This window comes from Schistocerca piceifrons, chromosome 3, assembly GCF_021461385.2.
Source record: "Schistocerca piceifrons isolate TAMUIC-IGC-003096 chromosome 3, iqSchPice1.1, whole genome shotgun sequence".
In the NCBI taxonomy this organism is placed as follows: Eukaryota; Metazoa; Arthropoda; class Insecta; order Orthoptera; family Acrididae; genus Schistocerca; species Schistocerca piceifrons.
This window is the reverse complement of record NC_060140.1, coordinates 217,611,485-217,885,786: the sequence shown is the minus strand read 5'-3', so window position 1 is coordinate 217,885,786 and position 274,302 is coordinate 217,611,485. Positions and strand designations below refer to the sequence as shown.

Sequence of the window (274,302 nt, the reverse complement as noted above, 5' to 3'; positions counted from 1 at the left end):
GCCCCCCAACATTTATAATATCAGAGTTAGCTATTTTCTCTTTGAAATTTCTTTCTACATTATGTACTCTTGTATTGACACCTGTAATTTGCGATTGAATGACTGGCATTAATTCATTCTGCTTTCAAAGTATTCAACCCCTGCCTTACATCATTATACTTAATATTGTACACATTTTCGAAAGATCCTAAATTTTCAATAAGTTCATATTCTACATTATTTCATTTGTTCTCAATGAAGTTAACCTTTTCGATAAATCTTGAAAAGTGTCATTCTGTTTCTGACTAAGATCAGTAAACATATGATTTATATGAGTGGTCAAAGACTTTGTCGACTCATTCTTTAAATCTTCTGTTAAATTCTCTGCTTTATAACTTATAGCGTCGAACTCGGTCTTCAAAGCACCCATGCCTGCTCATAGATTACTAAATTCTTTGCTTTGACAGCCGACTTTGGCATTTAACAAACCTAAATTTGTCATTTGAATATTTAGAGTTTCACTCTGAGCATTTAAAGCTTCACTCTGGGTATTTAATTGAGAACTTAATGAGTTTAACTAATGACTCAGAGCTTTGATTATGACTCAGCCCATTCAGGCACTTCCTTGCTAATTTTCATGGCCATAGCTGGATCTTGAGTTACCCCAACTTGTTGTATATTTTCCATACTTTTATATGCCTTAGCTCTTGTAATTATTTAAAACTAACTTTAAATATGATAATTACACAATAAAAGTTCACTCAACGGTATCTTGTACCACTTCGTACTAAAGTAATCAAGTTTTGTTTCATGCTCACCCGGTGCGGAATTCGCATTGCGTAGGTGAGCAGATGTGGAGGCAGGTCTGCACTGGTGAACAGCAGCTGGTGTCAGCGGCGTCAGATGTTAGTTGGTTTCCGCGTCTGCCCCATGATGTGTGTGAGAACTGTATACTCGCCGCACTGGATCTTCTTGGTTGAAGCGTTCTATGTGTATTTCTTCTTAGACAAATACATCAAAATCTTCTTTGCTGTTTTATCATTGTGAATTTTTCATTTCTTCACCGTTTTTCCATTTAAATATTGCTCCATTGGATACTTGAACATATTGACATTTCTCAGAGTAATTCCCTTGTCTTATTATGTTTGGTTACTATGGCAACACATAACAGCTACTTCTCTCATTTTTTACTTAAAATTCCTGTTTCTCGGTCCTTTCACACAGTTCGCCATATTCTAACGACTTAAAGTGTGAGTATGAATTTGGGTTATATTGGTTTATTCCCCAAAACCACCTTCCATTTCTTTATGAGGTGACCTACTTGGAACTTGCAGCCGCTTTTCTTTATTGGCTAGCTGGCTGCTGGAAACCCTATTGACTTCTTCTCCATCAAATAACGCTAGGTACAGGGATTTTTGGTGGTGTAATGGTTAGCATTTCTGCCTAGCAAGCAAGAAGACCTGGGTTCGAGTCCCGGTCGCAACACAAATCGTAATTCATTTCGTCTGCTTCGATCATTATCGTAGACATACAAACGTTACTTTTCATCAATTAACAATGTATTTGACCTCCATACATAGTAAAACTCTCACTTTCCACATAAAAAACTTCCTGTAATTTTCTCATACAGCCGAACATCAGAAACAATTTGAGTTACAGTTAAAAGAAAGTTGGCTTAGACACCATAACTTTTCTTAACATGAATCAGAAATAAGTCTTGCCTATAGCAAGAGTTCTTTTTCAACTGTCTTTGTTTTAATAACAATAGTCAATGACACAATAAGGGTGTATATGACCCGGGGCAACCGGGAGATCTGGGAAATACCCGGGAATTTTTTCATCCGAGAGAAAACTGGGAAAAACCCTGGATGTTTTAGAATTCCAGGAATTTTTCATTGTTTTAGTTTTCAGTTAGTTTTTTGTAGTTTTGACTGGTAAGAACCGATACTCTAACAAAGGATATTACTGTATCTCGCTGCTGCGAATAATACTGCAGCAACAAAATATGAAAGAGAGAATAAAACTTAAATTGCAAAGGAAATGCGCCACGGACAAAAAGGAAGAAAAAAAGAAACACAGTGCTCATACAAGCATTTGCCAACAGCAAAATGTGTCAAAGGATTTAGAAAGACTATGCAATGCTTCGTGACAACAAATTACCTCTGATGAGCATGACATCACAACTGTTTACATTAGATTCATGTAAGCAGTTACGAGCGGGGTGATGCGCATGCACAGTTGACTCATGTATGAGTAGTACCTCCTCCCGCTTCCGGATAAAGAAATGTTGTTTGTTGTGTATGCAGCAAACCGGGCTATCTGAACCAGGTGGCAATTTCGGTGGTGAGGGGGGCAAATTCGTATTCTTGAGGAAAAAAACCTTGTTTCACAAAGCGCCTAGTATCTAGCGCTCATTAGTCAATCGATTATTCAAGTGATTTTGAAACACATCCCTGTTGCTTTTTGAACACATTCAAAGCTGATTTCTGAATGAATCATAAGTTGATTTTTGAATTTGTGCGTAGTGTACGTGATATCCATGCCAGGGGAATCCTCATCGCATCTAGAAATAAACTTTCCTGCAGACAAAAGGGGATGGGGCTATATGAGCTGAGCAGAACAAAGCCAAACAGGTGAATGCCATTTGTTTATGTGATTGATTGGGTATGTGAATAATTAGCATTGTTATAATTACTAGCTAAGTCCATAGATTCAGACTACCAGAGTGGAAATAAACGACTAACAGGAATAACAGGTAAGAAAGATTACATACTATCTTCTCGGTATATCCAAGAAAATGAAATTTTGACAGAAAATTTTTGGCCAGATTGCTACAGTAGAAAGGGCAAGTTGTACATTTCCTGGCTAGCAGCCGCTTAAGTTCAATTCTGCTGGGAGCAGTGCGGAAAACGCATTGTACGAACACCTAATAACGCCTAACCGGAGAATAATTGCTGGATAGCTGAACTTGTGATTCTGGCAGGGTTAGTAGAGTTAACCGGAGAATGAGCTTTGACAATGATAGGAATAGTTACAGAATTAGTGATGAGAAGATAATTCGTTAGAATGAGGAAGGAGAAAAAAACGGGAACATCACACAAATTATGGAATAATATGACGATTCCAAATTTATACAAAAATTTCATTGTACTACTCTTCGATCTCGTGCTTCAAAAACTGGAGCGTATGAATGAAATGTGAAACTATTTCGTAACATAAAGCTTTTTGCTTGTAGTAGGCCAAATAGTCATTTTATGTTGGTACTTCGCGAATTATATTCTGTCGTATTATAAAAATGACCATTATTACCAAAACAGTCTTGCGTATTTGGTGTGTGTTACAGTTGCTGGAATATTAGAAAGGCCTGTTTTCTTTTGTCTAGCAGACAGAGACAAAATAGACGTAATCAGATCGAGAAACCACACCAATATTGGGTACTATTCGTATTAACAGGTTTTACTGTATTAGACGACATTTAGATTTTTCATGTGGCAAAATGTTTGACAAACTTTGATGAGGTAATAGATTCTTTCGCAGAAAGGAAAGCACACCATGTAAATATGTAGCAAGATTAGAAAGAAAAAGAAAATGCTAGGACTTAAGGATTGAAGAAATGTGTACTGTCTTGCTTGTCTCTTGTCTTATCTGGTTTTATGTATCCTATATTTCATTTTATGCCACACAGAATAGCAAGTTATTATCTAATAGGCAATAAAGAGTCCAAATTTTCTGAAGAGTTCTTGTTCTTCCAGTTACAAATTTGAGTTCCACAGTGCAAAGTACAGTGACGTGCGGTAGAAGAATGCTGTGTGAAGAGGTGTGACACTGCACTTTGGCACACTTAAGACCAAATAACACTTCTTACTTTTCCTCGAAGATATATGTTTTATACATCAGACTCTTCAGAAAGATGTGTGCTACAAAATGAACATATTTTTGAAAAGTCATTTTTTTAAAATTTTTTACGTCCTATCTCAAATTCTTGAGGGGGGGGGGGCACCTTCTAGTATTGCCCCGGTTCGAAATATCATAGATCCGGGGCTGATGCGCAGAGCAGTCTGAGTTATAGAGGGCGCAGGGGGGGGGGGGGGGGGGGCTCCACCTGATCTGTGTTTACATTTAGTGACTTTGCTGTTTCCACTTCGTTTACTATTCTCATGTCAAATGAAAAGAAAAGTGATTTCTGTGGTCTGTGGCTGGGAGCTATCAAGTGAATTAAAATGCATTCACATAATTATGGAAGGCTACTATATATTGTTAGTTCCAGATTATATTTTATTTCCACCTTTCTGACAGTCAAGCATTAATTGTCTTGCAGACCAATGAAGTTATTTTTGTTGCTTTGCTAAAGAAATTCACCTTTTATTTATCTTTTCTGCTGAAGCAGCCAGTTTGTTTCAAATGAAGTGTTTAATTCCACACTATTGGCTAGTTTCAACTGTTCACTGCATTTCAAGTGCACGTTTTCATCTCCTAGCACATATGGCATTGTGCTATAATAAAGAACCAAACATGAGATAATACAGTACTGGTACTCCAAGAAAATTTACATCCCAAAAGCCACACTGAAAAGCTTAATATTAGATCGAGGCCTAATTCATTGGGAATTTGGACATACGAATGTGCACTTTAACGTGAATTATTCATTTCAGTATGGTTCAAGAAATTCCGACTCTCTTGGAGTATCCTCTGATGTCTTGTTTCTTTTATGACAATGTAAGATGTTTTAATGTTTTACACATACAAACCTATGGGCTTCCTAGGTCATCGTAGCTGCGCAAGTGTGGGAATGCCTCTTATGTGGCACTCTCTGGCAACCGCTGGAACAAATCTATTTGTAACAGATCTCGGGAAAATGTTGCGAATTGTAGTTTGAAAAGCGTTATTTTCAAAGTAAATTTCCTTTTGTGCAAGATGAACTATGTGCAAGAATGTACGATGAATTTCTCAAATCACAGAGCATTTGACTCTCATTTCAAAATCAACTCTTTGATGACAAGCCATTTAGAGGAATTTCGAGTCCAGAAGATCAGAGATTTGTGTTGGTCTTAAACATTTCTATGGCACATTTATGTGATGTGTCTTAAAGTGTAAAAGGTGCAAAAAAGATCAACACTATATGTGAAAGCTTAGTTTCTCTTGTAGATAATTAATCTTCAGGACAAATATTATATATGAAATGTTTGCTTTTCCTATAGCAACACTACGTATATTAATTTAAACCATTAACTTTTCCCGTTTGTGTGTTTGCTCTACTTAACAGTGATGTTGCTATTGGCTGACTACATCACGTGTCCTATGCTATGAATAGCCGCTGTCATTGGCTGGCGAGATCACGTGACATGAGCTATGACTGGCTTACAAAAGCGCATCACAGTCTCGATTTCAATGCTTCGGAAAGTAACATGCGGTTTTTGGTTCAATTCGAATTTGTACTTTTGTTATACAAAAATATACAGCATATATGTTGTTGCACATCAACGAACTTTCCAAAACTTGGATTTTCCCCCTGAGTTTCGTTTTCTAAAGTGCCAGAAAATTCTAAGCTGCTGTATAAAACCATAACCATTCAAGTTATTGATAAATTTTACAGTTCTGAGGGAACGTATACTGTCACTTAACACAGAAAAAGTGTATTTTCACCCGGGAGAAAGTGTTTCCCATCCAGGAGAAAGTGTATTTTTAACCGGGAGATCCAGGAAAAACCTGGGATTCTTTTTTTCTTGTCCACATATACACCTGAGTAAGCACAGAGCTGCATATAAACTCCATGGTTCTTCCTTAAACTCTCACTAAAACATCTGTGGATTGCCCAATAGGTACTTGTCGGTGCCGTTTGTCCGCCGCATCTACTTTCTTCTTGCGACTGATTTTAAACCTGCACACACAAACATGTGACACGCAGTAGGTAAGATTCTACCGTCACACACTCATATCCAGAATATCGAGTATTCAATACGGTAGAAGGCTGAGTGGTTCTAGAATTTACACAAAAATTCTTGAATCACTACAACCTTTATGGTGAGTAGCAATCTTATCTTTTTCTTAATTTGTTGATATTCAAACCTGCAGTTTCCATTGTTTGATTTTTGCCTGTTGGAATTTCTTGTGATATTGCAAAGGCCTTTGAGTGTGTAGATCATAAAATTCTACTAGGTAAACTAATATGGTATGGCATCAAAGATATTCCGCTACATGGATGGTATTTTATATTTACGATAGAATTCAGAGGGTCACATTAGCAAATGAGACAAAGCAAATAAGATTAAATGTAAAGTGATAAATCGTTAAATATTGTGTGCCACAAAGGTCAGTACTTGATCTGCTTCTGTGCTTGGTACACAGAAATGACCCATGTAAATTATTTATCTGGGTCATTGGGAGACTCCTCTACAACTGTACTGTTTGCTGATGACAATGTATTGGTGAATGGCCCAAACACAATCAGACCAGACACAGCTAGGAAAATAATGTATCTGACTTACATTTGATTCATAGAACGCATCTTAAACCTAAATCTCACAAAAAAAGCATTCTATGGAATTGCAAACAAACAAAAATAACTTACAGGTACCAGAAGAATAGGTCAATGGCAATACATTAAAGGAGACTATAGCCCACATAATGATACGGAAGCATGGAGGGGATGAGGTTTGTGCATGCGTGGTGGCAGAGAGGGGGCAAACAAAGTCTATGTTGCCAAACTGTATTTCTGCAGACAACAGTCAGGTTCATTTGCCTTTGGTACATCATATTATACGTTCAAATCCATAAGGGAATTATGCATTTTAAAACCAATTTCAATCATTCATCTATATGAGAGAAATCTTACTTGTGAGTCTTGAGGTTGTGTCCACTGCTCCACAACAATTTCTGTGTGATGTAGGAAGGCAAGAACAGCTGATACTGCTTTGTGAAGACAACAAGTACAATTTTTCTCAAAAAAAATGATTGTCTAACAACAAGATCATTGAAAATAGTTGCAATAATTGCTATTTATTGTTATTTGAACTATATAATAAGTAAAAATGAAGTACTTAGCAAAATAAACCTCAAACTCAAACCAAAATCATTATTTTGTTTGAGAATTGCTTCTACTCCATATAATTTTTTAAATGCGTGTAATGTGCATATGCGGGTGTGTTCCACTGCAGTTCAATGTAAATTATTATGTGTGAAAAAGAATTACCGGTAGCAAACAGTAGTGCAAGAGACTATTGTAAAAACAATCTTCTGTGAATAACTCAATGGAATGCTGCCTGATAATGTCAAAAACCACAGATATCTTGACAGTAACCCTCCCTTTCTTTTAAAGCATTTTCGTATTCATGTCATGAAAAGACACAGGTTTACAAGTCAAAATACTGGAGTTTTTGATGAATTTATCCAGCTGCATTCTCGCGAGTATGACAACAAGCTGAGAAAAGCTTAACTTCTACTTGGGCAATGTATTGAACATTATAGTCTGAATACATTTTTTTTCCCCACATAGCTTGTAACTTGCGTGCAGATTAATTCTATGAGATTATTATGTGGGTAAATGCAAAACCATGTGACCACATTCACATGCATGAAAGTCAAATTTGTACATTCTGTCACATGCCTTTTATAAATTAACGAGCTGCAGGAGTTCAGCACGAGCCTGGCTTGTATCGTCTTTAATATTTTTATTTTTCAACCAGAGCACAATATCCCCTTTCCTTGGTGCTCATATCTGATCATTTCTCTGTAAGAGCTGAATGATAACTGGTAAGGTAATTACAGTGATGGACTTCGAAGCTGGGTGTGGCAAGAATTGTGCAGTGAATCACTTCTTGAAAGTGACAGTGTTTATTTCCAAATGGTAGTCACTACTGTTTTTCTTACATCTAAATACAAGTTTACTCTCAGGAACCAAATCAGAAGAAGAGACAGCATGCAGAACTAGTATTCGAGAACATTATCCTAAGGGAACTTTAAAACCGTCAGTACTATCACTCATTTTCCAGTCGATATTCATGGAATGATTCTGATTCACCCATGTTTCATCCACGTAGTACACTGTAGAACTACCTCATCCTCTCGTATTGTGGATCTTTATAATGAACATGGTTTGTGCTGCTTCTATGTCACTTCTTTCAATTAAAAACACTCTTTTTAACATATTTGAAACCAATGTATTTTAAAAATCTTTGCATTGGTGAAGCACTAACTTTGAAGCCAATTTGCTCAGGCATAATTGTAACAAGTTTTTGTGATGTTGGGTATTCCCTTCTTATATACATTTCAAACACGGAGCACTTTAAAACATCATTGTCAAAAACATCTGTTTATGTTAAAGGTGTCTTGCTATATCAGTGATTTTCAGGTGACACAAAAACAAATTTTGCTGAGGTTTCTACACCTCTGGCATTTTTGTTTATTCTTGCCAACATGTGCTTCTGCAGTTCGTTCTTGAGTCCTCAAAATGTCAAAAATGGACCTATCGCTTTCAGATTCACATTTGAAGAAGTTATTAATGTGGGACATAAGCCTCCTCGACCGCTTGTGAAGCATAGTTATCTACATGATTACTCTGCAATTCACAATTAAGTCCTGGCAGAGCATTCATTCATAGAACCACTTTCAAGTTATTTCTCTACCGTTCTCCTCTCGAACAGTGCACAGGAAACATGAATGCTTTAATCTTTCCATGCAACCTCTAATTTCTCTTACTTTATGATGATGATCATTCCTCCCTATGTAGGAGGGTGCGAACAAATTATTTTCACACTCTGAGGAGATAGTTGGTGACTGAAATTTCATGAGAAGGTCCAACTGTGACGAAAAACGCCTTTTTTTTTCAATGATTGCCACCCCAATTCGCTTATCATATCCGTGGTAGTCTCTCCCCTATTTCGCAAAAATACAAAATGGGCTGTCCTTCTTTGAACTTTTTCAATCAATCCTATCTGCTGTGGATCCCACACATACTCCATAAGAGGGCGGAAAAGCATAGTGTAAGTAGTCTCTTTAGTAGGCCTGTTGCATTTCCTAAGTGTTCTACCAATAAATTGTAGTCTTTAGTTTGCTTTCCACAAAACGTTATCCTTGTGATAGCTGCATTCTAAGTTGTTCGTAACTGTAATCCCTAAGTATTTAGTTGAATTTACAGCCTTTTGAATCGTGTATTTTATCCTGTAAACCAAATTCAGCAGTTACTTTTAGTACTCATGTGGACGACTTCTGACTTTTCATTATTTAGAGGCAATTACCACTTTTCTCACCACACAGATATCTTGTCTAAGTCATTTTGTAATTTGTTATATCTCTGATGACTTTATAAGACAGCAAATCGCAGCATCATCTGCAAACAGTCTAAGAGGGCTGCTCACATTCCCTCCTAAATCATTTATTAAATCAAGAACAGACGAGCACCTATAACAACTCCTTGCAAAGACTAGATATCAGTCCTGTTTTACTCAATGATTTTCTATTGATTACTACATACAGTGATCTTTCTGACTGGAAATCATGAATCCAGTCGCACAACTAAGATGATACTCCATAGGCATGAAAAGTTGCTTGTGAAGAACTTCACATTTATTGCCGTTACATGACATTTTCATTTGGAAATTACATTAAACAGTTTACAGATACACATTCACAGCTATATTGCTAAAAGAAAATAATATAGACATCTGAATGAATAATTTGCTCCCTCTGTGAATGAAACTGCACTGTCGCAAAATTCAACAGTGCTGCATGTGGGAAAGAGATTCTCACAGTCTAGTTTGTAACTTGCGGCTAACCACTCAGAAAGAGAATGAATCTTATTGGCTGCTAGCAGTTAATAGTGAGGGATGCACTGAACGGCTGAAAATAGGGCTGCCTTCAAACATGATGCGAACTGTAGTGTGAAATTCCTAGGAATCCAAACAGATGATAAATTACGGTATCACTAGCATGTGGGCTAGTCAACCAAAAAACTCAGTTTTGCCTGATTTTCACTTGGTAATCTCTCACACTATGTTGACCTCACATACAGAACTGCTAGCATGATACTTTGTACATTTCACTCAGTACTGTCCTATAGCATAATCTTCTGGGGCAATTCAGATTAGGTGAAAACAGTAATTGTTTTGCAGCAGCTTTCAATAAGAATATTGTGTAAAGCCCCCCCATGAACCATGGACCTTGCTGTTGGTGGGGAGGCTTGCGTGCCTCAGCGATACAGATAGCCGTACCGTAGGTGCAACCACAACGGAGGGGTATCTGTTGAGAGGCCAGACAAACGTGTGGTTCCTGAAGAGGGGCAGCAGCCTTTTCAGTAGTTGCAAGGGCAACAGTCTGGATGATTGACTGATCTGGCCTTGTAACAATAACCAAAACGGCCTTGCTGTGCTGGTACTGCGAACGGCTGAAAGCAAGGGGAAACTACAGCCGTAATTTTTCCCGAGGGCATGCAGCTTTACTGTATGATTACGTGATGATGACGTCCTCTTGGGTAAAATATTCCGGAGGTAAAATAGTCCCCCATTCGGATCTCCGGGTGGGGACTACTCAAGAGGATGTCGTTATCAGGAGAAAGAAAACTGGCGTTCTACGGATCGGAGCGTGGAATGTCAGATCCCTTAATCGGGCAGGTAGGTTAGAAAAAGGGAAATGGATAGGTTGAAGTTAGATATAGTGGGAATTAGTGAAGTTCGGTGGCAGGAGGAACAAGACTTCTGGTCAGGTGACTACAGGGTTATAAACACAAAATCAAACAGGGGTAATGCAGGAGTAGGTTTAATAATGAATAGGAAAATAGGAATGCGGGTAAGCTACTACAAACAGCATAGTGAACGCATTATTGTGGCCAAGATAGATACGAAGCCCACACCTACTACAGTAGTACAAGTTTATATGCCAACTAGCTCTGCAGATGACGAAGAAATTGAAGAAATGTATGATGAAATAAAAGAAATTATTCAGATTGTGAAGGGAGACGAAAATTTAATAGTCATGGGTGACTGTAATTCGAGTGTAGGAAAAGGGAGAGAAGGAAACATAGTAGGTGAATATGGATTGGGGGACAGAAATGAAAGAGGAAGCCGCCTGGTAGAATTTTGCACAGAGCACAACATAATCATAACTAACACTTGGTTTAAGAATCATGAAAGAAGGTTGTATACATGGAAGAACCCTGGAGATACTAAAAGGTATCAGATAGATTATATAATGGTAAGACAGAGATTTAGGAACCAGGTTTTAAATTGTAAGACATTTCCAGGGGCAGATGTGGACTCTGACCACAATCTATTGGTTATGACCTGTAGATTAAAACTGAAGAAACTGCAAAAAGGTGGGAATTTAAGGAGATGGGACCTGGATAAACTAAAAGAACCAGAGGTTGTACAGAGATTCAGGGAGAGCATAAGGGAGCAATTGACAGGAATGAGGGAAATAAATACGGTAGAAGAAGAATGGGTAGCTTTGAGGGATGAAGTAGTGAAGGCAGCAGAGGATCAAGTAGGTAAAAAGACGAGGGCTAGTAGAAATCCTTGGGTAACAGAAGAAATATTGAATTTAATTGATGAAAGGAGAAAATATAAAAATGCAGTAAGTGAAACAGGCAAAAAGGAATACAAACGTCTCAAAAATGAGATCGACAGGAAGTGCAAAATGGCTAAGCAGGGATGGCTAGAGGACAAATGTAATGATGTAGAGGCCTATCTCACTAGGGGTAAGATAGATACCGCCTACAGGAAAATTAAAGAGACCTTTGGAGATAAGAGAACGACTTGTATGAATATCAAGAGCTCAGATGGAAACCCAGTTCTAAGCAAAGAAGGGAAAGCAGAAAGGTGGAAGGAGTATATAGAGGGTCTATACAAGGGCGATGTACTTGAGGACAATATTATGGAAACGGAAGAGGATGTAGATGAAGATGAAATGGGAGATACGATACTGCGTGAAGAGTTTGACAGAGCACTGAAAGACCTGAGTCGAAACAAGGCCCCAGGAGTAGACAATATTCCATTGGAACTACTGACGGCCGTGGGAGAGCCAGTCCTGACGAAACTCTACCATCTGGTGAGCAAGATGCATGAAACAGGCGAAATACCCTCAGACTTCAAGAAGAATATAATAATTCCAATCCCAAAGAAAGCAGGTGTTGACAGATGTGAAAATGACCGAACTATCAGCTTAATAAGTCACAGCTGCAAAATACTAACACGAATTCTTTACAGACGAATGGAAAAACTAGTAGAAGCCAACCTCGGGGAAGATCAGTTTGGATTCCGTAGAAACACCGGAACACGTGAGGCAATACTGACCTTACGACTTATCTTAGAAGAAAGATTAAGGAAAGGCAAACCTACGTTTCTAGCATTTTAGAGAAAGCTTTTGACAATGTTGACTGGAATACTCTCTTTCAAATTCTAAAGGTGGCAGGGGTAAAATACAGGGAGCGAAAGGCTATTTACAATTTGTACAGAAACCAGATGGCAGTTATAAGAGTTGAGGGACATGAAAGGGAAGCAGCGGTTGGGAAGGGAGTGAGACAGGGTTGTAGCCTCTCCCCGATGTTGTTCAATCTGTATATTGAGCAAGCAGTAAAGGAAACAAAAGAAAAATTCGGAGTAGGTATTAAAATTCATGGAGAAGAAATAAAAACTTTGAGGTTCGCCGATGACATTGTAATTCTGTCAGAGACAGCAAAGGACTTGGAAGAGCAGTTGAATGGAATGGACAGTGTCTTGAAAGGAGGATATAAGATGAACATCAACAAAAGCAAAACAAGGATAATGGAATGTAGTCTAATTAAGTCGGGTGATGCTGAGGGAATTAGATTAGGAAATGAGGCACTTAAAGTAGTAAAAGAGTTTTGCTATTTGGGGAGCAAAATAACTGATGATGGTCGAAGTAGAGATGATATAAAATGTAGGCTGGCAATGGCAAGGAAAGCGTTTCTGAAGAAGAGAAATTTGTTAACATCGAGTATAGATTTAAGTGTGAGGAAGTCATTTCTGAAAGTATTCGTATGGAGTGTAGCCATGTATGGATGTGAAACATGGACGATAAATAGTTTGGACAAGAAGAGAATAGAAGCTTTCGAAATGTGGTGCTACAGAAGAATGCTGAAGATTAGATGGGTAGATCACATAACTAATGAAGTATTGAATAGGATTGGGGAGAAGAGAAGTTTGTGGCACAACTTGACCAGAAGAAGGGATCGGTTGGTAGGACATGTTCTGAGGCATCAAGGGATCACCAATTTAGTATTGGAGGGCAGCGTGGAGGGTAAAAATCGTAGGGGGAGACCAAGAGATGAATACACTAAGCAGATTCAGAAGGATGTAGGTTGCAGTAGGTACTGGGAGATGAAAAAGCTTGCACAGGATAGAGTAGCATGGAGAGCTGCATCAAACCAGTCTCAGGACTGAAGACCACAACAACAACATTGTGTAAAGCTTATAAAAGTACTTCTTGTAAAAACTTCTCCAGAGATATAGGGATTCTTATACTTCCATGCAAATATATACACTGTGTCATGATATTTGCTGTTAATAATGAAAGTGAATTTAGGTTTAACTCTGCAATTCACAAGCACACTACTAGAAGTAAAATTAATTTCTATATAAACTCCACATCCCTTTCTAGATTCCAGAATGGAGTTTTATGTTGGAAAAGTCTGTTGCCAGTAGACATCAAGCCAGTGTAGTGTTCTGTGTAAAGTTACAGGGGTTTGAGAAAAATATGGAAACACCATGAGAAAATCATGCTTGAACATAAATGCAGATGCTAGCCAAGTCTGCAGTTTTCACTGTTGTATTTGACCACAAACACCATCTGTGCAATGTCCTCAGTACATTGCAAATGTTAGTCATGATCAGAACAGTGATCTGTGTAGTTGTGAGTGCATAATGTTGGAGCTAAATGAATTCAAATGTAGGAAAATTGTTGGTGCTCATATGGTGGGTCCTTCTGTAACCAAGGTAGGCGAAGTGTTTGGTGTTTCTAGAGGCACCATATTAAAGATATATAATGAGGATTGTGATGAATAATATGAGAACAACAGCTGCAAAAGTCACTGCAGAACTGAGTGTCACACTTGTGAACCATCTCAGCACAAAAACAACATTAAGGGAGATCCAAAAAATAGGAAGTCGCAGGGTGAACTGGAATTCCAAAACCCACTCATCAGTGATGCAAATGCCTGTAACAGGAAAACATGGTGGCAAGCCATAAAACCTGCAATATGGAGCATTGGAAGAAAGTCATTTGGTCAGATAGGTCTTGTTATACACTTTTTCCATCTTATGGCTGAGTTTATGTCCTAATAATGAAATGTGTTGTGAGTTTGGTGATGATTTGGACAGCCATATCACAGTAATCTATGGACCCCGTTGGTACTGTACATGGTCGGATTACTGCCAAGGATTATGTGACTATTTTGGCTGATCAGGTCCATCCTGTGGTACAAAGTATTTTTCCCAGTGGGGATGCTGTGCTACAAGACAATAGGGTCCCTGTTCACATAGCACACATAATCCAGGACTGGTTTTGTGGGCACAAGGATGAATTGTCACATCTCCTCTGACCACCAAAGTTACCAGACGTCAATATTATTGAGTCTTTGTGGTCTACTTTGGAGAAAAAGGTGTGTGATCATGATCCATCTCCATCATCATTACCTGAACAATTGAAAAGTAGTTAATATGGTAATTATACAGGTATAAATATAATTTGCAAAATACTGTTGCTAATAATAAAGTATACACAGAAGTGAACTCACCATTTTTTGTGCGTATGTGTGTGTAATATTTTAGGTGGTCAGGTCCACTAGCTACACTGGTTTTCCGTGTACTTTTGTAGGTGAATGAAATTATGCTGTGGGGAACACACTTAATTGAATAGCTTTATGGGTTTAGAGCTGTTTGGGTTCAAATTGAGGTTCGACAGCTCTCCCCTGGTGACGTTCATACTTATTCTAGATGTGTTTCTGTGGCACATTTGTGGTGCAAAAACAAAAAAGGTGTAAGTGTGGGAGAAGCATCGGACTTCTTCCTCATTGTGAATGCACCAGAGAGCAGATATGGGGACCCTCCTGGCTTTTGCCTTATGGCCAAAGGAAAAGACTGGGAAATACCTTGGCTAGCAGTGGTTTTATGGAGATTTATGTAAGTAAATTGTTAACTGATGAGGTCTCTATTCTGCAGGTTATTTATACAACAGTTGTGCATGCCTTTTCTTCTGACTGGCAAATATGTCAGTCACTCGGTTGTTGAAGTTTGGAATATCGCAGATTTCCTCCTTGTGAATGGAACAGACAGCCAGTGAGTTCAACCCTTCTTGACCCATGGTATTCCTGAGGAAGGTTTAAATTCTTTTTATAGTGCTGAAGCTGTACTTTGTTTCTGCTGTTGAAACGGTTGTAGCTAGTGCAATTTGCAAAGTTTTATCCACATGAGTAAGCAGTTCCTCAATGAAAAGTTCCAAAAGGAAAGTGAACAGATTGTAAACTGATGTAATGCCTTTAAATGTATCATTGTGATGAATCACTGACAGTTCATTTTTCAGTTTATTGTGGTAAATAAACAGATCATAACTTGATGAAAATATATTGACTAAAGGGTCTGGGAAATGTTCTCTGAATGAAGCAAACTTTTTGGCTCAATGATTTCTGAACTACTAAATAAATGAGGGTTTGGGAACCTTCCTTGCAGTTGCATTTGCTGTGATATTAAGTTCAGTGCTATATTTGGAACTTTTTTTGAAGAAGCAAAACATTCATTGTCAGAAATTTGATACCTTGCAATGTTCCTTGTATTTCCGAAACAGCTGATTCAAACTGATGTAATGCATTGGAATTTGCACTCTGCATCTGAAGTGTGTGTAGAAAATAACAACATGTTTCATAATCTCATTAAAAAAATTTAGAGGAAACAAAAAGTCTGGATTGTGAAGTAAATCCCTGAAAGCAAATGATTCTCTTATTGTAATATCATTGCAAGTATCCTCTCCCACAATATTATCAAAACATTCCAATAAGTATAATATGTTTGCTTGAACATTATTTACAAATTGAGACTGGTAATTCCATCTAGTTGAATGAACTGAAGGAAATCTCCTTGCAGAGTGTCTGTAACAACTCACTTCACTTAGGTGATGATGAGAAAAACATTGTAAACCCAGCAATATTTGCAAAGAACAACCTGACAGACTTTATATTTTTACTACAAGCATTCTGAATAACCAAATTCATTTGGTGCGCGTAACAGTGAACATACTTGGCATATGGGAAAATACTCTGCACTCTGTACACTACCATGGTTGCCGTTCATTACTGGGGTGCCACTGTATGCCTGAGCAGGAGTTTCTCATGAACATTGAAAGGTTTCAGGCTTCCTTTTAGAACCTCAATAAGCCGACATGCTTCCCCATCATCATTTTCAAAAGAAAGGAATGTTTCAATAAGTTTCTTTTCCTTAATATACCACAGTGTAATGACAAATTGACAGTTGCGTGTAATGTCTGTTGTTTTGCTGCTTCCACAGACACAAAACTGGCAGCATTGATGACTTTAATCATTTATTCATTGTAAACTTGATACAGTCTAAAAGTTCATTTTGTGTAATGTGTGATGTGTATTTGCAGATGGAAGTACTAGAACTGTTCAAGTGGTCTAGCACACTGACAAGATTTCCTAGAATAGATAACAGATCTAAGAAATTACCACAGTTTGTTATCTCCCATTTTTCATTGTGAGCCCTTAGCACTACCTCAAAGAGTTCCTCAAAATATTAAGTACTGTACTATTCTGTCTAATATATGCGTGTTCATAACGAATTCATTATATACCTGACTTGGCACTGAATCAGTCTGAGAACAGGTGCTAATGGTGCCAAAAATTTTGTATTTACAAGCATTTTCTAATTATAGTCCACTTTCCTGATGTTTCTTAATTTGTTAACTTAAATGCTTTAGATCCTTGCATCAATATTTGTCCATTATCTTTAATCACCAAGCAACACACTTTTGAAACAATGCAACTTTTGTTTCTCCTCGCTCGCTGTTAACCACAGTTTTTTGCACAACCATGTATTGCAGAAAGTTGTGTTCTTCTTTCCATTGAGTTGAGACATCACGAAATCTTTCGATTGATAGATGTCTCACTGTTTGATTTCTAGCTTAAAAGGTGTGTTTAGCTAACAATCTGCTATATTAATTGTAAAATCATTGTAATAACACTCAAGTTTCAACTACACGACTTTAGAATATGGGAAAGTACTGAGAGGTGGCATTGTTTGCTGTTTACAATATTTCCCATTGATGTATGGCTGTGGGGGGAATGTGGTAAGGCATGTGACTGTAGCTACCGGTAGGTGCTCCGGGCCCAAGCTGGCTGGCCCTAAACGCTGTGTGGACTTGTATGGGCAAAGACAGGAGAATGGGAACGTAGTAGAGACAGCAGGCTTCTGTGGCTGCAAGGTAAGAGGGATATGCATGAGCTGGTCCATGTATGGTCCCACCCTATGTGGCCCAGATCTATGCTAGGGTGACAGCAAGGCAGAGAAAGGGAAGCAGCTTGGTCACAACATTGTGCCTGCAGTTTCAGGATCCAGGGATGTGGAGGGAGCACAGGCTACCTTAAGATTGCCCTTGGTTTTGGGTGTGGTGGGAAAACAGGTTTGTCACTATGGAAGGATGCGCTGAGGCGAGGGATGAGACCAGAGTATCAACAACACCTGTCTGGCTACTTGTAGCAGTGGAAACTGGGCTGGATTATCTCTGCTCTCTGTCACTCATATTACACCAAAATCACATCATACGCAAACTGTTTGATGTAATACTGAAAATATACACAGAGTACAGTTATAGCACAAAATTTATGGTGACGCCAGGCCCCTTGGGCCCATAAGTAGGGCTGTTGATAAAATATTGATTATCGATATTTTTTCCAAAATACTGATATATATATATCAGCGATATTTTTTCCCTTGATATATTTTTTTCACAATTTTAGGTAAATATTTGAAGTTGTTCTTTTGAAATTGTAGTAGAACATAATTTTACTTTCATTGTGTGAAGGAGTCTTACTACTTTTTGAGCTTCCATCACATCCAATCTTTCATTTTGATTGTGTGAAGCAAGTATATGTGGCGTGAAAGAAGTAGTAATCCGATTGCACTGGGGGTGGCAGTGTGAATGTAATAACAAGACTTCTGACGTGAAAAAATAGCCCACCAGTGATGTAAATAATTGTTTTTTTAACGCCACTGGTGTGCTATTTCTTCACGTCGTCAGTCTTCAAAAACAATTGCTGAAAAGTATGAACAGAAATCTAAATGACAAGATTTGTCTTACAGTGGGCGGTGAGGGGAAATGCTGACGGTAATTGGCGCTCGGTGCTACCAACAGAAAATGCAATGTTTGGCTTCACCATGTAATTTTGACACAGGTCACTGACATTGGCAGTAGTGAAAAAAGAGGAAGTCAACATTAATTGTTCCGGACAAATCCGATGTGTCATGAAATGAACGACGGACCCACCAGACACCTTTTCTTGAGCCGTTTACATACAGTTTCCATTATTAGCAAAGTGGTTATTGCCAAACGTGAATATACATTGTTTTCCTTTCAATTCATGCTCTAAGGGGGATAGGCAGCCTGCTAGCTTGATGTACAGAGTATATAATAATAAATCAGTACTTAAATATACAGTTCCAAGACTGGCAGTAAATTTACAATGTACAGCAGGTTCATCAATATTTTTTCTCTTGATAAATCAATACTTTTTTTTCAATATATTGAGGGCTGATAATGATAGTTTTTTAAATATCGATATACCGGATTCCTGATTTTTTAAAAATCTCAACAGTCTTACCCATAAGAATGAGCTGCCCTTGACTTACCACTATTTTGTAGGAAGAATGGTATAAGATTCCCTTGATAAACCTAAAGGACCTGTATTTATTCATTCTGAGATGACCAGAATCTGTCTTGAATGCCAACAGTTTTCCTACACTATTAGGCATGGCAATGTGTTGCATTTTTCATGCTTCCATATTTTTGTCCACCTCATGTCCATAAAGGTGCTGTTTTAAGTATTAAATATGTGCAGTAATGTGTTCATTGTAAATAAGTATTACAGTAGTTGTATTACATATTTATTACCTTATAAATAAAAAAGTTTTTTACTTTAAATTCAGTGCTTGAGTATTTGTAAAATGACTTTCATATAGTGTTCATTAAAATATGATGATCATTCCACTTGGGACCTGTGGAATGGTACATTAGCTTATTTGTTTGTTGTAAATATTTGTCATGTATTGTTGTTTTTCTGACATGTTCCACATCCTGGAAGACCTCCTCACTATGGATCAATTGGAATGAAAGTAAATCTAATCTAATCTAAACAGCAGCTGACAGTAAAAGAGGAGGAACAGTGACTTTTATCAAAGCAGATTTTTTACATAATAATGTATAAAGTAATACAGAAGTAATGCATATTATTATAAGTGTAAGTAGATTGATCCTTATCATAGTATGTTGTTGGTGTGCTTTACAAAAATACTTATAGCAGGGGGAATTTTTTCATCCGGGAGAAAACCGGGAAAAACCCGGGTTTTTCTTTAGAATTCCGGGAATTTTTCATTTTTTTAGTTTTCAGTTAAATTTTTGTAATTTTGACTGGTAAGAAATGATACTCTAACAAAGGATATTACCGTATCCCGCTACTGCAGAATAACACTTCAACAATAAAACGTAAACGAGAGAAAAAACGAAAATAACTTAAATTGCAAAGGAAATGCGCCATATACGACAACACACAGTGCTCATGCAACCGCCTGCCAACAGCAAAATGTGTCAAAGGCTTTAGGAAGACTTCATAACAACAAATTGCCTTCGATGAGCGTGAAGTCACAACTGTTTACATTAGATTCATTTTAGAGTTACGATCGGGCTCGTGCGCATGTGCAGTTGAGTCGCGTTTGAGTTGTAGATTCTTCCGCTTCTGGCTAAAGGAATGTGGCATAAGCTTGAATGTGGCTGTTGGCTGTGCAAGCAGTTAGATGCTACTGGTAAAAGGGGGCGCCAAATTCATATTCTTGGGGTAAAGAACTTGTTTCACAGAGCACCTAGCATCCAGCGCACGTTCATCTATCGATTATTCATATGATTCTGAAACGCTTCCCTGTTGGTTTTTGAACACATTTTAAGTTGATTTCTGAATGAATCATAAGTTGATTTTTGAATGCGTGACGTCTGTCAGGAGAATCCTCGTCGCATCTAGAAATAAACTTTCCGCAGACGAAAGGGGACGGGGCCATACTAGCTAAACGGGGTAAAGCCGAACGGATGAATGCCAATCGCTGTCTGATTATGTGATTGACTGGGTTTGCAAATGATCAGCTTTGTAATAATTACTAGCGAAATCTATAAATTCAGACTACCAGAATGGAAATAAACGACGCGGAAAATGTATAGTACGAACACGTAATATCGCCTAACCGGAAAGTAATCGCGGGATAACTAAAGCTGTGATTGTGGCAGGGTTAGTGAAGTTAATCGGCGAACAAATTTTGACAATGGCCGGAATAGCTACAGAATTGGTGATGACAAGAATGTTTGTTAGAACGAGGAAGGAGAAGAAACAGGGACAAGACACGAATTATGGAAGAATAAGACGATTCCAAATTTATATAAAAATTTCGTAATACTACTTTTCGATCTCTTGCTTGAGAAACTGATGCGTATGAATGAAATGTGAAACTATTTCCTAACATAAAGCATTTTGCTTGTAGTAGGCCTCATAGGCATTTGATATTGATACTTCGTGAATTATATTCTGTCTTGTTATAAAAATGGCCATTTGTGCCAAAACGCTTTCTTTTATTTGGTGTGTGTTACAAAATTCCTGCAATATTAGAAAGGCCTATTTTGTTTTATCTAGCAGACAGTGACAAAATAGACATAATCAGATCGAGAAACCACACCAGTCTTGGGTATTATCTGTGTTAACAGCTTTTTCAGTATTAGATAACGACATTTCGAGTTTTCATGTAGCAAAACGTTGGCTAACTTTGATGAAGTAAGAGATTCTTTCGCAGAAAGGAGAGCATACCATGTAAAGCTGTAGCAAGATTAGACAGAAAAAAATGCTAGGAGCTAAGGATTGAAGAAATGTGTAATTTCTTGCTTATCTCTTGTCTTTATTGGTTTTATGTATCATATATTTAATTTTATGTCACACAAAACAGCAAGTTATTAACAAATAGGCAATAAAGAGTGCAAATTTTCTGAAGAGTTCTTGTTCTCCCGATTTCAAATAATTTCATCCGCTATTAATTGCAATATTTTTTTTAAAGAGGGGCAGGCTGTCAAACCGGAGGACTGGGAGCAGGAGAGGCACCACAGGACATTTCAATTTCCACTGTCCTGAATGTAGTTTGATCGCATCAATTACAAAATATACACGTTTCAATTGCACAGAACGAAATACAGTGAAGCGCGGTAGAAGATCGCTTTATGAAGAGGCGTGGCACTGCACTTCAAATAATACGTTTTAACATTTCCTCAAACACGTGTTTTATGTTTCAGACTTTTCAGAAAGATATGTACTGCAAGATGAATATATTTTTGAAAATTCGATTTTTTTAAATATTGACCCGGTTCACAAATATCGTAGATCCGGGGCTGATGCACAGAGTAGTCTTGAGTTACAGTGCGTAGTCTCCACATGACCCGTGTTTACATTTAGTGATTTTGCTGTTTCCCCCTCGTTTACTCTCATGTCAAATGAAAACAAAACGGATATATGTGACTGGGAGCTATCAAATGAATTAAAATACATTCACATAATTACGCAAGGGTAAAATATGTCATTAGTTTCAGATTTTATTTCCACTTTTCTGACAGTCAAGCATTAGGCTAATCTCCCTGCGGAACAATGAAGTAATTTTTGTCTGTTTGCTAAAGAATTTGACTTTTATAAACTTTTTCCGCAGAGGCAATGTATTTGAAACGAAATGTTTAATTCCACAGTACTGGCTAGTTTCAACTGTTCGCTGCATTTCAAGGGTTTCATCTTCTGGGACATATGGTATTTTGCCATAATAAAGAACCAGACATGACATTATACAGTACTGGTGCCCAAAGAAAATTTGCATCCCGAAAACCACACCAAAAAACTTAATATCAGGTCGAGGTCTACTTCATTGGGAATCTGGACATACGAATGTGCACTTTAAGTACGCACTTCAAATGTGCACATTTTAGTATGGTTCACGAAATTGCGATGCTCTTGAAGTATATTCTGATGTCTTGTTTCTTTTATGACATAATGTATGATCTTTTAATATTTTACACGTATGTACATACGGGCTTCCAAAGTCATGATAGCTGCGCAAGCGCGGTGCCGCCTATTACTGCGCTCTCTGGCAACTGCTGAAACATACCTATTTGTAACAGGTTGCGGGAAAATAGTGTGAATGGTGGTTTGAAAAGCGTTACTTTCAAAGTAAATATCCTTTTACGTAAGTTGAACTATGTGCGACAATGTACCATTTATTAAATCGCAGAGCGTTTGACTCTCATTTAAAAATCAACTCTTTGAAGACGAGCCTTTTAGAAGAATTTCGAACCCTGAAGATCAGACATTTATGTCATTATTAAAAATTTTACTGGCACATTTGTGTGATATATCTTAACGCGCAAAAAAGTTCAACATTGTATGCGAAAGCTTAGCGTCTCTTGCAGCTTATTAACCTTAGAGACCAATATTATATGTGAAAGCTTTGCTTTTATTGTAGCAACACTATGTATATTAATTTAAACTATTAACTTTCCCTGTTTGTGCGTACATGCTACTTAACAGTGATGTTGCTGTTGGCTGACTACATCACGTGTCCTAGGCTCTGAATATCCGCTGCCCATCGGCTGGCGAGATCACGTGACATGAGCTATGACTGGCTTACAAACGCGCACCGCAATCTCGATTTCAGTGATTCGGAAAGTAACATGCGGTGTTTGGTGGAATTCCAGTGTATACGCAGAGTACATGTTGCTGCACATCAAAGGTGCCGGGAAATTCTACGCCCATGTATAAAACCATCACCATTCAAAGGATTGATAAGGGAAAATATACTGTCACTTAACATGGAAAACGCTTGTTTTCACCCGAGAGAAAGTATTTTTAACAGGAAAATCCAGGAATTTTTTTCCATGTCCGCGTATACACCCTGTTATTGCCAGCAGTGGCCTCTTCTTTTATAATATACAGGGTGATTCAAAAAGAATACCACAACTTTAAAAATGTGTATTTACTGAAAGAAACATAATATAACCTTCTGTTATACATCATTACAAAGAGTATTTAAAAAGGTTTTTTTTCACTCAAAAACAAGTTCAGAGATGTTCAATATGGCCCCCTCCAGACACTCGAGCAATATCAACCCGATACTCCAACATGTTCCACACTCTCTGTAGCATATCGGGCGTAACAGTTTGGATAGCTGCTGTTACTTCTCGTTTCAAATCATCAATGGTGGCTGGGAGAGGTGGCCGAAACACCATATCCTTAACATACCCCCATAAGAAAAAATCGCAGGGGGTAAGATCAGGGCTTCTTGGAGGCCAGTGATGAAGTGCTCTGTCACGGGCTGCCTGGTGGCCGATCCATCGCCTCGGGTAGTTGACGTTCAGGTAGTTACGGACAGATAAGTGCCAATGTGGTGGCGCTCCATCCTGCTGAAATATGAATTGTTGTGCTTCTTGTTCGAGCTGAGGGAACAGCCAATTCTCTAACATCTCCAGATACTGTAGTCCAGTTACAGTAGCACCTTCGAAGAAAAAGGGACCAAAAACTTTATTGGCTGAAATGGCACAGAAAACGTTCACCTTAGGCGAGTCACGTTCATACTGAGTTGTTTCCAGCGGATTCTCAGTGCCCCATATACAGACATTGTGACGATTGACTTTCCCGTTAGTGTGGAAAGTTGCTTCATCACTAAACACAATCTTTGAAACGAAAGATTCATCTGTCTGCCTAGTCAACAGCGCCTCAAGCGAACAAATGTACAACTAAATTAAACTTTATAGCTCCCTTAATTCGACGACAGATATTGCTTAGCTCTGCCTTTTGTCGTTGCAGAGTTTTAAATTCCTAAAGTTGTGGTATTCTTTTTGAATCACCCTGTATAATCTGACATATTCTCACCTTTGTGATGGGATTTATGGATCACAGTGTCTGATAAGTGAATGAATATTACAATCTGGATTTCAAACTAAGTCTTTGAAGGCCGGGACTCCGTGTACAACTGTATTGCTTTTGTGGTTATTGAGTCTTAAGATCAGTCATTCTAGCCATTGAAGGGATATTGCAGTATTTTCTACTAGTGTGCAGTAAACTGGTACGATTATGAAAGGTTCTTTTTCTAGTTCTATTTTTTAGGTATAGCATTTTGGAAATTAATCATTAATATTGCGTCTTCAACCTAAGAGAGATATGTTTGAAGGTGTGCTTTTGGAAGGACTTCTTACGCACAGGCAGTTTCAAGTGCTCATTCCAGAAAAAAGTTTCCCTATCCACTGATATTTATACACAGTTTTAAGACATGGAACACACAACAGTTCAAAATTCAGTTCACCACCTCATACAAGCAGGGTGAATCCATGTTATAGGCCAATGCAACAGTAGAATCCTGTTCAATATATGGAGAATTTGAACAGGCCTTCTTAAACAAATATTGATCACCACATATTCAAACACATCTAAGGCATGAAGTATTCAATCCAGAGAGTTACAATGCCAAGCAAGGAAGTCTTCAAAAATATTTTGAAAAGTGCATTGGAAAGATTTAGTATTGGGATAATCCATATCAGACAAAGACGTGACCATAATTTTAAAAGGCAAATTTCCAATTAGTATTTAGGAAAAGCTAATAACATCCAAAGACACTTTGGAAAACTTTTTATCTATGGTGAATTCACTTGATTTAATTCAAGAATACATGAAAAATATGAATGATAAACCACAGTAATGGCCCGCAAAATAACACAAACAACTACTACAGTGGTAGGAATCACACTGGAAATGGCAATGGTGTCACCCCTACTGGTGAGAACAAGAATGACAACGCGCTTCCACACAACCAGAAGAGTTAAAGATTTGTGCATCAAAATAAAAATTATAACCACCAATATCACCACAGGTATCAGAATAACAGACAATCGCAAAATCAGGGGTACTGGGGGCAAAACCAAAACCAAAACGGGAATCGGTGGGAACTTAATTTCGGGGGCCGCCGCAGCAAATTTTTCATAGCTGCTTCCCAGCAGGCAAGAAAAGCGGCGTCAAGCCAGATATAATAACCAACCAATACAAATAGCTGAGGTTATTGACCAGCAACCTCAACAACAAAATCAGATGTCAAACTAAAAGCGGTCCTATCACTTAAATTTCCTTCTTGTAAAGTTAGGAGCCTTGTGTCACATAATAGGTGGTGCTACACAAATCTGGGTCCTAACCTTTTACTCTCAAACTAGTTAAATATGTAAGATAATGGGGCAACAAAAAGTATCTGACTGTGGGATCATACACAGGAGAACATGAATATGTCAAAACCAGAACAGACAATTTTTTAGTTTTGTATATTGTAAAATTGTGAACATCAAAGTTTCATGGCACGGAGTAGTGCAAGGATGAGTTAAAATTCTCTGCAAACAATTCTGTATGTGAAACTGCATGGACAAAATAACCAAGAAAAATGTACCCTCAGAATGGCAGAACAGACTGTCAAGGACACTTTAATATGATGATCTGCTACCAAAAAGAAACAAGTGAGGCTAGTTTATACAGGGCAGTGCTCAGCTTTGCTAAGCTGTGACAGGAAGAGACAAATGAAACAATAAACACAATATCATGGTATTGAAGGGATGCTAGAAAACACAGACACAATTCATAAAACACTTGTACATTAGCAAATGTAGCAATTCCATAAACGTTCACGTCAGTTCTGCCACTGACAACACTGTGAAGTGGTATAGAAACTAATTGTTAGTGTGCATGTTGTAAATTTAAAACTGTTGTGTTTTAAATATGCATGAGTGACTAAATGAATATATAACAAGACATTCGTGTGTTTACTGTAAACATTAGGTTAGTGCAATGTATGAAGTGTGAAAAATGAACTCCTATGGCAGCGAACAAACTAACTTTGGCTCATGCTTTGTAGTCTAACTAGCCTTGGACACATGCTTTACCAACCTTAGAAAAATGAACAACACAACTTCACATGAACTTCTAAATAGTGATCCATAAACTAACTTCAACTACACTTTATGAAGATAAACAGTCAATCAGCAATTACAGTGTGTGTGCCTTAGCGTTTTGCAGTAACTATCAAACAACTGATGCAGCTATTTTAATCTTTCCCATGTACAGTCTCAGAAGCTGCTGAACAAGTTGGCAATACTTGCAACTGCTCGTTTCTCACAGAGGCTGCCGTAAGAGACAGGTGTCACAGCAAGCTGACAGCTGTGTTAGTCAAGTGCTGGCGAGTGCAGATGTAATCATTCTATCAGAAAGGGGCGGTGTGACTCCTGTGCCTTAATGCCATGCCCACCTCTGGAATAGTGGAGTGGCAAAACACAATAACAAACCTTTGTGATTCCACCTACCAGCATAGCAACATGTCTACATGGCATTCTATAAATTCATATCATTGAAATTCTCATTCTCCACACTTACAACCACTGATCTTCAAAACATCACTAAAACTCTGTAAATCCATCCCATGATGAATGACTCTACATAACACTGTATATAATCAAAAACATTGAAATCCACAGAAATCAGAAAAAAAAAAAAAATCTTTGAAATATACCAGTTTATATAAAACCTTTATCACTCTACCATATATCCTATATACTCTGATTTACTGCATTCCGATTTGTATAACTAATTTCATGTTTTATTTACCTATACACGTGCATATGTAAATACTTTTTTGTAACTGACATTTATGCAAAAATACTAAAACAACAGTTTGTGTGTACAAACAATTTTAAATGCTCAAACATGTTGCATGAACAACTATACAGCCAAAAATATGTCATTTTAAACTTTACGAAAAAGAATATAAACATTTCTCAAGTTATGTGATGAAGCCTTGAAGACAATTTATACAAATGAAATAGCTTCAAGCTTTTATGCGGGCAAATGAAGCATTACATGGACAGATTCCAATAATTTCGTGTAAATTTAAGGCCAATTCGCACTGGCCATCACGTCACATCACATCACATCCCAGCCTGTCAAAACATTCTGCAATGCATTTCAAATGGAAGCATCCACACTGGCCATCCCATCACATCACATTATGGCAAGGCACTGACAAGGTTTCTCTGGAGGAAAGTTTTGACAGCTGACGCCATCCACCTGTTGCTGATCACGTGACCCACTAGCCATTTCCTCCCAATACACAGCCATAAGCCATTATTTCGTTTCATCATAATTCGTGTGGTTGATATCAGTTGTTTGTTGTTCATTATTTGCTATAAATTGTTTTGTTTCATTATTTCTTTTGTTAAAATTCACAATAAATGATGAAAGGTTAATGGAAGCAGTGAGACAGCAATCTGAATTTTAAGACATGAGCATACTGATTTACTTGCCCCCTACTACATCATTTATAAAGTGGAGTTTTATAGATGCCAGTAGTGTATTTAATATTTTACTATGGAATGGACTGCAACATGGCTGCAACTTGAAGTGAAAAATGTACTGCAGGTAGATTGATTAGTACGTGAAATTTATTTGTACATTGTGAGACATTTTTTGTGGTGTATACACATTGAAATGTTCAAAAACTGCTAGTTGTTTGTTTAAATATGTATTTGTGCCAAGCCTATTTATTGTTAAGCAGCTCTCTGAATTGTGTGTGATACAGTTTTGCAAACATCAGTGATCAATATTTATGTGGTTTCACTAGCTACACAAGTGCAAATAAGGCACTTGACTTCTACTAAGAGCCAAATACAACATGTAAAGAAAACCTATATATCTTGAAGGGAAAGGTATTGAGGGAGATATGAATAATTCACAAAAGTTTGTTCTAGACTAGCAACTGAAGTTAACCTTAAACTAAATTTCCACCGCATGTGATGGGAGCTCATAACATAGTGTTCCTTTTGGTCATTCTGGATGTAGTTTGACATAACAAATGAAAAATTTGATGCTTTCACTTTCTAAAATATAGAATGCAGATTCCTCTTCCTCAAGCTCCTTGTTTTCATATGTGAATTTCCCCTTCTATACCACATAATGAAATTTTTTGAGACCCATACACTTTCTTTGTGTTGTTTTGCACTTCTATCTCTCTTCTCTAATATACACTCCTGGAAATGGAAAAAAGAACACATTGACACCGGTGTGTCAGACTCACCATACTTGCTCCGGACACTGCGAGAGGGCTGTACAAGCAATAATCACACGCACGGCACAGCGGACACACCAGGAACCGCGGTGTTGGCCGTCGAATGGGGCTAGCTGCGCAGCATTTGTGCACTGCCGCCGTCAGTGTCAGCCAGTTTGCCGTGGCATACGGAGCTCCATCGCAGTCTTTAACACTGGTAGCATGCCGCGACAGCGTGGACGTGAACTGTATGTGCAGTTGACGGGCTTTGAGCGAGGGCGTATAGTGGGCATGCGGGAGGCCGGGTGGACGTACCGCCGAATTGCTCAACACGTGGGGCGTGAGGTCTCCACAGTACATCGATGTTGTCGCCAGTGGTCGGCGGAAGGTGCACGTGCCCGTCGACCTGAGACTGGACCGCAGCGATGCACGGATGCACGCCAAGACCGTAGGATCCTACGCAGTGCCGTAGGGGACCGCACCGCCACTTCCCAGCAAATTAGGGACACTGTTGCTCCTGGGGTATCGGCGAGGACCATTCGCAACCATCTCCATGAAGCTGGGCTACGGTCCCGCACACCGTTAGGCCGTCTTCCGCTCACGCCCCAACATCGTGCAGCCCGCCTCCAGTGGTGTCGCGACAGGCGTGAATGGAGGGACGAATGGAGACGTGTCGTCTTCAGCGATGAGAGTCGCTTCTGCCTTGGTGCCAATGATGGTCGTATGCGTGTTTGGCGCCGTGCAGGTGAGCGCCACAATCAGGACTGCATACGACCGAGGCACACAGGGCCAACACCCGGCATCATGGTGTGGGGAGCGATCTCCTACACTGGCCATACACCACTGGTAATCGTCGAGGGGACACTGAATAGTGCACGGTACGTCCAAACCGTCATCGAACCCATCGTTCTACCATTCCTAGACCGGCAAGGGAACTTGCTGTTCCAACAGGACAATGCACGTCCGCATGTATCCCGTGCCACCCAACGTGCTCTAGAAGGTGTAGGTCAACTACCCTGGCCAGCAAGAACGCTGGTCCAACTGAGGCGCCAGGTGGAAATGGCATGGCAAGCCGTTCCACAGGACTACATCCAGCATCTCTATGATCGTCTCCATGGGAGAATAGCAGCCTGCATTGCTGCGAAAGGTGGATATACACTGTACTAGTGCCGACATTGTGCATGCTCTGTTGCCTGTGTCTATGTGCCTGTGGTTCTGTCAGTGTGATCATGTGATGTATCTGACCCCAGGAATGTGTCAATAAAGTTTCCCCTTCCTGGGACAATGAATTCACGGTGTTCTTATTTCAATTTCCAGGAGTGTACAAGCTATCCCTTCAAGCTACAAACCATTTGCGTCCAATAAATATCCATGTTGTGCACTTCGCGCATAAGAGCAGTTGAAAATCATCTTGCAAAGATCACATTTCCCACAAAGAGAACAGTTGGGGACAGTAATGCGAGATGAGATCACGTGACTTGAAATGATTTGACATGATGGACAGTGTGAATACACCTTGACGTGACATTGCCACGATGGACAGTATGAATTGGTCTTTAATGTCAAAAAACAATTGGAGGCACAAAAATATGGACTTATCTATTTATTTACTGAAAATAACTTCAAGTCTAAATAACTTATATGAATTAATTTTGGGGGGGACGCATTATAGCTGCATTTCCTGCATATAATTAATAATCCTTCTTTTGTGTAGACAGATGTGATGTAAGTGTCATGTATTATCTTTAGAACCATTTGAAATTAAATTAATGTAAATTAGTTAACTTTCATGAGTTCTCATTTTAACAGTTCTCCTAATAGGTGTGTGATATATGAAATTTTAATGCTTTATTGTTACAGCGAAGACCAATACAAGCTTAACGGACCATGGTATGGAGGTGCTATGGCCGAAAGCAATTAATATTATGCCAATTATTCATTTGCTACTTCGTATACTGTCCCTGAGATTAACTGCTTATCATCATGAAGCATTTTGCAAACTTGAATACGAGCATGGAACCTTAAATGGTCCGGCCACAGTCTCCAAGCTGCGATTCTGTTTCACCCATAAATAACGGATATTGGGTCCCCAAAACTGATGCCGGCATGAAGATATGTAGTCTTTTCTAAAATTTATAGCATTTTTCTAGAAATCAGTTTGCCCATTAACAAAGATGCATCCAGCATCAACAATGTTCTTCTGCTCCAGTTAATTTTAGCAGTTTATTTTCCAGTGATTAGTTTCAATTTCTATTTACAGTCAAATTCTCATTCATTTTAGTAATCTTGCAAGAGCAGATGTGTCACCCTTCTCAAACCCAACAACCATCCCAGAGCTCATCCTCTAACAAAATAGCTTGGAGCTTAATACCAGCTATTTAAATCTTTTCTCAGATCTGTAGAACTTTTCAGATGAAAGAGTGCTGTGTAGTTGTGCAAGATTCCCACAAACTGGGCTTTAATGTGCACTATGACAGTTAGTAATAAATTTTTAATTATCACCTTAAAATAATTGAGTACATGATTATTTTTTCTCTGTTTGCACAAACACGTCTTCAATCATGATACAGATTGAAATCCCTGTGGTAAAGTACCATACTATGTTGACAGACGAGGCAAAATGGTGCAGCCTGTTGATACAGTAGTTTCTGGCAGCTGTGTAAATGTTGCTGCTGTATCAGGCTAAATGATGTGGCTAAAGAAATCACAAATGTTCAATATTCCATCTACCAGATGCATAATGAACATCTAGATGACAAACTCGTCTCATATTTTCTTGAGCATATCTGGAGTTGAAGTGGCTTTATAAGAGCAAGGTTATGTTGTGATAATTTACTACTGGGCGGCAAATAACACAGGAAAGAAGAGAATTTAATTACCAATCTATCTGGCTTTCATAGATTTTCAAAAAGCATTTGACAGGGTGGACAGGGAGAGTCCGTGGGAAATTGTGGCAAAAGATGGATATCCAGATCACTTAATAAACTGTATCAAGAGTGTGTAAAATGAAACTTATATCGTACTTGATATCCCCAGTTACACAGAGGAAAAGATTTTAATAAAGCAAGGTGTGAGATGCGGGTGTATTTCATTGCCTACTCTTTTTAATATTTATATAGACAATGTCATCCTAAAATGGAAAGAAAGGGCAGCAGAAGGGATATACGAGAATAAACAAATTAACAAACTATTATATACTGACAATATTGTATTAATAGCAAATTCAAAAGACAAACTACAAAAATCAATCCATCTTTTACACTTAATTGGAAGGGATTATAGTTTTAAGATAGTAGTAAATAAAACTATGACAATGCATTTCCATGGAAAGTATCCAGTGTGAAGCAAAATAGTAATCTACGATTAGATTTTGGAATAATTGGGAATAAATTCAGCATTACAGTTACCTAGGTAGCTATATTACTTTTATTGAAGATGAGGATGTAGTTACTAAATTACAAAGATATCAGAATATACGTGGTACTACAAGATGATGGTCTGGTCTTCTGTATGGCAGTGAATCCAGGGTAATGAAGAGGAAAGATTTTAGTCATTTCCAGGTGGCTGAAATGAAATTTTTATGAGCAGTCAAAGGATGCACTTTGTTGTACAGGACTCCTAATGAAAACATTAAACAAGAGCTGAATGTTTTTGCAGTAAATTACAATACAGAACAACATAAACAAAACTGGAAGGAACATCTGGACTGAATAGAAGAAACAAGAATCGCAGAGATGGCCTTACAACACCAAATTAAAGGAAAGATGACCAGTTAAAAGATGGAGCTGAGGCCAGAACAGTTTGAAAGACCAAATCTGTGAAAGGCAGAAGAGGTAGAAGATCTGGAGTTAATGCATTCACTGCTGTTGCTATGTAATAGTGTAGTACACCCGTAGTTGTTAATAGGGGAGGCATACAAATGGAGCTTTCCTTAATAATCCAGAAATAACCACATACCTGGAGAGCAGGTGACCTTGCAGGTCAATGGTTAGTGTCCAGTCCCTGAAATTGAGGGTAGCAAAGTAAAAGCTGAAATGCTTAACTCCATTTTCAAATTTTCCTTTACAAAGGAAAACCCAATAGAAACGCCCCAATTTAATCCTCGTACCATTGAAAAGATGAATGAAATAAGTATTAGTGTCACTGGTGTTTAGAAACAGCTAAAATCATTAAAATTGAATAAAGCACAAGGGGCCCTGATGGAAGCCATATCAAATTCTATACTGAATTTTCAGCTGAGTTAGCCCCTCTGCTAACTACATAATATCATAGAGCCTTCAAACAAAAAACTGTGTCCAGTGCCCGGAAAAAAGCACAGGTTACACCTGTCTTCAAGAAGGGTAGCAGAAGTGAACCACATAAGTACCATCCCATATTCTTGAAATCATTTTGTTGCAGAATCTTGGAACATATTCTGAGCTCAAACATAATGGGGTATCTAACAGAATGATCTCCATGTTAAACAGCATGGACTCCGAAAACATAGATCATTGCAACCCACCATTCTCACATGATATACTGAAAGCTTTGGATCAAGGCAGTAAGGTAGATGCAGTTTTTCTTGATTTCCAAAAAGCATTTGAATCAGTTTCACACCTATGCTTATTGTCAAAAGTGCGATTGTATGAGGTATCAAGTGAAATTTGTGACTGGACCAAGAACTTTTTGGCAGGGAGGATACAGCACAGTATCTCGGATGGAGAGTCATCGTCAGATACAAGGTCTGTTCAAAAAATTCCAGAACTTTGTTCACAAAATTTTTCTCCACTTGCTTTCTACCTATTGTGCATGATTTCCTTTGAAATACTCTCCTTCACAACTAATACACTGCTCCCAATGCCATTTCCACTTCCTGGTATGCATCTTACTAGAACACGCAAAGTGCTGTTGTTAATCTTCGTCCATTCAACTGCGTTTTCAACTTTGGAAATTAAAAAAAAGTCTGCAAGGACCAAGTCTGGAGGTAGAGAGGATGAGGCAGCACAGTGACCTTCTCACATTTTCTCATTGCAACACACTCTATTAACAGTTTGTCCCTGTGGCACAAATTCATGATGAACATTTGACTTGACCTGACAAGCTTTATTTGGTCTTGCAGAACCTTTCGCGACTTATTGCAAAGAATGAAACTTGACCTGATGAGCTTTATTTGGTCTGGGAGAACCTTTTGCGACCCATTGTAAAGAATGAAACTTCGACTCTACATCATAACCGTAGACACACATCTCATCACCATTATGAATCTCTTAGAAACATCTCATTCTCATTTCCATGATCCAAAGCTCTTGACAGATTGTGAGATGAAGGTCCCTATGCACAATTTTGTTGACATTATTGACAGGAGTGTCATCGATACACCTCAAAGGGAATCCTGGACAAGGGTCATACTTAACTTGTGTCTGGCCATTTTTAAACCATGTGAACCATTCGTAACGCTGAGTACGGTTTAACCACTCATCACAGTAGCCTTCCTGTGTCATCTGGTGTGTCTCTGTAAAGATTTTTCTTGAGTTTCATGCAAAATTTAAAGCAGATGCATTGGTCTTCTAACGTTACCATCTCGAAACTTGGAAACTGTGCGACATAACATTCTACTCAACTCAGTGCTGAACAATAACTAACAGGTATACAACAACAAAACTTTTGGTAGTTATACATTAAACACATGTGTGTGCAGAGATGACAACCTCATTTCAGTCCAGCTCTCCATTGGCACAAAATTATGTATGTTCCAAAATTTTTTGAACAGACTCCTATAGAAGTAACTTCAGATGTGCCCCAGGGAAGTGTGTTGGGAGCCTTGCTTTTCATGTTGTATATTAACTGCCTTACTGTTCATGTTGTACATTAGTTGCCTTGCAGACAATGTTAACAGTAACCTCAGATGTTTTGCAGATGAAGCAGTTACCTATAATGAAATACTGTTCGAAAGAGGCTGCATAAATATTCAGACAGGTCTTGATAAGATTTCAAAGTGGTGCAAAGACTGACAGTTTACTTTGAATGTTCAGAAATGTTAAATTGTGCAATTTGCAAAATGAAAAACTGTAGTATCCTATGACTATAATGTCAACGAGTCACTATTAGAGCCTGCCAACACATACAAATATCCGGGTTAACACTTTGTAGGGATATGAAATACAATGATCACATAGGCTCAGTCGTGGGTAAAGCAGGTTGTAGAATTTGGTTTATTGGTAGAATACTGGGAAGAGCAATCAATATACAAAGGAGATTACTTGCAAATCACTCATGCAACTGGTTCTAGAAACTGCTCATGTGTTTGGGACCAGTGCTAAATAGGACTAACAGGGGGTATTGAATGCATGCAGAGAAGGGCAGCACAAATGGTCACATGTTTGCTTCACCCTTAGGAGAGTGTTACAGAGATACTGAAAGAACTGAACTGGAAGACTCTTGAAGATAGATGTAATCGATCCCAAGAAAGTGTGCTAACAAAGTTTCATGAACCAGCTTGATGACTCTAGGAATATACAAAAATCCCCTGCATATCGCTCACATAGGGATCGCATGGATAAGATAAGAATAATTATTGCACACACAGAGCCATTCAAACAAACATATATCCTGCACTTCATAGTGTAACAGTATATTGTCCTCTAGCATTACTTTTCCTCAACAATAGTTGTCAACACCAGTATAATTTTTTTAAGTTTGGACAGCTGCTTTTCTGAAAACTTTCATATAATTTGATTATGTTATATTTCAAGCAAAAATTTATGAAGAGGAATTGCTGTATTTTTGATGTTACAATCGATAAGTACTAGCTCTGAATGTACAGTTAAAATTATTTTTATAAGAAACATTTGAAATTATGAATTATTTGAAACAGGTAACCCATTTATGAAATAATAATTGAAATTACAAGAAATTCATTTGTCATGAAACGTTGTAAACCCTTTGGAAAATTGTTTATTACCACAGAGTGAAGTAGTAGTAAGCATGCCTCTGATGTGATTGGACGTATTTTTTGTATTTTGGGCGAACAATGTAATTTCGGCTTTGCTAATGTGAAACTTCAAAAGACTGTATGATATTCTAAAATGTGACAAAATACATTAACATAACAACAAAAATTCTGCAGGAACAATCTTCAAATTTATTTAGATCAATTCAATCATGAGGACCTAAAATGGGAGAATTTCAGACCCCTAGACAAGAAGAACTGGAACCAACTCTAAACAAAAAGTTATGTAAACTAGAAAGTTTATTGTAACATTTGCTCCTCTCAAATTTTTCATAAAAGACATTGCTTATTCTGGGCAATAACTGGAATTAGGAAGGAGGGTAGAGATTACAATACATGAATGGAACGGGAATAAACCCTTATAACTGATACAATGGGATGTATCCTCTGCCATCCACCTCATGGTGGTTTGCAGAGTATAGATGTTGATGTGGATGTAGATGTAGTGCAGTGGAGGATCCATTTGTAGTGTTGCCACAAGTTCTGGACATCAGGGAATTTCAAACATGTTAGGGAAAGATCAGGGAAATTTGAAAAAAAAGTACTGGAAAAATCTCATTTTTGTCTCAGCAGATGAAATGTTTCTTTACTTGAGATGTCATGCATCGTTGCTGGCTGGGCGCAGCTAACATGCACTGCTTCCCTAATCCCTCATTCTTACTGCTTCTCCCCTTCCTACTACTCTCCTCAGCTTGCAGTCAGTGCTGCCACCACTTCTTGTTGCTACCCCAGCAGGTGCCGATGAGAGGCAGGGAGGCATGAGGAGTGGTTTGTTTGGGTCTGATTCTCAGAGATTATTGATGCAGCGGCTGGATATGGTGGTCATGTGTGCATAAGTTGTGTCTGAGTGACTGTGTGAATGTGTGTGTGCTCTCGTTTTCTGAAAAAGTCTATGGCTGATAGTTTAGTTCTGAGAGTGTGATCGTCTTTTGTACATGCCTGTCTGCAGCTCAGTTGTCACCTTTACGATGAGTGGCTGCCCATCCTCATTAGTTCTGATTCCCAGAGTATTTGGCCAAGTTACTGTTGCATGGATTGATCACAGTAGTCTCATTTGATCAACAAGGTGTCTGTGACACATGAATAGCTGGGCATATGAGAGGATTTCTGCAATCGGCCAAAACCACAGGCCATTTTTGTGGGTATCCCTAAGGAATCGGGCCTGCCAATCTGAAGCCCATTGTTTCACACTAATATGCAGGCCCTGCCTGTCAGATCTAGTCTCACGATCTGCCCGCAGGTTTGGTCTGTTTGTGAGTGGCATAATGCAGTGGATTTTCATGGTATATCCATGGACACAGGACTGAGGTGCTCCTTGGCAGGCCAGAGGCCATGGGTGATAGATATCTGGAATTGTGACTGTCTGCCACAAGTACATTGTACAGCGCTGAGTTTTATAAACATTTTATTTATTGTAGTACATTTTGGCACTTCGAAAGTAGTTTATGTCTTAGAAAGTATGGATGACAAGAAGAAGAAAATTGTGGTAGTTGCTTCTGGTTCATATGCTACATACCGTAATCATATATTTCTCAAAAGAAAAATCACACAATACCTGTAAAATAATAGACATAGCACAGTGAGTAATAACTGACAATAACGAACATAGTAAAACCAACATGTTATTGGCAGTCAGCTATAATGTTGGTTTATACACAACTCTTCCCTGCCTTGTACACTTCTTTCAAGAGGCCTTCTTTTTTCTGGGGTTATTTCTGAAATCAGTGAAGGTATTTTAAATCTGTCTTGCAACTCCAAGGAAGAGTGTATTTTTGTCACCAGATGTGTTCGCTTTATTGAAATAAAATAATGACAGTGGTCTCAATGAAACATATATACCTTTCGGCTTGCTTTCTCCATCTAAAAACAGTTCATTACAAAAGATCTTGATGTCAGTACATAAGATTTCTGCTCACATGGAGGAGCAGTACAGAAGTCCTTACAATTTTTTTTTTTTTTTTTTTTTTGTCTTTACTTACCCTTGAGATCCCAGAATTTGTCATAAAAATTTGTCTGGAAATCAAGGAAATGTCAGGAAATTTCACTTGGGGAATCTTGTGGCAACACTGTTTTGCCTCTTGGGGAATCTTGTGGCAACACTGTTTTGCCTCTTATGGGTGATTTTAAGAATTGCTCTTACCTGAAGGGTCATTGCAGTGATCCTCCATCCTGTCAAAAAATGAAATTTTCACCATGTTCTCTAAATAGTGGAAAAAGCTTTGTTTCCAATATGTCCAGGTACACAATTAATGTGACTATCTTTTACTGAAAAAGGAATTGGTCACAAACCTTTCCTCAGGAAATACGGTATGTGGCTGCTGTGTCCTACATATACTTGCATTGTGCCAATTCACTTTCCCATTAAATGGAATGTGGCTTCATCATTGAACCCTACACATAAAAGCAAATTATCCTTTTGCATCTTCACATCTAGAATAAAACCATAGAACTCTACATGTTGTTGTTCATCACCACAGTTCTAAACAATATTGCCACTGCAAAACATGCCAGACAGACACATGAGGAATGGCAAACTCTTTTGCTGACACAACAAATAGGCATCTCTAGACTATATGCATAGCAGCGTCAAATGTGCTGTGCATTTTGAAGGAACAGATGGGGGAAATCCTCACATAAACAACGAGTATCCTGAAACTGCTTTGAACTGTAGGTGGTGTTGTGCCATACTCTTAACAAAAATTGTGTCACACAGTTCTAATTGAATTTCACCTGCACCTGTTGAAACAGAGAATGAAAAATGTTTTTGCCATCACAGATTAAGGCACATTGATTAATGAACGAGCAAGAGAAATGAATGAGACTTGTACCAGTAACCATTTGAACGGGCAATTTACAACTGCCAGCAGGGTAATCTTTTAGTTGTGATGAATAAGTTAAAATATACCCGAAGTTTTTATCTTCCTTTGTTTACAAGATAAAGTCTTGTGAAGTTGGCTGAATAATTTTAAACACCCTGTATTATAAATCTATCCAAGTTTTATTCTCCAGCTAAATACCTGAAGGTGATATTTATACACTGCTTGCTGGCCAAAGTGAACACAAATATTACATACAAATCAGTATTATCTAAGTATTACACTGGAAAGAAGGATAGTACACTTTGTTCCACAAAGAAAGACAGGCAGGGAAACATACAGTTACTGTCTGTTATCAACAGCAATGAAAATCCATCATAGCTCATAAATGAGATTTTATCACATGTAAGCATTAAACAAAGTTTAACAAATACTGACAATCGTATAATATTAATGATTGCTGATTCTCAAATAAAGTAACAACTGTAGTCTGTTGCCCAAAGTAATTATGTAATATTACATAACAACTTCTTACAGCATTCTGTTCTCATTCAGTCAATTAAAAAAGAATCAATACAATGAAAATAAATACATACTAATTTATAACTATTGACTGAGTATTTTTCATATGGAATTTATCAGTGAGAGCTTCAGTACACCTCTCTCCTTTTTCACATAACTGCTTGCATCCAGTTTGACTAATTCAGTTTTTAGTCTGATGATACACAGTCATCATTCTCCGGGCTCATATGCAGATTTCCATATGTCCACCAAGCATACGGAAGAGTGAAATCTATAGAACATCATTAATGGTATAGGCAAATGTCCTATAACTGTCCATGCGCTTTTCCCATAAAAATCGTATCTATGATCCTTTGTACCACTAGATTTTATTTCAAATGTCTGCATCATCCACAATGCAATATTGCACACTATCAAAAGTGTCACAACTTCACGTCCTGGCTTTTTCTGTCGAAGTGATCTAGTATTGCTACAGCGACGAAGACCATCAATGATGAATGGTGTTTGTATTAGCACTTGTAAGACCTGTAAGAAATAATAATTATAGACTATTCCAAGATGAAAATCAGGTTGATAATAATATAAAAGTAAAAATAAGGTAACATTACTGAGGAAAAGAATATTCATCATGTAACTACAGTAAAATAAAGGTAGAAAATAGCTTTTATTTACAGTGTGACGGTAGACTTCACTACCTGCTAAGTACAATATTTTTCCATATCCATGGAACAAAAATAAAATGGAGTAATCGTCAGCCTGGAGACAGTTTGGACAGTGCATAATCACATTGATGAGCCAAAACATGACCACCTGCTTGTTTGTCCATCTTTGGAATAAAATACATCAGTGATTCTGTATGTGAGGGATCCAAAGGTTTGTTGGTAGGTTTGTGGAGGTATGTGGCATTAGATGTCTATGCACAGGTCACATAATTCATGTGAATAACGGGCCTCTGATTTGCGTATGCGGTGATGGTGCCCGATAGCAACTCAGATGGGTTCCATAGGATTTACATCAGGCAAATTTGGTCACCGAGGCATCAACGTGAGTTCACTATAATGCTCCTCAAATAATTGAGCATGGTTCTGGCTCTGAGACACTTACAATGATACTGCTGAAAGATGACATCTCCGTCAGCAAAGACATCAAAGCTTAAAGGGATGCAACTGGTTTGCAGCTATCAACGTGTCTTTGATTACTGTGACAGGTCCCAAGCAAGTGCAGAAGAATAATACTGTTTCCACCAGCTGGTGTTTGTGGCGCGCTGCACATTTCAAGCCACCGTTTACCTTTATTACAGCATTTGCAGTGATGACTATTGACCCAGTGTAGCAAAAATGTGATTCACCGAAAGAGCCAGCACATTTCCACTGATCGACATCAAATCCCAATGGTCCTGGGCCCAGTGCTGTCACAAATGACAATGTCATTGGGTCAACATGTGAACACATAGGGATGGTGTGCTACAGATCATGCTGTGGAGCTCCATATTCAAGTGTGCAATGAACAGTGTGCTCTGACACACTTGCACATGCACCAGCATTGTGTTCTTTCAACAGAGATGCCACATATCACCATCTATCCTACCTTACAGAATGGACAAGCCTCCGAACCCCATGTTCCGTGAAGAAGCGTTGACATCCAACCATTTATTGTCTAATAGTAGTTTCACTATCCTCCTATCTCCTTCCCATAGATGCTCATGACAATAGCACTTGAACATTAACCAGCTGCATTGATTTCAAGACACTCATTCACAGGCTCTGCGTAATCTGTCCTTTGTCAGAGTCACTTATCTCAATGGATTTTCCCGTTTGCAACCCATATCTTTGCTAGAATGGTCCCCAGTCTATGTCTGCTCCACTTAGATACTTTTGTTACCACATCATGTGCCCACAATACCAACTAGCGGCATCCAATGTTGTGGTGGGCAACGGTCATAATGTTTTGGCTTATCACTGTATAGTAGGTGCGGTCCTATCAGAGCTGAGATTCCTATTTGTTCCTTTAGTTTGTGAACCATCAAACACAGTTTGCTATGTGGAAACTTGCAGTTTAACATAGAATATGAGTTGCGGTGCAAAATCAAACTATTCCACTAATTAATTTTATTTCTATAACTAAATGCTTTTCTAAAATCATGGAACACTTTTTCTAACTTGTCAACTTAGCTTGTTGTTTGGAAGACTGAATAAGCTATAGATCATTTTGTAGAATATTCTACCGAGAAATCAAACCTTGAAGAATTTAGTAAGCCTGTTGGCACACATTCATCATTCAATTGTCTTCAAAATTAAGTTTTTGAGGAAGAAGATGAGGGTTCTGGAGGATGGCTCCTGGCAGGAGAGAGATGGATCAATAGTTTGATGTTACGTGTATTTCAAAGCAGCCTGTTTGAATAGGTAAGGAATGTAGCCATTTTTTCTTTTATATTAAAAGGGTGGAGCAATACATGACTAATTAATTGTGCACATGGTTTCAAAAATACTCCATTACATAAGAAAACATGTTACTTTAAAGAGTATGATAACTTTTAAAATTTTCCTGCAATCTGAGTTCCAGTATTTATATTGGAGTTCTGTATTGATGTTATCAGTATTCCTTGATAGGTACTTGTTTTATCAATTTGAGCGTTCTACAGTGCCTGTGATGATATTGGTTGCCTACTATTTTTTCACCCACTCTGAGGAAAAATCTGTTGTGAGAGGGGATGCATCTGTTTATGTAGGTTATGTTACATGTGCCACAGGTATCCTTAGTTTGTGTCAAATGGAACCACTTCTCAACTGTTTCATTTTGGTAGTCAAGAGTTGGGAGGTGGTCAGTGCTAACATTCTTCTGTTTTGTAATCCTTGTCTATCCATCTACAACCAGCATTAGATGGAACAATGAAACATTGCGCAGAAGAGAAAATTATCATCTTGGATTTATCATCTGGTCCCATGGAAAATAGAAACATCAATTTTAAAAAACTAGATGGGCAGTATGATTATAAGTAAAATGGAAATTGTCATAAAACTGTCATTAGAGTTGATCTTGCCACACCTCACTTGTTCAGGCTCACTCATGGCCCTAATTGATTGGAAGTTTCTATTGGTAGATACTTATTGGGCCACAATGACACTTTGAAACCATAAATCTGTGGAACAATGAATATTATCAACCAGCTCATTAATATAAAATACAAGGCTCTCTAAACACTTCTGTGGAGCTTGTCTGAAGTTACCTCTATGCCTGAAGTTACCTCTACTTCTGTTAATGACTCACCATTGGAGGTAGCATTGTGCAACCTCCCCACCAAGAAATCCTCAATCCAATCACTCATTTTGTGGTAGATTATACTTATGTTTACAAATATTGTTGTAGTATTGAGTCAGATGCTTCTTGGAAGTCATGAAATACTGCATCTACTTAATTCCATTGATAAATGCCTTTCAGGGCCTTGCGAAATGAAAACTGCAAACAACTGTGTGTAACGTTCTTTATTTGGAAACACAACCGGTTTCATAGCTTAAAGTCACATCTTCAGGTGGATATACAAAGTACATCATATTAGACCTAAATGTGGGGATGGACAGAAGACACAACATTCAGTGTCCAAATAATAGCAAGCTGCCAAGTGAGCATACTGTCAAATTGTAAATAGGCTAAACGGTGCGATGATCATCCCTCTAAAATTGAGTCGGAACCAAAATTCAGGGACAAGATCTCATCACACCAGACTAGCAAAAGCAACAATATGTTAGTACTGGATTTGCCTTTGTAAAGGAACTTTTGTAAACAGAGTTAAGCATTTCTGTGTTTGATTTGCTACCCTCAATTTCAGTTCACTACTAACATCCTTTACATGAGACCTGAATTAATTCTTTGGGTTTTGTGAGAGATCTTTTGATAATATTCTGCTTTGGTAGTCATTGAAGGGTTCATGCATTATGCTGTTGATAGCCAAGTGTGTTTCACTCAGCACCTCTCTGTCTATAACTGTATGCTTTGTTTTCCATGTGTTATACAGTAATTGCTGCTTCTTTAGAAATTTCTTTACGCTGACAATATACCATGGATATTCTCCCCTGGCATGATCCCCTCTACCAGGTGCTCAATCATCTGTTACTTTGCTGCCAAGGTAACAGAATTCTTCCACCTTATCTAAAAATCTGATGCTTTTGATGTTAACTTCGTGAGTAATTTCATATCTGCTATTTATCATAACTTCTGTCTTTTTTCTGTCCATATTTCTCAGTCCATATTCTGTGCTCATTAGGTGCTTCATATTATTCAACAGTTCCTGTAATTCTTCTTCACTTTCATTGAGGACAGCATTGTCATTAGCAAATATTATCATTGATATCAATTACCTTGGGTTTAATCTCAATCATAGGCCTTTCTTTTATTTCTGTCATTGCTCCTTTGATGTACAGGTTGAGCAGTGAGCGGATAAAACTGCATCCCTGCTACAACCCTTTTCAATTCGTTCTCTTCTCTTTCCTGGTACTTGTACACATTGTATACTACCCATTTTGTGTCTAGTTGATAGCAATTTTATGGAGAATTTACAAAATTTTGCACAATTTCACATTGTTGAATGCTTTTTGTAGGTCAACAAATCTTATGAAAAAGCCTTGGTTCTTCTTACAACTTGTCTCATTAACAATTGTCAGGAATATGGATCCATGAGCTGTTACCCTGATCCTGCTATAGTTCTTGCATTTATCTGCTTTTGCTATCTTTGTAGCTAGGTAGATAATATTTTTTGAGCTCTTGATAGTATTCATCTAATGTAGTATATTCTACATACTAACGTGAATAATTAGCATGTTGCAGACAGTATGCAATATTGTACTGTTTATATGCTCGCAATAATTCAATTACACATGGTAGGCCAAAGTTTTAGAAGGTAACACTCTTTGATGATCATTATTATAGTATGTATTCTAAAACACAACAAAAAGATCCAATTTGCTCATTTTGTTGCAAATATTTAAATTATGTTATATACATTTGTACATTATACTGCAAAATAAAGATGTGGTTCTTTAATTGCCATATTTGATTCATTTATGACAAATATGTTGTGTTTAGCCTTTCATATTATGCTTCCCACAGAGAACTATTTTTATAATTCTGAAGATAATTGTCATTTAGAGTATCAAACATAAAAAAACAAAATACTTTACCCGAAGCAAGATGATGATACTAAAGACTATCTCACTGTATACGACAGATGGATAAAGGCTTAATATTGCATAGAAGAAATAAGCTGGCAAGCAGACTGCAAGCAGCAAATCATCTAGGAGTGATATAGGGTGTTCATTAACATCCAAAGTTATTATTTGCCAGTATGCAAACAAGACTGTAACTGTCATGAGAATCAGAATTGCAAATTCTGTCCACATATGTACATCCACTCCAATAGTCACATAATTTCTGAAACAATACAAAATACATAAATTATAGTCTCTTTAAACAGAAGAACAGGATTGATCTGTACAAACATCTCTTTTATATGTATTGTGTGGGACTTCACCATTACGGCGGTGGTGGTGGTGGTGGTGGTGGTGGTAGTGGTGGTAGTAGTGTTAGGGGTACTAGTAGTAGTAGTAGCATCAGTAGTATAAATAAAAGAGTTAGTAAAAGAAAAATGGCACATTAACAAAGAATAGCCTGTTTTTTGTGTAAAAAAAAAAATGCTTCGCTATTCTACTGAAGAAGGTTAGTTGTTTTAGCACTTACGAATCAGTGACTGCAACAAAAAATAGTATGATGCTCACGACAGAAGTTAAAAGCACTATGATTCCAGCAAAGAGTCCTTTATTTGCTGAATGACAGTCAACATGAATGGACAAATTACTGCTTTCAGGGTTCATCAAGAGCTTGCAGTGCCCTCCTGTCACTGTGCCGCATTGCCCTATGTTCTGCCAAATGATGTACAAAACACCAGCTGAAAAAAAGTAGACACTGTTTTGTGATTCTTTTAATGATACCTCCATCAGTGATAACATTTACATTCACAATGTAACTACAGTTAATTTTTATTTGAACTGATGTTATATGGGCAACAAAACTCTAGACTATACAGAAGAAACCAAATGAGGTGGTGGAGTAGTTAAGATACTGCACTCAATATCAGGAGGTGCAGAGTTCAAATTTAGGTTTCCCATATTTTTTTAACTCTGTGAAAGGCAAATGCCCTGATGGTTATTTTTAAAAGGAAGCCTACAATCTATTACTTTCGCCATCCTTACCCTGTCTGTGTTTCAGCTTGGTCCCTAAAGATCCACAGTTGACAATATGATTTCTTTTAGGGTGAAGCAAAGTTGGGCTAAGAAAAGTCCTTTCTTAACTCATCCAATATGATAATCTACATAATGCTAAAATTTATTTAAAAAAATAATGGATACTGGATGGTAATTAACAATTAAGTAGATGGTAGCCTATTTTATAATGACTGAGATACATCAAAAGATGTTCTATTTGATAAATTAATTCACTTAAAGTATAGAAAAGATCAAATTCTGTCACTTATAATAAAAATTTTCGTTGATATTTAATATTAAATGTTCAATGGGCTGTAAGAAATACATATGGAATAAATTAAACTTTGTGCTGATTTCTTGGTGATGCAGAAGCTGTAACTAAACCATAAAATGAAAGATGTAATCAAATTTGAGAAACACTTTATGGGTAACAATAATATATCTTACGTGAAACTAAATGTTACAGAGACGTTTGTACCAAGGCCAGGAATCGAATCCAGGTCGCCTACTCACTAGGCAGCTGTGCTAACCATTATGTCATCCTGCGACAGTGGCTTTGTGTAACTGCACAGACTACCATAGCTTCTTCTTCTTCTTCTTCTTCTTCTCCTTCTTCTCTCTCTCTCTCTCTCTCTCTCTCTCTCTCTCTCTCTCTCTCTCTCTCTCTCTCTCTCTCTCTCTCTCTCTCTCCCCCCCCCCTCCTTTTTTTTGTGCAAGAGCACTTATCTATGGGTTCCAAATTCATCTCTTTTATTATCTGTATATGAGCACTTAATAAACACAAACCTGAAAGATGCACTTTGCTGTATTTTAGTCTCATGTCAGAAACATACATAGGTGCACAGTTAACATGTCACAATAGTCTTTGACCAAAATTTGGCTACTTCAAGTCCATTTCGGCCACTCAATGGGCGTCTTCCGTAATGCAGGAAGATGGACACAGTCGACACTGAAAAAGGTGATAGACAGTATGGACTTCTCCAAAATCACACTTAATATTGTTTTCTGTTCTGTAGCCCCATCTTGCCAGGTTACACCTTGATCCACCCAATCAAAATATTAGCCTATTCAAAGATTTCCAGGTCATTCATTCCTTGCCATGTCTGGGAGGTAGAGTTTCAGAAACTCTTTTCCAGCCAGAGTTGCACCCTTGCATTTTTGGCAGTGGTAGTAAGTACCTTTGATGTTCAGAGGAAACTCTTCCTTCACCTCAATCACTGCAAATGAAGTTTATCCACATACAGGGAATGGGTTTGTTCTTATTCCACTATCTTTCATTCCTTATTTGCCATGAGTAGATTTCAAACAACCTGTTATAATTCTGCAGGTATCACTGAGCACTTCGTCTACCTGTTTGGTATGTGATAAATTATACAGGACAAGTGCACTCTGCACCAGAATAGACTAATTTTAGTGCAGAGGTTCGGATGGTTTCAAGTGGACTGCCCAACTGTTATTGGCCAATTTCCTTAACAGATTGTTCCTGGTGGAAACTTTCAACTTGCAATTCATGCAGTGTCTCTTGAAAGTAAGAGATCTGTCCAGCATCACTCCTACGTATTTTGGAGAGTTACAATGTTGTATCTCAACTTGTTACCATACTATCATCAACATATGAGTAGCTTCCCTATCTCTTAATTGGAAAGCACACACTTGACTCTTTGAGAGGTTTAGTTTAAGCTGATTTGTGCTACGGTGTCTTGGTAGATCTTCAAGGGCATTTGTTAGGGTGTTCTCCACTGATTCAAAGTCTGAGCTCTGAGTGGCAAGAGCAAGGTCATCAGGATACAAGAAACTTCTGGTTTTGGGGTCTATAGATTGGTCATTTGTATACATGTTGAATAGGATTGGAGCCAATATGCTTGCTTGGGGAAGACCATTTTTCTGTAGTCTCCATCAACTGCACTGCCCCTGAAAGTCAACGAAGAACCTGCTGTTTTGCAGAATTACTGCAATGAACTGCAATGGTCATACCGCATACCTCGAGTAATAGTAGTTCGCAATTGGCAGTGTCATAGGCCACTGGAAACTCAACAAATATCACCCCTGCCATTTTACAAGCTTTAAATCCATCTTCTATGAACTATGTAAGATTCAGCATTTGTCCAGTGCAGCTTTTATCAGGACGAAATCCAGCTTGTTGAGATATCAGCAGGGGGGTCAACTACAGGTAGGAAGTGATTTAAGATCATTCTTTCCAGCAGTTTGTATAGATGACAGAGTAATGAAACTGGTCTAAAATTCTTTGGATTGTTCCCTTTTTTACCAGGTTTCAGCAAAGCACTCACTCAACTCCACCACATTTTTGGGATTTAACATTGCTCACACAATTATGAAAGAGTTGCAGAATCCATATCTTTGTTCATATATCATCTAAGCCAGCTGATTTTTCATTCTTACTTTGTTTAATAGCCTTATCAAATTCTTCCATTCTGAATGATGTTGAATGCAGATTGTTCTCCTGCTGTGCACTTCTCGTTGCAATTAAGGCTTTTTGGATTTTTGGATTGCCTTCCCGTTCTCTCATCTGACAGTGATACATGATCATTTCAGAAGAGCACATTGTTGATGCAAGTGTTATAAATTTAGCATGACCATCTTAACAGAAAGGAAAAATGTAGTTTCAGAAAAGAGGTCACTTAACTCATACATTTATAAATTCATCCATCATGTTCCATAAATCCCTTCATGGAGAGAGTATTTAGGAATGTCAAATGAGTTAAGTTAAGAGGCATACTCAGTCATTGCAAGCTACTTCTGCAAGGTACACTAACATCAGATCTATTGATACTGATAAGTGCTGAAATACTACTAAATTACTTTATATATGTTAATGAAAGTAATCCAGTTTCGAAAATATAACTTAACTGGATTGATAAAAAATATACTCACCAAGCAGCAGCAGGAGAACACATATATAAAGGTACTGAAATTTACAAGCTTCAGGAGCCAGTGGATCCGTTTTCTTGCAGTAAGATTGACCAGGAAGGAAGAGGGGTGAAGCAAAAGGACTGGTGAGGTTTAGGAAATGAGAGGAGTTCGGAAACATTGCCCCTCCCCCCAGATGAGGGAGACTTGCCAGACAGAATGAAAAGGAAAGACTGATTGTTGAGGACTGCACTGGATGAGATTTGAAAACCTGAGAGCTTAAAGATGGAGGATAGGGTGATACAGAATACAGTTATTACTGTAAAAACATCACGCACTAGTTAATAAGAGTGGAAAGCTAAGTGCATTGTTTGTGATAGTGGTGGAGGGTGGAGAAAAATAAACATGTCAGCAAATAAAAGAAACAAAAAAGTAAAAGGGAGTGAAGAAAGGAATAGTTACTGAGAAAGAGACCAAAGAAATTGTGGAGAGAATCAAGGACATGCTGTAATGTCAGCTTCCACCTGCATAGTTCTGAGAAACTGGTGTCTGGGGGAAACATGCACCAAGGTCACAACTGTCATGTTGTAGAGCATGCTCCAAAATAGCATATTTTGTGTTGCCAGTATGCAACCTCTGCCTATGCCCATTCATCCTAACTGATAGCTTGATGGTGGTTGTACCAGTATAAAAGGCTGAATAATGTTTATGTAACAGGTGATACGCCTCAAGTGTTGTTTCTCAGGTAGCTCTCCCTTTGATAGTATATGTTTTTACAGTAACTGGGTTGGTATAGGTGGTGGTAGGAGGCTGCATGGAGCAAGTCTTACAGTGGGAACAGTCACAGGGGTAGGAGTTGTAGGGTAGGGGAATGGGTGCAGAAGGAACATAAGAGTCTGATAAGGATATTTCAGAGTCATGAAAAGTTATTCTGGTTGTGGCGGGTAAAATGCCAGATAGAATGGAGCTCATTTCAGAGCATGATCGTAGGACCGAGCAAGCTGTGAAGATAATCAAGGGGAAACTGGAAAATGGAATTAAAGTCCAGGGGAAGAAATAAAATTTTTAAGGTTTGCCAATGACATCGTAATTCTTTCAGAGATAGAAAGGACATGGAAGAGCAGTTGAATGGAATGAATAGCGTCTTTACAAGTGATTATAAGATTAACATCAATAAAAGCAAAACAAGGATAACGGAATGTAGTCAAATTAAATCTGGTGATACTGAGTAAATTAGATTAGAAAGTGAGACACTAAAAGTACTGAATAGTTTTGTTATTTGGTCAGCAAAATAATAGATATGGCCGAAACAGAGAGGATGTAAAATAGTGAAAGCGAGAAAAATCATCTTTCAAATATAGAAATTTTGTTAACATCTACTGTAAATTTAAGTTTTAGGGAAGCTTTGTTGGAGGTATTAGTCCAGAGTGTAACCTTATATGTAAGTGAAATATGAATGATAAGCAATTCAGAGAGGAAAAAAATATGTAGAAGGTTTTGAAATATGATCCTCCAGTAGAGTGTTGAAAATTGGATGGGTGGACTGAATAATTGATGAGGAAGTACTTTTGGGGAAAAAAGAAATTTATAGCACTAAGAGAAGATATCAGTTAGTAGGACATATACTGAGGCACCAAGGAATTTCCAGTTTGGTAATGGTAGCAGGTATGGGGAGTAAAAACTGCAGAGAGAGGCCAAGTCTTGAATACATTAAGCAAGTTCAAATGGATGTAACTTGCATTAGTTACACAGTGATGAAGATGCTTTCACAGTATACACTAGCATGAATAGCTAATCAAATTAGCCTTCAGACTGAAGACCACTACAATAATAATGATTGTGAAGTGCAAAGTTCATTCTAAATTCGACCTTGATATAAACATATCTTTGCCTTTTTTCAACCTATCTCATAGTGTAAGATATAGAGCCGGTATTGCCTTGCGTATATCTACACTTGTTTGGAACTCAAACTGATATTCCATGAGGTCAGCATCTACCAGTTTTTCTATTCTCTTTTAAAGAATTCATGTCAGGACTCTGCAGCCATGACTTTATTAAACTGATAGTTCATAATATTTACACTTGGTAGCCCCTTCCTTCTTTTGAACAGAATTATTACATTTTTCTGAGGGTACTTCACTTGTCTGATGTATCTTTCACTTTAAGTGAAATAAGGTTGTTTTGGTTGGCTTTCCCAAGGATGCCAACAACTCTGAGGAAATGTCATATACTTTGTTCGACTTAGGTCTTTCAGAGCTCTGTCAAATTCTTCATGTAGTATCCCATTCATCTTTATTTACTTCCTAATCTGCTTCCACTTTTCAGTCTTCCCTTCCTTGCTTAGCACAAGCTTACCATGTCACCTCTTAATGTCTGTCTTCTACAAATATTACTATAATTTTCTTGTATGCTACACCTATCTTTCCCATAGGCACACATGCTTGTACAGTCTTGCTTTTCTCATTCAGACATTCCTACTTTACCAGGCAGCCTCATTTTTATACACCTATATTTCCTTCAGCCTGCTCCATTTGCTGCATTTTTTTAATTTTTTTTTCTTGTGTTAACTAGCTTCATTGTTAAATTTCCTGTTAAGTTAGAAGCATGTGCTAGTCTGGGACTTGAACCTCAGACCTTTGCCTTTTGTGAGTAAGTGCTGTACCATCTGATCTATCCATACACAACTCACAACTCAACCTCACAGATTTATTTCTGCCAGTACCTCATCTCCTACCTTCAAAACTTCACAGAAGTTCTTCTGCATAACTTGAGGGACTGGCACTCCTGCAAGAAAGGCTACTGCAGAGAAATGGCTTAACCATAGCCTTCGGGATTGTTTCCGGAATGAATTTTTCATTCTGGAGTGGAGTGTTCACTGATATGAAACTTCCTGGCAGATTGAAACTGTTTGTATGCTGGACTGGGACTTGAACCTATGATACCAGTTCAAACACTGCTGCAGAGTAAAAACTTCATCCTAGATTCAATATCTTGTGCATTTCTACTGGGTCTCGTTTTTTGTTTATTTGATCATATGTTGGATTTACTATTTTGTCTCTAAATGCTATCCATTCATTCCCTGTTTTTTCCCTTATCCTCATTTCAATAAATCATTGCTTAATGCCCCCTTTGAAATTTTTAACAGCCTCTGGTTCTTTTAACATGTCCATGTCCCAAATCCTTCATATCTTACCTATCTGCATATGCGACCCTCGAAGTATTTGGAAGTTTAAAATCTGGCTACAAAATCTCTGTTATACAGTTATGTAATCTAATTGAGACCTTCCGGTGGCTCCAGTTATCTTCCATATATACAACCTTCTTTCATGATTTTTAAACCTAGTATCTGTGATGCTCAAATTGTGCTTGGTGCAAAATTTTACCAGGTTGCTTCCCTTTTCATTCCTCTCCCTCAGCCCATGCTGTCCTACTATTTTTCCTTCTCATCCTTTCCCATTATCAAATTTCATCCCCCTTCATAGTTAAATTATCCTCTCCTTAAACTATCTGAATAATTTCTTTCACTAGATCATACATTCTTTCAATTTCTTCCTTGCTACTGAGGTAGGTGTTGGCTTCATTTCTATCTTGACTAGTATAATGCATTCACTATGCTGCTCTTAATAGCTTACTTGCATTCTTATTTTCTTAGTCAATATACAGGGTGGCGCACGAATGTATTATCAATTGTTTCTTTCACAATTTACTGCGCACATTAGATATTCTGTTGGGATCTCTACAGCAGTACCAGCAGAGCTTGGAAAAACAAATGAGTTACGAAATGATGTGTAACTCACAATACTGCCACTAGGAGACTAGTAAGCAGCAATGGCTGACAACATAAAACTGACTACACAGCAATGATCGGCAATTGTGTTACTTTTTCATGAAATGAAAAGCCTTGTTGTGACTCAGAGGCGTTTTTGACAACAGTTTAACACACGATGGGTCCCTTGAAAGAAGACCATCCACAGGTTGTACAATAAATTTGTACAGGAAGGAACAGTATTGGAAGCGAAGCAACCTCGGCCTAAGCCTGTTTGTTCACTGGAGAATATTGAAGCGGTACAAGTTGCTGTACAGAGAAGTCCCGGGAAATTGTGTAGAAAGGCAGCAGTGCAACTGGGAATATCCAGGTGCTCTGTTCAATGCATTCTTAAAAGTGACCTCCATATGTACCCATACAAGATGACCTGTGCACAGAAGTCCACTGAAGAACACAAGCAGCAGAGACTACTGTTTGCTCAGTGGGGGGAGGATAGGGGAGAAACTCTCAACAATGCTTGGTTTTCAGACGAGGTGCATTTTCATTTAGACGGTGTGGTTAACAAACAAAATGTATGCTTTTGGGCCACTGAAAACCCACAAGTGCTTCATGAACGACAATATTATGCTCCGAGGATTACAGCGTGGGCAGCAATTTCCAGTCACGGACTTATTGGACTCTTTTTCTTTGAAGAAACTCTCAACATCGAGCTTTATTTGAGCATGCTTCACAATATCTTTATTGCACAGCTTCTTGCTACTGCCTTGCCCTTCAACATGCAGTGGTTCTTGCAAAATGGAGCAAGGCCACATACTGCAAACACTGTGTTGGAGTTTTCACACGAGCATTTCGACATGCAGATATTTCACTCAGGTTTCCAGGTCACTTCAATGACGGACAAAATTGGCCCCCCAATAGTCCTGACCTCAATCCATGTGACTTTTTTCTTTGGGGGTACCTAAAGGAAAAAATTTTCCTGAATCGTCCACGTGATTTAATGGAGTTCAGAAGATTTATTCTTCAAGATTGCAGTGAAATTGCGGAAGACATGTGCCATAGGGTAATCACTAACTTCAGTGTTCGTTTGAAGGAAGTTAGGAAATGAAATGGCGGACATATTGAGCATGTGCTGAGTTAGAACAAATCTCCACGGACGGCTCTTCATTGTAGTATATGTTCCTTTCAGATTGTATTGACAATAAAGATTATATTCAAAAACAAAATGGTAACACATTTCATGCGCCACCCTGTATATCATTCTTGCAACTGCAAGTTCAAAACTTCTTTCAGAATAAGCAGTAGATAACAAAGTAAAATTAATCACCAGCAGATAATAAATTGAAATTCATAATATCACATATCCAACAGGTAAGTATACTGCATTCCATTAGAGAAATTAAAATTCAGGTATTTTAAATAATTATGTGAAAAAATGCGCTGTCCAATCACATTAATGTGACCAACTGACAAAATCCCAAATAATCACCTTTTTCAGCATGGACCAGTGTGAGACATGCAGAAAGACATCATTGAGATTCTGAAAGGTACTGACAAGAATGTGGAGCCAAGCCGACAACAGTGCTGTGGCCAGCTGTGCTATGTTTCTCAGTTGAGAGTCCATTCTGTGAATATCCTAACCAAGGTGGTCCCACAGAATCGTGATTGGGTTTAAATCTGGGAAAGTTGGTGGTCAAGAGAGTACAGTAAACTCATACTGGTGCTCTCCAAACCACGCACGTACACTGGGAGCTGTGTGATGCATTACACTGTCCTGCTGTTAGACACCATTGTGCTGAGGAAAAACAAACTGCATTTATGGGTGATCATGGTCCCCAAGAATACTTGTGTTGATTCATTGTCCCTCCCAGAAGATGAGGTCACACAGGGAATGCTATGAAGACATTCCCCAGAGCACAATGCACACAGGGTGTTTGCTTCCAGACATTTCATGCTGTACACACCATTGGCCATCTGTGTGGTGGAGCATAAACTGTGATTTATCTGAAAAGGCCTCCTGTTACCTCTCAGATGATGTCCAGTTGTGATACTGGCATGCAAATTCCGGCCTTAGTTGCCAATGAACAGCAATCACTGTAGGTGCATGAACGAGGCATCTGCTGCAGAGGCCAAAGCTCAGCCATCATTTACCCCTATCATCTGTGGCCTGTGGTGCACCACTGTTGCCTTGGATAGTGCCATTTTGCCATGCATGGTATGCTTTAACCACTGTGGCACACAAACAGTTTACAAACACAGCCATTTTGGAAATGCTTCCACCCTTGGCTCCAAAGGCAATGATCATACCCATTTGGACTTTAAATAAATCTCTCAATTTCCACATTATGACACAACTGCATTATTTTCCATGTCCCCTCATCACGCTAATGCTGCTGCCTGCCATCTGTGAGGGTTTATTGCATGTTGACATTGAACATAGGTGATAGACACATTAATGCAACTGTACCAAGTATCTGTTAATGTTATGCCATTAATATTAACTACACAAATAGTACTCACCAATAAGAATACTGTACTCAATTGAGAAAGGGTATAAATACGGAGAAACATTTTGGTAAATGATTGACATTCCAGTATAATTTGAACAATAAGGGTCAATGAAAGTGTTAACACCACTGTTATTGCTGGATTCCAGAGACGCATCTGAAAAATAGCAGGTATTACACGAAAAGTTAAAATCAACAGAAAATGTAATAGGTAACAAATTTATTGTGTATTCAAGGAATGTAGAGTTTACTAATTAATGTAACATGCTTATTGAAGTTGTATACCATCTTACCTTCTTTATTGTTGGACACTCTGTTTTTGCCACAATTTTTAGTACTGAAATTTAAAATCTGACAATTATTTGATATGGGGAGGCATAAGTGTTTAACATCCTGTTGATGATGGAGTACTTACAGAATGTTGAATTAGGAGTTATTTTTGAAAAGACAAATATACGGGTCAAAAATTATACTTACAGTTTCTTCTCAATCAAATTTTTTCACCATATACAAATACAACAAATATGGGTGAGTCAAATTAAAGTTAAAATATTTTTAACCATCTCCCTCAATAAAGACTCTCCATGGCATATGAACTACATCAATATTTGTTTCTTTTTCATGGCAACTATCCATGCACCATAAAGTTTGTCTTCATCAGAATGGAATGACTTTTCCATTATTGCTTCTTTGAGGAACTGTTATAGTCCAATTCACAAATGGTGTTGGCCCACAGAGGTCGAGACATGGACGGTGATTGCAGTGTTGTGGTTCTAAGTGAAAGCTGTGGTACTCACATAGATGAACTTTGTTCTTGAAGAGAAAAGAGTGTTTCCTGCAAACTATGTTCTTTGCCTACTTATATAGAATTTGTCACTTACCACCATCATCAGCTACAACAGCTCACTGAATAACTCGCTACAATCACATCAAATGCTCACACTGGCTACAATGTTCACACAAGATGGTGAAGCATTTTGAACATAGTAACACAAGCCTATATTACGAGGAGGCAGTAGTCACCATCAAATAGCACTAACACATGTAATAATTTACAAGCCTCACATTCAGGCCCTGGAGCTGTGGGGTACTGACTGGTCACAGTGTTGTCACCTGCCAGTGGCATTTAGATTTGGTATGGAGGGGCAGAAGATCAGCACACCACTCTCCAAGCTCTGAGCTTGGAGTCATTTCTTATTATTCAAATAGCTCATCTTCTGACATCACAATGTTACATGCTCCCTGTTCCAGTTTTCCCACCAAGGAAATTTCCCTAATAGTATTAGGAATTGAACACGGCTCCTCTGAAAGGCACTTAGAGGTGCCTCACTGCTCAGCTATGATGTATATACATTTAATAAGGTTGCTCAAAATTACATAATTGTAAAACACTGTGATATTACATTTTTTACCATTATAATTTCCATCTACCAAGCATAGACTGCATTCATGTGTCACAGTCTGTGGTCAGACTCTTCCAGCTTCAAGGAAACAGTTCTATTATTTTGAGGATGTTGCGGCCTTACCAAGAACTACAGACAAGGAAGGCAGTGCCAAACAAATGCTTTCTACTTTACTTCAAGCATTCAAACAAAAAACATCTCTTCCTAATTGTCCAACAATGTTGATGATAGCAGAGAGAGTAGATATCATTTCCTCCTAATTTGATTCAAATAGACATGTAGTAGAAGCTCTTCTAAGGTATACTAACCTGTTCCCTGATAGGAATGTTCCTTCTGCAACAACTTGTTGCAGTATTAAACAAAGAGTCCAACTGAATCTGGAAGTTTTCAAATCAAATAAAGAGTCCAACTATGGCCTACAATGAATGAAACTGCTGAAGGGAATGTTTTAGCTGTAGTTCCTGCAAATCCTCACATTATTTCTCAGCAAACCACATGAGCTTCAGGAGTTTTGCAAAGAAGTGTTCTGTGCATACTGCATGAATACAAATTTCATCTACATAATTTGTTGCATCAATAACTACATGGGGATGGCTTTCAGTATGAGCTGAACTTTTGCAGTTGGATACAATGACACCTAGCAGCCTATGATGATTTTATTTCACAGATAATTTTGTCATACAAATCAGTTTTTACAATTAATAAAATATTCCAGGCTATTATGCTGTGGTCTAAGGGATTTCACATCAAAACCCGACTCTTCATCCCCGTCTGCAAAGGACATTTTCAAGGGGATTTCAGCTTTGTTGAATGTCTGATTCACATCCTGACTTGCTACCAACTACAGCAAAATTCCACTTCCACAGGCTTCTGCGCAATGCCGATTCACACCCTGACTTGCTACCGACTACAGCAAAATTCCACTTCCGCGGGGTTCTGCGCAGTGGCGTGACATCACATGTTTTGAATACGCAAGTGCAACTGGCCATTGTTGACTGCTGTCATCCTTTGTTACTATCATTCCATGGTGGAACACTGGTACACATCTTCTTCAGCACTGGAATTCAAATTTCATTCAATTTCACAACCTCCTTCTTTCTATTAAAATTCCTGGGATGTTTTACAATCTCTATGGCCTCACTGTATAGCCTTTTGTGGTATCTGTTTGTGGCTGCCAGGACTTGAGTCTGGTCAAAATGAATGTGGTGGTTTCCTGGCTGTAAAACATGTTCTGCAACAGCTGGTCTGCCAATCTCCCATCTTCTGCAATTGCCCTTGTGCTCTTTGACTCGTTTTTTGACAGTTCTTTTTGTAGTACCCATGTACACCTCCCCACAACCACATGGAATCCTATAAATTCCAGCTTTTTCCAGTGGTTGGCGAGCATCCTTGGCCGATTTTAGATGATCTTGTATCTTTGGTGTGGGTGTGTAAATTAGCATGATGTTGCACTGTCTCAAGATTTTTTCTATGTGGTCAGTCACAGCCTTAATGAATGGCGGGAAAACTTTCAATTCCACCAGTGCTTGAGCATCACTGTGATTTCCAAGCAATGGTCTCAACACTCTTTTCACCTCAACAAACGAATGACTATCATTGAGCAATGCAGTGGTGAGATGTTTTAGTCCTGCATCAAGCAGCTCTGATTAACAAATTTTCCTTGCCTTATCCATCAAAGTTTTTATAATGCCTTGCCTTTGCTATGGATGGTGGTTTGAGTCCCAGTGTTGACAATGGTCTGTGTTCGTGGGTTTTTGGTAGACTGTGTGGAAAACTAGTACATCAATAAAATTTAATCTTTTACTTGCCTCCTCCTCCTTCATAAACTGAATCTTCAGATAGATCCTGTTCAGATGTTTGTGAAAACAATCCAGTTCCCCCTGGCATCCCACCACAAAACAAATGTATCTTCCATACAATGGAACCAAATATTCAGTTTCTTGTTCGCAGTTTCCAATGTCTGCCCCTCGAATTTTTCCATAAAGAATTCCATTGTAACCAGGCTAAAAGGGCTCCCCATAGGGACACCATCCATCTGTTCATAGAACTCTTAATTTCATTTGAAATATGTGGTTGTGAGGCAGTATTTAAAGTGTTCCGCAACATAGGGAGGAAAAATCTGATTCAGATGTTGCAACACTTCATTGAGTGGAACCATAGTGAATAGCGACACCACGTCAAAACTAACTATCCTCTGGCTGTGTCACTATGCCATTTAATTTAATGATAAAATGTGCCGAATTCTTGATATACAAATCGGATCAGCCCACATACAGTTGTAATAATGTTGTCAAGGACATAACAATCGGATAGGTGGACAAATCAATAGCACTCACTGTAGGCCTTAAAGGGACATATTCTTTGTCATCTTTGGCAATCCATAAAGTCTTGGTGCAAGTGCAACTGAATTGAACAGACTTTTCTGAATGCTCTCTTCAACAGAGGACTTCTTTATCAACTGCATAACAGTTCTAAGAACTTTGTCAGTGGGGTCTTTACTTAGTTTCCTATATGTTTGCAGATCTAATAAGTCATTAATCTTACTGTGATAGTCGGTTCACATTCAAAACAACCATTGCATTTCCCATATAAGTAGGGAGAGTAGTAACACTATCATCCACATTCAGGCATTTTAATGCAGTCCTCTCACTCACAGTTAAATTAATTTTTGGAGGCTTTGTGCGAGACAATACTCTTACAGCTTCTATATGGATTTCTTCAGTTGTAACCTTGTCCTCACTATGAATGCCTGTTTCTACACTGGCTATTATTTCTTCCATGGGCACAACTCATGGGCTAATGGCAAAATTTCCACACTTGGGAAGCACAGATCTCTCATCGTCAGATAAGGAACATCCAGATAAACTGATAATGGTGCAGTAAGCATCTAAATGGTGGATCCTCTTATTAGGTTGCAAGCTATCAAATTTCTTTTTCTGTCTATTAGATGTTGTCAATATATGCTTCCTAACAGAATCATGCAACAGATTGTCAATTCTATCCCAGTCACCGCTACTCAATTTATTGCTGATAGTAATATGGAGAGACAGTAAATTACAATCTGTGCTTGCCTGGTCCCAGTGGGTCTGTTGAATCCGCTCACATAGTAAAGCCTGTGAATGGCTGCACTCTGTTCTTCTGGAGACCTCTCATGCATCACACATTTCAAAGCCTCTAAGAAAGTAATTTAACTGTGGGTGAGAGGAACGCCTTAAAATGCCTGAATGAGGATGGTAGTGTTCTAGTTCTCCCAGCTGACAAGGGAAATGTAACAGTCATTTTGAATGTGACCAACTATCATAGTAAGAGTAATGACTTATTAGATCTACCAACATATTCAAAACTAAGTAAAGATCCCACTTACAAAGTTCTTAGAACTGTTATGCAATTGATAAAGAAGTCTCTGTCAAACAGAGTGATCAGAAAAGTCTGTTCAATTCAGTCGCACTTGCACCAAGGGTGGAACTGTTTAAATATTGCCTCACAACCACATATTTCAAATGGAATGAAGAGTTCTGTGAGCAGAGGGATGGTGTCCCTATAGGGAACCCCTTTAGACCAATTACAGTGAAATTCTTTATGGAAAAATTTGAGGAGCAGGCATTGGAAGCTGTGAACAAGAAACCAAATATTTGGTTCCGTTACATGGATGATATGTTTGTTTTGTGGCATCATGGCAAGGAGGAACTGGATAGTTTTCACAAATATATGAACGGGATCAATGTGAAGGTTCAGTTTACGAAGGAGGCAGGCAGAAGATTAAATTTTCTGGGTGTACTAGATTTCAAGAAAGAAGATGGTAGCTTGAGCCACATAGTTTACCGAAAACCCATGCACACAGACCGTTACCTACACCAGGACTCCAACAACTACCCACAACAAAAGCAAGGCATCATAAAAATTGTGGTGGATAGGGCAAAGAAAATCAGTGTATCAGAGCTGCTTGATGCAGAATTAAAATATCTCACCACTGCATTGCTCAAGGATGATTATTCATCCACTGAGGTGAAAACAGTGTCAAGACCACCACGTACAAATCATAGTGATGCTCAAGCACTGGTGGAATTGAAAGTCTTCCTGCCATTAATTAAGGCTGTAAATGACTGCATAGGAAAAATCTTGAGACAGCGCAACATCTCGATAAATTACACACCCACACCGAAGATACAAGATCATCTAAAATCAGCCACGGATGCTCGACAACCTCTGGAAAAAAAGCTGGCATTTAAAGGATTCCATGTAGTTGTGGGGAGGGGTATGTGGGTAATACAAAAAAAAGTGTCAAAAATGACTCGAGGAGCACAAGGGCAATTGCAGAAGAGGGGAGATTGACAGATCAGCTGTTGTGAAATATGCTTTGCAGCCAGGAAACCACCACATTCATTTTGACTGGACACAAGTACTGGCAGCCACAAACAGATACCACAAAAGGCTATACAGAGAGGCCATAGAGATTGTGAAACACCCCAGGAATTTTAACAGGAAGGAGGACATCATGAAATTGAATGAAATTTGGATTCCAGTGCTGAAGAAAATGTGTACCAGTCTTCCACCATGGAATGATAATAACAGAGGATGATGGCAGTTGAGAACATCCAGTTGCACCCATGTATTCAAAACATGTGACATAATGCCACTGTGTGGAAGCTCTCGGAAGTGGAATTTTGCTGCAGCCAGTAGCAAGCCAGGGTGTGAATCGGACATTCAACAAAGCTGTGATCCCCCTTAAAAATGTCCTCCGCAGATGGGAACAAAACATTGTGTTTTGAAGTGAAATCCCTTAAACCAAGGCATAATAGCCTGGAATATTTTATTAATTGTGGCAATTCCAGCTGCGAAAGTTTACATTTTACAAATCGTTTTTATGAATCATGGTCAATCAAATCAGCATAACATGCAATATTGGTCAGCGGAGAATCCCCACTGACTAGGGTAAGTCAAGCATCAATGCCCATGGAGTGTCAATGTGTGGTACACTCTTTTAGGTACTTGGCTAATTAGCCCATACTCACATAGACATTAATGTGAATGGTCAAATGAAAGGCAACATTTTAGATAGTAATTTGCCAATACTACTGGAAGATGGGCCATTTCAACCAAGAAATGACATGTGGTTTCAACACTATGGATGTCCAGTGCACTATTTGCGAATATCTTGAGAAGTTTTGAATCAAAGCTATCCTAGTCTGTGTATTGGAGGAGGAGGTAGTAAAAATTGTCCTGCACATTCACCTTACTTCATATGGACAATTTTTCCTGTGGAAAGCACTATAAGAAAAATGTTAAATGGAAGTACCATCAACCCCAGAAAATGTCCAGCAGTGAATCATCAATGAATGTGCAAACATTAGTGAAGAGACATTTAGAGAAAAAGGACTGTCTTCCATAAATAGGGTTGCAATGTGTATTGCGGTAAATGGGCACCATTGCAAACACCTACTTCAGTAAAATCATGGAGATACATGAGAGGTAAGGGAAATTACCTAATCAAGCACCCCAATGGTGAGATGAGAGGCAAGAGAACTCACCTAAAACAAGCATCCAGATGATGAGAGGCAAGTGGACACACATTAAAAAGTACTCCAAAGGGAACAGAATTCTACTACATTCAAGTCATTGTTCCTGGGTATGCTAAAAGCACTTCCCTAATTGGAGAATCAACTTTTTTTGCTATAATAATCTGAGTTCTCATTAAAGATTTTAGAACAATGCCTTTATAACCACCTGAGATCTTAATCTGATGTCCATTTCTTGAGGTATTATCATTTTTCATCTGTTTTTTAAACCATTTTCATTCTTGTCAATAACAGTGCCATCATGCAACAAAAAATGTTAAATATACAGATTATATATTTTTTCATGGTAAAAAAATGGGGGTTCCTACTTAAGATTTCAAAGTTGACCCCTCCCTCCTGCCCCCTGGGGTAGGGCAGAGTGAGGTTGAGCTTGTCATAGAATATTCCCCTTCGAGATATGTGACTTTTGTATTTTACCATACATTTCCTAAAACAGTTTTAAATGCCTCACCCTGTATAGCTTTTAATGCTGAAGTCCTGTGAATGTTGTTGTTGTTGTCTTCAGTCCTGAGACTGGTTTGATGCAGCTCTTCGTGCTACTCTATCCTGTGCAAGCTTCTTCATCTCCCAGTACCTACTGCAACCTACATCCATCTGAATCTGCTTAGTGTATTCATCTCTTGGTCTCCCTCTATGATTTTTACCCTCCACACTGCCCTCCAATACTAAATTAGTGATTCCTTGATGCCTCAACACATGTCCTACCAACTGATCCCTTCTTCTAGTCAAGTTGTGCCACAAACTTCTCTTCTCCCCAATCCTATTCAATGCTTCCTAATTACTTATGTGATCTACCCATCTAATCTTCAGCATTCTCCTGTAGCACCACATTTCAAAAACTTCTATTCGCTTCTTATCCAAACTATTCACTTCCATACATGGCTACACTCCATACAAATACTTTCAGAAATGACTTCCTGACACTTAAATCTATACTCGATGTTAACAAATTTCTCTTCTTCAGAAACACTTTCCTTGCCATTGCCAGTCTACATTTTATATCCTCTCTACTTTGACCATCATCAGTTATTTTACTCCCCAAATAGCAAAATTCCTTTACTATTTTAAGTGTCTCATTTCCTAATCTAATTCCCTCAGCATCACCCGACTTAATTTGACTACATTCCATTATCCTCGTTTTGCTTTTGTTGATGTTCATCATATACCCTCCTTTCAAGACACTATCCATTCCATTCAACTGGTCTTCCAAGTCCTTTGCTGTCTCTGACAGAATTACAATGTCATCGGTGAACCTCAAAGTTTTTATTTCTTCTCCATGGATTTTAATACCTACTCTGAGTTTTTCTTTTGTTTCCTTCACTGCTTGCTCAATATACAGATTGAATAACATTGGGGATAGGCTACAACCCTGTCTCATTCCCTTCCCAACCACTGCTTCCCTTTCATACCCCTCGACTCTTATAACTGCCATCTGCTTTCTGTACAAATTGTAAATAGCCTTTCACTCCCTGTATTTTACTCCTGCCACCTTCAGAATTTGAAAGAGAGTATTCCAATCAACATTGTCAAAAGCTTTCTCTAAGTCTACAAATGCTAGAAACGTAGGTTTGCCTTTCCTTAATCTAGCTTCTAAGATAAGTCGTAGGGTCAGTATTGCCTCACGTGTTCCAACATTTCTACAGAATCCAAACTGATCTTTCCCGAGGTCAGCTTCTACTAGTTTGTCCATTCGTCTGTAAAGAATCCGCGTTAGTATTTTGCAGCCATGACATATTAAACTGATAGTTCGGTAATTTTCACATCTGTCAACACCTGCTTTCTTTGGGATTGGAATTATTATATTCTTCTTGAAATCTGAGGGTATTTCGCCTGTTTCATACATCTTGCTCACCAGATGGTAGAGTTTCGTCAGGACTGGCTCTCCCAAGGCTGTCAGTAGTTCTAATGGAATGTTGTCTACTCCCGGGGCCTTGTTTCGACTCAGGTCTTTCAGTGCTCTGTCAAACTCTTCATGCAGTATTATATCTCCCATTTCATCTTCATCTACATCCTCTTCCGTTTACATAATATTGTCCTCAAGTACATCGCCCTTGTATAGACCCTCTATATACTCCTTCCACCTTTCTGCTTTCCCTTCTTTCCTTAGAACTGGGTTTCCATCTGAGCTTTTGATATTCATACAAGTGGTTCTCTTTTCTCTGAAGGTCGTATTCCTTTTTGCCTGCTTCATTTGCTGAATTTTTATATTTTCTCCTTTCATCAATTAAATTCAGTATTTCTTCTGTCACTCAATGATTTCTACTAGCCCTCGTCTTTTTACCTACTTGATCCTCTGCTGCCTTCACTACTTCATCCCTCAAAACTATCCATTCTTCTTCTACTGTATTTCTATCCCCCATTCCTGTCAATTGTTCCCTTATGCTCTCCCTGAAACTCTGTACAACCCCTGGTTTAGTCAGTTTATCCAGGTCCCATCTCCTTAAATTCCCACCATTTTTGCAGTTTCTTCATGTTCCACATCCTAGAGGACCTCCTCACTACGGATCAATTGGAATGAAAGTAAATCTAATCTAATCTAATCTAATCTACAGGTCATAACCAATAGATTGTGGTCAGAATCCGCATCTGCCCCTAGAAATGTCTTACAATTTAAAACCTGGTTCCTAAATCTCTGTCTTACCATTATATAATCTATCTGAAACCTGTCAGTATCTCCAGGCTTCTTCCATGTATACAACCTTCTTTCATGATTCTTGCACCAAGTGTTAGCTATGATTAAGTTGTGCTCTGTGCAAAATTCTACCAGGCGGCTTCCTCTTTCATTTCTTACCCCAAATCCATATTCACCTACTATGTTTCCTTCTCTCCCTTTTCCTACTGCTGAATTCCAGTCACCCATGACTATTAAATTTTCGTCTCCCTTCACAATCTGAATAATTTCTTTTATTTCATCATACATTTCTTCAGTTACTTCGTCATCTGCAGAGCTAGTTGGCATATAAACTTGTACTACTGTAGTAGGCGTGGGCTTCGTACCTATCTTGGGCACAATAATGCGTTCACTATGCTGTTTGTAGTAGCTTATCCACATTCCTATTTTCCTATTCATTATTAAACCTACTCCTGCATTGCCCCTATTTGATTTTGTGTTTATAACCCTGTAGTCACCTGATCAGAAGTTTTGTTCCTCCTTCCACCGAACTTCATTAATTCCCACTATATCTAACTCTAACCTATCCATTTCCGTTTTTAAATTTTCTAACCTACCTGCCTGTTTAAGGGATCTGACATTCCACGCGATCCATAGAACACCAGTTTTCTTTCTCCTGATAACGACATCCTCTTGAGTAGTCCCCGCCCGGAGATCTGAATGGGGGACTATTTTACCTCCGGAATATTTTACCCAAGAGGACGCCATCATCATTTAACCATACAGTAAAGCTGCATGCCCTCGGGAAAAATTACGGCTGTGGTTTCCCCTTGCTTTCAGCCGTTAGCAGTAACAGCGCAGCAAGGCCGTTTTGGTTATTGTTACAAGGCCAGATCAGTCAATCATCCAGACTGTTTCACTTGCAACTACTGAAAAGGCTGCTGCCCCTCTTCAGGAACCACACGTTTGTCTGGCCTCTCAACAGATACCCCTCCATTGTGGTTGCACCTACGGTACGGCTATCTTGTATCGCTGAGGCACGCAAGCCTCCCCACCAACAGCAAGGTCCATGGTTCATGGGGGGGGGGGGGGGGGGGTTCTGTGAATATGAATAGTAAATTCATTGTAAGCATATATATGTCAATGGAGTGGATTGTGTTGTCAAACAAACATAAAGCCAGGTGCCCACATGCAACAAAAGTGATACCACAGCAAGTGACAAGATGGCTGATACTGCATTAGTGCTGTGTGCTGCTGTTTTCACATGCTCTGCCAAAATTGTCATGGCCCTGTTTTCAATAACACGTTCACTGGGATTATTCATACAGACATTGGTGTTGTCATTCATACTGCTGTGTTAGTTCTGAGCCAACAATACAATACGTAGAAGAGAAAGCACAAACATTGGATTTGGAGGTGCAATTTGCACACATGTAACACAGTGCCATCAAACAAAGCAATGGACATAGCACTCATAAATGAAAATCCATATGTGAAACACTTTTGGATAACAAAAGCTATTGAGTATTTGTAGAGGTGTGATTTGAGCTCTATTAAAAATCTGATATATTTAAGATGCAGTTAAAACTTCAATATTTGACATCTGATGATTACATCGTTCCAATATTTAGGCCTATACCAAGTTCTCAAATGTACAACTTCAAAGTTTTTGTATGCTATTTTTGATTCTATTTCTGATGCCCTAAAGACTCACTTAAAAACCAATACTTTCATTCTCGCACCCCACATCAATTAAATAGAGCAAAAAGTTAAATTTATTCTATACCAAATTTTGGATCTATGCTTCCTCCAAGTGCATTAAATGGCACTGCAATATAGGTGATTTCCTTTATTAAAATTGCATTCAGTCTGAAATAATACTGCCATCAGAAATCTTATTAGCTCTTATCTTAAAACTACTGGGCAAGTATTTAAAGAACATCAAAGTTTCGGATACTATACTGTTATTATCTGAATATATTGGCAGTATTGCATTAATTTTCACCAGTTTTAGAATAAAGTGAGCTGCTGTGAAACCACAAATTACCTTTCACTAATAAGCTAATAATTACTTTCTCACACACAAATTTTATCCATGTATCACAAAATAGAAACTTCAGCTACTCCCACCATGTAAATGAACCATTATGTGCTCATAATCACATTGGCTAAATCTTTATTCACGAAACTTCTGCATCCTATCTCTGTTACCTAATAAACAATACTCAAAACATGTTTTGGAGAGATTCTTAATGCGGTGCATCAATGAAACTACATATTTTCACAGCAGACATGTATAAAAATGAAAAACATCAAATATGGCATGTTAGCTTCAAAGATGGTAGTCACTTCTGACACCAATCAGTGGTGGGAGAAGAAAAATGGTGTCTCAAACTTGAAGTGTTTTCAACTTCTGTGGCATGGCTAATATTGATGTAATTCAAGTGCTGCCACAGGAATTTATGTGTTTCTACATGCAACTCAAGTGATGGCCAAGTGGCAACATTTTTGTTACATGTGGAGACCTGGAATAAGTACAAATAAAAAAAGTGCACACCATACCTAGTATTTACAAGGTAACAGGGGGTAGTGTTGCATGATAATACATATCTCAGCTGTAGCACTGTCTGCTGGAACATGAACATTGTGGGAAATTTCACCAAGAATTTTCCAACAAGAGAGAAAAGTGATATAGAAAACGTAAGTGCCACGACAGGTCATCCACAATGAAACAGTTCTACTTTAATGCATATAGCACTTGACCGTGCTTTGAATGAGAAGTTAGAAATTGGTATTAAAAAAAAAATGTGAATAATGCAGTGTCGAAACAGAAGCTGTAAGTACAGTAAGACTCTTGACTAGTTTATGTGGATTCCAGTGATGTAATGATCTAAAAACAAAAAAATGTGAATTTTATAACAATTATAAATGAAAGAAATTTTAAATTTTGTGATAAATAATTTTAAAGAATATGATTTAAATGTTAAATATAAATGACCATTTGCAACCAAATGAGGTTGGCCGCAGATGGAGTTTTGTCTAGGGTAAGGGTCACTTGACCCACAGAGCTGAGAGCATGCAGGAACGTTTTCAGAGTCTTTTTGCAGTGGACACTGACTGGATGAGGTTGTTTACATGGCAAAGTACCACTTGGGTATGCAAGCTGAGTACGGCCTTTTGAATATTTATTTTGACCTTAGGACTGACATATATATCTGTGCTTCTGAAATACCAGTAGCTGGTTGTCTTTTGAGCACTGCGTAAAATCTTTTTTGGATTCACAAGTACATAATTTGTCAGCAAACTGCTTTCCATGCATGGGCAGACATGAGACCAATTCAATTTGTACTGAAATAATAATGCATTGATGACTTTTTGAATGTGAACTATTGCCTTTAAAACAAGTGTTTTTAAACTAATGATGTGTTGGTTTTCATAATTCATTGACTGAGATTGTTTCCCTCAATAGATGAGCCATCTGCTAATTTTAAGTTGTTCACTTTCCCTTCTTTGGGAAAGTAGAGTTGATTCCTGTTGTTGGAGTTTGATAGGTACGACAGGTATTTATTAGTGTATGATACATCCTCAGTACATTGCATGTTGTGGCAAACTTCTACAGCAAGGAAATTGAAAAAAATTCTCAACACAACTCCAAGACACATAAAATGTAAATACCCGTATCTACCGAAATAGACATAAGATAATCTTTAAATTTTTATACTTTTGTACAAAAAACTACATATTGCAGAATTACTTAAAAATGGCAGACTGTCAAAACGAGACTTGTCGTATATAAATAACGAGCTAACAAAATCTGTTTTCAGCAGAAAATTGAAAAATACTGAATATTAATTTTTCTTTTGTCAGCGAAAAAACATGTTACGAAGTACTCATGTCATAAATCCATTACAAATATTTAGAGCATCTTCCACTTGCTTGCACACTCTTTTTCACTTGTGAAATAATTTTATTTTCAGTCCCAGTTGCATCTATTAGTGGCCTCAAGTTGATATCATCATCAGAAAGTCGGCCTTACTATGACTCTCAATCTGTCTGAGAATGTCCATCAAAATCTGTAATAGCTGTAGAAATTATTTGTGATTGTGAGTAAAAGTAAACTTATTTAGTCATAGTTGTCAGTTGCTGATCTTCTGTCATCAGTTGGCTAATTTAATCCCTTATGCCCTTGTCATACTGCAATCGTTGCAGTCTTTCAAATAAGTGTGCACAGCATCAACATTTTTTCACGGTCCTATAATAAACTGAAATGTTTGTGCATGAGTAATGTTTGTTTAAGAAACATTTAGGTACCCCCAAGAAGTAATAATCTAAATGACTGACTTCAGGAGAACATGGAACCAGTCCTCTGACATGTTAGAAATCATTCAATGCACCTCAGTCAATATAATTAATATATGCTGGCAACCCATCTTACACAAACCACATGTTTTACTTGCAGTGGCACATCATGTAGCAAGTCCTGAAGAGTGATCTAAATAAAGTTCTTGTAATCAGCATCTACAGTTCCAGCCCACAACACTATGAATTGCACCACAAGGATTGTCGTCTATCTGCAGGAGTTCTTTCATGGTTGGCCATTGTACACATTGAAGATGGTACATGAACACCTAATGAAGTACTCGTTCTGATTTCACATATAACAGAAATACGATGTGTGGTGACACCCACATTTCCTTCAAGAGCCTTCCTGGTTCGATGCATAAGAACATATTGATCTCTCTGTCAGCTATTTGTGATGTTACGAAGATTTTCCCAATAACATGATGATTAAGAACAGCATAGATGACACATTTGTCTTCTATCTGGAAATGTGTTTTGATACAACCACTATCCCTTTAAATTCTTCCAGCTGTATATCAAAACTATATTTGCCTTCTGAAGAAATGAATATATTGCTGAAGTTAAATGGAACCCTTATCAGATAACTTACTACTACTTCTACAAATGTGAAATCTTCAAAACGGACTAACATCAAATGCACAAAAATGATAGTTTAGATGTAAGATAGTGTTTGAATGGCTTAATATTGCCCTGTAAAATATATACATAAATAAATAAACAGAGAAATACTGTAAACATGTCTCCATATCAATACATCACCATTGAGGATACTATAAATGCATCAGCAGATTGACTTTATCAACAACATAACTTACTTTCCTAAAAAAGTATTTTAATTGTTGGCTGCAAATGTCATTCACTGGATTTTTATCTTGAATTACAATAAATGAGAACTTTCATAAATAATTCAAAATTAAAGATTTTGGATATATGCTTATATATAATTTTTTCTTGTTTTGATGTAATGAATCTGCCCCCAAAGTTTGTGAAACTATTACTGATACACCGTGTACAAGTATCTCACGATATGCTATGTCAAATGCTTTAATGAGGTCTAGGGAGATTTTATACCTCTGACGCTATTATTTCTTAATATTATCCCTTCACCTTCATATGAACTTCTTGGGCTCCATAACATCTTTTTTTATAGCAGTCATTTGTATCAGTTATGAAACAATGGCACGAGAAGTTTCTTCATCTAAATAATTACTCTGTTTTTGATTTTAGGGTTAATTGCTCTGATAGTAACTGAAAAGGCAATATTAATATATCATGAGTTCTTCATTAACGAGGGGATCTTACAGGCTCGTCCTTGTTTATTGTTTATTTGTTTATTTATTTTGATCCAACATCAACTGATTACAAAAAAAGATTGTTCCAGTCTTCTGGATAAGTCAGAGCCTTACTTACTAGGGTTACATATTATTGTCTGGCATTTTTATCTACACAACTTTTTCTAAATTTAGTTGAGAGAACAGAGTTACATATATGAACTATACATAAAAAAAATTTGTTATTGCCATACTTAGATTAAGGAATCTACAGTTTGTGACACAGTATTCATATCTGACATTCAAATATTTGCAGTTTGTGACACAGTCTAAGAACTGAGGTTACATATATTTTTAGATAGATGGTCTTCCATCATACGAGTGTACTAAATCTAGAAACTCATCTATTGAATATACAGGATTGTTTAGGAGCCATAATTTTAATTTCGTTTTTAGTTTTGTAATGGGCAATTTGGAGATATTAGGGTGGAAGCAATTCAGTAGTTTTACGTCTGCATAGTGAGGGCTTTTCTCATACAGTGTTGTTCTATGAGATGTGATGTGGGGTCTCTCTCTACCTCTAGTGTTGTGATCGTGTATTTCTATATTAAGTGTTTTGTTACTGTTTACTGCCATAATGATTATCTTCAGTACATACAGGTTATGAACAGTTAGTATTTTAAATTCTTTAAACAAATTTCTGCAGGACTCCCCGGCACATTTCTTTCCCATAATTCTAAGTGCCTTCTTTTGTAAGATAAGTACACTTTTCATATTATCTTTACTGCTGGATCCCCATACCTCTATCCCATAGCTTAGATGGGATTCAAATAGTGCAAAATATATTTGCCTCAGAGTGGTGATGTTACAAAAAGGTGGCAGTTTTCTTAGGACATATATGGTAGTACATAGCTTTTTGCAAATATCATTCACATGATCAGACCAGTTTAACTCTGCATCAAGTGTCAGGCCAAGAAATGATTTGAAGCTCAGTGCCCAGACATCAATTTCCTGATGCACTACAATGCAATTTAAGAAGAAAAAAGTGGAAAAATTGCTTTTGAAAATTACAAGATTTTCAAGTGTTGGTAAGTACAAAATATTTGTAATTTATTAACATAGTCATTGGTAGCTAACCATTTAGCATAAAAGTCTATTAATCTAAAGTTGCAGTATGTATTTTGCTAGTAGCAACATTTTTAAAAAAAATCATATTTATTAACAAAAATATTGAATCATAACTTTTTAATAAAAATAACATCTTTTTATTTTTAATTACCACTTTTGTGAAAATGCCAGTATTCACAATAAAATACAATTTGGTGCAAAAATGCAAACCATCAAATAGATAATAAAATACTTTTTTTATTTCTAGAGGTGGAATATATATAAAGATATTTTGCACATCTGTACTAATTTTGAATTTATTTTTATATGATCAGTAAAAAAAAAAAAAATAAAGAGATGTTATTTAAAAAAATATGGTTCAGTATTTGTTAATTGACGTTTCTGTTGTCAACAAACATGGAATTGGTATGAAAGAAAATAAACTGTATAGCTACTAATGAGATTTTAACCAGCAACTTTATAGTTACCAGTCTTCTACATTTCACACTCGGCCTACCAATGACTGAATTAATAATTATGAATATTTTGTACTTAATAGCACTTGGAAATCTTCAAAGGTGGATTGTTTGAGTTTTTCAGAAATTAATGATCTGGCAATAGCCTTCAATTAAGTGTGAATAAAGTCAAAGAGGGCCAGTCCGTAAGGCTTACTTGTAAGTAACAAAACAGATAGAGCTCATTCTAACTAATCACCTTCCTCTGTAGATATACAAAGAATTTGGTTTATACTTACCCATCAGTACTGATCTTAATTTTTTAAATAAATTAGCAACAGGAGATTCACTTTCCAACACTGATATGTAGTTTTCACTTGAACTGTTATATCCATTCAGAGCAAGCAGTGTTTCACGCATGATGGTCCACATCCAGAAGCAAATACTGGTTGCTATACAGTGCATCAATGCAAATCTTCCTAAAATCTGTAGCTTATTTATTATTACCTGTGGAATTTTAATGCAACAAAATTATCACAATGTATAACCTGTATAACGAAGGAATAAATTACTGTTCTTGATATGGAACAATATCTGAAACATCTTTTTCCAGCAAAGTTTTAAGACTATTGGTATTAATTACAAAAAATCTTATTAGAGTGAAAGGTTCAGAGCTATTTAACTCACAGACACACAGTGTTAATAGTGACAACTGCTGTCTACTTCAATGTCTAATCTCTGAATTCTCAGCCTAGAGTAAATATGGAAATTAATAATTTCACTGCACTATAGACTAATCTTTCACAAAAAACATCAACTTCATGCATGTGCTATGATGATGATGATAGTGAGAACATTAACTGTAATTTTTATGAGTCATGAATAAAATAGAATTTGATCGGAAATTCATCAAAATTATCAATACTTGTCGAACAATAGAAAATCCAGGATGGAATGTAGCAATACCAGAGAAGGAAAGTTGCTATTCACCATATAGCAGAGATGCTGAGTTGTGATAGGCACAATAAAAAGATTCATACAATTATACCTTTCGGCCATTAAGGCCTTTGTCAGCAGTAGACACACACACACACACACACACACACACACACACACACACACACACACACACACACACACGTACGTCTGCAGTCTCAGAGAGCTGAAGCTACACTGCGAGCAGCAGCACCAGTGCATGATGTGTGTGACGACTGGGTGGGGGTAAGGAGGAGGCTGGGAGTTACACTGCGAGCAGCAGCACCAGTGCATGATGTGTGTGACGACTGGGTGGGGGTAAGGAGGAGGCTGGGACGGGGAGGGGAAGGTATAGTATGGTGGGAGTGGCGGACAGTGAAGTGTTGCAGTTTAGACAGAGGGCAGGAGAGAAGGTGCAGAAGGGGGAGGGGGTAAGTAGCGGAAAGGAGAGAAACAAAAATAAATTGAAAGACTGGGTGTGGCGGTGAAATGGCGGCTGTGTAGTGCTGGAATAGAAACAGGGAGGGGGCTGGATGGGTGAGGACAGTGACTAATGAAGGTTGAGGCCAGGAGGGTTATGGGAATGTAGAATGTATTGCAGGGAAAGTTCCCACCTGCGCAAATTCAGAAAAGCTGATGTTGGTGGGAAGGATCCATATGGCACAGGCTATGAAGCAGTCATTGAGATGAGGGATATCGTGGTTGGCAGCATGTTCACCAACAGGGTGGTCCATTTCTTTTGGGCCACAGTTTGTCGGTGGCCATTCATGCAGACAGACAGCTTGTTGGTTGTCATGCCTACATGCAATGCAGCACAGTGGTTCCAGTTTAGCTTGTAAATCATGTGACTGGTTTCACAGGTAGTCCTGCCTTTGATGGGATAGGTGATTTTAGTGACCGGACTGGAGTAGGTGGTGGCAGGAGGATGTATGGGACAGGTCTTGAATCTAGGTCTATTACAGGGGTATGAGCCATGAGGTAAGGGATTGGGAGTAGGGGTTGTGTAAGGATGGACGAGTGTATTGTGTAGGTTTCGTGGACGGCGGAATACCACGGTAGGAGGGGTGGGAAGGATAGTGGGCAGGACATTTCTCATTTCAGGGCACGACAAGAGGTAATCAAAACCCTTGTGGAGGATGTAATCCAGTTACTCCAGTCCCGGATGGTACTGAGTGACGAGGGTAATGCCCTTCTATGGCCGGACTGTAGGACTTTGGGAGGTGGTGAGAGACTGGAAAGATAAGGCATGGGAGATTTGTTTTTGTACAAGGATGGGAGGATAATTATGGTCAGTGAAGGCTTCAGTGAGACCGTTGGTATTTTTTGAGAGGGACTGATCGTCACTGCAGATGTGACGACCACGGGTGGATAGGATGTACAGAAGGGACTTCTTGGTATGGAATGGGTGGCAGCTGCCGAGGTGGAGGTATTGCTGGTGGTTAGTAGGTTTGATATGGATGGAGGTACTAATGTAGCCATCTCTGAGGTGAAGGTTAACATCAAGGAAGGTGGCTTGTTGGATTTAGTAGGGCCAGGTGAAGCAATTGGGGGGGAAGTTGTTGAGGTTCTGGAGGAACGTGAATAAGGTGTCCTCATCTTCAACCCAGATAGCAAAGATGTCACCAGTGAATCTGAACCAGGTGAAGGGTTTAGGCTTCTGGGTTTTTAAGAAGGATTCCTCTAGATGGCCCATGAATAGGTTAGCATAGGATTGTGCCATGCGGGTGCCCATAGCCGTACTGTGGATTTGTTTGTAGGTAATGTCTTCAAAGGAGAAGTAATTGTGAGTGAGGATTTAGTTGGTCATGAATGTGTATGTAGTGTGCACAGTAGACTCAAGGTTAATGACAACCTTTTGAAACAGACACAATTGCAGAGGATGCTCCATCAGTGTTTTCCTTTGTGAGTTTCTCTCTATGCAATAACAATGGAACCTCTTCTCTAGAGGTTACAGACCACATTGACTGGATGCTGTATGTATGAGGTGAAGATTGTAGTAAATACGTATGCAGATGACCTCAGTCTAATTTTAATTGATGAGCTAGTTTAATTTTAAGTGATGAGCAAGATGAGATCAGAGCAGCTGACACACTCAATGAATATCAAAATTCAGCAGAGCCAGAATCAACATGGACAAATTTATTTACTTGGAGCCCAGTTCCCTATATCAGCAGCACCCATGGCTGCTTGCAGTTGACAAAAAACACCATTTGGACATGGTCATCATGATGAATCCCTTGCCCATGTTAGTGCTCAGCTGGAAGAAGAAGGTGCAATCAATTAAAATTACACCAAGGAACCAAAACCTGTGAAGTCTACACAGAATATAAATGGATTATTACATCAATGCTTCTATATTATCCAAGTGCAATTGTGTAGTTCCAGTCTTAGAAACTTCTGAAAAATATGCAAGATGCAGTGTGGCATATCTGGAGATATAGTTTGTTCAACTTGTCTTTTCTCAATACAGCAATACTGTATATCAACAAAGGTTTGGGGTTGAGAAATCTGTACCAACATTGCATGATATTTTCCTAAAACATACAAGTAATATACCCAGGGTAGGTGCATGAAGCATTGTGGAAAAGATCTTCCAAGTGTTCTGAAATTCAAATTTAAGGTCATCAATTTATATTGATCCAGAATGCAAAATTAACATTTATGTCTACATCTACTACAAAGAAACAAGGTACTCAGCAGGAGCTACACTGAAGCAGTCCTCAGCAAGAGCCTACTAACAATTAATCCAGTGCATTCCAAAGCACCCTATGGCAACCAAATATCCTTACTCAAATTGGTCATAAGTTTGGGGAAATGTCCAGGCAAAGATTTTAACCACAAATATTAGAGCTATGTAACTAGATGCCGTCACTGAAACTTACCCAACTCTTGCTAAGAAATATAACATCAAATTGACTCCCAGCCTTATACATGTGCATAGGGCTGAAGTGAACATGGTGCACATATATCTACGGTAGAAAACAATTAGTATTTGGAACTGGGTGAGGAAAAGTCTGTCCACTATCACTAGAACTGCCACAAATTATACAGACACTGACCAAGTTTTGCAACAATTTGGGAATTTTTCCAAACTGGCCTGTTAGACACTGACATTTTTTTTCACCGAACTGAAGGACACTGATATGCTGGAATTTACCAATTATTTGTCTTTGAGAAACTGAAGACTTAAATCTCATCTAGGAACCAGATATGGACTGTCAGTGCATGGTTATCTGTTTGTGACTCTCAAGATAGGTTAACAAAGAAAAATGACAGTAAAGAGTGTACACTAGCCAATAACATAATCACCATAATGAATAAGGCCATTGAGAAAATCATTTTACATTACAAAGAAAAAGACTAAAAAATGCAAAAGAAACAAATCATTGTCTGGCATTTTATGTTTTTTCCCTTCCCTTTAAATTTTGTTCTTATTGATGAGTACAAGAGAAAAAGTAACGTGTTTTGCATATGCCTAAACATTTGTAATACCTTGTAATTCTTACTTCAGTTCAATAGAAGGTAGTAGGTTTAATAGAAGGTTTAATATTGAATAAAAAAATAGTAGCACAGATAAGCTACTACGAACAGCATAATGAATGCATTATTGTAGCAAAGATAGGCACAAAGCCCACACCTACCATAGTAGTACACGTTTACATGCCAATCAATTCCACAGATGATGAAGAGATTGAAGAAATATATGATGTGATGAAAGAAAATATTCAGATAGTTAAGGGAGATGAAAATTTAATAGTCGTGGAGGACAAATTCGATAGGAGGAAAAGGAAGAGAAGGAAAAGCAGTAGGTGAATATGGACTTGGGTGTAAGGAATGAAAGAGGAAGCCACCTGGTAGAATTTTGTGCAGAGCATAACTTAATCATAGCCAACACTTGGTTAAGAACTACAAAAGAAGGTTGTATACATGGAGGAGGCCCAGAGACACTGGAAGATTTAAGGTAGATTATATTGTGGTAAAACACAGATTTAGGAACCAGTGTTTAAATTGTAAGACTTTTCCAGGGGCAGATGTGGACTCTGAGCACAATCTGCTGGTTATGAACTGTAGATTAAAACTGAAGAAACTGCAAAAAGGTAGGAATTTAAGGAGATGGGACCTGGATAAACTGAAAGTACTAGAGGTAAGGCAGGAATTTAAGGAGATGGGACCTGGATAAACTGAAAGAACTAGAGGTTATATAGAGTTTCAGAGAGAGCATTAGGGAACAATTGACAAATACAGGGGAAAGAAATATGGTAGAAGAAGAATGGGAAGCTTTGAGAGATGAAATAGTAGAGGCGGCAGAGGATCAAGTAGGTAAAAAGACAAGGGCTAGTAGAAATCCTTGGGTAACACAAAGAGATATTGAATTTAATTGATGAAAGGAGAAAATATAAAAATGCAGTAAATGAAGTAGGTAAAAAGGAAAACAAATGTCTCAAAAATGAGATTGACAGGAAGAGCAAAATGGCTAAGCAAGGATGGCTAGAGGACAAATGCAAGGATGTAGAGGGCTATATCACTAGGGGTGAGATAGATACTGCCTATAGAAAAATTAAGGAGACCTTTGGCGAAAAGAGAACCACCTGTATGAATATCAAGAGTGATCATGGAAAACCAGTACTAAGCAAAGAAGGGAAAGCAGAAAGAGAGGGTTTATATAAGGCCGATCTATTTGAAGATAATATTGTGGAAATGGAAGAGGATGTAGATGAAGATGAAATAGGGGAGATGATACTGCGTGACAAATTTGACAGAGCACTGAAAGACCTGAGTCAAAACAAGGTTCTGGGAGAAGATAACACTCTTTAGAACTACTGATAGCCTTGGGAGAGCCAGCCCGGACAAAACTCTGCCATCTGGTGAGCAAGATGTATGAGACAGGCAAAATACCCTCAGACTGCAAGAAGAATATAATAATTCCAATTCCAGAGAAATCACGATTGACAGGTGTGAAAATTATTGAACTATCCATTTAATAAGTCATGGCTGCAAAATACTAACACAAATTCTTTACAGACAAATAGAAAAACTGGTAGAAGCCCACCTTGGGGAAGAGCAGTTTGGATTCCGTAGAAATGTTAGAACACGTGAGGCAATACTGACCCTACGACTTAGCTTAGAAGATAGATTAAGGAAAGGCAAACCTACATTTATAGCATTTGTAGACTTAGAGAAAGCTTTTGACAATGCTGACTGGAATACTCTCTTTCAAATTCTGAAGGTGGCGGGTGTAAAATACAGGGAATGAAAGGCTATTTACAATTTGTACAGAAAACAGATGGCAGTTATAAGAATAGAGAGACAAAAAAGGGAAGCAGTGATTGAAAAGCAAGTGAGACAGGGTTGTAGCCTATCCCCGATGTTATTTAATCTGCATATTGAGGAAGCACTAAAGGAAACAAAAGAAAAATATGGAGTAGGAATTAAGATTCATGGGGAAGAAAGAAAAACTTTGAGGTTTGCTGATGACATTGTAATTCTATCAGAGACAGCAAAGGATTTAGAAGAGCAGTTGAAGGAATGGACAGTATCTTGAAAGGAGGATATGAGATGCGCGTCAACAAAAGCAAAATGAGGATAATGGAATGTAGTCAAATTGAATCAGGTGATGCTGAGTGAATTAGATTAGGAAATGAGACACTTAAAGTAGTAGATGAATTTTGCTATCTGGGAAGCAAAATAACTGATGATGGTCAAAGTAGAGAGAATACAACATGTAGACTGGCTCTGGCAAGGAAAGCTTTTCTGAAGAAGAGAAATTTTTTATCATCAAGTATAGACTTAAGTGTCAGGAAGACTTATCTGAAAGTATTTGTATGGAGTGTAGCCATTTATGGAAGTGAAACATGGATGATAAATAGTTTAGACAAGAAGAGAGTATAAGCTTTTGAAATGTGGTGCTACAGAAGAATGCTGAAGATTAGATGGGTAGATTACATAACTAACAAGGAGGTACTGAATTGGCTGTAGTGATTCCTCTCTTTAAAAAAGGGGATAAAAGCATTGTTACAAACTATCGCCCAATATCCCTATTAACTACCTTCTCGAAAATTCTAGAAAAACTCATGCACAGGAGGATTGTAGACCATCTCAACTTCCACAGTATCTTAAGCAAAAATCAGTTTGGTTTTCGTGCCGGTCTTTGTACTGAACAGGCAATATTCTCTTTCAGCAACCAAGTTTTGGAAGCCATTAACAAAAAATGTCTCCAGTGGGTATTTTTTGTGATCTTACGAAAGCCTTCGACTGTGTAAACCACCAAATTCTTTGGAAAAAGGCAGAATACTATGGTTTAGGTGGTACTGTTGGCTTGTGGCTGCAATCTAATCTACAGGATCGGAAGCAGACTGTAATGCTAAATGGCTCTTCTGGAGAACCTGCCTCGTCTGAATGGGGCACGATAACGTGTGGTGTGCCTCAAGGCTCCGTTTTGGGCCCACTGCTTTTCCTCATCTTTATTAATGATCTTCCTCTTTGTTCTGAGACAAACAGCAAATTTACCCTGTTTGCCGATGATACCACAATTCTAATTGACGATTTGATTGATCATGATCTTGAAAAAACTACAAATACTGTTTTTAATGACATCTTAAATTGGTTCTCCTCAAATGGTCTCTCGCTCAATGCAGATAAAACTCATTATATGAGGTTCCATACATCACAAAGTAATCCCGATGAAATTAACATAAAATGTAGAGGTCAACCAATACAGAAAGTTGAAGACACAAAATTCCTGGGTGCTTACATAGACAGTAAATGTAATTGGTCAGTTCACATTCTTCATCTATGTAAAAAACTTAGCTCGGCAACATTTGCATCACGGGTAATTTCTTCAGTGGCTGAAGTTGACACTATTAAGGTTGCCTACTTTGGCTACTTCCACTCATTGATGTCATATGCTATCATATTCTGGGGGAACCAACCACTTGCAAAAAAAGTTTTCACCATCCAAAAAAAAGCAATCAGAATAATGTGTGGGGTCCATCAAAGACACTCTTGCAGGCACTTGTTTCGGAAGATAGGTATCCTAACAACTGCCTCACAGTATATTTTTTCCTTGCTCACCTTTGTGTGCAAAAATTATTCCATCTACCAAGACAACAGTAAATTCCATGGTTATAATACCAGAAACAAAAACAATCTACATTTAGAAATGAAACGTCTCACTCTGGTACAAAAAGGAGTTTACTACTCCAGCATTAAGCTGTTCAATGCTCTACCACGACATATCAAATGTGTTCATACAGAACTGCCAAAATTTAAACAAGTTCTCAAAGATTACCTGACAGAAAAATCTTATTATACTGTGGATGAATACCTGAAAGAAAATGTATACCATCACTAAACGTATTATGTCTAGAAGTAGTTCAATTGATTTTATTGTGCATTTGGGCATTAGCACACTTTTTGTAACAACAGATTGGCTGTACATGTATTTACTCTTGTAGGCCTAATATCTGATTTAACTTTGTGCTCTTATCTTTAACCTTTATTTGAAACTCCTTTTTTTGTCAAATGGTAGTTATGTTATCTAGCTGACATTGTATCTGTTACTGTATTTATAGTATGTCTTACTTAAACTATGTACAATTTGCCATTGAAATGCCCTTGTATTTATTGTAAGTTTAAATTGAAACCTGTACAATTTGACACGTTCCATATCCTTGTGATTGACTCACTAACTGGATCTACGGAACAAGAAATAAATAAATAAATAAATAAATAAATAAATAGAATTGGGGAGAAGAGGAATTTTTGGCACAACCTGACTAAAAGAAGGGATTGGTTGGTAGGACACTTTCTGAGGCATCAAGGGATCACCAATTTAGTACCGGAGGGAAGTGGGGAGTGTTAACATTGTAGAGGGAGACCAAGAGATGAATACACTAAGCAGATTCAGAACGATGTACATTTCAATAGTTACTTGAAGATGAAGAAGCTTACACATGATAGTGTAGCATGGAGAGCTGCATCAAACCAATCTCTGTACTGAAGACCACAACAACAACAATAACAGAAGATTTAGCAACAAAAAACTGATATTTTTTTCGTAACAGCAGAAGGAATAATGTACTGGAAAAAAACATGTTACATGAACGAAAAGATCTTGATAAGATTTCAAAGTGGTGGAAAGATTAGCAACTTGATTTAAATGTTCAGTAATGTAAAAGTTGGACTTTACAAAAATAAGTCCAATGATACAAATATCTAGGTGCAACAGTTTGTGAGTATATGAAATGGAATGATCATATAGACCTAATCATAGGTAAAGCAAGTGGCAGGCTTCAGTTCGTTGGTAAGACACTGGGAAAATAGTCAATCTACAAAGGAGATTGCTTACAAATCTCTCATGCAACCTGTCGTAGACCATTGATCCCATACATGTATGGAACCCACACTAAATAGGACTGACAGGTGATACTGAACATTCACAAAAAAGAACAGTACATAAATGGTCACAAGTTTGATTAATGCATGGGAGAGCATCATAGAAATGCTCAAAAACTTAAAATTGTTGCTAACTGAAGATAGATGTCAACCATCCTACTGAAGCCTGCTCACAAAGTTCCAATAGATCAGACTAACAGTTCACACAGAGGCATTTAAGCAGTCATTATTCTAAGATTTTGCACATCAATGGGTTTGGAAAAAACCTTAACATGTTGTACAGTGGTAAGAAGCCTCTGATGTACATTGAACAGTCATTTGTAGATTATAGATGTAGGTGTATGGAATTACCTATAGATACATTAGTATCTGATTCTATGCTGAAAAACTCAAGATATGTTGTAAATAGATGATATCTCAAGAGTAATTTAACTGCAGTGTGCATGAACAAAAGGTAAAAAGCTATTAGGAACATATAGGTAAAAGCTGTTATTGTACAAGCACTTAACACATACACTCACAATGGAAATAACGCAGTGAAGGAGGAGGACCATAGAACTATGGAGAAAACATTTTGGTGATTTGATTTGTGGAATCCAGAGAGAGCAGTGAAGGAAGATATTATGTGGATAGAAGTGAAAGAGGCACTAAAGAACATGAAAGGGAGAAAGTTGTCAGGATTGGGAAAAATAAGTGTGAAAATAATTAAGAGCAACACAAGACAGGGATGCATGTGGCTGTATAGAGTTATGAGTATGGAAGGAAATGAGAACGACAGAAGACTGGAAGATTGCAGAATTGTGCTTGTCTTTGAGAAGGGAAGTGAAAAGGATATAAAAAGTGTAGGGTTTTATTCCATGCGCAAGATTCTTTGAGAAGATTCTGGAGAGGTGAAGAAGAAAAACAGTGGAAATGCAGGTGACAGAAGAACAGTATGGCTTCATGCCTGGAGTTCCACAGCAGCCTAAATCTTATATTTGCAGTCAGACAGATCCAGGTAAACCATTTGGGAGATCTACATAAAGAGATTTACATAAAGCATACAACACTGTATTCAGAAATAGTTTGGGAGGCACTGAGAAAGAAAGGAATAGGGAAGAAAACTGTACTGAGGCTAAAAGAATTGTACAGGGAGATGCAAGTTTTACATGAAAGTGAGAAGAGTGAGAACAAGACATCTGACACAGAGAAATTGTCTGAAACAAAGAAGAGCATTATCTCCATTACTTTTCATACACAAGTGAGACAAATTGGGGAAATGATGGCAGCAATGTTATTTGCCGATAATTTGATGGTATGTGGGAACAATGAGGAAGTACAGAAGCAGTTACTTGTTTTGGAAGAAGTTATGCAAGAATATGGCCTAAAATTAAATGGAAAGAGATGTGAGCTGGTGATCATTACAAGAAGAAAAGCTAGACCTATAATAAAATGATACTGGCAAGGGTGCATTTGAAAACAGGAGAAAGTTTAAATACCTGGGAGTATGCCACAGGAAAATGGAAGGAATGATCAAGAAATATGTGAACTGGCAAGGCAATCTGATAATCTCACAGGGATTGAGGGGAGCATGATACAGAACAAAGAAGTCCCTCAGAACAGTAAGAAGATGATTTATTAAACATTCAATAATAATTCCTTTTTATGCGATAAAATATAGATTATAAAGAGAAGAGAAAGAAGTAATGTGCAAGTAAATGGAAATGAAGGTTTTGAGAAGTAAGCAATAACGGAAAAGATGAGAAATGAAAGAGCAAGGAGATAATACACAAACAACCCCTATGAGATAGCATGAAGGAAAGAAGATTAAAGTGGTGTGGATGAAAATGCTGGAGATTAGGATGGCTGGCAGGAGACTAAGGGGAGGCTAAGGACAATTAGATAAAAGGTATGTAAGGTAACATCCTGAAGAGATGAAAAGACTAGTCCAAAGTAGTGACAGAGAGGGGGTGGAAGCCTGCAGGGAATAGAGAGGCTTGTGTTCCAAGCAGACTCTGCCAGTGAAAGGAAACTGTACAAGGTAATGATGATGATGATGATGATGACAAATCATGTATATGAGGTCATAATGTGACTGATTCTAGCTTTGTCACATTAGTAAATGTCTGTGCCTGTTTCTAATAACCATTTGCTCTGAATAGGGCAGAAGATTTTACAGCTCAACAATTTTTGAAGTATAATGCTCCAAACAACTTCCCAGCTAAAAAGTTAATTATGATATGTTGTTGCATCATTACATAAAAGTATGCAGTATTGTTTTAAGAATGGAGGAAAAACAGTGAAGAATATTACAGAGGTGGACCAGCTCTAGATCTGAGGAGTATGTGTTTCATGCGTACTCAGACAACTCCAACATTGCTGTGAAGTAGTCTTCTTGGAGGATGTGAAACTAATTTGAACCAGTAACAGGGAAAATTTAGGAAAGAAGGAGGAAGGAAATATTGATATTAAGTCTTCAATAAATGTAGTACTGTACATACTTACATTTGAATATTTGAATATGAAAAACAGTTGGAAAAATGAGTACACAGGATAAATAATATCCAGGACAAGCATAGGAACATTCGTACAAGACTGAATTTCATCAGTTGCTGATGTCAATGAAATAAATTCTGATCCTATTAGAAGTCCATAGTGTGTTAGATGTCCAAAGCAGAACACTGTAAAGAAAAATTTCCATTAGTTTTGAAAAGCAGTATGATCCTTCAAAATAAAAATTGTGGTTAGTATACCTTACCTGCAGCCCCCAATTTGAGATAAAAACTCCCAGAATGTCGTCCTTGACTGAAACAGTATTGATGCACTGTTGTTTCTTCTGGCATATCTTCAACATTTTTTGCTAATTTGGCACTCGGCAGAGTCACTGAGACATTTAGGTCACCCTCTGGTGACTCCACATATTCAACATACTCCACTGACTCAGATTCTGTAAATTTAATTTGGAGATTATTTCACACTACATTTCTGGTGGTCTGAGTGCAAATGGATGTACATGAATCAGTTATGTGTATGAAATGTGAAGTGCTGGTAATGATTCAGCTATTAAAATTAATAGCTGGTGTTCACACTTTGAAGTGTTGTCACTTGAATTTGAAATCTCTGTGTAACAGTGAAAGATATTTCCATTTAACGTTTGTCAATACAAGTATAAATTTCAAAAACTAATAAAACATTTTATTTGATGCAGAGAGTTCTATATCATTTTGTGATGGTGAAATGGTTGCACTTGTGTTAGAAACATGTGGAAAATGTACAACATTTTAAGAACAGATGGCTTTTGAATGACTGAATTTCTTTCCTGAAAGGCGGCATGCAACATTCTGCAGAATACCTCCCTGTCATCTCATATTCTCTAATTTGCTCACAATCTTTGTGAGTTCCCTCTGCTGAATAATTCAGTTAACTCTAATGAAATAGCTTTGAACTGCCAAATTAACTGGTTTCTGTGAAGGACATAGCCTACTAGGTACAAGAAACCTTATTCGATATCTGTGTAAACTAGGTAATGAATTCCCTGTGTTAAAATGTTCCTGCTCTCTCAAAGTATTTTGAATTCTTCAACCACGGGAACTTATTGGGGCATCTGAAGTAGAATGGTAGAGATAGCATAGGAAACTATCTCATTCAAAGCAAACATATGAAGAGTACTCCCTGCAAAGAGTCAAAAATCCTGTACAAGAACATTTTTCATGGGAAAAATACAGCAACAACATTTATCAAAGTATTACTACAGTACATTTCATACTGGTACAAAATTAATCTGAGGGGCATTATGGATGGCTCTGCTATGTATAAATGACTAAATTAAAAAAGAGGAAATTAAAACATGTTCGATATGTAAATGGACAACTAATAGTCTTAACAAATGTAAACAATCAAAAAGTAGCTCTGAAACCTGTGTCAAAAGTGATGTTAGTGACCGGACTGGAGTGGGTGGTGGCAGGAGGGTGTATGGGACAGGTCTTGAATCTAGGTCTATTACAGGGGTATGAGGCATGAGGTAAGGGACTGGGAGCAGGGGTTGTGTAAGGATGGACGAGTGTATTGTGTAGGTTTCATGGACGGTGGAATACCACGGTAGGAGGGGTGGGAAGGATAGTGGGCAGGACATTTCTCATTTCAGGGCATGACAAGAGGTAATCAAAACCCTTGTGGAGGATGTAATTCAGTTACTCCAGTCCCGGATGGTACTGAGTGACAAGGGGAATGCTCTTCTATGGCCGGACTGTGGAACTTTGGGAGTTGGTGGGAGACTGGAAAGATAAGGCACAGGAGATTTGTTTTTGTACAAGGATGGGAGGATAATAGTGATCTGTGAAGGCTTCAGTGAGACTGTCGGTATTTTTTGAGAGGGACTGATCGGCACTGCAGACGTGATGACCACGGGTGGCTAGGCTGTACAGAAGGGACATCTTGGCATGGAATGGGTGGCAGCTGTCGAAGTGGAGGTATAGCTGGTGGTTAGTAGGTTTGATGTAAATGGAGGTACTAATATAGCCATCTGTGAGGTGGAGGTCAACATCTAGGAAGGTGGCTTGTTGGGTTGAGTAGGACCACATGAAGCAAATGGGGAGGAAGTTGTTGGGGTTCTGGAGGAACGTGAATAAGGTGTCCTCACCTTCAATCCAGATAGCAAAGATGTCATCAATGAATCTGAACCAGGTGAGGGGTTTAGGATTCTGGGTATTTAAGAAGGATTCTTCTAGATGGTCCATGAATAGGTTAGCATAGGATGGTGCCATGCGGGTGCCCATAGCCGTACCGCGGATTTGTTTGTAGGTAATGCCTTCAAAGGAGAAGTAATTGTGAAAGGTAGTGTTCAATAGCAGTAAGGCCATGGGCATTAGGAATGTTAGTGTACAGGGAGGTGGCATCAATAGTGACAAGCAGGGCATTATGTGGTAAAGGGAAAGGAACTGTAGAGAGTCGGTCGAGGAAATGGTTGATATCTTTTATATAGAAGGATAGGTTCTGGGTAATAGGTTGAAGGCGTTGGTCTACGAGATCAGAGATTCTCTCAGTGGGGGCACAATAACCGGCCACAATGGGGCATCCTGCGTGTTTGGTTTTATGGACTTTAGCAAGCATGTAGAAGGTGGGAGTGTGGGGAGTTGTAGGGGTAAGTAGGGAGATGGACTCTGTGGAGAGGTTCTGGGATGGGCCTAAGGATTTGAGTAGTGACTAGAGATCCTGCTGGTTGTCGCATCTGCAGTGACGGGCAGTCTTTCTCTAAATATACCAAGGGTCTCACTGCAGCCTTCACTAACCATAATTATCCTCCCATCCTATTACAAAAACAAATCTCCCGTGCCTTATCTTTCCAGTCTCCTAAATGCAAGACCTGTCCCATACATCCTCCTACCGCCACCTACTCCAGTCCGGTCACTAAAGATCACCTATCCCATCAAACGCTGGGCTACCTGTGAAACCAGTCATGTGATTTACAAGCTAAGCTACAACCACTGTGCTGCATTGCATGTAGGCATGACAATCAACAAGCTGTCTGTCCACATGAACAGCCACCGACAAACTGTGGCCAAACAACAAGTGGACCACCCTGTTGCTGAACACGCTGCCAAACATTATACCCCTCATCTCAATGACTGCTTCACAGCCTGTGCCATATGGATCCTTCCCAAAAACACCAGCTTTTCTGAATTGCGCAGATGGGAACTTTCCCTGCAATACATAACACGTTCCCGTAACCACCGGCTGGGATGGCTGAGTGGTTCTAGGCGCTACAGTCTGGAACTGCACAACTGCTACGGTTGCAGGTTAAAATCCTGCCTCGGGCATGGATGTGTGTGATGTCCTTAGGTCAGTTAGGTTTCAGTAGTTCTACGTTCTAGGGGACTGATGACCTCGGAGGTTAAGTCCCATAGTGCTCACCCATTTGAACCATTTTTTTTCCCGTAACCCTCCTGGCCTCAATCTCCATTAGCACTGTCCTCACCCATAAACAGCCCCTTCCCTGTTCCCATCCCAGCACTACACAGCCGTCATTTCACCACCACACCCAGTCTTTTTATTTATTTTTATTTGTCTCCTTTCCGCTGTTTCCCCCCTTCCCCCTCTTCACCTTCTCTCCTGCCCTCCGTCTAAACTGCATCACTGCACTGTCCGCCTCTCCCACCATACTATCCCTCCCCCTCCCTGCCCCAGCCTCCTCCTTACCCCCACCCAGTCGCCACTCCCATCATGCACTGGTGCTGCTGCTCGCAGTGTAGTGTCAGCTCTCTGAGACTGCAGAAGTGTGTGTGTGTGTGTGTGTGTGTGTGTGTGTGTGTGTGTGTGCGTGTGTGTGTGTGTGCGCGCGCGCGTCTACTGCTCACAAAGGCCTTAATGGCTGAAAGCTATGAGTATGTGAATCTTTTTATTTTGCCTATCGCGACTCAGCATCTCCGCTATATGATGAGTAGCGAAAATCCCTCTCTGGTATTGTTACATTCCATCCTAGATTTTCCATTGTTTTATTTTTGCCTGATGCCATTTCTTCAGTCCTAACCCTGTGCTGTTTTCCTTTGTAACTACTTTCTTTTGCATCGCTATACTCAATGTGCATCCTTCTCTCTTTTTTCCCTGTGTTTCTCTTGTTGCCTTGCAAGCCGCACTGCACGCTCTGCTTATGAGCCACAATGTATCAACCTACTCGGCCGCGCGCAACAGACGGCCTCAAGACCATGCTGATATTTGGTGCAGCATCTTATGTCCCACATTACTCCCGCCGATATAATTAAGCCTATACCTTCAAACTGATCACGTTCCCTGTGTCAGTTCTCGTAATTTTGCGTGTTATCTCCCGCACTTTTCCGGTGCCACACGATCTTACATCTCTTACTACGAACCCCTCCGCACCCCCCACACTTTCTCCATTCTATTCCTGCTCACACCCACTAAATCCACCTCATCCAGTCACATCTGCCGTCCCCCTTTCTTTACGCTTATCTGCCCTAAAACCTGCTACCCACAGTAATATACATACATATATTACTGATTAATTATCCTCTACTGTGACCTTTGTGACTTCTCGCCAATTTTAGTGAGTTTTCGCTTTCCTCTATCGTTGTCTTCCTCTGATTGCACCTCTTTTCTTCCCCCTGTGCATCCATTTCGCCCTTTTCATACTTTTCACACGTATTTGGGTGTATTTTTGCGTAATTTTTCGGACGTAATACTACTTTCTTACGTAATTTTTCGCAGTTTTGCACCACCATGGATCCTTGCTCCTTTCATCTGCGTCATACACTAAAGTTTCCTTATCCCTTGCCAGATCCCAGTCCCACATACTGTTCCTGCGTTGTTGCTTGGCTCATGAAATCCCAATTCATGGCCTTACCATCAAATTACCCATCTCTGGTTGACACCCCTCCTTCCTCAATGACCTCCACCTGTTCAGATTCTGCCAATCCTTAGCCCCCACCAACATAGTCCTGCATAACCATATCAACCAAGCCCAATCCTCTGTGCAGTACCTTCTCTCCATCCACAAAATTCTCCTGCTATGTAGTCCCAAATTCCTGGAACCCATAACACACACTGAAACTCTTGCCCTGCAGGAACTTGAGCAACATGCACAATGCCACCTCAGAAAGCTCTCCATCCTGCTCACTTCCTACTATAGCCTCGGAGTACCACTGTCCACCACTTCTACAACAACCTCCACGCCCCCTCATAGCTGACAAACCCTGTCTCACAGACCTACTACACTTACCCCACCCTCCAAAACTCCCTCCCACCACCACACAGAACCCAAAACCTTATCAGACCCGCAACACTGTCATGAACCTATCCTCCAGAAGCCTTAGTCCCACAGAAATATCAGTCCTTTCCAAAGGCCTCACCTTTTGCCCCACTTCCAAATTCAACCATGCAGGACTAGTTAAAGACCTTCTCTCCTTCTCCCGGTCCCTACAGTGGAAACGCTTTTTCATCACCAATCCAACCAATCAGACTCAATGAAAGACCAGTATTGAACCTTGCCTAACTCAGTTCACTCCTGCATCCAACCATGATTCAGCCCCACTGCCTCCAAACCACCACCACCTGTTAACTTTCCAGAATTTCTTATCCTCGAACCTTGCCTCACTGTCATTCCCCAAATTATATGCATACTAACCTTACATGCATACTAACCATCTAAAAACTAATCCCGATCTTATAATCCTACCTGCAGACAAAGGCTCCACCACCGTCGTTTTGAACCACAAGGATTACACAGCAGAAGTACTCCGTCAGCTGTCAGGTACTTCCACCTACAAACCATGCCACAGTGATCCCATTCCAGCAATCCAGCATGATCTCCAGTCACTATTCAAATCCTTAGGCCCATCCCAGAACCTCTCCCCAGAGTCCATCTCTCTTCTTACCCCTACAACTCTCCGCACTCCCACCTTCTACATGCTTGCTAAAGTCCATAAACCCAAACACCCAGGATGTCCCATTGTAGCCGGTTACTGTGCCCCCACTGAGAGAATTTCTGCTGTTGTAGACCAACACCTTCAACCTATTACCCGGAACCAGTCCTCCTATATAAAAGATACCAACCATTTCCTCGACCGACTCTCCACAGTTCCTTTCCCTTTACCACACGGTGCCCTGCTTGTCACTATTGATGCCATATCCCTGTACACTAAAATTCCTAATGCCCATGGCCTTACTGCTATTGAACACTACCATTCCAGATGCCCAATGGATTTCAAACCAACAACCTCCTTCCTAGTCTCCATGACCAACTATATTCTCAGCCACAATTACTTCTCCTTTGAAAGCATTACCTACAAACAAATCCGCAGTACGGCTATGAGCACCCACATGGCACCATCATATGCTAACCTATTTGTGGGCCATGTAGAGGAATCGTTCTTCAAAACCCAGAATCCTAAAATCCTCACCTGGTTCAGGTTCATTGATGACATCTTTGCTATCTGGATTGAAGGGGAGGACACCTTATTCACGTTCCTCCAGAACCTCAACAACTTATCCCCCATTTGCTTCACCTAGTCATACTCAACCCAACAAGCCACCTTCCTAGATGTTGACCTCCTCCTCAGAGATGGCTACATCAGTACCTCCGTCCATATCAAACAAACTAACCACTACCAATACCTCCATTTCGACAGCTGCCACCCATTCCATACCAAGAAGTCCCTTCCGTACAGCCTACCCACCCATGGTTGTCACATCTGCAGTGATGAACAGTCCTTCTCTAAATATATTGAGGGTTTCATTGAAGCCTTCACTGACCATAATTATCCTCCCATCCTTGTACAAAAACAAATCTCCCGTGCCTTATCTTTCCAGTCTCCTACCACCTCCCAAAGTCTTACAGTCCGGCCACAGAGGAGCATTCCCCTCGTAACTCAGTACCATCTGGGACTGGAGCAACTGAATTACATTCTCTACCAGGGTTTCAGTTACCTCTTGTTGTGCCCTGAAATGAGAAATGTCCTACCCACTATCCATCCCACCCCTCCTACCATGGTATTCCACCATCCACCAAACCTACACAATATACTGGTCCATCCTTACACAACCCCTGCTCCCAATGCCTTACCTCATGGCTCATACCCCTGTAATAGACCTATATCATATTTACTCGAATCTAAGCCGCACTTTTTTCCGGTTTTCATAATCCAAAAAAACGCCTGCGGCTTAGAATCGAGTGCAATGTAAGAGGAAGTTCTGAAAAATGTTGGTAGCTGCCGCCACAACTAACTTCTGCCATTGAATATATGTAGCGCTATACAGGCTTGCTTTGCAGGCACAAAGATAAATACTGGCGCCAAAACCTCTGCGTCAGTAAAAAAATTTAAAAAAAAAAAGGTGGAAGACGAGCTTTTTTCTCCGCCCCGAGTTTCGACCACTGAATTTTCATACATTATCCAACAAAGTAAATACAAATTCCGTATTGTTCATCTTCAAATGTAGCAGCATTTCAATGTACTACGAAAATCTGACTGGCAAGACTGTTTGGGGTTTTTGTCCATATGGCCAATTCTACATTCTGAATTTTTTCCTGTCTGTGAGAAGAGATTGTTGCTAATAGGAACCTGATGAAATGTGAATCACATGCATTATTCTTTTCACCATAAGAATAATACGAATATAAACATTTTTCCATGTATTCTTTCGTGTTTGCTGCGATCTCATTTAAATCCTGTCTGCCTAATAAACTACGAAACTAGAGTGAGACAACAGCAAACGCGGAAGAACATACATATCATGTCATGTTTATATTCGTATCATTCTTATGCCTAATAGTGATACAGTCAGAAATGAAGCAAGGCAATTGACTAGATTTTAAATCTAAGATGACTCTAATTTCTGTGCAGAATGTAATGTACTAAAGAGGCGTCTGCAAAGGTTTTCAAATGAAGAAAAATTTTCGCTAAACTCTTGTTCAGAACATCATCTATCATATGCAGTCTATTATTTGGTTCTTGTTGATCATTATCAAAGAAAGCAGCAGTGTAAGTAACAACAAATAGCAGTCTTTTACCATTGTTTCGCTAATGAGACAATTCCTCTATTTTTTCTTTCATTGTAAGCGGCGGTAGTGCGCACAAAAGCAAGCCATGCCGCGAGCGGCGACAGGCCGTAAACACTCATTATCAGAATGTGACAAACAATGCATGATAGTACAGTAATGCATTTTCAGCTTAGAGTGAGGTAAACACCTATAACACAGAGAACGGCACTTATGAGATCAAAGAAAAATAAGCGATCAATTCAGACCAGACGAAGCACGTGAAAAAGGAAGGGTACCCGAGTAAATACGGACGGAGCGCCTGACCCATACCAATGGCTACCTGGTAAAGCTTAACTGCTAAGCTTACATCTGGAACCAAACTACTCTCTCTGTATCATCATTCATTCGACCTAAATTGAGTCTCATATTAAAATGGACCAAATTTGTTTCGATTTGGAGGTGTGGCCTGAAACTTTTCTCTCCCCTTGAATTTTGAGTCTCAAATTTCAAGTGCGGCTTAGATTCAGGAAAATTTTTTTCCTTGATTTCGAGTCTCATTTTTCAGGTGCGGCTTAGATTCGAGTAAATACGGTATGCAAGATCTGTCCCATACATCCTCCTACCGCCACGTACTCCAGTCCGGGCACTAACATCACCTATCCCATCCAAGGCAGGGCTACCTGTGAATCTAATCATGTGATTTTCAAGCTAAGCTGCAACCACTGTGCTGCATTCTATGTAGGCATGACAACCAACAAGCTGTCTGTCCGCATGAATGGCCACCGACAAACTGTGGCCAAAAAACAAGTGGACCACCCTGTTGCTGAACACGCTGCCAAACATGATACCCCTCATCTCAATGACTGCCTCACAGCCTATGCCATATGGATCCTTCCAACACCAGCTTTTCTGAATTGCGCAGGTGGGAACTTTACCTGCAATACATCCTACTTTCCCGTAACCCTCCTGGCCTCAACCTTCATTAGTCACTGTCCTCACCCATCCAGCCCCCTCCCTGTTCCCAATCCAGCACTACACAGCCGTCATTTCACTGCCAAACCCTGTCTTTTAATTTATTTTTATTTTTATTTCTCTCCTTTCCGCTACTTACCACCTCCCCCCTCCGTACCTTCTCTCCTGCCCTCCATCTAAACTGCAGCATTCCACGTGTATATGTGCGTCTACTGCTGACAAAGGCCTTAATGACCAAAAGCTATGAGTATGTGAATCTTTTTATTGTGCCTATTGCTACTCAGCATCTCCGCTATATGGTGAATAGCAACTCTCCTTCTCTGGTATTATCCAGCAGTGCTATAGACTTGGTCGCTCCATGGATACTATTTGGGGAGGCTTTCTGTGTGTTTACAACAGATCTACATCCATACATATATCTACACTCTGCAAACCATCGTGAAGTGCATGGCAGAGGGTATGTCCAATTATACCATGTTATTAGGATTTCTTCCTGTTTCATTCACTTATGGAGCACAGGAAGAATGATTGTTTGAAAGCCTCTATGCATGCAGTAATCATTCTAATATTATCCTCATGATCCCTATGCCAGCAATACATAGAGTAATCATTTTAAGCCAGTTCTTGAAACTTTGTTAATAGACTTTCATGGTATAGTTTATGTCTGTCTTCAAAAGTCTGTCAGTTCAGTTCCTTCAATATATCTGTGACACTTTCCCATGGATTAAACAAACCTGTGACCATTTGTGCTACCCTTCTCTGTATACATTCAATATGGCCTATTAGACCTATCTCGTTTGGGTTCTGCACACTTGAGCAGTATTCTGGAACTAGGCACACGAGTGATTGGTACGCAAGTTACTGCACTTCCATAATATTCTACAAATAAAACAGAGTATAGCATCTGTTTTTCCACCATTGAGCCTACATGATCATTCCATTTCATATCCCTGCAAAGTGTTACACCCAGGTTTTTGTATGAGTTGACCGATTCCAGCAGTGGCTCATTAATATTATAGTCAAAGATATAACGGTATTTCATTTTGTGAAGTGCAAATTTTACATTTCTGAACATGTAGAGCAAGCTGCCTATCTCTGTACCACGTTGGAATTGTATCAAGATGTGACTGAATATTTATGCAGCTTGTTTCAGATAGTACCTCATCAGAGATAACAGAATTTCAGCTGTTTCTCAACAACACTGACACTAATACTTAATTCATTCATGTTTTCAGAGGTACGAGGGTTAAATTGGGTCAATTCTCCTGGGTTTTTCTTTGTAAAAGAATGTATGAAAATGGAGTTAAGCATTTCACCTTTTGCTTTGCTACCCTCAGTTTCAGTTCCTGTCTCATTTGCTAAGGACTGGACACTAACTTTGGTGCCACAAACAACCTTTACATATGTCCAGAATTTCTTTGGCTTTTGTGAAATGTCATTTGACAATATTCTGCTATGGTATTCATTGAAGGCATCACGCACTGCTCTCTTGACAGACAAACACATTTCATTCAGCATCTCTCTATCCATACTCCTATGCTTTGTTTTACACCTGTTATGCAGTAATCTCTGTTCCTTTAGAAGTTTCTTTACAGTGACTGTATACCATGCAGGTCCCCTCTGATTATGAACTGTTCTACTGGGTACATACATATCCAGTGTGTGGTCAATTATTCTTTTAAACTTCAGCCAGAGTTCCTCTACATGCTCCTGACCTGTGCTGAAAGTTTCAAGTTCCTCTTTGAGATATGACACTATTGTTTTTTTATCTAGTTTACTAAACATAAATATCTTTCTGTCTGTTTTAGTTGCCATTTGTACTTTGGTATACATTGTTGCCACAACAATACCAGTTTCAATGCAGACATCATCAAAGAGATCAGGTCTATTTGTTGCCATTAGATCCAATATATTTCCATTATGAGTGGTGTTCCTAACTATCTGTTGTACAGAGTATTCAGAGAAGATATTTAATAAAGTTTCACAGGATGTCTTATCATGTGAACCACTGACAAAACTATAATAGTCCCAATTAATTGTTGGATGATTAAAGTCTCCACTGATAATTACAATATGATCAGGAGGTGAGTCTGGTGGGTGACAGAAGAAGCCAGTTATCATTTTATGCCCACCCCCAAGACTGCATCTTGCCCAAACAATCTCACATGTAGCTTCAGTTTCTATCTTGATTGACGGGAGTTTCTTGTCTGCTGTGGCAAATGCACCACCTCAATTTCCCATTTGCCTATCCTTTTGATATACACTTATATTTTCCCCAAAAATCTGACTGCTCTCAATTTCAGTTTTCAACCAGCTTGATATGGCCTCTCATTCCGGTTTCAATTTGGCTCATGATTTTAAAACATCTTCCTTCCATCCATGACTACTCAGCAGTTACTGGATGCATTTTTTACTGTTTAGCTGCATCAGCCATGCACATTCCTATTGAGCAAATAAAGTGGGTGTTGACCCCCTCACTGAAGTGATGATGAGAACTCTTCAGAAATAATTTGAAAATATCACCATCACAGTGGGTCTCAAAATCTCCTAAAACTTTGTTGGCAACAATTGGCAATACAATCCCAGAATTTGCAGGATCAGCAACAGCGGCATAAAAATGATGCAACAAAATCAATAACTTCATCAACAAATCAACAAAGTGCAACAACAATTCAAAGTATTATAACAATGACACAACAACAAGTGTAATGGTTAATTCAGAAAGACAGCATAGCAAACATTTCCACCTTCATTTCCTGCATTTCATGGAACAAACAAAGACTGGGAAACATCATAAGTTTCAATTAATTCTACATTTCCAGGTATGAAACATTTGTGATTTTATGGTGAAATAAATCTTGTTGGTATCCTCTAGTTAACATATGTACAAACTGATTCATGCTCTAGTATCAACATCATTGCATGAGAAAGAATCAAATATAGTTATCGGACAACTGATATAAAATGCCTTAGCTGATGATGTACTCTTGATGAACAGTGTAAAAGATGGTATATCAGTTTCTTCAAAATAAATGTAGTAATTCACTTACTTTCAGACCGATATTACGACACCTTATGATCTAGCATATGCGAAAATAAATTCAGTTCATATAATGCTAAAAATATCAACCTTTATTTATGCAGGGCTCACCATATTTGTTTCCTCCTGAGACAAGATTCAAAAGCAAAGACAGGGCAACTGCAGAAGCAAAACAAGGCAAGCATAAAGAAACCTGACAGTACATTGTGCCTATGAGGTGATCACATTGTGCCTGTCATGTGATCTCAAGATGACAAATTATCCTAATCTGAATTAGATACACGCCCATTCCCAGGACCAGAATAACTAATGGAAAATCTCTCTAGCAGTCAGTACATTACCAAAATAGATCTTGTGGAGTCATGTCTACAGACAGCATTAACATGCTGACTACCAATTTTTTCAGAATGAAATACATTAACGTATGAATATTTTAATTAATGTCACAGCCAGAAGTAACAATATGAAAAAAGATATTTTGTGCTGTTTCATTTTCCAATCCTAGGAGAGAGGACAGGGGGGATGGGGCAAACAGGTTTATTCATAGATACCTTCAGGATTTCAGAAGATGGCTGCACAAAAATTACAAGAGATACACTAAATGGACAATCAGTGGATACACCATCCCTCCACATTTTTAATTCACTTTACATGTGCTCATTATGGGGAGCATTTGTGATGCAACAACTATCAATACATGTGTGCAATTCATTGACATGAATTGGTTGGGGATGTGCAAGTGCAACGTAAACTGCAAATATATTAACTGAGTTGCCAGCAACAGGTGCAAATTAATTCATGAGCAGAGGTTATTCAAAAAAAAAAAAAAAAAAAAAAAAGAAAAAAGAAAAAAAAAAAAAACCCCCTTGAAGACGGCACAACCTACAAGTGAAATCTGAAGTTACAAGAAGTCTGTTATCAGGCTTCCTTCTACTGGTGGGACATTAATGCCCAACAATAAGATGGAGCAAATTCTTACTGGATCTCTGATAACCTATTGTGAGACCCTTAAGTCCCAATGGTAGTCATCATCATCACCATTATTTTCCAACTCTAGTTTCCCAGGTGTGGTGTACAAGTGCATCTCCTTCTATCTTCATACATATTCTGTTCCTGGATAACTTCCTATTTGTGTCCTTTCTCCCCACATCTGATCTTACAGTCTCTATCCAGCATTTTCTTGGTCTTCCCCATGGTCTTCTTCCGACAGGGTTCTGATTGAAGCACTTTTTGGCTGATCTTTCACTGTTCATTCTCATTATGTGGACATACCACTGAAGCTTGCATTTATTTATGACACTGGTAACAGGAATCTCAATACCAGCTACTTTTCTATTCACCTCATTTCTGATTTTGTCCTTTCTAGTTGTTTGGTTCATAGTCCTAATGAATCTCATTTCTGTTGCCTGAATTCTGTTCAGCTCTTTGTTTAGTAGGGTGCATGTTTCTAACTATATGTAAGGACAGGTATGAAACAGTCATGGTAGTCATAGGGTTAAATGAGAAATCACGTCCACCAAGAAAAATTTTCAGTTTTGGGTAGAGATGTAACTCTGACAGAGCCATATCAGGTGTATAAGGTGGATGTGGCAACAATTAATACCTTAGTTTGTGTAATTTTGTCATGGCGACAGCACTGAGTGCGGGCGTGTGCCAAGAGTTGTGGCACCCATCTTGCAGATAATTTTTTCATTTATAATTCTTCATTTAAAATGTGATACAACCCTTCAGGTGATACCTGGCAAGTGTGAGCAATTTTGGCACTTTCAAGTGGTGATCCTCCATGACCATTTTGTGCACTAGTGCAATGATTTCTGGAGTAGTGACACATCTTGGCTGACCACTGCGAGGATCATCACCTAAGCTCTCCCGACCAAATTAAAATTCATTTGTCCACTTGGCAACAGCTGAATATGAAGGAGCAGAGTCCCCCAGTGTACTCTGGAAGTCCTTAGCTTTCATACCTCTCTTTATCACTGCTCAAATCTCAATTTTTTTCCATCTTCTCAAATCACTACACAGGAACAAAAACAGAGCCATGTCACTGCCACAGCTCTCTTCCAAGGACACTGATGTGGCATGTGTTCACAGGCAACAGTCCAATGAATATCACGTGAATGACTCGCTGTGCTAGTGCTGACCTCTCATAGTTATTCAGAGAACTTTTCAAACTATCCTCATAAAACTGCTATTCAATGAAGGTTCAAGAGAGGCTATTGGAAATTCATCCAGTTATGTCAAAAGTGTTTGAAAAAGATGCTGTAATCTAGATGCAAAGCTTTATTGAGAAATATAAGATTATTTTGAAAAAAAAAAAAAAAAACAGTTCAATTTCAACATGGAAGAAGCACTATACATGCAATTAACAAGTTTGTTGAGAAGATTGGCACATCAATGGACACTAAGAATAAAACTGCAGGAATCCTTATGGTTTATCCATAAACTTCCAAATGGAAGAAAGTAACACAAGGTGTTCCTCAAGGCTCTGTTACTGGACTTATTTTGTTTATGTTCTACATTAATGATTTACGCTTAATGTGAATGCCCTATTGGTTTTATTTGCCGATGATACATCTGTATTAATTGAAGACCATGAGTCAGAAAACATCCATGTCTGCATTTTCAATGCAATAAGCCATCTTAAGACTAGTTCTCCATTCTACTAAACTGTATAGCAATAGTGTTAAGTGTATGGTAATCAAACTCTACAACCACCTCCCAAAAGAAGTATAAAGTATTCAATAATCAACAAAATTTAAAAAGAACCTTGAGGCACTCCTGAAAAAGCATTGCTTTTACAGAATACAAGATTGTCATGAATATGATCTATCATAATAAAATTATATATTTTTATTATGTTTCAAAAATCAAACTGTTTCATAAGAGAAAACCCATTGTCCATTAATGACCTTTTGCTGTTACATAATAACCAGCACTATTATTTGAAATAAAACTCTTTCATTAGAAATAACCTACTGTCCATTAATGAACTTTTGCTGTTTGATTATAACCAGCATTATTATTTGAGCTTATTCTTACTTTGGTATTATTATAAATAAATTTGTAATATATCTTCAATGAGATGTACACTATAGGAAATGGTGTTATGTCTATATATGTTCTCATATCATTTGTTTGACTTGTCCCATATCATGTTGTACACTTCTGTACATTGAATGGTCGAGTGGATCAATAAATATACAAATACAAATACAATCTAGAAACAAGGTTTCAACTCTATGGATTAACTCTGACCATCCCAAAAATCCATCTGATTCATTTCAGAAGGAAATTAAAATAAGTCATAAAAATTAAAATCTAGAAGAAGTGGATTCTGTGAAACTTTTAGAGTTAAACCTAGGTAAGAACTTAAATTTGAATAACCATGTTGATTAACTAGTCTGCAAATTATGCAGATCTGGATTTTCAATGGAAATGTTAACTATTAACATTGACATGCACACAAGAAAAATCACGTACCATTGTTACTTATAAATTATAAGGTGCAGTACTGTCTTTTAGAGAAATTCAAGCAACATATTATACTGAAACTATAGAAAAGAATTATTAGAAATGTGTGCTGTATAGCCAAAGAATTTAAAATCTAACACTGGACATTTTTATATTAATTTGTGGTATAAGACGCACCTGAATTTTGGAGACAGTTTTTCAAAGAAAAAAGTGCACCTTATAGTCCATAAAATATGATACTTCTGTGATGTTACTACTCATCTGAAGTATTCATGAAGGATGAACTGAATATCTGAGCAGAATGTGGTTTATTAATAGTATTGTTTTGCAAATGTAGTTGTCTTTTCATGAAAAAGTTATATTAATGTTAAAATACTGCTCTGTTCTATTAATATTAGTGAAGTTGTATTACCCATGTTTTCTGATCACTGAGCTTCAAGAATTATCTGTCAATCTCAGAACTCACAAGAACACCTTGCAAAAACAAGCTGGCACTTCATTGGGAATTCAGGCACCATACTATGCATGTCAGCTGTAGTTCTGGACTGATGAACTATTGTACACTGATTTGGGACAACAGTACTCACACTCGTCACATCGACATCCAACTAAATCAAACTATGCACCAAATAAAAGGCACAGTAAAGGTGACCCCAATCTACTGGGTACCCACACTAAGCAATGAAGCTCCTCTCCATCTTTATGAGAGAAATCGGTCATCAGAGAACTCAAAACAATCAAAAACAACCTTCTTCTACAAATCCATCAAGACATCCCTGAGAAATATAGAATCGTACAGCCCTCTAGACATCCATCCATAAGGAATGCAACAATTTTGGTTGAAAATGGGTTCACCCTAATTTATTGGTGGAAAGAGGAGTGGACCAAACAAGCACCACTGCCTATCATAAAGTGCTTTGCCTCACAACCACACCACCTGGCTTCGACAACCCTCACAAAATCTGGGCTACTCTATATAGGTTATGAACAAACCGTGGTAGACATGCTGACATTGTATAGATGTGGAACAGTATGTTCTCCTGAGTCCAACTGTGTTGCTTATAGGCAAACTGTAAAACATAAAGTTGAAGATTTTCCAATGAGAGCCTTCACCTTCAACCACTCCAAATTCTTGGACACAATCAAAAGACATTAGAATACATCAGCAACAGGGACATTTGACTATAGATGTGTTCCCATATATTTTGTGGCTGTATATATATTTTATTTATTTTTATGCCTATCCTTTTCTTTTTCTATGTGACCTGTGTGCCTTATATGCTTTCTTAATGTCCCTATTGTAGACTACTTACAAGTAATTATTTTGTGTGATGTTCTGTACCATTGCACTAAATAAATAAATAAATGATGTGTCTCTTTTACTCTAATGAAATGATTAACATCTGTATGTTATAAGGAAAATAAACACTTATGAGGCACAGTGTTTCTAACTGAATAACAGCTTTCAACACATGCTGGACAATTTTTCTCTTACAGCACTGTATGAAGTAGGAAAAGCCACACAATAAGACCTATTACCACAAACAGCGATAAAAAATATTTAACTTGAATGGCCAAAGTGCCTACCAGCAGACACATCTCTAGTATTGAATACATATCTCTTGCTTTATCATTATCAAATGTTAAATGCAGTGTCATCTTGCCACAGACAGAAAATTTTGAATCCATGGATGATCTTTGTGAATGGCTTCCATCCTTAAATACCTCAGTATCTCCATCTATCCCATTGGGGAAAGTGATGAATTAAGACTCTGGCCAAGTAATGTGTTTAATGGCTGGGAGTAGATATCATCAGAATGGCCAGTATGGGATGCATCATTTAGACCTGCAACCTCTGTAACAGCACTATTGTAGATCACATTAGAGCACCCATGGGAGTGGCTGGATACAGCCTCCAAAACGCCATTTATGAGTGCAGTGTGGTTCATTACTGAAGACACGCACTACAACTTTCCTTATGTCATGAAGATGACAGTCATCACATCACAGATCATAATGTAGTCTCTGGTGAAGATCTGTGGCATAAACAGGGTTCCACTTGAGAGTTTCTCTAGCAAAAACATGTAGTCCTGCTTCACAACGTTCACAAATTTTGAAGGAGGAACACCATACAGAACCTGCTGCACACAGAGGGGTCAGCCAATTAGGACTCAAAGAGATGAAAAGTGATAAAATATTCCAAGGAAGATCTCAATCATTCCTTTGCAACTTAGTGCTTCATCCCCATCTACAGCTGACTCCTGGAACTGTTCACCTGTCACAACAGTCTTCAGGAACACTACAATACCAAGCAGGGTACTCTCTTTCTTACAGCTTCCATTAACCACTGGTGCCTGAGAAGCTGTATAATGGTGTATGGGCACTTATGGACGTGGATCCAGCAACACCTGGCATGGAGGCTCCAGCCTCATATTATTTCAGGCAGATACAAGCTCTGCACCACAGTTGCCATCAGTGGATCAAGCCAGTCTTCTTATGCTGCCAGTGCTACACACTGTTCCAGAGCCACTGATTCTGACAAGTGCAGAAATGTCCTTTGTTATCAATCTAGATAGCATTTGGTCCACTACGGACTCTAAGGGTTGGTTAAAGGGAGCGTTCAACATACCTGCGAAATGTTGGTATGGTTTCTGATAAGGTACATCAATCCCATTCAAGAGTCACTCTTTCAGGCAGCCAAAGACTATGTCTTCATCATCACCTTTGACCAGGTTTGTTCCATAGTGCAAGGGGCTACTGTGCAGAGAGACAGTACTCTGTTTATACTCATCAGGATTGCCAACACAAACGTTGGGACAGGTGCAATACACTCGGCTGTTGCAGTTTGATGTGACTTAGGATCTTATTCACTTGTTAATGATGATTCAGTAATTATTGTACTTTGTGCTGCTCATAGTGTACCTACACCAAGGGTGTACATTCCCTTTGTTCACATAGATTTGATGTTGACCAAAACATTAAAATATGTACTCAATCTTAAATGTACACATCATGAGTGCCTTGAAGAAGCCTGAAACGTGTGCAATTTCCAGATCCAGAGATCACTCTCTCAGTTCACTTCTGCAATAGAAAAACTGTTTCAGTTTGTCCATATTTTCTCAAATATATTATTGTGTCCGACAGTAGAGTATGGGCATACTGAGTGGTTGTGGCAGCCATTCATTTGGGTGGGGGGGAGGGGGGGGACAGCTGGTTGGCAGTCATGTGCTTTTAAAATGCTTTGTAGAAATTACACTAGAATTGGTAAATAAAATGACTGCTTTCACAGTGGATCCTGCATTTAATAGGGTAGGGCAAATCAATGACAGGACTGGAACAGGGTGTTCTGGGTTGCTGCATATGCCATGTCTTGGGTTTTCCCCAGGTGTGTGGCCAATATTGCATGGGCCTGGGGGTAGGCATAGCATAATAATGGGCAAAGGTATTTTGTAGCTGGGTAGGCAGTGGAATACCACTGTGTCAGAGATGGGAAAGATGTTCCTCGTTCTATGACACTACTAAAGGTGCTCAAAGCCATGGCAGCAGATGTAGTTAAGGTATTCCAGATTCGGATGATATTGGGCAATGAAAGGAAAAGGGGGTAGCATGCTCCTTTGTAGTAGTCATGAACATGATTGAAGATTTAGGGCATGCATGGATAGGGTAAGAAAACCTGTTTGTGAACTATGTTTGGTTGGTAGTATCTGTATGTGAAAATGCTGATAATAGCTTTAGTGTACTGGACAAGGGAAAAAGCATATGCATGCAAAAAATTAACACATCTGTTATTATTATTTTCAAATATTCCCTTAAAGGAGAACATGTGAACTTAATTAGTAATAATTTTTCTGTATTCCTTCATTATTCCCAAATTCCCTTCATACACTCACTGTGTTCGCTCTTGCATTCCTCAACCGTTTGTTTCATTTTTTCTTTTCTGCATGTTTCTCTTTAAGTCTATCATTTTTTATGATGTTTATGAACTGTTATATTATCTTGTGTGAGTCTAACTTTTTTAATATCTCATTTTGTTTAACAGATCCCTTTTGCCTTGTTCTATAAAATTTCATCCTTCTTTTTCTAAAGTTCTCCATTATTGTTTCTGCCTGTTTGTAGATCTCTCACAGTGACCTCTTTACCCTAATTCCTTCATGAAAAACTGGTCTGAATATTTTTATGAGAATTTTCCTTTCCCGCTTTTCAATTGCCCTTATTTTTGTTTGTTGTGAGTCAACATAAATTTTACAGCACAGAATGCCTCTGGAAGAAATACTGTGTTGTTATGCCTTAGTTTTGCATCGACAAAGAGAGATTTTTTTTATTGTTATGACTCTATATGAGCTTATGTACCTTTTGTATTTTTGAGAGTCGTTCTTGATTTGCTATAGTGTTCAATACTGATGGTTGGGTGATCCTCTCCTAGATATTTAAAGTGTGTAACTTGTGACACTTCCCTGTATTGTGTTACAATGGGGACTGGGGTGGTTTCCATGTATTGAGTTATCTCATATGAGATTTATAGGACACTTTTCTGTGAGATTTTATGAAACTTCTCCAGGGCAAGTTTAGCTTTTCACACACACAGGATGTTGGACACCACCAGGTGGCATTGCGGGAATGTGATGTGGTAACAAAAGTATGTAAGCAGAGCAGACATGGATGGTGAATCACTGTTGTGAAGATGTGGGCTGCAACTGGGGAAATCCACTGAGATAAGAACTTTTACAAAGGGCACATTATTATTATGCAGAGCCTGTGAACAAGTATCTTGAAAACAGCGAAGCTGATTGACTGTTCATGTGCTACTGTTGTGAGCATCTACAGAAAGATGTACAGGGACAGTGAAACTATCACTAGGCACTAAATGGTTGGACACCCATGACTCTTCACAGAACGTGGGGCTCAGAGGCTTGTCTGTTCAGTAAAGTATGATAGATGGTGATCTGTAGCATCTCTGATGAAAGAACACAATGTTGGTGCATGCACAAGTGTTTCAGAGCACACCGTTCACCATACTTTGTTGAAGATGGAACTCCACAGCAGACCAACCCCACATGCTCATATGTTCACTCAATGACATTGTCAATTATGATTGCACTTGGCATGTGACCATTGGGATTCGACTGCTGGTCAATGGAAACATGTTGGCTCTTCAGGTGTATCATAATTTTGCTACACTTGATCAATGGATGTCTCCACAAAGACCGTCATCGAGGTAAACCGTAGCTCAAAACATGCAACGCACCACCAGGGATGCAGGCTGGTCAGTGCAGTATTATTCTAAGGGAGACATTCTCCTGTGTTTGCAAGGGACCTGTGGTAGTAATTGAAGACACGTTGATAGCTGTGAACCACCTGCATCCCTTCATGCTTGATGTGTTCCCCAATGGCAATGTCATCTTTCAGCAGTATAATTGTCCCTGTCTCAGAGCCAGAACTGTGCTGCAGTGGATTGAGAAGCATTATAGTGAAGTCATGTTGATGTCTTGTTGACCAAATTCGCCCAGTGTAAGTCTTATGGAACCCATCTGGGACACTATCAGCTGCCATCACCGCGTACACAAATCAGTGCCCCATTTTTTACACAAATTGCATAGACATCTAATACGACATACCTGCACAAACCTACTAACGAACTGTCAGATTCCTGATACACAGAATTAGTGATCTATTTCATTCCAAAGACAGACAGACAAGCCATTAAGCAGGTGCTCATAATGTTTTGGCTCATCAATGTGTGTGTGTGTGTGTGTGTGTGTGTGTGTGTGTGTGTGTGTGTGTGTGTGTGTGGTGTGTGTGTGTGAGAGAGAGAGAGAGAGAGAGAGAGAGAGAGAGAGAGAGAGAGAAATTAAGTTATGTTGATGGTAAACAGCATATAAATTGGATGGATATATATCTATTGATCTAACTTTACCTTATGTAACCAACCGACATTTACCTACATGAATTAGACACATATTAGATGTTTGGCAGAAAATTTATTACATAAATCTAATTATATGTTTCACTCAAGCCTTGCTAATACATTAAAAGTTGTATTACCACTTACCAGGACTTACACATGTTTTTGCCTTTTCTTTCCTTGTGTAGCATGTTATGTCAATATATAAGAAGACAAAATACAGTAGACCAACACATACTAGATAGATGTTGAAAATCTGAAAATGAAACAGAAGCAACCTATCTTGTGGATTACTGCTTTGTAGTAAATCATTTACTTAAGTAACAAATGAAACTGGCTGTGTATAAAACTGCTTCAGTACTAGAATTTACATGTGTATTATATTTATAAGGTAATTATTTCCAAGATAAAAATTCAATCACATAAAATGTAAATAATAGTAAATGATAAAGGCAGAAACAAAAAAATCTTAGAATTGCTAATCTTTGGAACCAAAGGTTGCTTCATCTGGTAGAAGGGAGGAAATGGTTGGAGAAAGCAAGACTAATCTGAGATTATATAGGAAAGTCACATAAATTCCCTTGTTCATGGTGACACAAGAGCACTGGATAAGATAGAAATTGTAAGTTTTTCGTATATTTTTGTCATTGTTGGTCCCTCTCACTGAACCATATTCTCCCTCTCTGTCCTGAGATTCTACGTGTTTGTTCCACTTCATTTTTACATCCATTACAACATTTTTCCCACCCTCCTTTTTTTCTCAAAAAGAAAAGTAATAACATTAGGGTACAATGTTGCATCCACAATTAGCTCTTTAGAGATGGAGCACAAAGAAGGAAGGACAGGGAAGGAAATATACTGTGTCTTTTTCAAAGAAACAATCCTGGAATTTTTCTTTTATATGGAAAGTATGGTAAACCAAAATGGACAAGGATCTGGACTGCTGTCCTCCCAAATATGAGTCCAGTGTCACATCACTCATTCCTTTTGGTGGAGAAAGTAATATCCAGTTATAAAAGTTGTAATTTAAGAGACTTTCAAAATGTATGTTTGTTGGTATATACAATAAAATACATTCTATAGGCTGTGTGTTCAAAAGTAAAATAATAATATGTAGAGACAGGAATATTATCACAAGTGTTGAGGATACAATTAGTACTGATTTCCTAATAATTTTGATCACTTTTGGTGTGCCACAAGTATTAAATGCTGCTACTGGTTATCAGAAAGTTTACTGTCAGTCTTCGACCGTGTACCTTACAGATATCAACAGTGAAAGCTGTAAAGTATTTATGGAAGATCTTGGCTCAAGATAAACTTCATGAAGCCCACAAAACAGCAGGCCTACAAGAGAATGTCGTACTCACAGTTTGTCTAGGGTATTAGCAAATCAAACTTGGGATGCAGTGTATATGGAAAGCAATGTAGATGATGAGTTACCTAAATTCTCCATGTTGTTTAAATTAATTTTTGAGGAGCCAAAAATAGCCACTTCAACAGCAGCAGCTAAGGAGAATAAACGGATAATAGCAGATACTAGAAAGTTGCCCCAGGGACTAACATTTCTCACTTTGTTACAAAAGCACTACAATAATACACAGACCTTAGATTACAATCATAGGTACAAAAAGATATACAGGACGGTATGGATTGCTGCAAAAAAATAATTTAATGACAAATTAATATATAATGCAGAAAATAAAATAAAGTTAGTTTGTGATATCACAGGAAAAGACAACACAAGAATAATAACAGACAAATCAAAGATGGGGATAGAATAATCAAAAATGCACAGAAATTGACAAATGAGTGGTTCCAGTTTTACACGGAAAACAGGGTGCAAAAGGTAGAGCTGTTTCATCTGTCTGTTGATGATAAATTTTTAGTAAAGCAATTGTCAGACAAGAATTATATAAACAAGCTGTGCCTCAGGATAGTGTGTTCATTTCAGTTCTGTTCTTAACACAGGCGCTGACTCCATGGGGCCTGAGGGAACCCGAGTTCCCTCAAAAGTTCATTTCGGGGGGGGGGGGGGGGGCAGAGCCCCAACAATAGTTTATGAAAATTATTAGTAACATTATACTTTGTAATATCACAAAATTATGTTGGAATTTTTTATTTTTCTTGTTTGACAATTGTTACCTTTTAAAATACATTCAGTAATGAGTTAAAACAAATAATTATTATGGTAGTAAGCAGGTTAACTGAAAATGAGTGGTGTGAATCATGATAGTGTTACAGTGCTGCGGGCACACTTAGAATTTGTCCCAGTGAGCAAACCTTTGGATAAAGTCTGGCGCCGGTGGGCCAGCGCTGCGGCCGCGGTGACATCAAATGGACTGGAACAGAAGAACCTGCGACCCTCCACCTCGCCTTGACTGTTCAAGACATTATGACACTGCAGCTATAAAAGCCCACCTGCTGTCACAGTCATTCAGTGTGGATGGTTTCATTCAGTGAATACTGCAGATGTGTTTAGTGTTCCAACTTCAGTGTCTAGTGGACTATTTTATATGACTATATTTTATTTGTTTACTTTAGTCTCTCAGTGTATTGTGAATTAAGTTTGAAATGGATAAATTTGTTACAAAAAAGGCGTGCTTGGAAGTTGAAGATACTGCAAGTCAAACTCTAACAATTATTGTGTCGTCAATTGCTTCATCATCTTCAGGCGAGAACCATTCACACCCAAAACTTGGACAATCTGGTAAGGGAAGACCATTTCAGAAGTCTTGGTTGATCAGATATACATGGATAAAATATGAAGCATCTACTGAAAAAGTTTTTTGCAAAGCCTGCAAAGAGGCAGATGCTAAAAATCTTTTACAATTTTCCTCAAGAAAAGAAGATACATTTACTTCGGTAGGGTTTTCTAAATGGAAAAAGGCTTTAGAAAAATTCTGTCTTCGTGAAAATACGTTTATGTATAAAGAAAGTGGTCTGAAACTAAATTCTATCACTCACTGAAGAGTGGCCTCCCAACTGAATGAACAGCTAGATAGTAATATGAAGAAAGGCTGTTTAGCTCTTGAGACAATTTTTATTGCCGTGCAATTTCTATACTGACAAAGACTAGCAATTACAGGGCATGAAGAGTTTCAATAGTTGGAACTCCGAAAGAATGTCATACCTGAGTTTAAAAATTGGTTAGGACATTCAGGGTATAAGTAGACATCCCACGATATTCAAATCGAGATCATTGATCTACTAGGAAAGTCTGTGTTGAGGAAGGTATTGGCGTCAATCAATATGACTGAACATTTTTCTATTGTGGTTGACAAAACAAGTGATTCTCCAATTCACAAACAAGTGTCATTTTGTATTCGTACTGTCAATGATTTCTTAATCATCAACAAAGACGTAATTGGCTTGTACAAGACCCCCAACACTGAATCACAAACTCTGTTTAGTATTTTAAAAGACATTTTTGCTCATCTTGATTTGTCAATGGATAACTTAAGAGGACAGTGCTATGATGGTGCCTTGAATATGAGAGAGAACTTCAAAGGACTAAAAAAGTTAGTTTTGGATTTTCAACCAAAAGCCCGTTATGTGCACTGCACTGCTCGCAGTTTAGACTCAGCAGTTGTAGTCAGTCTCTGCCATCTTACATCTATGAGGGATATTATGGTTTTAGCCAAGGACCATAAGGGAATCCAACAAAAGGATGGGACTTTTCAGAAGCATACGCTGTGAGAACGCCAACGACCGAGCTGGTCTACGACCCCTTTGCCCAACTTGATGGACTATGTGAGCTTCTAGTATCTTGAGAATACTGAAAAAATTTGAAGAACTTCTAGAGTTTTTTGAAATATTTTCTGCAGAGGACAAAACAGAAGCAGGTTACTAATGTGCAGGCTACCCTAAGTCAAAGTTACAATTCAAGACTTATTTCTTTTTACAGCATAATTGTCATGCAATGAACCCAGCTGAGGATGTCAATGAAAAAAATTCAATGCCCTCATCTAAGTGTTGCTAATCTGGAAAAAATATATGAGGGCTTGATTTGTATATTGAATGGAAGATGTGTTAGTTTTGAACACTTTTGGGAACTGTGTTTAAAAGAAAAACCTTCACAAGTTGATTATCCTTTGCTTCCTCAGAATCGTAGTATACCAAGTAGTATGAAAACAATGAAGCCAGTTCACCACACACTTTCAAAACCCCAAAGGTATACTACAAAGCTACTTACAATTTAAGTTTGTGAAACGGTGCAATCTTGCATTATTGAGCGCTTTGCTTTAACTGGACTCACACCAGTCATTGCAGTTGAACAAGAGTGCTTGCTTTTAGTAGACAGAGGTGAAACAAATTTGAAAAATCAACAGAGTTTTTGAAAAATGACCTATACATTGAGAGACTGTGCTTACACTTGAATATGTTAGCCAATATCGCTAATAAAAAAACTACTGGTCTTAAAAAACATGCATGATGTAAGAAAGTACATTACACAAGAGCCTGCAGTTATAGAAATGTTATGTGAACTAGTGAAGTGCATTAAGCTTCTCCAAATAGCTCCAATCATGACTGCAACAGCAGAATGGTCATCTAGTCTTCTTAGACATCTGCAGTCATATCTCCTATCAACAATGGGACAGAAGCAATTGAACAACTTGGCTGTTCTTCATGCCCTCTCAGATGTTTTGGATGAATAGGATATCCGACCAGTCATCAATGACTTCATATTCAGTAATCCAGTCAGATGGTTGACATTTGGACCTTTCTAAAGACAAATGCCCTAATAATGGCATTTAGACCAATATTATTTTTTTAATAAAATAGTGAATGAAATACATACATAATGTTAAATTTTCAGTTTTGAAATATTAGTACTAGTTTAGTACTGTATTACTATATTACTATAGTACTGTATTAGTTATTTTCAAATACTTAAATATTTTTAGGGTGTAGACCCAATTAAAACCCGCTTTTTACATACTTTTTGACTGGAAGTATTAGGCATACTGTATTAACTTCATTAACTGTATTAAAGCATTGGCTTTGAGATATTATTTTTATTTAATGAACCCCGAGCCTTATTCAAAGTAAGCTTACATTAGCTATTTCACTTATTAATCAAAGTGCTATTACTGTGACAGTTTAGGATTTGTTTAAATATAATTTCAGTCTTTTCAGAGCTATATATTCACTGCTCTGCAATAGTGTATAAGCATGATTATTACTGTAAATTAAATTAGCTTTTCATGAAAATATCATGCGTGTTTATGTTTTGTTTCTTTTTTCAAAGCTAAAAAATGTGTCAGGCTTGTCGAGTTTCCTGGAGTGTTGAGTTATCAAGAGTACAGTTTTTGGGGTTCTAATGTTGATCTTATGACTCTAAAATGCCTTAAAAAACTTTAAAACTCACTATTTTTCATCTAAAATTTTAAAAAATTTACCAGGGCAAGACCCCCAGTATGGGCCTCCCCAATATTTTTTATAAGTAGGCACCCCTGGTTCTTAATATGTATCAATACCTTTACACATAGTGTATGACACGGAGAAAAAATTCTTTTTGCTGATGACAGAAAAATCATATTCATTGATAAAACACAGATTCTCCAAATAGAAAATGCAGATAAAACTTCCAAGGATGTTTACAAGATGACAAAAAAAGACAAAATTTTTAGGAATGAATACTGATCATCAGTTAACATGGAATGAACACTCAAAGGCACTGGCAAAAAGAATGTAACTAGCATATAATGCTATTCTGTCACCAGTTTGTAACAGCCAGTGTCTTGTGGTGACTTACTATTCAAATATACATTCGCTTCTTAGCTATGGTATTCTTTTCTGAGTATCAAACGCACAAAACATGGATACAGTTTTTGAAACTGTAGAAGAAAACAATAAGAATAATAACTAGAAATAGCACGCAGGCTCATTCTAAGGAACTATTTAAAAAACTGGGTAACCTTTCCACACAAAGTGAGTACAACTGCCAATCTATTGTTCCAATCAGGAAAAATGTTACTAAGTCTTTCACTAATATAGAAATGTGGAACAAGAACCAGATTGCACTTGCATAGGAAAAACAAACAGAAAACTCAAAACTGCAGTTTCTTTAAGGGAATAAAATTGTATAACAAGTTGCCCAAGTATATGAAAAAGATTACTAAAATACATCCATTTAAAAAGGCAGCTAAAACAGTATTCATGAGTTATGCACACTATACAACTGATGATTACATGGCGGACTTGCAGCAGTGGCTAATAATGAATGGGGACAACTACAACACCCTGTCGAATTTCAGTACATGATCACAATGTACTGCATTTATAAGAAAATCATGTGCTAAGATCTATAGTGCATGATACCAATGCTTCGTCATTCACCTGAGTTCAAAACCTCACTCATTATGAGGGAGATGCTGACTCAGTTTTTCAGGCAGACTGAGGGCAGGACATGAAGATGTGCATGGTGCGTAGTTGCAAGTTTATGGTCGTGGAGTCAGTTCTCCAAACACAGGGACTAATCAAATGAGACACTACAGTTGTTAAGACACTGATCTCATATTCGAGAGGATTGAGTTTGCTATGTTAATGCAACTTCTTTACATTTTCTGTGATTTCTATAAATCAATTCAAGAAAATGCCAGGATGGTTCCTTCAGCAAGGCCATGGCTGAGCATCTGTCCCATCCCCATAAAATCCTACTTATATATTCCATGTGTATGTATATTTTGAGCTATTTATTTTTATTATCTTATGATGAGAAATTCTGTATCATTATGAGATGATCCCTGGATGAATAAATAAATCAGATCAAATCAAATATCCCAGTTTTATGTTTTCACTCAGCACTGCAATAAAGACATTCTAAAACTGAGTTTGTCCCTCTGCTCCTCTACCCTTTCAGAAACTGCTACATGGGAAATGGTTAATGATTTATACTCCAGTAACTCTTTCCTCACACAAGGAAAAGGGTAGATTGCTACACACTGTAAAGATGACACACTGAGTTGCAAACATGCACAATGGAGAGACTATTACATTTGAGCTTTCAGACTAAGCCTTCTTCAGAAAAGGAAAATGCATACACATTCTCACAAGCAAGTATACACCTCACAGTCACATGACTGCTATCTCTAGCTGCTCCATCCAGAAACATGTCAAACGAGCAGCATTCTGGAGTGGGGCGGGGAAAGGGGAGGGACTGCATGGTATGTGTAGAAGAGGAATTGGTGCTCACTTGTGGAGCATGCATTGATTAGAGATGGCAGGACAGGCCTGAAAGACATAATGTCAGGAGGAGGGAGAAAATAAGATGTGGAAAGGAGCAGAGAAGGGCAAAAGACTGGTGAGTGCGCCAGCAGGGAACAGTGAACAGTGAGTGTGAGGGGGAGGCTACTTGTAAGGATGTGACAGGACAGAGGGGGTGGAAACAGTTAGGGAGAGGGCGTACAGATAGTAAGTTACTGTATGTTGAGGCCAGGATGATTTCAAGAGTGGAGAATGTATTGTAAGTATAACTCGCATCTGCAAAGTTCACAAAAGCTGGTGGTGGACAGGAGGTCCAGATGGTCAGTGTTGTGATAGAAATAGGACTACATTCACATCCATATCTGAAATTCCTTCCTCATGTGAACATTCTCTGAAGAGATCAATTTAGCTTGAATTTTTAACTTTCTGGACTTTATACTGGTATGTCTATACCCAGTTCCAGAAGTAAACTGTCCTTTAAAAAAATAGTACAAATGAGTTTACTACCTCAGATTAAATTTCACATTAATATGTTACCTGATTGATATTAGCAACCAAGGGGAGTAATCCATTTGTTTGTAATCTAACTTTGAAAGTTTCGTGATATGAACTGTGCAGCCATGTTGCACCACATATTCTTTCAAATTTACTTCTCCCCTATTTCTGAAAATCTATGATGTTTATTCATTTGATTACTTAAAAGGATAGCTCTACTTGAGAGCTATCCATCATACCCTTAACAATATTTTATTCAAAGTGATTTCATGATGAACTAAAATGTAATTTAAAATGCTGCACCGTAAAACTCATTGAAATTGTATATGAAATTAAGTAAACCTTTCCAAACTGAATATCAGAACATGTAGGGCAATATGTGGGACATTTTTTTATGTAAGTAACGAAATTCAGCTAAAGGCTTTTAATTGGTATCTTGTAAATCTTACTTTTAACAATGTATTCAATTGTTCAGTTTTATACAGCCGGAAATGGTGCATGAGCCACGGAGGTAGTAAGTCAAAGAGTAGTAAGAGATAGTGAGTACCAGGGAGAGAAAGAGTCAGTCAGTGAGTCTGCATTATTGTCTTTCAGAAACTGTTTGTGTGAGACTCTTTCGTAGACCATCTGGCAAGAGATGTATACATCATCAAAGTACATCGATATCAGGCATAATACAAAACAAGAAAAGTGATTTACTCCATGTTTTATTTAAAAAATTAATACATCAGCAATGTTGAACACTGGGGTTTTCTGAAGCAACAGCCCCTGAGGCTAAAACAGCTGAGTATCTCATCATATGGAGCAGCTAAGTTATTATGTGAACTTCTATTAACTGTAATTGAAATTTTCTAGTTTTCACTCATCTTCGTACTAGTGAATAGTGGAGTCCTAAACTATTAAGTTGTTCCATTAGTATGATTGAGAATTCACTACTACCACTGTCCAATTATAGATTGATTTCACCAACTGTTCTGAACTGCAAAAATGGGAGTTATTCTTACAGCACGTTTCTCATTTCTGAAGTCATCCCAGCTTCAACCTGCAGTTACTTACTGCCCCACACCCTCCACCCAGCTCTTCCCGCCCCCTCTGACCTGTCACCTTCTTACAGTTTGTCTCCCCTCACCCTCATTGTGCGCTGGATGCTCTGTCAGGCAGTGCTGATTGCTCTTCCTTCACTAGTAGCCTGCTATCCCACCCCTTGCCCTGTCCTGCTCCAGATTATTGCTCTCATTCAATGTAGTTCTATTTCAGTCTGGCTGGAGTGTCCAGAGATGATGGTCATGTGTTTATGTGGTGTGCTCACTTGTGTGAATGTGTGTGCAGTTTTCTTTTTGGAACAAGGCATTGGCCAAAAGCTTATATGAAACAGTCTTTTCAACATGCCTGTCTGCAACTCAGTGTGTCATTTTTATAATGAGTAGCAGTGCATCCTTTTCATAATATTGTTGCTGTCTCCCACTGTTTGATCTTCCCTAATATCGATCCACGTAACAGGTAGAGCAGGCTCTGAAAGAAATCTAGTTAATTATGAATAAAATTATTTCAACAGTTGCTTTCTCAGTTATCTCAATCAACAAGTTTCAGTCTCCTTCTTCTGGAAGCTCAATATTTATGTGAATACATGGCTATTTTTCATAGAAAATAGTTACCTACATCAGTAACAACAGGGGCCTGTTTACAAAATGCTATTACTTTTCATGCAGCAATGCAATAAGATTGCTACTTGCCATCTAACTAACAGGAATTTTCACTTCTTGAACCTAGATAATCAGATAGTTTGTAGAAGAGTGGCTGATGAGGCAAACTTTCAGTTTTCTTTTGAACTGGAAGGGATTCCTAATTTGTTGCTTCATGTTAGATGGGAACTTGTTGAAGACCATTGCACTACTGTATGTAACTCCACCATTGCACCAGTGTACATAACTTCACTCTAATCCCTCAACAAGGAGGCAAAGTCTGTATGGAAAAGTACTTGAATAACTTGTACTGTGACTGTGCATATGACAGATCAGTTGAAATTGATTTTATTATCAACAAATACCATTAAGGAGTAACTGTACTAGGGGGGGGGGGGGGGGGGGAGAATTTCAAGATCCTTAAACAGAGATCTACAAGATATTGGGTTACCTACTGTACACAATATTCTTATGCTTGCGTATGCTGAATAAATACTAATAATGCGATAAGAGAATCAGGAGTGAAAATATGCAAAACAAAAAAATAAGGAAATATCCTTGCTTTAGGTCAACACTGTGAAAGAAGCTCTTAATTGAAAAACATGGCAAACTGAGTTGTCATTTCCTCTAATGATTGCTCAGAAGTAAGGGAAATAATTAGGAAGATTTCTTGCCAACATAATAACAACTGCACAGAAGTAAGGGAAATCATTAGGAAAATTTATTGTGAACGTAGCAAACCATCAGTAACTGCATATTCAGACAAGGATATTCCCAAACAAATCCAAACACATCAGCTAGGCAATAGTGAATATTTTTTTGAATCTCTGCCATAGAAGACAGAATCCAGCTTCTTACTGTCACCGAGCATTCTTAGAAGATAGTTAGGCATTCTGTTTCAACAAAAGAAAACAATACATCTGCCTTTTCTCACTGAGCAAGCTGAGTTTAGCTCTGAGACTCATGAAACTACTCCTAGCTACAAACAAATCCTGTACAACATATTGTGGCATCTAAGGAATAAGACAACAGGAATTCTCCTATCAGTTTCTAATAAAATCAAACCAATAAAATCAGACTTTCCTGATTCATGGAGGTAGGAAATCTTGAACCATCTCCTGAGGCTAGCAAAGCATCGTATATTTTCAAGAATTTTGCAATTTTGTTGTTCTCACTAAGTCTGGAGGAAAGACCATGCCTCCAGAGCCCCTCACTGCATGGGTTGTTGCATCTCACTTGGCTCCTAGCATCCAGGAAGCACTCACTCACAACCAACCATTCTACCCTTGATAATCACTGGAGCCAGTAATTTCAGTCACTGAAATGACTTTCCTATATAGATAACATCCTAAGATATATTTTTTGATCTTGAGAAGGGCTACAATACTGAAACTTCCTGGCAGGTTTAAACTATGTGTCAGATGAGGACTTAGCACTGTAGCTGTTACCTAAAAACATGTGAAGCTTCCTACAGGCAAGCAGCCTAGCAGTCAATGGTGCCTGTTTGGAAGCTGTCACATAAGTCATCAAAGTCTTACTTGGTGTGACATGGGTTTATGTCAATTGGAGGAGTAAGTAGAAACATGGACTTCAAATGTTCCTTGACAAGTTGGTTTGTGTTTGAGTGCATTTTGACCAGTAGCCACAGCAAAAGGATTTATAGGCCAATGGTTGAAGAACCTGATCCCTGAAGTGTTTTCACTGTAGGTTCTGCAGAGATGAAATAATTTTTGTGCAATTCCACGAGGACTGTTGGTGCCATTGTAACTTACTAAGCAGATTCATTTGGATAGTTTGGAGAACATTCAATCACTTCACAAGTACCATCATTCATCAACAAAATAACCATACATGTTGTGATACTCACTGCAGGCTTTACCAGAATTTTACACAATAACTAAACACTTTAAATAAAAAATCTACATAGGTGTTTACCTTTTGAGTAGTGGATATTCACTAACCAAGGGTTTGTACATGATGCCTGTTTATAAATATACATATTACAGTAATTACAAACTGGTAAAATACTGAACTATTTGTTTCTATATATTAGCACAATATTAATGACAATTAAAAGGAACAAAAATACAATAGGCAGTGAAGTAAGTTCCTTTACATAATAGCCATATAATAGAAAATTGTGAAAGTATAGACACTATACAGTTTAAACAGTTTAAACTGCATTGTGATTCTGAAAGTTTCTACAAAATGAATTATTCTAATTGGAATAATTAACAAACTACTGTACTAGGATATGTAAGTAAAGGTATATATTTTTGGAAATAAATATTGGATCTACAAAACTATGACAACTGAATTTTAGAAAGAATTATATTTTGAGATTGGAACTTTCTGGAACACAAAAGCTTTGAATATGAATAACATATGAATATAAAGTTTTTGGAAAAAATGAAATGTTTGCTGAAAGGTGGAGAATGAGGTCTTTTAAAGAAACTGTGCCAATCTCAAAAAAAAATTCTAGCATCATTGACTATTTACATTCATAGTATCTGTAGATACTGCAAATCATTAATATTTCTCAAAATAAAATATTTTCATACAAACCAAATGCACTGTTATCTTCAGGAGTCATTCAAATACTGGGATAATTAAGTTTAATGAAATACTTCTTGAATAAAAAATAAGGTATTCCATACAACTATCATATGTGCACTATTAATGAAGAGAGATCAGAAAAGGGAAAAAAACACTGACATTAGGAGCAGTACAAGAATGAGTATGATAATCCTATCTTGCTCTTTTATGACATTTTTATGGACACACAATGAGTAGATTACGATGGCCACAGGTATATACAAGAACAGTCATATAGTCAGTTTGCATTCTGAGACTAGTGAGCTGCCAGTGTCCACAAGACAACTCCCCAACACTGCATAAGGCATACAGGGTTTTGTCTGCAAACTATGATTCACTGAAAATGGACTAATTGGACTGAGTTTCATCCAGCTGTCAGTGGAGGCAACTTGTCAACCTGATAGGCCTAGAATTATTTTACATTCACTCAACAGAGAAGAAAATAGTGACCACTATTTTGTTTTAAAACTGTTATTTTACAGTATTTTATATCAGCACTGAAACTGTAAACTGGTGGCAAAACTTTGGTTGCTCTGTCCTTTCATTTGATAGTGTTCTGGAGATACATTTACCAACAAGTATGCCATTTATAAGATGAACTGACAAGCATCTTGGCTGCACTGGAGCAGATGTGATCTATTTGAGCTGCAAAATTCATCACCTCCTCTGACTCCTTGAGAAAACTTCTGACAATACACTGCACCAAGCAGAGAAATCAGTTCAGCCCATTCAGAACATAATGTCCACCTTTATCTAGGGAAAGAGACACTGTGTTGCAGTTTATGACAGTGAATGTGGAAATTATGGTAATCCATTTCAGATATGAATACATAGTAGGCAGAGAAGCAAACCCAGCACCAACAGTAGCACAATGTGCTGTCCATTTACATTCATATTCTCAGTCTTAAGTATAATATATTGCAGGGAGGAAGGAAGTGAAGAATAACAAACTGCATCCAATAAAATCTACTACCACTCCTTGACATAGCTGCTTCCACTGAAATGCTCTTATGTACCTCTTAACAGGACATTGCTCTTTGATACATGGTTATCTCATCCAATGAGAGGACCCACCAACAGGCAATGCTTGTGCAAACAGTAACTCTTACTTAAGATTCATATAACACAGCTGCAAATACAGAAATTATTTACAGGTACCAGAAGTAGAAATCAATGGATACACACTGGATGAGACCCTATTTGTGTAATTCATAGCTATTGAGAGGGATAACAAAAAGAGGTGACACCAGTACACAGTGAGGTTAACCAAAAGTTTACTTTCCATTTAGAAATCTCTAGCAGTTTGTTGGCTTGCAGACATGATTGCTCACATACATTCATTCAATACTCTCATGTGGCATAAAACTTTGGGCAATGTAGCTAAGGTCAAAAAGTATTTATTTTGTAAAAGCATGCAGTAAGAGTATTAAGTAAAGTTGGCAACCAAATATCTTGCAGAAATCTCTTCACTGACTTTGGGATTCTTACACTTAGATGCCAAAATATTTAATCACTAATGGTTGGATAGTTGGTTGGTTGCTTGGACAGTTTAAGAGCACAAACTTTTAGGTCATTGTGAGAGGGGATTTAGGAAGAACTAAATAATGCACAAAATCAGTTACATAGAGGAATGTTGAGTGACAGATAAAAACATTAATAAAAGACAGCTAGATATTATTTTAGCTATCAGACTAAGTAATTCGTTAGATGTGAACAGAAACACACATATTCACACAGGTGCAATTCAAACATGAATGGCCAGTTTTGCTGAGGTGCCTGAAGACAACAGTGGCCATGTGTCTGTGAGTTATGCATGTGTGAATGTATGTATGTGTGTGTGTGTGTGTGTGTGTGTGTGTGTGTGTGTGTTCTATCTATGCTATGTGAAGTGTTTAGTCTCATAGCTAAAGTAATAGCTATCAGTCTTTTATCAGCTTGTCTGTCTGCCACTAAAAGCCTCCTCTATGCAGTGAGTAGCAAACTATCCTTTTCATATTATTGTCATTACATCTCAGATCTTCCATTGTTTCATTTTGTCATCCATTGCTGGATATAGCCCTTTCTCAGTCTCCTTCCTACAGTATGATCTTCAGATTATCACATCCAAGCTTGTTCTGTGTGTTTCTTGCATCTTCCATTAGGTTGTTCTCCAGGTCTTTCCTCATCACAAGGAACCCAACACAGAATATCCTTGATCCATCTTCCATCATTTCATTTTGTTATATGCCCACCCCATCTCCATTTAAGTTTTATAAAACTCAGCATCATGTACTGAATACACAGCTCTTCACTTATCCATTTGTTTCTACAAATGAATGTTTGTTTTTCTACCCTATGCAACTGTTTTAAATTATTTTAAGCATTAAAGCAGTATGGATAAATGTAATTGTGTATAACAATGTCTGAGTAATTCTAACAGAGGTAAAATTGGGAAATATGTTGAGTTGTGTTGGGAAGGTCACAGATTTGCAGATGTGACATACGCACTGACAAGCCAAAACATTATGACCACTTGCTTAACAGCCTGTTGGACCACCTCTGTAATGCAATATATAACCAATTCCGTGTATCATTGAATCTAAAATTTGTTGGTAGGTTTGTGGAGATATGTGGCATTAGATATCTACGCGTGATGTGTACGCGTTGATGGCGCTCAATAGTGACCCAGATGGGACCCATTGGATTCACATCAGGTGAATTTGGAGGCCAAGATATGAATGTGATTTAACTGCCATGCTCCTCAAACCACTGGAGCATGATTCTTGTTTCGAGACACAGACAATTATACTGCTGAAAGATGACATCATAGTCAGGAAAGAAATCGAGCAAGAAGGGATGAAATGGTCCACAGCTGACCTGGTGTCTTTGATTACTACCACAGGTCCCATCAAAGTGCTGGAAATGTCTATCATAACATAATACATTTCCCACTAGTGTGTGTTTGTGGCATGATGCACATTATGAGCAGATGTTCACCTGGATGACAGCACTTGTGGAGACGACCATCGACCTGGTGTAGCAAAAATGTGATTCATCTGATGAGTCAACACGTTTCCAGTGATACACGGTCCAATCTCAATAATCCCAAGTCCCCTACAACTGCAATAGATGATGTTGTCAGGCTAACATATGAACACACAGGGGTCATCTGCTGTGGAGTCCCTTGTTCAACAATGTGAGCTGAATGGTGTACTCTGAAGCACATGTGCATCCACAGGCATTGTGCTCTTTTGCCAGAGGTGCCACAGATCACCATCAATCCTACTTTACCAACAGACATGCCTCCAAACCCCAAGTTCTGTCAAGAGCTATGGATGTCCAACCACTTGGCACAAAGAGGTAGTTTCACTGTGTTTTTACCACTTTCTGTAGATGCTCACGACAGTAGCATGTGAACATTTGACCAGTTTCGCTGTTTTGAAGATATTTGTTCACAGGCTTTCTATAATAATAATTGGCCATTTGGTGAAAAGCTGCTTATTTCAGTGGATTACTCCATTTGCCGTGCATATCTTCACTAGGGTAATCTCCCATCTATCTTTGCTCAGCTTACATATTTTTCTTACTGCATCACATACCCACAACACCACCAGGAGGCATCCAATCTTGCAATGAGTGGACAGTGGTCATCACGTTTTGGTTTGTCAGTGTATTTGTGGAATAACTTTACTATATTTGTTTATTATGTAAAAGTCTATGTGGATCTGACTAAAAACTCACACTGTAGACGATAACAGAAGGCAAAAAAGAAAGCACATGCCAATAATAATTTAAATATTTAGAGGTATTATAGTGCCTCACGCAGGATAGAGGTCTCATTTAATTGAAGTCAAGACATCACATTTTAGAGACACATATAAAAGTGAATTACCAATAGCGTTTATAAAATCAAGTATTTCTAAAAGTTGGCCTATGTAACTAATTGTTTTAAGAATTATGTTTGATGAGTACTTACCTCAGACACTGGACTAACATCTATGAAAATGTCAGAAATATAAATTAGGAGACCCACACTGACAATGAACACAGCATAGATGCTGCTTAAGACTATTGTCAACAAATACCTGAAACAATAAAAAATCATATTACTCATTCATAATATAACACTGCACATGAGCAACAGTGAGAAAAGTGGTAGGTCCCCACAGTTCAATGGAAATGAGTTAATGTTGGATAAATATGCAATGTACTTCAAGCATCCTTACAAGAATTGTAATGGATTTTAACTCCACAACTATTTTGATCCTGCAAAAGCTAAAGAACATGAGACATGAATAGTTGTTTCACTTGCTTAGAGTTTCTGTTACAAGAAACTGACCTAAACGAAAACTGAGTCTGATAGCATCAGATAGCTGTCTCCAGTAATTTGAATGTTTTGAAGACTAAGGACAAAAATAATCATGCAACTCAAGGAGTTCAAAGCACTCTTACACTACAGGCCATAAGCTGCATCCTAAGCATAGCAAGAAAACTTTTATAAAGGCAGGTAAAGAATTTTGGGAAATGGTTACCAGGTAAATAGTACTTTTAATCCAAATGCAGGTTTCAGCACTGTCACCTGTGAATTTGGTACTTGAGGAAGGATCTTGGAAAAGAAGACTGTGATAACAGAAGGGGAGCAGTAACAGTTTGACTGTAATCTTAATAATACAATTCAACATGACATCACCTACATTAGCTGAAAATGCTTTTCACACTAATTTGAGGATTGTGCTGTTCTTTGAGTGGCATGATAAGCCTGGATAGAGCATTCTATGGAAAGTCTTAATCCAGAACTTGGAAAACCACTCACAGGAGAGGAAAATATTCACACAGAGACGTGATTACTTGGTCACATCATACACAGCATGGTTTGCATCTGAATGCTTCAGGTACTAGGCTACTTGTGTAGCTAATTGCCAGAAGCATGCAGCTTGACCGAAGCAATACCGGTATCCATTATATGCTAGTGATTTCCAATGTGTTCCTTAGGTGTTTTTAGGGTGAATTCACCTAAAAACCAGAGCTACAAAACATGTTAATTATAGGTGGTACAGCTACTACAAAAATGAAATACTGCATCTTGGACAAATTTACAGAAATAAAAGAAAATCAATTTTGTCTTCCATCAAAACATCATAAATCCAACAAAAAGGATGAGTTTCTCATATTCATACCAGAAAGTGAAAGAATGTATGGAATTTTAGCAGATTGTAATGCACACGAAGATCACTGAAATGTAACAGCTTCATCTAGATTGACAAAAACTAATATCATACTACAGTAGAATCAACAAGGAAAAATTAGAAGTGGCTCTATGTGTAAAATATAAAATTATGTCCCAGTTCCTTCTAGTTAACGAATATTGCATTGAACAGCTTTTTGAATGCTGTGCCACAATAGTGTAACAGGAAACATTCAAGTATATAGTACTGACAGTTTATAGAACATCAGCAGGAATTATCTTAAGTTTCATAAAACAGCTGGAAACAGCTTATGCAGACTTAAATTTTGAATCATACTTTGTGGATACTTTAATAATGACCGAGAGCACCTAGAGCTGTTGATTTCCAATTTTAGATTATTTTCCACAGTAGAAGTCTGTATGAGGCACTAAATGTGTAGTGTAACTTTTAGTGACAGTTTGTTCTTAGACCCAATAACCTGCAGTGATTATGCTGCTAAACCAATACTCAATAGTTCCTGATTACAAAGATGGGTCAAATGTTCAAACATAAAGTGTACTGACCAGTTATGTACAGATCACAGAAAAAAGGGAAGAACCATAAACAGTGCCTTGATGACAAAAGTTCCCAAAAAACCAGTAATATTTACAATTTCCTATTTTTTTACAACAAATATTAGGTGAAAAAGAATCTACCATCCTGTCAAATACAGTGGAATTAAATAATGTATCTAAAATAAGACAGATGCATAATAAATGACAGATATTGAGTTAAAACTTTTCTTTTCGCATGTGCAAAGTCACAGTTGTCACACAGCAGCCATCTATCAAACAAGTTTCTGAGCAGGTCTGCTACATCTTTAGGGTCTTTCGCATAATTTACTTTTGTAAATTTGCAATTTCATCAGCAACCCAACAGCTGTTATATCATCTCAGACTTATTCATTCATCATTTTCTGTAGAACCCATCAAAAAGAGAACCCTCAGGGATATGGGATGAGTGAAAGTATATGTTAACAAAAGACAAGCAAATCATAGAAACTTAATCTGTATATTGTATTAACAATAAACTATTGCTGTACTGCTTAATACTACTCATGCTTGTGTGAGCCAAATTTAGTCAAGTAAATTAGAAATGCAGCTGCTACTATGAAATTGCTGCTGCCTCCCCATTAATGTGCTGTTTATCTACTATTGGTAGCTTATTATTTATTTGATTGGAGTGCTATCTTTCAAGAAAATATTTATCTACATCCTTAAGTACAGAGTAATATTTACAATATATCACTATTTGTTTTACAGTGAACAAAGCTACCTGCCATGTAGCTAACAGAAATCTTCAATCCATGAATCCAGATATTCGCAGAATTTGTAGAAATAGTGGCAAAAAATGTATTTTTGTAATTTCCTTTTGAGCTGGTGGGGAATTTCAGTTTCTTGAAGACCACAACAACAACCTAATCTGAGGTGGATAGATTACATTAGAAAATATGCAGGAATGACACGGATGCAAAAGAATACATCTTGTGCTGTGCGAAGTGGTGCTTTTGGACTTCCTACCACTAGAGCCAAGAGTTTGGCAGATTTTCGATGGCACACTTCACCACAGAACTTATGCTATGCACAGGACTTGACACAAGTGTCTCTGAGAGCCATCCTCTTGTGAAGGAGCAGAGTGGAGAGCAGTTGGTTGATGGCCAGCAAGCAAATGGAAGTTCATCTGGAATGTAGGGTGCTGTGGAGCTGAGCAGCCTGCACAGTCAACACTCAACACACAGCATGACCAGGCTGTTGTTGACATTGTCTACCTGGAGAGCAGACTATATTTTCCTGAGGGCCAGAGAAGAGGGCAACCACAACCAGGTAAGGAGAATATTTGTTTTAACATTGGTGTAATATACGGAGCACTAGTAGTGTGCTTTAGTGGCCTGCAGTGGTTGACGGGTAGCTGGTACCGTGTACAGTGAACACAACATATGGCTGAAATATGTGCTATGAACACAAAGTGTTCATTGCAAGTTCCAGCATTGCATGACGTGGCCGTGGGTGAGTACAAGTGTGGTTTCTGTATAGCATCTTATATCCATGCCAAGGATGTGTTCTATCATTGTACAAGAGAGAGTTCTGTATTCTGTTTATGGCAACGCAGAAGACACGTTCAACTATTGTACATAGATATAAGTTTTCTGATTCTTATGCTGGTGTTGTCCATAGACTAGGTAGTCTTGGTAGCCCTGTTGTGGGTAATAGTAGTAAATTGTTGGGATGTCCTTAATAGTAGAGGTAGATCCCGTTGTGATTTTATTAACTTATTTACTCTGTTTATATGGTTGCCCAATTGTAATGTACTATGTCAGTAGTTAGTTACATGTTCCGTATAACAAGTACTATGTTAGTTAGTTATATGTTCCATACAACATTTGAATGATTCTTTTATCAAAATGATGTGAAGTGAGTTTGTTTATAGGGTGTGTACAGACTATCTGTTTCTAAACAGAAATTCGTCCATGTGTTAGAAGGAGTAGTCCAAAAGAAATACTTTTAGGTTAGATTAAAATTTGCTTTGCTATCTGTCAGATATCTCATGTTATTGGGCAAATGATCAAAACTTTTTGTTGCTGCATATTGAACTCTTTCCTGAACTATTGACAGCTTTAGTGATAGGTAATAAAGGTCATTTTTTCCTCTAGGATTGTAGGTGTGGATATCACTATTCTTTTCATATTGTCATGGATTATTTATGATGAATTCTATAAGTGAATATATGTTTTGTGATCATACAGTTAAAATGCCTAACTCTTTGAAGAGGTACCTATGTGATGACTGCAGATAAACTCCACATACTATTCTTATTGCTCACTTTTGTGCAATCAATGCTTTCTTGCCAAGTGATGAGTTACCCCAAAGAATTATTGCCTAAGACATTACTGAGTGGAAATATACAAAATGGAATATACTAAAGCAGGCTGATTCATTTGGTTCCAAGACTAGCAATTACACAAAGAGCAAAAGGGGCTGAACTTAGTTGTTTGAGAAGCTCAGTGATATGCTTCTTCAAGTTCAAGTTTTCATCAGTATGTGCATCTAAAAGTTTGGAGCATTCTACCCTGTTCATGTTGCACATCAATTGTTGATATGACTCTCTTTGTTGTACAGAATTGAATATAGTGCGTTGTCTCAAAATTAAGGGAGAGTCAATTTTCAGGGAACCACATAAAAATTCCCTGAAAGACATAATTAACATTCTCTTCTAGTGATTTCTCTCAAATGATGTTTATTATCACACTAGTATCATCTGCAAAAAGTACTAATTCTGCCTGTTGAATGCTAGGTGGAAGATTATTCACATGTACGGGGTATTAGGGCTATGATTGCAGGTTTTTTTTTTTCCCAACTGAGGACAGTATACTGAATGACATTACATCAGTATTTACTTCATTTGCACGCTAATCATTATAGCTATTATGAGTAGCATGTTTTTAGGTTTGTTTATACCTTCAAATGTGTGTTGCACAAACAAGCCATTAATGTTTATTTTCCCTTGGACAGCAATTCAGGAGTTGAAGTGTGGACACAATATAGTTAGTAATGTACTTCATGGTGTGGTTATGACTGTGCAGAAAGCATCAGGTAGTAAATTATGTGACGTGTCTGCAAGAAGACTGTTAGATGCATACAAAAATCAACTAACACATTGAAGTGAGTACATATTAAGGTACCAGTTATCATAATATATGTATCTATACCACTAACACCTTGTATAAGGAATAGAAGTGCACCCAAAATTAAACCTGGTGGGACTCCCTTTGTGATTTCTTCCCAGTCACTAAAATTTTCTACCTTTACAACATTGTTTGAATTATTCAGGATAACATTTTGTATACTGTTTGTTAAGTATGATTCAAACCAGTTGTGCATTAAGTCATCAGTTCCATAAAACTTAAGTTTTTCTGAGAGTGTAACATAACTGATGCAGTCAAACACCTTGGGAAGATCGCAAAGGACACCAACTGGTGGTATTTTATTATTTAAGGCTTTCTAATATTTGGTGGGTGAATGTATATACAGCACTCTCAATTGAGCCACCATTTTATTGGTGGAGAGTATGTATACTGTGCTTTCTATGCTATCATTTTTGGTTGGTGTCCACTTGTTTGTCTGTGTATTGCTTTCCCTTGTGGTGTTGCAGACGTGGCCACTGGGGAGATACCATTTGCACAGTGTTTGCAAAAGGGCTAGTTAGCCTATGAGCCTATTCGATCAAGGGCGATACCTGTGAACACTGTGGTCAATTTGTCCCAGCACTTTTCACATTAGGTTGGCCCTTGCAGAGACAGAATTAGAAATGTAATTTTCCAAAAATGAGACACTTTCCCATGGGCAGTTGCATAGGTTACATGCTAGGCTCTACATCTACAATACGTGCTATGCAACCCACTGTACAGTGTTTGGCGGAAGGTACGCTGTACCACTACTAGTCATTTCCTTTCTTGTTCCACATGCAAACAGAGTGAAGGAAAAACAACAGTCCGTATGCCTCTGCATCGGTCCTTCTTTCTCGTATCTTAAATCCTTGGTCCTTACACAAAATTGTTCTGCAGTCAGCTTCAAATGCCAGTTCTCCTAATTTTCTCAATAGTGATCTTCAAAAAGAACTTTGCCTTGCCTCCAGTGATTCCCATTTGAGTTCCCAAAGCATCTTCACTTGTATCAACCACACTTTCCTACAATTCTCCCAATAAACTTAAGTCGACAATCACCCTCCATACCACAATCCTCAAACACTCATTGAGTTTCATATCACTTTGCAACATTATGCCAAGATATTTAAACAATGTGACTGTGTCAAGCAGGACACTACTAATGCTTTATCTGAACATTATGAGTTTGTTTTTCCTGTTGATGGAAAATTATGGTACGTTTGTACAATTCTCCTGCATGAATGATTTCTTATACTCAAAATTTAATACTTCGGCTTTTCTTTTGCTATTTTCAGCTGCCACACCAGACTGGTCAATTAGTGACTGGATGGAACCATTAGACCTGCTTAACAATTTTACATAGGACCACAATTTTCTTGGGTTCTCTGCTGGCTCTTTTGCTAACGTAGATGGTGGTAGTTGTTGTATGCATCACACATAGATCTGTACTAATCTTTGCTTGTCATCATTAGCACACTCTCTTCTGAACCGAGAGTGCACCAGCCTCTCCTTCCTCAGCACCTTCCAAATTTGATAATTAAACCATGAACCACCATGATAATTAAACCATGAAACCACACTCCCTAAGAATGGAAACAAAAGAGAAGATGGTTTTGTGAAAAATAAAATATATTGTAATCTCGAATGTCATGTTGAGTCCTTGAGGCATGTGACATATGAAAAGTTGTGTCCTGCTCTAATTCATAAGTTACTCTAATGATCTTTACATCTATTCAAGGAAGTATATGTTTGTAAAACGAAAGCAGTAGATGTACTTTATCATGATATGAGTAGAAGTTACCTTCTTTTGCTTCAATAGCAGCTGAGAACATGAAGAAGTTTAGCCTTCCATAGGCTACACATAGGGTTTCAGAGGCACTGATTAGCAGCACCTCTACTTCAAGAAAATCAACTATGGTGACTGGATTAAAAAAAAAGAAAAGGTAAATACATTGGATATTGTGTCAGATGAAAGATCTCATGCAAGTGTTCTGATTCAGCTTCAACTACAAGGAACAAGCCAGCAGCTACATAATAGCCTAAACCAATAGGAAAAACACTTCAATGCTTTACCACCTTCCACTCACCTGGCTGTGAGGTAGGATCCACCATTTCGGGTACACTAGGAGGTGTCTTGGCAGCAGAACCCATTGGCAAAACAAGTGACAGCTGGGGTGCCTATGCAATGTGCCAGATTCTTTGCCATAACTAAACCCCAAGGCAGCAGCTTGAATGTGACTGACCATAGCCAATAGCACATTCAGCTTTTCACGAACTGCAGCCAGCTCTTTCTGCATCCACATGCAGCATGTGCACATCCTACCCAACCTAGCAAGACTAACTGAAGAAGTAAATGATACAAGCAGACAGAACCAATACTGTGAAAAGGAAAGCTGCTACTCACCTGATTCGCAGATAGGCACAACAAAAAGGCTGTCATGAGTAAAGCTTTTGGCCAGTAAGGCCTTTGTCAAAATTAAATGGCAAACACACACATGCACACTCATACATCTCCACTATATGGTGAGTAGCAACTTTCCTTTTCACAATATTGTTACATTCCATCCTGGATTTTCTAAAGCAGATAGGAACCAAGATACACAAGTTGCTACCCTCCTGATGTGTCACCGATGGACGCTGATGTCTTAATGAACTATTTAGCTGGCTGCTCCGAAGAAATGAAAACTGTGCTACAGACTGCCTGAATTTACACTTACAAAACACTAGCTTAAATCTCTTACGAATAAAATCATGCACAAAATTTAAGAAATATACTGTGAGGAAAACAGAGGGTAAAATAGCTATTTAATTTGCCTCTCTGGAGGTCTGCATCAGCCAGGAGCTAAGGCCTGACCGACTGGGTTAGTAAATAACACTTGTCTTCAAAACACAACAAATGAGCCACTATGCATTATGTCAATAGAGCTAATGATTTGTTGTTTTCAGTGAAGGAAGGTGGAAGTAAGCAGGCAGTGATTGTAATACATGGTAGGGCACAATGTGTAGAAGTTGTAATTAGTGAGCTATTGACTGAGTCAATATAGCAGGGTAGCAGGATGGATTTAAATTTGGTACTGGAGGAGTACATAAATCTAATAGAACAGGGAGAGATGTCAGGCCAATAAAAAACAATTCACTAGTTCATGCTACCTGATAGCAGGAATCAAGAATTCTTGGTAAATTTGATATAAATTTGATACCCGAGACAGTGAAATGTTTATATTAACTCCATCATCAGGAAACAGAAGCAAGTGTTTGAGTTAAGAGATATGGAAATATTGCAGATGTGTAACCCCATTCTAGAGATAGTTTGGTTAGAAGAATAGCTAATGCGATGATTGGTGAGGAAACAATGGCCATCTTCCACCAAGAGTTTTACAAGAAGTTAGTTCCAGTTAGGACAATGTGGTAATTAATTGGCCTGCATTATGATTGTGAACAAGGAGTAAGAGGGCTATGTGGTGAGTATGTTAACTGAGTATGCACATCTGCACAGATTCCGTCTTCTGGGAAGAGAAACCAAAGTATTAGCTAATATTCTGGAAGGGATCAAGCCACCTGATTGTTCACAGCTAATGTTTGCTCAGCCTCCTCATACATTCAAAGATTTAGAGTAATTAGCATATCAGGTCAATGGGTTTAGGTATGTTGATCAAGGGAGGGGCGCCAAACAGGATGTAGCTATGATACCTGAAAGGAGTGTGCAGTGAAACCAAAGTTCAATTCCTAATGATGGTTTTCTCTCTGGCCCCATAGGACACTTTAGATGGGATGTTCCACAGCAGAAGGAGAGGCTGAACACAAGCGGCTGATGATGTTCTAAGAGTGCAGCAAGAGGTTTCAGTTCAATTGCTGCTGCTAATGGTAGTGGGGCTGGGTTAACACATTAACAGCATAGGACCCCACCCATCTGTTGGGAAATTTATAATGAGCCTGAATGTGGTCTTGTTGATACTGGCTGCTCAGTCACAGTTGTGGTGAAGGGTGGTTTCACACTCATGGGTGATGTGTGGCTGACCAGGGTAGAGCATTGTTGAAAAGTCATTTGTTACAGTCATTTCAAGCTCTGTGCGTATGCTGGAATGGGCATGTGCAAAGTTGAGAATTTGTGAGTTCACATGGAAGATTAAACTGAGGATTGTGCAGGGGCTTTGCACCAATTTCATTTTGAGTCTGATGTAACAAGATGACAAGACTGAGTCCTAAATGGGGTCAAGATCACTTCTCCTCCCTCTTCTTCCTCTGCCACTCCAGGGTGAGGCCTAGGGCCTTTATGGTCTCACCATCTGTTCCTTAGTCTTCCCACTTATCACTTGCCTCACGTTTTATAATGAATTGCTAGTTTTTAGATGTCTATGTGGTGGAGTACAAAGTATACATTCTCTCAATTTTTTTTGTATTGGACTGCCTTTTGGGTTACTGGTTGCATCACTACTTCTTCCCATATTACTTCATTTCTAATTCTGCATTCCATAGAGCAGCCTTTCACAGGTTTTAGAAATTTCATTTCTGATGCTTCTCATTGCTGCAGATCTTTCTCAGCATCCTACTTTCTGCTCCATACAATAATGAGGGAACAGGAATAACTTTACAGAATTTCAGTAGTGTCTCACTCCTTGTTTTACCCTTAACCCTAAAGTAATCACACCTACGTATAAAATGCACCAATCACGAATAATGTTATTTTGCACCATTCCATTGTTGTTTCACAATTGCAAGCCCATACCTACTTCTTTATTACTGTTTCAGCTAAAACAATGATAAATTATGTTGTCATTCATCCAAGTGAGCAGTAGTAACATAAAGTAATCAGCAAGCTGGGTGAGAAAAAAATTAGATATATGCAAGAAAATGACACAGATTACAAGCTAGCAGCACAATCCCACAATGAGGCAGTTGTCTACAAGATAATCTGTAACTGAACAAGTAGTTGGCTGGGATCTGACGGCACTGTACTTTTTAATGCTATTAGTGGGTCATTTCTGTGGGGTGACACCTCTCCGTAGCAACAGAATGATGTAATGAAATTTTATTTCATTATTTTTTAATTAAACAGTGATTTAGTTTATGTTGTGTTTTATTGTTTTTTAATTAAATTAAGATTAAACTATGATTTTGCTCTTACTTGTTTACCTTGATAACATAAAGACAGCTATGCTTTTATGTATACACATATATTGCACACCTGCTCATGTTATGAAAAATGACATGTCCACTTGAGGGTTAAGTGTTATCTTTATTGTGCTACATATATGCTGGTAAGCATTACCAAAAAATAGGGTGAATAGATATAACCCTCACTTTCAAAACTGATAATGTTAAAAAGAAAAACAAGAATCAAAATTATATGGGGTTATAGAGCTTGTGCCCATCTTTAAACTTGTAATTAGATTTGGGACCTAGCTCATGCTTTTGTGACATAAAGAAATGAAAACTTGGTGTTTCTATTCATGCTGCAGATGTGGGTGAATAGAAACAGCAAGCTTATTAATTTTTCTATTTATTGGTCTTTCGGGTGAATAGGGGCATCTCAAAATCTGTTTGGTTCAGGAGAATAATAAACCAAATTTACCTGGTTTCAAAAATGTTTTGTTCAAACGAATATTAAAAATATTGCATTAATTGTGGCTTCTTATATTCTGTTTTCCAAATAAAAATCATTATATTTCTAATTGCTGTACTGTAACATAAATTGATGACCTTGGTTTGCTTGTTAATACATTAAGTCACTGGCATCATGTTTAAAAATGATGTATTTAAACATATGAGTCACACCACAAGAAGTAACTAAAAGTTTTCAAATAACATCTCCTTGATTGAAATATGACTTTCCTTATACTTTAATCACAGCGTAATCTTCTTGGTTGAGAACAGTACCAGATGACTCATTTCTCTCGAATTCTTTGTCTTCTTGTGATAAAACACTGACTAATGCTGTTTCTATTCACCTCACAAATCCTAAAAACATGACCCTACATTTTCAATTAGACTAAACAGAACTGAACTCACATTACAACAATATAATTTAGATTTGTTACTTACAAAATAAACTCAGCAATACATCCAATGTTTGTCATAGAAAGAATTAAACATCAATTGAAAGAGGTGTCAAATTTGAAATTCATAATTGCCCTGTTAGGTTAGTTTACTACCAACTTAGACATACAGACCCTCTAATGATATTCCCATTTGTCTTCCGACATGATAGCATAGAACCTTTTTGGAAGTCTTGTTTCCATTCACCCTGCTGTTTCTATAAATCCCATTTTATGGTAGTTTTTTCTGTGTATCCATATCTTGATCACTTTTATAGGAAGAAGACGGTCTCATTTTACCTACATTTTCGATCTCCATAAGCTGCCTTACAACTATGGGAAGGTGGAGATGATGTATCGCAACTTGGTAATTTACTAACAAGCCAGAGAGAACAATTAAACCAATTATATAGAGAATTTTAGGATGCACTGAGTGATAGACTGAGACTTACCAACTATATCAAATATCACACTGAGTTGAGTCATATGGTACCAGTGAGACAACCACCGTAATGGCTGTCACTGCCCTGCATGAAAGAGTTAAAGGAATTAGCAGAAGAGATGTTACAGCAATGGGTCATTTTCCTTTCTCAACGCTGTGTTCAGTGCCCAAGTTTCTTGTCCAAAGCCCATCAGACAAATCCAGACTGGTAGTAAATTATAATGAATTTAGTAAGAAGGTGGTCTTCTAGTCCATACTGTTAAAATATTTGTATTTATGTTTTGGTTTGTTCATGAGCACCTGTGAGTTAATTTCATCAGATCTTAATGAGGCATATTATAAAATTCCATTAGACAAGGGATCAAAGTACATGACAGCATTTTCCACGGACTGGAAGCTGTTTCAATTTAGTAGAGTGCCCTTTGGTCTCACCACTGCGGGCAGACATTTTATCGCTTCTGTTAGACATGTTGTTTTCTGATATTAAAATCAGGTGTGTGTATCAGTACCTGGACAATTTAATGATTTTTTTTAAAACCAGGTCTGGGAGGAACATATGGGACACTTATGAGAGGTGCTCAAACTACTTAGGAACGTGAGACTGGCCATTAAAGACAAGTAGGTGAAGGTTGGATTTCCTGCAATGTCATTTCTGGGACATATTTTATCAATTGGAGAAGTAAGAGTGGATCTCAAATGGACTAAGGGAATGTCCCTGCCAATGAATGCCAAGTGGATGGCAATGTTCATGACCAAGATTAATTTGTTTAGGAAGTTTGTTACAAATTTCACACAAATGGCTAGGCCATTGAAAGAATGACATAAAAAAGGTTGTAAATTTGAGTCAAGTGAGTCTCAACAAGCTGTATTTGAGAGATTGAAGGAGTGTCTAGCTGGAGGTCTTCTCCTTTCAATAAAGGATTTATTGTTCAAACAGATGCATCCATGGTGTTAGTAGTGGCTTGCTGCTTCAGGAATATCCAGAGGGGAGATGGGCAGTCTTGTATGCCTAAAGAGGACTGCCCCTTGGAGAAAAATACTTGGTTTATGAGCTTGAGGCTTGGGCAATGTTGTTTGCATTGGAGAAATTCAGATTCTACCTAGACCAAAAATTCTTTCTGACAATCAGGTTCCTAGTCGGGTGTTGGCACCCCACAGGCAGATAATGTCACAGCACACTGTTTGAGTCACATGTCTCAAGGAGATTTGGAAGGAAATGAGGTAAGTGGAGATGAACAGGGTAATAAACTCCAAGGGAGTAAGTCCAATATTGGGTGGCTTACTGACACTATTTAAAGGGACTGCCAAACATGAGGAAGAGGATGAAGTCTTAAGAGCTATTAAGCAGGGAATATGAAAAGTGGTAGTGCCCAGGCTGCATACACTTAAAATGGTATAATCTATTTAATAAACATGGCTGCAATTGGCTTGGAATTGTGGTGTTCTCAGAATTAGTACCTAAGTTATTTGCTCATTATCACCAGTCATCATTGGATAGAAATTTGGTAGTCTACAAAATTTGTATCAAAACTCGGGAGGAATTTATGTGGAAAGGAATGGGGATCAGGACAATGGTGGAGGTGTGTAAGACATGAAAATTCTACATGATATGAAATGAGGTTTGTTGGCATTGAAACTGGTATAAAGGCAGATGGAAAAGTTGCATATCAATTTTGAAGGTCCATTTCCAAGGCTGTGGATGGAAACAAGTATGCTCTGATACTCATAGAAGCTTTTTCAATGTTCTCCTAGTTGTTTCCTAAAAGGACTGTGACAATACAAACAGCAATGTATTGGCTGAAGTGAGTTTTTGGTACCTTCATCCCTGTCAAGTTTTAGCACCTGCATTGCTTTTACCTCCAGAGCCTTCAAGGAGTTTTCTTTCCAACTGGGAATTAAACATTCGATCAGCACACCATTCTACCGAAACCCATTGTTCATAGAGAGAGTTGCCTGTAATCTGCAGACTGCCTTAATTGCAGATCATCATTAAGACCACATATTTTGGGCTGAGACCTTGGAATATTAATCTACACATTTAATACGGCTAAGCATAAGCCACACAAGGAGGCTCCAGTAAGACTAATATTTACTTTTAGGGCCAACCCCCAATGGCTACCAGTGGTCTGTTGAACTATTGCCCAGTAAAATATCTCCAAAGGAGGTCTGGGAGAGGTGGTAGTGAGACCAGGAAAACATATTGGCCATCTGTGTGCAGAGTTCTGAGAGTTACTACCAGGTAAGGTGTCCCAATTCATTTACAGTTGGATATCACGTGTACCTCAGAAATTTTGGCAAAATGAGTATAGCAGGGGAGAAGCTGATGGGACAACTGTTATGATGCTTTAAGGGATCCTATGAAACTGACCATTTTGTGACTCTGATCACATTCTTAATTAAAGATTTTGCAATGGCAGGGTGCTTTGTTACCTCATTTTTAAAGTTTTGTTATGGTTATATGCCAGTGATAATCCTTCTGCCATGTAGTGAGAGAGAAGACAAGAGCTTTGTGAAGTAGCACTTTTGAACTTCCATCCACTGGGGGTGATAGTCTGCCAGATTTTGGATGTGTCACTGGGGACCAGTCTCTAGTGAAAGAGCAGAACGGAGAGCAACTGTTTGGTTTCCAAGACAAAAGTTCAACTGGAACATGGTGTGCCCCAGAGCTAGGCAGCTTGTACAATCAACAGTCAACACAAGGAATGATCAACCTGTTATGTCATGGACATCACCTATCTGGAGGGCAGACATGTCTTATCTCAATGGCCAGATGAGACGGCAACCACAACTGGACATGAATAAGAATGGTTTTGGTTATTGCTGTAATACACAGAGCTCTAGGAGTGTGCTTTAGTGGCTCACAGTGGTTGTTGGGTAGCTCACAAGTTGTCAGATTGACATTATTGTATGGTCGGCATTGTGTACAGGAAGACGGCCAGTGTCTAGATACGTGTTTTGGATACAAAGTGTTTGTTTCAAATTCCAATATTGCATGCCATGGTCATGAGGGTCCAAGAGTGTGCCTTTTGTATTGTTTCTTACCTTCACACAGAGGGTTTTTTCTGTTGTTGTACTAGAGACTTTTGTATTGTATTTATGATAATGCTGATGTACACAGCTGCAAGTTTTCTGAATTTTATGTTGCTCTTATCATCTGCAGAGTAGGTAGCCTTGGTAGCAATGTTGTACATAGAAGTGGTAAGTTGTTGGTGAAGGTCCTTGGTAATAGATGTAGATCCTGTTGTGGTTTTATTCATTTGTTGTACAGTGTTTATATGACTGCCTGATTGTAGCATACTATGTGTAGAAAGTGTGAGTATGGCACTTGCTATTCTATTGTTTTTGTTTGGTGCCTGCTTGTGTGTCATAGAGACTGAATCACATTTGCTTTGCCTAGGAAGTTTTTTATTTATTTTATTATTGTGCTATGCCCATTTCTACATGATGATTAATTCCAGGCAGAATATTGTTGATCACTTATTAAGTCCCCCCCCCCCCCCCCCTAAGAACCATGGACCTTGCCATTTGTGGGGAGGCTTGCGTGCCTCAGCGATACAGATAGCCATACCGTAGGTGCAACCATAATGGAGGGGTATCTCTTGAGAGGCCAGACAAACGTGTGGTTCCTGAAGAGGGGCAGCAGCCTTTTCAGTAGTTGCAGGGGCAACAGTCTGGGTGATTGACCGATCTGGCCTTGTAACACTAACCAAAACGGCCTTGCTGTGCTGGTACTGTGAACAGCTGAAAGCAAGGGGAAACTACAGCCATAATTTTTCCCGAGGGCATGCAGCTTTACTGTATGGTTAAATGGTGATGGTGTCCTCTTGGGTAAAATGTTCTGGAGGTAAAATAGTCCCCCATTCGGATCTCCGGGCTGGGACTACTCAGGAGGACGTTGTTATCAGGAGAAAGAAAACTGGCATTCTACAGATCGGAGTGTGGAATGTCAGATCCCTTAATCAGGCAGGTAAGTTAGAAAATTTAAAAAGGGAAATGGAAAGGTTGAAGTTACATATAGTGGCAATTAGTGAAGTTCGGTGGCAGGAGAAACAAGACTTTTGGTCAGGTGAATAAGGGTTATAAATACAAAATCAAATAGGGGTAATGCAGGAGTAGGTTTAATAATGAATAAAAAAATAGGAGTGCAGGTAAGCTACTACCAACAGCATAGTGAACACATTATTGTGACCAAGATAGACATGAAACCCACACCTACTACAGTAGTACAAGTTTATATGCCAACTAGCTCTGCAGATGATGAAGAAATTGATGAAATGTATGATGAGATAAAAGAAATTATTCAGGTAGTGAAGGGAGACGAAAATTTAATAGTCATGGGTGACTGGAATTCGGTAGTAGGAAAAGGGAGAGAAGGAAATGTAGTAGGTGAATATGGATTGCGGCTAAGAAATGAAAGATTAAGCCGACTGGTAGATTTTTGCACAGAGCACAACTTAATCATAGCTAATACTTGGTTCAAGAATCATAAAAGAAGGTTGTATACATGGAAGAAGCCTGGAGATATTGGCAGGTTTCAGATAGATTATATAATAGAAAGACAGAGATTTAGGAACCAGGTTTTAAATTGTAAGACATTTCCAGGGGCAGATGTGGACTCCGACCACAATCTATTGGTTATGCACTGTAGATTAAAACTGAAGAAACTGCAAAAAGGTGGGAATTTAAGGAGATGGGACCTGGATAAACTGACTAAACCAGAGGTTGTACAGAGTTTCAGGGAGAGCATAAGGGAACAATTGACAGGAATAGGGGACGGAAATACAGTAGAAGAAGAATGGGTAGCTTTGAGAGATGAAGTAGTGAAGGCAGCAGAGGATCTAATAGGAAAAACTAGGAGGGCTCGTAGAAATCCTTGGGTAACGGAAGGAATATTGAATTTAATTGATGAAAGGAGAAAATATAAAAATGCAGAAAATGAAGCAGGCAAAAAGGAATACAAACGTTTCAAAAATGAGATCGACAGGAAGTGCAAAATGGCTAAGCAGGGATGGCTAGAGGACAAATGTAAGAATGTAGAGGCTTATCTCACTAGGGGTAAGATAGATACTGCCTATAGGAGAATTAAAGAGACCTTTGGAGAAAAGAGAACCACTTGTATGAATATCAAGAGCTCAGATGGAAACCCAGTCCTAAGCAAAGAAGGGAAAGCAGAAAGGTGGAAGGAGTATATAGAGGGTCTGTACAAGGGCAATGTACTCGAGGACAATATTATGGAAATGGAAGAGGATGTAGATGAAGATGAAATGGGAGATATGATACTGCGTGAAGAGTTTGACTGAGCACTGAGAGATCTGAATCGAAACAAGGCCCCGGGAGTAGACAACATTCCGTTAGAACTACTGACGGCCTTGGGAGAGCCAGTCCTGACAAAACTCTACCATCTGGTGGGCAAGATGTATGAGACAGGCGAAATTCCCTCAGACTTCAAGAAGAATATAATAATTCCAATCCCAAAGAAAGCAGGTGCTGACAGATGTGAAAATTACCGAACTATCAGTTTAATAAGACACGGATGCAAAATACTAACGCAAATTCTTTACAGGCGAATGGAAAAACTGGTAGAAGCGGACCTCGGGGAAGATCAGTTTGGATTCTGTAGAAATATTGGGACATGTGAGGCAATACTCACTCTACAACTTATCTTAGAAGCTGGATTAAGGAAAGGCAGACCTACATTTCTAGCATTTGTAGACTTAGAGAAAGCTTTTGACAATGTTGACTGGAATACTCTCTTTCAAATTCTGAAGGTGGCAGGGGTAAAATACAGGGAGCAAAAGGCTATTTACAATTTGTACAGAAACCAGATGGGAGTTATAAGAGTCGAGGGGCATGAAAGGGAAGCAGTGGTTGGGAAGGGAGTGAGACAGGGTTGTTGCCTATCCCCAATGTTATTCAATCTGTATATTGAGCAAGCAGTGAAGGAAACAAAAGAAAAGTTTGGAGTAGGTATTAAAATCCATGGAGAAGAAATAAAAACTTTAAGGTTCGCCGATGACATTGTAATTCTGTCAGAGACAGCAAATGACTTAGAAGAGCAGTTGAACGGAATGGATAGTGTCTTGAAAGGAGGATATAAGGTGAACATCAACAAAAGCAAAACAAGGATAATGGAATGTACTCAAATTAAGTCGGGTGACGCTGTGGGAATTAGATTAGGAAATGAGACACTTAAAGTAGTAAAGGAGTTTTGCTATTTAGGGAGTAAAATAACTGATGATGGTCGAAGTAGAGAGGATATAAAACGTAGACTGGCAATGACAAGAAAAGTGTTTCTGAAGAAGAGAAATTTGTTAACATCAAGTATAGATTTAAGTGTCAGGAAGTCGTTTCTGAATGTATGGAAGTAAAACATGGACGATAACTAGTTTGGACAGTAAGAGAATAGAAGGTTTCGAAATGTAGTGCTATAGAAGAATGCTGAAGATTAGATGGGTAGATCACATAACTAATGAGGAGGTATTGAACAGGATTGGGGAGAAGAGAAGTTTGTGGCACAACTTGACTAGAAGAAGGGATCGATTGGTAGGACATGTTCTGAGGCATTGAGGGATCACCAATTTAGTATTGGAGGGCAGCATGGAGGGTAAAAATTGCAGAGGGAGACCAAGAGATGAATACACTAAACAGATTCAGAAGGATGTAGGTTGCAGTAGGTACTGGGAGATGAAGAAGCTTGCACAGGATAGAGTAGCATGGAGAGCTGCATCAAACGAGTCTCAGGACTGAAGACCACAACAACAGCAACTTAGTAAGTGCCTAACATTCTACTGATGTCAGTGTGTTTGTGTGAATATACATATATTGTTAATAAATGCTTTTATGAAATAAGCCTGTGTCTGCACAAACCCACATCCCAAACAGCACTCCATCAAAATCCTCTGCTATAATCTATGTGGCAGAGAATATGAAAGGGCTGATGATTATTTTGGTGGTAATGACTAATAACTCAGTAACGCATTCTATGAATCAAAATAAGAATGTGTTTTTCTATACACGCTGACATATGTCATTCCTAGACATCTCTGTAAGAAATTTATGAATGCAGGTATTAATAATTATTGATAAGCTTCATTGTTAACTTTCTTCTGTGAAGTTCAGAGAAAGATAATGTTAAAAGAATGCTGGAGTACATTTCCAAAAATAAGATTCTGAGTCAGTCATTGAACATGGCATTTACCAATGCACTGTTGTTATTGTTGTGGTCTTCAGTCCTGAGACTGGTTTGATGCAGCTCTCCATGCTACTCTATCCTGCGCAAGCTTCTTCATCTCCCAGTACCTACTGCAACCTACATCCTTCTGAATCTGCTTGGTGTATTCATCTCTTGGTCTCCCTCTACGATTTTTATCCTCCACGCTGCCCTCCAATACTAAACTGGTGATCCCTTGATGCCTCAGAACATGTCCTACCAACCGATCCCTTCTTCTAGTCAAGTTGTGCCACAAATTTCTCTTCTCCCCAATCCTATTCAACGCCTCCTTATTAGTTATGTGATCTACCCATCTAATCTTCAGCATTCTTCTGTAGCACCACATTTCGTAAGCTCCTATTCTCTTCATGTCCAAACTAGTTATCGTCCATGTTTCACTTCCATACATGGCTACACTCCATACGAATACTTTCAGAAACGACTTCCTGACACTTAAATCTATACTCGATGTTAACAAATTTCTCTTCTTCAGAAACACTTTCCTTCCCATTGCCAGTCTACATTTTATATCCTCTCTACTTCGACCAATATCAGCTATTTTGCTCCCCAAATAGCAAAACTCCTTTACTACTTTAAGTGTCTCATTTCCTAATCTAATACCCTCAACATCACCCGACTTAATTCGACTACATTCCATTATCCTCGTTTTGCTTATATTCTCCCTTCAAGACACTATCCATTCCGTTCAACTGCTCTTCCAAGTCCTTTGCTGTCTCTGACAGAATTACAATGTCATCGGTGAACCTAAAAGTTTTTATTTCTTCTCCATGGATTTTAATACCTACTCCAAACTTATCTTTTGTTTCCTTCACTGCTTGCTCAATATACAGATTGAATAACATTGGGGAGAGGCTACAACCCTGTCTCACTCCCTTCCCAACCACTGCTTCCCTTTCATGCCCCTCAACTCTTATAACTGCCATTTGGTTTCTATACAAATTGTAAATAGCCTTTCGCTCCCTGTATTTTACCCCTGCCACCTTCAGAATTTGAAAGAGAGTATTCCAGTCAACATTGCCAAAAGCTTTCTCTAAGTCTACAAATGCTAGAAATGTAGGTCTGCCTTTCCTTAATCTATCTTCTAAGATAAGCCGTAGGGTCATTATTGCCTCACGTGTTCCAGTCTTTCTACGGAATCCAAACTGATCCTCCCCAATATCGGCTTCTACTAGATTTTCCATTCGTCTGTAAAGAATTCGCGTTAGTATTTTGCAGCCGTGACTTATTAAATTGATAGTTTGGTAATTTTCACATCTGTCAACACCTGCTTTCTTTGGGATTGGAATTATTATATTCTTTTTGAAGTCTGAGGGTATTTCGCCTGTCTCATACATCTTGCTCACCAGAAGGTAGAGTTTTGTCAGGACTGGCTCTCCCAAGGCTGTCAGTAGTACTAATGGAATGTTGTCTACTCCCGGGGCCTTGTTTTGACTCAGGTCTTTCAGTGCTCTGTCAAACTCTTCACGCAGTATCATATCTCCCATTTCATCTTCATCTACATCCTCTTCCATTTCCATAATATTGTCCTCAAGTACATCGCCCTTGTATAGACCCTCTATATACTCCTTCCACCTTTCTGCTTTCCCTTCTTTGCTTAGAACTGGGTTTCCACCTGAGCTCTTGATATTCATACAAGTGGTTCTCTTTTCTCCAAAGGTCTCTTGAATTTTCCTGTAGGCAGTATCTATCTTACCCCTAGTGAGATAAGCCTCTACATCCTGACATTTATCCTCTAGCCATCCCTGCTTAGCCATTTTGCACTTCCTGTCAATCCCATTTTTGAGACGTTTGTATTCCTTTTTGCCTGCTTCATTTACTGCATTTTTGTATTTTCTCCTTTCATCAATTAAATTCAATATTTCTTCTGTTACCCAAGGACTTCGACTAGCCCTCGTCTTTTTACCTACTTGATCGTCTGCTGCCTTCACTACTTCATCCCTCAAAGCTACCCATTCTTCTTCTACTGTATTTCTTTCCCCCATTCCTGTCATTTGTTCCCTTATGCTATCCCTGAAACTCTGTACAACCTCTGGTTTAGTCAGTTTATCCAGGTCCCATCTCCTTAAATTCCCACCTTTTTGCAGTTTCTTCAGTTTTAATCTACAGTTCATAAGCAATAGATTGTGGTCAGAGTCCACATCTGCCCCTGGAAATGTCTTACAATTTAAAACCTGGTTCCTAAATCTCTGTCTTACCATTATATAATCTACACTCCTGGAAATGGAAAAAGGAACACATTGACACCGGTGTGTCAGACCCACCATACTTGCTCCGGACACTGCGAGAGGGCTGTACAAGCAATGATCACACGCACGGCACAGCGGACACACCAGGAACCGCGGTGTTGGCCGTCGAATGGCGCTAGCTGTGCAGCATTTGTGCACCGCCACCGTCAGTGTCAGCCAGTTTGCCGTGGCATACGGAGCTCCATCGCAGTCTTTAACACTGGTAGCATGCCGCGACAGCGTGGACGTGAACCGTATGTGCAGTTGACGGATTTTGAGCGAGGGCGTATAGTGGGCATGCGGGATGCCGGGTGGACGTACCGCCGAATTGCTCAACACGTGGGGCGTGAGGTCTCCACAGTACATCGATGTTGTCGCCAGTGGTCGGCGGAAGGTGCACATGCCCGTCGACCTGGGACCAGACCACAGCGACGCACGGATGCACGCCAAGACCGTAGGATCCTACGCAGTGCCGTAGGGGACCGCACCGCCACTTCCCAGCAAATTAGGGACACTGTTGCTCCTGGGGTATCGGCGAGGACCATTCGTAACCGTCTCCATGAAGCTGGGCTACGGTCCCGCACACCGTTAGGCCGTCTTCCGCTCACGCCCCAACATCGTGCAGCCCGCCTCCAGTGGTGTCGCGACAGGCGTGAATGGAGGGACGAATGGAGACGTGTCGTCTTCAGCGATGAGAGTCGCTTCTGCCTTGGTGCCAATGATGGTTGTATGCGTGTTTGGCGCCGTGCAGGTGAGCGCCACAATCAGGACTGCATACGACCGAGGCACACAGGGCCAACACCCGGCATCATGGTGTGGGGAGCGATCTCCTACACTGGCCGCACACCACTGGTGATCGTCGAGGGGACACTGAATAGTGCACGGTACATCCAAACCGTCATCGAACCCATCGTTCTACCATTTATAGACCGGCAAGGGAACTTGCTGTTCCAACAGGACAATGCACGTCTGCATGTATCCCGTGCCACCCAACGTGCTCTAGAAGGTGTAAGTCAATTACCCTGGCCAGCAAGATCTCCGGATCTGTCCCCCATTGAGCATGTTTGGGACTGGATGAAGCGTCGTCTCACGCAGTCTGCACGTCCAGCACGAACGCTGGTCCAACTGAGGCGCCAGGTGGAAATGGCATGGCAAGCCGTTCCACAGGACTACATCCAGCATCTCTACGATCGTCTCCATGGGAGAATAGCAGCCTGCATTGCTGCGAAAGGTGGATATACACTGTACTATTGCCGACATTGTGCATGCTCTGTTGCCTGTGTCTATGTGCCTGTGGTTCTGTCAGTGTGATCATGTGATGTATCTGACCCCAGGAATGTGTCAATAAAGTTTCCCCTTCCTGGGACAATGAATTCACGGTGTTCTTATTTCAATTTCCAGGAGTGTATCTGAAACCTGTCAGTATCTCCAGGCTTCTTCCACGTATACAACCTTCTTTTATGATTCTTGAACCAAGTGTTAGCTATGATTAAGTTGTGCTCTGTGCAAAATTCTACCAGGCGGCTTCCTCTTTCATTTCTTAGCCCCAATCCATATTCACCTACTACGATTCCTTCTCTCCCTTTTCCTACTACCGAATTCCAGTCACCCATGACTATTAAATTCATCTGCAGAGCTGGTTGGCATATTAACTTGTACTACTGTAGTAGGCGTGGGCTTCATGTCTATCTTGGCCACAATAATGTGTTCACTATGCTGTTTGTAGTATCTTACCTGCATTCCTATTTTTTTATTCATTATTAAACCTACTCCTGCATTACCCCTATTTGAATTTGTATTTATAACCCTGTATTTGCCTGACCAAAAGTCTGGTTCCTCCTGCCACCGAACTTCACTAATTCCCACTATATCTAACTTTAACCTATCCATTTCCCTTTTTAAATTTTCTAACCTACCTGCCCGATTAAGGGATCTGACGTTCCACACTCCGATCTTCTTTCTACTGATAACGACGCCCTCTTGAGTAGTCCCTGCCCAGAGATCCGAATGGGGGACTATTTTACCTCTGGAATATTTTACCCATGAGGACTCCATCATCATTAAACATACAGTAAAGCTGCATGCCCTCGGGAAAAATTACGGCTGTAGTTTCCCCTTGCTTTCAACCGTTCACAGTACCAGCACAGCAAGGCCATTTTGGTTAGTGTTATAAGGCCAGATCAGTCAGTCATCCAGACTGTTTTCCCTGCAACTACTGAAAAGGCTGCTGCCCCTTTTCAGGAACCACATGTTTGTCTGGCCTCTCAACAGATACCCCTCCATTGTGGTTGCACCTACGGTACGGCTATCTGTATCGCTGAGGCACACAAGCCTCCCCACCAATGGCAAGGTCCATGGTTCTATCCACAACTAAATTCAGTTCACAATGGAGGAAGAGCAAAATTGTCAGCTGCCGTATCAGGATGTTCTGGTATGGAGAAAACCAAATGGAACAACGGGACACAGCGTCTATCAGAAGAAAACCTACACGGACCAGAATCTTCGCGCCTCTAGTTGACACCACCCATCATAAAGGGAAGGAGCGCTAAACACGCAGGTCCACAGAGATCATGTGATCTCTGATGAACAAAGCTTGAAACCTAAACTGGACCACCTGAAGGACATGTTCCAGAAAAACGGCTATAGCAACTGACAAAATCAGTGCACCTTCCGGCAAAAGACTACACCAACCGAAAAAGATAGCCTACATTCCAAATGTGGGCAAGACATCTAAAAAAACTGATAGTGTTTTACCATCAAAAATATTAAATGCATGTACCAATCACCAGCAAAGACAAAATTCCTTTTTAGAGACAGTAAAAGATGACCTGGGACACCAGAAATCTGGAGTGTATTACATACAATGTGAGTGTGAGAATGCATATGTTGGACAAACCATTCACAAATTGAAGAAAGGTGCACAGAACATAGACACAATGACCTCCAACAGTTCACAAAATCAGCAGTTTCTGGACACTGCCTTGAAAGGAACCACAAAATGAAATACGAAGATACAAAAGTTCTTCAAAACACATCCCGCTATTGGGACTGTACACAAGGAGGCTGTCTAAATCCAGCTATCTGAGAGATTCATCAACAAGGACAATGGATTTCAGCTTATTCAAGTGCAGGCTACAGCATTGAAAATGCTCCAAATGCAGCAGAAACTGAACACTGAGTGAAGCACAGATTGAGGTCCGCCACTCAATTCCCAAGCACATGAGACCCAGTGCACATTCCATAAAAGCATTTGAGAGGGGGAGATGACTGATACATATACTGAAGGGAAAAAAATTGCAACAACAACAAATAATTAATTTAGAGTAATAAAATTTCAGAAATACATTTGTCTAGGTAACATATTTAAGTGATTAACATTGCAAGATCACATGTCAATGCGAGTGCGAGATAAGCTATTGCAGATTTGAAATGCTGGTACATTACTGCTAATAACTGATCTAAGTTTGGGTTACAACAATGGTATGTTGGTGAGCGTTATCCTGTTTGCACTAGACATTGATAAAATTGGTACTATTCTCCTGGCTGGAAAAAAATTACTACAGGCAAGACCTATACCATGGGTTTACATCTTGGATCTACTACTACTTTCTCTTATGACTGAATGCTTAAAATATATATAAGCACCAGTACTTTGTATAGTAATTATGCCACCAGCAAAGGAAGAAACATGATTATTTATTATTTGTGTTGACTGGAAGAGTCTGTGATACATCAACATTTTGCAGTTCAAAGAGCTAAATGAAGTCTTACACTTTAATGGATACATGCTGTGTATAATTCTTTACTTAAGAACATTTCATATTTATGCAAGTACACCAGCATTGCCCTATGATGACAAATATTTACATTGTGCTTAATGAATATCTCTTCCTACTGAAAGGTTAAGGACATTATGTGGCTCATGTGAAAGAAAGCATAATTTTTATGACACTGGGAATTGTTGTTGTTGTTGTGGTCTTCAGTCCTGAGACTGGTTTGATGCAGCTCTCCATGCTACTCTATCCTGTGCAAGCTTCTTCATCTCCCAGTACCTACTGCAACCTACATCCTTCTGAATCTGCTTAGTGTATTCATCTCTTGGTCTCCCTCTACGATTTTTACCCTCCACGCTGCCCTCCAATGCTAAATTTGTGCTCCCTTGATGCCTCAAAACATGTCCTACCAACCGATCCCTTCTTCTAGTCAAGTTGTGCCACAAACTTCTCTTCTCCCCAATCCTATTCAATACCTCCTCATTAGTTATGTGATCTACCCACCTTATCTTCAGCATTCTTCTATAGCACCACATTTCGAAAACTTCTATTCTCTTCTTGTCCATACTAGTTATCGTCCATGTTTCACTTCCATACATGGCTACACTCCATACAAATACTTTCAGAAACGACTTCCTGACACTTAAATCTATACTCGATGTTAACAAATTTCTCTTATTCAGAAACGATTTCCTTGCCATTGCCAGTCTACGTTTTATATCCTCTCTACTTTGACCATCATCAGTTATTTTACTCCCTAAATAGCAAAACTCCTTTACTACTTTAAGTGTCTCATTTCCTTATCTAACTCCCTCAGCATCACCCGATTTAATTTGACTACATTCCATTATCCTCGTTTTGCTTTTGTTGATGTTCACCTTATATCCTCCTTTCAAGACACTGTCCATTCCGTTCAACTGCTCTTCCAAGTCCTTTGCTGTCTCTGACAGAATTACAATGTCATCGGCGAACCTCAAAGTTTTTACTTCTTCTCTATGAATTTTAATACCTACTCTGAATTTTTCTTTTGTTTCCTTTACTGCTTGCTCAATATACAGATTGAATAACATCGGGGAGAGGCTACAACCCTGTCTCACTCCTTTCCCAACCACTGCTTCCCTTTCATGCCCCTCGACTCTTATAACTGCCATCTGGTTTCTGTACAAATTGTAAATAGCCTTTCGCCCCCTGTATTTTACCCCTGCCACCTTTAGAATGTGAAAGAGAGTATTCCAGTCAACATTGTCAAAAGCTTTCTCTAAGTCTACAAATGCTAGAAACGTAGGTTTGGCTTTTCTTAATCTTTCTTCTAAGATAAGTCGTAAGGTTAGTATTGCCTCACATGGTCCAACATTTCTACGGAATCCAAACTGATCTTCCCCGAGGTCTGCTTCTACCAGTTTTTCCATTCGTCTGTAAAGAATTCGCGTTAGTATTATGCAGCTGTGACTTATTAAACTGATAGTTCGGTAATTTTCACATCTGTCAACACCTGCTTTCTTTGGGATTGGAATTATTATATTCTTCTTGAAGTCTGAGGGTATTTCACCTGTCTCATACATCTTGCTCACCAGATGGTAGAGTGTTGTCAGGACTGGCTCTCCCAAGGCCGTCAGTAGTTCTAATGGAATGTTGTCTACTCCCGGGGCCTTGTTTCGACTCAGGTCTTTCAGTGCTCTGTCAAACTCTTCACGCAGTATCATATCTCCCATTTCATCTTCATCTACATCCTCTTCCATTTCCATAATATTGTCCTCAAGTACATCGCCCTCGTATAAACCCTCTATATACTCCTTCCACCTTTCTGCCTTCTTTGCTTAGAACTAGGTTGCCATCTGAGCTCTTGATATTCTTACAAGTGGTTCTCTTCTCTCCAAAGGTCTCTTTAATTTTCCTGCAGGCAATATCTATCTTACCCCTAGTGAGACAAGCCTCTACATCCTTACATTTGTCCTCCAGCCATCCCTGCTTAGCCATTTTGCACTTCCTGTCGATCTCATTTTTGAGATGGTTGTATTCCTTTTTGCCTGCTTTATTTACTGCATTTTTATATTTTCTCCTTTCATCAATTAAATTCACTATTTCTTCTGTTACCCAAGGATTTCTATTAGCCCTCGTCTTTTTACCTACTTGATCGTCTGCTGATTTCACTACTTCATCCCTCAGAGCTACCCATTCTTCTTCTACTGTATTTCTTTCCCCCATTCCTGTCAATTGTTCCCTTTTGCTCTCCCTGAAACTCTCTACAACCTCTAGTTCTTTCAGTTTATCCAGGTCCCATCTCCTTAAATTCCCACCTTTTTGCAGTTTCTTCAGTTTCAATCTGCAGTTCATAACCAAGAGATTGTGGTCAGAATCCATATCTGCCCCTGTAAATGTCTTACAGTTTAAAACCTGGTTCCTAAATCTCTGTCTTACCATTATATAATCTATCTGATACCTTTTAGTATCTCCAGGATTCTTCCAGGTATACAACCTTCTTTTATGATTCTTGAACCAAGTGTTAGCTATGATTAAGTTATGCTCTGTAAAATTCTACAAGGCGGCTTCCTCTTTCATTTCTTCCCCCCAATCCATATTCACCTACTATGTTTCCTTCTGTCCCTTTTCCTACTGACGAATTCCAGTCACCCATGACTATTAAATTTTCGTCTCCCTTCACTACCTGAATAATTTCTTTTATTTCGTCATACATTTCATCAATTTCTTCATCATCTGCAGAGCTAGTTGGCATATAAACTTGTACTACTGTAGTAGGCATGGGGTTTGTGTCTATCTTGGCCACAATAATGCGTTCACTATGCTGTTTGTAGTAGCTAACCCGCACTCCTATTTTTTTTATTCTGGGAATATGAATGCAAAATAGTCAGCAGTTTATCTGAATGTTTATGCACACTTGAGATGAACCCTCTAATATTGGTATGTATCTTCATAGGAGACATAGTAACAAATGTGTTCAGACAAGTGGTTCTACACACATCAAAAAAAGTTTAGCATACCCCAGTTCCCAGAACTCCTGAAGGTAGACGTTGACTGTGGATTTTGTATCACAGACACAGTTCCTTTGACTCTTCAGAAATGTCACTAAACCTACCCAAAGATGTCAACAACCATGCATAAGCAGTGCCTATTAGATGGAGGGGTCTGACAGCCGATCAATTCCAGTCATTCCACCAGGAAGGAGGTACACAGCTCATGTTGTCTGCAGTTCAACCATGCCTAGACAGTCAATACCACAGTTTGATCATGTCCGCATTGTTATTTTGTGCCAGGAAGGGCTCTCAACAAGGGAAGTGTCCAGGCGTCCCAGAGTTAAACAAAACGATGTTGTTCAGACATGGAGGAGATACAGAGAGACAGGAACTGTTGATGACATGCCTTGCTCAAGCCACCCAAGTGCTACTACCACAGTGGATGACTGCTACCTGTGCATTGTGGCTCAGAGGAACCCTGACAGCAATGCCACCACATTGAATAATGCTTTTTGTGCAGCCACAGGAAGTCGTGTTACTACTCAAACTGTGCACAATAGGCTGCATGATGCACAACTTCACTCCCGACGTCCATGGTGAGATCCATCTTCGCAACCATGACACCATGCAGCAAGGTACAGATGGGCCCAACAACATGCCAAATGGACCGCTCAGAATTGGCATCACATTCTCTTCACCGATGAGTGTCGCATATGCCTTCAACCAGACAATCATCGGAGACATGTCTGGAAGCGACTCGGTCAGGCTGAACACCTTAGACACACTGTCCAGCAAGTGCAGCAAGGTGGAGGTTCCCTACTGTTTTGGGATGGCATTATGTGGGACCAACGTGCACCGCTGATGGTCATGGAAGGCACCGTAACGGCTGTACGATACGTGAATGCCGTCCTCCGACCAATAGGGCAATCATATCAGCAGCATATTGGTGGGGCATTCGTCTTCATGGACAACAATTCGCATCCACATCATGCACATGTAGTGAATGACTTCCTTCAGGATAATGACATCACTTGACTAGAGTGGCCAGCATGTTCTCCAGACATGAACCCTATTGAGCATGCCTGGGATAGATTGAAAAGAGCTGTTTATGGATGATGTGACCCACCAACCACTCTGAGGGCTCTATGCCGAATTGCCATTGAGGGGTGGGACAATGTGTACCAACAGTGCCTTGATGAACTTGTGGATAGTATGCCACGACGAATACAGGCATGCATCAACGCAAGAGGATGTGCTACTGAGTATTAGAGGTACCAGTGTGTACAGAAATCTGGACCACCACCTCTGAAGGTCTCGCTGTATGGTGGTACAACATGCAATGTGTGGTTTTCATGAGCAATAAAAAGGGTGGAAATGACGTTTATGTTGATCTCTATTCCAATTTTCTGTACAGATTCTGGAACTCTCAGAACCAAGGTGATACAAAACTTTTTTTTTTATATGTGTAATTACAGCACAGAGTTCGGAAGTGTTTGTTTATCTGTAGAGTTCTTGTACTTGAAGAAACATAATGTTATTGCTGATCATCTCAACTTGCCTGATGCTTTCAAACAGAGTGTGGAATACTTAACACACAGCATTTTGCTTAGGTGCCACACTACCAGGAAAATATATAAAAGTTGTTTTTACCAGAAAGACCTAATCTTCTCCCGTTGCTCAGTTGGTGCAAGATCTGTAGTTGATACTAAGGATCCAAGAAATGCCGAGTCATTCGATTGACGGCTTGCTGACCTAGGCAGCAGATCTTGTCGACTACTTGAAGCACTAATGGTTCGTCTTTGTGAGGCGGAATCTGAAAAACAGATGTCTTTAGTTTGTATCAAACTAAGTGATTAAAAATTTTGCCACAAACAAGTTATCTGTCTGATTCATCAAAACAATCTGTCAAGCAGTGCAATATGTTATGATGAATTTCCTTAAGCACACAAATATTTTGATCAAAACTTTAAATCCACAGTGTCCAAATAAAATAGTTTATCATTAGTTTAATATTTCCTATTTCAGTGCTTAGTTTCACATGAAGTCATAACAGAGTCCTTGATAAATGATAAGTTTGTAATATCTTTATTTATCAGGTTGCACATATGAGACATATTAGAAATCAGGTTGTGTGCCAGACATGAAATCATACTATTGACAAGATACTTAAATAACTCAGTTCAGCTTTGCACTTGGAAATACCTCTCAGCATATCTGAATATCTGCTGTTTACTAGTGTTCACATTCTTTCAGTATCTACTGTCACTAAACATATTCATTTACATTCATGATTCTGACTATTGTGCCATTCTGAAGCAATAGCTCACATTGAAGTGAGCTATTTTTTTCCTCCTAAGGGGACATCATCCTCGTGTCTTGTAATGCGACTATGTAGGTAACTTTTCTAGATATTTCATATTTTATTCATAATGAATACAGGAAACAAAAACTAACATGAGTAAAAATATAGTGTAATAGAAGTAAAAATGTTTCCGTAAACATGGGTCCACAAATGAACCATTTGTGAGATAACTGCAAATGTGTGGTTATGAACTGCCACTGAGTGTGGAATACTGCTCTGATTAATACACTCCTGGAAATGGAAAAAAGAACACATTGACACCGGTGTGTCAGACCCACCATACTTGCTCCGGACACTGCGAGAGGGCTGTACAAGCAATGATCACACGCACGGCACAGCGGACACACCAGGAACCGCGGTGTTGGCCGTCGAATGGCGCTAGCTGCGCAGCATTTGTGCACCGCCGCCATCAGTGTCAGCCAGTTTGCCGTGGCATACGGAGCTCCATCGCAGTCTTTAACACTGGTAGCATGCCGCGACAGCGTGGACGTGAACCGTATGTGCAGTTGACGGATTTTGAGCGAGGGCGTATAGTGGGCATGCGGGAGGCCGGGTGGACGTACCGCCGAATTGCTCAACATGTGGGGCGTGAGGTCTCCACAGTACATCGATGTTGTCGCCAGTGGTCGGCGGAAGGTGCACGTGCCCGTCGACCTGGGACCGGACCGCAGCGATGCACGGATGCACGCCAAGACCGTAGGATCCTACGCAGTGCCGTAGGGGACCGCACCGCCACTTCCCAGCAAATTAGGGACACTGTTGCTCCTGGGGTATCGGCGAGGACCATTCGCAACCGTCTCCATGAAGCTGGGCTACGGTCCCGCACACCGTTAGGCCGTCTTCCGCTCACGCCCCAACATCGTGCAGCCCGCCTCCAGTGGTGTCGCGACAGGCGTGAATGGAGGGACGAATGGAGACGTGTCGTCTTCAGCGATGAGAGTCGCTTCTGCCTTGGTGCCAATGATGGTCGTATGCGTGTTTGGCGCCGTGCAGGTGAGCGCCACAATCAGGACTGTATACGACCGAGGCACACAGGGCCAACACCCGGCATCATGGTGTGGGGAGCGATCTCCTACACTGGCCGTACACCATTGGTGATCGTCGAGGGGACACTGAATAGTGCACGGTACATCCAAACCGTCATCGAACCCATTGTTCTACCATTCCTAGACCGGCAAGGGAACTTGCTGTTCCAACAGGACAATGCACGTCCGCATGTATCCCGTGCCACCCAACGTGCTCTACAAGATGTAAGTCAACTACCCTGGCCAGCAAGATCTCCGGATCTGTCCCCCATTGAGCATGTTTGGGACTGGATGAAGCGTCGTCTCACGCGGTCTGCACGTCCAGCACGAACGCTGGTCCAACTGAGGCGCCAGGTGGAAATGGCATGGCAAGCCGTTCCACAGGACTACATCCAGCATCTCTACGATCGTCTCCATGGGAGAATAGCAGCCTGCATTGCTGCGAAAGGTGGATATACACTGTACTATTGCCGACATTGTGCATGCTCCGTTGCCTGTGTCTATGTGCCTGTGGTTCTGTCAGTGTGATCATGTGATGTATCTGACCCCAGGAATGTGTCAATAAAGTTTCCCCTTCCTGGGACAATGAATTCACGGTGTTCTTATTTCAATTTCCAGGAGTGTATAAACGTAGCTGAAATATAACTTTTTGATGATATTTTTAAGAAATATAACAGTGCTTCAGAGTATTACACCTTACAACTCACTGTACATTCACACCTATTAAAAGATTCATTTTACATGTTGTTCTCACATTTCAATGCAAAATGGTCTCTTCTCAGCAGTTTAGTTATGAATTCTTTCACTCATCGCTGGATCATATTGTAAATGTTGACAAGACTGCACAGATCACAATTCCAGTTCTTCAATTTATCAACAGGAGTAATGTAAACTTCACTTTTGAGATGACACCAAACAGAAAAATTCAGAGGATTGAAGTCAGGTAATCTTGGAGACCAAGGACAGGCACTCTCCTCCTATCCCTCTTGGACAATATAGGTGGTTACATCAGAAGCAAAATGTTCCCCATCATACATGTACGATACTCCCTAGCATTGCACCAGGGGCATATTCTCCAGGAATCGCCGAAGATTCCACAGCAAAGTGAAGATACCCTCATCAATCACTTAAATTTTTTTATTTGTTTTTTATATGTGGCTGAGTGAGAAGACCATCTGTGATCCTCATCTACACCTTCAGTGACAAACATTGTTCATGTGATGATGCATGAATAGCATGTGTAACATTAAATTTATAATTAGATGAGAACTTAATCAGGAGGTTAAATTTCTAATACTTTTGTAGTAAATAAGACAATATTTCTTGCTGAAGGCAGTAATGGCTCATAACCACACATTCACAATCATCTCACGAATGATTCATTTGCAGATTCACGTTCACTGGCAAGTTTTTGCTTATATTATCATATAACTTCGCCCATGCCAGTTTTCACTATTAATTATACAGATTTTGTAAAAGATCATCGCACTTCACACAATAATACCTTTTGAATTCACATCATTACCAAACTCTTATTTGTCACTGTACATACACCATGTGAAAGATTTGACAACTAAGTTCAGTACTTGTACTATGTAAGTACTACTAACATAACATTTTTGTTATTTCTATATTTGTTATAGATCCAGTACTCTTCTATTTACAGGATAGCTACAATAATACATCAAAAAGAATGAAAATAATATAAGGAACAAAATCAACTGTTACAAAAACTTTGTGAATTAAGAGTTGTACGAAAATTAATCAGGTACACATTTTTTCAACAACTTGCCACGTTACCTTGTGGATAATGAGTACTGGTATGTCATCAAAATCTCTTAAAATTAGTTGTTTGGATGCTATTGCAATTAACAGTTACATTGAAAATCAATAACATTAAGTCACTTAATTTTATTGCCCTTAAATAAAATGCATGGTACACTACATGAAGAAAATAATCAAAATATATGTCCTTCACTTCTTTCCGTTCCCCAAACACTCCTCTACATGAGATTCACTATACAACAAATGTAATCAATATCAATAAAAATATTGATATCATGAAAGCTAGGACAAAATATTTAGTACACTTGACAATACATGTGACACAGAATTTTTTCAACAAATTAGCTACAGGATTTTGTTTCAATAGTTTAGGCATGATTTTCATATGTAATATTTATGATGAAAATTAATGAAAAAGATAGTGTCACAGTAATCAAATTAAGAACCACAAAATTATGCTATAAGATGTAAAAATAATTTATGCTTATCTTTTTAATTCTACCCAAATTCTCAGGGAGAAATGCTGTACTATGACCAAAACTTTTAAACAGGGGTGTCTAGACATGAGGAGAAAACTGTGTACCATGGGCAAAAAATCTGAAGTATTGGTTATCAGATATTCCTTTCATAATATACATTGCCTGACAGAAAAATTGAAGATCCAGAAGGGGAGGAAGAAATGAAATGAAACTTCGTAGTTCGAAAGGATATGTGATGTTATTTCAGACATTACAAAACTATGTCAAATTTACAAAGAACTTTGCAGTATGAACCCACTTAGCAGTAACATGCTGTGACTGCCACGGCACTGATTCAGCTGGGATGGGTGCCATAAAACAATTGTACCACCCCTGAGGCAAGCTGGCCACAACTGTAGTAACTGGTCCTTGATATCCCACATACTGCCACTGAGAAGGAGTTGATATCTGAGCTGATCCCTCATGTTCTATCAGGAACAGATCTGAGGACCTTCCTGACCACAGAAGTACCTCATAACATGCAAGCAGTTTATAGAGATGCAACTACTATTCGTAGATGAGCACTGTCCTGCTGAAAATTGGCACTATGATACTGTTGCATGAGAGGGAACACATGAGGATGACAGGCGTAAATGCGAAAGGGTTACAATGTGCTTGGAGCACTGTGTGGCAGTCTTCCTTTGTAGTGGCCAGATGTGGTCAACCAGGATGTTGATGGTGAGTATGCCTGCTCTCATGTTTCAATGCAGTCCAACAATGGGCCACTATCATATCCAGATGCCCCACAAATCTGGATATAGTATGATTCAACCTTCTGTCTGAATAGAGATCCATAATGAAGCTCCTGTCAAACTCTGTCAGGACCTGATAACGCTGTTTCATATAAGTATGCGACATCTCTGTGTGTACTTCACAATAATCACTCAACACCTGATACTGTTCACACTCCCTATGCTCCCCAGCAGGCCTGGTAACATCAATATGCACAAACAACACTAATTCATTCTGATGGTTATTCTACCTGTCACAGACAACTGCAGTTCTAATCATTTACATATCTGCTGGTGGTTTGAATGTGCATGAAGTTACATTGAAATCTAACCATGTCTTCTGGGTGCTTTTTTTGGGGGAGGGAGATTGGAAAGTAATGCACAAAAATTTTTGTCTCCTCTGGTACTGCAGCAGGAATATTGAAATTACATGATGACATAGATTGAAGTTTGCACTACAGGTGGTATTTTGTTTTCATGTGCAGCTCTAGTGAGAGAAGCCTGAACTATGAAACAAACATGGGACACATTTTACAGTCATCAACCTGTGTAGAGCAGCAAAGCATAGTTCGATATCTGTGGGACAAAGGACATAAACTGACTGAAATTCACAGGGACACGCATGGTGTGTATGGGGACAACTCTATGGACTGTAGCAATGTCCTTCTTCCAAGAAGGCCATGTGAACCTTTGCATTTCACCAGTAACAGCTGCAGCCCCACATAATGTTGGAGCCATTGAGGCGGTAATTTTGAACAACTGGCATGTGCAACTATGAACCTTATCACAGCAGTTCAACACTTCTTATGTTGCGGTGTATGATATTGTTCATGATACATTGAAATTTTGTAGAGATATTGCTTGCTAGGTGCCTAAAAATCTGACAGAAAACCAAAAGGGCTAGCAAGTGATGACAAACTTGGATCACATAATGCATTAAGCCACAGAAGGGCATGACTTTCTGAAAGGAATCGTCACTGGTCATGAGTCATGGGTATACCATTACACCCTCAAGACCAAAAAGGCCTCTGCAGGCTGGAAACACGTTGGTTCCTCAGTAGGAAAAAATTCAGAGTGACTCAATCTGCTAGGAAAGCGCTTGTGACAATATTCTGGGATATGCATCATGTGTTAGTGGTGGACTTGGCTGAACACAGAACCACTGTGAATGCTGCAGCCTACATTAAAACTTTAGTCAAGTTGCATCATGCCCTTCATGACAAATGCCACAACATTAATGCTGATAGTGTCAATCTTCTTCATGACAATGCTTGCCCTCATGCTGCTGTTCCTGTGGGAAGTACTCCAGCATCCACCATACAGTCTGGACCTTGCACCATCAGACTTTCAACTGTTTGGCCCCTTGAAGAAATTTCTGGCTGTCCAACACTCTGTGACCGATGTGGAATGAAATCAGAAGTCCACAGGGGTCTATACTCCCACCAAATGGACTTCTATGAACAGGGCATACTGAAACGGGTACCATGTTGGGAGAAATGTATTGAGGACATTGGTGATTATGTAGAAAAGTAGGTAAAAGATATATGTTCATTTGTGATTTTGTTTTGTTATGTTCATATTAAACATTTTGGTATTCAAATTATTGTGCATTAATTTCCGAATTTTGCTCATACATAAAATAAAGGAACAGCAAACATCACCCACAGCTGACTGATGTGTGGACGTTTGATGCACAGGAATGCACAACAGATATATATTTTTATACTATTTCTTTCTTTAGTAGATGTACACACGTATACACACATACACAACAATACAAATGCCAAAACACACATGCCAGTGGCCACAGCAAGACTGACTGTTGATTATCGATAGCAGTTATCTGGGCAGATGGAGGTGGGGAGGAACTAGGGAAGGACACACAAGACGAGGAGGGGATAGTGTGAGGGAGGTCTTTTCACAGATGACTCAGTGGATGCACAACAAGACAAAAGTGTTCAGAAGGTAGAGAATATATGGGGTAGGAAGAAGGTGTGGGAGAGAGCAGGGAAAGGGGGGTAAATGTAGGTGAGACAAGGAGAGGAAGATAGATTTGAGATGGGAGACATGGAGGGAAGAGAAAAAGGGAGAGGGGTGGAAAAGGGAGAGAGAGAGAGAGAGAGAATGAGAGAGAGAGAGAATGAGAGAGAGAGAGAGAGAGAGAGAGAGACAGAGAGGAAGGGGAGGAGAGGGAGAGAGGGAGAGGGAGAGGGGGGAGAGAGAGAGAGAGAGAGAGAGAGAGAGAGAGAGAGAGAGAGAGAGAGAGAGAGAGAATGCCTGCATGTTGGGAGGGGGGGGGGGGGTTGAGGCAAGATGGTGGGAGATGGCAGTACATGATCTGGATGGGGGAAACACTGGTGTGAACAGAAGAGAGAAGGGATAAGGTAAGACGTGACAGTAGAAAACAGATCAGTGGTGGTTTAGGCCAGGAGCATTGTTAGAGTGCAGGATATGCTGGAGAAACAATTTCTATCTGCATACTTCAGATAAACTGCTTCTGGAAGTACCTAAATGGCTCACATAGTGAAGCAGCTGTTGAAGTCATTAGTGTTGTGGTGCGCAGCATGTTCAGCACACATATGGTCAAGTTTGTGGTTTGCCACGGTCTGGAAGTGACCATTCATGCACGTAGACAGTTGACTTCTGGTCCATCCTGCCTTTTATATGGCAGAAAATATCACTGAGTGGACTGGGGTCGAGCTTTTCAAGGCCAGGCCAGGGTGAAAAGTTCTCCCACATCCTTCACCAAGGCTTCAAGTATCTCTCGTCGTGTCCTGAGATGAGGAATATTCTACCCACATAATCCAACATCATGTTCTGCCACCCAACCCATCTACAGAATATCCTTGTCCATCCCTGTTCATATCCTGCTCCCAATCAGGGACTCCATGGGTCATTCCCTTGTGGTCAAACCAGATGTAAGACCTATCCTGTGTACCCACCAAGTACCTTCTACCTCCCCCCTGCAGTCCAGCCACTGTCATTTCCTATTTTGGAACAGACAGGGTCACATGTGAAAGCATTCATGTTATACATCAGCAACACTGCAATAACTGTACAGCATTTTATGTGGACATAACAAGTAACCAACGGTCTACTCACTTGAATGGTCACCACCAAACAGTGGCAAACTGCAAAGTTGACCACCCACTTGTCAAACATGCAGCGCACCACAATGCAAGTGACTTCAACAGTTGCTTCACTATGTGAGCCATTCAGATTCTCCCTTCCAGCTCTAGTTTCTTTGAACTATATATGTGGAAATTATATCTCTAACAGCATGCCCTGTGCTCTCGCAATCCCCCTGGCCTAAGCCTCCACTAATCGGTTTCCCACTGCCTCACCTTACCTTTTCCCTTCTCTCTTCTGTCTACACCACTCCTTCCCCATCCAGATGACGTGCAGCCTTCTCCCACCACTCTGTCTCTCCCTCTCCTATTTGAACAACCCCCCCCCTCCCCTCCCCTACAGTCTCTCTATCTCTGCCATATATCATCAGTTTTATACAACAGAGGCCAGTGCATAACTATTTTCTTGGTTAGTGTGTTTATCATGGAATAATCACTCTAGAATAGTATAACTGAAAAAAGCACAGTTCTCTTTGAACACTGCAGCTGCTCAGACACAGAACAATATTTCCATTTATTATCATACTTAATACTGAATATCTGATTAGTTTTAGATAGAATTGTCAATACAAAAATTATAAATAATTAATAATAAACTCTGTCAATCACTGTTAATCTTTTTGTACATATAAAGTTGGGTCCCAGTAGTTTGTTTGAATTTTGTGTGAACAGTGGGAAAAAATGTGAATGAGAATCCAGATTTGGGGTTAGGCCCTGCAAATATTGTGATAAAACACAAGTTTTTTTTACTGTGGGTGGAAGAAAGTGCATCCCTATGGGACAATGAGCATCATGAGAGCTTACAGGCCTTCAGAATCCATACTAAAATGGAATGTTCTATGCTATCCTGAAGAAAAATACTTCTGAAATTGTAGAATCACTAACACTGTAACAAATACTTTTCTTCTGATGTTTTCACAGGCTTTTAAAATGCTCTGTCACTTTGAAGATAAGAACAGATTTTGAAAAGTGTTGTCCACAGCTATGACAGTGTCTGTTCTAGTATCAAAGATAATGAATGCACATGAATAGTAGAAATCCATAACAATAACACTTTGTAAGACAGCTAAAGCATTTGACTACATATCACACTAGACCTTGGTGAGCAAATTGAAGTGCTATGATTTTATAAGGTCGCCCTCATTATCTTATGGTCCAAGTTAGATGACAAATGGTATCCATCCAAGGATTAATGACATGTGGACAGATGCTAGAATACAATGTGCCTCAGTAATACCAAAGGTTTTTCATCAATTGCTTTGAAATTTTGACACAAATGTTCCATTAAAATACTTAGGTGTTTTATATACCTACTGGAGCGTTATCTTATAATATATAAATAGATATTTAATATAGAAAGGGGAAACATTGTTGCCAAAAATCTCAAAAAGTACTTGACCAATTTATTTCAAACTTTTACTTGCTACTCTAATGAACACACATGCACACACACAGACATATAAATAAAGGGGAAACATTGTTACCAAGCATCTTGAAAAGTTCTTGATCAGTTTACTTCATATTTTCACATGTACCCTAATGAACATTTGGATGGCCATAGGATATATATATTCATCCTGTGGCCATCCAAATCTTGAAAAGTTCTTGACTGATTTACTTATTTCTACATGATACTCTAATGAACATTTGGATGGCCATAATATATATATAATCTCTCTCTCTCTCTCTCTCTCTCTCTCTCTCTCTCTGTGTGTGTGTGTGTGTGTGTGTGTGTGTGTGTGTGTGTGTGTGTGTGTGTCCATCAGAGTATCATGTAAAAATATGAAACATTCATATGGATACAGGCTACATGCGTTTTTAAATGACAATGTACAGGTTTTCTGTTAAAACCAATCATGAGAAAGTAAATGCTGCCTTTTGCTCTGCTGTGAATATATGCAGTTATGTTTTCTTCCTCACAATAGTTATTGTGAGAAAGGCATTTAAACCCTTAGAAGAACTGTTTCTTCCTTACACATTATTTCTTATTATATATGTTTTTAAACAAAAGTTGTGCACACAAAAGTGTTCTGTTTTGTTTGCTTCCTTGCAGCTGGTTTTCACAGAAAACAGAAAAGATATATTTATGGATTGTCAGCTTATGACTAGAACAGCCCTACTACTACAGAACCTGAAATTGTTGTAACAATAAACAAGTGTCAAGATCAGAGAGAGATACTGGAGTAGATGGCCAGAGAACAGGGAGAGCAAATAGGCATAAAGAGGGGGGAGGAGGAGCACAGCCAGCTCTAGGGGAGGAGGTGGTGATCGTGCCACTGCCCAGGATGAAAGACTTTTAGGGGCAGCAAGATCTTTTAAATTTTTATATATCTCCAAATGGATGCATTAAATAAGACAATGAAAGTTGTGCTTAAATGAAGAAGTGTGGGAATAAGCTGGAAATACAATTTCTTTCACAAAATCTAGTGACTTACTGGAAATTATCTGTGGCATTATGAAACAGATGACAAATGAAGCACTGCAGTTTTTGTACTTCCTTCTTATGTCAATCAATACTATAATAAATAAATACATAATTAGTAAAATATGTCCCTCCCATTACGTGCCACAGTCTTTTGAGTCCAGACTAGGTATCTCTACCCTTCCTATTCACTTCATTGTAAGTGACTTGTATTGTGATATTCCTGTCTTTCCCTGAACATTTTTGTACTTCCTTCTCTTGTCAATTAACACTATAGCCTGTTTACTTGTCTTGTTACCTGAGATCCTTTTTCTGCTCAGAACTCTTTGACACGATTTGAAAAATTCCATCCTTCTGCAATTTCTAACAACATAAGCAAGTTGCCACTGTGCAGTGCTGTAGTGAACAGTCATTCAGTATTTAGTGAACTTGGTCCATTTGTTTCTTTGTCTTTGTTGTGTGTTATGAATATATTCTGCATGTGAAGATAAATGTCTACAAAAATAAGGGCTTTCTGAAACCTGTTTCTCCGATGCATTATTTATGCCACTAAAAGTAATCAGTAATGAGCACAATCCGTGAGCTTTGTAAGTACTGCAAGAACTTCACTCCCTACTTGTCACACTCCCTGCAGCATTCATGAAGCTCCTCTCTCAACATCACATGATCCACTCTGTTCTGATAACAAAAGAAATTGAACAGATTTTAGTTTTATACTCTGTGAGTGGTATAATTTAATTTTGGCTGACATAATTAGTTTTGGAGTTGTAACTCAAGATGTATCATACTGTAAACATTTCACTTATGCTTCACTGACTGGTGGTTCACACCTGGCTATGGTCTTAAAGACACATTCACATCAAAAAGACAGATGAGCAAGTGTGGTATATGAAAATAAGACATCATTGATGAATGACATTGTGAAAAAAGTTGACAATGTCTGAAAATGCATAGACGAGAAGGGGTGGGGGTGAGGGGTAGAATTTGAAATTTTCACACGGGGTGACAGAAATCCTGAAGCAGGCCCTGAGAAAGAGATAGGTAGACAGAGAGGGAATGGAGGAGGAGGAGAAGGAGGAGGAGATAGGCTGAGAGAGGGGAGAGGAGGTGATAGAGAGAGGTGGGAGGATAAACAGACTGACAAAGAGAGGGGAAGGGGGAGATGGACAGAGAGAGGGGTAGAAGGAGATTAGGACATGTATCCAATTCCCATACATATTGAGCAACTGCAAACCATTGCCAGTTTCACTACTTCCTGATATTCATAAATGAATTGGACAGATCTTATTGTTTACAGATGACACAATCTTATTAGATATTGGGGGGAAGACCCCATTCAGGCAATGTACTATTCAATATGGCCAGAAAAATTATTCAAAAACAGGAATTCTCAATGAGCTGTGGAGAGATTCACGACAGGAATTACTAGAAGAGACAGAAAATCAAATAAATAGATCATGGAACAAATAGATGATGTAATTATTACTGTTATAAAGATGAAATGAAGGTGAGTAGATTATGTAACAGTGTTAATGGACGCTAAATACAATAGAAAAACATTTTGCTGGTTTCCAACAGATTGAAAGACTGAGGCAATGATTAGGGGAAAGGTGGACAGATGGCATGAAATATGTAGGAGCAACATGGATGTGTATAGCTAAAGATTGTAATGCATGGAGAAGTCCAGAAGTGACTTTTATCCAGCAGTGGATGTTAAATATGCTGCTTCTGCTGCTGCTGCTGCTGCTGCTGATGATGATGATACATATGGCTAAAAGTCTGATAGTTATTTCAATCTTTTTTCATTAATCCTTGAAGGTAAAATGGACAAGCTAATTGGGTGATCTTTCCATACTTACAAGAATCAACAGAGAGGGGCAGACTGTTGGGTCGTGACTGTTGTGTGATTCTTTGTGGCAGTGCCATTTGCAGCACCATCTTGTCACCAATGCTAGAGACCTGCAAAGTAAAGACAAACACATAAAAACAATTATGTGAATGGACTGATCAATGTGATTTATTATAATAAAATGACAGAACCTATTTGGATAGCTAATATCTTAAGCACTAAGAGAAAGTAGATCAAAAAGGAAAATGCCTGTTAAGTTTGCACTGCAGCATATTTTCTTTCAGACTAGAACCATCAGAGAGCCCTTATTGTTTTCAAGCAAACAAGATATGAAATCTATGGTGCCTTTCAAAGGGACACCACAGTGCACAGATCTTCCTATAAATCACATAACATTCAACAGGATGAGAAGAAATGAAATTTAGGCAGATTTGCATTGCATGGCCTGTTTAGCTCAGTGTGTCATGGGTCTTTCTTCTGAAGCAATATTTTCTGCACAGTTTCATAAGTAGTGTTACTGATTGCCCATAGAGATGACAATGATATACCAGAAATATCAATATTTTATAGAAATAATATCATTATTCATATGTTGATATTACAGTATTTATACATCAATAACATCATTACATTTCACTGACATATTGGACTTTAATAATTTATTTCATTAGTACCGTACTTGTACTGGATACTAAATATATAAGCAATCACTGTTTTTCACTCATCCCATCAAATAAACTTACCAAAATGAATGTTAATTAAATATTTTAAGTATCACATTGACATATGATACCTCAATTCCTCTACATATATAGTTATTACTTAATCATCTCTTAATGAATTGCTTTTACTTCATAGTGTTCTAAATAGTTCACACATATTTTTCAAATCACTGTATAAATGCTGAATAACTTCATTAATTCTCAGTGTATCTGGAGCCACACACCTGATGGGAGCCAGTGACTGCACTGACCATTCAACATGACTTGTTTCAATCGAAAAAAGAAGGTTTCAGTCATTAGGTTTTCACAGACCTTAATATTAAAATAGGACAGTACACTGTCATGTTGCACCAACTTCATCTAATAGACAAGAGATACATTTCCAATGACTGCCCCGGAACCTCTTGAATTAATACCAGGTAATGTTGCATATTAATGACCTTATAGACAATATTAATAATAATCTCAGACTTTTTACAGAAGATACAGCTATCTGTAATGAAGTACTGTCTGAAAGAAGCAGCATAAATATTTAGTCAGATCTTGATATAGCAAAGATTGGCAACTTGCTTTAAATGCTCAAAACTGTAAAATTGTGCACTTCACAAAATGAAGAAACATAGTGAATCACTGTTGGACTCGACCATCGCATACAAATACCTGGGTTTAACACTTTGTAAGAATATGAAATTGAATGATCACATAGGCTTAACCATGGGTAAAGCAGATTGTAGACTTCAGTTTATTGGTAGAATAGTGGGTGAAGTGCAGTCAGTATATAAAGGAGATTGCTTGAAAATCACTTGAATGACCTCCATTCTAGAATACTGCTCAAGTATGTGGGACCCATACCAAATAGGACTGAAAGGGGATAAATATACAGAGAAGGGCAGCACAAATGGTCACGGGAAAATGTCACTGACATGTTGAAAGAACTGAACTGGCAGACTCTTGAAGATAGATGTAAACTATTCTGAGAAAGTCTACTAACAAAGTTCCAAGAACCAGCTGCAAATGATGGCTCTAGGAATATAATACAATCCCCTACGTATCTCTCACATACGAATTGTAAGGATAAGATTAGAATAGTTACAGTAGGCACAGAGGCACTCAAACAATCACTCTTCTCCCACTCCATATGTGAATGGAATGGGAAGAAATCCTAATAACTGGTACAATGGGGCACATCCTCTGCCTTGCACTTCATGGTGGTCTGCAGAGTGTAGGAGTAGATATAAATGTAGATGTAATGTGCACAAGAACTCATGTACCCTGAAGCAAGTGGAGAGGGGGCAAAGGGAAAAATACAGTGTAGTCAGGTGTTTTTCTTCCACGAAAATGATTTAAAAGTTGATATTACACAGGTTTTACATGGTCAGAACTGGAACTTTTTATGGCTAACACGTGCCATTCACCTTCCAAAATATTAAAAATACTCCATAGCCACAAGATCACCAACAAACTGTTGTATGAGTGCCCTTGAACGTGCACCTTTCAAACAGAATGGCAGAAAATAAGGTCCTGTTAGCTGATCTTGTACAATCACCACCCAAAAATTTATAGAGACTAAATGATAGTGAGCCAAGATGACAATAACATAAGATATTGCAGTTGCAATAGTTGAAGATGCCATCATGACTGAAACAGATCTAATTTATGAACAATACAAACTGTTCTTAGTTCCACACTCTAGTAATGCACTAGTTACTGTCCAATGGTACAACTGAATTCTAGGTTCAAAATCATTTGGTTCCCCTGTTTGCACACATTGTTTATGACATAGCTGCAGCTACTGTTTCACCAGTACTCTTCACACTGTGTTCTTCAAAATGTGGATTTCACTGGCATGTTGGCAGGTAGTTACTGAAAAATCTTCTCCTACATGTCCCGAGATGACTCCTCAAATCCTACTATGTGAATAATTCTTCATCATGAACTTTGTTTAGGTCTCTGTAGCATTAATGATTTAGTTTTTCGTAAATATTGACCTGAATTTCTTTTAATGAAGATGGCACTTGATGGGAAAACTTTTTCCTGTACACTCATTTGGCTTTCTCAGTATGGTATTACATGCTGCTTCATCATAGTTATATTAAGCAGATGTCTGCAAGTTCCTGTAATGAATAATGCTACATCTTTGATAAGCTGTTATTTTAAACCATTCCCTGGCCCAGTATCTTGTTTTCTTCTTCTTTAAACACAGTACCAGAGGCAGTGCTAGAAATGCACTATCTGCATTTGCAGCCATTCTCACTAGTGCCAAAATACAGCTTGCACGAAAAGTGTCTGCTTCAAAAGTAAAGTTAAATCAATAAGCTTTCTTGTATCATATGAATGCAGATCTGAGTTGCGTTTGAAATTTTCAGTGCACGTTTTTACACACAAAAAAGTGTAATTAACATAAGAAGGTGCACTGAAAATCAAAAAACTGCTCAAATCTGCAGTCATATAATACAAGAATGTGCAATGATATATCCGTGTAAAAAGAGTAATCATGGCTATTGCATAGAAACAAAACAAAACATTCAAGATACAAAATTGTGTAGCAAACTTCTGGCACAAATAAAAAAATATCTACATATAAAGAAACAATAAATAAGCTCTTCTTATTTAAACATAGTGCCAAAGTCAATGCCAGGAGTACTTTACTGCATTTGTGGCCATTCTCATTACTGTCAAAATATTCATAAACATGAACAGCAACTGCTTCAGTGTGAGATTAAACTGATGAATGTAGTCTGAACATGTATGGGCTTGCTCGGTAAATTCGTGGGTAGATAAGAGTGATTTCATCAAACATGTTTGATCGTTTACGGAACCTCTAAAGACACCTTGTACAAATTTGGTTTGTACTACAAAAATATTATTGGGATTGGAACAGATAATGCTAGTGCTATGATGAGAGTAAATAATGATGTACATGGAAAACTGAAAAAAAGGACACTCCAAGGCTCATGTTCAACGTGGGTGTCATCCCAATCAGCTTGCCATCTCTCACACTGCAGAAGGGACAATGCCAAGGAATATACAATTTATGGCTTCCAAAACATATAAGAGGTTCGTTCAATCTACAGTTTGGCATTTGGGTATAAAGAACTGTACAGAATGATTAATGAACTTCATGACTGACGAAAAATCGGTAGAGCTTGTGAACCGCAGTGGCTGTCAGTATACTCCACTGTAGACAGGATATTAAACCAGTGGAATGAACTGAAGACACATTTTGAGATACCACACCAAAACTGTGCCACTGCATTATTATATAATACACTGAGGTGACAAAAGTCATGGGATAGCGATTTTCACAAATATAGATGGCAGTAGTATCATGTATATGAGGTATAAAAGGGCAGTGCATTGATGCAGCTATCATTTTCACTTAAATGATTCATGTGAAAAGGTTTCCAACATGATTATACTGCACAAGTGGTATTAACAGACTTTGAACATGAAATGGTAGCTGGAACCAGACATATGGGACATTCCATTGCAGAAATCATTAGGAAACTCAGTATTCTGAGGCCCACTGTGTCAAGAGTGTGCTGAAAACACCAATGCAGACAATATCTCTCACCACGGACAATGCAGTGGCCAACATCCTTCACTTAATGACCGAAAGTAGCTATGTAGCATTGTCAGTGCAGCAACACTGCATGAAACAACCACAGAAATCAATATGTGACATACAACGAATGTATCTGTCAGGACAGTGTGGCAAAATTTGACGTTAATGGGCTCTGGCAGTAGACAACCAATGTATGTGCCTTTTCTAACAGCGCAACATCCCTTGCAGTGCTCTCCTGATCTCATGACCTTTTCAGTTGGACCCTACATGACTAGAAAACTGAGGCCTGGTCAGATGAGTCCTGATTTTAGTTGGCAAGAGCTGATGGTAAGGTTTGAGTGGGGCGAAGATCCCACAAAGCTATGGGCTCAAGTTGTCAACAAGGCATGTGCAAGCTAGTGGTGGCTGTGTTTATATGGAATGGACCAGGTCCTCTGGCCCACCTGACCAATTGTTGACCTGAAATATTTGTGTTCGGCTACTTGGAGACCACCTGTAGCCATCATGAACTTATTGCTCCTAAATAATAATGGAATTTTTATGGATGACAATGCACCATGTCACTGGCCACAATTTTTCTCAATTGGTTTGAAGAGCATTCTGGACAATTTTCCACCCAGATCGACCGACATGAATCCCGTGCCATATAACAAGAGGTCAGTTCATTCACAAAATCCTGCACTGGCGACAATTTCTCAATTATGAATGGCAATAGAGGTAGCATGGCTCAATACTTCTGCAGCGGACTTCCAACAACTTGTTGAGCCCATGCAGCATCGAGTTGCTGCATTACACAAGGCAAAAGGAGGTCCAACACAATATTAGGAGGTATATCATGACTTTAGTCACCTCAGTGTATGAACAAAGTAGAAAGCGATTTGACTTTATTTTCATTTTTATGCCCTATGCCTTGGCCTCTGGAGTGGTCATACCACATCTGGACACTGATCCTCTAACTGTAAGGTTACAGATTTGAATAGAAGATAAGACAACTGAAAAGAAGAAATTTGATAACTGAGCAAGCTGTACGTGAACTTCATCAACAACACATTAAATTTATAATAAATGCAATACATCACCTCCATTTGAGTTAAAATAGTATAGCACTTGCAATCAATAATATAAACCAAACGCATTTTCAGCATCATTTGATAATGACAATATAATTTTTGTGGTTGTTCCAGAGTTCAGTACCTGATAATATTGAAGTGCTTCAGAAAAATAATTTGCTGTCTTATAAAAATGTGCTGAAGGTTCACAAATAATCTTTAATTCCCCTATTACCCCATTTCCAATATTCAAATAACGAAATATCAGTTATAGAAATGTAATTGAACATTGTAAACTTTATACAGTAGGGAGCGAGTTAGAGAACTCTTTAGAATTTTGGTCACAGATTACACAGTTTGAAGATGCAACTGGTAAAAATTCATTCACAGAATTGTGTGATTTTGCTTTTTTCATTTTGTTATAACCTTATTTGAATGCTGAAGTCGCAAGGTTATTACTGTCATGAATGTAACAAAATAAAAAAGTGCATTATTATCAGAGTCCATCAAAATGTATCAGTCATTGTCAGAATTAGTGGATGTTAGGGCAGGTGAGGACAGTAACAGATAATTTGCAACGATGAATTGTTTGTTTTGTTGCTCAGAAAATACAGCGAATTGCCATAAAGGAAGGTGTTTTTAAAACAATTTAATTAATGTAGATTTATGAATAAAGTTATATGTAGATATTTATCTCTGTGTATACATTACTTGCCTGAATGTAATCCTTCAGAACATGTATTATTGCAAGATACATTTCCACAATTATGTCTCAAATACTGCTCTTTTAAATTTCATGTCTTCACAATAATTGCCAGTAGCAAGGTATCATAGCATAATAGATAACCATCGGTGGAATTGCGTCTCTAATTGCATTATTTTGTCTTTTTAATCATGGGGCTATGAGTGTCCTCAGAAATCTATCAAAGAGGTGGATGGGAAGGGGAGGGGGGTGTTGGCAAGGACCTATGTATGACGATATCAACATGGGGTGAATAATTTCCAGTAATGTATCAAATGTTGGAACTTCATCACATAAAAAGTTACGATAATCGTTTTTGTTTCCATCATAAAGTTTTCGTGAGTTAATTTTGACACTTCCTGAACCATTTTTTTTCCTTCTTGCAACAGATTAGAACTACACTCCTAGAAATTGAAATAAGAACACCGTGAATTCATTGTCCCAGGAAGGGGAAACTTTATTGACACATTCCTGGGGTTAGATACATCACATGATCACACTGACAGAACCACAGGCACATAGACACAGGCAACAGAGCATGCACAATGTCGGCACTAGTACAGTGTATATCCACCTTTAGCAGCAATGCAGGCTGCTATTCTCCCATGGAGACGATCGTAGAGATGCTGGATGTAGTCCTGTGGAACGGCTTGCCATGCCATTTCCACCTGGCGCCTCAGTTGGACCAGCGTTCGTGCTGGACGTGCAGACCACGTGAGACGACGCTTCATCCAGTCCCAAACATGCTCAATGGGGGACAGATCCGGAGATCTTGCTGGCCAGGGTAGTTGACTTACACCTTGTAGAGCACGTTGGGTGGCACGGGATACATGCGGACGTGCATTGTCCTGTTGGAACAGCAAGTTCCCTTGCCGGTCTATAAATGGTAGAACGATGTGTTCGATGACGGTTTGGATGTACCGTGCACTATTCAGTGTCCCCTCGACGATCACCAGTGGTGTACGGCCAGTGTAGGAGATCGCTCCCCACACCATGATGCCGGGTGTTGGCCCTGTGTGCCTCGGTCGTATGCAGTCCTGATTGTGGCGCTCACCTGCACGGCGCCAAACACGCATACGACCATCATTGGCACCAAGGCAGAAGCGACTCTCATCGCTGAAGACGACACGTTTCCATTCGTCGCTCCATTCACGCCTGTCGCGACACCACTGGAGGCGGGCTGCACGATGTTGGGGCGTGAGCGGAAGACGGCCTAACGGTGTGCGGGACCGTAGCCCAGCTTCATGGAGACGGTTGCGAATGGTTCTCGTCGATACCCCAGGAGCAACAGTGTCCCTAATTTGCTGGGAAGTGGCGGTGCGGTCCCCTACGGCACTGCGTAGGATCCTACGGTCTTGGCGTGCATCCGTGCGTCGCTGCGGTCCGGTCCCAGGTCGACGGGCACGTGCACCTTCCGCCGACCACTGGCGACAACATCGATGTACTGTGGAGACCTCACGCCCCACGGTGTGTTGAGCAATTCGGCGGTACGTCCACCCGGCCTCCCGCATGCCCACTATACGCCCTCGCTCAAAGTCCGTCAACTGCAAATACGGTTCACGTCCACGCTGTCGCGGCATGCTACCAGTGTTAAAGACTGCGATGGAGCTCCGTATGCCACGGCAAACTGGCTGACACTGACGGCGGCGGTGCACAAATGCTGCGCAGCTAGCGCCATTCGACGGCCAACACCGCAGTTCCTGGTGTGTCCGCTGTGCCATGCGTGTGATCATTGCTTGTACAGCCCTCCTCTCGCAGTGTCCAGAGCAAGTATGGTGGGTCTGACACACCGGTGTCAATGTGTTCTTTTTTCCATTTCCAGGAGTGTATTATTGCACAGTAATATTAAGCAGTCTAGGGAGAAGATCAATAATATTGCACAATATTATGCATTATTATTGAATGTCTTGGCACCCTGTAACGGAATGATAAAATTACACACAATTGGCAATACTGATACTAACGTGCAATGCTCTGTTACTTTTCCGCACACTGCTACCCTCAGGGACTCAGCATTCATTTGCATCATACTGGACTGGCGATTCCGGAGTTCCTGAGCTGGAGACTTGTTAAGTGCCGTCAGTCCTCTGTCACTGTAAGCTCTGGGGGCAGGCGCAGCAGTGGAACATTGTCGCAAGGAATGGAGATCTTGGCTTGACTGCCCAGACCGTGAGGAAGGTAAAAGCCTCTAAAAAAAAGTAAGTAAAAAAAAACAACCCTGAATCTCAAGGTGTGCTGCATGCCAATGAGATGCATGACTGTTGAGGTGAAACAGTCATTAGTGGGTAACTTCTGCAGAAACTGCCGTGCTTCAGTTGTAAAAGGATTACTCAGACAAATGGGGTTCTGCCTGAGTGGACTCTTAGTTCCCTAGCTGCCCATAGAAGCAAGGTGGAACTCTCGAAATTTTCTCCTCATCCCCCCAGCGGAATGGGTGGCCCGCTGGTAGGAACCCTCGACAGCCGTCAAGTGACAAGTCCTCCTGACTGGATTTTTTCAGGTTAGACAAGTCCTCCTGACTGTGGATTTTTTTCAGATTAGTTCGGTTTTTAGTAACAGAATGCATGCTGAAGATCAGAAGGTGTATTTGATAGTTAAAATAAGAGAGGGAAGCTCTGAGAAAGTGTCACCTTTTTAAATTCGAAACGGTTTAGAGGGCATAGCAGGTACATTAAGCTCTGTCAAGTCATTGTGCAGTGGGGTGCTGTTGGTCGATCCCTCTAGTTCCCAATAAGTGACAAATCTGCAGAAAAAATGGTTCAAATGGCTCTGAGCACTATGGGACTTAACTTCTTTGTCATCAGTCCCCTAGAACTACTTAAACCTAACTAACCTAGGACATCACACACATCCATGCCTGAGGCAGGATTCGAACCTGCGACCGTAACGGTCGCGCGGTTCCAGACTGAAGCGCCAAGAACCGCTCGGCCACTTCGGCCGACCAATCTGCAGAAAGCGAAAAGCCTTGGGGAGCATTGTGTTGAGACTTAGTTACACACCACTATGAACTACAGCAAGGTGTTATGACGTGCAGGAATCTGGTGGACATTCCCAAAGAAGAACTGAATTTGAGTCGGCCCAAGAAGGCATTTTTAATGCGCAGAATATTACGAAAAAGGTGGAAGGTGATGTGGTCAACACTGAATAGATCCTGGGGAGCAGACAGGGTTCATTTGCTCCAGTTTTGTAGGTCCTTCGTGCTGTCACTGATCGACTATTGGTGCACAGTGTATAGGTCAGTGAAGCCTTCTTAACTGATGATGATTGATGTTATAACGAGATCAGGTTGCCCATGGGCGCTTACAGGACCAGCCCATAGCCATTCTCTATGCTGAGGCTGGTGAAGTGCCACTTACCATCCGGTGACAACTCCTCGTGCTGCATCAGCTGTGTAAGTTCCTCACAACTCCTAGTTCTCCAGCATACCACAACATTGCTCGTCGAGCTATGAAACGCCTCTTTAGCAATCGTCCACAGGCAATGAGGCCATTTGGGATCCTATGAAGTGTGTACTGGAATTTCCTGGTGTGGGTCATGTACAGGCTCAAATACTTAGTTCTAACCAACTGTCGCCCTTGTTACTGCAGAGGCCATGCGTGATTTTAGATTTAGTGCAGTACAGGAGAGATTGCACTCCTGCTTATGCTGTTAAGACGACATTTTCCGACATTTTAAATTACCCCACAACTATGTAGCTGTATCCAGGGATGGGTCTGCCGAATTATTTGCGATCTTGACGATGTTGGAGCAGATGAGATGCACCACGCCTGCTAAAGTCCTCGTCTTTTCCAACTCCCAGCGTAACCTTCAGTCTTTGCAATGCATGTATGCAACCGATAAAGTAGTTCAGGATATCCAGGACGCCCTTCTCCACTTACAAAAGCTGGTGATGGAGGTATCTTTCTGCTGGGTGCCACAGGACATGGGTACTGCAGGTAACAAAATGGCGGATGTAGTAGCCAAGGAGGCATGTCGTGATTCTCAGTAGTTCAATGTGTCATCTGCCTGCATGTCATCAACAGCGAGTAGAGGTACAGAGTCATTCGTCCATGGGAAAGAGAGTGGCTGGATGTGCAGATGATAAGCTGTGTCTATTGAAGTCCACAACATGGCCTAGCATACCTTCTTCCAGCCCTCAGGTGGGGTCCTCCTTACTTTTGAAAGGACACAGCCCTATGACTTATGGCTTCTTGCTCTGGCGAGAGGACCCTGCAATGTGCGGTGCTTGTGGTGTACAGATCATTGTGTGCCATATTTTAACAGACTGTGTTTTATTTTCAGACTAGAGGGCAGCAGCAGATTTGCCACTATATCTGTCCCGTATTTTAAGTGACATTCAAACAAATGTGGTTAGAGTTTTAAGGTTCTGTGATATGTCCAACTTGTTTCCAAAATTTTTGGGATATGTTCTTAAACTATGAACAGGGTGACTGACTCACCCATGTTTCTTGTAAGTGATCAGCCAGTCACATTTCTCTGTGCTGTTATTTTAGCTCCGCTGTAGGTTTCTTATGTTTTAATCCTATATGTAGCACCTTTAACTCTTTCTCCGCTGCCTTTGATGTGTGTGCTGGAGTGATTGCGTGTGTCAACGAGTGTGAGGTGGGAGTGAGTGGGTGTCATTTAGTGGGTTACTCCTCGCGTTGACCCAACATTCGACTTCTTCAGTATTCTTAAGGGCTCTGATAACCTCGCCGTTGAGTGCCCGTGAATTCCAAACACACACACATACTTGCACGCTGCTCTCTTTGTAACTAAGAAACATCTTGCATATTCAAACACACAAAACTATTTTGATGCTTTGTCGCCTTTTGTCGAGGAACTGCACTCGTAACGCCAACTGGTGATCATAGCGCAAACTCTCTGAGTATACAGTTCTATTCACGCATCAGTCATATTTGTACACTTAATACTTTGGAAAATACCTCGATAACAAATGAATCATTTATAGTAACCATGTGGTTTGGCTCACCAGTGTTTTTAACAATGTAACTGGTAACTCGTAAGAATCAGTTGGATAGGCATTCAACATGATATTAAAGATGTCATTGTAGAGAAGAGAAATGGCAGAGTACTAAGTGAACTCCGAGTACTGAATCTACTTCATAAAAAAGAGTCAACGTTTCACTTTTCCGGAATTCTTGATAAATCGAAATATGTGAAGAAACCAAGTGGAAAGAATGGCTATCGCTTTCTGCTTCGTTTATATTGCTCGACAGTTGCACAGACGTACGTACCATTTAATCTCCTAAACTTTAAATTCCATGTGTCTACACACAGAGAGGGATTAGATGACACCACGTAAAGAAAAATAATAAGTTAGATCATTCACGACAGCGTACGGGCAACAAAGTACCACGCGTCAGCTGTCAGCATGTTTATAGGAGAAAATCGGATGTCATCCCCAAGAACTAAATTGTGAAACTGAGCCATTGGTGTGCACGCTAATGTAAATCTTTTGTAGTTCACCTATCTCACGCGAGAAGAATAACAAAATACATCTTTAAACTGGGCCACATTTATGTCGTTCCTCATCTCCGTAACCTGAGCGACTGTATAGGAATTGTAGCTATAACACTTTAAAAATGAAGAAGTGACAGAGCTGAAAAAAGGAGCTCATATTTTAGTCGAAAACCCAGAGTCTTAGGACGGTAAGTTATCCTTGTACATTTGTGGATGACATGGACACCTCACGATTACGCAGTCTCTTGTCTCAGCTCCTTCCAACAGTCAGCAACGTAGATTACAAACAGTTTTATCGCAGCTGCTCAGGTGACGTTGTACCTGTCTGGTCAAACGACACAGAGTGAGGAATCGGAAGGTACCACACTGGTTTCCAGAGAATAATGCGCACAGGAGGCAGAAGCGGGAGCAACATGTCCTATGTTCAGTGCGCTGCCGGATCATAACACTCACGTGACGTCTGGTACTGCGTCCTGATATCACCGCGTCGTGTGTATCACTGATAGACGTCACTCATCGGTGCGGGTGTACTTCCGCGTGCACGTCCATGGCGAAATTTTCTGTGTGGCAGAAATCTTAGCTTATTCGCTCCCTTTACTTTAGTTTTTATCGAGACGTTATGTCCCTATGATAGACGGCTAATTACAGTAATCAATAGACTAATCAAGTCTAAAAAGCATAATTTCGACGGAAAGACGGGAAGTAGTTTCGGATATACGTGTTCAGGAAATGAATGGCCAAGATGAAAGAAACTGTTTATTTTGCTGCCATTACTGTAACATTTCACGTTATCATCAAAGTCAATTAGAAATTTGGTACGTAGCTCGGAATAATCAGCTACTAGCCGTTGATTTATTACGCAATCCGTAACTGGGTAACAGCGACGAAAAGGTAAGAAGCACACTTCGGAAAAAATAAAAGTTTTCACGTCACTGACGATAGAAAACTAGAAATGTTAGGGAAACAGCATTTAGTGGCACCTGGTTAGAATCTGCGTTCTACGTAGTCTTATCCAGGTCTCCTGTCTTTCCCCAAGATTGTTTCACACAACATACCTATGAAGGGAGGTTGGGGAGACAGGTGGAGGGGGTGACGGGTAGGATGTGAAGGGAAGGGCGCTTAGCCCCTCCTGGAATCTGCGTACACACTTTTATTCGTTACAGAATTCTCTCGAATTCATAGCAACCACTGTCTGCGACGCTAACAAACTGCAGATTATATAGCCTGGTGTGACTGGAAACACTGACTTTAGCGATGACTACCAATCTTGGGAATTTTTTTGTTTTCAAGCCGTTCACGAGAAATTGTGATGATTGCTTTTCGTGGTGACAGATTCGGCGCTATTACGTAGTCACGAAGTATATGAACCTTTACAGAACAATGCTGAAATAGTATCACCAATCTTTACTCTGTTTCTTCCTCGTACAGCTCTTTTCCATCTGCAGAAAGGGACCGTTCCATTACCTTGCAGCGCGGTTTCCATTAAAACAAACGTCCCCAGCTTCCTTAAAAACGCCCTGTCCTCTTGCGACCCAATGGAATCCCAACGGCGGTTTACCGTTTGTCTGAGTACTAAGGAGATCCGTGAAGGTATGCAAATTCTACACTTAGTTTCACATGGCAGAGCTATTGCAGTAGACTGTGAAGAACACAGACGCCTGTGCTTAACCTGTAAGTCCACAAGCTTCAGCCGAAACAGAAAATCCCATTTAATGCTCTAGAAGAGAGGAAAAAAGTGTACATTGTCAAGGTAGTAAAGATGTCCTCTCCAGGAAATGGAAGCTTGTCAATTCTATGGAGTATTACACAGGGCCAGTTGCTTTCCCAGAGCTACGAATTCCGCCGTTCAGTGCGTGGGCCCAAGTTAGAATTACGTCAACAAGCCAAAAATATGTAATTTTCAAAACACAGTTCAGTTTTAGTAATACTGGTCAGTATTAAAAAAACGGAAATCGTGAAAGTGATGAAGTAAAGCCATTAATGTGTTCAGATGTGTTTTGTAAGCAAAGAAAGTGCCGAAGATGATATCAAATCTAAGAAAGTTTGTTTTTCAGTTTACAACCTGTCCCTCCAGTTCGCAGAGTATTAATATTGGCTACGTTTATTGATATTTAACAGGATTTTCTCAATCGTTCTGACTCTTTTTCTGCTTCAGATTTTTAATTTTCATTTAATACCACAGTATAGGACTGCAAGTGAATTGTTTGTAAATATTTTCAAGCTGTATTTCGTAATTCGATGGACATGCGGGGTTGAATCATGAGGATGGAGTTTGAGATCGTCGAATTAAAAATGTGGCATCTATATTCATGTTAATACCACGACAGTTGTACGTTGCTTATACAATTGTTTACGCTTACCTTTAAAATATCAAAGTAGCTAATATATCTTTAAAATATTAATTGGATAACTATGAATCGTTAAAAGTATTATAAGTTTTGTGTTTTTCTTGTCAAACACAGATCCTCCAGCATAACACGTTTTCCAGCTCATCGAATCAATTACATAAAAAATTGTGTTTCAGAATTTCCCCCCCCCCCCCCCCCCCTGCCCATGAAAAAATTTTTGCAGACGCCCGTGTTTCCCACTGATTACCGAGATCATTTTTTCACAAGCTTTGTAATCCTGAGTCCAGTTTTTTGATGTCGCCAATACATTCCATAAAAAAACTGCTCAAGTCGCGCTTCGTCTGTGTCGACTATATCGTTACGCCGCTTACTAACCCAAAAATGTTTTGTGGCAGTCTAATTGCTAATATTATTTTACAGCAGTATTACCAGGATCGTATATTTTATGATGCGGGGAAAAAAAGAGAATTTGGAAAGTAATTAAAATTGGGGTTGAGCGCCCTGTGGACAACGAAGTGTTTAATGGAGTACGAGATAGGATTAGTGAAGGATGAGGCAGCAAATTGGATGCGGGTATTTTAACGGAATTATTCCGTTATTCACTGAAAGTGATTTAAGGACACTGACAAACACTTAAATCAGTATGGCCGAAGAAGCTCTTCCAGAAAACGAGTCCAGTGTGTTATCAGCTGCTGATTTCCAGAGAACTCATTGTCTGGTTTTAGATTTCTGGCGAGTAAGTAAATGCTGCATACAGTCCTTTCCATTCATAACCTTCCTGAGCATCAGAATTTATAGCATAAATTTCGTTCAGATCTCCACGTTGGTAAGTTGGTAGGAAGCCAGTATCCAAGTATAGAAAGGCACTAAAGTGGTGGCAAGGGACGCAGACAAAGTCTAAGGTCTGCTCAACTAAAAAATTGTTACGTCGTTACACTCCAGGCCTTTCTACAGTGACTGCAATGCTTCCAGCAAGTGAATTTACACAAACGGTTGTTAACTTTCTTACTTCATCACTTTTATACATTGGTTGCTGCCTCACCTCAACAAGAAATCAACTTCCAATAGGAAACCAACTTAATGGAGTCTAGATGATGAACATGTGAACGACAACCTGGCACCTAAATCATGAGTGCATGATCACTGCTCTCTAATCTAGAATCAAACATCAGTTCCAGAACCCTGTTCCGCCCTCGTCAGTATTTATTTCTACAGCTGAAACTTATCCAGGAGAGTAAAGCCCGGTCCACACGCAACGATCTGTCTGCGCAGACATCGGCGTAGATGTCTGTACATGCAAAAGATCGCTGCAAATGTGATGTGTTCACACGACACAAACCCCAATCTATTACTCGCCCGCCATCTGTCGGTGTAGAAAAGAAATATCAGTGGCAAGCGACTACGCTCCCCGTAAACGTCAAAAATTTAATTCAGTTATTTTGAAATATAGAAACAGAGGAAGTTCTGTCGTGGTCTGTGTTCGCAACTTGTGTTGCAAAAAACATTCAGACCAACCGCAGGAAACAGAGAATGTGGTCAAAATGGTATAGACAGTGGCTGCTAAAGCGAAAGTAGTTTTCTCACGTAAATTTACTGCGAGAGTTGCAGGGCGAACCCGACTGGCGAAATTCTTTGTTTATGAGAAAAAATACTTGTATAGAGAAGGGCAATTTCTCCTCATGAACGGCTGGCGGTAACATTAAGATTCCTAGCAACAGGAAGGAGCTACAAGGATTTGGAGTTTCAACTGCAATATCGAAACAAGAGTTGAGTGAAATAATACCCGCAATTTTTCAATTAGAGCATTGTATGCTGCTGTCTTTTTGTCTCAGGCACTATATTCTTTACTTTAATCTTCCACAGACATGGGTGGTTTCTATATATTTCAATGAATTCACTTACAAACTCCCGAGAACACTGACGGGTATCAGCCATTTTAATGCCCTGTGCGCACAAATACAAACACTAGACTGAGCAAACAGCTGTTTCGCGCCAGATTTGCGGCGATCTCCTGTCCACACTCTCCTACTTGTCTGCGCAGGTGTGGTTTGAACCCACAGATTTGAGCGGTTTCGCTCAAACCTCCAACTCCAACTTCCAGGTTTGCACACACCTGAGGTTGGTGCAAATCTTCTGTCCACACGCAACGATTTGTCTGCGCAGATGTGATGTGCGCAGACATTTGCGCAGACAGATCGTTGCGTGTGGACGGGCCTTCAGTTAGACAAAGTGAAACTGTGAATGAGTTCAACATTCTTCAAATAGATATAGAAGATTATCGTGAGATATATAGATCTATAAATAAGATGGAAACACTCAGTGAGCTCCGAATGAAAGTTTTACCGAAATTTCAAGTTATCATCCACGGAAACTTTGTCGTAACCTAAATGAATTTAGTTCCCGAGTGCAACGCGAACCTGACATCGGTAGTTCATCGCACCAGGCTGGGTAAAAGCGTTTACCTTGAGAGGGTACTGTTTCGGAAATGGTTTTTGTCTGGGACATACATTTAGACTGCGACTGTGTGTAAGAAAGAAAGTAACATAGCACTTTGTATTGAAAGTCTGTAGTGGATCACAGCGGAAGCTTTTTGTGGATCGAAACAGAGGATTAACCAGTACAAAAAACACCTTTCTGTTCGATGAGCGTGCGTTCCAGTTTTGATTCACGAAGAGACGGCGACGGAAAAAGAATTTATTTTATGTGAATGTTGTCGAAATCTTTTGGCTCCTATTCACGAAAAATGGCTAATTAAGTGCATAAACTTGATATTGTTTATAACACAACATAGTACGTAGTTTTAAAGCTTTAAACGTAGAAAAAGCAAGATTCTTGTCTCAGATAGTAGCGGTTCTGATGGTCTCAGTTACTCCTTTCTTCTCCTTCTTTTCCTTGGCCTTTTTCCCGCACCTACGAGGCGTGAACATGTTCATTTACGGATTTGACGACATTAGTAGTAGAGGGCGGCCGGATGTCCTTTATGTCGACCCCTCACCCACCTTATTCTCGTCGAAGTCATTAGAGACAGAGACTACGTCAGTTAAGGGAGACTGAAGCAAACGTGGCCAAATTAAGTAACGATCCCCGCCTTCGCCTGGAGCGCATAGGAATCCCCCAGAAATTTATCCAGGAGAGCCAATATTCCAAAACTGCCAAATTTAGGGTTCTGTGCCTCAGTCGGTAAAAACGGAACTCTTATAAGATCACTTTGTTCTCTCTCTGTCTGTCAGACTGTTCAAGAACCTCTTTTCTCAGTAACGGGTAGACGCAGCGTGTACTCGTCTATATGATATCTTGGCGGTGTAAAAAACCGAAGCTTCTCAGTCAATGCAGTCAAAATGTGCGGCCATTTATGTCATATTTTTTATACTTGCAAACTCACTCATCAAAATCTATAGGATATTTCCCGTTAGGCTAGAATCGTGAAATTTGGTGAAAAGCAAGGGTCCACAGTAAAAGCAAAAAAAAAAAAAAAAAAGAAAGGTTATCCAATGCCAAACTGGAAATTAAAACAAATCAGCAGTTCTGCATTCAGGCTAACTGAATCACAATCACAATGATAAAAGTCAAACATCAGGCAGGGAATGACTTTATTGCTCATATGAAATGTTTCGCAATTTATCCATCATCCACCCAGGAGCGATTACTGCACGCAGATACGGCGTTTCAAGTTGTATGTAAAACAAACAATCACAGGCTAGTCTACGTGCAGTAATTACTCCTGGATATCTGATGATGGATAAATTCCGAAACACGTCATACGAGCAATAAAGGCATTCCTTGCCTGATGTTTGTTTGACTCTCGTCATTGCGACCCAGTCAGCTTGAATGTAGAACTGGTGATTATTATAATGTATGATTTTATGTCACATATACATTGCTGCAATGAAAACATTCTCAAAAATCTTGGAATCCTTGGGACTGATATCTTGCCAGTATCGATGTCATTAACAAGCAAAAGTGGTCGAGATTCTCGATTCCAAGAATGAGTAACTATCTAAAGATAGTAAAGCTTGTACAGAATTCTCAGTTGCTAGCCCTGCTCGCATCTGGCCAGTTTTTATATAAGTGACTGGATGAGTTTGAGAAAGTGTACCGCAGATCCAGAGGCGGTTTAATGCCCAAGCGACACAAGCCACTGCTTGGTGCGTCTTGTTCGGAGCGATGCCACAGGAGCGTAAACTGTTATTTCTGTACAGGACGTATCACAACTAGTAGCGGCCGCTTAGGTCACCAAGCTCAGAGGAATGTTAGGGGAGGCCATGTGCAAGAAGTATAGGCAGTGCGTATTACAAATTAGTAGCGAAAACAGACATGGGTGGTTTAGGGGGGGAGGAGGCACTAAATGATAAGTCTCTATGTTGAAAAAAGTTCTCCAGGCGGTCCTATCCGGAACTAAATGTGACAGGAAGTACAATAAACGTATTTCATAGCAAACGACTGCTAGTAGTCTTAAGGAAGATTACTTTCATGCCTAAAAGGTAAGCGTACTTCATTCATATATCCAAAGTATATCTTTTTCTGTTATTAATATAAATATAAATTTCACCTTTTCGATTTAACTATCTGAAATTAACCCCCCCCCCCCCCCCCCCGTAATCGTATCCAGAACAACCAGGGAGTTCTAAAATAAACCTGCAAATATCCACAAAACATATTTTGTTCGCATTGTAAGTGTGTGGGTGTTATGTTGACGAGTTGGGCAACGGATTGATTTGACAAGTACCCTTTGGCTCCTGCAAGAAGCAATTTCCACCCCACACTACTACAGAAGTCAGACAGACACTCCTAACGTACCAAAAAGAAATGCCTGAAAAACTTTCAGCAATAAATATCTTCTGGAGTCGTCCGCTGAAAGGAAAAGACACAAAAATATTCTATTTTCATACTTAACTAGTGGGATACTTGGGTACTGGAGTATTGCTAGTTAGTGTAAGAAAAACATTAAATGAACGTAAAATATTATTTATTGCAAAATCTGAGAAAATCAAGTGAAACTTTTATTTATAAACTGATACACAAATTTCCGGGTTCTTTTTGGAATAGGAGGTTACCTCTTATGGATAGGAATCCCGTTCACGAAATTTATATACAAAGTGTGCGAAAGCTATTTTATCCCTTTTCTTTAAGAATGTTATTTACTCGGCAGAATGGTTGGGAGCCGCGCCTACTCAACTTGAATAATTATCCGATTGAATTTTTTTTTCTAAGTACGGTCGAGGCTGTCACGTGACAAATGTAATGGAGTGACGTTAATGAAGTATATTATTTCTAATGGAGGAAAGATGGGGCTTGCCTACGCTGTAATGCACAATAGCGTGAGCTGCGACGACTGCTGCCTGCGTCGTTCGCCACTGAAAAATAACAAAACTATCTCTTTCTATCTGGATTGACCTTCCTCAATCGAACTCTCACTAGGCCTTGATGAAGTCAAAGACTCCTATCTGCTCCTAGTCTAACTATTGGCGTGGTACACCAGTCAGATAACCAGTTCACAGTGATGCCACTCAATGTTCGTTCGCAGGTGCTAACTAATACTCTGTATGTGTTCACACCGCACATAAAGTGTCACGGCCAACACAGTGTACAAATGCTTAATCGTGAGTGACTCAATATAGAGTATCACTCCGTTTCGCTTGCGACAGAGGTGCTTTCTGAGTGCAGTACTGAGTAGAGACTTTGTTCCTCGCTTTCTGCGTACGGGCACAAGCGCACTCGCTCCCGCTACGTGTTCCCGCTTCAAGAGCGTCACTGGAACGACCCCTCTCGACGCAAAAAGCGAAAGGGTATATCATCTGCTGTCTTTCCCTCACTCCTCTGGCTCACTGCGTCAGAAATAATCCGCCAATCAGCGTTACTCTTACAAATGGGAGAATAGCGCTCCGTTTAAGCCGACCAATCCAGAAATATATAGCATCTGCGTTAGGCGTTTACTGTCCACCTGTGAGAACCCTGAAACTGCACACTAGGTCTGTCAAAAAATGCGTATGCTGGGCCTTTCCCAAACAATACAGCAGGTTTTTCTTTTCGTGACTTGAATGTTTGTGTATGCCAGCCTCGACTTTTTAATCTCGGTGGGCACTTGCGGTTTATTTATTAGATTTGCATATCGATTAAATGGAAATACGTAAAATTGACTCTACCCTATCGAGTCTGGGCTCGAATGAAACGTCTTGATACGCAGAGTACGATGGTGAGGTCGGAATATGTAAGAATTGAAGGTCAGGAGACCACGCCACCTTACAACATATCAATAAGCTTTTTACCCGACAGTTAAAAGTCCGAAATGCATCAAAAGTCTGAAAACTTGCGTAAATTCTATTATTAACAAAAGCAACCACCAGACATGTCACTAGTATTACTCTTCAAAGTGGAGAACAAGATATAAGGGATGATCAAAATGTTTCCATTCGAAGGCCGTACACTCTAGAACTGGAATGCCAGTTAGGCAAAACCGCTGTGAGCTTTGAGACAAACATATCACTGACAGACCAGGTTGAAGGTACCATTTGGTAAAATACCTTGTCCACCGCTGCTCATCCTCACCCGACAGGAACCATCAACAATTTAAGACCTTTTTAAGGGACTGCAGACGTGATAATTGAGTTATTTTCTTGTCTTCAATTTTCAAAGTTGGATGTTACTATTAAAATTTAATAAGAAAGCAAAATTTTTGGGGTTTTTTGGGTGAAGTGTAACTCAAGCCAGCACTCGAAGAGATGACTATGGGAAACCTCCGATAAACAAGCTCAGACAGGCCAGGGTCTTAACAGCATGGGACTGAACTAACAAAAATGGCCCTAGCCTTCCCAGATTGACACATCATTGTGCAGTCAGGAAAACCGAACTGCTGAATTCGTATTCCGTAACTGCACAATAGACTGTTTTGCACTCCTCGAAGTTTAAGATCCTCATTCATGGAGTGGACAACTTTTCTGCCTTGAAATTACTCTTTTTCCCTCTCTTCTAGAGCAGAAAATGGCATTTTCTCTTTTCGACTGATGCATTTGGGCCCATATATGAAGTACAGATGAATCAGAGCAACAGTATTGCAAAACCATGTTTTCCAGAGTACTATAGTAAAACTGAATGCTGTGTCAGAGAGCCATGATGGGTGTTCCTTTACCACAGAAAAACGGTAAATCGCTGTTGTGATTAAAGTTGTGCAGCAGCAAGAGGGGGTGTCCTTGGGGAAGTTGGGGGGACATGTTGGGCAAGTATACTATAACCATATTTATTTTGCACTGGAAATGGGCGCCACAATTGCCAGGCAAGCGTGTTGGACTGACCTCTTCCTGTAGTTCGATAAGAGTTGTACGAGCAAATGTGCCTTGACTGCAGGACAGCATCGCAACCACTGTCCCGCACAGAGAAAGGCTAATTCCCATTGACCACTCTAAAAACGAAACGAAACCAAGTTATATAGGGTGGCACACGAAATATGGCACCATTTTGTATTGAATAAAAGCTTTACTGTCAAGAAAAAGTTAAAGGAACCTATACTACCCTGAAAACACTTTGTGGAGAATACTTCCAACTCAGCACATGCTAAATATGTTCACCATTTTGATTCCTAATTTCCTTCACTTGAGCACTGATATTAGCGATAATTTTGTGATTTCACTGCAGGTTTGAAGAATAAGGCGTCTAAGTTGCATTAAATCATGTGGACGTTTCGGGAAGGTTGTTTCCCATAGGTATCCCCAGAGAAAAAAGTCACATGGGTTGAGGTCTGAACTATTGGGGGGGGGGGGGGGGGGAGCAAAATAGTCTGTCATAGAAGCGCCATGGAAATTTGACAAGGGGAACTCCCCATTGCACCTCCCCCAACCCACCCCCACCCTCTCAGATTAGTGGTAAGATGTCCCATTGGACAACCCATCAAAAACTGAGCACAGATCAAGCATGAAAATAGGAAGAAGGTGTACTGAATTGTGAAAACAAAAGCAAAATAGAAACAGTGAACGATCCAACTTCAAGAAGTGTAACACTGAGCGAAGGTGGAAGAGCAATGACGGCGTGGTTGAGTGGTCACCATGTTGGGTGGCTGAGCGGGCGAGCGGTGTCAAAGTTCCCTCGTGGCACTTCGTTTTTCCCCACATATTCATGAACTGTCCGTCCAGCCATTGCCGTGTCTGTTCGCTGTATTCAAATTTTTCTCTGTGTCGTGATGTATTGTCCGTTTGCAACAGCAAAGCGTAAGGAAGGGAACTACAATGAATGTTAATTCTGTACAACTATTCTATTAGCAGCCGAAAGGAAGAGGCTTTCGAATGGGAACCGCAAACGTTTGATGACAAGGCGACAGGCCAACCGAATCCACCACCGGAAAACATGTCTGGTGTGTCACACACGACGTTAGTGACAGTACGTGTTATCATAAGAATCTCTTATCGACGCACCTGACTTTTACGCCTAGTGAGTGAGTGAGCGAGCTAAGCCTCCTTGCCTGATTTAGGCGTTTGTATGACAGTGAATGTGATCACTCCCGAAGAAATGATGTAAATTAATACAGGGTGACACAGAATAACGGGAATGTTTGAAATGAGTAGTGGTAGCCATAAGCAGGTGGCAGCACTGGGGGTTCGTGGCAGCGAGTAAACAGTCCGCCATTTCAATGATCATGAATCAGTGGAACAGACAACAGTGTGCGTTAGCTATAAAAATGTTTTATAAAAACAATGATAGTTTAATAGCGGTGCAGAGGGAGTTTCGATGTTTTTATAATTCAGGACGTCATGATGCCGTTCCGTCGAAACACGCGATAAATGTTGGATTAATAACTTTGAAGAGACTGGATCTGCCCTCAAGAAGAAACCAACAGAACAACCAAGAAGTGTGCGTTCTCCAGTGAACAGTGATGTACGCGAGTCTGTCTTACGGAACCCACGGCGTTCAATTCGTAAGCAAGCAACAGTGGTTGGAATGTCCCGGGAGAATTCGCAGAAATCTTCAGCTTGATTTAAAAGTTCATTCGTACAAACTACAGATGGCGCAACAATTGAAGGACAACGATTACCGGTTACGATTAGGATTCTGTCAACAAATGATAACAAAAATAAACAGGGACGACGAATTTATAAACAAGTTGTGGATAACAGATGAGGCACATTTTCATCTCACAGGTTATGAGAATAAACAGAGCTACCGTTACTGGGCAAACACAAATACTAATTACGTTCATGAGCGAACTTTACACGCTAGTAAAGTGACAGTATGGTGTGGTGTTTCATTACATGGGATTATCGGACCGTATTTTTCGCAAATGAACCGGAAAACACAATAAATGTCAATGTCGATCATTACGTGGAGATGTTACGAACTTTCGTAACACCTGCGTTGAACAACTTTCCAAACGTTCAAGAAGCCTGGTTTCAACAGGCCGGAGGGACATCACACACTCCACGGCAGTCAGTGACATACGTGCGAGAATTGTTTGGCAACCGTGTGATCTCACGATTCGTTACATTCCCTGTCCCCCTAGATCACCAGATTTTTTTTTTTTTTGTTTTTTTTGTGGGGGCTACCTCAAGAGCAAAGTCTATACGACTCGACCCTGTATGAGTTAAAACAGAGAATTCGGGATGAAATTCACAGTATCCCAGCTGAGATGTTGCAGCGGTCAATGAGGAATCTCGGCAGCAGATTTCACGAATGTATTCTTAAAGAAGGACGCAATTTAAAAAAAAATGATGAATGCCATCAATGTTACGTAAGTGGCAAAGTTGTAAGGTTTCAATTACTATGAATGCAATATCTTTCCTTGATCACTTCTAGTTTCATTGGGTTGAGGAAATGTTCCCGTTTTTCTTTGTCAACCAGTAGTTTGTTACATAAGCGCAACAAATGAGCGCAACAGTTTCACATCACACAGTCTTCCCTATGCTCTAACAAAACATGTTTTTAACATTTTCAAATTACGTTCCGTTTTGGAATTTTTGGCTCTCGAATTCCTTTGTTGTAACATAGGTCACAGCGGTTTATTTGTTGCTTTCATTTCTGTGATGTGGCTGTGTGGTATCTCGCCTGCTCTCACTATTCATCACATTTATTTGCAACGGTGCCGTATTCTTACCACGTGACTCATATTCTATAACAAACATACAGTATGATAATTGCGAGAACTACAGAAATAGAACAAACATTTCAATAACCTAACCGGCAGTTAATAATTTTGTGAAAAAAAAAGTTGGCACGAGGGAGCTTTGAACACCGCTTGTCCACTTTACAGTCCAACTGTGACCACTTTTTTTACCTCATTTTGTTCGTTAATGTTCGTAGCATTTGTTCGGGGTGGACGTTCCATTACTCCGGTTCAATTTCATCGTTGATCCAATCATTCATTTTGTTTAACCCATTCACCGAAAACACTGAGCTACCGTACCAGCCTACCCACGATGCCATTGCTCAGCCACTTAGCTCGATGTTGCACTTCTTAAGCTTGGATCATTCACTGTTTCTATTTTGCTTTTTTTTTTTTTTTCACGGTTCAATATCCCTTCTTCCTATTTGTATGCTTGATTTGTGTTCAATTTTTGATGAGCGATCCACTGGGCCATCTTCACTAAATCTGAGAGTGGGGTGCGAAGGGGTTTGCCTTGGAAGTGAAGTGATCCTCATGTCGAAACACACGTACAAGAAACCGTACACCGAGTTTGAAGTACGGGTGTTAAAAAAGTTTCTCCGCAGTGCCGTATGACTGTTAGCCACGCGTGCCGTATGATTGTTCGCCTTCCTCGGTTACTTCCCTTCAAGTGGACTCTCCCAATATTCCACTGTTACGTTTATCTCAGCCAGAGTCAGTAGTATCGTTGGTGTGTGTCGTTAGTCGTTGACGTGAACGTTTAACCCGTAACTGGTACACCTATAAATTGTAACACATAAGGTACATCTGGGTCCTCGGGACCCACCCAAGTTTTGAGTATATTTTGGTAAAAAAAACACATTTAAATGAAATTTAAATATGAAACTTTTATTAATGTTTTGTTACTAATGTTTTAAAACCACATTCCTCATTTATGGTCATACCTTAAAGATGTTACAAAAAAGGACAATAAACTGCATAAAATACGAAATGTGAAAAATATACTTTTGGAAAGTCCTGCACATCAGTTACAAATAGTAAGATAGACAACTGAAACTTCACGTTTAAACACAAAATGTACTATGCTTCACAACAGTAAGCCAGAAGAAAAGTTCAAAATCAATATAAAAATTTCTGCAGGCACAACTTTTGGATAAATTTTAGTACATTTCTCAGCTAAATGACTATGTGATCTTTGAAAATAGCAGAAATTATGACAAAATATTAGGTTTCAATTATACAGCATCTTCACCAGTCCATTTCAGTTATTTCATTCATCCAGACTACCGAAACAGTTTGGACATAAAGCAGTGGAACATTCCAAACATAACGGTGTTCGACATCTGGCACACGCCCGGGATGCTTTCCTGTCTTTTTTAGATGGGCACACTGAGCATCTTTTCCTCTTCGATTTAGTAGCACCAGCTTCACTGTGAACCTGGGATGTTCCTGATGCCTTGGAGGGGGTCATGCCTAGAATATCACAAATGGAATTTCGGATATCTTTTCTCAAAAATGGAGAATCCAATCTTCTTTTCATACAATCACTTATGAGTTGTGTACCTAGTTCAATGAGGAATTCTCTGCGTGTCACATCATCAGTATCTTCTTTCCCATGGTACAAAACAAAAGCATTTACACCTGCTATATCTAGCATAGTGTAGAAGACTGCCATAGGCCACCGCCTTGTTCTTCTAGAAGTCGTGTAATTATGCGTCTTTTCGTCAAGTGCGTCAACTCCACCTTTTGTTTTATTGTAGTCATGGATTATTTCAGGCTTATTTTCCACCATACATTCTCCATGGTGCATTGTCGATATCAGGTTGACAACCTTGTTCTTTTTGGGGACGTGTGAAAGTATTGTTACAGAACCAGAGTATCCGTAGATTGAAGAAGACACATTTCTGCCCTTTGCTGTTGAAAAGCTTGGTGGTAGCTCAGCCTTGTTCTTTCTCATGGTGCCAATATAAGTCAAATTACAGTTCGACAACTCATTGACCAACTCCACACTTGAGAACCAGTTGTCCCCTGTCACATTTCTGTTACTTCCCTTGATTGGTTCAACCAACCGCATGACAACAGCTGTTGGTAAGAGGACACGGCGCGGGATGGCTACAGCTGATTTTCCCGAATATATCTCTGCATTCAAACAGTAGTGCATTTTGGCATCAGCTAGAATAAATATTTTTATACCGTATTTCCGTGGCTTGGATGGAATGTACATCCTAAATGGACATCTACCACGGAATCCTACAAGCATTTCGTCAACAGTGACGTACTCTCCGACTGAATAGTTTTCTTGACAAGCTTCTATCAATGAATTGAAGAGCCAAGAGATGTGGTACAGTTTATCTGTGAGTTTCCTTGCGTCACGGGTTGCTGCATCATCAAAACGAAGGCAACGTAATAAAAACAGCAAACGTTTCAAGGGCATAGTTGCCCTAAAAATTGGTCTACCAGTGCCGTTTGTAGCATATAAACCATTCAGATCTTCGTTGTTTGACTTGAAGGCTCCCCACAAATAACAAAGACCTATGACAGCTTTTATTTCAGTACTGTCTGTTAGATTTGAAAAAGAATTCTTTTTTGACTCAGGTGGCAATGACATAATCTTTTCATTGGTTCTGAGTACTACCTCTGCAATCATTTCTTTGCTGAAAAGTAGTTCCCAAAATGCTAGAGGGGTCTTTTCTGTTACCTGTCTAGCTGCATTACGTATGCCAGGAAAGTGAATTGGAGCAATGATGTTGGTTTGAGAGGTTCTTCCACGTATGCTGGGTGTTGTTGACCACTTGAATCTGTTTCTTCCATAGATATAATTAGTTCCAGATTGTTCGTTGTTACTGTCTCCATCATCACTTTCATCACTTCCAGTTTCATGTTCACTAATTTCATAGTCACTGTCGCTTCCACTTATGTCTTCAATATCACTGTCCAATGGTTCGTTCAGATTATCTGTAGTATCTTCCTCGCTCATTTTTCTGAAGCACTACACCGTAAATCCAAGATACCGGAAATAATGCCACGAAAAGAAAACTTTCACTAACGGTACACCTGGGTCCACGGGACCCGATCACCTTTATAGAAACAAAACTAACAAAGAAACGCCTGCAACAATGTTGTGGGCTGGTAGCCAGTTGATTGTTAGGAGAGTACAGGGAGAGGGAAGTCAGTGCTACCACACACATCACGGAGCTGGAAAAAAGAAATTTCGCTCGGGTCCCTGGGACCCAGGTGTACCAGTTACGGGTTAAGTTTAGTTCCTTTGTTCGTTTTTGTCTCTGTTAAAATGCTAACCATTGAAAAACGTGTGTTTTTAGTCGAACAAGTGTTCAAAGCTGGCGGTAAATACACAGTTTCAGTTCGTCAAACGCCGCGCGGGATTAGTCGAGCGGTCTGGACTGTGCGGTTGATCCCGGCGGAGGTTCGAGTCCTCCCTCGGGCATGGGTGTGTGTGTGTTTGCCCGTAGGATAATTTAGGTTAAGTAGTGTGTAAGCTTAGGGACTGATGACCTTAGCAGTTAAGTCCCATAAGATTTCACCACATTTGAACATTTTGAAGTTCGTCAAACATTTAATTCAGTTTTCCGGGAAACAACACTTCCACATCGCGATACTGTGCCGAGATTTGATTAACAAATTACAAGTACGGGTTCAGTGACAGATGCACCGAGAAGTGGTCGTCCTAGCGTTTGGTCTGAGGATAAACTACTCGATATTTCCGATAAAATGTCCATGAGTCCGAACAAGAAAAATCTCCCAGGAAATCAATGCTACTGCCGGAACGGCCCACACAGCTGTAAGGAAAAAATTAGAACTTTTCTTATACAAAGTGCAAAAACTGAAAAATACTGATCATGGCAAGAGACTGCATTGTATTCAACAACAGGGGGGACACTCAACATTTAATGTGAAAATTTGTAAATAAAAATGAATATTCAATAAATAAATAACCTGTATTTCACTGAGTTTCATTTCGGTATATTCACTGCGGCATACGGCAAGCGCGGCTAACAATCATACGGCACTGCGGAGAGACTTTTTGAACACCCCGTATATGGCCCTGCTCCATCTTGCACGAACTACCGCGTGTTGAAGGGCAACGCCATAGCAAGGAGCTGTGGAACGAAGTTATTGCGGAGCATGCTCAAATAACGCGCACTTTTCGGTTTCTTAAAAGAAAAAAGGTCGAATGATACCGTGACTGGAAATTCCTACCTACACTGTAACCTTCGGAGCATGATGTTGTCGTTCATGAAGCACTTCCGGATTTTCAGTAGCCCACAAACGTACATATTGTTTGTTCACCACACCTCGTCTGAAAACCAAACCTTGTTGAAAGTTTGTTGTCTATTCTCTCACCATGGCCAAACAGTAGTCTCTGCCCTGTTTGTTCTGCAATGAGCTTCTGGACAGAGGTCATCTCGTACATGTGCAAACGTAGGTCACTTTTGAGAATCCATTGAACACAGTGTCTGGATATGCCTCGTTGCACTGCCGCCTTTCTGCACGATTTGCCGAGAGCTTCTCTGTAGAGCACTTTGTACCGCTTCAGTTTTCTCCGGCGAACAGACTTCGACAGAGGTCGCTTCGCTTCTAATATTGATCCTTCCTGTACAAACTGATCATACAGCCTGCGAATGATTCTCTTGCAACGGGCCCACCGTGTGTTAAAACTGTTTGCGAAACCGCTTCTGACTAGGTTTGTCAAAACTGGACAACTGAAAAATGTATTATTATTATTATTACTATTATAGTACTGTTATTATTATTATTCACAACACTTTCCACAATACATACATTGTAGCTGCTACAATAGGAAGCATGCACTTATTTAACACGTTACTCGCTGTTAATACTGCGTATGCAGCCATTTCTACGAGCCTCTAGTTTCTTTGCTAGTCATATTTTGAAGTTATACTGCTTTCCTGACTTAAGTTATACTACTTTCCTGACTTCACAGCTTCAACAACTTTTTTCCCGTTGTCGGATTTGACAAATTCAGCACATTTCATACGGTAGCTAAAACTCACAAGTAGTTCGGCTTTCACCGTTTCCGCTTCCAATCTTTTCCTTTCATTGATCCATATATTTAGCATCACACTGAAAATCCACTCTACAAACGCATTGGACGGTGGCACTGCTAGTACATGTTGAACAACTATGAGCAAATTATGTCCTTTGTATCTCTTAAAAAATGTCATCTATTTGTTTGAAATCTTTGGGTCTTGTAAATCCTTAATGAATGGCAAGATGTTATTCAGTACATGTATCTCGTGAAATAGTTAGCCACAGTTTATATTTATGTTGAAATAATCTATAAGTTTCATCAAGTTCTCCCTTTGAAGTGGCTCTTCAAGATTTAACTGAGAGCTAGACTCGAAACTTGAATATTCACCAAAGTCAAACCATTTTTCTATATATTCCAGAATCCTAATACAGGCTTTCTGAGCTTCTCTGACAAATTTTGCTTGTTCGTATTGCGGATATTTTTTCAGCTGTTTTAATACCTTGAATCGGAAGACATTATTTCTTTGTCTATTGATATTTTCTATATGTAACTTCAGGAATATAGAATACATTTCAATTATCTGTAGTTAATCACTTTCCTCGTGTTTTGGGGCTGTATTAAATAAATGCATAACACTGTGGGAAAAAAGTAAATTTTTGAGAGTGTTACTTCATCGTCTATTTTACTGTCGTTTTCATGTGCTACGAATTTCCAAATAAGTTAGGCAATATTGTCTTCATTCTGGCTTAGAAAATAACACATCGACAATTACCAGTTCTGGAGCAATCAATCTACAGCAGAAAAAAAGAGTCAAAAGCGTGTCGAAGTACCGGAGTAGTGTGGCGTACTCTTACTGCAGGAACAAAAAAAAAGTTCTTCAGCTCACTCACCTTCTTCTCGCTTGAAGAAAACTCATTAAATATCTTAACTTCCAGCGATTCAACATTATATGACAGTAGTTTTAGTCCATATTTCTCAGTATTGTTCGGTATGTGCATGTGACAATGTCCTACCATAAGCTGCGGTACTTCAAACATTTTTTTTTCAACTGGACGATAACAGATTGGTTTTTCTCGTAATTGACGGAACAGTGGTGCGCACTGTACGCAACTAGGTGCGATCCTGAAACACCAGTCACAATGAAGCTCTCTTTAAGCTTCTTGGCTATAGAAGTTGATGTTTCGTCAGCGTCTTCGGAAAAATCTGTAACAGCTGAAGTCGCTTCCATTTCTTGGTCGAAGTACCGGATAGCTCGTGGAAATAATTTCATGTTTCCTTTATTCGAAGCATCATATGCAATCGAGTACTAACTTTTAACAGAATTAGTTGGAGAGAATGTGGAACCAGTACATTCTCCACTATAACTTCAGTCCGTCCACAGTGAATTATGCTTGATAGTTTCGAATCTTGAAACAAAAAGTAAGATAGGAGAATATTGCCACGGTCTTGTGAAAGGTAACTGTGATGATGTTTCAGTCCATGACATGTTAATACTAGTTCCGTTGCTGACACTTCCTTTTCCTGACTAGGTCCCGCTGGCACGAAATACCTCTGAACAGCGCGGTTTTTTTTTAACAAATACCAGGCCTTATCAATATGAGTCGTGCTACTGGTATGATGCCTTATCTCTTTCACTGAGTCGATGCTTTATCTCTTTCACTGAGTCGTATTTCACTGTAAAGCTTATGACGGCATGTTTTACAATATCCGATATATTCATCTTGTTCCGAAAGCTACCCCGAGAAGTCTGTTTATTGTAGCCCTTTATCACTGAAATGATACCCTAGGCGCTGTTTTTTTCTTTTTTTTTCTTTTTTTTTCTTTTTTTTTTTTTTTAGCCTGCAATAGACGTGAACTGATACCGCAAATCTGCTTTATTATACACGTGGAAGTGAGATGCAGCTGTCATAAGAAAATACAAGCTATAATTGGCTTGTCTTTCCTGGTTCGTTCTTATTGTGACGGTCTTCAAATGACATGCCGACAATGGATACCGCGGTGTATTAAAAATACAAAGCCTCTTTGACACGGTATGTCGAACAAATGATAGCACCAACTTGGAATTCGTTGCTACAGATCCACAATGCTTCCAGCTTCTGAAACAATCGGATACAAAGCAAAGAATAATAAAATTGAATAACTCCATTTTCACTATTTGGCTCCTGTAAAAAATTTAAAAAAAATGAAATTAGTAAATACAAATTTAGCCTAATTTAAATGGGCCCGAAAACCGGACTTTTGACATCCAGTGGGGACGTTCGACCAGACATCACAGTTTTTATTTAAAAACCGGATTGTTCGGTCTAAAACCGGACAGTTGCAACCCTACCTCTGACTCGCAACAGGCCTTTGCGTTAATCCAAGTTAATACAACAGTCGATCACAGCTGCTGCACTGTTAGTCGTTCATTGTCGACCATGTTGTAAACACAAGTGTCCTAGCGACGGTATCGTGATTTACGAATCATTTCGTAACTCATTTGTTCTCCAAGCTCTACTGCTGCTACCGCTGAGCTGCTCAAAAGGATGTCTATTGTATGAAACATACCATGTGCCATTCAGAATTTTTGGAAATTTGTGGTAAGGACTACGGGACCAAACTGCTGAGATCTTCGGTCCCTAGGCTTGCTTACGCACTACTCAATCTAACTTAAGCTAGCTTACGCTAATGACAATACACACATCCATGGCCGAAGGAGGACTCGAACCTCCGACAGGAGGAGCCGCGCGAACCGTGACAAGGCGCCCGAGATCGCACGGCTACCCCGCGCGGCTGCCATTCTGTATTTGTCATTGCTATAATGTCACAATAGTTCACCTCGCACTCAGCAAAGCTGGCTCTACGGGAGTGATATATGCGCATATAATTATATCTACAAATGTGTGACACTCCTGTAATGGATAAAATGTATGTAACCCAGTTCAAGGAGGAGGCTATCTCTAGATTTTGGCAGGAACGACTAAAAGTTGCGTTCTATACACTACTCAAATGTGTTGCGAATGGTCTCGTTTGAACAGAGTTTCGACTCAAGCTACTCCACTCTAAGTTCCTCTTTATTCAGGAAAACTGTGTACAGTACCCAGAGAAAAAGAGGTAAAAGGAGTGAGCTGACAGATTCTCGAGTCTTTACTCTTTATCACCACCACCCGGAAAGTAAGTTAATGATTCTTGATAAAAATCGTTATTGCTGGATGAGACAATGTCCCTGTTTACAATAGGATGTTTTTTGCAGCTATTTTTGATAGTGTTCGGTATGACTCACGTTTGCTTATCTAATGATATCACAAGCTGCGTTGTGTCAGATCTTGAGACCGTGCTTCCTCTTTTCGACGCTAAAGTAGTACGTCACACTTACTTGGCAAGTAATCGGTATCACACCTGGAATACTGGTTCGTAAAGCAATTCAAAGCTCTACAGGAAATGTCCACTACACTCATCGAGTATTCTGATTGAATAATTTACTGTCATTGACAGCGAACTTTTTATAAAATGAAAGTTCGTCTATTTGCTCAGTGTTGGCAATGAACGCCACAACGAAAACAAATGGCTCTGAGCACTATGGGACTTAACATCTGCGGTCATCAGTCCCCTAGAACTTAGAACTACTTAAAACTAACTAACCTAAGGACGTCACACATGTCCATGCCCGAGGCAGGATTCGAACCTGCGACCGTAGCAGTCGCGCGGTTCCGGACTGAAGCGCCTAGAACTGCACGGTCACCACGGCTGGCTCAACGAAGACAGTTTACATTAAAAGCACACGGAGCTGTATGTTTCGTTTCACCTGACTCTTAATCGCCGAAGTGTGACGTAAAAGCTGCTGCATGATAACTTGATATAATTTTAATCAACAATGAAAGACATGCTCCTCGTAACGATGTTTTGCATCTACCGTATTAGCTGTAACTCAAGATTAGCGGCTGGTATTAATTTCATGATACATGTCTAGTCGATTCCTGTAACACGACCTTGGTTCATTGCCAGGGTACTGGGAGCAGTTCAGGTTTATCAGTCCATCACCTCGTTCTTCAGTGGGTGGTTTAAAATGGTCTTATTTTTTTCGTCTCGCAGTAAACAGAAGCTGATTGCACTGTAAATATGTTGCCCGTATTCTGCTTGAGTTTTGCTCACATCCTTAATATTGGCTAGAATAAATGAATCCAATTTTGTTTTTGCTTCACATATAACAGAAGCTCGTTTCGTAACATGATGTTCTATGAGCTCATGTTCATTGTTCTTCCCTACAAATCCGCGTGTGATCTGCTCGATTTAAACATGTTATAGGTACCGGTACTCTATGTTTGTTCCCATTAGTTTTTCGTACTTTCTTGCATTTTTTGACAGAACTGATATATATTTTTATTACATCTTGTCATATAATGAGTGTGTAATTCTGCTTGGAATGATATTACTTCTTTCCACTGAGTATGCTTTGTAATATTAGTGACCAATTCTGTCAAAAGAAGCTAACGTGTAGTTTCCGGTTAAATGCGAGAAAGCACGAAAAAGGAATGCGGACAAAAATAATGTATAATACAACATGAGCCCACCGAACACCACGTGAGGAAACTAGCTGCTGTTTTATAAGAAACAAAAATGAATATGGAATCGTTTACTCCACACAACTGTGAACCTCAGCTACGAGAAGTTAATCTTAGTTTTTGATTGGGATCTATGCAATATGTTGCTTTGTAAGGTCACAAAAATTTTTCGATTTCCAGGCGTGCACTTTATTATTAGAAGAAAAATGTTGTCATCGAAAACTCGTATTTCCAATTAAAACTACGGGTTTTCGCGCCACACTTGCTCGTAGCCGGCAGTAGTGGCCGAGCGGTTCTAGGCGCTACAGTCTGGAACCGCGCGACCACTACGGTCGCAGGTTCGAATCCTGCCTCGGGCATGGATTTGTGTGATGTCCTTAGGTTAGTTAGGTTTAAGTAGTTCTAAGTTCTAGGGGACTGATGATCTCAGAAGTTAAGTCCTATAGTGCTCAGAGCCATTTTAACCATTTGAACTTGCTCGTAAGTTCACTGCCAAGCCTTTGGAGCACTGCTGTCGTTCTCTGGTTCGAGCCTTGCACTACTCGTATTTTGGTGTTTTATAACTCTTCAAACTTCAATTTTGACAACTGACTCAGGCTACAGTTTAAATAGGGAAATCTAAACTCAAATGTGTAAAAACTTTCGAATAAGTGATGCGCTGTCCTGTACCGTCATTCCAAAAAAAGTGTTGACAAATTAACACTTCAGTATACACAACAGCGACATAAAATAGGCCTACTATTGACGAAATTTCGAGAAATAGCTTATACGAATAAGATAAATTAGCAGAAAAACGTTAACTGAGGGATTTCAGGGTCCCCTACAGGGTCTATACAGGATAAGTTTTTTAATCCTGAAGTACGCGGAATCGCTTACAGTACCCATGATAGCCACAATCTTCTTCGATGGAAACTGGCTACCCTTGTTGGGTCTGAGTTTGGACTTTTAGCTCTAGAACACATTTCCGTCAGCGGCAAAGACGATGCTTAGTAAGAAACATTTAGCAAGAAACGTGCAGCTGTTTTACGTCTTATATTTTCATCGCAAAGCGAATCCGAACGTCCCATTAACTTGCAATGGACAAACGTTGCTGTCAAGAGTGGTCACATTTTCTGCCCTTCTACAATCGCTAGAGTGAATGTCTGTTTCACCTTTCACCTACATCCACGTGATTACTCTGCTACTCACACTAAACTGCCTGGCAGAGGGTGCAGTGAACCACCTTCATGCTGTCTCTCTATCGTTCCACTCTCGAACGGCATGCGGGAAAAACGAGCACTTAAATATTTCTGTGCGAGCCCTGATTTCTCTTACTTTATCGTGATGATCATTTCTCCCTATGTAGGTGGGTGCCAACAGAATGTTTCAGCAATCGGAGGAGAAAACTGGTGATTGAAATTTCATGAGAAGATCCCATCGCAGCGAAAAAGGTGATTGAAATTTCATGAGAAGATCCCATCGCAGCGAAAAAGGTCTTTGTTTTAATGATTGCCACTCCAATTCACGTATCATGTCTGTGACACTATATCCCCTATTTCGCGATAATACAAAACGAGCTGCACTTCTTTGTACTCTTTCGATGTCATCCGTCAGTCCCACCTGATGCGGATCCCACACCGCACAGCAATGCTCCAGAATAGGGCGGACAAGCGTGGTGTAAGCAGTCTCTTTGGTAGACTTGTTGCACCTTCTAAGTGTTCTGCCAATGAATCGCAGTCTTTGGTTTGCTCTACCCACAATATTATCTTTGTGATCGTTCCAGTTTAGGTTATTTGTAATTGTAATCCCTAAGTATTTAGTTGAATTTACAGCCCTCAGATTTGTGTGACTTATAGCGTAATCGAAATTTAGCTGATTTCTTTTAGTACTCATGTGAATAACTTCACACTTTTCTTTATTCAGGGTCAATTGCCGCTTTTCGCACCATACAGATATCTTATCTAAATCATTTTGCAAGTAGTTTTCGAGATCGAAAACAACGATGTATCACACAATTTACACACACGTCAAAACTCAAGTCCCCATACTCCTAACAGGAGGACATGTTGAATTTGTAATGGTAGTTGGCAACGGAAATCATTCCCAAATTATACGAAGAGCGAACGCATGTCCCAACCAATTGGGAAGAAGGGCAAATTACTTCTGTACATAAGAAAAGTAGCCTTAACATCGGTTTTTTTGCATGATTGTTGAGTTCTACTATAATCAATTTCTTTGAGACAGGAAATCGTCTGCCCACAAATCAGATCGGATCTGGAAAGCATTGTTGGTGAGAAACTCAGCTTGATCTTTTTTTTTCCATACTATATCCTGCGAACCATGGATGAAGGGCAGCTGGTAGATTCCAAAGTTTTGGAAAGCGTTTGACACTGTGCCATACTGCTGACTGCAAATGAAGGTCCAAGCATAGGATTAGATTCCCAGGTATGTGAGTGGTTCGAAGACTTCTTAAATAATAAAACCCCGTACGTTGTCTTGGACGGCGAGATTTCATCAGAGACAATCGTGCCGTCAGAAGTGCCCCAAGGAAGTGTGATAGGACCGTACCTGTTCTCGATATACATAAGTGAGCTGGCAGGAAGGGTGAGCATCTATTTCCGAGTATATGGGGAAGTCCTCCCTCCATGAACCATGGACCTTGCCGTTGGTGGGGAGGCTTGCGTGCCTCAGCGATACAGATGGCCGTACCGTAGGTGCAACCACAACGGAGGGGTATCTGTTGAGAGACCAGACAACCGTGTGGTTCCTGAAGAGGGGCAGCAGCCTTTTCAGTAGTTGCAGGGGCAACAGTCTGGATGATTGCCTCATCTGGCCTTGTAACACTAACCAAAACGGCCTTGCTGTGCTGGTACTGCGAACGGCTGAAAGCAGGGGGAAACTACAGCCGTAATTTTTCCCGAGGGCATGCAGCTTTACTGTATGGTTAAATGATGATGGTGTCCTCTTGGGTAAAATATTCCGGAGATAAAATAGTCCCCCATTCGGATCTCTGGGCGGGGACTACTCAGGAGGACGTCGTTATCAGGAGAAAGAAAACTGGCGTTCTACGGATCGGAGCGTGGAATGTCAGATCTCTTAATCGGGCAGGTAGGTTAGTAAATTTAAAAAGGGAAATGGATAGCTTAAAGTTAGATATAGTGAGAATTAGTGAAGTTCAGTGGCAGAAGGAACAATACTCTTGGTCAGGTGAATACAGGGTTGTAAATACAAAATCAAATAGGGGTAATTCAGGAGTAGGTTTAATAATGAATAAAAAAATAGGAGTGCGGGTAAGCTACTACAAACAGCATAGTGAACGCATTATTGTGGCCAAGATAGACACGAAGCCCATGCCTACTACATTAGTACAAGTTTATATGCCAACTAGCTCTGCAGATGGTGAAGAAATTGATGAAATGTATGATGAGATAAAAGAAATTATTGAGGTAGTCAAGGGAGACGAAAATTTAATAGTCATGGGTGACTGGAATTCGAGAGTAGGAAAAGGGAGAGTAGGAAACATAGTAGGTGAATATGGATTGGGGGTAAGAAATGAAAGAGGAAGCCGCCTGGTAGAATTTTGCACAGAGCATAACTTAATCATAGCTAACACTTGGTTCAAAAATCATAAAAGAGGGTTGTATACATGGAAGAATCCTGGAGATACTGACGGGTATAAGATAGATTATATAATGGTAAGGCAGAGATTTAGGAACCAGGTTTTAAATTGTAAGACATTTGCAGGGGCATATGTTGACTCTGACCACAATCTATTGGTTATGAACTGTAGATTAAAACTGAAGAAACTGCAAAAAGGTGGGAATTTAAGGAGATGGGACCTGGATAAACTGAAAGAACCAGAGGTTGTACAGAGTTTCAGGGAGAGCATAAGGGACCAATTGACAGGAATGGGGGAAAGAAATACAGTAGAAGATGAATGGGTAGCTCTGAGGGATGAAATAGTGAAGGCGGCAGAGGATCAAGTAGGTAAAAAGACGAGGGCTACTAGAAATCCTTGGGTAACAGAAGAAATATTGAATTTAATTGATGAAAGGAGAAAATATAAAAATGCATGCAGTAAGTGAAGCAGGCAAAAAGGAACACAAACGTCTTAAAAATGAGATCGACAGGAAGAGCAAAATGGCTAAGCAGGGATGGCTAGAGGACAAATGTAAGGATGTGGAGGCTTATCTCACTAGGGGTAAGATAGATACTGCCTACAGAAAAATTAAAGAGACTTTTGGAGAAAAGAGAGCCACTTGTATGAATATCAAGAGCTCAGATGGAAACCCAGTTATAAGCAAAGAAGGGAAAGCAGAAAGGTGGAAGGAGTATATAGAGGATCTATACAAGGGCGATGTACTTGAGGACAATATTATGGAAATGGAAGAGGATGTAGATGAAGATGAAATGGGAGATACGATACTGCGTGAAGAGTTTGACAGAGCACTGAAAGACCTGAGTCGAAACAAGGCCCCAGGAGTAGACAATATTCCAATAGAACTACTGACGGCCTTGGGAGTGCCAGTCCAGACAAAACTCTATCATCTGGTGAGCAAGATGTATGAGACAGGCGAAATACCCCAGACTTCAAGAAGAATATAATAATTCCAATCCCAAAGAAAGCAGGTGTTGACAGATGTGAAAATTACCGAACTATCAGTTTAATAAGTCACAGCTGCAAAATACTAACGCGAATTCTTTACAGACGAATGGAAAAACTGGTAGAAGCCGACATCGGGACAGATCAGTTTGGATTCCGCAGAAATGTTGAACACGTGAGGCAGTACTGATCTTACGACTTATCTTAGAAGAGAGTTAAGGAAAGGCAAACCTACTTTTCTAGCATTTGTAGACTTAGAGAAAGCTTTTGACAATGTTGACTGGAATACTCCCTTTCAAATTCTAAAGGAGGCAGGGGTAAAATACAGGGAGCGAAAGGCTATTTACAATTTGTACAGAAACCAGATGGCAGTTATGAGTCGAGGGCATCAAAGGGAATCAGTAGTTGGGAAGGGAGTGAGACAGGGTTGTAGACTATCCCCGATGTTATTCAATCTGTATATTGAGCAAGCAGTACAGAAAACAAAAGAAAAATTCGGAGTAGGTATTAAAATCCATGGAGAAGAAATAAAAACTTTAAGGTTCGCCGATGACATTGTAATTCTGTCAGAGACAGCAAAGGACTTGGAAGAGCAGTTGAACGGTAAGGACAGTGTCTTGAATGGAGGATATAAGATGAACATCAACAAAAGCAAAACGAGGATAATAGAATGTAATCGAATTAAATCGGGTGATGCTGAGGGAATTAGATTAGGAAATGAGACACTTAAAGTAGTAAAGGACTTTTGCTATTTGGGGAGCAAAATAACTGATGATGATCGAAGTAGAGAGGATATAAAATGTAGACTGGCAATGGCAAGGAAATCGTTTCTGAAGAAGAGGAATTTGCTAAAATCGAGTATAGATGTAAGTGTCAGGAAGTATTTGTATGGAGTGTAGCCATGTATTGAAGTGAAACATGGACGATAAATAGTTTGGACAAGAAGAGAATAGAAGATTTCGAAATGTGGTGCTATAGAAGAATGCTGAAGATTAGATGGGTAGATCACACAACTAATGAGGAGGTAATGAATAGAATTGGGGAGAAGAGGAGTTTGTGGCACAACTTGACAAGAAGAAGGGACCGGTTGGTAGGACATGTTTTGAGGCATCAATGGATCACAAATTTAGCATTGGAGGGCAGCGTGGAGGGTAAAAATCGTAGAGGGAGACCAAAAGATGAATAAACTAAGCAGATTCAGAAGGATGTAGGTTGCAGTAAGTACTGGGAGATGAAGAAGCTTGCACAGGATAGAGTAGCATGAAAAGCTGCATCAAACCAGTCTCAGGACTGAAAACCACAATAACAACAACATGGGGAAGTATTGTCGTCGTGTTACAGAATTTTTGGTTTATCGGGACAATTTTTGGAAAGTGTAGCTCATCTATGAAGGAGGCTGCGTATAAAACACTAGTATTAATCTTTTTTGAGTACTGCTCGAATGTTTGGAATCAAAGCAGATTTATTTAAAATACATGGTTTAGTCAATTCTCCTTGCTTAGTACACACTACGTTTTTCCATAAGATCTTCCTCGTTCGTTAGGTACTGTAGTATTGGTTGCAATGATTTGGTAGCGTCGTTAACGATTCCAGGAGTTGGTGGAAAATATTTTGTATATTAAATTACTACAACTAACTGGAAATCGGAAGAGTTTTAACGCAATTGACTTTAGATTCTGTGAGCAGAAGGTTGTTCGAAAAAGTGTTTACTTCCACAGATTAAATGCTGTTCACGTCATTTATTCGGACTCTGAGGTCGCTTATCTGATTCAATAATAAACATCTGCAACATCTCGGATAGGAGAATTCTACAGAAAAAGAAAAATAACTGCTCTAAGTTGTTAATGGACTTAACGAATATCTGCAGCCACTTTATTCTGTTGTGGTATTAAGGATCGCGAATTCATTATCACGCCTATCAGTTAAGCACGACATGAGAGAGAGCAGTGTAAACATAAAGCTATCAATCAAGCATTCTTCGAGGTCACTAAACGCTAAGCTCTATTCCGCCCGCACCAATCAATCAAAATTCAGAAATCAGAGTTGCATTTTGTGTTATTAAGGATTAATTCAAGAGATGAAGCTTTCTTTCCTTCATTTCTTTGATGTATTGCAGCACAAGGTGGCTTTGCAAAACAAAAGCAATGGCAACAAAAGCCATTGGAGGTCAAGGTTTCGAGCTTTCCCTATCGCTCTTCATGGTATCGCAATTTGACAAACATTGTGGTCTCGGTGAGCTAGGCTATCCCAGGGACTAATTAATAAACGTTATCCAAAGTAATGTATCCAAGGTATCGACCACACGAAAATCCATAAATATTATAAAAAAATGTATGAATGTGTGTATGTTCCTCATCTCTTTCGAAACTGCGGGATAGATTTGAAGCAAACTTGGTACACATATCATTTACCGTCTGGAAAGATGTACTACGGAGGTAAGAGCCACCTACCTGTCAAAGGGGCGGGAATGAAAAAGAATTGTAACCCACAACGCGCAAATAGCTAGACTTCATTCATCCAATATTTGAGAATAAGGGCACTTAGTCTCTTCCAACAAACAACATATAATTTCAAACCTTTATAAAAATTTGTGTAGCTGACATCCCCCCTCGAAATGATGAAACGATGCTGTACATGCTGTAAAACTGTCGCATTCAGGTATGACTTTTTTATTTATTACTTCTTTACCAGTAACTGTAGTCTCAACACATTTCGCAAACAGTATTCGCTTATGCTGCTGAATGCATCTCCAAAATTATGCCATTGTATGACACATACCTCTACTTCAGGAGATGTGACGTTATAAACAATGGGATGAGTGAAAAAACTGCCGCGTTATGCATGACGCTTTAATTTATTACTTCTTTACTATTAACTCTATTCTCAATACATTTCGTAGACAGTATTCACATGTGTCGCTGAATGTACCTGCAAAATCGTATTATTATACGACGTGTAGTTCAGGGTATATGACATCATAAACATCGAGCTGCGTGAAAACGAAACTGCAGGGCGAAATTAGCTAGAGATACCGGTGAAATATGTGTACAAATATGAGTGAAATATGTAAATATGTATGGAATACACTATGTGATCGAAAGTATCGGGACATCTGGCTGAAAGCAACTTACAAGTTCGTGGCGCCCTCCATCGATAGTGCTGGAATTCAATATGGTGTTGGCCCAACCTTAGTCTTGATGATTGCTTCCACTCTCGCAGGCATACGTTCAGTCAGGTGCTGGAAGGTTTCTTGGGGAATGGCAGCCCATTCTTCACGGAGTGCTGCACTGAGGAGAGGTATCGATGTCGGTCGGTGAGGCCTGGTACGAAGTCGGCGTCCCAAAACATCCCGAAGGTGTTCTATAGGATTCAGGTCAGGACTCTGTGCAGCCCAGCCAATTACAGGGATGTTATTGTCGGGTAACCATTCCGTCACAGGCCGTGCATTATGAACAGGTGTTCGATTGTGTTGAAAGAGGCAATCGCCATCCCCGAATTGCTCTTCAACAGTGGGAAGCAAGAAGGTGCTTAAAACATCAATATAGGCCTCTGCTGTGACAGTGCCACGCAAAACAACAAATCCCCTCCATGAAAAACACGACCATTCCGTAACACCATCGCCTCCGAATTTCACTGTTGGTACAACACACGCTGGCAGATGACGTTCACCGGGCATTCGCCATACCCACACGCTGTCATCGGATCGCCACATTGTGTAGAGTGATTCGTTACTCCACACAAAGTTTTTCCGCTGTTCAATCGTCCAATGTTTACACTCCTTACACCAAGCGAGGCGTCGTTTGGCATTTACCGGCGTGATGTGTGGCTTATGAGCAGCCGCTCGACCATGAAATCCAAGTTTTCTCACCTCCTGCCTAACTGTCATAGTGCCGGCCGCGGTGGACGAGCGGTTCTAGGCGCTTCACTCCGGAACCGCGCGACCGCTACGGTCGCAGGTTCAAATCCTGCCTCGGGCATGGATGTGTGTGATGCCCTTAGGTTAGTTAGGTTTAAGTAGTTCTAAGTTCTAGGGGACTGATGACCTCAGGTGTTAAGTCCCATAGTGCTCAGAGCCATTTGAACCGTTTTGAACTGTCATAGTACTTGCAGTGGATCCTGATGCATTTTGGAATTCCTGTGTGATGGTCTGGATAGATGTCTGCCTATTACACATTACAACCCTTTTCAACTGTCGGCGGTCTCTGTCACTTAACAGACGAGGTCGGCCTGTACGCTTTTGTGATGTGCGTGTCCCTTTACGTTTCCATTTCACTATCACATCGGAAACAGTGGACCTAGGGATGTTTAGGAGTGTGGAAATCTCGCGTACAGACGTATGACGAGTGACACCCAGTCATCTGACCACAGTCGACGTCTATGAGGTCTGTGGAGCGCCCCATTCTGCTCTCTCACGATGTCTTAATGACTGCTGAGGTCGCTGATATGGAGTACCTGGCAGTAGGTGACATCACAATGTACCTAATATGAAAAACGTGTGTTTTTTGGGGTGTCCAGATACTTTTGTGAAATGCAATACTGTGGGGCAAGAACCATCAATCTTCTACTGGGGTGGAGATGATGGTCAGATAAAGGTGGCGGAGATGGAGAAACAAAGAGAGGAATGGAGGAGATGAGCAGAGAGAGGTGGGAGGGAGATTTTCGGGGGGGGGGGGAGAGGGGGGGAAGATGGACACAGAAAGGGAGAAGGAGATGAATAGAGAGATAGGGGAGGAGGAGGTGGACAGAGAAGGGGAGGAGGAGATGGATAGAGAAAGAGGGAAGAAGGAGGACAGAGAAAGGGGAGAGTAGGAGATGGACAGAGAGAGGGGGAAGGAGGAGGTGGACTAATAGAGGACTGGAATAACTATGTACCCAGGCAACAATGTGAACTCGGCTAGTACAATAATAAAGAATTACTTCCCCATGTAATTGCAGGTAGTATTTCCAAATGTTTTCGAGAAGATAATGTACAATAGCCTTTGTAGTACGCGAAAACATATACTCAGCGATGAATAGTATGCATACCAAAACCGTCTGTCAACTGAATAGGTTATATTTACCCTCACCGTTTATATCCTAGAATCAATAAATTAGAAATCACTAACACTGGGAATATTTTGTAGTTTGGCGGAGGCTTTTGACTATGTGAACCATGAAATCTCCAAGCAAAAGTTGAAATATTACGGAAGAGTAGATAGAGCTGATTCATGGTTTGTGTCTTACGTGAGTGATAGAACATAAAGTGTATCAGATACGTGCCAGTCACATAACAACATAAACTCGGAATTTGAAGCAGTCAAAAATGCTTTACCACATGGATTCATTTTGGGTCTTCCATTGTTTCTGATACACATAAATGACCTTACACTAGCAGTTTCAAAAGATACAAATGCTCTTCTCTTTGAAGATGATACAACTGTAGGAGTATTGAAAAGGCAGCTAATGAAATACTCGAAAACATCAAGAGATGGTACGAGGCAAATGGATTATCATTCAATTGTGAAGAGACTCAGTACATAAAGTTGAGTTCTTCTCATAGAATTTGTGACAGAGCAAAATTGAGTATATGGCACCATGAAAGTATTAGTCGCACTACGTTAAATACAAGTAGCTTTAGTTGGACTTTTGATGAATTTTGTTGCTATCGCTTATATGAAACTGTTATTATATGGGGTGAATCACCTGAAACTTGGGCCGCTAATATGGAGGAAATGGAAAGTGCAGTTGATGTGCCGTTTTCACAGAATGAATTGCTTGCCAGGGGCTCGTATTGCTAGCCAATAAACAGGTTCTAATAATACTTAGACAGTGTATTTTTTGTGCAAACGGACACTTTTTTAAATGGAACAGTGCCTACTGTCATTAACAAACTAAAAGTAGCGTAAATTAGAATGTCAGTGATGTTTATTGCAGGAGTTTAGTGCGAGTCGTTTACGACATATCGCATTGCACAAAGTTTCCTCATCGACACTTGTCTGTGCCATTTAATCTGCATACTATCTAGGTACCACATTGTTAGAGTGTGCTTGTGTGTTTGTGATTGCAATGCGACTTGTTCGTCAGTTAGTGTGTAACAGTCCAAGCAGGTGCTCGTGAGTGGGCGATGGCATTTACCAGTGCGTAAAAAGCTGACATGTGTAACACCTACAACGCCTCTCGGTGTTAATAAACCAAAATAGCTCCCAAATTAGCTTCCATGCCCTCGAAATATAAATTCAGAAAATGTCCCAAGCCCCTCCACAAGTAGTAATTTACGAAATAGAAATAAGAGACAAATAGAGGGAAATCTATAGTAGAAAAATAATAGAAAAAGAAAAGAATTTTAATCATAAATTTTGGAAGCATAGGAGGGGGAAAAACGATAGAAATGGTTAAACTATTAGTTATTCTTATATATGAGAAAATCAATATTATAGTCACAGAAAGTAAGTCTTGAGCACCAAAGATAGCGTTTACTAAAGTATAAATAGACATGCAATGCAATTATGATACTCCAGTCTCTATCCTCTAGTCTATTCGAAGTCAATTAGGACGTACAGCTTTAGGAAGCAACAATAGGAGCTTTATTAAACCAGGGCGCAAGAATAAATCGCTACGAGATTGATTTTTGGGAAGCATTAATTTCAGATCAGAATTAGAACTTTTATCATATTAGAGGAACGGGGAGGTGATCAACAATCTCTCTGACTTTATCGTCACTTCGCGTGAAGATTTAAATATTTTATGGAATTAACGATTTTTGGACAGTTTCGGACTTTGTATTGTGATAGTGGAAAATCTTTAAATCACGCGACTAGTAATCATAGTTCGTGACAGTTTATGGATATTAAACGGGAACAATATTTTTATCGAAAGTGACAGAACATTGTTTAGTATCTCTGATATTGACGGGATTCCAGATTAGATACTTATTCAAAGTACCCCTATGAACGCGATCGTGTGAATGAACTGATTTATTAATAATTATTGTTAAATAAAATAACGTGTTAATTTGAAACTGACTATTCGTCTTGAAGTTTACTTCGATTTAGGTTCATAAATAATTAGGTTACGTGATTTTCTCCAAGAATAAACTGCAGACTAGTAACTGAAACAAGTGAACGAGAATCTATTGAAAACATTAGTATTAATTTACTTATGGTTTTTTCCTTCAAAACTGGGAAGACAGTACGTATAGTGACTCACTGGGGTTAATTTAAGAACTATCTGGGATAAAACAAAACCCCTCAATACCAGTCAATGTATAGATAAATTAACATTCCTACTTTCATGCAAGATACGGAAGTCGGGATAGAAAAAAGGGTCGCTACACATGCTCATGATGTATGGAGAGTATAGGAAGAATACAGTTCGTATTTGTACACGGTATGCTGCAAGATATCTCGATGGACAATATTCTCAGCATTTATTTATCAACCTCTTCAACCACTTACGTGCAAGTGGTATTGTAACACCTAGACAACGTAATAGAAGGAAACAAGTGACGACAGAAGAGGGGGTAATTAATGTTGTGGCTGCTGTTGCAGTTGATCCGCTTTTTACCTCCCTCACAATCGTACGAGAAAGTGACATGAGACAGGCAAGTGACCTGCGCATTCTCCATCGGCATAGGTTTCATTCCTATCACATCTTTCTCCATCAAGAGCTGCATGGAAACGAATACGAGAATCGTGTTAACGTCTGCAAGTCTTTTAAGACAGGATATTCCAGATGTATCATGTATATTGTTTAGTGATGAAGCCACGTTTATCAGTAATGTCCAGATAAATCGCCGAAACATGTACTACTGCACTGTTGACAATCCCTGTTGGCTTCGTCTGTTGGATTGTCAGGACCATGGAGTGTAAACGTGTGGTTTGGATAGTAAACCATCAGCTCATGGCCCGTTTTCATAGACGGACACTGAAGGTGCACAAGTATCGCAGCCTCCTAACAGATCATCTTCCACGGATGCTAGAAGACTCTCCTTTGCAGGCCAGGAAGAACTTGTGATACCAAAATGTTGGCAGTCCAGCCCATAGTGCACGAAATACTACAATATCTCTTCACGAATTGTTTCAAAATCGTTGGATTGGACGCAGAGGACCTGTACTTTGGCTGGCGCGTTTCCCAGAATTGACGCCTGTACATTTTTTGTGTGTGTGAAAAGCTGAAAGACGCTGCCTATAAGGACATACCAACTATATCCGATGATATGCAACGACGTATTACTGCAGCCTGCTCGTTTTATCTCCGCTGAAATGCTAGCACGTATGCAGCAGTCGGTCCATACCAGACGGGTAGCGTGTATTGCCGCTGCCGGTGGTCATTTTGAACACAACCTGTAATGGTCATATGTCTCGTTACAGAATCCACATAAATAATGTATGTGTTGTTCTTTGGTGTGTGGTACCACAGGTATTGTACAAGTGTCGGCGTAGGAACTTTTTAAAATACGATATCTTGTAAACGACCCGCACTAGAATCCTGCATCAAACACCACTGTCATACTAATTCACCGTAAGTATTATTACAATCTGTTGTACGAGCCCCTGCTTAGCTAACAACACGTGCACATCAGCAGCACTTCCTATTTCCGTAATATTTTCGGTGGAAGTTTTATGTGATTCCCCCTGTACACTGTAATTTAATATGTAGATTTCATGATAATGTTGTAGAGTAATACGAGGAAGAGAGAAGCGTAGCAAATGCCGAGATGGAGGATAACAAAGCAAGTTGTGTGCATACACAATGGATCGGTGAGTCGGCTGTATAGATTCACCTAAATGGTTTTAGGGAAGTAAATTTATTGGGCTCATCTGAATACGACCTGCTGTGTGTATAGATCAGTTACACTTAAAGGGTTTTTTGGGTCAAACTCCTAATTTTTTTCGGAAAACTGTAATCGACTATTACTAACTTATAGCACTTCATCTTCAGGCCACAAGTGGCCCGTCGGGACCATCCGACCGCCGTGTCATCCTACTTGAGGATGCGGATAAGAGGGGCGTGTGGTCAGCACACTGCTCTCCCGGTCGTTATGATGGTTTTCTTTGACCGGAGCCGCTACTATTCTGCCGAGTAGCTCCTCAATTGGCATCACGAGGCTGAGTGCACCCCGAAAAATGGCAACAGCACATGGCGGCCTGGATTGTCACCCATCCAATTGCCGGCCACGCCCGGCAGCGCTTAACTTCGGTGATCTCACGGGAACTGGTGTATCCTCTGAGGCAAGGCCTTTGCCCGCTATCACTAACTTAGTATGAGATAATTCAGATGAGGGAATCGTCGAGTGAAAAAAAATTGGAGGGATCACGTCTTGATCTCTGAGTCATTAACGTCTCGGACCATGTATATCGATGTTTAAGAGGGAATGTTCTTGATCGGTCGTATTTCCGATTGTTACCCGGTTTACATTGGCAGAACTTCATCCACTGAGAGGAGCTACTGTCCCTTTTTAGTGTGTTTGCTGGACTGCAGGTAATTTGGATTAAGTGTTGAAAAAGACTCGGATGCGATAGTTAGACGGTGAAACAGAGATTACTACTGTCGTTTATTGGGTAGTTCGGGTCGTTGTGTGACTTCATTAGTTGTAAACTCAACCAAGAAACAGAAAATAACCCTTTTTTCTAGTGATACAGAGGAACTGTAGAGAAACTAGGAAAAGCGCTATTTCCAACTTAAAGGAAATGTTGCTTCGAATATTCATGAACTAATGTAAAAAATTTATTGGGTTGAGTTTTGTTCGATGGAGGCGAATACTGGAAGGGGATAAGATCTGCTGATGAAATTTGTAATTAATAGGGCTCTGAGGAGACGGAAATTAATTTTTTAACTGTAGGAAAAGCCAAGTTTTGGTATCATTGGGGAACACAGTGGAGCTCGAAGATAGCAAGCGCAAATTTAAACGAAAATAAATTTGAATTTGCGTTTCAGAATTAATATTTAACTTTGACCTCGGTATTTTTGGTTACCCCAAAAGCAGACTTTATATTATATGGAAAAAATAATTTATTTCTCCTCCCTTGAAAAGAATGGCTAAAAGAAGTTCGAATAACTATAAAAGTCAGAGACGGAGTAAGTGATTTTACGTTACATATCAGAGTAATTACAATCTCGTATCTACCGAGCGAGGTGGCGCAATGGTTAGCAACTGGACTCGCAGTCGGGAGAATGGGGGTTCAAATTCATGCCCTTTAATTCGCTCAAGCTAGGACGCGGATGTCCTATTTCCTTCTCTACCTTTAACAAAACACTCCAAGTGTACTCTCTGTCTCCAATGACCTCGATGTCGTCGAGACGTTATGCTCAAATCTTTCTTCATATTTAACTCTGAGATGAAGAAAAGAATCTAAAATTCGCAGTCAAATGTAAATAAATATCCTAAGTTCGATAAATAAAATAAGAAAGAAAAAATAATAATTTTTTTAGTTATTTATAAAAAAAATATTTTTTTTAGTTATTTATAAAAGCCCCATGAACCATGGAACTTGCCGTTGGTGGGGAGGCTTGCGTGCCTCAGCGATACAGATGGCCGTACCGCAGGTGCAACCACAACGGAGGGGTATCTGTTGAGAGGCCAGGCAAACGTGTGGTTCCTGAAGAGGGGCAGCAGCCTTTTCAGTAGTTGCAGGGGCAACAGTCTGGATGATTAACTGATCTGGCCTTGCAACACTAACCAAAACAGCCTTGCTGTGCACGTATTGCGAACGGCTGAAATCAAGGGGAAACTACAGCCGTAGTTTTTCCCGAGGGCATGCAGCTCTACTGCATGGTTAAATGCTGATGGCGTCCTCTTGGATAAAATATTCCGGAGATAAAATAGTCCCCCAATCGGATCTCCGGGCGGGGACTACTCAAGAGGACGTCGTTATCAGGAGAAAGAAAACTGGCGTTCTACCGATCGGAGCGTGGAATGTCAGATCCCTTAATCGGGCAGGTAGGATAGAAAATTTAAAAAGGGAAATGGATAGCTTAAAGTTAGATATAGTGAGAATTAGTGAAGTTCAGTGGCAGAAGGAACAATACTCTTGGTCAGGTGAATACAGGGTTGTAAATACAAAATCAAATAGGGGTAATTCAGGAGTAGGTTTAATAATGAATAAAAAAAATAGGAGTGCGGTATGCTATTACCAACAGCATAGTGAACGGATTATTGTGGCCAAGATAGACACGAAGCCCACGCCTACTACAATAGTATAAGTTTATATGCCAACTAGCTCTGCAGATTATAAAAAAATTGATGAAATGTATGATGAGATAAAAGAAATTATTGAGGTAGTGAAGGGAGACGAAAATTTAATAGTCGAGAGTAGGAAAAGGGAGAGAAGGAAACATAGTGGGCGAATACACTCCTGGAAATTGAAATAAGAACACCGTGAATTCATTGTCCCAGGAAGGGGAAACTTTATTGGCACATTCCTGGGGTCAGATACATCACATGATCACACTGACAGAACCACAGGCACATAGACACAGGCAACAGAGCATGCACAATGTCGGCACTAGTACAGTGTATATCCACCTTTCGCAGCAATGCAGGCTGCTATTCTCCCATGGAGACGATCGTAGAGATGCTGGATGTAGTCCTGTGTAACGGCTTGCCATGCCATTTCCACCTGGCGCCTCAGTTGGACCAGCGTTCGTGCTGGACGTGCAGACCGCGTGAGACGACGCTTCATCCAGTCCCAAACATGCTCAATGGGGGACGGATCCGGAGATCTTGCTGGCCAGGGTAGTTGACTTACACCTTCTAGAGCACGTTGGGTGGCACGGGATACATGCGGACGTGCACTGTCCTGTTGGAACAGCAAGTTCCCTTGCCGGTGTAGGAATGGTAGAACGATGGGTTCGATGACGATTTGGATGTACCGTGCACTATTCAGTGTCCCCTCGACGATCACCAGTGGTGTACGGCCAGTGTAGGAGATCGCTCCCCACACCATGATGCCGGGTGTTGGCCCTGTGTGCCTCGGTCGTATGCAGTCCTGATTGTGGCGCTCACCTGCACGGCGCCAAACACGCATACGACCATCATTGGCACCAAGGCAGAAGCGACTCTCATCGTTGAAGACGACACGTCTCCATTCGTCCCTCCATTCACGCCTGTCGCGACACCACTGGAGGCGGGCTGCACGATGTTGGGTCGTGAGCGGAAGACGGCCTAACGGTGTGCGGGACCGTAGCCCAGCTTCATGGAGACGGTTGCGAATGGTCCTCGCCGATACCCCAGGAGCAACAGTGTCCCTAATTTGCTGGGAAGTGGCGGTGCGGTCCCCTACGGCACTGCGTAGGATCCTACGGTCTTGGCGTGCATCCGTGCGTCGCTGCGGTCCGGTCCCAGGTCGACGGGCACGTGCACCTTCCGCCGACCACTGGCGACAACATCGATGTACTGTGGAGACCTCACGCCCCACGTGTTGAGCAATTCGGCGGTACGTCCACCCGGCCTCCCGCATGCCCACTATACGCCCTGGCTCAAAGTCCGTCGACTGCACATACGGTTCACGTCCACGCTGTCGCGGCATGCTACTAGTGTGAAAGACTGCGATGGAGCTCCGTATGCCACGGCAAACTGGCTGACACTGACGGCGGCGGTGCACAAATGCTGCGCAGCTAGCGCCATTCGACGGCCAACACCGCGGTTCCTGGTGTGTCCGCTGTGCCGTGCGTGTGATCTTTGCTTGTACAGCCCTCTCGCAGTGTCCGGAGCAAGTATGGTGGGTCTGACACACCGGTGTCAATATGTTCTTTTTTCCATTTCCAGGAGTGTATAAAAATGCATGCAGTAAGTGAAGCAGGCAAAAGGGAATACAAACGTCTCAAAAATGAGATCGACAGGAAGTGCAAAATGGCTAAGCAGGGATGGCTAGAGGACAAACGTAAGGATGTAGAGGCTTATCTCACTAGTGGTAAGATAGATACTGCCTACAGGAAAATTAAAGAGACCTTTGGAGAAAAGAGAGCCACTTGTATGAATATCAAGAGCTCAGGTAGAAACCCAGTTCTAAGCAAAGAAGGGAAAGCAGAAAGGTGGAAGGAGTATATAGAGGGTCTATACAAGGGCAATGTACTTGAGGACAATATTATGGAAATGGAAGAGGATGTAGATGAAGATGAAATGGGAGATACGATACTGCGTGAAGAGTTTGACAGAGCACTGAAAGACATAAGTTGGAACAAGGCCCTGGGAGTAGACAACATTCCATTGGAACTACTGACGGCCTTGGGAGAGCAAGTTCTGACAAAACTCTACCATCTGGTGAGCAAGATGTATGAGACTGGCGAAATACCCTCAGACTTCAAGAAGAATATAATAATTCCAATCCCAAAGAAAGCAGCTGTTGACAGATGTGAAAATTACCGAACTATCAGTTTAATAAGACACAGCTGCAAAATACTAAAGCGAATTCTTTACAGACGAATGGAAAAACTGGTAGAAGCCGACCTCGGCGTAGATCAGTTTGGATTCCGCAAAAATGTTGGAACACGTGAGGCAATACTGACCCTACGACTTATCTTAGAAAATAGATTAAGGAAAGGCAAACCCACGTTTCTAGCATTTTTAGACTTAGAGAAAGCTTTTGACAATGTTGACTGGGTTACTCTCAAATTCTAAAGGTGGCAGGGGTAAAATACAGGGAGCGAAAGGCTGTTTACAATTTGTACAGAAACCAGATGGCAGTTATAAGAGTCGAGGGGCATGAAAGGGAAGGAGCGGTTGGGAAGGGAGTGAGACAAGGTTGTAGCCTCTCCCCGATGTTGTTCAATCTGTATATTGAGCAAGCAGTACAGGAAACAAAAGAAAAATTCGGAGTAGGTATTAAAATCCATGGAGAAGAAATAAAAACGTTGAGGTTCGCCGATGACGTTGTAATTCTGTCAGAGACAGCAAAGGACTTGGAAGAGCAATTGAATGGAATGGACAGTGTCTTGAAAGGAGTGTATAAGATTAACATCAACAAAAGCAAAACGAGGATAATGGAATGTAGTCGAATTAAGTCGGGTGATGCTGAGGGAATTAGATTAGGAAGGGAGACGCTTAAAGAAGTAAAGGACTTTTGCTATTTGGGGAGCAAAATAACTCCTGATGGTCGAAGTAGAGAGGATATAAAATGTAGACTGGCAATGGCAAGGAAAGCGTTTCTGAAGAAGAGAAATTTGTTAACATCGAGTATAGATTTAAGTGTCAGGAAGTCGTTTCTGAAAGTATTTGTATGGAGTGTAGCCATGTATGGAAGTGAAACATGGACGATCAATAGGTTGGACAAGAGGAGAATAGAAGCTTTCGAAATGTGTTGCTACAGAAGAATGCTGAAGATTAGATGGGTAGATCACATAACTAATGAGGAGGTATTGAATAGAATTGCGGAGGATTTTGTGGCACAACTTGACAAGAAGAAGGGACCGGTTGGTAGGACATGTTCTAAGGCACCAAGGAATCAAAAATTTAGCATTGGAGGGCAGCGTGGAGGGTAAAAATCGTAGAGGGAAACCAAGAGATGAATACACTAAGCAGATTCAGAAGGATGTAGGTTGCAGTAGGTACTGGGAGATGAGGAAGCTTGCACAGGATAGAGTGACATGGAGAGCTGCATCAAACCAGTCTCAGGACTGAAGACAACAACAGCAACAACATTTATAAAAGCATCTGGTCAGTAAATAACCAGAAATTGGCGCGTGCTGTATCTAATTGGGGGGGGGGGGGGTAACATCGCTGGAGTGTTGATACATCTTGATGAAAAAGTAATTATTTATTCCGTAAATGTCTTCTTTCCGTGATGTAAAATGTGCTTATTCATAAAGAAAATTTTACGTATTGCTCCCAAGGGTAGATATAAAACAGGGAAACACCAGGGCATACTCTGGGGCAATACAAACTCCACAAGCTGTCAAAACAAGATCCACAAACAATGAAAGCGACAAGTAGAAAGTGTTAATTTTTTGTACATCCAGATAGATCGCAACCCTAATTGGAAAACCCCACTGCTTAGAATTAACGAAGAGCATAAGTTTAATTATTTCTGCAGTAAGACTGGTTACTTCTACAGGTGATTTAAAAACGAAGAAACTATTTCATGTTGCATATTTTCATTCACTAATGAGTTAGGGAATGATTTTTTGGGGGGAAACTGAACTTGCAAGACAGTAATTTTATAATACAGGAAGTTATAAGAATTGCATCAGGTGTCATTTCTGAAATATCCTGCAGAGACCTATTCGAAAATTTGAATTTTTGCGTATTACTTCATATATTCATTATCAATATTTTTCTTTTCTCACACAACAGTGAAAAACATGGATATAACACTAGGAACAAAAACAACCACTTGAACTATTTCAAGCGATAGCATTAGCGCGGAATGGAACTGGATGCATTGGTACACAACATGTCGAAGCATATTAAATGTTACGTAGATAATGTGACGTTGTTTAGGACTGAATTAGAGATTTTTATGTTCGTCCACTCCTTCCATTCCATTGTATCTTCACATAAACTCTTAAACTAAATGTTTTAGGTTATTTTATAAATAGAATAAGCGCTATAATTCAATAGTTTTTTTTACAATTTTTAGCTATTTTTATACTGCACTTAAATTAAATGTTCATCTTTGACTTTTTCCCACATCCCAACGACCATTCTCTCAGGATTCATGGTATACGACTAATACAGTGTAAGTCGCTAACTATTGCCACGGAATAACTCCGAAAGTATGATAGTAGCTGAAAAGTCTGTGGGACAAATGTTGCATGGGACAACGGGGGCCATAATATGACGTTGATTTTTTGTTGTTAGATGGGATCGCGCCAGAAATATGAAGGTCAACTTTTTTTTTTTTTTAATGGGATGCTGTAGTTTGGGTACTTATTTTCTGATAGTGGTTATCGAGACGAATCCGATGAGGTGTAACAGTAAGGTCTTTGAAGGTCAACGAAGGTCACAAAGGTGTCATGAACGTCCATTTACCGAAGGTGTGCGAAGTGATGACTATTGGTATCAATGCAGTGCTGCAATCTTCTTATCATGGACTCAGTGGTATTCCTCATCACATCGGCACTTATCGAAGCACATGCTCTGCCAATTCTCTCTCGCATATCTTCAGGTGTAGTTGGAATGTCTTAATAAAAACAATGTCTTTTACGAATCCCCACAAGAAAAAATCCAGAGGCGTCAAGTCTGGCGAACGAGGCGGCCACGACACATCGCCTCCGCGTCCAATCCAACGATTTTGGGAACTGTCTCTGCAATTCATTTCTAGCTATCAGCGAAAAATGTGCCCGACACCCATCGTGTTGATACCACATTCTGTTCCTTGTACCTAAGGTATTTCAGGTATTTCTTCCAATGACGGACTTAATGTTTCTTGGAGGAATGTGGGGTACTTTCTACCATTAATATTTACTTCGATGAAATAGGGGGCTATAATTCTGTTCTTCAGAATCCTACAGCATACATTCACGGACCACGGTTTTTGGTGTGCAACTTGCAGCAGCCAAAATGGATTATCAGTTGCCCAATAATGCATGTTATACAAATTAACATTTCCGTGGTTCGTGAATGTAGCCTCGTGAGTAAATAAAACCAAATCAATAAATATGTCATCCCTCTGCATCTGAAGTTGAGCCCATCGGTAGAATTCAATGCGACGCGTGCAATCCGTGCCATTTAATTCTTGGTGGAGACTGATATGGTAAGGATGATATTTATGGCGATGCAGAACACGAACAACACTACTCTGGCTCATGCCAGATTCTCTTGCGATTTGACACGAACTAACACAAGGATCTCGAACCACAGTGGCAAGAGTACCAATCTCCGTTTCCTCGTTAGTAACTTTCCTTTGCCGGATATGTTTCCGATGCGTTCAAGATCCAATTTTTCTCAATTTATCATACACATATTCAAATGTACGACGTGTAGGATGAGTACGCTGAGGATACCTTTCAGCGTATAGGTCTCTAGCTCTCACCGAATTTCGTTGGCATTCTCTGCAAAAGAAAAGCATATCGACTTGTTCTTCGAAGGAATACGTCATTCACATTCACTTGATTCGACGATACTAGTCTTACAGTTCCTATTCGTGTTGGATTGTGAAACCGTCGAATGGTGTTTACATGTAAATGGCACGTTAGATAGATACGCCGTATTCGGCGAATACTTACTGTTTGCGCGATATACGAGAGAGAATTGGAAGAGTATGTGCTTCGATAAGTACCGAAGTGATAATACCACTCAATCCATGATAAGAAGATTGCAGTACTGCATTGATACCAATGGTCATCACTTCGAACACCTTCTGTAAATGGATGTTCATGCCACCACCTTTGTGACCTTCGTTGACCTTCAAAGACCTTACTGTTACACGTCATTGGATTTGTCTCGATAGCCGCTATCAGAAAATAAGTACCAAACTATAGCATCCCATTTAAAAAAAAAAAACAAAGTTGACCCTCATATCTCTGAAGCGGCCCCACCCAGCAACAAAAAGCCAACGTCATATTACGGCCCCCGTTGTCCCACGCAACATTTGTCCCACAAACGTTTCAGCTCGTATCATACTTTCGGAGTTATTCTTGGTGGTAATAGTTAGTGACTCATCCTGTATAGCGTAATGGAGATAAATCAGAAGATTGCTTATCTGGGTTTCATGGAAGTATGTTGGTGAACGGAGAATTGGCTAGTTTAATTCAGTGACGAACGACAAAGAAGAAAAAATGGGTTGAATAATTATAACCATCCTTCTCCTTCCGTGACATTCCCCCCCCCCCCCCCCTGCCAAACCAGTAAAAGGTTGCACCATCTGTGCTTGGTTGGTTGAGTCACTCACCCTGGATGACGAAGTTCGCTGCGGAGGTAGACTGCCACGGTAGCTGTTGACGTTTCGCGAGAGTGAAGACGTCCGTTCCAGCTGCTCAGCCTGCCGCAATTTTCGCCTCAGTTGTACCACGGGCTGCGGCAGAGAGCAACAACGAAATTAACAATAACAGTAAAATGTTGTAGATGGTGATACATGTTTTGTGCGATCACGACTGCACATTCATTTTCTAAATAGCACTTTTTTTAAATTAGTCATAGTTTGAAATGGCTTTATGCACAGCTTTAAACTCTTTGCATCTTATTTTATAGGTTCACCGGACAAACCCCTTTAAAAGATAGCACTGGCCGCTTTGAAGCGCAGTAGAACTGGTACCACATGGTCATGTGACCTATTGCCGTTGACCTAAGTCTTGGCAGCGAGCTGGTGTGTTTGTTCCAGTAGTTTGTATGCCGTCTGCGCAGTGAGATGGATCAAATGGTTCAAATGGCTCTGAGCACTATGGGACTTAACATCTGAGGTCATCAGTCCCCTAGAAATTAGAACTACTTAAACCTAACTAACCTAAGGACATCACACACACCCATGCTCGAGGCAGGATTCGAACCTGTGACCGTAGCGGTCGCGCGGTTCCAGACTGAAGCGCCTAGAGCCGCTCGGTCACAACGGCAGGCTGAGACGGATCGATATGAAAATGTGACAGAGTGGCAGATGGTAGCCATCACTCTTGGACTTGACCATTACCACATCGTGAATGAAGCTGTCCGATTTGGCGTTGTATTATCGCGGACTGTCTAGCGATTCTACAAAGAACGGTGTGTCACTCACAGACATGTAAACTACACTCTTGATGCGTCAGATACGTTCGATTGACCCGTCTAGTGAGCGGTATATGTGATCCTTTTCATTTATCTCTCCTCCACAAAGTAATTATCTTCATCTGTAACCAGTAATTCATACAGAAAATAACGGTTTTCGTGCGGCTTCTGTGTCATCCATTCTACAAAGTAACTCGACAATCTGGATCGCCCTCAGTGAGATGTTGCTCTGTTTGGATTTTGTAAGGGTGACATTAATGTGTGACCAATGTTCTGATCACAGATGTATGGTGATCCAGTTTCCAGCGAGATGCGGCGAGTACTGTGCTGTGGACTCTTACTGAATGATGCCAGCACAACAGTTTATGTTGCTTCTCCCGTAGCTGGTCTCACGGAAGCCGGCCGCGGTGGTTTCGCGGTTCTAGGCGCTCAGTCTGGAGCCGCGTGACTGCTACGGTCGCAGGTTCGAATCCTGCCTGGGGCATGGATGTGTGTGATATCCTTAGGTTAGTTAGGTTTAAGTAGTTCTAAGTTCTAGGGGACTGATGACCACAGATGTTTAGTCCCATAGTGCTCAGAGCCATTTGTCTCACGGAATTTCTAGAGCTGTTTCACCACTACACTGTGGGTAATGGGTGGTCTGTCTGGCTGGCGTTGCTTGAAATTCTCTACAGTAACACGTGTACTCCTCTCTCCTGATATCAGAACGATCTCAATTCATTTGGCTTGTGTTAACGCCTTCAGCTCTAGTGTCAGCTGTGAGGAAGATGACCCCCTCTCCATCTTAAATTTTTAGCTACACCCAGGATGGTGTCTTCCAAAATGGTCAACATGTTGGAAACAGCCTCATATGTTTTCCCCTTCTCCAGTCTCTTACTGCTTGACTTTAAATATCTGTTTATCCTGCTGGTTCTGTTTTAGAGACTACTGCATTTTGAAGTACTTGCTTGTAAAAAACTATGTACCCAGCGGATCTGTATGTACACCATCGAGTCTTACACAGAGGCCTAAGGGTCTCCACGTCCTCCTTTGCAACTTGCGGAGCATCTCAGAAATTATGTTTCGGATAGCTCCGTTCTTAGTCTTGTTCCGACTTTGAGCCACATCGGACCTGATTTTACCCCGTAATCGGTTTTCTGTCGTGGTAAGGTCCAGGCTTCGTGGTGGCCGTTTAATTGGGGGTAACAATGTTACTCAAGCATGCCCAATCCAATGGCCTTGAAATTTTTCACCATGGAATGGACTTCTTCGAGCTGAGCTATTAACCACGTTTGCAACATGTCCATATAAGAATTTCCAACCATGTTCCCTTCAAAAAGATATAGCCCCAAGAGATTTCGTAGTGACACTCTGACCGTAATCGTAATATGGAAACAGGTTCCTTTCCAGCTCTTGCCCATGCTGGGGATTTTCTTTAGACCAGAAAACTCCATTTCTCGTGTGTGTAGTGAAAATAATACTCTCAAGCCAGACATGATATGTGGGCAGGCTGCAACTCGCTGTTCCATGTCGTAGTCACACAATTCGTTCACAAACATTGAATTAAATGCTTTCATTTTAAATTTTTATTTTTTTTAATGTGGTCATGAATTACTGACAGCGCTACTTGACGTTCAGCTGATCTCTTACGAATGAATTGCACTGGAGACTGCTCAGTCGGTTGAGCGAAGGCGACAGTAGTTTCCCCTCGCATATACTTATATCCGCTACGTAGCCTGTCTTTGTCACTGCCTAAAACAGAAGCACGTCACTGCCTTCGAGAAGGTTTGCTTTACGAGGTGGGGACTTGCCAAAGCGATCTCTAAACGCACTCATTACCTGTCTGTGGACGTCCGTACACCCACAAATACGCTACTAATTGCTTCCCACCAGTGTTGCTGTGTTCACTCACATCAGCTGTGGCTTCACAACTGAAACAATTCATTACTGAAAGTACCAATACAATACTGGCAACAATAATTTATGTCAGTTTCAAAGCAGGGATATCAATGAAACAACTTTAGTTCCCCAACAATGCAGTGTCAGAGGGATACAAAGACTTGTTCTACACTCTGTAGAAGTAGCGATGTGCGAAAGGTGACGTAACTCATAACAAAGATAGCTGATTTCAGGCACTCACCTCTTCTTCGAGGATATCGCCCGCGCTGTGGAAGCGATGGTGTCTCCCTGCGTCCAGTCTCTCCGGAAGGTGGTACACCACCTGTAGCAACCAGACAGCGTTCAAGCAACCACGTACTGCCCATTGTTGTCTTATATAACATGTGCCGTATAGATTCACAATTTAGGTACATGATGCATTAAATTTCTGCTAATTGTCAATAAACTCTGTAACTACCAAAATATTTGGGAGAGAGGAACAAATATTTCTTTAGACATATCATAATTTCCCCCGACAATTGATATGAAATTCAACCTAGCGTTTCAACGAAAACCGATGGTTATTAGATATCGGCGATCATAAGCTTGCTGCCCAGGGTGGCCGAGCGGTTCTAGGCGCCACAGTCTCGAACCCCGTGACCGCTACGTTCGCAGGTTCGAATCCTGCCTCGGGCATGGATGTGTGTGATGTCTGTAGGTTAGTTAGGTTTAAGTAGTTCTAAGGGAACTGATGACCTCAGAAGTTAAGTCCCATAGTGCTCAGAGCCATTTGAACCATTTTTAATCATAAGCTTCAGGATACAGCATGTACAAGTGCAAAGACCGACATTAAATCGCCGATAATGATAATAACTAACAATCATCGCCGAGAAGATGTTAAAAGTAAATTTTAAAATGAGCTCCGTGATGCTGTCGTCATACCGTATATAAGGCTGCTGATCATCCACTGGTTCGCCTTCTGGCTAAGGTACACTGGTGTCCAAAATTAAAGCAACAAACCGCTATTTCCTCGTCCCGTGTCTAATTCACGTTATAATAGTACAAACTGTCAACCAGATGTCGGTACGATCGTGTTTTGCACGGAAGATGGCATTCGGTCAACGGACAACCATGCCAACTATGACGTCAGGTCACCTATGAAACGCGATAGTGTTTGCCGTGTAGCCCCCATTCACAATTGCTGTGTACGCAGTCACAAATGGTTCAAATGGCTTTGAGCACTATGGGACTTAACATCTGAGGTCATCAGTCCCCTATACTACTTAAACCTAACTAACCTATGGACATCACACACATCCATGCCCTAGGCAGGATTCGAGCGCGCGACCGTAGCAGCAGCGCGGTTCCGGACTGAAGCGCCAAGAACCACTCGGCCGGCTCGTAGTCACAGACGGTGCGGTATGGCACAGAGAAGATGCCTACTGGACTCTCTGCGGTGGAGGGCCGTAGAAAGAAAGGAAGCAGGACAGTCGCAAACTGACGTGGTCCGATGGCTTAATGTGAATAGTTCTGTTGTTTCTCGGATATGGCGACAGTTTATAGAGACCGAAAGTGTATCCCGAAGACCAAGGCAGGGCCGATCACGCGTGACGGCAGAAAGGGAGGACCGTTATTTGGCTGTAAGGGCACGACAGCATCGCCTTAGTGCTGCAGAGCAACTGGCATCTGAGCTCGCAGCATCCACTGGATGTGTTGTATCGAGGCAAACGATCTGCAGAAGGCTTCGGCAAGGTGGCCTTTACTGTCAGAGTCCTGCTGTATGTCTACCTCTGACGCGTCTTCACAGAAGGGAACGTCTAGAGTGGAGTCATCAACACACCACCTGGGCGTTCGAACAGTGAACCAATGTTGTTTCCACAGATGAGTGTCGATTTCATATGGAGAGTGATTCTCTATGGATTCGTATGTGGAGGGAACGTGGGACACGATTACGGGAACCAAAATTGTAGAAAGAACTTGCCCCCCTTCTAACAGCCGTGTACCGCAAGTCTCTAGAGGAACGGAAGGTTCCAAATGATTGGAAAAGAGCACAGGTAGTCCCAGTCTTCAAGAAGGGTCGTCGAGCAGATGCGCAAAACTATAGACCTATATCTCTGACATCGATCTGTTGTAGAATTTTAGAACATGTTTTTTGCTCGCGTATCATGTCGTTTCTGGAAACCCAGAATCTACTCCGTAGGAATCAACATGGATTCCAGAAACAGCGATTGTGTGAGACCCAACTCGCTTTATCTGTTCATGAGACACAGAAAATATTAGATACAGGCTCCCAGGTAGATGCCATTTTCCTTGACTTCCGGAAGGCGTTCGATACAGTTCCGCACTGTCGCCTGATAAACAAACTAAGAGCCTACGGAATATCAGACCAGCTGTGTGGCTGGATTGAAGAGTTTTTAGCAAACAGAACACAGCATGTTCTTATCAATGGAGAGACGTCTACAGACGTTAAAGTAACCTCTGGCGTGCCACAGGGGAATGTTATGGAACCATTGCTTTTCACAATATATATAAATGACCTAGTAGATAGTGTCGGAAGTCCCATGCGGCTTTTCGCGGATGATGCTGTAGTATACAGAGAAGTTGCAGCATTAGAAAATTGTAGCGAAATGCAGGAAGATCTGCAGCGGATAGGCACTTGGTGCAGGGAGTGGCAACTGACCCTTAACATAGACAAATGTAATGTATTGCGAATACATAGAAAGAAGGATCCTTTATTGTATGATTATATGATAGCGGAACAAACACTGGTAGCAGTTACTTCTGTAAAATATCTGGGAGTATGCGTGCGGAACGATTTGAAGTGGAATGATCATATAAAATTAATTGTTGGTAAGGCGGGTACCAGGTTGAGATTCATTGGGAGAGTCCTTAGAAAATGTAGTCCATCAACAAAGGAAGTGGCTTACAAAACACTCGTTCGACCTATACTTGAGTATTGCTCATCAGTGTGAGATCCGTACCAGATCGGGTTGACGGAGGAGATAGAGAAGATCCAAAGAAGAGCGGCGCGTTTCGTCACAGGGTTATTTGCTAACCGTGATAGCATTACGGAGATGTTTAACAAACTCAAGTGGCAGACTCTGCAAGAGAGGCGCTCTGCATCGCGGTGTAGCTTGCTTGCCAGGTTTCGAGAGGGTGCGTTTCTGGATGAGATATCGAATATATTGCTTCCCCCTACTTATACCTCCCGAGGAGATCACGAATGTAAAATTAGAGGGATTAGAGCGCGCACGGAGGCTTTCAGACAGTCGTTCTTCCGGCGAACCATACGCGACTGGAACAGGAAAGGGAGGTAATGACAGTGGCACGTAAAGTGCCCTCCGCCACACACCGTTGGGTGGCTTGCAGAGTATAACTGTAGATGTAGATGTAGATATCGAAGAGGATATCTAATGGTGTGGGCAGGGATTATGTTGAGCATTCGAACCCCTCTTCATGAAATTGTACGAGTGAATCGACACGGTTTAACTGCTGTCAGGTATCGTGACGAGGACTTGGGGCCTCATTTGCGGTTGTTGCGAGATACTGTGGCCCCAGACTTCGTAGTGATGGACGATAATGCTCGACTTCATAGAACACAGGTGGTTGATGATTTCTTGGAAACGGAAGATACTGCACGGATGGCATGGCTTGCTCGCTCTCCCTATTTGAATCCCATAGGGCATGTCTGGGATGCACTAGGGAGATGGCTTACATCACGTCAGCATCCAACAACCACTCTCCAAGAGCGAGCGGCTCTGTTGGAAGAATGGGCGCTATTGTCTCAACGTGAGACCGATGAAATCATTCATGCCACGCCCCGTCGTTATCAGGCCTATATTGGAATGTGTGTGTAAATCCGTTAAGTTGGAAAAAACGAAAAACATTTTTATTTATCTTCGAATTCAGAATAAATAAATCTGTTATCAAGGCTGATTTTAATAGTAACTATAAGAACATTTTTGTCTAACGTTACGCATGTTGCAGTTATTTAGGTTCTGTATGCTGTACATTCTTTCTACTTTACTATCACGTGTTTATACTGTTTTGTGGCAAAACAAACACAACCTTGCAAAACGCCTGTTTATTGCTTTAGTTTTCGACATCTGTTTATTTACGTCAGCTGTGGCATGTGATAAGCATACTCCTTTCCTGGCCATTAATGTTGGCTTCGCTTCATGTAACTGACTATGTACCCATGGATGAGCACTTTATAATTAAATACACTACTTGACAAAAAAGGTGAAGACATGGATGTCAATGTAAGTTCATGCACGTATGCACCATTGTCCGGTATTTAAATGATCAGAGTTATTAGTCTCTGTTACAGGTAAAACGGCCACAAGAGTACATTAGTATGATTCGTGTTTAGTGCTATTCCCAGGCGTTCGTAGGTAGGTAGGAGTTTGGGTTGGACTGTTTGGGGGAGGAGACCAAACAGCGAGGTCATCGGTCTCATCGTATTAGGGAAGGATGGGGAACCTTTCAAAGCAACCATCCTGGCATTTACCTGAAGAGATTTAAAGAAATCACGGAAAACCTAAATCAGGTTGGCCGGACGCGCGATAGAACAGTCGTCCTCCCGAATGTGAGTCCAGTGTGCTAACCACTGCGCCACCTTGCCCGGTTATTCCCAGGCCCTCGTAGGCTCTGCAAGGAGTGTGAAGAGCGTCAGATGTCATCACTGTGAAGGACACAGTGAGGCCGTGTGAGACAGTGTTATCACCATCTGACAGAGTTCGGAATGGGCTTCATTGTGAGTCTCAATTTCGCTGGCTGGTCGTGTCGTGTAATATCCAGATTTGTGGGGCATTCGGATGTGACATTGGCCTGATGCTGGACAGCAGGCAGACTCGTCGCCAAGGTTCCGGTCGACCACATTTGACCACCACAAGGGAGGATCTCCATAAGGTGCACCATGTACATCGTAATCCCTTCACATCTGCGCTTGTCTCACGACAACAAGTAATATACTCCTTGCAACGTTCTGTGTCGTTCTTCCTCATTGGTCGGAAAGTAATAGCAGCCACAGTGGCGAATTTCCATTCTACATGCTGCCGTCAACACCTCCACTAAACTGCTGCTTCTGGTATGGTGGTGTGATCAGGAAGCATGGACTGCTGATGAATGACATTGCATTGTGTTCAGCGATGTCTCGTGGTACTACTTTACCTTACATGACCACTGTTGGCTAGTATGTTGGCGACCTGGGGAGAAGTCCTAGTCTTCTGATACCTTGGAGGGGCACGGTGTTGTTTCTCCTTGCGTGGGGAGCCGTCGAGGATGACTTCATGTCACGGCTGGTGGTGACTGAGAGAACTATAACGGACATCCTGCATCCTTATGTGATACTTTGATACGACAGTATCGTTGTACCATTTTTCAAGAGGATAATGTTGCTCCACGTATGACACGTGTGTCTATGAACTCTTTGCGTGACGATGAGCTATTCCCGTGGGCTAGAAGATCCCCAGATGTGTTTCCGATGGAACATATATGAGACTATTCGGATGCCAACTCCGTCCCATTGCCAGTATCTTGTATATCACCGACAAAGTCCAACACTACTGGGCTAGCTTGCCTAAGGAGAGGATATAATGGCTTCATGAGAGCTTTCCCAACCGAAGCAGAACAAGCATTCATGCATCAGTAATACTGATTAGCGGGCAGGTACTTCCGAGTTTTTTGTAAATTTGACTCGCTTTTGTAGTAACTGAAATAACATAATTGACTGGATTTTAGAAAAGGTGAGTAGTCGTTAACAAACAGGTACTAGATGTTTTTTGGTGCATTTAGTCCAAGTGACATTTTTCGGGTTCTGCCCACTATAAGATTTCCTGGTGTAAACAATATAACAAATTGTTGGTTATACATCTTTTGAAACCCAAATATTAACTAGAATGCAGGGGCGGTGGCAACAGTGGGGAGGGGGCTATGGGGGCATAGCCCTCCCCCCCCCTCCCCCGCCAATGGAGTGTCATATTACACTGGACAAAAAGATTTCAGAAATCAGTGAATATATTACTCTAACAGATTCAATCATTTTTTAATAATTATGTAGCAATATAGGTTGCAATGCATTTCAAACACATTTTAACAAAAGAATAAGAGCGGAAAATATCTTACTATCCAAACCAATAAATATCGTTTAACTTAAAATGGACGCCTTATTATTTATTAATACACATTTCTTACACTTAACTCCATAACAGTTACCAAAAACTAATTTAAGCAAAACCAAATTTTACCGATTTGTCAGTGGAGGATCCCAACTCTCCTTTTTGTTAAGCGATATTCCATTTCCCAACCTCCTTCTCCCCCCCCCCCCCCCCCTTCGACCGACTTCTAGAACCGCCCCTGCTAGAAAATGCAAAACTGAACTAAGTGTCAGAACCAATACATACTGTTTCATAGCAAAAATAACTTTGACAGCTTGTTTCGTACTCATACATTCACGAATCAAAAGATGTGACATAATTTAAACTTGGAAAATGGGAATGTTGGTCGTGAGAAGGAGTACGAAAAACTGCTACCTCGGTGCGCTCACATTTGCTAGGTAAACCACGTTAGCCTTTTAAGATAAATAAATATCTACCACATATAAGAACGTATAAGAACACGTATTATTGATCCAGCAAACTATTGCGCATTTTTCTGTTTAATATAAAGCTCTTTTCCTGCGTGGGGAATTCACGAATCTGTCACGGGTTGTGAAATAGTTTTAAGATCTGCCTTCTGAGGTTGACAAATTCTACAAAAACTTAAATAAATGTGTGTAGTGGATACACCATTTGAGTCAATGAGAGGACAACGGTTCAATCCCGCGTCCGGCCATCCTGATTTAGGTTTTCTGTGATTTCCCTAAATCGCTCCAGGCAAATGCCGCGATGGTTCCTTTCAAAGGGCACGACCGACTTCCTTCCCCATCCTTGCCTAATCCGATGAGACCGATGACTTCGCTGTCTGGTCTCCTTCCCCAAACAACCAACCAACCATGAGTCAATGACCAATAAAGCGTTTTTGAAACTGTGCAACGGATGGCTTTCGAAAACAGTTATCTGATTTACCACTATGTTAATACAATGAAAATGATAGATCCTGTAAACAGGCGCCTGTAGAATTTCTCTGAGAAATATCTGCAACCTAACTAGAGAGAAAGAATGATTATTTGTGGAAAAATTGTCACAAAAAAACAATTGTCTTGTGAAACTCGCTACAAATGCAGGAAATCTATCCTAAAACGAACATGTACGAAGTCACACAAATGAAATTGCAATGAAGATGAACATATCGTGGGTAGGAGGAATTGATAATAATAAAAAAATTCGATATCTGAAGTTATAAAAATATAATGTACCATGAAATTAAAATGAAATCGAAGTACTCGGGACCTACGTTACCACATTTTGATGGTGGAAGACGATTGGTTCAAAAATTGTGGGATTGTTAATGGCGTAAACAAACCTTCTTTTGTCGCAGTTGTTCGTCATCAGGAAACTGTTGATTGCTGTTTGATTGGGGGTCCCTGTAGCACCTGGCACACAGCATGTCCTCGCTCATTTGTCGTTGTAAGGGTGGTGGTTGGTAACCCTCCGTTGCGCTTCTGGACAGCGCGCCGTAACGAAGCTGCAACCAAGATGATGATCAGCTAATTTTCTTAACAACTTCCTTTCATATGACTAACATTTTTTATAATAATTGGAAAACTGGCACCAGATAATGAAGGTGCGAATAGAAGTCTGTGGTGGGCTGAGGGGTACAGAAAGAAAAATGGATGGGGTGGCGGGGGGGGGGGGGGGGAGGGGGAGGAGGAGAAGGGGTTGGGAGGAAAAGTGATGGATATCTCGAGCTCTTAATGAAAATTTGGAAGATCTGTAAGTCGAGCTTTTATGATTATGTATTTATGGAAAACGAAAAAAGAACACATCTATTTAGGATCATCATATTAGTAAGTGTAATTGCCAGAGAATGGTAAAGTACTGACACAGTGCCCCGCTGCAAACTGTTAACGAAGGCTCGAGCATACGGGTTAGGTTCCCAAATATGTGAGTGGCTTGAAGACTTCTTAGATAATAGAAAACTGTACATTGTCATCGACGGCGGATGTTCTTCCGTCATAAGGATATCGTCAGGAGTGCCCCAGGGAAGTGTGACAGGACCGTTGTTATTCCCTACATACATTAACGAACTGACGGACGGTGTGAACAGCAACCTGCTGCTATTTACTGATGATTCTATGATGTACGGGGAAGTGTCGTCGTTAAGTGAGTGTATGCTGATACAAGATGACTTCGAGCTTAGAGCTTGCTCTAAACTTGATGTGAATAGTGTTTCTAGTTATACACAACAAGATTACAAACTACAGGAAATTAACAGTTATTGTAAAAAATATGGATTATTCCTGGAAAGAACTTTAATGTGAATGCTACGCAAGTATCACCTAAGAATTTACTCAATCGACAATTTCTTTAAGATCTCCATACTGAAGACTTAAATGTGAATGTGTTGTAGACTACATAACTATTTATAAAATGAGTTTTGTTTTCTGTTATTTTCTGGTATATGAGGTGGTATGTGAAAGCGTTAAAAGTTAAATACAGTTTAGAAAAAAAATGTGGAGAAATATAAGTTAGCACAAAAGTGGTTCAAATGGCTCTGAGCACTATGGGACTTAACTTCTAAGGTCATCAGGCCCCTAGAACTTAAAACTATTTAAATCTAACTAACCTAAGGACATCACACACATCTATGCCCGAGGCAGGATTCAAACCTGCGGTCGCGCGGTTCCACACTGTAGCGACTAGAACCGCTCGGCCACTCCGGCCAGCTAAGTTAGCACAGTTTAGTAGGAAAACCAATCATGTAATGTTCGGATACAGCGTTATTAATGTGCTGCTTGACACAGTCATGTCAATTAAATATCTAGGTGTAACGTTGCGAAGCGATATGGAATGAGAACGTAGGAACGGCAGTAGGAAAGGAGAACGATCGATTTCGCTTTACTGGGAAAATTTTAGGAAATTGTAGTTCATCTTAAAGGAGGTCGCCTACAGAACACTGGTATGACCCATTCTTGAGTACTGATTGGGTTTTTGGGATCCCCGCCAGGTGGTGTTAAAGGAAGGCAGCGAAGCAATTCACAGGCGTGCTACTGGATTTGTTATCCGTAGGTGTCGATTAACACCGAAGTGTTATGGACACCCACTCAAGTGGGAATCCCTGGATGGAAGACGTCGTTCGTTTCGTGTAACACTATTGAGATAATTTAGAAAACCGACATTAGAAGCTGACTGCAGAAAGATTCTATTGCCATCAACGTCCATTTCGCGTAAGGGCCACGGAAATAAGATAGCACAAATTAGGGCTCGTGCGGACGAACATAAGACACTCGTTTTTTCCTCGTTCTACTTGCGACTGGAACCGAAAAGTAAGTAAATAGTAGTTGTGCTAAGTACCCTCCATTATGCAACATACGGTGAGTATGCGCATAGATGTGGATGTAGATTGATTGAGAATGCTATCTAGTAGAAGGAACCGGAATCGCGTACAGTAAATAAAAATCCCGAGCTTATAACGCTTATGTTTGACTTATTGAAAGAGTGCTCTGTTCTTTACAGCGTAGTACTTTCTTTTTGTAAGTAATGCGAGATGCCGGGATGGCAAAGAGGAGCGTGCAATCATTACCTGAATTTAAACGAGACTGTATTGTGAGACTACGTGACTTTCGAAGAACAGTCTGAAAAAATGGAAGATACGGGATGCATACACTGTCGACGACAGGGTAATTATAGCTGGAAAGCAAGGATGCATTGGGGAACATTAAGGAAGAAAATCGAAGCAGCCATCCAGGCATTTTCGTTAAGCTATTTAGGAAAAGTCACAGGAAACCTAAATCTGAAGGGCCGGACAGGAAGTTGAACCACTGTCATACCGAATGCCATTCTGTCATACGATAAGAACTGCTCAGAACTTGGGGCATTAAAGGTCAGAGGCGTATCTATGCTGGGGTCGATAGCTGTTATAAGGTATACATGTTCGTTGACCTGCTCCGAGATGATATCAATATAATTTTCTTCTGGATTTTCGTATCAGACGAGTAGTCATTGATTACTACACGGTTATGTCTCATTTCTGTTTTTGACCAGAAAATGTCTGTTTGGCTGAAGAGCAGATGCTTTGAGGAGGCCGAAAAGGAGTGCCCCGATTGTTTCCGCGCTGACCTAGAAACATAAAAAACCTGGTTTCGTGTCCGGCAAACAGTTTTAACTTGTCATAGATGTTTACCAATGTGCATACTCAGCTAAAGAGGACGTCAATAAATTCACTGCAGGTATGGTTAGGTCGAACCTTTCGAGATTTCCTTTCTGTCAGAAGTCGTGTTAATTCTGAATCGTGGGAGAACCTATTCGTAGTTTGGAACGTGTGGAGAGGAACAAAGTGAGGATTTGAAACACTGAGTCGGCTCATGAGCCGTATGCGAAAGGCGCAACTGGTAACGCACTGCTAGCGCAAGGTAGGGTCTTCGTTCGAATCCTCATCCACCAAACAAATTCAGAATGTCACCGATGTCCATCACAACGTGTAAGGCACCTATGAGTAAACATGTATCAACCAGGAGCCTGAGATGAGGAAATAGTCATCACGTGAGGACAGTTCATAATAGGATGACGACGTGAAGAAAAATCTAAAATTTCGTTTAGAATTTAAATTTTTTTTAATACAATAAATAACAACTTACACAATGTCGCTATTAGAACCAGACTGCGTATCAATAATTTACTGCCTGTGATAGTAGCTGTCACAGCTTAATAGATAAATGGAGTGGAACATGACATGATAGACTAATTCCAAGCACTTAAATTTTCTTGTCTTTCTGTTTATGATATTTCAGTTCCCTTTATTTGGATAAATAACATATTTTATTTAATGGATTTGTAAAATCGCGGTTCTGTGAGAAATAGTGAAGTTCCTAAAAGCATCGTTTCGAAACTTTTCCAACGCGGTCATCACCCAAGCATCAGTGTGGCTTCCTTCCAGTACAGGAGTGATTGTTCGCAAACTTAGTGTTACTGAGCACTTACGCGAGGATTCTTTTTTAACTTCGTGTTACTGAGCACTTACGGATTCTTTTTGTATTTTACTTAAATAAATGATATAGAGCACTGGAATAGTGTAACTTGCCACAGAGAGGCTAATTCGAGTTCCTGCACGATGAAGATAACAGAATTGCTAATTGAAGTAATACAACTCAGTCGTCCTCTTTCGCAGATTCTCTTTCGACTTCGATGCTGGGGAAACAGAATATCAGCAACTTCGTGCGAAGAGATAACTTTGTCCTTTAATAGACTCTGTGACTAACAGAAATTAAAAGAAATCCTTTAAGTAGAGGAGTAGTGATTACCGTTGCCAGACATCATCTAGTTTTATTTCATACTAGTTAATTTAATCTAGAAACTAATTCTACGCTCGTCTGCTGCTTTCCTTTATAACTATCACTGCTTTCGTTCTCATGGCACAAAAGTCTGGGAGTTTTTAAATGATATACTTTGGTCGTATTTGAAGCTTTGCCTGTTGTGCACTCCTCTTTATCACAGATATAACCGGAAAGGACACAAAATTAGTCAACCCAAAAGACATCACACTAATAGCGTCAACACTACTTCTACTCTTCATAATGAATTCAGTTCGGCGAGGAAGAGAATCCGGGTCTTCAAGTATGCCACTGAAGTTCAAGTATGCCACTGAAGTTACTGTTGTTGAAGAGATCCCGCAGAGCTATCAAATTGGGGCTGGGGTGGGGGATGGTGGAGGGGGGTACTGATTGCCACGATTCACCTACTGTTCCTAATAGTACTAGACATTTTCTTTGAGATTAATATTGGGTGATTTAGCGGGCCACTCGATGTGTGATAGGATGTTTGAGTGTCAGAAATTTATGCTTGCAGCCCTAAAAACACTGCTGTTGTCATTTTGGAAACAAAAGTGTCCTCAGCAAATAGAAGTCGTCATCCCCCGAATTAGTACAATTGGTGGTTCCTAAAAGTCATGGTTTTTTTGGATGTATCTTGATGATGGATACAGATTTGCGAAAACAGAAAAATGGCGTTTTGCTTTTCGTACCCACAAATCATGGTTTTACGGGGTTTTCTCAGGAACTGCTCATGAACAAATGGTGCTTTTATAAGCCGTGAAATGTCGTCCCTAGGCTATACCTAATGCAAAAGAACCAATTGATTTGCTCAGTTTGCCTGGGTGGAGGAAGTGTGTAACGTCTAAATTTTGACCCTGTACTGTACGATAGCTTCAGTACTCTCGTTCTTCCGAGAAGTAAACAGACGGTCGCTGGGCCAAGCAATATCCAAAACGCTTGACCCCTTATGTCTGTGATCAACAAAATCCGTGATATGACCCTCTGAAATAATTACATTTTCGTTCGTGGGTTTTGGAACATATTGGTACCATGCACAGTCGTCCTTAGGTAATATCACCTATGACTGCAAATATGCATCCAATATAAAGAGCACAATTGTACAGGCAAAGGCAGTTTATTGCCACAAAAAGGTACTACCCATGTAAGGGACCTAAATGTCGACCACCAAAGAGAGATTTATTAGGATCTTTGTCTGGAGCGTGGCCTTGAACTGCTCAAACACGTAGGCTGCTAGTTCATGCGACAAGAGATGCCTGAAAGCTTCGAAATGAGGAGCTGGGGGAGGATGAAAAGGATCTTGTGGCCACCAGGGCACCAAATCTCACAAATGAAGAAATTCTAAGAAGAATAGGTGAAAAATAGATCTTCACTACCAAGAGTGCGAAAAAGAATTAATGATTCATGGCACGAGAAGAAGAGGAAGATCCAAACAGCGATAATCTTGATAAATGAGAGATGATAGGACCAGGCTCTTATAAGGAAGTGAAACACTAACAGGGTCAGAGAGGAATGAATAAAAAGAACAGCTGCCAACCGGTCAATTATAAGGAGTCACCCTCATATCGCCAAAGGCCTTGTCAGAGAGGGTAGAGGAGCGAACAGAAATTCGGGGCATCCTCTTGTCCTCGGATAGGAAACTGCCCCTAAAAGGCGGAAGAATGAGAAATGAGAACGTCATGAGGATGTAGAAGCGAATGAAAACCTCTGTAATAAAGGCATATATGGCCTTTATTTGAAAAAGTGTCACGCTGATCTTTCCACTGGAAAAAGATTGCGCATTAGTTCCCTATTAGGATCTCCGGCTGTCAAGAGGGAGGTGACTATAGGAAAAGACTGAATAACCAGGGGCTGAGAATTAAGAAGAGAACCATTCCTTTAATTGCCAACGAAATATACACATTAAAAAAAGTTTTGCATCACCAAGGTTCCGAGAGTTCTGGAACCTGTACAGAAAACTGGAATAGAGGTCAACATAAACATCATTTCCGCCCTTTTTATTGCTCATGAAAACTCCACATTGCATGTTGTACCATCATACCGCGAGACCTTCAGAGGTAGTGGTCCAGACGTCCTCTTGCATTGATGCTTGCCTATATTCGTCGTGATATACTATCCACAAGTTCATCAAGGCACTGTTGGTATCCAGATTGTCCCGCTCCTCAGCGGCGATTCGGCGTAGATCCCTCCGAGTGGTTGGTGTGTCACGTCGTCCATAAACAGCACTTTTCAATCTATCTACATCTACATGGTTTCTCTGCACTTCACACTTAAGTGCCTGGCAGAGGGTTCATCGAATCATTTTCATACTCCTTCTCTACTATTCCTCTCTCAAATGGCGCGTGGGACAAAGGAACACCTAAGTCTTTCCGTTCGAGCTCTTATTTCTCTTATTTTATTATGATGATCATTTCTCCCTTTGTAGGTGGGTGTCAACAAAATATTTTCGCATTCGGAAGAGAAAGTTCAAAATGGTTCAAATGGCTCTGAGCACTATGCGACTTAACTTCTGAGGTCATCAGTCGCCTAGAACTTAGAACTAATTAAACCTAACTAACCTAAGGACATCACAAACATCCATGCCCGAGGCAGGATTCGAACCTGCGACCGTAGCGGTCACGCGGTTCCAGACTGAAGCGCCTAGAACCGCACGGCCACACCGGCCGGCCAAGAGAAAGTTGGTGATTGAAATTTCGTAAATAGATCTCGCCGCAAAGAAAACCGCCTTTGTTTCAGTGACTGCGATCCCAACTCGCGTATCATATCAGGGACACTCTCACCCCTATTGCGCGATAACACCAAACGAGCTGCCCTTCTTTGCACTTTATCGATGTCCTCTGTCAATCCTACCTGGTAAGGATCCCATACCGCGCAGTAATATTCCAACAGATTGCAGAAAGCGTAAAAAATAAATTACCCGCTGATAAAAGAAATATTGGCCTTCCAAGAAAAGAATGGAGCGACAACCCGCCTGTATACACTGCGTTTGTTTTCCATTCTGCTTCGGGGATAGTAAAAATTTCGAGTTTCAGTTCTCTGTATAATGTGATAACCAAGATGACAAAGAATAAATCCACGTAATAGACTTGTTAGAGACTCACCTCGTCCTCCAGAACGTCGCCATCACTGTGGAAGCGGTGCTGTCTCACAGCGTTCCCCCTGTCGGAACGACGCGCTGCCGCCTGCAAAATTGCAGTGACATCTGCTTACAAAGTGGCGGTTATCTCGTTAGACACGACTACATTACATTGTTCCATGGCTAAGAGAATTATTTATCAACAATAGAATATAAAAAATCTGAGAAGGGTTACAGTCGAAGGGCACGTGATGTATCTGGAAAGGGTTCAGATCACCCTCAGACCACAGACATCACATTTCAGAGTGGAATTCTACACGATACAGTCACATAAATGTGGCCACCGCCTATGTTCGACGTCAGCGTGCAATAACCACTCACAGACGGCAGGTGGCTGGACTAGCTGTGGAAGGTATATAAAGTGTGTCGGATGGATGTGGAAAAAAGTGAAGTCGTTGTTGTAATGTGGAAACGGAATGATTTACCTGACGTCCAAAAAGGCACATTAATTGATATCGACCAAGGATGAAAGCATTCCCAAAAGAGCTAAGTTTGTAAACTGTTCGCATGCCATTGTAGTTGAAGTACAGGGTGTCCCAAAAAGAATGACCTGATTTTAAATAGAATTATTTATTAGGAAGAAGGGCTTAACGCCAACAAATTGCATACTAAATTACTCAGAAAAGACAGAAGTTTATAAAACTCCATCATAAATGTTCAGTATGTCCTCCATTGGCTGCACAGACGACATCTACCCGACAGCCGAATTCATCCCAAACTGAGCGTAAGGTGTCTCCTGTCACTGAAGCTACAGCAGCTGATATTCTGGTTTTTAGTTCATCAATGACATGAGGTAATGGATGATCGTAAACACACTGTTTAACATATACCCACAGGAAGAAATCACAGACGCGTGGGATTAGCCGTGCAGTCTATGGGGCTGCAGTCATGGACTGTGCGGCTGATCCCGGCGGAGTCCTCCCTCGGGCATGGGTGTGTGTGTTTGTCCTTAGGATAATTTAGGTTAACTAGTGTGTAAGCTTAGGGACTGATGACCTTAGCAGTCAAGTCCCATAAGATTTAACACACATTTGAACATTTTGAAGAAGTAACATGGTTTTAAGTCAGGGGACCTAGGAGGCCAAGAGTGTCAAGCCTGGTCTCACAGTCCACTCGCTTCACTTTGTCAGTTCCTCAAAGAGCTTGTACCAGTTGTAATCGGTATGGTTTGAGGGCTAAACGACGCCGTAACACACGCCACACTGTCATGCGCAGTAATGCAAGTTCTCGGCTAGCGCGACGAGTAGACTTGCGGGGGCTCTGCCCAAATGCCTGTCGTATTTGTTCCACTGTTTGCTCAGGAACGCGTGGCCGGCCAAGACTTTTGCCTTTACAGAGACACTCCGTTTCTTCAAACTGTTTATACTACCGTCGAATGTTCTTTGGTGATGAAGGTTTAGCACGAAATCGAATATGAAACGTCCGCTGAACTGCGATCACTGATTGGGTACGACTAAATTCAATAACGCAATACGCCTTCTGTTGCGCGGACGCCATATTAATGTTGATAGGAAGAGAAGTTTTGTAGAGTTGTTGGTCATTAAAAAGGAGTGGTTTGATACCTCTATAAATGGGGTATGAACCCATTAGCTTGTTTAGCTTACCTTTTTACATTAAGGTGTATGATGCACGTTAGTTTTTGATACTAAAGGAGGTAGTTTAATTCTGTCTTATGTAATTTTTGATGAAGGTAATTTTATTTACTTGATTTACCCTATCAAGGTAACCCTTTAGTCAGGCACTTCATTTATATTTAATATATAAATTAAAAATTTTTTTTAGAAATTTGTTTATGTATTATTTTGGTTATTCCTAATTAATTTATCTCGGTTGGGATAATCTGAATATATATTATATATAATAAATAATATTAATATATTACATTTAATTAAATTTAAATACTTATAATGTCATTTTATAATTATTAAATGATTATTTTAATACATTTATTTACCTAGGATTATAGCTACTTATGTTTTTAGCTTAAAATAGGTTATTATATTATAAATTATATAATAATATGTAAATTAATATTAAATATTATTATTATTGGATATAATAAATATAATTAATATTATTAAATATAAAATTTTATATTAATATAAATAATTATATTAATTATAATAATCTAATTTAATATATTATCTATAATTAGATTATTTAACTAATTAATATTTAAGTTAACTTAATATAAAGTTAATTTTATATTAATACCATATTACATTAATTTACATAATTATATTAAATATATTTATTATATTATTTAATCTTTCTTTATTATTAGTGAAAAGAAAGATTAAATAAGAAAGAATATAATACATTTATCGGTATACATGTTCCATATTAATCTTTACGCTCCAGGTCAGCGCTCGTAGCGACATCTAGCGGATTTTTTCTGAAACTCTAGTCCATGCCTATTACATCTAATGCTGTTTCAATTACCTAGTGACATTTGTCTCAATATTATTACAAGTTAAAATCGGGTCATTCTTTTTATGACACCCTGTATATCATGAATGGCAAAATGGCGCTATCCAAAACTGGCGATGGGGGAACTGTGGCGCACCACGGGCCAGAGATGACAGGGGTGAACGAAGGCTGCAGTGATGTGTAAGGCCGGCCGTGGTGGCCGAGCGGTTCTAGGCGCTCAGTCCAGAACCGCGCGACTGCTACAGTCGCAGGTTCGAATCCTGCCTCGGGCGTGGATGTGTGTGATGTCCTTAGGTTAGTTAGGTTTAAGTAGTTTTGTTTTAGGGGACTGTTGACCACAGATGTTAAGTCCCATAGTGCTCAGAGCCATCTGAACCATTTTTTTGATGTGTAAGGGCGAACAGACGTGCCACTGTGGGGCAACTGTATGCCTCGATGAACCAAGAGGCTACCAACAGTGTCTCCTCAAGAACCGTTCATCGAACACCACACACCAGACACATGGTTCAAGTACCCATGCTAACTGCTGTTCATCGGCTACGAAGGCTGGAATTTGCATTCCAGTACCACAACTGGACATCCACAGGCGGTCTGTTCAAATAAATCACGTTTTATGCTCCATCGGACAGATGGCTGTTGGAGTGAGCGACGTGATACGTCTGAAAGCAAACATCCTGCAACAATCGTCGGTTCGTTACGGTCTGGGGAATGTTTTCGTGGGATGGCCTGGACGATCTCGTCATTCTGGAAAGCACACTGAATCAACAGAAGTACCCATCTGCCCTTGGGTACCATGTCCACCCCAACATTCAGTTCGTTTTTGCTCGGCACGATGGCATCTACGAGCAGGACAATGCAACGTATCACACAGCTTGCAGTGTTCGTGCGTGGCTCGAAGAGCACCAGGATGAGTTTAGCGTACTTACATGGCCACCAGACTCTCCACATTTAAACGTAATCGAGAATCTGTGAGACCGCCTCGATCGGAATTTTCGCGCTGTGGATCGTCAACCGAGATGCCTATCGCAGCTGGCAGCGGCACATCCCTGTCAGTACCTTCCAGAACTTCAATGACTCTCTTTCTGCACGACGCGCTGCGGTCCACGCTGCAAAATATTGTTATTCACGCTTTTGACAGATGGTCACATTGGCTAGACAGTGTATCTCAGTTCTGCGATACAGCTTCTTGTCAAAACGATACAAATGAAAGAGGGGCACAAATGGCTATAAAATGTATATTTTGAGACAGGAAACTTAAATGCTGGAAACTACTTTTTTTATCTCAGAGCACTGATTTTGCGAAAATTTATACCACTCTGTCGCCTGTGTCATTTTGACACGATCGTTTAGGAAAAGGCAGTGCATATAATCCGAGTAGGTGCTTGTAAGAATTTAAGCTACGATCTACAAGAAAGCTACCATCAACATCGCATTGCTTTACTAGGCCTGGTTCTATAGGCGATTGTACGATGTTGCATCCTTCAAATTTCTCAGCTGATTTACCCAGCCAGTTATAGGGGGCCTACAGTTTTACAAGGACTCAGAACCATGACCGTGTTTGACATGTTTCACATTAACGTATCATATTCAGATGTGTAGGAAGCGATAAATGTGAGAAAACTTCGTATTACAGGCTAGGACTCCAGCTTTGGATCATATGCCACAGTAAACAAAGAAATTCGTTTCTCGATCCAAAAAATGGTTCAAATGGCTCTGAGCACTATGAGACTTAACATCTGAGGTCATCAGTCCCCAAGAACTTAGAACTACTTAAACCTAACTAACCTAAGGACATCACACACATCCAGGCCCGAGGCAGGATTCGAACCTGCGACCGTAGCAGTCGCGCGGTTACGGACTGAAGCGCCTAGAACCGCTAGGCCACCGCGGCTGGCCTCTCGATACAATTTGCCATATTTACAATTAGTTGCTCTGGCGTTAACTGAAAATGTTTCCTACCTTCTTGCTCCAGCTGGAGACGAACCTGAAAACGCTCGAACACTATTTCACGGAAATAAATATTTCAAAACTGAATGGTTGCAGTTATCTGTATTTATATTCAATTAATACGCAGTCACGTGTTCTGCAATATCCATACTGGATCAGCTTAACATGGATTTGTAGTCTGGCAAGTATCTGCTTAGCCGCTGAGACAAGCATCAACTAATGCACATTTCAAAATAATAAGGAAAAACTACAAATGCCGAAGTTTCTCAAAAGTAAACAGAGATGAAAGGTTACAGGAAAGGAGCTTACGAAGAGACGAGAAATTACAGTTATGGTGCGGAAACAGAAGGTATCAGTGCAGAGTGAAGATGGCCTGCCGTGTACACCATCAAGTGTCATAAGAAATTTGAATTCGCAGGAGAGCTTCTGTGAAGTCTGGAAGGTAAGAGACGAGGTACTGGCGGAAGTAAAGCTGTGAGGAAGGGACGTGAGTCGTGCTTGGGTAGCTCAGGTGGTAGAGTACTTGCCCGCGAAAGGCAAAGGCCCGCGTTCGAGTCTTGGTCCGGCACACAGTTTTAATCTGCCAGAAAGTTTCAGAAATTTGAATATTTCGTTTCTGTAATTATAGCAGATAAGAAAGGGTTCATCTGAAGCATCTCCTTCTCTCATTTTTGTGTACAAAGCAAGTGTTACACAACAAATACTGCGAGAGGCTGCCGTCACACAGGCACAACCCTTCTTCTGGAAACTCTCTGTGCTGTGCTGCAGCCTCCAGATGGCGCTCACAAACCCGGACCTCTTCCTGCGTCTGCGCTACTTCCTCCAGCGCATCGGACACGTCCGCCGATAGCGTAGACATCTGCTGTAGGGACTGCTGTAGCGGACTGCTTTGTACGTGAGACATGGGAATCCTTCCACCAACAGGCATGAAAACATGATACACGAACATTCAGTTCCTGAGCAGCATTTAAAGAGTTCATTTCAGAGCCTACAGTCCACTATGTGCAGTTCCTCGAGGACATCCTTCCGACTTAGCAGCCGGTATTCACAGAGTAATTCGACTATTAAGAGTGACTGCAACATTACTATCGGTAATAGAGAAAACCTCATTTGAGCCGCCGCAGTGCGTAGTGTGAAGCAGTCGTCCTCCGTTTCTGGCGGTGGTGCCGCTGTGGCAATCGCGGCTTTGGTGTCTCCCTCTGGTGGGAAAGGGGAAAGGCTTTTTTTTTTTTTTTACTTTATTGTTATTTTGACACCTGAACAATCAGGTAGGCTGGCAGCAGCACAATACGCCGCTCTTCAGCCGAAGAGAGTACATGGAGATAAACAGAGAAGAGACATCACTTAGAAAAACGGCGGGAAAAAACAGTAGACACATGAACATAAAAACACAAGAAGCCGTTCACACTCGATGACAATCCACACTACGAACTGTTGACACGACGCACAAACACTAAAGAATACGATGGCACTGGTGAACAATGGAATGTGATGGTGAACACTGAACACTAAACATGATGGCACACACGATACACTGATGGCGGTGATCTCCGGCGCGCGAATGTCCACTGAGCGTGTGCGAGTCCGGGAACCTGCCAAGAGGGGAACAGGGGTGAGGTGTGGGAGAGGGGAAAAAAAAAAGGATGCCAATGGCTTAGGAGACGGGGGCAGGAGGAGAGGGACAGGGGAGGGGAGGCCCAGGGAGGAGGGGGGAGAAAAGGAGGAGGGAGGGAAAAGGGAGAGAAGGGAGGGAGGGTGCCCAGAGGAGTAAGTACAGGAGGAGGGTGAGAGGATCAAAGTTGGTAGGAGGGGTAGATGGAGGGGAGGAGGGCATCATCAGGGAGAGGGAGCTGGCGGAAGCCACCTTGGGAGAGGGTAAGGAGGGTGGAGAGATGGAGACCGGGTGGGACGTGCGAATACAGGCGCGGCAGCAGGCGGGGGTGGGAGAGGATCGGGGAGACGAGCGGGTGAGGAGGATCGAGTTTGCGGGAGGTGTACAGGATCCATATCCTTTCAAGGAAAAGGAGGAGGTGAGGGAAGGGGATGAGATCATACAGGATCCGCGTGGGGGAGGGGAGACGGATGCGATAGGCGAGGCGGAGAGCATGACGTTCAATGATTTGGAGGGATTTATAAAAGGTAGGGGGGGGGGCGGAGATCCAAGCCGGATGGGCATAACAAAGGATAGGGCGGATGAGGGATTTATAGGTGTGGAGGATGGTGGAGGGGTCCAGACCCCACGTACGCCCGGAGAGGAGCTTGAGGAGACTGAGTCGGGAGTGTGCCTTGGCTTGGATTGTCCGGAGGTGGGCAGTCCAGGAGAGGCGACGGTCGAGGGTGACGCCAAGGTACTTAAGGGTGGGAGTGAGGGCGATAGGACGGCCATAGATGGTGAGATAGAAATCAAGGAAGCAGAAGGAAGGGGTGGTTTTGCCTACAATGATTGCCTGGGTTTTGGAGGGATTGACCTTGAGTAACCACTGGTTGCACCAAGCGGTGAACCGGTCAAGATGGGATTGGAGAAGGTGTTGGGAGCGCTGCAGGGTGGGGGCAAGTGCAAGGAACGTAGTGTCATCGGCAAACTGGAGGAGGTGGACGGGGGGTGACGGCGGTGGCATGTCCGCCGTGTACAAAAGGTACAGAAGGGGGGAGAGGACGGAGCCTTGGGGCACACCGGCAGAGGGGAAAAAGGTGTAGGAATCGGTGTTATGGATGGTAACATAGGAAGGACGGCGGGAGAGAAAGGAGCCGATCAGACGGACGTAGTTAATGGGAAGGGCGAAGGTTTGGAGCTTGAAGAGGAGACCGGAATGCCATACGCGGTCATAGGCACGTTCGAGGTCCAGGGAGAGGAATATTGCGGAGCGACGGGAATTAAGCTGTTCAGAAAGGAGATGAGTGAGTTGAAGGAGAAGATCGTCGGAAGAGAAGGAAGGCCGAAAGCCACACTGGGTAACGGGAAGGAGGCAGTGCTGGCGGAGATGCTGGTGGATGCGTCGGGTGAGGATAGATTCCAGGACCTTGCTGAAGACCGAGGTAAGGCTGATGGGACGGTAGGAGGAGACGGCAGACGGCGGTTTGCCAGGTTTAAGGAACATGAGGATACGGGAGGTTTTCCACAGGTCGGGGTAGTAACCGGTGGACAGGACTACATTGTAGAGCCTGGCCAGGGTGGAGGGGAAAGAGACAGGAGCTTCACGAAGGTGACGGTAGGTGACACGATCGTGACCAGGAGCGGTGTTGGGTTTTGTGCGGAGTGTGTCAATGAGATCCTGTGTAGTGATAGGGGCATTGAGTTCTGTGTGTGTAATGTTGTCCAAGTACTGGAAACCAGGAGCGAGGGGAGGGACAGAGGTGTCAGTTTGATCGCGGATATCCAGGAAGAGGGAGTAATCGAACTGGGGATCATCGAGGATGGAAAATACATCGGAGAGGTAGGAGGCAAAGTGGTTGGTCTTACTAAGGGTGTCAGGGAAAGGGTGATCATCATGGAGAAGAGGATAGTAGGGGGAGGGTTTAGTTCCGGTAAGACGACGGAAGGCTGACCAGAACTTGGACGAGTTGATTGGGAGGGTAGCATTTAAACGGGTGCATGTCTGTAGCCAGTTCCGGCGTTTCTTAGCCACGAGCAAATTACGAATGTGTCGTTGGAGTTGCCGGTGGCGTCGTAGTGTGTCCGGGTCACGCGTGTGGAGGAAGGCACGGTAGAGACGGCGGGATTCACGGAGGAGGAGGACGGCCTGTGGGGGTAAGGTAGGACGGTGGGGGTGGATGGCGACAGTAGGGACGTGGGCCTCCACGGCCTCAGACAAGGTCTGCTGGAGAAAGGAGGCAGCATGGGTGACATCATCGGGGTGGTGGTAGGTGAAAGGGTGGCTATCGACCTGGGTGGAGAGGGTATCCCGGTAGGCATTCCAGTTGGCACGGGAATAGTCATGGACGTACTTAGGGGGAGGGTCATTACGAGGGTCGGGTCGGGGGCGACGTCCATCTGAAATGATGATGAGGACAGGGAGATGGTCACTACCAATAGGCTCCAGGACATCCACCGTTATGCAACCAAGGAGGTTGGGGGAGGAGAGAATAACATCGGGAGTGGAGTTGGATTAGGGACGGGTGTGCTGGGGGATGGGGACGAGGTCGCCTTGAAGGGTGGAGAGGAACCGATGCCACCGCCATAACTGGGCAGCGGAACGACTATGGATGTTGAGGTCAGCGGCGATCACGTAGGAGGAGAAGGTACGGTCGACGTGGGAGAGGAAGTCGAAGGGAAGAGGAGCGTTGGGGCGGACATAGATGGTGGTGCAGGTAACGGTAAGGCCGGGGAAGAAGAGACTAAGGATCAGGTATTCGGTGGGGTCGGGAAGGAGAGGTTGGAGCCGAACGGGGATCTGGCGGCGGTGACCAATAGCAACTCCGCCACGAGCAATTGGGAGGGGATTATCGGTGCGGTGGAGGAGATAGGGCGAAGTGTGGATGGTGTGGTGGGGTTGGAGGAAGGTTTCATTAAGGAGGAAGGCATCCATGCGGTGGGTGGCAAGGGTGTGCAGGAAGAGGTTCTTGTTGGCGGGAAGGGAGCGGATGTTGTTGAAAAGGATACGTTGCTATCGCGCCATGACAGGGATTTAGACGAGGGTGTCAAGGCGGGAGAAGGTGAAATGGGCCTGGTTGTTTGAGTAGGTGGCGTACATCTTGAGTTGGAAGATGGAACGGGCGGCGAGGGAGATCTGCTGGAGGGTGTGGGGGCGCTGAAAGGGATGGACATTGTGGAGGACGGGGAAAGGTTGCCTGCTCACGTGCATTTAAGGGCCGCTATAAGCTCGCCAGTGGGAGTGTGAATAGGGAAGTCAGTCGGAGGCAGTTAGTTGGGCAGTCTGTCGGTCTCGGCGAGTCTGGTCAGTTGAAAAGCCGAGTCAGTGTGGGCCAGTCAGTGTGTCTGTCGTCCGGAGTGCTAGTATGTGTTAGGCCGCCGGTCTGCTCGAGTTTGCTCAGGCAATGGACATTGGCGGTTGGATCGATCGGTTGGTCGGTTGCGCACTGGGACATCAGATGACTTGTCCGCCTTGAGCGTCGGCGCATGTGAGGTCGCCACGTGAGTCCAGTGGCCGCGCCGTATAACGAGGCGTAGTGGCTTCGCGGCCGACACGAGAGCAACAGGAGTCAATCCACGACATCGGTCTGGCCGGTACGAGTTGCGACGCCGTGAGACGGGAGATCGGCGCGCCTTCCTGCGTCCGTTGAAGCGACTGACAGTGGACGGTTCCGGAGAGCGTTTTGAGAGTGCTGCGCCAGATCTTCGCCAGAAATCGCAGCTTATTAGAAGTGACTGGAGATATGTTGTGTCATTTAGTTGTTAAATCCTACTTGTTTGCTTGGTCAGTCTCTCGTCCCCAGCTTGCTCGCCTGTCTCTCGTCCGCATTTGTTAGGCAGTTAGTGTATGTCTGTCTGTCAGTCTGCCGTACGTTAATAGCTGCCTCTGTCATGTTTGTCGGATTCGGTGTTAACGAATTTAAAGGATGAATTCCAGAAATATGTTTTTATCTTGCCTATCATCTCGCGAGGCGGTATATGTGTAATGAAGAGCATGTTGTACATTTTATGTAAGTTTGAATTTCATGGGTTTTATTTAAATAGTCATTTTATAAAGTTGCCACCCTTCCACTGTAAGAGCCCTTTTAAAAACAAATTGCACTTTTGGTAGAAAATAAGTTCTTAGTGTGTGTGTTGGTACCATTTCCATCCCTCTTACGGTGGGTATGGTTAATGTGTTCGTGTGAGTTGTTAAAAATTTTAGTTTAAAGTAATCTGGTGTGTTGCAGATTTGCACCAGTGTAGTTTTTCAGAGGTCGTTGTGAGCGGTCGTGGCTACGACCGTGTTGAAAGGGAGTGGAAGCTTCTCGGCCCCAAGGCACCTACTGTAACAAAAAATTTTTTTATCTGCCTCTGAATAATTGTAACTTGATATTTCGAGGGCGCTTTCCTGCTTATAATTTTAAAACTGTTTTGAAAAGCTTTAGAAATAAAATTCACATTTGTTAAATTGTAACTTGATATTTCGAGGGTGCTTTTCAGCTTATAAAATTTAAATCTGTTTTTGAAAAGGCTTTTATGAATAAAATTTCCATTGGTTGAAATTTAATTTGTTTCCATCAGTTACTCCTTGGCAACTACTTCCACGCTCACATAGTGTGTTAATGTTCTTGATGAATCGCTAGTAAATAAAGTAAATTTTCACGGTTCACTCATAGACTGCCAAGAGACAGCAAAGTTATTTGAATACCATTCTGTTAGATAGGACGTCTAGTGCTACACATCAAATTGTATCAAAGTTAAGTATTATTTTGTAACACATTTTTAATAAACGTTATTGGTGATTTCTTGTTGTTTTGCCACATGATGCTATAGTGTGCCCTGCCAGAAAAGTGTTTAATAATCATGGCGTGCAATGGCTACCTAAAAGGAACTGTACTTGGCAAACATTTTTCTCTCACCATGGGTGTGGGCCGAATTCATAGTAATAATCAGTTATTCACAACACTCACTCAGCACCATTCTTCCTTTATTGAAGTTATTTGAACTACAAGAAAATGCGTATTTTTGTCGCTAAACTTATTTTGTTTTTTCGAAATAAAACATCATTAGTGGTGGGGTTTTATGTCTAATTTTCGTTCACATCAGGAAACTTCATCTATTCGCACGTTTTTGTGATATTCCATCCTTCAGCACTGTCTTTTTCCCCGACTGCTTTGTGGAACTGTGCATTTCTTGAAGTGAACCAAAACGCAATGTACCACCACTATTGTTTTCTACACTGTGTTGTGTTTTACGTCAAGAAATGCATAGCTCCCTACAGCAGTGTGGGATAGGGAAACAACATCGCCAAACGATGGAATATATCAAAAACGTGAAAGCAGACGGCGTTTCCTTATGTGAACGAAAATCGGAAATATTATTTCATCACTGATGATGTTTTACTTCAATAAAATGAAAAAAAAAAATGCATTTTCCTGTAGTTGCAAAGAGGGATTTAAAATACGAGGGGCGTTCAATAAATAATGAAACACATTTTTTTCCGCCAATTTCGGTTGTAAAACTGCGGAATTTGTTATGGGACATCGTAGAATATTCCCGCTTCAGACCCTATAGTTACATAAAGTTCCGACAGGTAGTGGTGCTATACGTAGGCTCCAAAATGGCGACTGTAATGGACGTGCCTTCCTAGCAGAGACCAGTCATTGAGTTTTTTTTCGGCGGAAGACCAGAGCATCGCAGATATTCACGGGCGCTGTCAGAATATCTTAGGAGACCTGGCGGCGAACAACAGCACGTTGAGTCGTTGGGCGAGGCGTCTCCCATCATCGCAACAAGGCTGCTCAAACCTGTCCGATCTTCCGCATGCCGGCCGGCAGCACACATCTGTGACTCCTGCGATGTTGGATGTGTAAATACAGGGTGTTTCAAAAATGACCGGTATATTTGAAACGGCAATAAAAACTAAACGAGCAGCGATAGAAATACACCGTTTGTTGCAATATGCTTGGGACAACAGTACATTTTCAGGCAGACAAACTTTCGAAATTACAGTAGTTACAATTTTCAACAACAGATGGCGCTGCGGTCTGGGAAACTCTATAGTACGATATTTTCCACATATCCACCATGCGTAGCAATAATATGGCGTAGCCTCTGAATGAAATTACCCGAAACCTTTGACAACGTGTCTGGCGGAATGGCTTCACATGCAGATGAGATGTACTGCTTCAGCTGTTCAATTGTTTCTGGAGTCTGGCGGTACACCTGGTCTTTCAAGTGTCCCCACAGAAAGAAGTCACAGGGGTTCATGTCTGGCGAATAGGGAGGCCAATCCACGCCGCCTGCTGTATGTTTCGGATAGCCCAAAGCAATCACACGATCGTCGAAATATTCATTCAGGAAATTAAAGACGTCGGCCGTGCGATGTGGCCGGGCACCATCTTGCATAAACCACGAGGTGTTCGCAGTGTCGTCTAAGGCAGTTTGTACCGCCACAAATTCACGAAGAATGTCCAGATAGCGTGATGCAGTAATCGTTTCGGATCTGAAAAATGGGCCAATGATTCCTTTGGAAGAAATGGCGGCCCAGACCAGTACTTTTTGAGGATGCAGGGACGATGGGACTGCAACATGGGGCTTTTCGGTTCCCCATATGCGCCAGTTCTGTTTATTGACGTAGCCGTCCAGGTAAAAATAAGCTTCGTCAGTAAACCAAATGCTGCCCACATGCATATCGCCGTCATCAATCCTGTGCACTATATCGTTAGCGAATGTCTCTCGTGCAGCAATGGTAGCGGCGCGGAGGGGTTGCCGCGTTTGAATTTTGTATGGATAGAGGTGTAAACTCTGGCGCATGAGACGATACGTGGACGTTGGCGTCATTTGGACCGCAGCTGCAACACGGCGAACGGAAACCTGAGGCCGCTGTTGGATCGCCTGCTGCACTAGCTGCGCGTTGCCCTCTGTGGTTGCCGTACGCGGTCGCCCTACCTTTCCAGCACGTTCATCCGTCACGTTCCCAGTCCGTTGAAATTTTTCAAACAGATCCTTTATTGTATCGCTTTTCAGTCCTTTGGTTACATTAAACCTCCGTTGAAAACTTCGTCTTGTTGCAACAACACTGTGTTCTAGGCGGTGGAATTCCAACACCAGAAAAATCCTCTGTTCTAAGGAATAAACCATGTTGTCTACAGCACACTTGCCCATTGTGAACAGCACACGCTTACAGCAGAAAGACGACGTACAGAATGGCGCACCCACAGACTGCGTTGTCTTCTATATCTTTCACATCACTTGCAGCGCCATCTGTTGTTGAAAATTGTAACTACTGTAATTTCGAAAGTTTGTCCGCCTGAAAATGTGCTGTTGTCCCAAGCATATTGCAACAAACGGTGTATTTCTATCGCTGCTCGGTTAGTTTTTATTGCCGTTTCAAATATACTGGTCATTTTTGAAACACCCTGTACTTTCATACGAGGTGAAACTTCCTGGCAGATTAAAACTGTGTGTCGGACCAAGACTCGAACTCGGGACCTATGCCTTTCGCGGGCAAGTGCTCTACCACCTGAGCTACCCAAGCACGACTCACGGTCCGTCCTCACAGCTTTACTTCCGCCTCTACCTTGTCTCCTACCTTCCAAACTTTACACAAGCTCTCCTGGAAACTATGCAAATGCAGGACTAGCACTCCTGAAAGAAAGGATATTGTGGAGACATGGCTTAGCCCCAGCCTAGGGGATGTTTCCAGAATTAGATTTTCACTCTGCAGCGGAGTGTGCGCTGATATGAAACTTCCTGGCAGATTAAAACTGTGTGCTGGATCAAGACTCGAACTCGGGACATCGAATCTTGGTCTGGCACACAGTTTGAATCTGCCAGGAAGTTTCATATCAGCGCACACTCCGCTGCAGAGTGAAAATCTCATTCTGGTTCCATTTGAGGTGATCGACGGATCAAAATCAAACACCTCGCAGCACAAGGCCTCATATAAGTCTGCGCACCAGAGAGGAGCTCATACAACTTCACTGAACTGTTCGTTCTCATCCATCCTATAGCCCACATCTAGCACCTTCCAACTTTCGTCTGTTAGGCCCAGTGAAGGATGCACTCCGCCGCTCGGAGTGACCGCTCAGTTAGAGGCGCCATGTTACAGATTGCGCGGCCCCTCCCGCCGGAGGTTCGAGTCCTCCCTCGGGCATGGGTTAGTTTAAGGGGGATAGGGCGTCAAACGGGCTGACCTGGAGCAGGAGAGATACCACAGTACATTTTAATTTCCCCTGTCTATAATTTCACAAATAAATGCATAAAAATTTGTCAGCATGACCAGGAAGGATTCAGGATACACACTCATAGCAGCGAAACTTCAAAAACCTAACAAAATACATTTTTCTTAGATGTGACATTTCATCATTTTTTCACTATTGGCTGCATTTGTTGTATGAAACTCTACAATTTTCCAAATCTATTAAAAACTGTGGTAAGATTGAGACAATTAAATAAAAAATTGAGTTTTTTCTAAACATGAAATTTAAAATGTAACAGCTCATTCATTTTTCATAAATTAAATGAATTCTAGAGTTCCATACACCAGTAAGTATGGTTTGTATGCTGAGCAAAATTCGTCGAAGAATCTCTCTTACTTACGAAGAAAAGTGTACCTATAGCAACAAATGCAGCTAATAGTAAGTGAAAAAATTATGGATTTTCACATGTAAAAAAAAAATATTCTGTTACGTTTTTGCACTGCTATGAGTGTGAATCCTGAATCCTTCCTGGTCATGCTAACAAAGTTGTATGAATTTATTTGTAAGAGTATCGACAGTGGAAATTAAAATGTCGTGTGGTGCCTCTACTGCTCCAAGTCGGCCCGTTTCACGTCCTACGCCCCTTTAGTTAGTTTAATTAGTATAGGGACCGATGACGTCAGCAGTTTGGTCCCTTAGGTATTGACACACATTTGAACATTTGATGCCCTCCGCGGGAAGCAGCACATAGAGGATGGGGAGGTTATTAAAGTAGCAAGACGTTGGCTTTGACATTGACCAATAGAGTGGTGCCAACTGGGCATAGAGGCCCTCCAAGCAAGGTGGCGTAAAGCCGTCGCCTTAAACGGATATTATGATGAAAAATACGGTTTCGTAGTCAAAAGAGGGGGCGATAATATGGTGTATTGGGAACTTGAATTAAACCAATTTACTTTCATGAAAAAAAGTTGAGTTACTTATTGAACGCCTCTCGAAGTTTCAAAAACTATACAGCAACTGCGGATAATATGGCCAAACAAATGCACCATTTCTCCTTTTTTCCTGTCACTTTCTCTCGTCAACTGCGTTAGAAGATTTCGTATGTTTTTCACGAGAAACAGCACATTAGTACCAACCCTGAGTGGCGGCGACTGCTCAACAGCGTAGGGTAGGTTCTCGGTCGACTGGGAGCCTCTGTAGCGTCTAGCCGGCGGAGCCTCGTCGAGCGCGGACTGGCGGACTGCTGTACGGAGATCTGCCGCAGAACCGCCGTACGCCGGCCCAAACTGTAGCTGCAAACAAGGTAATGGAGTTCTCACCAGAGAGCCCAGCATTGCCTAGTGGAGATTCGAAAGGGAAGCGAGAGGAGTCTACAATAATGTAATTACTGGTGCTTGAGAACTTATCTGATGACGTGATACAAGAAGAAAAGCAAGTCGATAGAGAAGAGATAGGGGACAGAAATTAGAATCAGGATTTAGAAGGCAGAAGGGGTGGATAACATTGCATCGGAATTTCTAAGATCATCGGGGGTAAGTGGCAATAAAACGAGTTTATGAGACTGGCGATATACTATAAGACTTTCGGAAAAACGTCATCCACACAATTCCCAAGATTGTAAGAGCCGAAAAAAGCGAGAATTATCGCACAATTAGCTCAACAGTACATGCATTCAAGTTGCTGGGAAGAATAATGTGCAGAAGAATGGGAAAGAAAATTGAGGATGTGTTGGATGAGGATCAGTTAGGTTTTAGGAAAGGTAAAAGCACCAGAGACGCAGTTCTGACGTTGTGGTTGATAATGGAAGCGAGACTAAAGAAAAATCAAGACGCTTTCATAGGATTTGTCGACTTGTAAATAGCGATCGACAATGTAAAATGGTGTAAGATGTTGAAATCCTAAGAAAAGTATGAGTAAGAATACGGAAAGACGGTCATATACAATGTGTACAAGAAGCAAGAGCGCACAAATAAGAGGGGAAGACGAAGAACAAAGTGTTCGAATTAAAAAGGGTGTAAGACATAGATGAAGTCTTTCGCCCCTGCCATTCAATCCATACGTCGAAGAAGCAACGATGGAAATTAAAGAAACGTTCAAGTGTGGAATTAAAAGTCAAAGTGAAAGGATATCAATGTTAAGACTCTCTGGTGACATTTATATCCTCAGTGCAAGTGAAGAAGAACTATAGGATGTTCTTTATGGAATGGACAGTCTAATGAGTACGGAATATGGACTGACAGTAAATCGAAGAAAGACGAAAGTAATGAGAAATAGCAGAAATGAGAACAGCGAGAAACTTAACATCCTATTCGTGATCAACAAAGCAGGTGAATTTAAGGAATCCTCCTACCTAGACAGTAAAATTGCCTATGACAGTCGGAGCAAGGAGGACATTAAAAGTAGACTACCAAAAAGGGCATTCGTCTCCAAGAGAAGTGCGCTAGTATCAAATATTGGTCTTAATTTGAGCAGGAAATTTCTGAGAATGTATCTTTGGAGCATAGCATTGTATGGCAATCAGACACTGAGTGTGGCAAAACCAGAACAAAAGAGGAGCGAAGCATTTGAGAGGCGGTGCTACAAAATGATGAAAATTAGGTAGACTGAAGTAGTAAGGTATGAGGAGGATCTTTCGAGAATCGGCAAAAAAAAGGAATGTATGGGAAACGCTGACAAGGACAGACAGGATGACAGGACATCTGTTACGACATCATGGAATAACTTCCATGGTACTAGAGACGCCTATAGAGAGTAAAATCTGTAGAGGATGACAGAGATAGGGATACATTCAGCAAATAATTGAGAATGTAGGTTGCAAGTGCTACTCTCAGAAGAAACGATTGGCACGGGAGAGGAGTTCGTGGTGCGACGCATCAAGCCAGTCAGAAGACTGATGACTAAATTTAAAAAAAAAAAAGAGTAAAATTTTTACAAACTTCTCTGTTACTACTGGGCAGAATCTACTGCCCCGTCAGCTGGTCATTCGTAAACGGTTTGATAACATTTTTGGGACTGTAAATCGACAACTCTTACCTAGAGGAAACACTGCGATAAACATACAAATAACCACTCGAACTTATTCTGTCCACATCCCCAGATCAAAGAACTGGCTCTTGAAACAGACTGCTAACCATTTTCGGTAGATGGAAGTCAATAGCTTGCAAATACTTATCGAAAATCACATCAGCTGCTATAAATACCTACAGTGTTGCTACGACAAATAATCATCAGGCACAGAAAGTTTTTCGAGCGCTGTATTCGCACACCTATTAGTGGACATCAATATGAGGTGGTGTCTGCCTGCGTAGCCGGGTTGTAACGTGGTCGCCTCCCATGCAAGGGGGGCCGGGTTCAATTCCTGGTCGGGTTGTGTTGTCTTCGTCATCATTTCATCCTCATCACCGGCGCGCAAGCCCCCAAATTGGCGTCGAATGAAATAAGACTTGCACTTGGCAGCCGAACTTCCCCGAATAGGGGCCTCCCGGCCAACGATACCATACGCTCATTTCCATTTTTTCAATATGAGGTGTGTCCACCCTCTCCTTTGGTGGCAACTTGAACTCCCCTGCGTGGCGGTCCATCATTCCTCAACAGCCGAAACCAGAGAATGTTGTGATGTTGGAGGCTGGGGACTGGAGCAAAGTCGTTCTGTCTTATATCAAAAATGTTCTATTGGGTTCAGGTCGGGACTATGTACAGGCTAGTCCACTTGAGGAATGTTATTGTCCACAAACCATTGTCGCACAGCCAGGGTTCATTGTCATGTTTACAAAATCATCGTCTCTGAACTGTACTTCTATTATACTAAGTACATGCAGCTGTGAAGTCCAAGTTCGAAAAGGAGTCCACACCCTAACCATGAAAAATACAGCCACACCGTAACACCATCATCTCCATACTTCTTGTTTGCACTACACGTGAAGGAAAGTAACATTCTCCAGGAATTCCTGAAACCCAACCCACTCCATTGGATTGCCATAGGGCACAGCGTGATTCATAATTTCAAATCACTCACGGGGTAGCCGCGAGGTCTAATGCGCCTTGTCACGGTCCGTGCGGCTCCCCCCGTCGGAGGTTCGAGTCTTCCATCGGGCATGGGTGTGTGGTTGTCCATAGCGTCAGTAAGTTTAAGGTAGATTAAATAGTGTGTAGGCTTACGGACCGATGACCTCAGCAGTTTGGTCCCATAAGACCGTACCACAAATTTCCAATTTTCACTCGTTCGCATTCATCCACTGTCCGGTGGCGCGCTCTTTACGCCAACTCAAGCGTCGCTTAGCATTGATCACAGAAGAGTGTGGTTTATGAGAAGCTGTTCGACCATTGTACCCCATTATTTTCAATTCCCTACTATCACTGTGCTAGCTACACTGCCGGTGGTACTCTGTAAGTCAAGAATGATTCCTTCCTCTCATTTCCTGATGATTTTTTGCGTCCACCCTCCGCAATGGTCGACGATCCCTGTCCGTCAGTAAACGATGTCTGCCTGGCCTCGGTTTAGCTGTGGTTGTTTCTTCATCTTTCCAACCATTTGGAATGGTTGCATTGTCCCTCATGTAGCTGGTCTCGGTTTAGCTGTGGTTGTTTCTTCACGTTTCCAACCATTTAGAAGGGTTGTATTGCCCCTCACGTATCTGATACTAAGGCGACATCCAATGAATAGTTTACGTTCGAAGTGACCTGACCGATCCATTCTGCTGTTACTGCTTCTATACTAACAACAAGACAATCTCCGACTTCTTCTGTATTTGCGGCTGACATCTAATGGCTAATTCCTTATTACACAGGGCTGTCCGGAAACGTTTGATCAGATAGTGTACATAACGTCCAAACGCAAACTGAACATCTCAATGAAGTTGAAACATTGGGGAGAAGAACCATTGTACTACTAATGTAATTGTACAACGAATCCGAGCCCTGCGTACTTCTAAAGTGTTGGTAGATGTTATTAGTGTGACATTAAAAGTCGTGTACACACATCAAAAAACGTTTTGCATCACCTCACTGCCGAGAGTTCCCGTACCTGTACAGAAAATTGGAATAGAGATCAACATAAACATCACTTCCGCCCATTTTATTGCTCATGAAAACCACACATTGCATGTTGTACCAGAATACAGCGAGACCTTCAGAAGTGGTGGTCCAGACTGCTGTACACACTGGTACCTCTAATACCCAGTAGCACGTCCTCTTGCATCGATGCATGCCTGTATTCGTAGTGGTATACTATCCACAAGTGTATCAAGACACTGTTGGTCCAGATTGTCCCACTCCTCAACGGCGATTCGGCGTACATCCCTCAGAGGGGTTGGTGGGTCACGTCGTCCATAAACAGCCCTTTTCAATCTATCCCAGGCATGTCCGATAGGGTTTATGTCTGGAGGACATGCTGGCCACTCTAGTCGAGCCATGTCGTTATCCTGAAGGAAGTCATTCACAAGATGTGCACGATGAGGGCGCGAACTGTCGTCCGTGAAGACGAATGCCTCGCCAGTATGCTGCCGATATGGTTGCACTATCTGTCGGAGTATGGCGTTCACGTATACTCTACGGCGCCTTCCATGACCACCAGCGGCGTTCGTGGGCCACATATAATGCCACCCCAAAACATTGGGGAACCTCCAACTTGCTGCAATCGTTGGATAATGTGTCTAAGGCGTTCAGCCTGACCGAGTTGCCTCCAAACACGTCTCCGACGATTGTCTGGTTGAAGACATATGCAACACTCATTGGGGAAGGCAGTGTAATGCCAATCCTGAGTGGTCCATTCGACATGTTGTTGGGCTCATCTGTACCGCGCTACATGGTTGTCGTGGTTGCAAAGATGGACCTCGCCATCGACGTCGGGAGTGAAGTTGCGCATCATGCAGCCTATTGCGCAGTTTTAGTCGTCCTGTGGCTGCACGAAATGCATTATTCAACATGGTGGCGTTGCTGTCAGGGTTCCTCTGAGCCATAATCCGTAGGCAGCGGTCACCAACTGCACTAGTAGCGCTTGGGCGGCCTGAGCGAGGCATGTCATCGACAGTTCCTGCCTCTCTGTATATCCTCTATGTCCGAACAACATCGCTTTGGTTCACTCAGAGACGCCAGGACACTTCCCTTGTTGAGAGCCCTTCATGGCACAAAGTAATAATTCGGGTGCGATCAAACCGTGGTACTGACCGTCGAGGTATGGTTGAATTACAGACAACACGAGCCTTGTACCTCCTTCCTGGTGCAATGACTGGAACTGATCGGCTGTCTGACCCCCTCCGTCTAATAGGCGCTGACATTTCTGAACAGCCAAAGGGACTGTGTTTGTGATACAATATCCACAGTTAACGTCTATCTTCAGGAGTTCTGGAAACCGGAGTGATGCAAAACTTTTTTTTGATGTGTGTATATATTCATACGGAGATTGTGATGGAAAAAGTTTCTGTGCGTGATGATGATTTCTGTTAGCCATCATAAAGGATTTCTGTCACAGCTGATAGCGGTACAATAAGATTTTCGACAAGAGTGAAAATCGGTATTGTAACGTCGACTCGTATGACCTGTCGTACTGTATAACACGGTAGCATAGTCTAGGGCGATAAATACTCCTCTTTGGCACTGGCAAAAAAATGATTAGGTTAACAAATTTCTTAGGTGAAATTATACAGATCAACGGGTTAGATAAATAAGTTAATGAAGCAAAAGGAGGGAAACTGTAATTGGGATTCCAAGTGATTAATAGTACGTACAACAAAAATTATCTCTCAGTGAATAATAAGGCAACAATACTTGTAAGTGTAGCAAATCTACGCTCCAGAAACAGCGTTCTCAATGACATTACGACAAATAAAAATATAAAAAAACGACGAAAAGTTTCTAACTGCCGCAGATAATGTCATAAACATAGAGGATATGAATGTAGGCGGTTTAAAATGTTCGATATTGTACGAAAAAGACGAATTGGGCTTTTGGATATGTTGCGGGGCAGACAACAAAGACATATGAAAGTAGTTTTGGATTGAGTTGAAGAGAGTAAAAAATGGTAGCTAATGTTTCCAACGAATAAAGAAAACATGACAGAAACGTACATATCTAAAAATCTAGTAAAAATTATAATTACTATATCATTTTGTCCCTGCTGGATCTTCTTGAACTCTGTAGCTGTTGTTCAATTAAGAATTGTTAATAGAGAACACAAGCGCCACAAATACTTTTTAAAAAGTTTTAACAGTCCGGTTTCGGGGCATTATGCTCATCTTCAGACGGCTATATTTTTTTGTTACACTAACAGAATCGTTAGCTGTGTGTCATCTGCTCCTGGGATTTGTTCTAGAGAACGGTGTATTGGGTGTTTTGTCTAACACTGAAACTGTCATTAAGAATACTATGAAATGTTCGTGTGCCACAGTTGATTTTGTAATACGTTCGTATTGTTCAGACTGGAACACTTCGTGCTTCTTCCCAGAAATGCATAAAGACCGAAACAAGACTAAACACTGATCACTAGAGTAAATGAGAGGACGACATGCCGCTGATAACTCTTACTATAATGAAAGAAGTGTAGCCATCTGAAGATGAGCGTAATGGCCCGAAACCAATCACGGCAGTAAAATAAAGCTTCTTAAAAGTGTTTGTTACTTGGAGAACACACTTTCCAGCAGACAGATCTTAATCTTAATTACTTTTAAAAATTTGTTACATAATTTCAAGTGTTTCTGGAACCATAAAATTAAAAAAATAAGATTGTTAGACGTTGAAAGGGAGAAACAAACTGTTGAAGACTATAAGGTTATTGTAAAACTATGAAGGAAGTGTTGAAAGTGTTTAACAGGCAACACTGAATGCAGTGATTTGTCCATGCAAGATGTACGACGTGTGAACAAAAAGTAACTGGATTTTTGTTTTTCTTAAAGAATTTTCATTTATTCATCAACATCAAGTTTGACCCTTTCCAAATAATGCCCCTCAGATATAATATATTTGTTCCAGCGCTTTATCAAATCTTGGTAGTACTTGTGGGACTCACTTTTCGTTTTCGTCTTCAGCTATCAGCGGTTCTGTTTTGATCTCATCAATGGCGCCAAAACGACACCCTTTCATGGTTGTCTTCAGCCTCAGCGATAGAAAGAAGTCGCAGAGGGCGATTTCCGGCGAATAATTTTTTTGCCAAAAGTATCACGGACAAGCTTTGAGGCGTGAGCGGAAGCATATCGCGATGCCATTGCCACAATTCTGGTCGTTTTCTTCGGACTGCTTAGCGCGAACAGAGCATAGCTTCTCGGTAGTATTCATTATTGGCCCTACGACCATAAGACAGGAACTAATGATGCACTATTCGTTGCAATCGAAGAAGACAGTAAGAAGAACATTCACTTGTGATCGAACTTGTCGAATTTTTTTCGGGCTCGACCCTTCAGGCAGTTTCCATTAGGATTACAGGGAATTAGTTTTGATGTCGTACCCATGTTTCGTCATCTGTTATAGCCCTCTTTAGAAGTAATGGTCCGTTGTCGACTTCATTCAGCAATTACTGAGCGATGCCTACGCGACGTCGTTTTTGGACGATATTCAACAATTTTAGAACAGTCTTTGCTGCTACACTTTTTATGCTTGAAATATCCGAAGAAATTTCTTGCCCGTGCCAGGGGATATGCCGATATCATCAGCAACCTCTTTTATGGTGATCTGGAGATTTTACAGATTATTTTCTTTAGTTCTTCCATATATCCGTCGGTAATTGAAGCGTCAGCGCGGTTGACGTCTTCAACGTCTCGATCTTCTTCGAAACGTTTATACCACTCCTAAACTCTTGTCGTGCTCATAATAGATTCGCCAAAAGCCACAGTCAACATTTTGAATGCAGTGCTGCATCTAATTCCACTTTCAAGCAAAATTTAATGCAAATTCTTTGACACATCTCTTTAGAAAGTAAAAATTCATCGAGCACACGAAAAAATGTATACTGAAGAGCCAAAGAAACTGGTACACCTGCCTAATATCGTGTAGGGCCCCCGCGAGCACGCAGAATTGCCGCAACACGACGTGGCGTGGACTCGACTTATGTCTGAAGTAGTGCTGGAGGGAAATGACACCATGAAGCCTGCAGGGCTGTCCATAAATCCGTAAGAGTATGAGGGACAGCACGTTGTAAGGCATCCCAGATATGCTCAATAATGTTCATGTCTGGTGGTCAGCGGAAGTGTTTCAACTCGGAGTCGCTCTGTAGCAATTTTGGACGTGTGGAGTGTCGCATTGTCCTGCTGGAATTTCCCAAGTCCGTCAGAATGCACAATGGACATGAACGGATGCAGGTGATCAGACAGGATGTTTATGTGCGTGTCACCTATCAGAGTCGTATCTAGACGTATCAGGGGTCCCATGCCACTCCAACGGTACACGCCCCACACCATTACAGAGCCTCCATCAGCTTGAAAAGTCCCCTGCTGACATGCAGAGTCCATGGATTCATGAGGTTTTCTACATGTCCGTACACGACCACCCGCTCGATACAATTTGAAACGAGACTCGTCCGACCAGGCAACATGTTTCCAGTCATCAACAGTCCAGTGTCGGTGTTGACGGGCCCAGGCGAGGCGTATAGCTTTGTGTAGTGCAGTCATCAAGGGTACACGAGAGGCCCTTCGACTCCGAAAGCCCATATCAATGATTTTTCGTTGAATGGTTCGCACGCTGACACTTGTTTATGGCCCGGTATTGAAATCTGCCGTAATCTGCGGAAGGCTTGCACTTGTGTCACGTTGAACGATTCCCTTCAGTCGTCGTTGGTCCCTTTCTTGCAGGATCTTTTTCCGGCCGCAACGATGTCAGAGATTTGATGTTTTACTGGATGCCTGATATTCACGGTACACTCGTAAAATGGTCGTACGGGAAAATCCCCACTTCATCGCTACCTCGGAGATGCTTTGACCCATCGCTCGTGACCACATTCAAACTCACTTAAATTTGATAACCTTCCATTTTAGCAGCAGGAACCGATCTAACAACTGCACCAGACACGTCTTATATAGGCGTTGCCGACCGCAGCGCCGTATTCTGCTTGTTTACATATCTCTGTATGTGAATGCGACGCCTATGCCAGTTTCTTTGGCGCTTCAGTGTATAATATTTTCGACAGTCGACAATAAACTAAATACTCAAAACAGCTGAAAACGTAAACGTACATCAGGAACATGTTTACCAATAAGATAAAAAGACTGAAAATCGGATATACAAGCCTGCGAAATTAAAAAATTCCGTTACTTATTGATCACATCTCGTAGATGGCCAAAATGAGAAACGAGGAAAACAGGCAAGAATGTGGCTATGTATTTACCTTGTGCTGTGTCTCGCTCACGAACACTTCGTCATCATCTTGGGGGACTGCAGTGAGAGCTGTTTCGGTCGTGCCCTCCTCGGAACTAACGTCGCTTTGCGCGACGTCGAAGAGAGAGCGCGGCTCGGCTGGCGCCTGCGCGCCAGGCAATCCTTGCGACACGACGCTGCCGCCGCCGCCGCTGCCGCCGTCGCCTGGGTGGCCCTCGTCCTCTTGACTGGTCATCTGGTGCTGTGAGCAATACGTGAGCAAAGACATCATCGGCTAGACGGTTGCTTTGTTTATCACAGTGCTCTGCTGGGTATGGTCCTCCAGCAGATGCCTCTTAACCGTCTTACCATCTTCGTAATAATGGACTTGGAGTTTACAGCTACAGTACATTTGGAGTTTCGACTATAAACGTGGAACATCTCCAATGCCGCCAATTCTGAATTATGCATTGCCTCTTGTATACGAGGCAGAAATCTGTCAGGGAAAAGACATATTTTCCTACCATCTGTTAACAAATCTTTGCAAGAAACGACAACTCTCTCTCTCTGTTTAGTAACAAAATGGGTCATATCCATCGCAGATTTGAATGTTGTGCAATTGTGATTTGGAGCATCACATATACAGTAATTCTGGAGACGATAAAAGTAAGTAAAAATACAACAATGTGTTACATATTTGCTCATTCAGAGTTTTAAATTAAATGTTATGACTGGTTTTCCCGTCTAAAGCTTACTGCCTTTGTGGAGTATTTTTCACCAGATGCTTTTCGCTTTTGCTTATTAAGCATCATCTGTGGGCAGCCCGGGAATATAGATACCTCTTACGTCTCAATACTTCGGTATTTGTAGACAAATAAAACTTAGAGCACTTTGGTGGTTCGAAACAGCGAACACAAATACTGAATTAGATACAAAAAGTGCATGAACCAATTTAAGGCCATGCAGAAGAAAAATGAAAAAGTTGATAGATTTAGCCATGTCACAAGACATATGGAAGTTGAAGGAAAAAATAGCACAGAGTGAAATTCCTAGAACCTTAGCTGATAGTTGGGTCACAACAAGTAACAACTCCTTGACAGATTATTAAACCACACACACACACACACAGACACCAGAGAGCAGCCCAACATAAGTGTCAGTCACTATTGTTGCATTTATCGTCACTTCTTTATATTTTATAACTTTAAATTTGAGACGCCCACGCAAACGATTGCTGTCACGTTTAAGCTCATAGATATGTAGCATGAACTCTACAGCACTTCAGAAGTGCTACAAAAGTGAGATATACAGTCCGCCTGTAAATCGTAAGTCACAGATTGACAGAAAAAGCTTTTATTGTACTTGCTTTGTTAACTGAAATGATATTTCCTTCTGTAGTTTCCTGGAGATAATCACCTAACGTTACTGCAGTCTCACATCGTGTGTACAGTTCAGTATGTTATGTAATTCACCGACAGGAGCCGGCGTAAGGTTTCTTCCGATATATTATAGTAGAACATACCAAAACGTCAACTACTGTAATAATAGAGATTAATTTTCCGTCGATTATGTACTGTCCGCCATCGGGTTCCCCTAAATGGCAGGCAGCACCGCATAACAGCCACGCTATGAGGGAAACAAACCAACAGCCAAACAGGGGAAGACATCAGGTAAACACGCCGAAGATTCCAGTCGATTAATAGGAACCTTTCCTTGCAGAGGGCGCCGGGACATATCCGGCCACGGATTCCTACGCCGGGTTTCTATTGGCTCCAGCTCACTATATAGGCCCGGCCAGTCGAAGGCAGACCAGTCTTCGTCCGCTGCTAATGGCAACCGCTATAGCAGTCTCCGAGAAGATACCACCGAAGCCGCTGTACTGCACCGCCGATAGAAGTACCAGCCGACCGAGAGGAACCACATCTCCGGCTAGATCGACGGACGTCTACATCTATTGTACAGCCAGCTATTGTAGAAGAAGTTACGTTCAATAAACTGTTGGAGAATACAACAGATTACGAGGTCATTACACACGTAGCACAAGCTCCAATTGGGCAAGGATATGGTAAGAGCCAGTTATGTCCTTTTCAAAGCGACCATCCCGATATTCGCATAAAGTGATTTAGAAAAACCAGGAAAAACTTAAATTTGATAAGCCTGATAGGGCGTTACACCCCTGAGTGCGAGTCCTGTGCTTAAAGCACAACGCCAACTAGCTCAGCACTTTACGACTGGTCCCAAAACGTTAAATGTACGTCATTTTTTAACACTTGTTCTTACATTAACGCCATCTTCTTTTCTGTTCTGCAAATTTAAGTTTTAGGCGAGTGAGTAAATTTTGGGAAGACAAAATATAAAAGAAAACCAACATAATTTAATTGTTGGAAAGGACAACAATAACCGTACCTGATATCTTAACTTTTCCTTCCTTCCAGTGATTTCCTCCTTTCCAGTTTCTGATACTAGGCTTTATCAACGAAGAATCTGACATGTTGACATTTGTTTTTAAGGGACAGGAAGTATTACTTGTCAGGCGGGGCACTAAAGACCAAGTAATGATCAGCGCTTAAGTCTGACCTGGTGATAACGTACCGCTTAGATTCACCGTGAAGTCCCATACAATCAAGAAAAGAAGCAGAGTAATTAAGTCTCACCTGATAATGTACCACTTGGATTCACAGTGAAGACCCATACAATGCAATAAAAGGACAAAATCATGTTTCTCGTGTGTGTGTGTGTGTGTGTGTGTGTGTGTGTGTGTGTGTGTGTGTGTGTGTGTGTGTGTGTGTTTGGGGGAGGGGGGAGGTTTATAGCACTCCTGAGCAGCGTCGACAGATCATGGAGCCTCCCCATGATCAGATGCAGACGTAAATCCGTCGTGGCATACCATCTATGACATCAAACTTCAGTCTCACTCTTCAATGGAGATTCTGTATAAGTCGCGCAGGGTTTGTGGTATTTGTTGAAATCGAGAAACAGCTCGTTTCAATCGATCCCTCAAATATTCGACGATTGGGTTCACGTCAAGGGAACATGTAGGCCATTCCATTCTGGTGATCCTAGAATGCTGAAGGAATCTATTCGTGAGAACAGTACGATGGGCACGCGAGTTATCCTCCATCAAGATGAAATTTTCACCAAAATTGAAAAGGTACAGTACTACCCGGCATAGAAAAGAATTGCCTCATTGGGTACAGTAATACCCGTTGTATAATAACATACTTCGTTGTTCTTGTCAGCCGGCCGGAGTGGCCGAGCGGTTCTAGGTGCTACAGTCTGGAACCGCGAGACCGCTACGGTCGCAGGTTCGAATCCTGCCTCGGGCATGGATGTGTGTGATGTCCTTAGATTAGTTATGTTTAAGTAGTTCTAAGTCTAGGGAACTGATGACCTCATATGTTAAGTCCCATAGTGCTCAGAACCATTTTTTGTACCAATCCAAAAAGTGCACTATAGTAATAAGGAAAACCATTAAGAGACCATGGGATTTTGAAATGTGTACGTAATATAGTGCCTTCTGGGCAGAGAATTCTTTGTTTTCTTTTATGTTTAAATGTACTGGAGGAAATTTTGTATCACTGCAGTGGTAGAATCTCAGAAAATAAGAGAAGAGATAGGAAACAACATGATGGTCATGATCATTCAGTAGAGGGTAGTCATTTTATTCAGACATTCCATAAGCTAGATATTATTGGAATAGCCAAGCTCTGATTAAAATGAATGCAATAGAATGGGAATGTGATCTTACCGAGTTGGTTTGAGTACATCGGAAATGTTTACAGACAGTGCCATATTTAAAATGTATTAGTCAGATGCGTTTAATTCCGTTGCGTTGAGATAATTAAGAAGAAAAAATTATAGAAAAACAGTTGGGTGATAGGGCTTTGCTGTCAATGTACAGTGGCAGTGGCTACGGTAGGTTTATCAACATTTCCGATGCACAAATATTAAGAGCAATCGCTGGCAGGCCACACATCTAGTAGACCTAACTGCTAGATGCAACAGGTGGGAGAGTTGCGACCGGAAAAGATAACGATCGTAAACTCTCTAAATGTTGGCGACACTGTCCCACTACTGGTTGCAGAATCATGTCTCTGTACGATAGAGCAGTGATATTGCCCTCAGCAAGCACGAAAACTGTACGGTGGTCCCACGTAATGCCACCCTACAACATCACTATACCATCACCTTGTTGCACATGCGGCACACAATGTTGGAAGTGGTCGACATTACTAGGTTGTCTCCAGACACATTGTCTGCGACTGTCAGGGTACAAACAGATCTGTGTTTCATCAGCAAACACGCGACGCAAATCCTGGGGCGTCAGTTCTGCATGATTTCTTGCCCATCGGCAACAAAGTCGATGATGTTGTTGTGTACATCGGTTGGAACCGATTACGTGTCCAGAGCATATCACTTTGAGTCTGGCACACAGGTCGAGCAGCTTCCACGGTTGACAAGCCTTCTGCGCATGACGCAGTAATGCTCACCAGACGATAGGTCCCGATCATCCTTCGTGGCACAATGTTCACGCTGCTATTGGCCGGACGTGTCTAACGCGCCTCAACTGGTGCTTTGCTTTGAACTGAAGTGCTACAATCCGTTCAAATGCGGCTTTCTACCTACAGGTGGTGCTCATGGTGACTGCTTGTATGTTTACAAAGAAAATCATGAGTGAACTTCCAATCGGTTGAACAGCAGTCGCTGTAGCAGCACACCAGCACGACATATTGGGGTGATCCTAAACTTTCGTTGATGTGTGTATGACGACAGTTGAATCATTTCCGAAATCTCCGCAGCTGTTCCATCACCTGAATCGTCTATTAACCGTCTCGCGTTTGTAGGTACGTTCGCACAGGCCGCGGAAAATGACATTCTAGATAGATCATTTACGGCTCGCCAGATGACAGTTCATAACCTAATCGACATCCACCTATCAGTCCGATAGACTAATGTTATCCTAGGCTCTACTTCTTCTTTCAATCAGCTTTGCATAAAGTAGTATCGGCTCACACTCTTAACTAGCCCAATTATTTCATACAGTATTTTACGAGGGTAATCCCAAAAGTAAGCTCTCCTATATTTTTATAAGTACATAGACCTGTTTATTTCTGCAATGGTTTACATCAGTTTACAGCTTGAACATTTAGCTATTTTTCGACATAATCGGCATTTTTGTAGAGGCTGTGGCAGTTTTTGTATGCCCATGTCATACCAGCTCGCCACCATGCTGTTCAAAAAGTCATGAACCTCTTCTTTCACCTCGTCGTCGGAACTGAATCGCTTTCCGGCCAAATGTTCTTTTAACTTAGGGAACAGGTGATACTCACTGGGCGCCAAGTCAGGACTATAGGGTGGGTGGGTGATTATGTTCCACTGAAACTGTTGCAGGATTGCAACGGTTTGCTGAGCGACATGTGGGCGAGCGTTGTCATGAGGAATGTGTACGCCCTTGCTCAACATTCCTCTTCTCCGGTTCTGAATTGCCCGTTTGAGTTTTTTCAGAGTCTCACAGTATCTACAGCGTTAATTGTGATTCCACTGCATAGCCTTCGACACTGTCTCCTCAGGAATTGACAGTCTCCCGCTCCTTTGTTCGTCGTGAATTTCGGTCCGTCCAGCTGCAAACTCTCTACATCACTTACGAACATTTTGACATCCATGCACGACTCACCATACACTTCCATCAATTGGCGATGGATTTCAATCGGCGCAGTGCCCTTTGCGTTCAAAAACCGAATAACTGAGCGCAATTCGCACTTGATGGTGACATCCAACCGGTGCTCCATTCTCAACGGCTGCCAAGCCAAGACTGTGCGCCTCACAGTGGCGTGCGCATGTTTACACACAGCGCGTGAAGCACTCTTCATAACAGTGTGACAGTTGGCCACACATACAGAGTTCTGTACTTATAAAAAAAAATAGGAGACCTTACTTTTGGGATTACCCTTGTACCTTCCCCTTTCGCCTAGCACCCATTCTCTAGCACTTCTCCACCTGAACCCCACTTCATCAGACACTCCTGCCACACACTCATTTTTTACGCGTGATCGAGATACATTAATAAATCACTATAGATAACGGAAAACCAAGTTTAATAAATGCAAGAAAATCGTAAAAACAGGAGTAAGGCGATTAACGGGATGGAAAGGTGACACAAGAGACCATAGCAACTTACACGGACAATACTGAAGATTTAGGGTGGCTTTCGATCGCCTCGTCAACACTGCCAGGTATCCTGATTTCACCGGGACTGTGCCGACATTCCTGTTGAAGAGATTATTCTTGATTATACCTTCTCAGGATCCCCCGTTTCCTTCACGACAGAACACTCATAGACAAGCTGAGATATCGACGCAGTTCCAGTGCAAGTATTCGAGATATCAACGACCAGTTACAATAGTTGTGGGCCAGATTGCCTTGGGAGAGAATACACCCTCCCCAACCGAATCAATGTATGCTTCCACGCCAAACTGAGTACAACGTCGTACTGATAAGTGAGCTCATATTGCCAAGCTCTTTGTAAATCTGACTTGATTTTGTAATAACTAGCATAACATCACATACCCTCACAAGTCGTGAAGTTTCATTCCGTTCCCTTCTCCCCTTCTGGATGTTTCACTTTTTTCCTATTTTTTTTTGAACCAATAAATTTTCCTACAAAATTGCACTAAAACTCGGTCTGTAAGTCGTCTGAATAAGTTTTCATGAATTTCCAAAGTTGACACCTAGTAGTGTGAATGAAGGTACGTCTGGGGAGGTAATACCACGCGTAAAAGTATCCGAACGATTTGAATTACAATCTGACTGGTATGCAACCCATAAAGCTGAAATAACATGAGAATACAATGAAAATAAACGGATGATCTTCAGCACTTTAAAATAATATGTAAACTCGAAAGTAAGTGGTAACTTTAGGTTATAAACTGATCTCGGAATAGTTAAGAATTCTTCCTGGCATTTCCAGGTTACAGTAAGAATTCTTAGAAAACAAACAAGCAAAAAAAGAGCGTAGAAAGAATACACAAAGGAAGAGCGAAGCATAAAGGCAAATAGCTAGTTTACAAATGCAAGCAGAAAATAAAAGATATAAAAGGGAAGGAGTACAAGCACTAATGGAATAGTACCTGGAGGGCTGTAGTTTTACGTTCGCTTGACAGTGAAAGATACTTTTTTGCTCTGGTGGACGAGACTCATGGGAAGAATCCAGCTTTGTCGGAGGAACGTATCGACGTTTGCTTGAAGAGTTGCCCTGACGACACGCAAAATGTCAGGAAAATAAGGAAGGAAGATTGTATTTAACGTCCCGTCAACAGCGAGGTCATTAGAGACAGAAGACAAGCTCGGATTGTGTCAAGGATGGGGAAGAAAATCGCCCTTGCCCTTTCAAAGAAACCATACCGGTATTTGCCTGGAGCGATTTAGGGAAATCACGAAAAACCTAAATCTGGATGGTCAGACGCGAGTTTGAACCGTCGTCTTCGCGAATGCGCGTCCAGTGTGCTAACCACAGTGCCACCTCGCTCGATAAATGTCAGGGTGGTGGACAGAGACTTACACCCCACTTCCCTCAAATTCGAAAGAGCTTATACTAAAAGAAAAGTGGGTATACGTCGTCACTTCACCTTCCTAGTGAGCAAAAAGTGCAGAAAGCTCAGAGTGAAGTATTCTGGAAAACGGATTATTACTTATTGTCGGTATACCTGATTTGCAATTGGCGAGGAAGGTTTAAATAAAATACTAAAGCGAATGACCGTTTACTGAACAATATAGGTCTGGAATTTCAAAGAAAAGGAGAGTAAACAGAAATAAAGCGAAAAATACGAGAATTATCCAAGTAATGAAAGTAGTGCGTAATCTGCGCCACACAGTACTGTAAGTCAACCAGTAAAGAGCCATAATACCAAGTGTTAAGAAAAGTTAAAAAACAAAGCAAAATAAAAATAAAATTTGTTCAGCGTATCTGAGCAAACTGATAATTGAGAATGTGTGAATAAAACACAACGTATGTGCACCTTAATACACATTGGTCAGCACCATCTATATGATTGTGATGGACTTCATAGTATTGCTCTGGAACGGAACGTGATCAAAACAACCTTTTGCTAGACGTCAAAAGTACAACTGTGACAAATTTTAGCGTCACTAAAATGCAAGACTGGTGAAATTAAATCACTGGAACACAGTAGCAGATTTAAAAAATTCATAATATATATTAAGAAAGAAACAGTTGCAAGCACCTGGAATTTTTTGGTGCATTGAATAATTAGGTTAGTGGTCGCAAAACGTTTTTGCTCAGAAGCCAATACTGAAATTGTGGGGCACCACCTTTGGCCGCATATGTAAAAATCTTACTATTCATTGGTAACCTACGTAAGTTGGTGTGTTGATAAGTTCCCAGTAGGCTTGCTGTAGTAACAGTGCGGTAAGTTGGGCGTTGGCCCCCTTAAGTTACTGATCGTTAAAAGTCGGCACCATTCGGAACACTCCGTGTCGACTGTTCTCTGTTTTAAATTGTCTCCGTGAACCCAAAGCTGTGACACTAATTTTATTGTCAGATGATATGTTATTGTGATGTCTGTGTAATGGTACCTAAATTTAAATGTATTTGCAGTATGAGACATGATCGCAAATATTTACTAAATGTTTCGAAAGTCTTTCTTCCACTTGGTTACATTACGAAAGCTTTAGTTTAATTTCGTATTTCTTGCTACAAATATGCATCGCATCTGAAAATGACTATGTTTATGATGCCCATTCACGTATTCATGTAGACTCTCTGATTTACGCAGGGTGACAATACAACAATGGTCTCAGCCCATTGTTACCCGCACTGAAACTAAGTTTATTGTGCGGTTTCTCTTCCTGTAATTGCAGTAAAGCCAGCCGGTACCTCTGAAGCGTAGTACAAAATCTTTTACTAGTTTTTTTTTTATTAGACTCAGTTTCTTCAGGAACTAATGACCCGAATATTCTGTGTCTTTTGACCTCCAACGATTCGCACTGCAAGATTAAATATGGTGCGGCTTCATTCCCACCGCCGCATACTCTGCACTTAGGGACTTCTTTCGCTAAACCCATCTAGTGTAGGCGTTTTCTAAAATTGCCATGACCAGTCATCAGTGCTAATGAGTTTAATCAGGCTCATGTTCAAGCCCAGGATTACAGAACATTTATTGGAATATGGCTTTGGCATCATTAGCTTATTATATTTCTTTTTGTGGAACTTAGTCCAGTATTCTGCGTGCTGCCTTCTAATCCAAATTGGCAGTTTTCTTCTTACCATCGCTTTAAAGATGATTAGACAGGTTCCGGTCCAACAAATGGAGTTGTCGCACCTGTCCTGGCCAACCTATCGCCTTGTTCATTGTTACTGATTCATGAATGATCAGGAACCCGCAGCAGTTACCCTGTTGCCTTCTCCAAGTCTCACAAGGGCCGTACGGCATTATGCAACTATTTTCGAACTCGTTGCAGGGAGTGATGGAGATTTAATAGCTGCTTGGCTGTCTGAATGAATGTAGACTCCACGATCCTTGTAGCACCTCCGAAAATTCTCTTCCGCGCACACTCTGATAGCGGATATTTCCCCCTGATTCAAAATGGTTCAAATGGCTCTGAGCACTATGGGACTTAACTTCTGAGGTCATCAGTCCCCTAGAACTTAGAACTGCTTAAACCTGACTAACCTGAGGACATCACACACATCCATGCCCGTGGCAGGATTCGAACCTGCGACCGACTGTAGCGCCTAGAACCGCTCGGCCACCCCGGCCGGCTTTCCGCTTAGATTACCGTGCCAGCTTCCCTAGAGAAATTGCTCCCTCTAGTCTATCTTTTAGCTCGTATACCTCGTCCCCAGCACCTTCGTCTGTTTTCGATCCGTCAACAAACTAGAGTATGCACCTGAGTTCCTGCTTCCACTACTGTCTACTTCCAGTTATTACATTGAAAGGTTTATTGTCATAGATGGAAGTTGTTGAATAGCCTGCCGGTATTTCCCCGAGCATTCCTATATTTATTACATTCACCATATTGATGTGCGATTCTGGATTTCCTAACGGTTTTCAGTGGAGGTGATCGGCCAACTTTTCACTGGCCAACTATAATTTCTCCAGTGCACTTTTGATTCGACGAATGAGTCAGGTACACCCAGCAGTTGGGAATGGCAAGCATTTATTCTTTACCATTTTCAGATATACATAAGTCACGCTTATTCAGACGCTACTAAACGTTAACACCATTTACACTGGAAATTTATATTCGAAACCGGTAAAGAATAAACACCTATCAGTCGCAACTGTGGTTTGTAAATGACTCCTCAGTCGAATAAATCTACTGCGCAGTTGTTGACAATGATCCGCCATGTTTATGACATCAAAATCCGCCATTGTAGGGAACAATAAGTTTAAATTACAGTGCGCCAGTCTGACAACGATTAAGCACATCATAAAATATTACTGTCTCTGTAAGTATTTTTGTTTGTTACTGAGCGAGAAACATACACTCTTAAGAAGTTCTTAATATTAGTTGACATTTTTGGATTCGACTGTTAGTTGTTAAGTGCATTTTATTGTAAACTGCGGCTCAGAACCGCGGGACACACGAATATTTGATTTGGGCCACATACAGCCAACGGGTCATAGTTTTGTAGTGTCACAGAATAGTGAAGAGTTGGAAACGTGGAATATTGTCAATGTTTCGTTGCCTATGCCGAGAGCCAGAGGCAATAGGTTAGCCAAGAGCTAAGAGGATTGCACATGTATCGGAATGTGTCGTCAAGCAGGGGCAGTGGCCTGGTTACACACAATAGGCGAGAGAGAATTGCTTAGCACGCTGGTTTGTGTTACACAGAGACTTTCGTAGAGTGTAAGACAGGTATAGCGTCAGCTGTACTGCATTTCATAACTTCGCGTAAGTCTGCCGTAACAACACATAACTCTCTCAAAAGAACACCTAAGGGGCGAGTACGACAGATAAATCAGCGTTCATTACAAACGAGCATGACGTCAGGACGTCGCTCGTGCTTCCTTTAAATACGCCAGCTTTGATAGCAACAAGGCACTCGCAGTTAGATGTGTGCTGGGACGCTGCGTATCGCTCAGTTCGGTGATCGACATGTTAATCTTTATTAAGGAGATGTTGCAGTAAGAGCGGCCCATCCAGCAGCAGCTGGGAGGGGATAGTAGCAGCTCTGGTCCTCTCCGCTGCCGCTGTCAATCATCAACCCAGGATTAGCAGACATCGTGGCAGACTCTTTCGCCGCCAATGCTGACCAAATCAGTGAGCCGTCGTCGAGATCGTGCGGGGCCTAGGCCCTGTGAATCCGCCACCACAACCGGGTGAGCCGATGACGGTGGGGGACTGCAGCCCGTTCCGCCCGTCCACCACAGACGAGCCACCAGGAGAAGCAGGGAAGAAGACGGGGTGGGATAGAGTACACTCCACACTACGAGAACGCCTCTCGTGCCGACAGCGCCGGAACTCCAACCCAGAGTCTCCTACGCGCAGCAGCTTGCTGTCCGCCGCTGAGCCGGCTGGCCAGCCGGAAGCCACCAGCCACGCGCGGCCAAAGTAAGGGCATTCCACCGCTACGTCACAATACGCGGCGCTGCTCTAGCAAGACTGGTACGGCCCGGAGCTGGTGTCATCGCTCCAAGTCAGCGAGGATTCGGGGAAGGTCGTTGATATCACCAAGCTCAGCCAGCCTGTGCTATGCGGGCCACATTGTACTCAGCAGGAATAAAGGTGTCAAGAATTAATAATGTTTCTTTGGCATTTCTGACGCGTCCACAGTCATTTCCTAGCATCCTGACAACTGGAGAGGTCACCGCTCGGCTTCCAGTCCACTGTAGGCGACCGGGACCACCGGGGCGCCTACAGTTTGACGACCATAGAACTAGGTGACCCAGAAACGTGATATGTGCGACCTCTGTGTCACGGGCTGCCTGCATCATCAGTCAGTATTTGAGAGGAGGCTGCCCTTCCGGCCACTGGCGCTGGATTACTTAAGGCAGACTGGACAGTTCTGTTTTGGGTTGGTTCTTTCTTGAACTCGCATAACTGAGGGTCTCCCGCCCCAGTTCTTCCACAAGGGACCATTCTTTGCCAGTACAGAGAATCGATCCCGTTCCATCCGTATGGCAATGAGACATTTCACCACTCAACTATGGAGGTGGATTGATTTTAATAAATAGTCATGAAATTTGAAGCGCAATTGTGTGCGCAACAGAGGAGGAAAAGCTTTGCATTACAAACTGCAAGGCAGTGACACATGTAACGTCCTAAAGTATTCCACCATGATGTAGGACGCAAATCTTGATCTAGGTTTTTCATCCTTGATTGAAGTAACTGTGACAGTCGATCTTATATCGAGGACTGACGAACGCTTCAGTCTTCCAACATATGTCTTCTACTCTCGTAAATCCTGCACATTTCTTACTTTTACGAGGGAGATAGTTCAATGGTTAAGTCCAGTGTGATTTAATTTTGCATGGCTCTCATAAATCATTTGAGAGAGTACCTGGGACGTTCCTCCAGCGAGGGGTATCAAGTTCCATTACATTATCTTTCCCTCGATAATGACCTGAATGCCATGAGATGTTAAGCACTCTTCTACTTTCCTTACATGGGCATACAGTGCTGAACGAGGAAGAAGAAGGAAAGTCTGCGTCCACATGTGTGATTTTTACAGCGGGATTCGAGCTGGAAAAAAAGCAGTAGGAATTTTAGCAACCGTTTCGGTCACACCAGAGCAAGAAAAACGCCGGGCGTTGGATGTCAGACGGCCACGCACACCTGCCAGAGAAGCAGCTTCTCGTGAACAGCCGGTATTTCACTGCATGGCAACTCAGATTTCGCAGTATGTTTGTTACTCGCTCGTCGTCGACCAAGGCGGAAACGTAAGAGGAAAATGGTTAATCCGCTCTATATTAAGTGACAAGTCAACAAAGGAAAGGTCTTTCTCCTACTTTATGAATTGAGAAATATCTCGATATATTTTTTGAGTATTATCAAATGTCAGTTAGTTCAATGGGAAAACTGTTATCTATTGCGAAACTGACATTTCTAAAACAAATACAGAGATCAGGGATTGTTCTTTTCGATTGTTCTATTACATGTGACAGATAAAAATTACTTTTTCAGATAGAATAATGTCGGAGGCTACAGCCATGAAGGATCTTTAAATTTTTCTATACTCCTGACATTGTCAGCCCGTGGGCGATCTGCAATGTGTGATAACTGAAGAAAAATTCACAAGCCAAGATCACTGAAAAAGCATTTTATCGGATGACCGTTCTGACAGAGGTGTGCTGTCATCTTTACATGCGAACGTCTTAGATTAGCCTTTACCGTGACTGTTACACTGACATCGAATGAAGCAATAAGTTTACTGTTACCAGTCACTATTTATATCTATGAAGCGTTTCGAAGGTTTAAACCTCCATCATCAGGTGGATTAACTGTGTTAGTATGACATATGTGTGTTTTGTTACGATTTTGGGGTAACTTGTGGCACTATCTAGTGAAGAAACAAAAACCCTGTTTCAGAACATGGTTTCGGAAGTTTTTTGAGTAAAAACTAAACGTACATTTTCACTGCGAAACACGTTAAGTTTTTTAATCAAAAATTTTGAAAAACTATGTTCTGAAATAGTGTTATTGTTTCTCCAAAAGACAGTACCACTGGTTACCCCAAAACCGTAACACAACACACACATATATAAACATATGTAAGTCCACCTGATGATGGAGGTTTAAACCATCGAAACATTCGTGGATATGAATGGACAGTGACTGGTAATAGTAAACTTATTGCCTCATTCGATATCAGTAACAGTCACGGTAAACCCTAACCTAAAACGTTCGCATGTAAAGATAACAGTATACCTCTGTCGAAACCGGTCATCCAATAAAATGCTTTTTAGCGATCTTGGCTTGCGAAATTAAAAAATGGTTCAAATGGCACTGAGCACTATGGGACTTAACATCTGTGGTCATCAGTACCCTAGAACTTAGAACTACCTAAACCTAACTAACCTAAGGACATCACACACATCCATGCCCGAGGCAGGATTCGAACCTGCGACCGTAGCGGTCACGTGGTTCCAGGCTGAAGCGCCTAGAACCGCACGGCCGCAACGGCCGGCCGCTTGTGAAGTTTTCTGCAGCTGTGCAGCAGCGGCTAGAGTTCCAACGCCGTGCCGCCGCCCTCACTAAGGTCTGCAGCTGTATTTCTGCTGAGTTTTTTTCCAACTCGAATTCAACTGGAAAAATCGCAGATGTGGCTGCAGCCTAAGATTGTTTTAAAAGACTGATTGTCCGAAAGTGTTCTCCTACAAACGTTAAAACAACATGCTTAAACGAAGATATTTTTTACACAGCGAGAGACGTACGGACTGCTGAAAGTCCTCCAATGATCGGTAAGGCATGCCGTGAAATTGATGGTATTTTAAATACAACAGTTCTTTTATACCAACAAATAACTTTCACTATTGCCCATTAAAATTGCTACACCAAGAAGAAATGCAGATGCTAAACGGGTATTCACTGGACAAATATATTATACTAGAACTGACATATTACATTTTCACGCAATTTGGGTGCATAGATCCTGAGAAATCAGTACCCAGAACAACCTCCTCTGGCCGTAATAACGGCCTTGACACGCCTGGGCATTGAGCCAATCAGAGCTTGGATGGCGTGTACAGGTACAGCTGCCCATGCAGCTTCAACACGATACCACAGTTCATCAAGAGTAGTGACTGACGTATTGTGACGAGGCAGTTGCGCAGCCACCATTGTCCAGACGTTCTCAGTTGGTGAGAGATCTGGAGATTGTGCTGGCCAGGGCAGCTGTCGAACATTTTCTGTACCCAGAAAGGCCCATACAGGACCTGCAACATGCGGTCGTGCACTATCCTGCTGAAATGTAGGGTTTCGCAGGGATCGAATGAAGGGTAGAGCCACGGGTCGTAACACATCTGAAATGTAACGTCCACTGTTCAAAGTGCTGTCAATGCGAACAAGAGGTGACCGAGAGGTGTAACCAATGGCACACCATACCATCACGCCGGGTGATACGCCAGTATGGCGATGACGAATACACTCTTCCAATGTGCGTTCACCGTGATGTCGCCAAACACGGATGTGACCATTCGAAAAAATGACGTTTAGCCATTGGTGCACCCAGGTTCGTCATTGAGTACACCATCGCAGGCGCTCCTGTCTGTGATGCAGCGTCGAGGGTAACTGCAGCCATGGTCTACGAGCTGATAGTCCATGCTGCTGCAAACGTCGTCGAACTGATCGGGCAG

At 40.5% G+C, this 274,302-nt stretch overlaps 1 protein-coding gene across 1 annotated transcript; it reads right to left on the bottom strand.

Annotated features, from left to right (window-relative positions):
• Positions 1-38,882: 38,882 nt before the first annotated feature.
• Positions 38,883-259,241, bottom strand: LOC124788523 (proton channel OtopLc-like). Its single transcript, XM_047255793.1, has 15 exons — positions 259,017-259,241; positions 249,844-249,999; positions 234,519-234,599; positions 220,252-220,332; positions 217,327-217,449; positions 161,419-161,522; positions 120,005-120,113; positions 104,219-104,327; positions 82,956-83,144; positions 82,703-82,878; positions 71,149-71,356; positions 54,078-54,221; positions 44,403-44,610; positions 43,847-44,096; positions 38,883-39,197 (listed from the first exon to the last, which is right to left on the bottom strand). The coding sequence occupies exons 1-15, from the start codon at positions 259,239-259,241 to the stop codon at positions 38,883-38,885; spliced, it is 2,478 nt and encodes an 825-aa protein (XP_047111749.1).
• Between the last annotated feature and the right edge of the window lie 15,061 nt (positions 259,242-274,302).

Bases quoted from the DNA above. Each gene is read 5' to 3' on its own strand.
- LOC124788523 (XM_047255793.1), bottom strand. From the start codon at position 259,241: ATGACCAGTCAAGAGGACGAGGGCCACCCAGGCGACGGCGGCAGCGGC. The intron at 104,328-120,004 runs GTAAGTACTCAT...TTTCATTTTCAG, and splicing joins ATGTTAGTCCAGTGTCTGAG to ATTTTCAACATCTATCTAGT. The intron at 39,198-43,846 runs GTAAAGTATTTT...TATTTCTTACAG, and splicing joins GTATCATCATCTTGCTTCGG to GTCTTACAAGTGCTAATACA.